Source organism: Hyla sarda, chromosome 5 (assembly GCF_029499605.1).
Source record: "Hyla sarda isolate aHylSar1 chromosome 5, aHylSar1.hap1, whole genome shotgun sequence".
In the NCBI taxonomy this organism is placed as follows: Eukaryota; Metazoa; Chordata; class Amphibia; order Anura; family Hylidae; genus Hyla; species Hyla sarda.
In genome coordinates this window covers 16,043,706-16,332,063 of record NC_079193.1, presented here as the reverse complement: position 1 = coordinate 16,332,063, position 288,358 = coordinate 16,043,706, and the positions used below count along the sequence as shown (strand labels likewise).

The window sequence follows — 288,358 nt, the reverse complement described above, 5'->3', positions numbered from 1 at the left end:
GCCTTCTTTCAGGAAAGGCCTTGTCTTGGGCCACACCGCTCTGGGACCGCAATGATCCTGCCACAGCCACAGTCCAGTCCTTCTTCGCTGAAGTCCGAAGTGTCTTCGAGGAGCCAGCCCGAGCTTCTTCTGCCGAGACTGCCCTGTTGAACCTGGTCCAGGGTAATTCTTCCGTTGGCGAGTACGCCATACAATTCCGTACTTTTGCTTCTGAACTATCCTGGAATAATGAGGCTCTCTGCGCGACCTTTAAAAAAGGCCTATCCAGTCGCATCAAGGATGTGCTGGCCGCACGAGAGATTCCTGCCAACCTCCAAGAACTCATCCATTTGGCTACCCGCATTGACATGCGTTTTTCTGAGCGACACCAAGAGCTCCGCCAGGAAAAAGACTTAGATCTCTGGGCACCTCTCCCACAGCATCCTTTGCAGTCTTCGCCTGGGCCTCCCGCCGAGGAGGCCATGCAAGTGGATCGGTCTCGCCTGACCCAGGAAGAGAGGAATCGCCGTAGAGAAGAAAATCTCTGTCTTTACTGTGCCAGTACCGAGCATTTCTTGGTGGATTGCCCTGTCCGTCCTCCACGCCTGGGAAACGCACGCACGCACCCAGCTCACGTGGGTGTGGCGTCTCTTGGTTCCAAGTCTGCTCCTCCACGTCTCACGGTACCCGTGCGGATTTCTTCTTCAGCCAACTCCTCCCTCTCAGCCGTGGCCTGCTTGGACTCCGGTGCCTCTGGAAATTTTATTTTGGAGTCGTTTGTTAATAAATTCAGCATCCCGGTGACCCGTCTCGTCAAGCCGCTCTACATTTCCGCGGTCAACGGAGCCAGATTGGACTGCACCGTGCGTTACCGCACAGAGCCCCTCCTCATGTCTATTGGACCCCACCTTGAGAGGATTGAGTTCTTCATTCTCCCCAACTGTACCTCTGAGGTCCTCCTCGGTCTGCCTTGGCTCCGGCTTCATTCCCCCACCATTGATTGGACCACCGGGGAGATCAGGAACTGGGACTCTGCCTGCCACAGGAAGTGCCTCTCCCCCCCTCCCAGTCCCGTCAGGCAAGCCTCTGTGCCTCCCCATGGCCCCCGTCCTGGTGTCTCCCTGCCCCGTGCCAAGCTTCACCCTCTGCCCCCCCTCCCCATTCCTACTCCTGCTGTACTGCCTGCCGTTGAGGGAACCATCCATTCTGTCCCGGTGTCCTCATCCCAGGGGAGGCAGTCACCGGACAAAAAAAAGGGGAGACCTAAGGGGGGGGGTACTGTTACGCCTAGCGCTCCGGGTCCCCGCTCCTCCCCGGAGCGCTCACGGCGTCTTTCTCCCTGCAGCTCCCCGGTCAGTCCCGCTGACCGGGAGCGCTGCACTGTCATGGCCGTCGGGGATGCGATTCGCACAGCGGGACGCGCCCGCTCGCGAATCGCATCCCAGGTCACTTACCCGTCCCGGTCCCCTGCTGTCATGTGCTGGCGCGCGCGGCTCCGCTCTCTAGGGCGCGCGCGCGCCAGCTCTCTGAGACTTAAAGGGCCAGTGCACCAATGATTGGTGCCTGGCCCAATTAGCTTAATTGGCTTCCATCTGCTCCCTGACTATATCTGACCTCCTCCCATGCACTCCCTTGCCGGATCTTGTTGCCTTGTGCCAGTGAAAGCGTTTAGTGTGTCCAAAGCCTGTGTTACCTGAACTTCTGCTACCCATCCTGACTACGAACCTTGCCGCCTGCCCCCGACCTTCTGCTACGTCTGACCTTGCCTCTGCCTAGTCCTTCTGTCCCACGCCTTCTCAGCAGTCAGCGAGGTAGAGCCGTTGCTAGTGGATACGACCTGGTTGCTACTGCCGCAGCAAGACCATCCCGCTTTGCGGCGGGCTCTGGTGAAAACCAGTAGCCTCTTAGAACCGGTCCACTAGCACGGTCCACGCCAATCCCTCGCTGACACAGAGGATCCACTACCTGGAAGCCGAATCGTGACACTGCCCCTATATACAAGAATATAACTACTATAATACTGCTCCTATATACAAGAATATAACTACTATAATACTGCTCCTATATACAAGAATATAATTACTATAATACTGCCTCCTATATACAAGAATATAACTACTATAATACTGCCCCTATATACAAGAATATAACTACTATAATACTGCTCCTATATACAAGAATATAACTACTATAATACTGCTCCTATGTACAAGAATGTAACTACTATAATACTGTCTCCTATATACAAGAATATAACTACTATAATACTGCTCCTATATACAAGAATATAACTTCTATAATACTGCTCCTATATACAAGAATATACCTACTATAATACTGCCCCCTATATACAAGAATATAACTACTATAATGTGGAGGGGAGATAGAGAGATAGGACCGCACCGCGGTCACCCACAGTATCTGGGAGTGTGTACACTGTAACAGGGGAAATCGGAGGTATGGGGCAGGGTGGTGCAAGAAAGCAGGAGAGAACAATGTCCAAAATATCAAAGTGAGAAAAAGGTTGCTTCTGCACTCACCCTTCTTGCGCTGTGTCACTGAGTTAGTCCATGTACGGCCGGCCGCTGTACGGGAGATGATCCGGAGAGATCGCTACAGCCGGAGCTGAGCGGTGACAGCTACGAGCTCGTTTCGCGGTTAAAACCGCTTCTTCGGGCCTCACCTCGTGTCTGTCTAGGCGCATCCTTTATCTGGGCGCTCCTATGACGTCATCCTCGGTAGGAGGAGACTAGTGTACCTGTTCAGGTACGTGATTGACATTCACAAAAAATGTTATCATATGATGATGTCGCACATGGAAGTGCATGAAGAAGGGGAATCAAGTATGGATCACCAGGCCGAAGCCCTAATTTTAGGGAGAGAAAACGTTGAGGAATTTTTTGAAGAATGCAATACTAAAGATGACACGCAGGTCATCAGTACACGAAACTTAGAATACAGAATCAGCAACCTAGCAGAAAAAGAAGTCAGACTTTTCTGGACCGTGAAATCTCTGAAATCATATCAAAGCAGCAAAAGAGTACCAAGAGGATTACGTCATTTCAGAGAGGCATCACAGTACCAATCCGACCCCCAGTTTCAAGCAGAATGGAAACAAATCCAACTAGATACCGCTGAGAAAATGATGAATTTAATCTTAAAAAGAAATGAGGAAGAATATAATTCTGTGACCACAGAATTATTGAAATGCAAGACAGAACTAAGGAAAAGACTTACCGAAGGACAATCGCAACAGTTCCTGCAGAAATTAGAAAAAAGACTTATCCCCATACAAGCAGAAATTAAGGAAAGAAAAAAAGACAAATTTCTGCGGGATAAGATGGACTACGAAAATGACCGCATTTTCGAATGGAAACAGGACAGAGAACAGAAAAAAAGAGTACCGAGGAAGAAATACACTAAACCACGGACCAAAAACAGAGAATACTGGACATCGGATACCGATTCCAGCTCTGCAGAAGAGAATGCTACCAGAGAGGAGGACAAGACAATAGAGGTTTCAAAAAACGCAAGAGCCCCGCCAGAAAACGCATCAGGCGGGGCAGAAAAAGGAAGAACACAAAGACCCAGAAGACAAGTGACCTGGAACAAGAAAACATAAAAACCTCCACAGTACTTAATCTTTCCGACATCCCTTTGGATGATGACTGTTTGACATTATTGTCCAAAGGACTAAATTACTGTATCCCCGCCCCTTTCAATCCTGTGTCTTTTGAAGTGGACCTCTTTAAAGGAATAAGGAGAATAAATCTGCATAAATTCTTTGAGACAGCCACCAACAAAACCAGTAAACCCATTGTGGTTAAAGAAGGAGAAGTACAAGCCAGCATTGGCCCTTTAGGATTTTTCGCACCAGGAACCTTTTCACCATTTGAGCAAGAATGCCTTCTTGATCTGGTGAATATGGACAGAGAGAGCAACCCCATATTGCAGGAGGAAATTATACCCCCACCTGACGCATTTAAAGGAGGGGTACCGTCCACTTTCACCCCCCAAATACAACCAGGGAGTAGCCTCGATATATTTTCTGCTCAGGTGATGAAAGATGTCAAATCCCTCATCTACCCCAGTACCACAAGTAATTTATCCCTGAAAGAACAAAAAGCACTCAAATGGCTCCGTACCAGACAAGATTTGGTCATCAAAAAAGCCGACAAAGGTGGGAGTGTAGTGGTGATGTCCAAAGAGTATTACCTGAAGGAAGCGCACCGTCAATTAAAGAACCAGGAGGTATACCTGCCCCTTGCCACGGATCCTACGAATAAAATAATTTCCAGGCTGAGAACATACTTGCACAAGAATGTGGAGAAAGGACTTCTAGACAAGAAGAAGGCTGAAAAGCTTATACCAGAATGCGCAAAAAAACCGCACTGGTATTTTTTACCTAAGGTTCACAAAAGCCTGGAATCTCCCCCGGGGAGACCCATTGTTGCAGGAATTGGGGCGCCCTTGGAATACCTCTCCCAGTATCTGGACTGGCTATTGAGACCCTTACTGGTAAGTGTACCTTCTTACCTGAAGGACACAGACAGCTTCCTAAAAACTCTAGACAGCACCCAATGGTCTGACTCCTACAGACTGGCCACCATCGATGTAGAGAGCCTCTATACCCGGATCCCACAAGAATTGGGGATCCGGGTAATAGGTGATTTCTTGATCACCGCCGGTAAAAGTGAAGCTTACACCAACTTTGTGAAAGAGGGTTTGGAGTTAATTCTCACCAACAATTGCTTCACATTTGATGGGGATTGGTACTCCCAGCGTACAGGTACGGCGATGGGGACTCCGGTCGCATGTACCTTCGCAAACCTTTTTTTGGCAGCACTTGAGCAGAAGATCATCTACAGTTCACAAAATCCTTATATCGGGCATATCAAATTGTACAGTCGCTTTGTGGACGATGTGTTTATTGCATGGGAAGGCGAAGAATACGAATTCAACGAGTTTGTGCAGTACCTAAATAATCACAACAGGATGAACATGTTCTTCACCAGTAAATTTTCAGCCGAAAAAATCGAATTTCTGGACGTAGAGATCCACATTAGAGAGGGCAACATAACCACTACAGGATACAGAAAGGAGACAGCCACCAACTCGTATCTCCACTACCAAAGTTATCATCCTCAGCACACAAAAAATGCTCTACCATACAGCCAATACCTCCGGATAAAAAAGATTAATAGTACAGAAGAAGGTTTTATAAAACAAGCTGACGAACTCACCAACAGATTCCAAGAAAGAGGTTATCCTCCCAGATTACTAAAAGAAGCTCTGGAGAGAGTGAAAAAGATCCCCCGCAGTGACTTGATCAACAAAAAATATAAGAAAAATAAAAAACACGCCACGTCTGCTAAAACGGAAAAAGACATTGAAGAGCAGAGATTTGTTTTTTCCTTCCAATATAACCCTCTTGCCACTGTCATCAGAAAAGCTCTTCTCAATAATTGGCACATTCTTGAAAGAGATCCTGTCCTACAAAAAGCCGCAATGAAAAAACCGCTGGTCACTTTTCGCAGGAGTGAAAGTCTGAAAAACCAATTAGTCTCCTCCTCTTTCTCCAGCAAAAAACTTGGCGAGAACTGGATGGCGAAAAATGAATTAAAAGGAAACTACAAATGCGGGACATGTATTCACTGCCCCCAGATGTACAGAGGCGCCTACATAAAATTGGGAAACTGTGACATTTCTATACATGACTTTATTTTCTGCAGATCAGAATGGGTCATATATGCGATCCTATGTCCCTGTAAAAGGTACTACATAGGATCCACCAAACGCTGCCTTTTTTCTAGATTCAGGGAGCACAAACGGTCCCTTAAAACAGGGATCGGCTCGGCCAGACTAATCGAGCATATGAAGGCTCACCACAACAGTGATGAAAAAACACTGATTTTCTGCGGCTTAGAAAAAATAGCCACCGGGGGCACAGCCAGAGAGAAAGTCCTCCGACAGCGAGAGGCACATTGGATCATTAAGACCGATGCCATGGGCATTTTGGGGCTTAATGATCGCAACGAGCTTACAGTATTTCTGTGAGCTCCAGTGTATGACGCCCCGTACACTGACATGAACTATTTCTACAATCCACGTGTACTTAAAGACTTCCCCTTTTTGTTTGAATTTATCTCACTCCCCCCTTACACATTTTTTATTCTTATTGCAACTTCTTCGTTTTTATCCACTTTGATAATATTTTTTGTGAATGTCAATCACGTACCTGAACAGGTACACTAGTCTCTGTCACGATGCCGGCTGGCAGGTAGTGGATCCTCTGTGCCAGAGAGGGATTGGCGTGGACCGTGCTAGAGGATCGGTTCTAAGTCACTACTGGTTTTCACCAGAGCCCGCCGCAAAGCGGGATGGTCTTGCTGCGGCGGTAGTGACCAGGTCGTATCCCCTAGCAACGGCTCAACCTCTCTGGCTGCTGAAGATAGGCGCGGTACAAGGGAGTAGACAGAAGCAAGGTCGGACGTAGCAGAAGGTCGGGGCAGGCAGCAAGGATCGTAGTCAGGGGCAACGGCAGAAGGTCTGGAATCACAGGCAAGGAACACACAAGGAACGCTTTCACTGGCACTAGGGCAACAAGATCCGGCGAGGGAGTGAAGGGGAAGTGAGGTGATATAGGGAAGTGCACAGGTGTAAACACTAATTGGAACCACTGCACCAATCAGCGGTGCAGTGGCCCTTTAAATCGCAAAGACCCGGCGCGCGCGCGCCCTAGGGAGCGGGGCCGCGCGCGCCGGGACAGAACTGACGGGGAGCGAGTAAGGTACGGGAGCCGGGGTGCGCATCGCGAGCGGGCGCTACCCGCATCGCGAATCGCATCCCGGCCGGAGGTGGTAACGCAGCGCCCCGGGTCCGTGGAACCGACCGGGGCGCTGCAGTGAGGGAAGTGTAGCGAGCGCTCCGGGGAGGAGCGGGGACCCGGAGCGCTCGGCGTAACAGTACCCCCCCCCTTGGGTCTCCCCCTCTTCTTGGGGCCTGAGAACCTGAGGATCAGACTTTTGTCCAGGATATTGTCCTCAGGTTCCCAGGACCTCTCTTCTGGACCACAACCCTCCCAATCCACTAAAAAAAAAGTTCTTCCCCTGACCTTTTTAGAGGCCAAAATCTCTTTGACAGAGAAGATGTCCGAGGAGCCGGAAACAGGAGTGGGAGGAACAGATTTAGGAGAAAAACGGTTGAGGATGAGAGGTTTAAGAAGAGAGACGTGAAAGGCATTAGGGATACGAAGAGAAGGAGGAAGAAGAAGTTTGTAAGAGACAGGATTAATTTGACACAAAACTTTAAAAGGACCAAGATAGCGTGGTCCCAACTTATAGCTCGGGACACGGAAACGGACATATTTAGCGGAGAGCCATACCTTGTCTCCAGGGGAAAAAATGGGAGGAGCTCTTCTTTTCTTATCTGCGAATCTCTTCATGCGAGAAGAAGCCTGTAAGAGAGAATTTTGGGTCTCTTTCCATATGGTGGAAAGATCACGAGAAATTTCATCCACAGCGGGCAGACCAGAGGGCAAGGGGGTAGGGAGGGGGGGAAGAGGGTGACGGCCGTACACCACGAAAAACGGAGATTTGGAGGAAGATTCAGAGATTCTGAAATTATACGAGAATTCGGCCCAAGGTAGAAGATCTGCCCAGTCATCCTGGCGGGAGGAAACAAAATGTCGTAAATAGTCACCCAAGATCTGGTTAATTCTCTCTACTTGTCCATTGGATTGAGGATGGTATGCAGAAGAAAAATTTAATTTAATCTTGAGTTGTTTACAGAGAGCCCTCCAGAATTTAGACACAAATTGGACGCCTCTATCCGAGACGATCTGTGTAGGCAACCCGTGAAGACGAAAAATGTGTACAAAAAATTGTTTAGCCAACTGAGGCGCTGAAGGAAGACCAGGAAGAGGGATGAAATGTGCCATTTTGGAGAATCGATCAACGACCACCCAAATAACAGTGTTGCCATGGGATGGGGGTAAGTCAGTAATAAAATCCATACCAATCAGAGACCAAGGTTGTTCGGGGACAGGTAGAGGATGAAGAAAACCAGCGGGCTTCTGGCGAGGAGTCTTATCCCGGGCACAGATAGTGCAGGCTCGCACAAAGTCCACCACATCAGTCTCTAGAGTCGGCCACCAATAGAAGCGAGAGATGAGTTGCACAGATTTCTTGATGCCCGCATGACCTGCGAGATGGGAGGAGTGACCCCATTTGAGGATCCCAAGGCGTTGGCGTGGAGAAACAAAGGTCTTTCCTGGAGGAGTTTGCCTGATGGAGGCTGGGGAAGTGGAAATCAGGCAGTCAGGAGGAATGATGTGTTGAGGAGAGAGTTCAATTTCAGAGGCATCTGAGGAACGAGAGAGAGCATCGGCCCTAATGTTTTTATCAGCAGGCCGAAAGTGAATTTCAAAATTGAATCGGGCAAAGAACAGAGACCACCTGGCCTGACGAGGATTCAGCCGTTGGGCAGACTGGAGGTAGGAGAGGTTCTTGTGATCGGTGTAAATAATAACTGGAAATCTTGATCCCTCCAGCAGATGCCTCCATTCCTCAAGTGCTAATTTAATGGCTAGAAGCTCTCGATCCCCGATGGAGTAGTTCCTCTCCGCCGGAGAGAAGGTCCTGGAAAAAAAACCACAAGTAACAGCATGCCCGGAAGAGTTTTTTTGTAGAAGGACAGCTCCAGCTCCCACTGAGGAGGCATCAACCTCCAATAGGAAGGGTTTAGATGGGTCAGGTCTGGAGAGCACGGGAGCCGAAGAAAAGGCAGACTTGAGTCGTTTAAAGGCGTCTTCCGCTTGAGGAGGCCAAGACTTGGGATCGGCATTTTTTTTTGTTAAAGCCACAATAGGAGCCACAATGGTAGAAAAATGTGGAATAAATTGCCTGTAATAATTGGCGAACCCCAAAAAACGTTGGATGGCACGGAGTCCGGAGGGGCGTGGCCAATCTAAGACGGCAGAGAGTTTATCTGGGTCCATTTGTAGTCCCTGGCCAGAGACCAAGTATCCTAGAAAAGGAAGAGATTGGCATTCAAACAGACATTTCTCTATTTTGGCATAGAGTTGATTATCACGAAGTCTCTGAAGAACCATACGGACATGCTGGCGGTGTTCTTCAAGATTGGCAGAAAAAATCAGGATATCGTCCAGATATACAACAACACAGGAGTATAGTAGATCACGAAAAATTTCATTAACAAAGTCTTGGAAGACGGCAGGGGCGTTGCATAGACCAAAGGGCATGACCAGATACTCAAAGTGTCCATCTCTGGTGTTAAATGCCGTTTTCCATTCATCCCCCTCTCTGATGCGGATGAGATTATAAGCACCTCTTAAGTCCAGTTTGGTAAAAATATGGGCACCTTGGAGACGATCAAAGAGTTCAGAGATGAGGGGTAGGGGGTAGCGGTTCTTAACCGTGATTTTATTAAGACCGCGGTAGTCAATGCAAGGACGTAGAGAGCCATCTTTTTTGGACACAAAGAAAAATCCGGCTCCGGCAGGAGAGGAGGATTTACGGATAAAGCCCTTTTTTAAATTTTCTTGGACGTATTCAGACATGGCAAGAGTCTCTGGGACGGACAGAGGATAGATTCTGCCCCGGGGTGGAGTAGTGCCCGGGAGGAGGTCAATGGGACAATCATAAGGCCTGTGAGGAGGTAGAGTCTCAGCTTGTTTTTTGCAAAAAACGTCCGCAAAGTCCATATAGGCCTTAGGGAGACCGGTTACATGAGGAAGCACAGGGACACGGCAAGGTTTACTGGGAACCGGTTTTAAGCAGTCCTTGGAACAAGAGGACCCCCAACTCTTGATCTCCCCAGTGGACCAATCCAGGATTGGGGAATGGAGTTGAAGCCAGGGAAGTCCAAGAAGGATTTCAGAAGTGCAATTGGGGAGGACCAACAGTTCAATCCTCTCGTGATGAGATCCGATGCACATTAGAAGGGGCTCCGTGCGGAAACGTATAGTACAGTCCAATCTTTCATTGTTTACACAATTGATGTAGAGGGGTCTGGCGAGACTGGTCACCGGGATGTTGAACCTGTTGACGAGAGAGGCTAAGATGAAATTTCCTGCAGATCCAGAGTCCAAGAAGGCCACAGCAGAGAAGGAGAAGGCAGAGGCAGACATCCGCACAGGCACAGTAAGACGTGGAGAAGCAGAGTAGACATCAAGGACTGTCTCACCTTTGTGCGGAGTCAGCGGACGTCTTTCCAGGCGGGGAGGACGGATAGGACAATCCTTCAGGAAGTGTTCGGTACTAGCACAGTACAGGCAGAGATTCTCCATGCGGCGTCGTGTCCTCTCTTGGGGTGTCAGGCGAGACCGGTCGACCTGCATAGCCTCCACGGCGGGAGGCACAGGAACAGATTGCAGGGGACCAGAGGAGAGAGGAGCCGGGGAGAAGAAACGCCTCGTGCGAACAGAGTCCATATCCTGGCGGAGCTCCTGACGCCGTTCGGAAAAACGCATGTCAATGCGAGTGGCAAGATGGATGAGTTCATGTAGGTTAGCAGGGATTTCTCGTGCGGCCAGAACATCTTTAATGTTGCTGGATAGGCCTTTTTTAAAGGTCGCGCAGAGTGCCTCATTATTCCAGGATAATTCTGAAGCAAGGGTACGGAACTGTACGGCATACTCGCCAACGGAAGAATTACCCTGGACCAGGTTCAACAGGGCAGTCTCAGCAGAAGAGGCTCGGGCCGGTTCCTCAAAGACACTTCGAATTTCCGAGAAGAAGGAGTGTACAGAGGCAGTGACGGGGTCATTGCGGTCCCAGAGCGGTGTGGCCCAAGCCAGGGCTTTTCCAGACAGCAGGCTGACTACGAAAGCCACCTTAGACCTTTCAGTGGGGAACTGGTCCGACATCATCTCCAAGTGTAATGAACATTGGGAAAGAAAGCCACGGCAAAACTTAGAGTCCCCATCAAATTTATCCGGCAAGGATAGTCGTATTCCAGAAGCGGCCACTCGCTGCGGAGGAGGTACAGGAGCTGGCGGAGGAGATGATTGCTGGAGCTGTGGTAGTAACTGTTGTAGCATAACAGTCAGTTGAGACAGCTGTTGGCCTTGTTGCGCAATCTGTTGTGACTGCTGGGCGACCACCGTGGTGAGGTCAGCGACAACTGGCAGAGAAACTTCAGCGGGATCCATGGCCGGATCTACTGTCACGATGCCGGCTGGCAGGTAGTGGATCCTCTGTGCCAGAGAGGGATTGGCGTGGACCGTGCTAGAGGATCGGTTCTAAGTCACTACTGGTTTTCACCAGAGCCCGCCGCAAAGCGGGATGGTCTTGCTGCGGCGGTAGTGACCAGGTCGTATCCCCTAGCAACGGCTCAACCTCTCTGGCTGCTGAAGATAGGCGCGGTACAAGGGAGTAGACAGAAGCAAGGTCGGACGTAGCAGAAGGTCGGGGCAGGCAGCAAGGATCGTAGTCAGGGGCAACGGCAGAAGGTCTGGAATCACAGGCAAGGAACACACAAGGAACGCTTTCACTGGCACTAGGGCAACAAGATCCGGCGAGGGAGTGAAGGGGAAGTGAGGTGATATAGGGAAGTGCACAGGTGTAAACACTAATTGGAACCACTGCACCAATCAGCGGTGCAGTGGCCCTTTAAATCGCAAAGACCCGGCGCGCGCGCGCCCTAGGGAGCGGGGCCGCGCGCGCCGGGACAGAACTGACGGGGAGCGAGTAAGGTACGGGAGCCGGGGTGCGCATCGCGAGCGGGCGCTACCCGCATCGCGAATCGCATCCCGGCCGGAGGTGGTAACGCAGCGCCCCGGGTCCGTGGAACCGACCGGGGCGCTGCAGTGAGGGAAGTGTAGCGAGCGCTCCGGGGAGGAGCGGGGACCCGGAGCGCTCGGCGTAACAGTCTCCTCCTACCGAGGATGACGTCATAGGAGCGCCCAGATAAAGGATGCGCCTAGACAGACACGAGGTGAGGCCCGAAGAAGCGGTTTTAACCGCGAAACGAGCTCGTAGCTGTCACCGCTCAGCTCCGGCTGTAGCGATCTCTCCGGATCATCTCCCGTACAGCGGCCGGCCGTACATGGACTAACTCAGTGACACAGCGCAAGAAGGGTGAGTGCAGAAGCAACCTTTTTCTCACTTTGATATATAACTACTATAATACTGCTCCTATATACAGAAATATAACTACTATAATACTGCCTCCTATGTACAAGAATAGAACTACTATAATACTGCTCCAATATACAAGAATATATATGGGTCCTTAGGGTCTCCTGATCCCTTTGAGAGTTGCCATTGAGGTGAGCCATTACCATATGGGGCCATTAAGAGGATCCATTACCGTATGGGCCATTGAGGTTATCCATTACCATATGGGGCCTTTGAGGTGATCCATTACCATATGGGGCCATTGAGGTTAACCATTACCATATGGGGCCATTGAGGTTAACCATTACCATATGGGGCCAGTGAGGTGAGCCATTGCCATATGGGGCCATTGAGGTTAGCCATTGCCATATGGGGCCATTGAAGTGATCCATTACCATATAGGGCCATGTAGGACTACACGACTTGTGACTTATTTGCAGTTGTTTTCCGAACAATAAACACAGTAGCAAAATAGTTTGTGACTGTTAAGGCAAAAGTCATTTTAGTAAATTTCACATGTGACTTTTTGTTGTTTAGCCCGAGACTAAAACTGGGGTCACAGAATAATCATGGGGTCAGGATCATAAGGGTATGTCTCATGTTAACCCAGGACTAAGCAAAGTAAAAGCATATGCATAACATGCTTGTCACATGAGGAGCTATAGGAAGCAAAAAAGAGCAGCAGGGATGAGGTAATACACAGCAGGTAAGGATGTGGAGAGTGGGGAGAGCACACATGGAGGACAGCCCATACAAGTTGTAGATAGGAAAGAAAACAGCAGTCTGCAGGGGAGAATCACAAGGGCTGAGCACAAGCACAAAGAGCAAGCTGAGTACCAACAGCAAACTGTAGACTCCAGAACACACATTCAGCATTAGAGTTAAGCGAGCTGAGCACCCTGAATCTGGATTCAATCCAAACTTCTGGGATTCGTGGCTCATCAAACTTTCAAACATTGCCAGGTTTGAACGAGCCATGTCGGAGCTGAGCTGTGTTCGCAGCTGACAGCCATGAGTACAGCTCAGCCCTTCAATAAAGGATCTATATGACTGTATAAAGTATACAGTGAAGCTTACATCTGTTTAAGGGTCCAGGCCTCTTCTTGTGTATCTCCACCCCTAGTGATATCATCACTTAAGGCAGGGCTACACAAAAAGAGGCCCAGACCAGCAACGAGATGGTAAGTATCACTCTCTTCACTGTATACATTATACAGCCATATAGATGGCTGTATAATGTGTACATCCCCTCCTCCTTTCCCAAGGAGTTAACTAGCACTGTTGAGCTGGGCTCAAAGCAGACAGCCACAATTAGAGCTCAGCCCAGCAAGGAAGGAATTAATTGGTGCTGCTGAACAGCGCTAATTAACTCCTTCCTTGCTGGGCTGAGCTGTACTTGCGGCTGTCAGCTGTGAGTCCAGCTCAACGCTGACATTGCCAGGTTTACGTGAGCCGAACTTGGCACTGTTCGAAAATCTGGCGAGCCGCGAACCCCCCGAAGTTCGGATTGAATCCGGGTTTGGGGGACTTGAGTCGCTCAACTCTAATTATATTATTGGGGTACTGTACATAGTGCAGTATAGGGGTCACCAGTAGAAGGTACTGCAAAGAGCATTGCCCAACCTAGGGTCATCATGATGGTGGCAACTACAAGTACCATCTCTTCCCCAGCCTGTACTAACATACTGTATATACTATCAATATATACTGTACTGTAATTCCCTGTGGCAGCTCAATCTATAAGATCATGATTGTCTGCAAGTGAAAAGAAACTGCAGTAAGGATTAAATCACACAGGCAGTTTTTGATGCAGTTTTCTGAGCCATAACTAGGAATGAATCCAAAGGAATGAAAATGTAAAAGGGAAAAAATATCCATCTTTATATTTTGGTCAAAAACAGCGCCATAAACTGCTTGTGCGTTTCCAGCCTTACACAATCTGCTCACAAGTCATTACATAACCCTGAAGTTTTCTCCCTTAGATTCTCCCATCTGATGGATGAGCCGACGACTAACATCATAAAGCGCGTCCTGTATTATTCTGACACTCTGAGGGGGGCGGGGGGTCACTTGAATTACAACCTCCCAAAAATAAATCCCATTCGGCTACTATAGCAAAATCAATAAGGTCTTATATACAATGATCAATACAAAGGCAATGTGACATTGAGATGGAGATAAAGAAGCGCCCTATCAGAGGAGACAAACAAGAGCACCGGAGAACTGTACGACCTGGGATTAACTCTTTACTTCCCAACATACAAAAAATATATATAATTATTAAAAGATATCAATGTAGCAGAGGTGAGTTTGTCCTTTGGCACAATTCATTAGCAGTGATTTTATAACAATGTGCACGCATAAACAATGCAAAGAGGTCAATGACCCATTCAACTCTGCTACATCAGCTTTATTAATTCACAATGAGAGTAAAAATCAAAGCTAATGGGAAAAAATTAGGATAAAGATATTGTCATTGGGAATTGTTACCTTAATAATAATAAATAACCATGAAATGTGTCACGTTGTTTTCCGTCTTCTTACCTGGGCTCATTCTCCAGTCGGCCGACAGCATTGTAAATCCACAGAGGAGAAAGTGGTCAGAGAATTGGGACTTAGAGGAAACGTCAGATCAACATCTACCGGAATCTTCAGACATATTAATATCACATGTGTAAGAAGGACGAGACTTGAAGAGTTTCTGCAGTGCGACTGTGTGCGGGGAAGTGCTGGAGGAGGGAGGGGAACAAGAAGAAGACAAGAGGGCAAAGGAAGGAGAAGACAGAAGATAAGGCTGGACCAAGCCCAGGACAAACATCTGTAGTTATATCATGAATGAGATCCGAAGGATCAGAGCAGCAGCCGAAACTAATGGATCAACTGGTGGCGTCTGCTTGGATACATTGTAGCTGTTTACTAAAAGAACATTGTGAAACACTGAATAGTCCTCTAACTACAAGTATCCAAACAGACCAGATTGGACTATGAACAGATTTGATCCATGTGTACAGCAGGTCTCCAAAAAATCCTCTAATAGAAGACAACAGAGGATGGACTTAGCATGTTCAACACGCAGAAGTGCCTAGAATAATACCGCCATCTTATGTACAAGAATATAACTACTATAATACTGCCGCCTCCTATGTACAAGAATATAACTGCTATAATACTGCTCCTATATACAAGAATATAACTACTATAATACTGCTCCTATATACAAGAATATAACTACTATAATACTGCTCCTATGTACAAGACTATAACTACTATAATACTGCTCCTATATACAAGCATATAACTACTATAATACTGCTCCTATATACAAGAATATAACTGCTTTAATACTGATCCTATATACAAGAATATAACTACTATAATACTGCCTCCTATATACAAGAATATAACTACTATAATACTGCTCCTATATACAAGAATATAACTACTATAATACTGCTCCTATATACAAGCATATAACTACTATAATACTGCTCCTATATACAAGAATATAACTACTATAATACTGCTCCTATATACAAGAATATAACTACTATAATACTGCTCCTATATACAAGAATATAACTATTATAATACTGCTCCTATATACAAGAATATAACTACTATAATACTGCTCCTATATACAAGAATATAACTACTATAATACTGCCTCCTATATACAAGAATATAACTACTATAATACTGCTCCTATATACAAGAATATAACTACTATAATACTGCTCCTATATACAAGAATATAACTACTATAATACTGCTCCTATATACAAGAATATAACTACTATAATACTGCTCCTATATACAAGAATATAACTACTATAATACTGCTCCTATATACCAGAATATAACTACTATAATACTGCTCCTATATACAAGAATATAACTACTATAATACTGCCCCCTACTATAACACTATAATACTGCTCCGATATAGAGTTGCATTCCATACAATAGACCAGTGTTTTCTAACCAGAGTGCCTCAAGCTGTTGCACAATGACCTCTCTCCCACCCAGCGGTCGCTCCACTCATTGAAGCAGGGCAGGCTCCCTGTGATCACCTGACTAGTGATGTCACGTCTCAACCTGGGAAAACCTGAGACCCGAGTCATTTTGTATGCTGTTAAAAATAAATATTGGGGCGATAATCACAGAAGAATTGGGGGAAAACCGTCACACACAGGTACAGACACTATATTATAAACTATACTAACCTTACACCTCCTGTAGCCTAGTTAAATAAAAAAAAAAATACATCTTGGAATACCCCTTTAACTTGACTTCAATGTTGCGGTAAGTACAAGCCATCAATATGTAGGTTGTCTGGTCCAGTCAGTGACATCACTTATCACCTCAATGTCATATGTCTGGGTTAAAGCCATTAGCTTATTCATAATACAACGTTACACAAATTCTCACATTCTAGTAGCAGTACGCCGTGAGAGGAAATTAAAGTAATTTTCTCATTGATTTAATGGTTTGCGCAAATCTTATACATAAGAGACTCTTAATCTGGGGAACAAAGCTTAACCAAGTCCATTAATATGTAATATGCATTAGCTGTATGGGCTGGCGGCCACTAGTAGGTCACAGGAGCCTTCGCTTCTCAAATCATGGGCAATTAGGTGCGGGTGGGAAAGCGAATGGGAACGGCCCGAGCTGAGTGATGGATCCCATTGTTCTTATTTCCTATTTACGTGCGCTCTATAAATAGCGACATGGGAATATGTGAAAGTAAGTAGCGACCTTCGTTTAACAGTGAAAGCTCATGCATACTGTATGCCAGTGGTCTTCAACCTGCGGACCTCCAGATGTTGCAAAACTACAACTCCCAGCATGCCCGGACAGCCGACGGCTGTCCGGGCATGCTGGGAGTTGTAATTTTGCAACATCTGGAGGTCCGCAGGTTGGAGACCACTGCTATATACCATACAGACAGGGTAGGCAACAGCGATGGGGGCTGCTATGCGTGCAGTGACTCATGTCATAGAAACCAGGGCCAGTTCTGCTTATAGGCAAAATAGGCAGCTGCCTAGAGCGCACCTGTTCATAGGGGCGCCGCTCTGCCTACTGCAATAAAGCTCATGCATACTGTATACCAGTGGTCTTCAACCTGCGGACCTCCAGATGTTGCAAAACTACAACTCCCAGCATGCCCGGACAGCCGACGGCTGTCCGGGCATGCTGGGAGTTGTAGTTTTGCAACATCTGGAGGTCCGCAGGTTGGAGACCACTGCTATATACCATACAGACAGGGTAGGCAACTGCGATGGGGGCTGCTATGCGTGCAGTGACTCATGTCATAGAAACCAGGGCCAGTTCTGCTTATAGGCAAAATAGGCAGCTGCCTAGAGCGCACCTGTTGATAGGGGCGCCGCTCTGCCTACTGCAATAAAGTTAGCCAGCATCCAAAGCACCTGCCCATCAAGCAAAACCCCATCACGCTACCCCCACCCCAACTGGCTCCAGAAAGTTAAACAGATTTGTAAATTACTTCTATTAAAAAATAGATGTAGGGTTGTTACCCATTGGTACACGTGCACATGATCCATGCCTGATACCTTGAATAGAAGACCATTCTATAGAATGGGTTAAAGGGGTATTCCAGTGAGAAAAAAATATTTTTTTTTTTCAAATCAATTGGTGCCAGAAAGTTAAACAGATGTGTAAATTACTTCTAATAAAAAAATCTTAATCCTTTCAGTACTTATGAGCTGCTGAAGTTGAGTTGTTCTTTTCTGTTTAAGTGCTCTCTGATGACACCTGTCTCAGGAACTGTCCAGAGTAGAACCAAATCCCCATAGCAAACCTCTTCTACTCTGTGCAGTTCCCGAGACAAGCAGAGATGTCAGCAGAGAGCACTGTTTCCAGACAGAAAAGAACAACTCAACTTCAGCAGCTGATAATTATTGGAAGGATTAAGATTTTTTTTATAGAAGTAATTTACAAATCTATTTAACTTTCTAGAGCCAGTTGATATGTATATATATATATATATATATATATATATATATATATATATATATGCATGTATAAAAAAAAAGTTTTTTTTCCTGGAATACCCCTTTAACCCCTTCCCGCTATAGGACATATGCATACGTCAAAGCGATCTCCGGAACTGCCGTGGGCAGCGCAGGAGATCGGCGACGGGACCCGGTTGTCAATCACAGCCAGAGTCCCGCCGCAGCTGCCGCGATCGCACCAGTCCCGGCAGCATTAACCCCATAGATGCTGTGATCAATCCTGATAACGGCATCTATGGTGTTGACAGGGGGAGCGCTAAGTGGTGGCGCTGTTGGTTGCTATGGCAGCAGGAGGTCAGATCATGACCTACTGTCTGCCTGCTACGGAAGCCTGTGAGATCCAGCCAGAGGCTGTAGTGTGTGCAGCTGATCGGGTCATACTGTGCTGCAGTACAAATGTATTGCAGCATAGTATAACCTGTAAAAAGTGTAAAAAATAAAATAAAAAGTTCTTCAATAAAAGTATGAAGTGTAAAAAAAAAAAAACAATCCACTTTCCCAATAAAAGCCCTGTATTATCACCAAAAAAGATCAAAAACACAAATCATATACATAATAGGTATTGTCAAGTCCGTAATGACGTGAACTATAAAACTATCATGTAAATTATCCCAATTTTGGTACAAATAGCGGTATAAAAAGATCAAAAGGTAGCACGTAGCACAAAAATAACACCAATAAAAAGTACAGCTCATCCCGCAAAAAAATAAGCCCTTACTCAATGGCGTCGGACAAAAAATAAAAAAGTTACGGCTGTTAGAATATGACTGGCAGAAAAAGAATTTTGCTCAGAAAAGGAAAAAGGACATAGAAAGTGATATAAAATGGGTATCACCATAATTGTACTGACCCACAGAATAAATATAACATCACTTTTACCGCACAGTGTACACCATAAAAAATAAAAATAAAAAAACACCAGAAATTTTCCAGTTTTTCACAATATTTTGAAGTTTTTCACAAAAAATGCTTCGTGTCAACAAAAATGCACCATTTATATAAAGTACAATATGTCACGAAAAAACTATCTCAGAATCGCTCCGCTCAGAAAAAGCGTTCTAAAGTTATAACCATTTAAAGAGATACAAAAAAAGAGCCTGGTCATAGAGGTAAAAAATGGATCGGTCCTTAAGGGGTTAAGGTATATGCAGTGATTTTCCCCTAGTGATGGTTTAAAATAGAGAAGATGATTTCCAAATAGATATATACAGATCCCACTTTGTGCAATACTACTAGGTGTACAAATCTAATGTATATACAGTAATCTTCCTCTAGTTGTGGATGAAAGGGGAAGATCACTGCAGACGGATTTATATAGGTCTCTGAGTTCAACACGAGCTGTACAAATATAATGTATCTGCAGTGATCTTCCCCTTGTGATGGTTTAATAGGGAAGATAATTGCAAATAAATATATACAGATCCCACTGAGTGCAACACTAGCAGTACAAATCTAATATATATGCAGTGATCTTTCCCTAGTTGTGGTTGCAAGGGGTAGATCACTGCAGATAGATCTATACAGCTCAATCCATGTACAAATATAGATGTACAAATCTAAGGTACACTGCTCAAATAAAGGGAACACTTAAACAACACAATGTAACTCCAAGGCCACTTCAATGACACTTCTGTGAAATCCCACTGTCCACTCAGGAAGCAACACTGATTGACAATCAATTTCACATGCTGTTGTGCAAATGGAACAGACAACAGGTGGAAATTATAGGCAATTAGCAAGACACCCGCAATAAAGGAGTGGTTCTGCAGGTGGTGACCACAGACCACTTCTCAGTTCCTATGCTTCCTGGCTGATGTTTTGGTCACTTTTGAATGCTGGCGGTGCATTCACTCTAATGGTAGCATGAGATGGAGTCTACAACCCACACAAGTGGCTCAGGTAGTGCAGCTCATCCAGGATGGCACATCAATGCTAGCTGTGGCAAGAAGGCTTGCTGTGTATTTCAGCGTAGTATCCAGAGCATGGAGGCGCTACCAGGAGACAGGCCAGTACATCAGGAGACGTGGAGGAGGCCGTAGGAGGGCAACAACCGCTGCCTCATCCTGTATCCTCCAGCATGACCGGTTTGGCAGTTAGTCAGTAATGGTGTGGGGTGGCATTTCTTTGGGGGGCCGCACAGCCCTCCATGTGCTTGCCAGAGGTAGCCTGATTGCCATTAGGTACCAAGATGAGATCCTCAGACCCCTTATGCTGGTGCGGTTGGCCCTGGGTTCCTCCTAATACAAGACAATGCTAGACCTCATGTGGCTGGAGTGTGTCAGCAGTTCCTACAAGAGGAAGACATTGATGCTATGGACTGGCTGCCCGTTCCCCAGACCTGAATCCGATTGAGCACATCTGGGACGTCTCGCTCCATCCACCACAGACTGTCCAGGAGTTGGCGGATGCTTTAGTCCAGGTCTGGGAGGACATCCCTCAGGAGACCATCCCCCACCTCATCAGGAGCATGCCCAGGCGTTGTAGGGAGGTCATATGGGCACGTGGAGGACACACACACTACTGAGCCTCATTGGGACTTGTATTAAGGACATTACATAAAGTTGGATCAGCCTGTAGTGGGGTTTTCCACTGTGATTTTGAGTGTGACTCCATATCCAGACCTCCATGGGTTGATACATTTGATTTCCATTGATAATTTTTGTGTGATTTTGTTGTCAGCGCATTCAACTATGTAAAGAGGAAAGTATTTCATACGATTAGTTCATTCAGATCTAGGATGTGTTATCTTAGTTTCCCCTTTATTTTTTTAAGCAGTGTATATGCAGTGATCTTCCCCTAGTGGTGGCTACAAGGCCAAGATCACACATAGATATAAACCTTCCCCACTTAGTTCAACACTAGCTTTACAAATCTATATACAGTCAGCTTCCCCTAGAGGTGGATGCTTGCAGCAGAATTTAGTAGTTTATGAAATGACAATAAAAGAGGGCCCACCATGGCGCCCATTTAGAGTTTTTTTTTTTTTTTCTTTTTTCAAAGTAATGTTTTATTGAAGTTTTAATAAGAGTATACATTCAAGCACTAGTTGAAAACATCAGTCGGAACACTGTCATTATAACGTCTGCTCATTTCTCAAAAAGGAGGAATCCCCATAAGTATCTAGAAGGCAGAAACATCAGATACAGCTGTATATCAATGTAACTAATAAACAAAACTATAATGTGTAACTAGTTGGAACGGCGCTCCAACGCCTATCTTCTCTGTAATCTGCAGGAACTCAGAGGGGTGATCAGGCAGATGCGTAGACGACCACATACTATATTAACTAAGTGAGAACCCATGGAGGGGTCGGATGGAGGGGTTACCGATTTGTAAACTCGGGATGAGGTACGTAGTCGTATACAGTGGGCTCTTCCATGGCAGATTTAATACTAATGCAAATGCAAAGAGATAAGTAAGAAAAATAAGAAAAAGAAAAGGAAAGGTTGAGAGTAAAAGGTAGAGGAGAAAGTGTGAGATGAGGAGGAGGGGGAGGGGAGGGGAGAGGGCATGAGAGGGGGTGAGGAACGATAGAGGGTACAGGTCTAGTAGGAGAATTATAAATACCGTGTGGCACGAACGGCTGCGATGACCCCCGGGCAACTCAAGATCCACCTCAGGTTTTGAAAGACCATGTAGAAATTACCAGGAGAACCTAATCTCCCAGGTGAAGGGTTTCAAAGTCGCTAGACGAAATAAATTCCGACCAGGGTCGCCAGATGGCATAGAACTTGTCAATTTGGTGGCGAGAGTCGGCAAGTAGCTCTTCCATTCTGTGAATGTGGGAGACTTCCTTAAGCCAGGACGTGAGTGAGGGAGGTGTCGATGACTTCCACAGTCTGGGTATGACTGTCCTAGCTGCTAGCAGGAAGAAGTGTAGCAAACGGGCACATGAACGTGGGATGTTTTCGGGAAGGATAGATAGGAGGGTCGGTTTAGGTGACTTGGGGAGTCGAACCGAGGTCAGTCGGTATATAATGTCTAAGATCTGTGTCCAGAACGTGGCCAAAGAAGGACATTCTAACCAGATGTGGGACATGGTGCCACCAGGCCCTCCGCAGCGCCAGCAGTCGTCTACGACGTTTGCGTAAAAACGAGCCAGTAAGGAGGGGACTCGGTACCACCGTGTCATAATTTTATAGTTAGTTTCATGTGCTTTGCAAGAGGTGGAAGACCTGTGGCACCACGTGAAGGCCCGGTGCCACTCCCCGTCTGAGATGGGGCAGCCTAACTCCCTTTCCCATGCTGAGCAGAATGACGGGAGACTAGTTGAATGTATGTCAAGAAGAAGGGAGTAAGCTGCACTAATAGGTTTGCATATCGGTGTTGAGGAGGCACAGAGGCGCTCGAAGGGCGTCAGTTGCCTATGAAGAGCCAGGTGCCTCTTATGGTTTCTATAGAAGTGGGAGATTTGAGTGTATTGAAATTCTTGCATGTGGGTCCGGGAGTGTTCACTTGTTATTTCGCTTAAGGGTTTCATTCCCTCAGAGGTCAGAATATCTCTAAACATGGGGGCATCGTCTCTCCTGAGTGAAAGGAACGTTGATGTACTTAGCGCCGGAGGGAAGTCCGGGTTTCCAAATAGGGGCGTGAGCGGGCCAGAGGGGGAGAGGATTGACTTGTGAGCTAGGTATGTGTGATAAATTGTTATAGTGGACGCAAGGATTGGGGGAATAGCGGGACTCGGGTGTCTGGGCAGAGATCCTTTTGGTAACCACAGGATGGATTTAATGTCTAGGTCAGTGGCCCTAGATTCAAGTGCTATCCATTGCTTCGTCTGTCTATGGTGGAAACTATCTAAAATCCTGTTAAGCGCTGTGGATAGATAGTAAGCTGTGATGTCAGGAAGTGCCAGTCCACCTTCTATTTTCCGTCTAGTCATGGTCATTCTAGCCAGTCTCGGGTGTCGCCCTCCCCAGACAAAGCCAGTCTGGATCCCAGAGACCTCCCTGAAGAAGGAACGTGGTAAAAATATCGGTATTCCAGAGAAGAGATAAAGTAGACGAGGGAGCACATTCATTTTAAATATATTGATACGTCCCAACCACGAGAAGTCTCTGCGCTCCCACCTGGCCAGGTCCGAGCGCAGTGTCTGTAAGAATGGGGGGAAGTTGAGGCGATATGTGTCAGCCAGATTATTTGGGACATGGATACCTAAGTATTTTAATGATAGTGATTGCCACTTAAAAGGGTAGGATGCTTTGAGGGAGCGGAGGGTTTGGGCAGGGATAAGGATAGGCAGAGCTTCACATTTGGATGCGTTCAGTTTATAGTTACTGTAACTCGAAAAAGAGCGCACAGTAGCCATAAGGGAAGGCAGGGATGTTATTGGGGTGGATAGGAACAGGAGCAGGTCGTCCGCGAAGGCCGAGCATTTATAATGACAGGACGACAGAGATAGCCCCAGGATGTCAGGGTTGCGTCTGATGTCCACCAATAGGTGTTCCATACAAAGGACATATAAGAGCGGAGATAGGGGACATCCCTGTCGTGTGCCATTACGAATGGTAAAGGGGGCAGATAGTTGACCATTAATTCGGATTTGAGCCTGTGGGGACCAGTATAATGCCATTATCTTCCCCATCATGGACCGTCCCAATCCAATCTGGGAGAGCGTGGCCTCAAGGAAGCCCCAATCCACCCGATCAAAGGCTTTTTCAGCGTCCAGGGATAGGAGTAGGAGGGGGGTTTTGAGGCGATGAGCTAGATGAACTGAGGAGAAAGCCCTCAAGGTATTATCCCTTGCCTCCCTGCCCCTGACGAATCCCACTTGATCGGGATGGATTAGGAAATCCAGGTGGTCCGCCAGTCTATTGGCCAGTAGTTTAGCAAACAATTTAGCATCAACATTAATCAATGAGATTGGGCGGTAGCTTGGGCAAAGTAGGGGGTCCTTCCCTTCCTTGGGGATCACTGTCACATATGCTTGTAGGAAGGACGGAGGAAGTTGGGGTCCCACGGTGATATTGTTAAATGTCTGGAGGAGGGGTGCCGATAGTTCTAATTTAAGGGTTTTATAGAATTTTGCCGTATAGCCATCCGGGCCTGGGCTCTTGCCTGTAGGCAAGGATGAAATCACGGAGTCTAATTCCTCAGGGGAGAAAGGAGATTCTAGGGCGCTAATAGTTTCCTGGGATAGCCTGGGCAAGGCTGTGGAGGATATGTATTGTTGGAGAGTTGGGAGGTCGGTCAGGGGGGCAGAGAGCGCTGTCGGACGTGGTAAGTTGTAAAGGTCTGTATAATATTTGTGGAAGGCAGTAAGAATGTCCCCTGTAAGATGGGAAGTAGTGTGTGATGATGTTCGGATTTCAGGAATAAATGTGGAAGATCTCTTGGCTCTCAGGGCAGAGGCCAGAAGACGGCCAGATTTGTTATTCCATTCATAATATAGCTTTCCTGTGATCTGTTTGTAGTAGCGGTGACTATTGTTTAATAGGTCTAGTAGTTCATGACGGACTCGCAGCATTTCTCTATAGGTTTGTTCCTGTTGCGAGTGTTTGTGTTTAGTCTCTAGTGAGTGAAGCAGCTTCGTCAGTGAGTTGTATTTCTCCGCTCTCTCCCTCTTTAACAGCGCCCCATGGCTCATCAGTATACCTCTTATTAAACATTTTAGTGCGTCCCATTTCATAGAATGAGGCGTCGGGTCAGAGGCGTGATCTAATGTGAATTGAGAAATCGATCGTTTAATATCTTGTAGACAGATGGTATCTAAAAGCAATGATTCATTTAGTCTCCATGAGGCATGGGGTTTAGGAAAAGAGGGGAAGGAAATGGAGCAACATACAGGGGCGTGATCCGAAAGTGTGATTAATCCTATTGAGGTGGAGGAGACTGCCTGTAGGAGGTGGTGGGGGAGGAAAATATAGTCTATCCTACTATATGATTGTCTAGGGTGTGAGAAAAACGTGTAGTCTTTCCCTTGGGGGTTAAAGGCTCGCCACACGTCACTCAATTGTAGGGAGTGGAGTTTATGGCGTAGAGCTGTCAATTTATTGTGGGCAACCGTGGAGTGGCCAGAGGAGGTGTCATGGGTGGGGAACATAGGGATGTTAAAATCACCACATAGGACGATAGCGCCCGTCGCAAATTCCGAAAGGGCGTCTAATGTGCGTATCAGAAACGGAATCTGCGAGTGGTTAGGAGCATAAATTGATGCTATTGTGAGATGTTGGTCAGCTATGGAGCAATTTACAAATAGGAATCTAGCATCAGGGTCTGACTTGGAGGACGTTATGACCACCTGCAAGGACCTATGAAATGCAATGGACACTCCCCTCGTCCTGGCCTCGGGGTTGGTAGAATGGCACCATTTGGGGTAGTATCTAGAATGCAGGGCAGGGAGGTGACCTTCCTTAAAATGCGTTTCTTGCAGTGCAAGGATATGCATTTTCTGTTTGTGGAACGAGTAGAGTGTCTGGGCTCTCTTTTCGGGGATATTGAAACCCTTCACGTTGAGGGAGGCTATCCTGAGATCAGCCGCCATGGTATGAGGAGTGTTTAGATGGACACTTACCAGAGTACCCGGGAATCCCAAAACCGTCCATGCCACACAGAATAGAAGCAGCCATTGTCGAAGACCTAGAAAAGGAAGGAAGAGATGGAAGATGAGAGAAAGGGCAGAGAAGCCGACGTACAGACACGAAGGCACAGGGACTACAGAGGGAGGCCATAAGGGCCAGAGTTAGCGCCAGGACCAGCCTGGCTGATGACCTAGTGGGGGTAACATAGAAGGCGCACCAATCCCAGAGGACAGTACCGTCTATCATCCAAGGGAATATCGGTGTCAGGTGCTAGGGCCAAGGCCAAAAATACTCTAAGGGGGAAGCCACAATTCCGTATAAGTACGGAAAGGGCCGAATATGTGTGGGCCATGGTGTTCTGGTCGGGCACACGGCCCTTTGAAAACTAATGGATGGGAGGCAGAAACATTGCTAAAGAACTAAACATCAATGAACACGGTGTAACTAAACAGTATACAGTAATTATGCCAGGCATTTTGGACCTGTGAACATCACATCAAAAGTCTAATAGTGCAGAGCTCACAGACATGTCATTCTGCTCACTTCTACCAGAGGTGAGGCAAAGGTGAGAAAAAGACTATCAGGTTTTTCTCTTCTGGCGTTGCGGCAGAGGGGCTTGTGGGGACACATCATGGTTTCTGTGGGTAGATGAGGGTCCAGTGGTCGGGACGGCATCATCATGGAATAAAGTGTCCCAATCCGGTAAGTCCACAGGAGGAAGCTTGAATGTGTTGAGAAAGTTACGGAGGTCGCCCGGGTGACTTAGGGTCGCAGTGGTGGATCCATGTTTCGCGACTAGAGCGAAAGGGAAGCTCCATCTATATAAGATCTTAGCGTTTAGAAGTAGTAGAAGTAAGGGTTTCAGCGCCGCTCTTAGTCGTAGTGTGCGGAGGGAGAGGTCTGGATAAAGCTGTATTGGGGCACCGTTGTAGGTGAGGTTCTTTATAGAGCGGGAGCAGCGCATTATTTCGTCTTTTTGTTGGAAACGATGTACCCGGCAGATGACATCACGAGGTTTCTTGGGATCTGGGTTTTTGGCTTTTAAGGCGCGATGTGCCCTGTCAAGTTCAATTTTATTATCATGTGGTTTCTTGAGTACTTCATTAAAAAGTCTCTGTAGGGTGTCTGGTAGGTCTTGTGGCTGGACTGTCTCCGGGAGTCCCTTGATTCGGATGTTGTTTCTGCGGTTTCTATTATCTATGTCATCGAGATGATCTCTGAACATGGATTGTTGTAGGGTCAGTTTCCTAGTAGTATCCTGTAGAGACTGTAGCTGCGTGGTGGTAGCTGCTTGGGAGTCCTCCAGCTGTTGTACTCTATTTTGAAGTTGTGAGACTTCCTTCTTGACTGGTTGTAAGTCCTTTTTCCATGCCGATTTGAGGTTAGTCGCGAGGGACATCATATCTGCCTTTGTGGGCAACAGAGCCAGCAGCGCCTGCAACTCAGGGTGGCCTTTAAGTGTATGGACAGCAGCCTCAGGAGTTGGTATTAGGGAGGTAACTGGATCCTGAGTCGGAGTAGAGAGTGGGTCGCCAGCGCGGCGATTGATCGGGGTCTTAGCAGCCCTAGGCATATCTCTCACTGTGCCTTGTGAATCATCCGAGGAGGATTTGCTGGAAGCACGGGCCCTAAGAGCTGCCGCCTTTAGGGGAGTCTTGAAAAGCTTCTTTTTAGCCGGTGGGCTCGCACCCCAATAATCTGGAGTATCTGTGTCCTCTGATGAATCCTCAGAGTCTCCATCAGATTTTGTATCAGAGACATCCATTTCACTTGTCCAGTCAAGGATATTGTCAGGTGGAGGACCAGGCACTTGGAGAGTGCTATGATCCAGTGTAGTGGGGTGTGGGATAGTCTCCTCTCGGGGGTCTCTTTGATGTCGTCTGGCCTCTGTGTTCCTTGCTGTGGCACTCTGAGCTGAGGGTAGAGGACTGGGCGATGCAAGCTGCTGTGAGGCCTCAGGAATGACATCTGCAGGGGCGGAGGAGGACATAGGAGAATGGTCAGCAGGAGAACAGCTTATGTCACTCTGAGGGTGAGGCAGCTGAGGTGCCTGAAGCGGAGGAAAGTCTTCTCTACCCCACTCTGTAATGTTAGAGGCTCCCCCTTGTGCCACCTCTCCTTGAGGGAGTACAGTTCCGTAATGTGTGGAGACAGCGGGAGCTAGCTGTTTCAGTGTCTGGGTTGTTTGGACAGGTGAGGAGAGGGAGGGCCGGAGCTGCAATGGTGGCGCAGCGGGGCTGAGTGCTGATGGAGCGGGGGGGGAGCCCAGGTCCCGAACCTACTTTATGTCCTCGGCGGTCTGTGGTATCAGCTACCGGGTGCTGGGTGGGAGTCAGGTCTTTCTGTCCTCCGGTCTTGGGCACTGGCGGAGTAGCAGAGGGTGCTAAGCGGCTCACTGTAAGCGCTCCGACTCGCGCCTTCCCGTCACTTCCGGTCTCAGACATGGCGGATTTCCCTGCTTTCCCACTCCGGACCGAAGCTGGATGAGGTTGCTGGGGCTGAAAGAACGCTGTGATCTGGCGTGTCGGGTTCCCGGGCTGTTCAGCTGGCTGTTGGCGGCGTTTATACCTGTGTCTGCCTCCCATAACACAGAAGGTAAGCCCTAAAACTGACGGCCGTAGCTGGAGCTCTCAGGGGTCACATCCACTCGCCAGCGCGCCAAGCCACGCCCCTGAGTTTTTTTTTTTTTATGGGGGGCTCTATGATGTCTGTGTATAATCCTGAATACAAAATCCAAAACTACAATTGCTGTGATTCATCCTCAGGGAATTTAATCTCCAAATGCTAAACTGATATGTAGAAGAGTAGATTTATTCACTATATAGACATTTTATAATCATGAATTTACCATTATAAAATATGTTTTAGGGGGCCCTAAATGTTAAAGAGAAGCCCCTCCCTAAATATTGCGTCCCATTGAGACTGAATGAGGGGACAGCGTGCATGCTTGACCACAGCTCCATTTAAACAGGGGGGGGGGGGGGGGGGGGCACAGGACCTCCGATCTTATGAGTGGTGGAGGTCCCAGCAGTTGGACCCTTACTGGTCACACACTCATCCCATATCCCGTGGAGAGGTGATAACTTTTGATTATCGCCAACTTTTTTTAAGCAGTTCCATCCTCGATGTCTTCATCTCACCCGTAGCTATACTGCTGACTATGTTCTTGGTGACTATTCTTGGTTCTGATTGGGAAAGTCTATATGTGGTGTCCCAGCACCAAAGGCTGTCCTGCGAGCTAGAGATTAACTCTGACCCCTAACTGACTGTTTACTGGGCCCACTATTTCATTAATTAAAGGGATGTTGCGGGAAAAAACATTTTATCCCATATCCAAAGGATAGGGGGATAAGATGTCTGATCACGGGGGGCCCACTGCTGAGACCCCCCGCGATCTCCCTGCAGTCCCCGCATTCTATGCGGGTGCTGAATCTAAAGTTTTGGAAACCTCTGGGTTTCCGTGACTGGGGACGTTACGTCACGCCACGCCTCCTCCATTCATGTCTATGGGAGGGGGCGTGACTGGAGATTCAGCACCCGCATAGAATGTCCCCAGTCCTGTCACGTCCCCAGTCCTGGAAACCCGGAGGTTTCACACCATGCCACGCCCTCTCCATTCATGTCTATTGGAGGGGGCGTGACGGACGTCACGCCCCCTCCCATAGACATGAATGGAGGGGGCGTGGCATGATGTCCCGTCCCCAGTCCCGGAAACCCAGAGGTTTCCGAAACTGGAGATTCAGCACTCGCATAGAATGTCCCCAGTCCTGTCACATCCCCATTCCTGGAAACCTGGAGGTTTCACACCATGCCACGCCCTCTCCATTCATGTCTATTGGAGGGGGTGTGATGTCCGTCACGCCCCCTTCCATAGACATGAATGGAGGGGGCGTGGCATGATGTCACGTCCCCAGTTCCGGAAACCCAGAGGTTTCCGAAACTGGAGATTCAGCACTAGCATAGAATGTCCCCAGTCCCGTCACGTTCCCAGTCCCGGAAACCCGGAGATTTCACACCATGCCACTCCCCCTCCATTCATGTCTATTGGAGGGGGTGTGACTTCCGTCACGCCCCCTCCCATAGACATGAAGGGAGGGGGCGTGGCATGACGTCAAGTCTCCAGTTCCGGAAACCTGGAGGTTTCACACCATGCCACGCCCTCTCCATTCATGTCTATTGGAGGGGGCGTGATGTCCGTCACGCCCCCTCCCATAGACATGAATGGAGGGGGCGTGGCATGATGTCACGTCCCCAGTCCCGGAAACCCAGAGGTTTCCGAAACTGGAGATTCAGCACCCGCATAGAATGTCCCCAGTCCCATCACGTCCCCAGTCCCGGAAACCCGGAGGTTTCACACCATGCCACTCCCCCCTCCATTCATGTCTATTGGAGGGGGCGTGACGTGACATTCTATGCGGGTGCTGAATCTCCAGTAGACATGAAGGGAGGGGGAGTGGCATGACGTCAAGTCTCCAGTCCTGGAAACCTGGAGGTTTCACGCCATGCCACGCCCTCTCCATTCATGTCTATTGGAGGGGGCGTGACGTCCGTCACGCCCCCTCCCATAGATATGAATGGAGGGGGTGTGGCATGATGTCCCGTCCCCAGTCCCGGAAACCCAGAGGTTTCCGAAACTGGAGATTCAGCACTCGCATAGAATGTCCCTAGTCCCGTCACGTCCCTAGTCCCGGAAACCCGGAGGTTTCACACCATGCCACTCCCCCTCCATTCATGTCTATTGGAGGGGGCGTGACTTCCGTCACGCCCCCTCCCATAGACATGAAGGGAGGGGGCGTGGCATGATGTCAAGTCTCCAGTCCCGGAAACCCGGAGGTTTGACACCATGCCACGCCCCCTCCATTCATGTCTATTGGAGGGGGCGTGACTTTCGTCACGCCCCCTCCAATAGACATGAATGGACGGGGCGTGGCGTGATGTCACGTCCCCAGTCCCGGAAACCCAGAGGTTTCCGAAACTGGAGATTCAGCACCCGCATAGAATGTCCCCAGTCCCGTCACGTCCCCAGTCCCGGAAACTCGGAGGTTTCACACCATGCCACTCGCCCTCCATTCATGTCTATTGGAGGGGGCGTGACTTCCGTCACGCCCCCTCCCATAGACATGAATGGAGGGGGCGTGGCGTGATGTCACGTCCCCAGTCCCGGAAACCCAGAGGTTTCCGAAACTGGAGATTCAGCACCGGCATAGAATGTCCCCAGTCCCGTCACGTCCCCAGTCCCGGAAACTCGGAGGTTTCACACCATGCCACTCGCCCTCCATTCATGTCTATTGGAGGGGGCGTGACTTCCGTCACGCCCCCTCCCATAGACATGAATGGAGGGGGCGTGGCGTGATGTCACGTCCCCAGTCCCGGAAACCCAGAGGTTTCCGAAACTGGAGATTCAGCACCCGCATAGAATGTCCCCAGTCCCGTCACGTCCCCAGTCCCGGAAACTCGGAGGTTTCACACCATGCCACTCCCCCCTCCATTCATGTCTATTGGAGGGGGTGTGGCATGACGTCAAGTCTCCAGTCCCGGAAACCCGGAGGTTTCACACCATGCCACGCCCCCTCCATTCATGTCTATTGGAGGGGGTGTGACGTCCGTCACGCCCCCTCCCATAAACATGAATGGAGGGGGAGTGGCATGACGTCACGCCTCCAGTCCCGGAGGTTTCCGAAATTGGAGATTCAGCACCAGCATAGAATGTGGGTACTGCAGGGAGATCGCGGGGGGTCTCAGCAGCGGGCCCCCCACGATTAGACATCTTATTCCCTATCCTTTGGATAGGGGATAAAATGTTTTTGCCCGGAATACCCCTTTAACTTTGTTATATTGTGTGATATTGTCATGTTATGTATTTAATTATGCACTGTACCCTTAAGAGAGGCAGAGTGACCAGGTGACCCTGACGCTCCAATGGGAGACCCCCAATCCAATCCCATAAAGTAGTGGGGGGGGGGGGTTGGAGAGTCAGTTTGAGTCAAGTCAATGAGGAGAAGGAGCCTAGTGAGAGGAGAATGTGTTCCAGGTAGCAATTAGAGGTAAGGCCTAAAGGAGAAGAAGTCTACTAAATTCCACAGCCCCGCTGAATCTCTAGAAAAGACCGCAGTGCGCAGGTGAACTGTCAAAGCCTGGCTGTAAACAAAAGCTCCATGGGGAAAATCTCTACTCCAGTCAGTCAGTCGAGCTAAAGTTTTCAGTCAGCGTGCGTTGTCACTAATCTTCAGGCTGCATTCAACGGCCACTACAATTCCCAGCAAGGCAATGGGGTCCCCAAGTTCCACTCTGCCCACCTGACTGCACAAACGTCTGTGTTGTAAAAGACCTGATACCTCTATCATCAGTTAAGAGACTGTTATCCGTAACCGGCATCAGTGTATTTTTTATCCTGCGCCTGGCCCAGAAGAAGCTGTTGTGTCCTCGGACCGTGTAGGTTAACGGTGCCCAAGTGTCACGAACTGACCTTCAAACCATAAACCCTGCACCTAGTCAGTAGCACTAGTATGTCACATATGTCTCCTTGAAGGTGCGGTAAGGGTAAAGAATGGGGAGATTTCCTAAACTCCACCCTCCAGCCTAGACAAATCGATGGCAACTTACAGGATCTACTTCTCTGGTAAGAGATATAGTTAAATTATGGAAAGGGGTCATCATATGTCTACCCAGTAGGTAAGGTAGTATTTGGCATTTATGGTAGATATATGATCGCCTGAACCTTTGTCTTGCTGGTATTTATAGTGCATAGAGAAAATGTGACTATGTGAATGTTCCTTTGAGACCAGAATATCTCTAAGGTAATTCATGTCTCTGTATTCTCCATCCATCAGGACGAGCGTTCTGAGTGTCGCACAATTACGGTGAGCTCTCCATTCTCAGCTCAGTTCTTCTAAAAGCACAATTTCTGGCAGTAATGGCGCCGGACAGCTCGTAACGCGCTGCACTCGCACAAAATGTGTCAATGCAGTATTGACGGTATTTACCGAGCGAATGCTTTTTCCATGTAAAGCGCCAATTACTTCTCCCCTGCTGTTTGTATTGTGCAAATATTTCTGTGTTTTTTCTTTTCTCCATTGTAACCATTCAATACATCATATGTTACAACACAATAGACTGTCTGGAAAACATAGTGTTAACCCCTGGACAATATTGCAAAATCACATAGCGTGGACCCGTCAAAGTGACCATAATAACCATATGGCCCGATAAAGCTCTAACAAGTGCAAAATGGCTGTTTTCTCTTTGCTGTATACCCCCATCTATGCGAAACAGCTGTTGTCTCTTTGCTGCACACCCCTCTCTATGTGTGTCCCAGTACAGAGGGGAGAAGCACATAGATGAGGGTGTACACCAAAGAGACAAAAGCCATTGTAACGAGTGTGAAATAGCTGTTGTCTCTTTGCTATACACCCGCGTCTATGCGAAACGGCTGATGTTTCTTTGCTGTACACACCTGTCTATGTGCATCTTCCCCCCACTACAGGGAGAGACTCAAATACGGGGTGAACAGCAAAGAGACAACAGCTGTTGTAATGAGTGCGAATCGACTGTTGTCTCTTTGCTATACACCCGTGTCTATGCAAAATGGCCGTTATCTTTTTGCTATACATCTCTATCTATGTGCATCTTCCCCCAGTACAGGGAGGAGACGCACATAGACGGGAGTGTACAGCAAAGAGACAACAGCTGTTTCGCACTCATTAGTGGTTCATTGGGCCTATGGCCAGATGAAGCACTAATGAGTGCAAAACGGCTGTTGTCTCTTGGCTGTACATCCCCATTATGTGCAACATAAGCACAAAAAAGACTGCTTATACAGATGGCTGTCTACCAGCCACCCAATACATCAGTCAACAAATGTGTTTGGCGGTAAACCTTTGGATTCAAACTCACCTTAGACAAACAGGTTCCTCACCGCCTCACTTACAGATTGACTTTGACTTAGTTTTACAAACCAGTGTCAAGCTGTTTGTCAGCGGGCTTCCTCTCTCATTTCCAGCCCCCAGCATGGCTCCACTCCCATACTTGGTCCCATGCATTGGTTCTCCTCTCATTTTTATTCTCCTGCATGGCTTCTCTGTCATTCCTAGTCCCCAGCATGACTCCCCTCTCATTCCTAGTCCCCTGCATGGCTTCTCTGTCATTCCTAGTATTCAGCATGGCTTCCCTCTATTTGCTGATCTGATCCCCAGTATGGCTCCCTTCTTATTCCTAGTCCCTTGCATGGCTTCTCTGTCATTCCTGGTCCCCAAAACAGCTCTCCTCCTATTCCTTTACCAAGACACGGAGGACTGAGCAGAGGGCTGGTGCTAGGATTTTTGTCACCCTAGGCCAGTGTTTCCCAACCAGGGTGCCTCCAGCTGTTGCCAAAACTACAACTCCCAGCCTTTGACTGTCCGGGCATGCTGGGAATTCTAGTTTTGCAACAGCTGGAGGCACCCCAGTTGGGAAACAGTGCCCTATGCAATAGCTAATATTGCCACTCCCTTGACTCCGCCCATTGGCTCGCCCTTTAACATACCCCACCTTACTTCTAGGGTGACACACTGTAACAAACCTCTTTCTTGTGTAATCTCCTTACTACTGGGGTGACACACTGTAACAAACCTCTTTCTTGTGTAATCTCCTTACTACTGGGGTGACACACTGTAACAACCCCCTCCTCATGTAATCTTCTTACTACTGGGGTGACACACTGTAACAAACTTCCTCCTCATGTAATCTTCTTACTACTGGGGTGACACTCTGTAACAAACCTCCTCCTCATGTAATCACCTTACTACTGGGGTGACACACTGTAACAAACCACCTCCTCATGTAATCTCCTTACTACTGGGGTGACACACTGTAACAACCCCCTCCTCATGTAATTTTCTTACTACTGGGGTGACACACTGTAACAAACCTCCTCCTCATGTAATCACCTTACTACTGGGGTGACACACTGTAACACACCCCCTCCTCATGTAATCACCTTACTACTGGGGTGACACACTGTAACAAACCTCCTCCTCATGTAATCTCCTTACTACTGGGGTGACACACTGTAACAAACCTCCTCCTCATGTAATCTCCTTACTACTGGGGTGACACACTGTAACAAACCTCCTTCTCATGTAATCTCCTTACTACTGGGGTGACACACTGTAACAAACTTCCTCATCATGTAATCTCCTTACTACTGGGGTGACACACTGTAACAAACCTCCTCCTCATATATTTACCTTACTACTGGGGTGACACACTGAAACAACCCCCTCCTCATGTAATCTTCTTACTACTGGGGTGACACACTGTAACAAACTTCCTCCTCATGTAATCTTCTTACTACTGGGGTGACACACTGTAACAAACCTCCTCCTCATGTAATCACCTTACTACTGAGGTGACACACTGTAACAAACCACCTCCTCATGTAATCTCCTTACTACTGGGGTGACACACTGTAACAACCCCCTCCTCATGTAATCTTCTTACTACTGGGGTGACACACTGTAACACCCCCCCTCCTCATGTAATAACCTTACTACTGGGGTGACACACTGTAACAAACCTCCTCCTCATGTAATCTCCTTACTACTGGGGTGACACACTGTAACAAACCTCCTCCTCATGTAATCTCCTTACTACTGGGGTGACACACTGTAACAAACCTCCTTCTTATGTAATCTCCTTACTACTGGGGTGACACACTGTAACAAACTTCCTCCTCATGTAATCTCCTTACTACTGGGGTGACACACTGTAACAAACCTCCTCTTCATATATTTACCTTACTACTGGGGTGACACCCTGTAACAACCCTCTTTCTCATGTAATCACTTTACTACTGGGGTGACACACTGTAACAAACCTCCTCGTCATGTAATCTCCTTACTACTGGGGTGACACACTGTAACAAACCTCCTCGTCATGTAATCTCCTTACTACTGGGGTGACACACTGTAACAAACCTCCTCCTCGTGTAATCTCCTTACTACTGGGGTGACACACTGTAACAAACCTCCTCCTCATGTAATCACCCTACTACTGGGGTGACACACTGTAACAAACCTCCTCCTCATGTAATCTCCTTTCTACCTTCATTCCATCCTGAACATGAAAACTTAATTGATTTTAACAGGCACTGTGTAATGGTTTATGTCACCTGTGGTGGCGCTGCAGGACAATTGAACGCTTGCATCCGGGCTCAGCCACAGATCACAGGTGACCAAGTGGAGGTCTCATCAGTAGAACAACTTGTCCTGAGTTTATCACTAGAAAATGTGGAAGAAAAGAACAAGTTGGATTTTTCCTGCGATTCTTCCGATGTGAACGCAACACAAAGACAATTATATAAATTGCACAACAAATTGCTCACCTTAATATTTACTCCCAGAGTGAAAAATGCTTTTAAGTCCCTCTACATCTCCTCCGGGCAGACATTACGGATGTGCAGCAGCTGGCGGATATTTTATACAAAATCAACAGTTATCCAATCTCTATAATCTGCCATTAACTCTCCATGAAATCATCCAGACATGTAAACCTCCCCACGTCTTAGCTCGGCTCTTTCTTATATCCAGCGAGCAACATCCCAGTTAGTAACATCTACAATGCGACTGGGATAAACGTAATGAAGGAAAACAGCGCCCCCTACAGGGAGACCCAGATACCTTGCAATAATTGTTTCTCTTTATACTCAGTAAATTCTTAAAGGGGTTATCCAGGAAAAAACTATTTTTTTTTTATATATCAACTGGCTCCAGAAAGCTAAACAGATTTGTAAATTACTTCTATTAAAAAATCTTAATCCTTTCAGTACTTATGAGCTTCTGAAGTTAAGGTTGTTCTTTTCTGCCTAAGTGCTCTCTGATGACACCTGCCTCGGGAAACGCCCAGTTTAGAAGCAAATCCCCATAGCAAACCTCTTCTAAACTGGGCGTTTCCCGAGACAGGTGTCATCAGAGAGCACTTAGACAGAAAAGAACAACCTTAACTTCAGAAGCTCATAAGTACTGAAAGGATTAAGATTTTTTAATAGAAGTAATTTACAAATCTGTTTAACTTTCTGGAGCCAGTTGATATATATAAAAAAAAAAGTTTTTTCCTGGAATACCCCTTAAAATATTCTTGAGTATCCTGCAGCTTGCTAGGATGGGAATAATAGGAAATATAAATATTTTTTACATGATGATATACAGAAATTGCGCAGCTTCAATCTGAGACAAAGATGATGAGAACAATTTTAATGGAAATAAAAGTAGGCCTAAAACAAAGCAGACACTTCCTATTCTATACAGATAATTTCCCAGCAGTATATATATATATATATATATATATATATATATATATAAAACAGAGGTACTCACAATAGCTGTTCCTCACAGCTCAGCCTCCTCCTTCCTGTAGAATGACCTCTGTTAACCCCTTAACGACCACGGATGTATATTTACGTCCGTGGCCGGCTCCCGATCTGTGAAGCTCCGTATCTGCGGGGTCCTGGTTGCTATCAACAACCGGGACCAGCAGCTAATACCGGACATCGCCGACCGGGCTGATCAACCCCGTCGTCGTTGAGGGGTTAGCAGAAGTCATTCTACAGGAAGGAGGAGGCTGAGCTGTGAGGAACAACTATTGTGTGTACCTCTGTTATTTATATACTGCTGGGAAATTATCTGTATAGAATAGGAAATGTCTGCTTAGTTTTAAAATTGTTCTCATCCTCTTTGTCTAGCCGTCACGCCCCCTCCCATAGACATGAATGAAGGGGGTGTGGCGTGACCGCGGGGGTCCCCAGCGGCAGATGGGGAATAAGATGTTTTTCACCGGAATACCCCTTTAGAAGGATTTTCCAGAATTTTTTTTATATTGGTGATCAATCGTCAGGATAGGTCATCAATAATACATGACCTGTTGGGTGCCAAAAGTAAAGGGCTGCAACGCTTATATACACAGAGAAGACAGCGCCGTGCATTGTGTAGTGGCTGCATGGGGTTACTGCAGCTCAGTGCCCAATTGGCCTCTATAGCAGTGGTCTCCAACCTGTGGACCTCCAGATGTTGCAAAACTACAACTCCCAGCATGCCCGGACAGCCGTTGGCTGTCCGGGCATGCTGGGAGTTGTAGTTTTGCAACATCTGGAAGTCTGCAGGTTGGAGACCACTGCTCTATAGGGTAAGGTATAGATGACATATGCTGTGGATAAGTCATTATTATAGGGGTACTCCGGTGAAAAACTTTTTTTTTTTTTTTTTTAAATCAACTGGTGTCAGAAAGTTAAACAGATTTGTAAATTACTTCTATTAAAAAATCGTAATCCTTCCAGTACTTATCAGCTGCTGAAGTTGAGTTGTTCTTTTCTGTCTGACCACAGTGCTCTCTGCTGACACCTCTGTCTGTCTCAGGAACTGTCTAGAGCAGGAGCAAATCCCCATAGCAAACCTATTCTGCTACAGACAGAGGTGTCAGCAGAGAGCACTGTGGTCAGACAGAAAAGAACAACTCAACTTCAGCAGCTGATAAGTACTGGAAGGATTAAGATTTTTTAAAAATAGAAGTAATTTACAAATCTGTTAAACTTTCTGGAGCCAGTTGATATGAAAAAAATAGTTTCAGATCGGAGTACCCCTTTAATATCCCAAGGCCTGGGAGTAAAGGAAGCTTCAATGCTCTGGACCAACCCAGGAAAAATTAGGGAATCGTTATTAGCTGCTGAATACTACAGCAGAAATTCTTTTCTTTTTGAAGCACAGAGCTCTCTGCTGACATCATGACCACAGTGCTCTCTGCTGACATCTCTGTCCATTTTAGGAACTGTGCAGGTTAGAAGAAAATCCCCATAGCAAACACATGCTGTTCTGGACAGTTCCTAAAATGGACAGAGGTGTCAGCAGAGAGCACTGAGGTCATGATGTCAGCAGAGAGCTCTGTGTTTCAAAAAGAAAATAATTTCCACTGTAGTATTCGGCAGCTAATAAGTACAGGAAGGATTAAGATTTTTTAATAGAAGTAATTTACAAATCTGTTTAACTTTCTGGCACCAATTGATTTAAAAAAAATAAATAAAAAAAATAAGTTTTTCACCGGAGTACCCCTTTAATAAAGAAAAAAAAAAAGGGCCCCATGAATGGAAACATCTCTGATGGTCTAAGATGGCAAAGGGGTAGGTACTTTAATCTCTGTTGTCCTATGAGTTGCCCTCTAACGATTCACTAATTTTTCTTGGGTTGGTCCAGAGCATTGAAGCTTCCTTTACTCCCGGACCTTGGGATATTAAAGGGGTACTCTGATGGGAAAATATTTTTTCATATCAACTGGCTCCAGAAAGTTAAATACATTTGTAAATCACTTCTATTAAAAAAAATCTTAATCCTTCCAGTACTTATCAGCTGCTGAAGTTAAGTTGTTCTTTTCTGTCTGACCACAGTGCTCTCTGCTGACACCTCAGTCTGGAGCAGAATAGGTTTGCTATGGGGATTTGCTCCTACTCTGGACAGTTCCTGAGACAGACAGAGGTGTCAGCAGAGAGCACTGTGGTCAGACAGAAAAGAACAACTCAACTTCAGCAGCTGATAAGTACTGGAAGGATTAAGATTTTTTTTAATAGAAGTAATTTACAAATCTGTTTAACTTTCTGGCGCCGTTTGATTTGAAAAAAATAAAAAAATAAAAAAATTTCACCGAAGTACCCCTTTAACCCATTCTATAGAATGGTCTTCTATTCAAGGTATCAGGCATGGATCATGTGCACACATCAATGGGTAACAACCCTACATCTGGTGGAGCAGAATCCTCCTGAGGAAGGCGCGTGTCCACCTCAGAACACACAGTAAGAACGTCTTCTACATCTAAGACAATAAAGGTGTCTGCATTGGACCCGCTCCGGAGCTCGTCCTCCTCCCCTTCGTTCCTTTGTTTCCTTTTCCTTCTCCACATTGTTCATTTCCAGCGAGGCTATGTTGGCAGAAGAAAGACTTGTCAGTCATCCCCCCTCCAGGCCTCTGGGCTCCTGTCGTTCAGCATCGTTCGGGCAGCGCAGTGACAAGCAGTGTTAATTGGGTAACAGCAGGAGGTGAAGCCCGCGTGCTCCCTGCCTCTACACTCGCCTATTACCAGGACTCTCACTTCCGTGAGGACAGGGGACGGCTCGTGTCACTGTGTGCAGTCATTTCTTTGAGCCGCTGTTGATAGGACGTGACTCGTAGCGGCTGATCGTCACCGCAGACGGGATGGATATTATTTAGCCTCAGATAGTCTGGAAATTCTGGGTGCATGGCAATTGTTTTTAGAACAGAACTTCACATTTTTCTTGCTTTAAGGGGTAAATATATCATTGCTTTTAGAACATTTTTTTTTGTCTATGTTTTGGCGCAGTTCAGACGCAAGCAGCATATTTAGCGACTTTTATGCGTCTTTTGATATAGACAGTGTGGTGTCCCGGTACCGTATTGCATATCGTACCTAGCGTAGAGGTCCCCAAAGTCTGAGTAACTACGCTCAGGTAGGGTCCACCAGTTGGGACAGCCCCTAGTCGCCTCTTCTCTACTCTAGTTCTATACAGTTAATACATGTACATATTTGGTAATAATATATATTTAATAGAATGTATAGAGTACTTACCTTGTTATTGTCGCAGGACCTTCGGTCATGTGACCATGTTAATATCCTCTATGGTATGTTGGAGGACCTTTGAAGGTTCTTGGGTCACGTGTTACCCACAATCCTTTGTAATAGTGATTGACACAAGTATGGACCAATCAGCACAGTGCAGCCCCTGCCCATATAACGGAGCTGTAGCCAATTATCGCTCTCTTGGGTTGCTGCTCTCGTGGATGCCGGACTAGCAGGATGGATCTGCGCAACTTGCAAAGACACGCTAGGCCAGAAAACCTACCGGCCTCAGCTGAACTAAACCGTGAGTTCTAAACTACCCCCGCTAAAGCTAGCGTGACTACTGGATCGCAACTAATCCCCTAAATCCAATGGAACAGCGCATATTATCCTAAAGACTCTAAATTGCTAAAGTCCCAACCTTTGTCAATCTCCAAAGAAAGCAGTTGTATGTACAGCAACTGTTCCGGTTATGCAGCTTGCATAAAATCTTCAGTAAAAGTTACAACTGTTTCAGAAAACTCTACAGTTGTGGACATTCCATTATTATCTACCTCCCTATCGCTCTTGGGAAGGGTAGCGATAGGACAAGCATTACTGAGGAGCCTTCACCCTGGCGTCACAAATAGCAAGGGTTAACAAGCACCCTTTAGTCACCGCACAGCTACACTCCCCATACCCAACTCCCCCAGGCTATCACAACAGTTTCACTATTTCTGCCTACCGGTAGAACTTTTTCTTTCTGACCATGCAGTGGTCACGTATTTATCATTTGCAACTTTTGTCAAAGGTCACTATTTTGTGCGCAAAGCTGCACCACCTACCAGCAGACGTGAGAATCACTTCTACCTTCCACAATTCAACCTTTAACCTCTTGTGGATGACAGCGTCCCACTCCCCTTCTATGACGCGCGATCAGGAGCTATGCACCGGTCATAGCTGGGTGGTCCTGGCGGCTATCTGCCGCCACGACCCATCTCTAATGCCAGATATCACCGATCACGGTGATGCCCGGCTTTAACCACTTAGACATTGCAATCAAATTTGATTGTAGCATCTGAAATGTAAGTAAAAATGTCCTGGCAGCTCTGTGAAAGTAAGTAAAAACACCTGTGGTGTCCCGGTACCGTATTGCATACCGTGCCTAGTGTAGTGGTCCCCAAAGTCAGAGTAATTATGCTCAGGTAGGGTCCACCAGGTGGGACAGCCCCTAGTCGCCTCTCCTAAATTCTAATTCTCTAATGTCAATACATGTATATATTTGGTAATAATGTATATCTAATATAATGTATAGTACTTACCTTGTTTAGCGTCGCAGGACCTTCGGTCATGTGACCATGTTAATATCCTCTATGGTATGTTGGAGGACCTTTGGAGGTCCTTAGGTCACATGTTACCCATAATCCTTTGTAATGGTGATTGACACAAGTATGGACCAATTAGCACTAGTCCAGCCCCTGCCCATATAAGGGAGCTGTAGCCAATTATCGCTCTCTTGGGTTGCTGCTCTCGTGGATGCTGGACTAGCAGGACGGATCTGCGCAACTTGCAAAGACACGCTAGGCCTGAAAACCTACCGGCCTCAGCTGAACTTAAACCGTGAGTTCTAAATTACGCCCGCTAAAGCTAGCGTGACTACTGGACCGCAACTACATCCCCATAATCCAGTGGAACAGTGCATAATACCTTAAAGATTCTAAATTGCTAAAGTCCCAACCTTTGTCAATCTCCAAAGAAAGCAGTTGTATGTATAGAGACTGTTCCGGTTATGAAGTTTGCAGAAAACCTTCAGTAAAAGTTATACCTGTTTCAGAAAACTCTCCGGTTGTGGACATTCTATTATTATCTACCTCCCTATCGCTCTTGGGAAGGGTGGGGATAGGACAAGCATTACTGAGGAGCCCTCACCCTGGCGTCACGAATAGCAAGGGTTAACAAGCACCCTTTAGTCACCTCACAGCTGCACTCCCCATATCCTACTCCCCCAGGCTATCACACACCTAACCTGCCAAATTCAGGACCCAGGAAAGTGTCTACTTCCCTCCCTCACAAGTGTCTAGAAAAAGTGTATGTGTTAGAGCTTTTCCCGCCACAGCAGAGCTGCGCCAAATTCATCATCCTGCTGCACCTTCTTGATAAATAATATGCACGCTAGTCAAACCCACCACCCAAAGAAACATGGGAAAATATCTCTACCATAGACATTCTGTGATAAATCTGGGCCTAACTGTTTACCCCAACGAGGGTGCTTCCAGCTGCTGCAAAACTACAATTTCCAGAATGCCCAGACAGCCAGCATGCTGGGAATTGTAGTTTTGCAACAACTGGAGGCATACTGCCTGGGAAACACTGCCTTAGACAAATACTAAAATCCTGCAAAATTCATAAAGACCTCAAGGGGGGTAAGCCCGGCACCATCTGAGGGCTCTACAATGGGGGTAATGGGGGTACGCCCGGCGAAGACCGTCTGGGCACCATGGAATTGTGCTCCGAAATTCCGATGCAGCAGAACCCGATTACTGTCAATTCCGCTGCACAGTGCCCTCGATGGAATTTGGCCGCCTAAAGAATGATTTTGCACATCCATTTAGTGGAATTAGTGTGGAATACTTTGCTGTCTATGGGGACGTCAATGTTTACGTGGTCCTAGCGCTGACAAACTCAGTGTAATGGCTGGAGTAGTGGATCCTCTGTAGCACTGAGGTCGATGGTGAAAGCCGCAACAGGGAGAGGAGTCTAAGGACCCACTGGTCTTCACCAGAGCTCCGCCTCAAAGCGGGATGGACTTGCTGCGGCCGGTGAACTCCCAGGTCGCTACCCCTGGCGCGACTTGCCCACAGTGGCAGCCGAAATGAGGCGAAGTACAGATTCGTAAGGCAACTTAGAGTCGAGGACTGGCAGAAAGGTCAGGGCAGGCGGCAAGGCACAGTGGTCAGGAAACGTAGCAAAAGGTACTGGTGCACGGTAAAACAGACACAACTTGGAATGCTTTCTCTAAGGCTTGGAGGCTCAATGATCCGGCAGGGGTCAAAGCGAAGTGAGAAATACTTATAGGGCCAGTGCTCAAGAGAAACCAATTATTGGTGCCAGGAGACTGTGGGCAGAGCCCGACATGGGAACAGCAGTGCCGCCCTTGCCGGATACAGCACAGGGTGGTGGGGTAGGAGTGTGCCCATGGCCTGCATGTCTGGCCACGAAGCCACTAATAACATTCAGTAGGCCCCGACCACCCTTGGAATCTAAGATCCCTTTATCTGTACCTATCCTTACCCTCAAGCCAAGTGTCCCACAAGCTCCATTACCAGTACAGGGAGATACCTTCATTATAAGGCATTTATTAAAGGAGTTATCCAGAGTTTTGCTAAAATTCATATCCTGCCTGGAGTGGGAAAAAATAGAAGAAAAACCCTATACTACTTACCTAGCCCTGTTCCCCTGCAGTTCCCGTTTGGCACCATCCAATCCCATCCCATTTTCATCCCGCTCCCAAGACAAGCGCTTGTTGTCCAATGCTGGCCAGTGATTGGCTGAGCCAACGGGTCATGCACCAAGCACTCGTCTCGGAAGAAGGCAGAAAAGAGAAGATCAGGAAACCACATCCCCCTCCCCCCATCCCAACAAGTTCCTATTGGGGTGTTTTCATTAGGTACAGTGGTCCCTCAAGTTACAATATTAATTGGTTCCAGGACGACCATTGTATGTTGAAACCATTGTATGTTGAGACCAGAACTCTATGGAAACCTGGTAATTGGTTCTGAAGCCACCAAAATGTCATCCAAAAAATAGGAAAAAGTGAGGAATAAAGAAAAATAAGTAGATAACTAATATAGATAAAACAAATCCTTCCATATAACAGTAATAAAGATCTGCTGGGAGCTGTAATCACTGTCTATGTAGAGGACAGGAGCTTCTTCAGGGTCCTGTACAGAACACAATGTCCTAAAAAAGTAACATGGAGCCGCCCTCACCTGATGTCCAAAGGAGCAGCTAACCCTGGTACAGGTAAAAAGACCAGAAAAGACCATTGTATGTTGAAACTATTGTATGTTGAGGGATAACAGTATTCAGATGGCCATACACATTAGCTGTGAGAGCTGGCTCTCTGATTTCACTGGAACTGGTCAACCATCTTATATGTATAGTGGACTCCCGACTCTCCCCTGCTGGAAGATATTACTGGAGAGGAGAAGGGTCGGGCATGCTGGATTTCAATCACCTGTTTCTTTAAGCTGCTGCCAGTGTAGCGGATTTATATAGAGAGATAGTGGTAGATGAAAGACAAGTGTATGGCTAGCTTTGACTCCCTTTAAAGAAGCACTCCACGTTTTAGTTTTTTTTTGCCCATTTAATGCACACTCCCCATCACTTGTCCTACAGCGCCATCTGTTTTATTCCAACACAGCTGCATCCATGCATTTCATTACTGTAACTGGGTCAAGTGATCACCAGAATGACAATCACAGTGCTTCATGTGTCAGATGAAGTGGTCAGTCCCGGGTCAGCTGACTTCCTGTGAACTACAGGATGACATTATCCCCTATCAGATCCTTCCTGCTCCCTCCCATTGATTTCTATAAAAAGGAGTTAACATTTTTTTTTAATGAAGTATATTAGAAAGGTTAATGTTTTGAAAAGATGTACAACATATAAAAAGAATTTGGGAATCTGACAGTGCCCATTGAAGCCCTGCCCCCTATAGCACCCCAGAAGACTATTCATAAACCCCAACCAGCTGGAGGCTTTGGTGCTCTTCCTCTGTTGGGCTCTAAAGCCTCCAGCTGGTTGGGGGTTATTGAATAGTCTTCTGGGCTGAGATTGGGCGGGGCTTCAATGGGCACAGTCAGATTCCAATTTTTTTTTTTTTTTTAAAGACCACTAGGGGTCCCCATACCGTCCAGAACATAAGCTGCCCAGCTGCAGTATCATCTTTGTCCCAGTGAGGGCGGGACTACCACTCCTCTGTGCTCACTCCTGTCCTATCAGACTGCAGCATGAGAACAGAGAGGAGGGGGTTAGAGAGCAGCCTGCAGTGATTGGTTGGAGAGACCCAGCGCAGCAGACTCAGGGAGGAAGTGAATGCATGGAGAGTGAGGACAGGCTCAGTGCTTGCCCCCTTCCTGAGCAGTGGATGTCTGAATGAGTGAGGAGCAGAACAGAGGGATTTGTCAGCCAAATTCGGAAGCTAGACACATAAAATAGACATGTTAAGAACATATAGAAGCATATAAGGTATGCTTTAAATGTTTAGGTGTCACGATGCCGGCTGGCAGGAGGTGGATCCTCTGTGCCAGAGAGGGATTGGCGTGGACCATGCTAGTGGACCGGTTCTAAGTCACTACTGGTGTTCACCAGAGCCCGCCGCAAAGCGGGATGGTCTTGCTGCGGCGGTAGTGACCAGGTCGTATCCACTAGCAACGGCTCAACCTCTCTGACTGCTGAAGATAGGCGCGGTACAAGGGAGTAGACAGAAGCAAGGTCGGACGTAGCAGAAGGTCGGGGCAGGCAGCAAGAATCGTAGTCAATAAGGCAATAGCAGGAGGTCAAGTACACAGTATGGACAAACACAGTAACGCTTTCACTAGGCTCTAAGGCAACAAGATCCGGCAGGGGAGTTCAGGGGCAGAGATCAGATATAGTCTGGGAGCAGGTGGAAGCCAATTAAGCTAATTGGGCCAGGCACCAATCATTGGTGCACTGGCCCTTTAAGTCTCAGGGAGCTGGCGCGCGCGCGCCCTAGAGAGCGGAGCCGCGCGCGCCAGCACATGACAGCGGGGGACCGGGACGGGTAAGTGACCTGGGATGCGATTTGCGAGCGGGCGCGTCCCGCTGTGCGAATCGCATCCCCGACGGTCAAGACAGTGCAGCGCTCCCGGTCAGCGGGACCGACCGGGGCGCTGCGGAGAGAGAGACACCGTAAGCGCTCCGGGGAGGAGCGGGGACCCGGAGCGCTAGGCGTAACAGTACCCCCCCCCCTTAGGTCTCCCCTTCTCTTTGTCCGGTAACTGCCTCCCCTGGGATGAGGACACCGGGAAAGAATGGAGGGTTTCCTCAACGGCAGGCAGTACAGCAGGAGTGGGAATGGGGAGGGAGGGCAGAGGGCGAGGCCTGGCACGGGGCAGTGTGACACCAGGACGAGGGCCATGAGGAGGCACCGAGGCTTGCCTGACTGGACTGGGAGGGGGGGAGAGGCACTTCTTATGGCAGGCAGAGTCCATAAAGACCTTAGGGAGACCGGTTACAGGGGGAACCACAGGGTCACGGCAGGGAGTACTGGGAACCGGTTTAAGGCAGTCCTTGAAACAAGAGGTACCCCAGCTCTTGATCTCCCCTGTGGACCAATCCAGGGTAGGAGAATGGTGTTGAAGCCAGGGTAGTCCAAGGAGAATTTCGGAAGTGCAATTGGAGAGGACCAAAAACTCAATTTTTTCGTGATGAGGTCCGATGCACATTAGGAGGGGCTCCGTGCGGTAACGCACGGTGCAATCCAACCTGACTCCGTTGACCGCGGAAATGTAGAGTGGCTTGACGAGACGGGTCACCGGGATGCGGAATTTATTCACCAAGGAATCCCGAATAAAATTCCCAGAGGCACCAGAGTCCAAGCAGGCCACGGCTGAGAGGGAGGAGTTGGCTGAAGGAGAAATCCGCACGGGCACCGTGAGACGTGGAGAAGCCGACTTTGAATCCAGAGACGCCACACCCACGAGAGCTGGGTGCGAGCGTGCGTTTCCCAGACGTGGAGGACGGATAGGGCAATCTACCAAGAAATGTTCGGTACTGGCACAGTACAGACAAAGATTTTCTTCTCTACGGCGATTCCTCTCCTCCTGGGTCAGGCGAGACCGATCCACTTGCATGGCCTCCTCGGCGGGAGGCCTAGGCGTAGATTGCAACGGAGACTGTGGGAGAGGTGCCAAGAGATCTAAGTCTTTTTCCTGGCGGAGCTCTTGATGTCTCTCAGAAAAACGCATGTCAATGCGAGTGGCTAGATGAATGAGTTCATGCAGGTTAGCAGGAATTTCTCGTGCGGCCAGAACATCTTTAATGTTGCTGGATAGGCCTTTTTTAAAGGTCGCGCAGAGGGCCTCATTATTCCAGGATAGTTCAGAAGCCAGAGTACGGAATTGTATGGCGTACTCGCCAACGGAAGAATTACCCTGGACCAGGTTCAGCAGGGCAGTCTCAGCAGAAGAGGCTCGGGCAGGTTCCTCAAAGACACTTCGAATTTCCGAGAAGAAGGAGTGTACAGAGGCAGTGACGGGGTCATCGCGGTCCCAGAGCGGTGTGGCCCATGACAGAGCTTTCCCAGACAGAAGACTGACTACGAATGCCACCTTAGACCTTTCAGTAGGAAACTGGTCCGACATCATCTCCAAGTGCAGGGAACATTGTGAAAGAAAGCCACGGCAAAACTTCCCCATCAAATTTGTCCGGCAGGGACAAGCGGAGGCTAGGAGTGGCCACTCGCTGCGGAAGAGGTGCAGGAGCTGGCAGAGGAGAAGGTTGTTGCTGCTGTAGCTGTGACTGAAATTGCTGAGTCATGGTGGTCAAGTACGACAGCTGGTGATCTTGTTGGGCGATCTGTCGAGCTTGCTGGGCGACCAGCGTAGTGAGGTCGGCGACAACTGGCAGAGGAACTTCAGCGGGATCCATGGCCGGATCTACTGTCACGATGCCGGCTGGCAGGAGGTGGATCCTCTGTGCCAGAGAGGGATTGGCGTGGACCGTGCTAGTGGACCGGTTCTAAGTTACTACTGGTATTCACCAGAGCCCGCCGCAAAGCGGGATGGTCTTGCTGCGGCGGTAGTGACCAGGTCGTATCCACTAGCAACGGCTCAACCTCTCTGACTGCTGAAGATAGGCGCGGTACAAGGGAGTAGACAAAAGCAAGGTCGGACGTAGCAGAAGGTCGGGGCAGGCAGCAAGAATCGTAGTCAATAAGGCAATAGCAGGAGGTCAAGTACACAGTATGGACAAACACAGTAACGCTTTCACTAGGCTCTAAGGCAACAAGATCCGGCAGGGGAGTGCAGGGGCAGTGATCAGATATAGTCTGGGAGCAGGTGGAAGCCAATTAAGCTAATTGGGCCAGGCACCAATCATTGGTGCACTGGCCCTTTAAGTCTCAGGGAGCTGGCGCGCGCACGCCCTAGAGAGCGGAGCCGCGCGCGCCAGCACATGACAGCGGGGGACCGGGACGGGTAAGTGACCTGGGATGCGATTCGCGAGCGTGCGCGTCCCGCTGTGCGAATCGCATCCCCGACGGTCAAGACAGTGCAGCGCTCCCGGTCAGCGGGACCGACCGGGGCGCTGCGGAGAGAGAGACGCCGTAAGCGCTCCGGGGAGGAGCGGGGAACCGGAGCGCTAGGCGTAACATTAGGTACACTTTAAAGGGGTGCTCCGGTGGAAAACTTTTTATTTATTTATTTATTTTTATTTTTTTAATCAACTGGTGGCAGAAAGTTAAACAGATTTGTAAATTACTTCTATAAAAAAAAAAAAAATCTTAATCCTTCCAGGACTTATTAGCTGTTGAATACTACAGAGGAAATTCTTTTCTTTTTGGAACACAGTGCTCTCTTCTGACATCACGAGCACAGTGCTTTCTGCTGACATCTCTGTCCATTTTAGGAACTGTCCAGAGCAGCATATGTTTGCTATGGGGATTTTTTCCTACTCTGGACAGTTCTTAAAATGGACAGAGATGTCAGCAGAGAGCACTGCACTGGTGATGTCAGCAGAGAGCTCTGTGTCCCAAGAAGAAAAGAATTTCCTCTGTAGTATTCAGCAGCTAATAAGTACTGGAAGGATTAAGATTTTTTAATAGAAGTAATTTAAAAATCTGTTTAATTTTCTGACATCAGTTGATTTAAAAAAAAAAATAAAGTTTTCAATCGGAGTACCCCCTTTAAAATGTTTACTCCAAAGAGGGAGCCTCCAGCTGTTGCAAAACTACAACTCCCAGCATGCCCGGACAGCCGAAGGCTGTCCGGGCATGCTGGGAGTTGTAGTTTTGCAACAGCTGTAGGCATACTGCCTGAAAAACACTGCCTTAGACATATGCTAAAATTCTGGAAAATTCATAGGAACCTCAATGGGGGTATGCCTGGCCCTATCTGGGGGCTCTACATACATAGAAATACAGACAAAGACTGGGTATGCTGGAAGTTGTAGTTTTGCAGCAGCTGGAGGCACTCTGGTTGGGAAACACTGGTGTATATAAAAGTCTAAGACTAAAAATTCTCTTTCTTATTAGGCATAATAACTTCAGCGGCGGGAAAGTAACAGATAGTGCAGTAAGTGGCACTCCGCCGGCATTTATGGAAGCTTTTATCATCCCCCAGTCTCGGCTCCGGAGCTCTCTGTTCCCTCGATTAAAATAATTACTCTTCATTTGAGCCGATCCATTCACTCGTACAAAAGCATGAAATATCAAATTAGGACTTGGAAGGCGAGAACGAGCGGGAACTGAGAAGGGGCGCCCGAGTGAAGGAACAATTTCTCCCCGGTTAATCCGCACCGTACGTACAATGGCCTAAGCTCCTTTCTTGCATAATTTCGTGTTGTGAATGAAGAGATAAATTAGGAACAGAGCCGCCCCGTCTCCTCCATTGTGTTAGCAAAGTCATCGAGACCTTGAATGACCCGCTGAGAAAATGTCACTCATCGCCCCCCGACGCTTGGCCGGAAAATAATCATTTAACTCGACTTTGAGTAGAAAAAAAGGAAAGGAAGGGAGAAGATTTGCATTCGTTTGAAATGCTCAAGATGTTATGTCTGCAGACAGGTGTAAGGAGCGTGAGACGGAGGAACAGGATCGCCCATAATGATGAACGTCGGAAGATAAGAGGAGGTCTTCAAGAGTTGTGGGCCATCAATCATAGCAACTGAGAGAACCGAGAAATGAATTAACACGTTCCTTCATATAGACATTATGACATCACACAGTTCCCCCATATGGGCAGGATGACATCACACAGTTCCTCCATATAGACATGATGACATCACACAGTTTCTCCATATGGACATGATGACATCACACAGTTTCTCCATATGGAAATGATGACATCACACAGTTCCCCCATATGGGCAGGATGACATCACACAGTTCCTCCATATAGACATGATGACATCACACAGTTTCTCCATATGGAAATGATGACATCACACAGTTCCCCCATATGGGCAGGATGACATCACACAGTTCCTCTATATGGACATGATGACATCACACAGTTTCTCCATATGGAAATGATGACATCACACAGTTCCCCCATATGGGCAGGATGACATCACACAGTTCCTCCATATAGACATGATGACATCACACAGTTCCCCCATATGGACATGATGACATCACACAGTTCCTCTATATGGACATGATGAGATCACACAGTTCCTCCATATGGACATGATGACATCACACAGTTTTTCCATATAGACATGATGACATCACACAGTTCTTCCATATGGACATGATGACATCACACAGTTCCTCCATATGGACATGATGATATCACACAGTTCCTCCATATGGACATGATGACATCACACAGTTCCTCCATATAGACATGATGACATCACACAGTTCCTCTATATGGACATGATGACATCACACAGTTTTTCCATATAGACATGATGACATCACACAGTTCTTCCATATGGACATGATGACATCACACAGTTCCTCCATATGGACATGATGATATCACACAGTTCCTCCGTATGGACATGATGACATCACACAGTTCCTCCATATAGACATGATGACATCACACAGTTCTTCCATATAGACATGATGATATCACACAGTTCCTCCATATAGACATGATGATATCACACAGTTCCTCCATATTGACATGATGACATCACACAGTTCCTCCATATAGACATGATGATATCATACAGTTCCTCCATATAGACATGATGATATCACACAGTTCCTCCATATAGACATGTGTCACGATGCCGGCTGGCAGGAGGTGGATCCTCTGTGCCAGAGAGGGATAGCGAGGACCGTGCTAGTGGACCGGTTCTAAGACACTACTGGTTTTCACCAGAGCCCGCCGCAAAGCGGGATGGTCTTGCTGCGGCGGTAGTGACCAGGTCGTATCCACTAGCAACGGCTCACCTCTCTGGCTGCTGAAGATAGGCGAGGTACAAGGGAGTAGGCAGAAGCAAAGTCGGACGTAGCAGAAGGTCGGGGCAGGCGGCAAGGTTCGTAGTCAGGGGAGATAGCAGAAGTTCTGGTACACAGGGTTTTAGACACACAAAACGCTTTCACTAGGCACAAGGGCAACAAGATCCGGCAAGGAAGTGCAAGGGAGGAGGTTAGATATAGTCAGGGACCAGGTGGGAGCCAATTAAGCTAATTGGGCCAGGCACCAATCATTGGTGCACTGGCCCTTTAAGTCTCAGGGAGCTGGCGCGCGCGCGCCCTAGAGAGCGGAGCCGCGCGCGCCAGCACATGACAGCAGGGGACGGGAACGGGTAAGTGACCTGGGATGCGATTCGCGAGCGGGCGCGTCCCGCTGTGCGAATCGCATCCCCAACGGCCATGACAGAGCAGCGCTCCCGGTCAGCGGGACTGACCGGGGAGCTGCAGGGAGAAAGACGCCGTGAGCGCTCCGGGGAGGAGCGGGGACCCGGAGCGCTAGGCGTAACAGTACCCCCCCCCTTAGGTCTCCCCTTCTCTTTATCGGGTAACTGCCTCCCCTGGGATGAGGACACCGGGAAAGGATGGAGGGATTCCTCAACGGCAGGCAGAACCGCAGGAGTAGGAATGGGGAGAGAGGGCAGAGGGCGAGACCTGGCACGGGGCAGTGTGACACCAGGACGAGGGCCATGAGGGGACACAGAAGCTTGCCTGATGGAACTGGGAGGGGGGGAGGGGCATTTCCTGTGGCAGGCAGAGTCCTTAATGACCTTAGGGGGACCGGATAGAGGAGGAACCACAGGGTCACGGCAGGGAGTACTGGGAACCGGTTGAAGGCAGTCCTTGGAACAAGAGGGACCCCAACTCTTGATCTCCCCAGTGGACCAATCCAGGGTTGGGGAATGGTGTTGAAGCCAGGGTAGTCCAAGGAGAACTTCAGAAGAGCAATTAGGAAGGACAAAAAATACAATCTCCTCGTGATGAGGTCCGATGCACATTAGGAGGGGCTCCGTGCGGTAACGCACGGTGCAATCCAACCTGGCTCCGTTGACCGCGGAAATGTGGAGTGGCTTGACAAGACGGGTCACCGGAATGCGGAATTTATTCACAAAGGAGTCCCGAATAAAATTCCCAGAAGCTCCAGAGTCAAGGCAGGCCAAGGCTGAGAGGGGAGAGCTGGCTGAAGTGGAAATCCGAACAGGTACCGTGAGACGTGGAGAAGCCGACTTGGCATCAAGAGACGCCACACCCACGAGAGCTGAGTGCGAGCGTGCGTTACCCAGACGTGGAGGACGGATTGGGCAATCCACCAAAAAATGTTCAGTACTGGCACAGTACAGACAAAGATTCTCTTCCTTACGGCGATTCCTCTCTTCCAGGGTCAGGCGAGACCGATCCACTTGCATGGCCTCCTCGGCGGGAGGCCTAGGCGCAGATTGCAGTGGAGACTGTGGGAGAGGTGTCCAGAGATCTAAGTCTTTTTCCTGGCGGAGCTCTTGATGCCTCTCAGAAAAACGCATGTCAATGCGAGTGGCCAGATGAATGAGTTCATGCAGGTTAGCAGGAGTCTCTCGTGCGGCCAGAACATCTTTAATGTTGCTGGATAGGCCTTTTTTAAAGGTCGCGCAGAGAGCCTCATTATTCCAGGATAGTTCAGAAGCAAGAGTACGGAATTGTATGGCGTACTCGCCAACGGAGGAATTACCCTGGACCAGGTTCAGCAGGGCAGTCTCAGCAGAAGAGGCTCGGGCAGGTTCCTCAAAGACACTTCGAATTTCCGAGAAGAAGGAGTGTACTGAGGCAGTGACGGGGTCATCGCGGTCCCAGAGCGGTGTGGCCCATGACAGGGCTTTTCCAGACAGAAGGCTGACTACGAAAGCCACCTTAGACCTTTCAGTAGGAAACTGATCCGACATCATCTCTAAGTGCAAGGAACATTGCGAAAGAAAACCACGGCAAAACTTAGAGTCCCCATTAAATTTGTCCGGCAAGGACAGGCGGAGGCTAGGAGCGGCCACTCGCTGCGGAAGGGGTGCAGGAGCTGGCGGAGGAGATGGTTGTTGCTGCTGTAGCTGCGACTGTACTTGCTGTAGTTGTGACTGGAGTTGCTGTGTCATGGTGGTCAAGTACGACAGCTGGTGATCTTGTTGCGCTATCTGTTGCGACTGCTGGGCGATCTGACGAGCTTGCTGGGCGACCAGCGTAGGGAGGTCAGCGACAACTGGCAGAGGAACTTCAGCGGGATCCATGGCCGGATCTACTGTCACGATGCCGGCTGGCAGGAGGTGGATCCTCTGTGCCAGAGAGGGATAGCGAGGACCGTGCTAGTGGACCGGTTCTAAGACACTACTGGTTTTCACCAGAGCCCGCCGCAAAGCGGGATGGTCTTGCTGCGGCGGTAGTGACCAGGTCGTATCCACTAGCAACGGCTCACCTCTCTGGCTGCTGAAGATAGGCGAGGTACAAGGGAGTAGGCAGAAGCAAAGTCGGACGTAGCAGAAGGTCGGGGCAGGCGGCAAGGTTCGTAGTCAGGGGAGATAGCAGAAGTTCTGGTACACAGGGTTTTAGACACACAAAACGCTTTCACTAGGCACAAGGGCAACAAGATCCGGCAAGGAAGTGCAAGGGAGGAGGTTAGATATAGTCAGGGACCAGGTGGGAGCCAATTAAGCTAATTGGGCCAGGCACCAATCATTGGTGCACTGGCCCTTTAAGTCTCAGGGAGCTGGCGCGCGCGCGCCCTAGAGAGCGGAGCCGCGCGCGCCAGCACATGACAGCAGGGGACGGGAACGGGTAAGTGACCTGGGATGCGATTCGCGAGCGGGCGCGTCCCGCTGTGCGAATCGCATCCCCAACGGCCATGACAGAGCAGCGCTCCCGGTCAGCGGGACTGACCGGGGAGCTGCAGGGAGAAAGACGCCGTGAGCGCTCCGGGGAGGAGCGGGGACCCGGAGCGCTAGGCGTAACAACATGATGATATCACACAGTTCCTCCATATGCACATGATGACATCACACAGTTCCCCCATATGGGCATGATGACATCACACAGTTCCTCCATATGGACATGATGACATCACACAGTTCCTCCATATAGACATGATGACATCACACAGTTCCTCCATATAGACATGATGACATCACACAGTTCCTCCATATGGACATGATGACATCACACTGTTCTTCCATATAGACATGATGACATCACACAGTTCCCCCATATAGACATGATGACATCACACTGTTCTTCCATATAGACATGATGACATCACACAGTTCCCCCATATAGACATGATGACATCACACAGTTCCTCCATATAGACATGATGACATCACACAGTTCCTCCATATGGACATGATGATATCACACAGTTCCTCCATATGCACATGATGACATCACACAGTTCCCCCATATGGGCATGATGACATCACACAGTTCCTCCATATGGACATGATGACATCACACAGTTCCTCCATATAGACATGATGACATCACACAGTTCCTCCATATAGACATGATGACATCACACAGTTCCTCCATATGGACATGATGACATCACACAGTTCCTCCATATAGACATGATGACATCACACAGTTCCTCCATATGGACATGATGACATCACACAGTTCCTCCATATAGACATGATGACATCACACAGTTTCTCCATATGGACATGATGACATCACACAGTTTCTCCATATGGAAATGATGACATCACACAGTTCCCCCATATGGGCAGGATGACATCACACAGTTCCTCCATATAGACATGATGACATCACACAGTTTCTCCATATGGAAATGATGACATCACACAGTTCCCCCATATGGGCAGGATGACATCACACAGTTCCTCTATATGGACATGATGACATCACACAGTTTCTCCATATGGAAATGATGACATCACACAGTTCCCCCATATGGGCAGGATGACATCACACAGTTCCTCCATATAGACATGATGACATCACACAGTTCCCCCATATGGACATGATGACATCACACAGTTCCTCTATATGGACATGATGAGATCACACAGTTCCTCCATATGGACATGATGACATCACACAGTTTTTCCATATAGACATGATGACATCACACAGTTCTTCCATATGGACATGATGACATCACACAGTTCCTCCATATGGACATGATGATATCACACAGTTCCTCCATATGGACATGATGATATCACACAGTTCCTCCATATGGACATGATGACATCACACAGTTCCTCCATATAGACATGATGACATCACACAGTTCCTCTATATGGACATGATGACATCACACAGTTTTTCCATATAGACATGATGACATCACACAGTTCTTCCATATGGACATGATGACATCACACAGTTCCTCCATATGGACATGATGATATCACACAGTTCCTCCGTATGGACATGATGACATCACACAGTTCCTCCATATAGACATGATGACATCACACAGTTCTTCCATATAGACATGATGATATCACACAGTTCCTCCATATAGACATGATGATATCACACAGTTCCTCCATATTGACATGATGACATCACACAGTTCCTCCATATAGACATGATGATATCATACAGTTCCTCCATATAGACATGATGATATCACACAGTTCCTCCATATAGACATGATGATATCACACAGTTCCTCCATATGCACATGATGACATCACACAGTTCCCCCATATGGGCATGATGACATCACACAGTTCCTCCATATGGACATGATGACATCACACAGTTCCTCCATATAGACATGATGACATCACACAGTTCCTCCATATAGACATGATGACATCACACAGTTCCTCCATATGGACATGATGACATCACACTGTTCTTCCATATAGACATGATGACATCACACAGTTCCCCCATATAGACATGATGACATCACACTGTTCTTCCATATAGACATGATGACATCACACAGTTCCCCCATATAGACATGATGACATCACACAGTTCCTCCATATAGACATGATGACATCACACAGTTCCTCCATATGGACATGATGATATCACACAGTTCCTCCATATGCACATGATGACATCACACAGTTCCCCCATATGGGCATGATGACATCACACAGTTCCTCCATATGGACATGATGACATCACACAGTTCCTCCATATAGACATGATGACATCACACAGTTCCTCCATATAGACATGATGACATCACACAGTTCCTCCATATGGACATGATGACATCACACAGTTCCTCCATATAGACATGATGACATCACACAGTTCCTCCATATGGACATGATGACATCACACAGTTCCTCCATATGGACATGATGACATCACACAGTTCTCCATATGGACATGATGACATCATACAGTTCCTCCATATGGACATGATGACATCACACAGTTCCTCCATATGGACATGGTGACATCACACAGTTCCTCCATATGGACATGATGACATCACACAGTTCCTCCATATGGACATGATGACATCACACAGTTCCTCCATATGCACATGATGACATCGCACAGTTCCTCCATATGGACATGATGACATCACACAGTTCCTCCATATGGACATGATGACATCACACAGTTCCTCTTTTCCTCCATATGGACATGATGACATCACACAGTTCCTCCATATGGACATGATGACATCACACAGTTCCTCTGTATGGACAGGATGATATCACACAGTTCCTCCATATGGACATGATGACATCACACAGTTCCTCCATATGGACATGATGACATCACACAGTTCCCCATATGGACATGATGACATCACACAGTTCCTCCATATAGACATGATGACATCACACAGTTCCTCCATATAGACATGATGACATCACACAGTTCTCCATATAGACATGATGACATCACACAGTTGCTGTAGATTTGTCTGCTGCACATCCATGATGAGAATCTCCGGTTCCATCACATCCCAGTGGTGATCTATTGGATGAGATCTGGTGACTGCGGAGGCTATTGGAGTCATGTGACCTCATTGTCCTGTATGATATGATGTCATGTGACCTCATTGTCCTGTATGAGATGATGTCATGTGACTTGGGGCATTATCCTGCTGATGTATCATCAGAAAACAGGTCCACTGTGGTCATAAAGGGATGGACATGGTCAGTAACAATACTCAGGTAGGCTGTGGTGTTTATACCATGTTCAGTTGGAACTAAGGGGCCCAAAGTGTGTCCAGAAAATGCCCCCCACAACATTACACCACCACCAGCCTGACCCAGTGATACAAGGCAGGAGGGATCCAGGCTTTATGTTGTTTACACCAAATTATGACTCATCTGAATGTCACAGCTTAGGGTTAAAAAGTTCTGACAGCTTCATTGTTGTTTTTTGTTGCTGGGTTACGCCCGGCTGTCTGGACTGGTCAGCTGACCTTGATTGCAGCACCTGTTCTGGCTCCATATAAGCTGGCATTCTACTCCCAGTCAGTGCTTGCTATAGAGCTCAGTTTGTACTCTAGCTAGCTGTCTTCTGTATTTGTTATATCTGGCTTCCTGAACCTTTGGCGCCTCTCTCTGGTATTAGCGATTTTGTACTGAGACATCTCCTGGCTTCAGATGCGGATAGTTGACATTGGACTTTTTGTGTGAGTGTTTAGTCTTCCTTTGTTAGTCTGTCTGTTCCTACTGTCCCCGGACCTAGTCTGTGTAATTGTAGTTTATTATTTTGACAATTAAGCCCCTCATGTATATAGGAAGGGACTGTCTTCATGGTTATGCACCTGTCGTTTAGGGCAGGTACGTAAGTAGGCAGGGACAGAAGAGCGGGCGAGAATAGAGTGCACTCTTTCCCTGCCCATTCCAGACAACTGGAATGGAGACTCCTCAGACCAGACAACGTTCATCCATCTTCCATTGTCCAGTTTTGGTGCCTGTGGGAATGGTAGCCTCAGTTTCCTTTTCTTAGCTGATAGAAGTGGCCCCCGGTGTGGTCTTCTGCTGCTGTAGCCCATCTGCTTTAAAAAGTACCTGTCACCAAATAAACTGTTCTAAACTAACTCAGGCTATGTTCCCTTACTACTCCTAACACCCCCTCCAGCCCTTAAAACCATTTCAGAGCTTTAAAAAGCGGTGTATCTTACCTTATTCTTCTTGCTCATATAGTGCAATTTCCCAGCAGGAGAAAGTGGGTGTTTCCCAGCAGGCATGACATCGCTGAAGCCTGCTGGGTTGACAACTTCTGCCCTCACATTGTTGCAGCATTGTGATGAATAGAAGACCTCAGGCTCTGTGCATGTTTCAGTCTGTGTTGCTATCATTGAGGCTCTCCTGTAGCTGTCAGTCTGTGCAGCTTTCTGTGAGAATCTGTGGATCTTTCACTTTCTGTGCAGCTGTCAATCAGGTTCAGTGCAGAGAAAGATTTCCTGAGTTTGGACTCCTGCCAGGCCAGGAGGAGACCAGACTCCTCCAGACTGTATTAATTGTGGCAAGGAACAGAACAGAGCCACCTAGTGGCCGTTTTTTTAAATTACATTTTAAACGTATTTATGTTGATAATTTTAAAAGCAAGTGAATATGAAAGTGTCTGCTAATTACGTAAGGAACACTATAGTAAAAGTTTTATGTGGTGACAGGAACTCTTTTTGACTGGACGTGTTGTGCGGTCATGGATGGTATTCTGTAGACCTTGGTTGTACCAGTGGTTATTTAAGATCTGTTGCCTGTTTGTCATCTCAAACCTGTCTGCCTATAACCTCTGAGCTGCATTTTCAGCCGAACGGCCGCTCACTGGATATTTTCTCTTTTTTGGACCGTTCTCTGTATACTTTAGAGTTGTACGTAAAAATCCCAGTAGATCAGCAGTTTCTGAAATACTCACAGGTCTGTCTGTCACCAAAAACCATGCCACGTTCAGTCATTTAATTCCCTTTTCTTCCCCATTCTGATGCTATGTTTGAACATCAGAACGTTGTCTTAAAGGGGCACTCCGGTGGAAAACTCTTTTTTTTTTTCTTTTTTTTTTTTTAAATGACCTGATGCCAGAAAGTTAAACAGACTTGTAAATTACTTCTATTAAAAAAATCTTTACCCTTCCAGTACTTTTTAGCAGCTGTATGCTACAGAGGAAATTCTTTTCTTTTTGAATTTATTTTTTGTCTTGTCCACAGTGCTCTCTGCTGACACCTCTGTCCATGCCAGGGACTGTCCAGAGCAGGAAAGGTTTGCTATGGGGATTTTCTCCTGCTCTGGACTGTTCCTGATACGGGCATCAGGTGTCAGCAGAGAGCACTGTGGACAAGACAAAAAAGAAATTAAAAAAGAAAATAATTTTCTCTGTAGTATACAGCTGCTAAAAAGTACTGAAAGGGGTTTTAAATAGAAGTAATTTGCAAATCTTTTTAACTTTCTGGCACCAGTTGATTTAAAAAAAAAAAAAAAAAAGAAAATAAAGCTTTTCCACCGGAGTTGCTGCCATGTGATTGGCTTATATATATATATATATATATATATATATATATATATATATATATATATATATATATATAATGTTTTATAATTATTATTGTAATTATAATTATTATTTATTTATTAATAATTAAATATTATATTTATTTATTATTTTATATTAAATATAATAATAATATTATTATTATTATGAATAATTATTATTATTTATATTATTTTGTAAAGCACACAGAAAAACTATGTATTAAATTCCTACTAAATTCATGCAAAATTTCCCGTCCCTTTTAAAAAAAATAAAATAAAAATAAAATAAAAATCAAACTTTTCCTAAAGTAAATCTCTAAATGTGCGGGGCCCCTGATAATTGATAAGATTTGATAACTCATTTATTTTTCATTGTTTCTCGGTCTTTCAGAACTCCCTTTTGATGACACGTCATTTATTAATCGGGCCCCGTTGCCGTACATGATGGCGCTGAAGTCTCATAATGAAGGTCACACTGTCCTCTGCCATGACAGATGACATCATTAGACTTGGATTCTACTGGAAAAACCTAAATCACAGATGCTACCCAGCGGACTGCGCCTCCCGATCCTGACATTTGTGCCTTGTCAGGGACGGCCATGTGTGACATCCCGGAGAAGAAAACATATTTTGATTAATTCATTGTCAGGTCCCATGTAAATCAATATTAATTCGAGTTGAGGCCGATCCCCAGGATTCCGCTGTGCGGACTGCAATAGATCGTGAGTTACATTGTCATCGTCTTTTATTTATCATGGGGTATGTATACTTTTGAAATAATTTTTTTTTAAATATTTATCCAATGCAGTGTTTCCCAACCAGGGTGCCTCCAGCTGTTGCAAAACTACAACTCCTAGCATGCCCGGACAGCCGAAGGCTGTCCGGGCATGCTGGGAGTTGTAGTATTGCAACAGCTGGAGGCACCCTGGTTGGGAAACACTGCTGTTATATATGGTGGATGTGAGGTCTGTGTGTCTTAAAGGGGTATTCCAGTGAAAAACATATTTTTTTTTTTCATATCAACTGTCTCCAGAAAGTTACAGATTTGTAAATTACTTCTATTAAAAAAATCTTAATCCTACCAGTACGTATCAGCTGCTGAAGTTGAGTGCAATTTCCCAGCAGGAGAAAGTGGGTACTACTTCTGCCCTCACATGGTTTTCATATAAATTGGCTCCAGAAAGTTAAACAGATTTGTAAATTAATTACTTCGATTAAAAAAATCTTAATTCTAACAGTACTTATCAGCTGCTGAAGTTGAGTTTTTCTTTTCTGTCTGACCACAGTGCTCTCTGTTGACACCTCTGTCTGTCTCAGGAACTGTCCAGAGTAGGAGCAAATCCCCATAGCAAACCTCTCCTGCTCTCCACAGTCCCTGAGACAGACAGAGGTGTCAGCAGAGAGCACTGTGGTTACACAGAAAATAACAACTCAAGTTCAGCAGCTAAGTGCTGGAAGGATTAAGATTTTTTAATAGAAGTAATTTACAAATCTGTAGCCAGTTGATATTAAAAAAAAATTGTTTTTCACTGGAATACCCCTTTCAATTGTCTACAGTTTGCTGTGGGTGCTCTGCCTTGTGTATGATTTTCTCCCTGTCTACAGCTTGTATGAGTTGCCCACCATGTATGCTCTCGCATCTATCAACACTTTTACCTGCTTTATAACCTTTTCCGTGCTGCTTCTCCTATACCGTGCATGCAGCATGTCATTTTTCGACAATATTAATGAAGATCCAAGCATAACTTGGCAGATTAGCTTGGGGGGCAAGAATTGCGGAATAGCTGGGCTATCTAGTGCCACAGCCTTGTCATGGACTGGAGGAGCACACCCAGCTATAACAGCCCCCATGAAGATCGGGAGCGCCCTTGGTGGTGTACAAAAGGTACAGTAGCCCAGTGGCTACATAATATCCGACAGTTAAAGCGTATATGTTACTCAGGACCCAATCTTGATCATGTGCATATACTTTTTATGTGTCTAGGACCTATATATCCAGAGATATAAGCATTTATCTGCTGGTGAGTTACTTTTTCATTGTGCAGGCTGGAGGGGGCGTGTCAGTCTGTCTCCCTCACAGGAGCAAGCCTGGGCAGTCAGCCAATCAGTACTCTCTACTCTGTAACCCTTTCCTCTCTGGTTTTATGCTGTGTCATGTTACACAGAGGAAGATGCTTGGAGCTTGCCTGCAGTAATCAGAAGACATTATGGTGAATTCATAACAGGATAAAATGTATAAATATAAGAATAGATCTTTATAAAATTAGTGCAAGGATTTTTTAGATAAAAGTACAGCATTTTTATGAATACATATCCTATCTGTTTTATCTTCTCCTAGTAAAGCTGGGTGCTAATCATCATAGCTGTCACTATGTGTGTCATTCATCTTTCACAGACTCCTGAATGTCTGATCAACTTCTTTGTCATTCAGGAGTCCGAGAAAGCTTTGTCTATTTCAGCATGCTGGGAGTTGTAGTTTAGTAACAACTGAAGCAGTAATAACTGTGTTAGAGCAGTGTTGCCTCCAGCTGTTTTAAAACTACAGCTCCCAGCATGTCCACACATCCTTTATCTGTAGTTTTGCATACACTCAATAGAAATCTTCTATACTGGATACCGGTATGCTTTACAGCTGGTATCCAGTATGCTGTAAAATCTAGACTAGTCTGTCTGACTAAAAGACAGGCGACCCCTAGTGGTGGCTATTTTTAGCTTGAATTTCAGGTGAAAATTTTTAATTTTTTTTAACAGGTGTATATTGTGAAATGTCATATTATAATGAGTCCTGCAATACATGAAAAGTTTTTAACAATGACAGTGCCTCTTTAAACAATATCGCCATGTAATTTTCAAATTAATACTAAAATTCAGTGTAAAAATACCACCATACATGGTTACATAATACTGGGTAGTTTTAGCTTGTGGCGGAGATTTAGACACCTCCCTTCCATAGGTAATAAATGTCCCTTTCATTTGGTTTCTGCACAGAGAACAGGAACAAAGAAGAAACATTAATCTTACATTAAAAAGAAATTATCTTTAATTATGGAAGTAAGTAAATATCCGGCCGAGCCGTAAATCACCAGCGCACAACTTTCCCCCGTACGGTGAAGCTTCGGAGCGAATGTCCGCGGAGATGTAAGTGTACGGCCAAGTTATCAAGGGTTGGGGATCAATAGAGTTAATGGTAATGTATTCATAGAGTCGATAGTAAAGGATTAAGATACAATGTATCAATCAGACAGGTATATATCTATACACAAACATGCACGAAAGTCTATTAGGGTAAAGCGACATCTTCTCCCCCTCCCTGCAAAATGTCTGAAAAGGTTCAGAAATCTCTTTGGACCAAAAAATCCATCTACAAGATGAAATACTGCAGCGGCATCCCCCTCCTTACTTCTTCTCTCCTGTTTGCTGGAGGGGGAAGGGAGAATGTTATACACTTTCCCTCCAGCTCTATCTGTATACTGCTGCTGCTATCTCTATGGGATCAGTATATATATTAGGGGTGTGAATCGCCAAGAATTTGGCGATTCGATTCGAATCGCGATACCAGTGTGGCGATTCGATATATCCCGATATATCGCGATACCGTCTAGGTGACGATACATCGCGATATATCCCGATATATCGCCCACCTGGGAGCATTCATAGATCCCAATAGACGCCGCTGTCAGCTTTGACAGCGGCGATCTAGTACTCCGGTGCGCACTTTTCTCATGTTATCCCGTCCGGGCTGCAAAATAAAATAAAACGCACTTTATCTTACCTGCCAACGAGCCCGCGGAGCTCCGGTACAGTCCGGTACAGGTGTTCGGTCCCCGGGCTGTATTCTTCTTACTTCCTGTTAGTCCGGCACGTCACACGGAGCTTCAGCCTATCACCAGCGGAGGCGGGACATCGCTGCGGCTGGTGATAGGCTGAAGCTCCGTGTGACGTGCCGGACTAACAGGAAGTAAGAAGAATACAGCCCGGGGACCGAACACCTGTACCGGAGCTCCGGGGGCTCGTTGGCAGGTAAGATAAAGTGCGTTTTATTTTGCAGCCTGGATGGGATAAAATGAGAAAAGTGCGCACCGGACACTCCTTTAATAGCCAGCCGCTGGCTATTAGCGGCGGCCCCCGGCTACTGAAATCAGCCGGGGGTCGCATAGTACGGAGTGGGCACGAGTCGGAGCCCGCTCCATAGCCGTGTCAGATCCGGCCTGCCCGGCTCCACAAATGTGGAACTTTTATCTCCTGATTCCCAGGACAGGACATGCTGTTCCGGGCGTCCGCAGATAAAAATTCCACATCCCTAAAAGAATCGATTCAAAAATATTTTGAATCGATTCTGTATCGGCAAATGAAAAATCGCGATTATCGCGAGAATCGATTTTTTCTTACATCCCTAATATATATAGGCTTACATTGAGGGGGCGGAGCGTGACATCACATGGGGCGGAGCCGTGATGTCACTATGCTTCCGTCCCTGTAATCGCTAGTAATCAGACCCAGAGCGAGCACGCTCCGGGGGCTGATTCTAACGGGATGCGGCGTGGAAGATCACGGGGGTCCTCAGCGGCGGGACCCCCACAGTCAGGCATCTTATGCCCTATCCTTTGGATAGGGGATAAGATGTCTTAGCGCAGAAGTACCCCTTTAAGGGTACGTTCAGATGAGCGGATTTTGCTGCGGATCCACCGCTGAAGGACCTCTATATGCTGCCTTTACATGTGCCTGCTCGGAGCGGCAATACGCCAATACGAGCAGACGCACTGCGTCAGCTCTCGGCCTAGCTCATAGAACAGGGGGAGCGGCCGCGATGTGGGCGAGTACACTGCGCATATGCTGCGACTCGCACATCGCTTTGGTGTGTCTGCACGTAGCGGCGTATTGCTGCTCTGAGCAGGCACATGTAAAGGCACCATACAGAGGTCCTTCAGCCGCGGATCCGCTCGTCTGAATGTACCCTTAGCCTAGGTGAGCTAGCAGAGAGACTCATCAGGTGCCTAATTAATGAGGCCAGCAGAAGTCTGTCTATAAGGAAAGGAAACAGAATAGTCTGGGCTCTCCCCAGAAGACGGCAAGGTGGCTGTAAAGGGGGGAGGCAGGAGTCCTTGTAAGGAGCACACAGCCAGGCGCTGTGAGTGACCCCCACCAGTGAAGGAGACAGACAAGAAGTCTTAGCACACACAGCAAGAAGCTGTAAATGCTGAGCAGTGAGTAAAAGGTTGCAGGAAGCTTGTGTTTTAAGTCGGTGGAGACTAGCTTACCAGTTAATTGTCAGGGCACGCTGCGTTGTGTAGTCAGTGACTGGACGGTCTAGGATTTTGTTTGTTCCTGTGTTATGTTTTTTATTTATCCTGCAACCTGTCTAATAAAGCTGGCGAGGAGCCAGACTTGCTTAAACAACTTTTGTTTGCTGCTGAAGTAGAAACGTGGCTGTGTCAGGGATGATCCCAGAGCTAACCCCAGGGTGAAATCCTTACACTAATATATATATATATATATATATATATATATATATATATATATATATATATATATATATATATATACCGTATATAGTTATACCCCTCCCCTCCAGCTCTATCTGTATATTGCTATCTCTATAGAATCAGTATATAGTAGTAATTCCCCTTCCCTCCAGCTCTATCTGAATACTGATGCTATCTCTATGGGGTCAGGATATAAAATAATCATACACCGCCCCTCCAGGTATATCTGTATACTGCTGCTATCTCTATGGAATCAGGATATATAATAGTAATACCCCTTCCCTCCAGCTCTATCTGAATACTGATGCTATCTACAGGATCAGGATATATAGTAGTTATACCCCACCCCCTCCAGCTCTATCTGTATACTGCTGCTATCTCTATGGAATCAGGATATTTAGTAGTTATACCCCTCCCCTCCAGCTCTATATATGATGTAAGTAGTTAAAGGGGTATTCCAGGAAAAAAATAACTTTTTTTTTTTTTTTTTATCAACTGGCTCCAGAAAGTTAAACAGATTTGTAAATTACTACTTTAAAAAAAAATCTTAATCCTTTCAATAATTATCAGCTGCTGAAGTTGAGTTGTTGTTTTCTGTCTGGCAACAGTGCTCTCTGCTGACATCTCTGCCAGTATCGGGAACTGCACAGAGTAGAAGAGGTTTGCTATGGGGATTTGCTGGGCGGTTCCCGAGACACGTGTCATCAGAGAGCACTTAGACAGAAAAGAACAACTCAACTTCAGCAGCTCATAAGTACTGAAAGGATTAAAAAAAATTAATAGAAGTAATTTACAAATCTGTATAACTTTCTGGAGCCAGTTGAGTGTCTCCAGGGTGTAGACTTCCAGCTGCTGCAAAACTACAACTCCCAGCATGCCCGGACAGCCAACGGCTGTCCGGGCATGCTGGGAGTTGTAGTTTTGCAATATCTGAAAGGACCAGTTTGGAGACCACTGATCTATAGGCTTCACCCATGGAATTATGGGAGGTCAGAATTTAGGTAATAAACGCTAAAGATATATCATAAAATAAATGACGTGTGGTGCATTCCTGCTATGGAGGTCTTCGATTTTAATGTACGCCCCCTGCTGGGGTGCACACATTATCCCACTAGGGGTAAGGAGTGATACTCTGCGGTTGTATCTCATTGAGGTTTGCAGCTAATAGGCGGCGTGTTGTTTCCAGACGCTTTTTATGATTGATGAGATTCTGAGCGTAAACCTGGAGCGTGAAACGCAACTAACTCACTGTAGCACTGTAGGTGGCATAAGCGAGCGAAGTACGATATATAAGGACCCCTGGTATGTACCCCCCCCCCCCCCCAAAAAAAAAAATATTCGACTAGTGCATTGTTATCACAGTGCCGAAGATGTGTACACAGATCTACGACACCCGAGGGACGCCAGACGCCTATAGCAGCGTGCGTCTCGTCTCCGAATCGCCGGTGCAATCAGTCATTGTCATCCTTCTGTACAATGGATGGAAATTGGGGCATTATATGTGCGACAATCTTTGTCACCTATGTCCTGCTCGGTATAAAAAAAAAGGGGCAAGCTACCTACGGGGGGGTCCCATATACAAGGGGAAAGCTGCGTACAGGGGGGGGGGGTCTACATACAAATGACAACCTACCTACGGGGGGGGGGGGGGGGGCTTGTCCTACATGCTAGGTGCAAGCTACCCACAAGAGATCTCACTGTGGTGGCCCAGTACGGGAGTTGTTGCCCCGTACACTGTCTCCATCTGTTCTACTGTAATTGTATATTATCCCCTATGTTGTGTATATAAGAATGTTGTCTCTTTTTAAAAAAGGTTAACATGTGATCATCGGTTGTCATGTGAGTTGTCATGTGATTGTAACCCAGGAGGTATCAGTGACCAGGTGACTTAAAGGACAACTGCAGTGGTACACATTTATATATGCCCGTGCCCGGGCCTCAAAAACAAACAAAATAAACTCATACATACCTTCCTACGAGCCCCCGTTGGTCCAGCACAGGCCTCACGGTCCGGCATTGCTAACCTCCTTCCACTTCCTGGGGACGAGGATGCCGCAGAGCCGTCGGCGTATAACCAGCCGCAGCGATGTCCCGCCCTGGCCGGTGATAGGCTGAGCCCACTGTCATGTAAGGAACTCTGGCCTGTGAGGCCTGTGCCGGACCAACGGGGGCTCGTAGGAAGGTATGTATGAGTTTATTTTGTTTGTTTTTGAGGCCCGGGAATATATAAAAGTGTACCACTACAGTTGTCCTTTAAGGGTGACCAATGAGACCCCACCAGAGTCTCCCCTATAAAATCCCTGGGAGGATTCTCTTCTCTCTTAGTTCCTGAGGTGCAGTCGAGCCTAAGAGTCTGGAGTCATAGGAGCCTCAAGTCAAGTCTGCAGCCACAAGATACAAGTCTACAAATAAGATAAAGTCACAGCTTAGTCTCCAGTCAAGTCAAGTCAGTCACTGTCATTTATTGTCAAGTCAACTAAATTGTTCAAAACCCCTACAAGTCCCAGCAAGGCCTTAAGATCTCTGAAGTCACTGGTCACCTCTGTGCGCCCTGGCTGAACTATATAGACTGTACCATCTGTCAGTAAAGCTACCATTGTCCGTAACTTGGTGTCTGAGTCATTATTGCCCCCGCGCCTAGCCCAGGATCCAGCGGCATACCTTCGGGGAGTATTGAGGATAAACCACGCCCTGGCGTCACGAATACAAGGAGTTAATGCCATCTTCCCCTAGGGTAATTCCATCTGCCCTGCATCTCAAACCCCACACCACATCACATACAAAGGGCAATGGGGCAAGCTACCTACAGGGGGGGGGGGTCCTATATACAAGGGCAAGCTACCTACAGGGGGGGTCCTATTTACAAGGGCAAGCTACCTACGGGGGGGGGGTCCTACATACAAGGGGCATGCTGCCTACATGGGGGGGGCTATATACAAGGGCAAGCTGCCTACTGGGGGGGGTTCTACATACAAGTGGCAAGGTGCAACCTACAGGGGGGGGGGTTCTTTATACAAGGGCCAAGTTACCTAAGGGGGGGTCCTACATACAAGGGCAAGCTACCTACATGGGGGGTCCTTTGTACAAGGGGCAAGCTACCTTCAGGGGGGGGGGTCCGATGTACAAGGGGAAAGCTGCCTGCATGGGGGGTCTTATGTATAAGGGGCAAGCTACCTACAGGGGGTAAGCTACCTACATGGGGGGTCCTATGTACAATGGGCAAGCTACCTATAGGGGGGGGGGTCCTATGTACAAGGAGCAAGCTACCTATAGAGGGTTCCTATATACAAGGGCAAGCTACCTACAAAGGGGGGGGGTCCTATGTACAAGGAGCAAGCTACCTATAGGGGGTTTATATATACAAGGGCAAGCTACTTACAAGGGGGGGGGGGGGGTCCTATATACAAGGGCAAGTCACCTACAGGGGGGTCCTAAATACAAGGGGCGAGGTACCTCCGGGGGGTGGGGGCTTGCTACCCACAGGGGATCTCACATACAGAGGGCAAGCTACCTACACAGGGGAGGGGGGAGTACCAACATACAAGGGGAAAACTACTTACAAAGGGCAAAAAAAAACAACCTACAGGGGGGGGGGGGGGGGTCTGACCTACATTGGGCAAACTACATTTGGGGAGGAGAGGGGGTTGGGTATGCCCATTGAGAAAGCTTGGTGTAAATTGTAGAGCAGTGTTTTCCACCCAGGGTGCCTCCAGCTGTTGTAGAACTACAACTCACAGCATGCCCAGACAGCCAACGGCTGTCTGGGCATGCTGGGAGTTGTAGTTTTGCAATAGGCGGAGGCACCTTGGTTGGGAAACCCCATTTGCATGTGCTGCACTTTAATTTGTTGCATATTTTAGATTTAGCGTTCCGTCTTAGAGGAAATAGCTGTATAATGTTAGGCCGCTTCCTTGTATCGTTTTCTTTATCTTTGTAGATCTGCTTAGCGTTACTTTAATAAATTCGTTGTTTCACTCACATAAAAGGGGAGAAAAGCTGCAAGGAACATGTTATTATTTAAACCAGGGCCATCCGGTTACCATGGGGATACAATATTCAATAGTGTTGAAAAAAAAAAGTTTCAAAGCCTTTTATTTCTTCTGTACGATGTTATTAATTATTATTACCGCCATAATGAGCGAGGATTTATTAGAACTGGCAATGTGAATAATACAAAGGCTTTGAAAGTTGTCTTTGAAGAGAGACAGTGCATGATGGTGAATTACAAGGCGAGAGAAGTAAGAACAAGGACTCCACCTGCAGGTGATAAGGGGTACTGCATACGTTTTACTGGAGAAAGAAATAGATTTTTATTCTTTTATTTTTATATAGCGCCAAATTATCCTGCAGCGCTGTACAAAGATTGTCATCACTTATTTTGAGGGGAACAGGGGCACAAAATCTGGTCTCCTGGAGAAGTTCATTGTAGTTCCTATGAATCAATTTTTCTATCATTTTTTATTTATTTATTTATTTATATATATATATATATATATATATATATATATATATATATATATGTATATATATATAATTTTTTTTATTGATTATTTAATTAATTATATTTATTTATTTTGTGGGTCAACATATTCCACAGTAATGCACTAAAATTATCATCATTTACATAAATCTGTCTTCAACGTGGACCAATCCGATTATGCCATCTATCTTTTTATTTATGGCCATGTTCACATAATGCATTTTGCCAGTTTTACTGCTTTAAAAAAATAAATAAAAAATAATTACGTTTTCTGTGAAACTCAAGAGTAAAGCAGCTCTATACACAGAGACGTGCTCTTTTATTGACCAATCACAACCAGAATATCAGTTGTTTTTTCATTGGTATTTCCAGATGTTTGCTTAAAAAAATGTATATTGTCTTTATATATATTATTAAATACATAGATATGAGATAGATAGATATGAGATAGATAGATAGATATGAGATAGATAGATAGATATGAGATAGATAGATATGAGATAGATAGATATGAGATAGATATAAGATAGATAGATAGATAGATATGAGATAGATAGATATGAGATAGATATAAGATAGATAGATAGATATGAGATAGATAGATATGAGATAGATAGATATGAGATAGATAGATATGAGATAGATATAAGATAGATAGATAGATATGAGATAGATAGATATGAGAGAGAGGCCATGTTTGCACTACGGAATTCTCGCCGAATTCCACGAGTGGAACTCCGCGTGCTGAATTCCGCGGTGTGAACTTAACATCAGTGTGAATGGGTCTCCGCGAGACCCGTTCACACTGCGGAATTTCCGCGGCGGACAATTCTGCCACTGAAATTGTTCCGCGCAAAGAAAGAACATGTTCATTCTTTGCGTGGATTCCGCAAGCACTGCATAGCCGTCAATGGTGAAGGCTCAGTGCCCTGCGGCCCTAGCGCCAAAGTACCTCCAGCAGCGGCCACCAGACGCAATCTCTGCTCGCGGAATTCAGCGAGCGGAGATTCCGTAGTGTGAAAGCACCCATAGATAGATATATAGATAGATATGAGATAGATAGATATGAGAGATAGATATGAGATAGATGTGAGATATATGTGAGATAGATAGATAGATATGAGATAGATATGAGATAGATAGATAGATGATAGATAGATAGATATGAGATAGATAGATAGGAGATAGAATAGATGCATATGAGATAGATAGATAGATAGATAGATATGAGATGAGATAGATAGATATGAGATGAGATAGATAGAGATATGAGATAGATAGATAGATATGAGATGGCTAGATATGAGATGGATAGATAGATATGAGATGGATAGATATGAGATAGATATGAGATAGATATGAGATAGATATGAGATAGATATGAGATAGATATGAGATAGATATGAGATAGATAGATAGATAGATATGAGATAGATAGATCGTGTACCTGCACGCACAGTATAGGAAGCAGACAGCGCTGTACATTGTATACTGGTTATGCAGAGTCAATATTTGCCAGGTGTCAGATATTGATGATTTATCCTGAAGATCGTCCGTCAATAAACAAAAGGTCCCGTAAATCCCATTTATTTGAATTTCATTGAATCCAATCTACATTATCATCTTGCTAAGGATACATTCACACTGCGGAATTCCACGAGCAGAGATTTCTGCCTATATTTACACCCCCCCCTGCCTATATTTACACCCCCCTTGCCTATATTTACACCCCCCCTGCCTATATTTACACACCCCCTGCCTATATTTACACACCCCCTGCCTATATTTACACCCCCCTGCCTATATTTACACCCCCCTGCCTATATTTACACACCCCTGCCTATATTTACACACCCCCTGCCTATATTTACACCCCCCTGCCTATATTTACACCCCCCCTGCCTATATTTACACCCCCCCTGCCTATATTTACACACCCCCTGCCTATATTTACACCCCCCCTGCCTATATTTACACCCCCTGCCTATATTTACACCCCCCCTGCCTATATTTACACCCCCCTGCCTATATTTACACCCCCCTGCCTATATTTACACCCCCCCTGCCTATATTTACACACAGCCCTACCTATATTTACACACACCCCTGCCTATATTTACACCCCCCTGCCTATATTTACACCCCCCCTGCCTATATTTACACCCCCCTGCCTATATTTACACACAGCCCTACCTATATTTACACACACCCCTGCCTATATTTACACCCCCCTGCCTATATTTACACCCCCCTGTCTATATTTACACACCCCCTGCCTATATTTACACCCCCCTGCCTATATTTACACCCCCCTGCCTATATTTACACCCCCCCTTGCCTATATTTACACCCCCTGCCTATATTTACACCCCGCCTTGCCTATATTTACACCCCCTGCCTATATTTACACCCCCCTTGCCTATATTTACACCCCCCTGCCTATATTTACACCCCCTGCCTATATTTACACCCCCCTGCCTATATTGACACCCCCTGCCAATATTTACACCCCCCCTGCCTATATTTACACACAGCCCTACCTATATTTACACCCCCCTGCCTATATTTACACACAGCCCTACCTATATTTACACCCCCCTGCCTATATTTACACCCCCCTGCCTATATTTACACCCCCTACCTATATTTACACACACCCCTGCCTATATTTACACCCCCTGCCTATATTTACACACCCTGCCTATATTTACACCCCCCTGCCTATATTTACACCCCCTGCTTATATTTACACCCCCCTGCCTATATTTACACACAGCCCTACCTATATTTACACCCCCCTGCCTATATTTACACCCCCTACCTATATTTACACCCCCCTGCCTATATTTACACCCCCTGCCTATATTTACACCCCCCTGCCTATATTTACACACAGCCCTACCTATATTTACACCCCCCTGCCTATATTTACACCCCCCTGCCTATATTTACACACAGCCCTACCTATATTTACACCCCCCTGCCTATATTTACACCCCCCTGCCTATATTTACACCCCCCTGCCTATATTTACACCCCCTGCCTATATTTACACACCCCCTTGCCTATATTTACACCCCCCTGCCTGTATTTACACACACCTATATTTACACACAGCCCTACCTATATTTACACCCCCCTGCCTGTATTTACACCCCCCTGCCTATATTTACACCCCCCTGCCTATATTTACACCCCCCTGCCTATATTTACACACAGCCCTACCTATATTTACACACACCCCTGCCTATATTTACACCCCCCTGCCTATATTTACACCCCCCTGTCTATATTTACACACAGCCCTACCTATATTTACACCCCCCTGCCTATATTTACACCCCCCCCGCCTATATTTACACACAGCCCTACCTATATTTACACCCCCCTGCCTGTATTTACACACACCTATATTTACACACAGCCCTACCTATATTTACACCCCCCCCTATATTTACACCCCCCTGCCTGTATTTACACCCCCCTGCCTGTATTTACACCCCCCTGCCTATATTTACACACAGCCCTACCTATATTTACACCCCCCTGCCTGTATTTACACCCCCCTGCCTGTATTTACACCCCCCTGCCTATATTTACACACAGCCCTACCTATATTTACACCCCCCTACCTATATTTACACACACACCTATATTTACACCCCCCTGCCTGTATTTACACCCCCCTGCCTGTATTTACACCCCCCTGCCTATATTTACACACAGCCCTACCTATATTTACACCCCCCTGCCTGTATTTACACCCCCCTGCCTGTATTTACACCCCCCTGCCTATATTTACACACAGCCCTACCTATATTTACACCCCCCTACCTATATTTACACACACACCTATATTTACACCCCCCTGCCTATATTTACACACAGCCCTACCTATATTTACACCCCCTGCTTATATTTACACACACCTATATTTACACCCCCCTGCCTGTATTTACACCCCCCTGCCTGTATTTACACACACCTATATTTACACCCCCTGCTTATATTTACACCCCCTGCCTATATTTACACACAGCCCTACCTATATTTACACCCCCCTGCCTGTATTTACACACACCTATATTTACACACAGCCCGCAGTGAACCTCATCCGTCCCTATACAGATCACACCTCTATGATTCACCTCACACGCTGCGGCTGCGCAGTCTGACTAGGTTTGTCCCGTGCGCCTCACCGTAGTGTGTGACGTCACCAGAGGCCTCCATAACACAGAGAACTGCGGGGAAAACACGGGACACCGGGAGTCTCCTCTGCTGTGAGTAACGGGCCGCAGTGGCGTCACCAGCTGCGATACATTGTATCCCACACCACACAACAGTGTATCACCTCCGGAGCTAGTGACAGTCAGCTGCCCCAGAGCCCACCCCCCATCCCCCACTGAAAGAACTACAAGCCCCACATTGTTTTGTCTAAATGCTGGGACTTTTAGTTCCACTGGTGATGTCCGATAATATCTAATCTCCTCTGCCCTCGGTTATAGCCCTAGATTCTCTACAAATCTGTATTATTTACTTAGAGCTGTGTTTCCCAACCAGGGTGCCTCCAGCTGTTGCAAAACTATAACTCTCAACATGCCCGGACAGCCTTTGGCTGTCCGGGCATGCTGAGAGTTGTAGTTTTGCAACAGCTGGAGGCACCCTGGTTGGGAAACACCGACTTACAGGGTTCGTCCACAATGCACGTCCCAGGGCCGGCTCCACTATAGGCAAAATAGGTTTGTTACAGTGTGTCACCCCAGTAGTAAGGAGATTACATGAGGAGGAGGTTTGTTACAGTGTGTCACCCCAGTAGTAAGGTGATTACATGAGGAGGAGGTTTGTTACAGTGTGTCACCCCAGTAGTAAGGAGATTACATGAGGAGGAGGTTTGTTACAGTGTGTCACCCCAGTAGTAAGGAGATTACATGAGGAGGAGGTTTGTTTCAGTGTGTCACCCCAGTAGTAAGGAGATTACATGAGGAGGAGGTTGGTTACAGTGTGTCACCCCAGTAGTAAGGTGATTACATGAGGAGGAGGTTGGTTACAGTGTGTCACCCCAGTAGTAAGGTGATTACATGAGGAGGAGGTTTGTTACAGTGTGTCACCCCAGTAGTAAGGAGATTACATGAGGAGGCGGTTTGTTACAGTGTGTCATCCCAGTAGTAAGGAGATTACATGAGGAGGAGGTTTGTTACAGTGTGTCACCCCAGTAGTAAGGAGATTACATGAGGAGGAGGTTTGTTACAGTGTGTCACCCCAGTAGTAAGGAGCTTACATGAGCCTTCGGCTGTACATGCATGCTGGGAGTTGTAGTTTTGCAACAGCTGGAGGCACCCTGGTTGGAAAAGACTCATCTATACCATGATGGTGATTTCTGATTGTGTTATGTTTCATTCTCTTACAGTTTTCGCTATGGGGAAGTCGTATTCTCACATGCCGCAGCACGCGGCGAAGGACGGGATGAACGAGACTTCTCTTCCATCCGATGACACCAGCGCACTCGTCCAGTCCGACACTCACGAGGAGAGCAGGAATGGAGATGTTTCCCATTTCCCTTATGTGGAGTTCACCGGGAAGGACAGTGTGACCTGCGCCACGTGCCAAGGGACAGGACGCATCCCAAGAGGTAGGATAGCGAGGGACGGGCCTGTTACCTATCGCTGTTCACTACAACCATGGCCTGGAAAGAGTTAACAAACTACAAAAGGGTTAAAGGACATCTGCAGTGAAATAAACGTATCCCCTACAAACAGAATAGGGGATAAGTGTCTGATCGCAGGGGATCCGAACGCTGGTGAGGTCGACTACACGCGCATTAGCTGGCACACAGCGTGGCAATGCCGCGGGGCCCCGTATGGGAGATCGTGGGGGGGACACTTGTCTCCTCTCCTGTGGATAGGGGAAAGGTTTATTTCACTGCAGATCTCCTTTAAAGGGGTTATCCAGGAAAATACTTTTTTTATATATCAACTGGCTCCAGAAAGTTAAACAGATTTGTAAATTACTTCTATTAAAAAAATCTTAATCCTTTCAGTACTTATGAGCTTCTGAAGTTAAGGTTGTTCTTTTCTGTCTAAGTGCTCTCTGATGACACGTGTCTCGGGAACCGCCCAGTTTAGGAGCAAATCCCCATAGCAAACCTCTTCTAAACTGGGCGGTTCCCAAGACAGGTGTCATCAGAGAGGACTTAGACAGAAAAGAAAAACCTTAACTTCAGAAGCTCTTAAGTACTGAAAGGATTAAGATTTTTTTAATAGAAGTAATTTACAAACCTGTTTAACTTTCTGGAGCCAGCTGATATCCAGGAAAAATTCTTTTTTTTTTTTTTTTTTATATAACCCCTTTAATTTATTAGAGCGTACTTGTCTGTTAATAACAAAAAAAAATTAAAAAATAAATTTCCCGTTTTAAACATAAAAATTATAAATTAAAATACACATATTTGGTATCGCCACATCTGTATCAACCCAAACAATAAAATAATTGAATTAATCTTGCAAGTTGAACACTGTGTGTATGTATGTGTGTGTGTGTGTATATATATAATTATCTTTATTTATTTTGTTGTTAATCCGCCTCTCAGAAAAAAAAAATAATAAAAAAAAAATGGAAAAGAAAATGATATAGCAAATAAAATATAGCAAAAAAATTAAATAAAAAAACACTGTAAACTTGGTATTGCTGTAATCGTACTTACCCAAGGAATAATTCTGTTATTTTAATAATGTTGTTTTTATGAAAAAAAAAAAAATAATAATAATAATAATTAGCATTTTCTTTTTCCAACAAAACTAAAAGTTAATAAAAATTTAATCAATAAGATATATAAACCCCAAAATGATGGCATTAAATAGAACAACTTGTCCAGCAAATAACAAACCATCTTATGGCTTTGATGATGGGAAAAAAATAAATAAAGTTACGTCACTTGAAAGGTGACAATGGAAAAACAAAAGAAATTGCTTGGGTATTAAGGGCCCAAAAGACACCGGGGAAGGGGTTAATTTAGGTTCAGGGATAGAGATGCTTTTACGTTAAGGGCCACTTTATATCCATTCCCTACCACTTTACGTTAGTTTCTACCAATCTTGTGTGACGTCGCGTTTTTATACTCCAGAGCTGAAATCAGAATTCTGCTGGACTGAAATGTTTCTTTTAGCTGACAGAGCAGAGTAGACAGGACGCACTCTCCTCTTATCTTTGGTAAATGGCGCACTTGAAGATAACATCCCTCATAGTCACAATAGTGGTCACTGATGTGTGAACTTTGCACAATACACACCCTGGTCTGACCGGGTACAGGCCGGGCCTACACCTTTCTTGGCATACACACAGTGACATGCATTTTATAAGTGCTGAATGTTCGGGCACCAGACACCACACCCCAAATTTAGAAAATGACGGCTGCAAAGGGAAGTCTATGGAAACATCAGCCAGATGATGTAAAAGTACAACTCCCAGCATGCCTAGACAGCCATTGACTGTTATGGGGGATCTCTAGACTACACATTGTTATGGGGGATCTCTAGACTACACATTGTTATGGGGGATCTCTAGACTACACACTGTTATGGGGGATCTGTAGATGACACTGTTATGGGGGATCTGTAGATGACATTGTTATGGGGGATCTGTAGATGACATTGTTATGGGGGATCTGTAGATGACATTGTTATGGGGGATCTGTAGATGACATTGTTATGGGGGATCTGTAGATGACATTGTTATGGGGGATCTGTAGATGACATTGTTATGGGGGATCTGTAGATGACATTGTTATGGGGGATCTGTAGATGACATTGTTATGGGGGGGGGATCTGAAGATGGCACGCTGTTATGGGGGGAATCTGAAGATGGCACGCTGTTATGGGGGGAATCTGAAGATGACACACTGTTATGGGGGGGGGATCTGAAGATGACACACTGTTGTGGGGGGATCTGAAGATGACACACTGTTGTGGGGGGATCTGAAGATGACACACTGTTGTGGGGGGGATCTGTAGATGAGACACTGTTGTGGGGGATCTGTAGATGAGACACTGTTGTGGGGGGGGGGGATCTGAAGGTGACACACTGTTGTGGGGGGGATCTGAAGGTGACACACTGTTGTGGGGGGGGATCTGAAGGTGACACACTGGTTGTGGGGGGAGATCTGTAGATGACACACTGTTGTGGGGGGAGATCTGTAGATGACACACTGTTGTGGGGGGAGATCTGTAGATGACACACTGTTGTGGGGGGAGATCTGTAGATGACACACTGTTGTGGGGGGGAGATCTGTAGATGACACACTGTTGTGGGGGGAGATCTGTAGATGACACACTGTTGTGGGGGGGGGATCTGTAGATGACACACTGTTGTGGGGGGGATCTGTAGATGACACACTGTTGTGGGGGGGAGATCTGTAGATGACACACTGTTGTGGGGGGGGGGATCTGTAGATGACACACTGTTGTGGGGGAGATCTGTAGATGACACACTGTTGTGGGGGAGATCTGTAGATGACGCACTGTTGGGGGGGGGATCTGTAGATGACACACTGTTGTGGGGGGGGGGGGGATCTGTAGATGACACACTGTTGTGGGGGGGGGGGGGGGGGGATCTGTAGATTACGCCTTTCTTGGCATACAAACAGTGACATGCATTTTATAAGTGCTGAATGTTCGGGCACCGGACACCACACTCCAAATTTAGAAAATGTCGGCTACAAAAAGGAGTCTATAGAAACATCCGCCAGATGATGTAAAAGTACAACTCCCAACCAGTTCTAAAGTAAAGACCTATTCTAACGATATTCCATCACTGTATCGGATAGGAGTAGCCCTCCCTTTGTATGGTGAGAGCCTGACCGCGCCTTTTACAGTGGTTGTAAAGTCTTTCAGGTTCTGTATTTGCTGATGACTTTTTTGGGATAAATTTGCAATGCTCGGTTGTGCACGAGATACAGGATGTGTGGAAATCCTTGTGACCGTTGTGGTGAGAAGTTACTTAGTTAAAGGTCTTCTCATTCCGGGTTTACAGATTGTATTGTATAAGCTCCTGGTAAGGAATTGGGTGGGGATGGGGTATCCCCCGATTCAGGACCCTCATCCATCAGCTGGAGTGAAAGAGAAGCAACAATTGGGGGAAACACAATACCCCCCCCCACCCTAAACCCCTAACCTCATAGATAAGGGTGGACACTTTATGTCTTCTTACAGCCTCGGCCAACATTTAGTTTTGGTTTTCGCACAGTTTGCTGCTTTTAAAATTTTTTTAGTCAGATGTTTCTGTGGTTACTCAAGGACAAGTGTTTTTAGGGTACGTTCAGACAAGCGGATTTACATCACATATTTTGCTGCGGATCCACCGCTGAAGGACCTCTGTATGCTGCCTTTACATGTGCCTGCTCAAAGCGGCAATACGCCGATACGAGCAGACACACTGCGATGTGCGAGTCACCATGAGCATGCGCAGTATACTCGCACATGGCGGCAGCTCTCAGCCTAGCTCATGGAGCAGGGGGAGCAGCTGCGAGGAGTGCAAGTACCCCGCGCATGCGCGGCAACACGCACATCGCTTCAGTGTGTCTGCACGTAGAGGCGTATTGCCGCTCCGAGCAGGCACATGTAAAGGCAGCATACAGAGGTCCTTCAGCGGCGGATCCGCAGCAAAATACACGCTGTAAATCTGCTCGTCTGAACGTACCCTTAATCTTCTATTGGGAATGATACTTAACAATGACCTCCTCGCTTAACCCCTTTATATCCTAATCTGCCTTGTCCAGGACATGACATCCTGAGCGCACTATACAGAGAGATATTCTCGTGTTTACTCTATGGATATCTATTCCTAGACTTCTCCCATGTAGAGATCTAGTCCTGGGCTCCCCCCTCTGTAGAGATCTAGTCCCAAGCTCCCCCCTCTGTAGAGATCTAGTCCCGAGCTCCCCCCTATATAGATATATAGTCCTGGGCTCCCCCCTATATAGAGATCTAGTCCTGGGCTCCCCCCTGTATAGAGATCTAGTCCCCAGCCTCCTCTCCTGTAGAAATCTATGGGGAGATTCATCAAGACCTGTGCTGAGTAATAGTTGACCAGTTGCCCATAGCAACCAATCAGATCGCTTCTGTCATTTTTATCAAGGCAGCTGAAAAATGAAAGCAGCGATCTGATTGGTTGCTATGGACAACTCAGCAACTTTTCCTCTGGGCAGGTTTTGATAAATCTCCCCTAGTCCCTGGCATCCCTCTGTAGAGATCTAGTCCCGGGCTCCCCCCTCTGTAGAGATCTAGTCCCGGGCTCCCCCCTCTGTAGAGATCTAGTCCTGGGCTCCCCCCTCTGTAGAGATCTAGTCCTGGGCTCCCCCCTCTGTAACGATCTAGACCCCGGCTCCCCCCTATGTAGTGATCTAGTCCCCCCCCCTATGTAGAGCTCTAGTCCCGGCCACCCCCTATGTAGAGATCTAGTCCCCGGCTCCCCCCTATATAGAGATCTAGTCCCCGGCTCCCCCCTATGTAGTGATCTAGTCAGCGCCCCCCTAGGTAGAGATCTAGTCCCCGGCTCCCCCCTCTCTGGAGATCTAGTCCCGGCCTCCCCCTATGTAAGGATCTAGTCCCGGGCTCCCACCCCCTATGTAAGAATCTAGTCCCGGGCTGCCCATCCCCCCCCCCCCTATGTAAGGATCTAGTCCCTATGTAAGGATCTAGTCCCGGGCTCCCCCCCCCTATGTAAGGATCTAGTCCCTATGTAAGGATCTAGTCCCGGGCTCCCCCCCCTATGTAAGAATCTAGTCCCGGGCTGCCCATCCCCCCCCCCCCCCCCTATGTAAGGATCTAGTCCCTATGTAAGGATCTAGTCCCGGGCTCCCCCCCCTATGTAAGGATCTAGTCCCGGGCTGCCCATCCCCCCCCCCCCCCCCCCCTATGTAAGGATCTAGTCCCTATGTAAGGATCTAGTCCCGGGCTCCCCCCCCCCCCTATGTAAGGATCTAGTCCCGGGCTCCCCCCCCCCTATGTAAGGATCTAGTCCCGGGCTCGGGTTACATAGACATTGCATGTAAGAATATAGCGAGCTGTGAAGATTGTATTTCATGGGGGTGATGTGATTAGAAGATAAATGAATGAGCAGAGATGAGAATGTTAATGCGATGTGATTTGTGGCCGGGTCACATGCTCCTACTACACGCGGAGACATGAATGGCGCTGTGTTTCCTGACTCGTACGGCAGCACAAATGTTATCTTTGCATGTTAGTAAAATTCCCTGAATGTGACCTTTCTTGGTGAAGGGGAGGAGCTATAGAAAAGGGGAGGAGTCTCGATAAATGAGAGGAGCCGTCATGAAAGTGAGGAGCCAGAGATCGGCATCGAAGTGTCTCTTCATCTAGATCAGTGTTTCCTAAACAGTGTTCCTCCAGCTTTTGCAAAACTACAACTCCCAGCATGCCCGGACAGCCAAAGACTGTCTGGGAATACTGGGAGTTATAGTTATGCAACAGCTGAAGGCACCCTGGTTGGGGAAACGCTGATCTAGAGTCAATATTTTCTAACTACTTTTGGGTTGTTTATGGAGGGGGATTGGAGATTTGTCGTTTACTCAGGCTGTGATGTTTTAGTCCCGTTTCATGGCATTTTGTGTCTTTTTTTTTTTTAAATATATTTATTTTTTAAATCTTTTTAAATTACACTTTTGTTGATTTTTTTTTTCTTTTTATAACAGGTCGGGAAAATCAACTTGTGGCTCTGATCCCCTACAGCGATCAAAGATTGCGCCCCAGACGAACGTAAGTTAGAATCAAGCCTTTTGCTTTATAATTATTATTATTATTTTTTACCTGTCCAAGACCAAGGGCATACAGGTACTTACCTGTACGCCCTGGTCCCGTTAACGGGGTCTAAACTGCTCTCACAATGGGAGAACGAGTTAAACCCAGTGGGTCCCGGTTGCTACTGTCAGTCAGGACCTAAGGCTAATGCCTGGCATCGGTTGAGACCCCGTTAACGGGGCCAGGGCGTACAGGTATTACCCTTTTAGTTTCCTTTTAGACGCTGTGATCAACTTTGATTGCGGCATCTAAAATGAAGCTATAACTATCCCGGCAGCTCAGTGGAGCTGATTGGGACTATCGTGGCTAAATCGCCATGTCCCGGTCAGCTTACTGGACGACGAGAGCGTCCTCCCCTACCTCCTCATCATCTGTTCGGCCATCTGCTGCTCCAAGACTGCTCAGCAGGCTAGAGCAACAGAGCGCCGAGAACACTGATCAATACCATGCTATGGCATAGCATTGATCAGTATATACAATCAGAAGATTGCATGTTGTAGCACCCTATGGGGGCTAAAAAAAGTTAATAAAAATGAAAATTAACCCCTTCACTATTAAAAGTTAAAATCACCCCCCCCCTTTTCCCATTTTTTTTACATAAAATCATTTAATAGAAAATAAAAATAATCATATGTGGTACCACTGCGTGTGTAAATGTCCGAACTATTAAAATATAAGGTTAGCTAAACCGCACGGACGATGGCGTACACGTAAAAAAAAAAAATAAAAAAAAAAGTCCAAAATTGTGAATTTTTGGTCACTTCATATACCTTAAAAAACGAATATAAAGCGATCAAAAAGTCCCTTTAAAAAAAAAAAAAAAATTAGATACATACAGATAAAAACTACAGATCACGGCGCAAAAAAATAGCCCTTTTATAGCCCCGTATATCAAAAAATAAAAAAGTTATAGTGGTCAGAAGATGACAATTTTAACCCCTTAGGGACTCTTTTCGCCTTAAGGACTCAGTGTTTTTGCATTTTCGCTTTTTCCTCCTTCCTTTCTAAAAATCATAACACTTTTAATTTTGCACCTACAGACCCGTATAAGGGCTTGTTTTTTGCGTCGCCAATTGTACTTTGCAATTACATCACTTATTTTAGAACATAACCTGCGGCGAAACAAAAAAATAATTATTTGTGGGGTGAAATAGAAATAAAAAAAAAAAAAAAAAACAACATTTTGTATCTTTTGGGGGCTCCCGTTTCTACGCAATGCAATATTTGGTAAAAATGACACCTGATCTTTATTCTATAGGTCCATACGGTTACAAGGATACCCAATTTATATAGGTTTTATTTTAATACTTACAAATTTTGGTGCATGTAGTTTATAATTTTTTATGTTTAAAATTGGCATCTTATGACCCCTATAACTTTTAAATTTTTCTGTGTACAGGGCGCTATGAGGGCTCATTTCTTGCGCCTTCATCTGTAGTTTTTCATTTTTTTGATCGCTTTTTATTAATATTTTTATGGTATATGAAGTGACCAAAAATGCACAATTTTGGACTTTGGTATTTTTTTAAGTGTACGTCATCGACCGTGTGGTTTAGCTAACCTAATATTTTAATAGTTCAGACATTTACGCACGCGGCGGTACCACATATGATTATTTTTATTCTTTATTATTTTATTTAAAAAAAATGGGAAAAGGGGGTTGATTTTAACTTTTAATAGGGAAGGGGTTAAAGGGGTTATCCAGGAAAAAACTTTTTTTTATATATTAACTGGCTCCAGAAAGTTAAACAAATTAGTATATTACTTCTATTAAAAAATCTTAATCCATTTAGTACTTATGAGCTTCTTAAGTTAAGGTTGTTCTTTTCTGTCTAAGTGCTCTCTGATGACACGTGTCTTAGGAACCGCCCAGTTTAGAAGAGGTTTGCTATGGGAATTTGCTTCTAAACTGGGCGGTTCCCGAGACACGTGTCATCAGAGAGCACTTAGACAGAAAAGAACAACTCCACTTCAGAAGCTCATAAGTACCTGAAAGGAGTAAGATTTTTTAATAGAAGTAATTTACAAATCTTTTCACTAAAAAACACCCTTTTATATTAAAATTTAACTTTTATTCTCTACTATTAAAATTGTTCAAGGAAAAAAGCCCCATGCATATATAATCAATTATGATACTCAAGATAAAAGTAACATATCTCCATCAAATGTACAAAAAGCGTGTGGAGCCCCCAGTCCAACATAAATAGAACAATGGACTGGTAGGATCCCAACACACAATTTCCGGCTATACACCAAAAAACATTCAAATGCACCCACAAATAATAAATGCTATTTGAAGAAAAATCAACTCTCAACGCGTTTCACCCCGCTATTATCGGGGATCCTCAGGAGAGACACCGGACAAATACAGTATATTAATGCAAAATGACAGATTAAAACTTAAGCGTCAGCTGGGACAATACCCCAAACATATATTAGCTGCGCTCAGTGCAAATAAAGATAAACGGACGCTCCCATAATGGAGCACTCACGAGACCCCGCGTCTATGATGATCAGATGGAGGCTCGGTCTGACTCACAATCACTGGTTTAAATACAGCTGGATGGCGCCAAAATAGAATAGAAGGCGGCGTTTTCCTACCATCTTAGTACTCGCCTGGCGTCTGCGCAGACCTCCCGCCGAGGCTCCGGAATCTGCGAAGCATCGGAGGTGTATGTATGACCACCTCCGGTCCGGCAGAGACGTCCGCACAGGCGCCTTAAGCAGTGCCGATAGAGATACCGGAGCTGTCTATAGCTGTGGTTCGCCGGGCTGCGCATGCGCCCAATTATACAGGCGCTACACTAAATAGAAGGTTAGTAACGATATAAGTTATTAAATATATATGGATCCTAATCAAAGATATACCATGATAATATGACAGCATAAAATAATATGCAATATTAATATTACATTTTAATATAGGACCAAAATATTTAGATAGCCTAATTAAGATAAATTAAATGATGGGCCAGTAGGGACACATGATTTATTATTTAAAATAAACCGGGTATATGATAATGACATTTTTTTAAATTTTTTTTTTAATTATAAAAATTTAAACAAAGTCAAACCGAACAATTAATTAATAGTGCACTCTATCATGAGGGCACTATCAGCCATTATTTTACCTGAGTCACGGCATTTAGGGAGAAGTCCACCACGAAGAAATAATAAATATTTACTAAATTAACAAAACAGCCTACATATAGATTACCAACCAAATCTAAGATGTATTTCATGGATAAAATGCCAAACATGAGTGGACTCTAAATAGGAAGAGACAGCTTAGCCTACTATCCCTAAGGACTAGTCTGCCCTACTGTCCTCGTGGGGGGTGCTAGCCCACAAGGTGTTAACCCTATATCTAAAATATCCCTTTCGGTCCCACTAGATAATTGGGGCTGTATACCCTACTGGTCCCTTGGATGCCCTAAAGACCTAACCACGGAGCACTCGCCCTAATAAGGGCGACCCCGTCCGGAACCTTTCCCTATTATACCCTACTGTACCCTATTCTATTAGGGGTACGGGAATCGGGGACCGCTATGGAAATTAAAGATAAAGCAAAAAAAAGGGGAATTAATAATAAATAAATAAATAGAAACACCCTCCTCATTGTATTAGTAAATCAGTAGACCTAAGGATGTGTTCAACATCATTCATATACCAGAAAGGTTACTGCTATCTAGACAAACTATCATGGTGGACATTCCCCCCAAACTTACCACGGCTCATGGCTAGGCGGGTAGAAAATGGGCTATATTAGATTAGTTATCGGGGTTACTATAATTTCATAGAGATATCCCCTTGCCAGGTATGGTATTCTAATGGTATAATAAAAAATACTACTACTATGAAGCCAGTAAGTATTTTACAGAAAGCACGTATAGGTCAGTCTCTCATTGAGACCTTTGGGCTGTTGCGAATCAAACCGATAGATCCACGCAGCCTCCTTACATAGAATTTTCTTATCTAAATCTCCAAGTCTTTGTGTTGGTCTGATTACTTCCAACACCGAAAATGTTAACGCACTGATATTACTGGCGTGTACACTATTAATGTGTCGGGCTACCGACGTATCTCGCCCATTCAATGCCGGGGGTCGCTTAACTAGTTAGCATGGAGGAGTCTCGTTCGTTATCGGAATTAACCAGACAAATCGCTCCACCAACTAAGAACGGCCATGCACCACCACCCACAGAATCGAGAAAGAGCTATCAATCTGTCAATCCTTTCCGTGTCCGGGCCGGGTGAGGTTTTCTGGAGCCAGTTGATAGATATATATATAAAAAAAAGTTTTTTCCTGGATAACCCCTTTAATGAATTTTTTTACATTTCTAGCCCCCATAGGGGGCTAAAACATGCAATCTTCTGATTGCATACACTGATCAGTGTAACTGGCGCTCTGCTGCTCCTTATCTGCTGATAGGGACATAACGATTTTGTCACCATAGTACTGATCAGCTCCGCTGAGCTGCCAGGATTCTTTTACTTTTGTTTTAGACACCGCAATCACCTTTGATCGTGGCATCTAAAGGGTTAAGGCTAGGCGTTGGCCGTGCCTGGAATTAGTCCCGACTGCCTGTAGCAACCGGGACCCATCGGGTTTAAGCCCTTCTCTGCTGGTGAGAACGGTTTAAACCCGGTAAACAGGACCAGGGCGTACAGGTACGCCCTGAGTCCTTAAGGATCGGGGATGCAGGGCGTATGCATACGCCCTGTGTCCCCAAGAGGTTATACATACTAATTTTGGTGCATGTAGTTAGGATTTTTTTTTCAAGTAGTGAAATAAAATAAAACCTACATAAATTGGGTATCCTTGTAACCGTATGGACCTACAGAATAAAGATCAGGTGTCATTTTTACCGAAAATTGCACTATGTAGAAATGGTTTATTTATTTATTTATTTTTTCAATTTCACCCCACAAATATATATATTTTTTGGTTTTGCAGTAGATTTTGTTATTAAATGATTGATGCCATTACAAAGTACAATTGGTGGCGCAAAAAAACAAGCCCTTATAACGTTTCTGTAGGTGCAAAATTGAAAGCGTTATGATTTTAAGAAGGAGAGGAGAAAAAAAAACGAAAGTTCATAAACCAAAATTGGCCTGGTCCTTAAAGGGGTACTCCACTGCCCCAGCATCCGGAACATTTTGTTCCAAACGCTGGGTGCGGACTGCGCTGGTCAGGACGTCACGGCCAAGCCCCCTAGTGATGTCACGCCCCCTAAATGCAAGTATATGGGAGGGGGCGTGGCTGCTGCCACGCCCCCTCCCATATACTTGCATTGAGGGGGCGTGACATCACTAGGGGGCGTGGCCGTGAAGTCACGACCCTCGCAGTCCGCACCCAGCGTTCGGAACAAAATGTTCCGGATGCCGGGGCAGTGGAGTACCCCTTTAAGGACCAGGCCAATTTTGGTTTATGAACTTTCGTTTTTTTTTTTCTCCTCTCCTTCTTAAAATCATAACGCTTTCAATTTTGCACCTACAGAAACGTTATAAGGGCTTGTTTTTTTGCGCCACCAATTGTACTTTGTACAAAATCGGCTTGGTCCTTAAGGGGTTAACTTTTTTTCTTTTATTTTTTGTTTACATTTCTTTATTTACTTTTATTTTATTTTTTTTTCTGACCATTTAAAAACAAAAAAACAAAAAAAAAACAGAGCTAATTCCTTCCAAATACAGCACCACGCATCTTCAGGTTGTGTGTGATATTACAAACTCAATAGAACTGGGCTGCAATACCACACACAACCTGAAGACAGGGGTGGCGCTGTTTTTGGAAGAAATTTGCTCTGTTTTTGTAATCCTGGATAACCCCTTTAGCCTAAAGCTGCACACATCACATGCTGACCAAAGTAACCGTATGATGTTACATTCCTATCGATTATAATTGAAAAACAATATATAACTGTTCCTTACATCTAGTAACCTTAGTGGATTGTAGGCCACAATAATCCTTGTGTTTTGACTTAATGTAAACTTTAAAGGGGTACTCCAGGGCCATAAAACTTATCCCCGAGCCACAGAAGTTTCTGATCACGGGGGTCCGACCCCTATCCTGTAGATGGGGATAATTTTTATTAGATAACCGAATGTACCTTTGTTTCCCCATTGCAGAAAGCTGTACGTCACTGTATCGGTCATCGTTTGTTTGCTCCTGTCCGGGCTGGCGGTGTTTTTCTTGTTCCCGCGTTCGGTTGACGTGCAGTACATTGGCGTTAAGGCCGTCGTGGTGACTTACGATGAGAGCGGGCCTACCGTCTATCTTAACATCACAGTGAGTATCTGGGTATTGGTTTTAAAGGGGTACTCCGGTGGAAAACTAATTTTTTAAAATCAACTGGTGCCAGAGAGTTAAACAGATTTTTAAATTACTTCTATTTAAAAATATTAATCCTTCCAGTACTTATCAGCTGTTGTATGCTCCACAGGAAGTTGTGTCGTTCTTTCCAGTCTGACCACAGTGCTCTCTGCTGACACCTCTGTCCATGTCAGGAACTGTCCAGAGCAGGAGAGGTTTGCTATGGGGATTTGCTTCTACTCTGGACAGTTCCTGACTTGGACAGAGGTGTCAGCAGAGAGCACTGTGGTCAGACTCGAAAGAACTGCACAACTTCCTGTGGAGCATACAGCAGCTGATAAGTACTGGAAGGATTAACTCCTTAAGGACGCAGGGCGTACCTGTATGCCCCGAGTCTGCTCCCTTTCTATCATGCGGGGCCACGGTATGGCCGGGACCCGTGGCTAATAGCGAGAGAGCACGTGGCACTGATCGCGGTGCCGCGCGCTATTAACCCTTTAGACACGGCTGTCAAAGTTAATTGCTGTGTCTAAAGTGAAAGTAAACTACTCCCGGCTAGCTCAGCGGGCTGTTCGGGACCGCCTCAGCGAAAACGCGGCATTCTGAACAGCTGGCAGACACAAGGAGGGCCCCTACCTTCTTCCCGCTGAGTGCTCAGTCAAGCGGCAGAATCATTGATCAATGTTATCCTATGGGGGCTATAACATTACAAAAAAAAGTGAAAGAAAAAAGTTAATAAAGATCATTTAACCCCTTCCCTAATAAAAGTTTGAATCACCCCCCCCTTTTCCCATTTAAAAAAAAAAAACAGAGCTCTCTGCTGACATCATGACCACATTGCTCTCTGCTGACATCTCTGTCCATTTTAAAAACTGTCCAGAGTAGGATAAAATCCCCATAGCAAACATATGCTGCTCTGGACAGTTCCTAAAATATACAGAGATGTCAGCAGAGAGCACTGTGCTCGTGATGTCAGCAGAGAGCTCTGTGTTCCAAAAAGAAAATAATTTCCTCTGTAGTACTCAGCAGCTAATAAGTACTGGAAGGATTAAGATTTTTTTTTAGTAGAAGTCATTTACAAATCTGTTTAACTTTCTGGCACCAGTTGATTTAAAAAAAATAAAAAATGTTTTCCACTGGAGTACCCCTTTAATCCCTCCCGTATTAAAGATCTCTGTTTGCTGTCAATAAATGATAACATTTTTGTTTACATTTTGAGGGTGAAAACTTGCGCAGAAGTAATACTCATCTCTTATAGAGAAATCCAGCTTGGGCTAAGTTCGCAAGGTTGTTCTGCTCCGACCTCTGACCTTTATTCGGCATCTGACACCACAGGGTTCCGATGGTTCCCATTGACTTGAATAGGGCCCTTCAGGTGTCCAAGGTTTCTGACGGACTGACTTACGGAGCTTCTTTTAGCAAAGCACACCAATAGTGTGAACGAGTCCTTACACCAGTGTTTTCCATCTAGGCTGCCATCAGCTGTTGCCAAACTACAACTCCCAGCATGCCCGGACAGCCAAAGGCTGTCCGGGCATACTGGGAGTTGTAGTATGGCAACAGCTGGAGACCCTGGTTGGGAAACACTGTCTTACACAAACCTATCACTGACATCTGACAGAATGGACTATCACATCCAACTTTGCTAGTTTCAAACCAAAACAATTACCAGAAAATAGCAAAAATTTTATTATTTATTGCAAAATTCCTAAAACCCTTAGCAAACAAATTTTGTACCCAAAACAACATTTGACATTGCATAAGAATCGGTAAGTATACAATAAACGGAGACCTCCAAATTAGAGACCTTCCTAAGGGTCAATCCTACGAACTCCCGACGCGTTTCCCCGTATAACAAATAATGCTAGGGTTCATCAGGGGATTTGACAGTGTGTATATGGAGAATTATATGTACGCAGCGTAAGATTATTCCGTCTTACATACACTTAAAACAATATGGAGATTGGCAACAGACAGGCAGACATTATTGGTAAAACGCAAGACATTACTATACAGAAAGCAATAGTGAAGTGCGTTGTGATAACTTGGATTTCCATCCGAAGATCATAGTGGATCCAAAATGGAAGACTTGATAAATATCCTCACAGTCCTGTTATTATTCCTTGAAGTAAAGGAACGGATATCAGACTGAGACCCAGACTGATCTAAATCCTTTGACAAAGCGTCATTGTCTTTATTAAACTTTTAAGTGTCCCCTAACAATTAAAGGGGTACTCCGGTGGAAAACATTTTGTTTTAAATCAACTGGTGCCAGAAAGTTATACAGATTTGTAAATTACTTCTATTAAAAAAATCTTTACCCTTCCAGTACTTTTTAGCAGGAAATTCTATTCTTTTTGAATTTCTTTTTTGTCTTGTCCACATTGCTCTCTGCTGACACCTCTGTCCGTGTCAGGAACTGTCCAGAGCAGGATAGGTTTGCAATATATATATATATATATAGAAGTCATTTACAAATCTGTTTAACTTTCTTGCACCAGTTGATTTAAAAAAAAGTTTTCCTCAGGAGTACCCCTTGAAGCCAGTGCGTAATATCCCTCCTATAACACTTTCAGCACTGTCTGCCATGAAAAAGACATTACAGCTTACTTACTCAGTAGCATAGTATTAGTGACTATATAAAACTAACATGCAATGTGTATTATTAATGGAATATTCAATCTACCTCACTTTCCAGTAGCAATCCTACTTATTCAGCATACCGTATATACTCGAGTATAAGCCGAGGCCCCTAATTTTACCCCAAAAACCCAGGAAAAGTTATTGACTCGACTATAAGCCTAGGGTGGGAAATACATTATCCCCCCTATGTAATCATCCAGACCCCCGTCATTAACACCCTCATCATCATCACCGCCTGTCAATCCATTCATCAGTGGTCTTCAACCTGCAGACATCCAGATGTTGCAAAACTACAACTTCGTTGGAGTTTTGAAACCTCTGGAGGTCCGCGGGTTGAAGACCACTGCGGCCTTCTTCATCATCCAGCCCCCCCCCCCTTTTGTTTTGTGCTCACCTCCCCTCTGCGGGAAGTTAGGGTGAGCTGGTCCGGGCCATCTATGCTGCAGGGACCGTCCGGTGGGGATGGTTGGTCATTGCGGGCTGTCCATTTTCACCGGGGGGACCTCTTCTCTGCGATTCGGGCCCGGAATAGTGACATTGCCTTGATGACGACGCACAGGGATGTTGCGCATGAACGTCCCTGTACGTCGTCGTCAAGGCAACGTCACTACTTCGGGGCCGGGCCAGAAGCGTGGAGAAGAGGCCCCCCCCCGGTGAAAATGGACAGCCCGCAACGATTAACCATCTCCACCGGACGGTCCCTGCAGCATAGATGGCCCGGACCAGCTCACCCTAACTTCCCTCCGAGGGGAGGGGAGTACAGATCAAAGGTGGGGGCTGGATGATTACTAAGGCCGCTGTGGTCTTCAACCTACGGACCTCCAGAGGTTTCAAAACTACAACACCCAGCTTGCTGGTAGTTGTAGTTTTGCAACTTCTGGAGGTCCGCAGGTTGAGAGTTCACTCGAGTATAAGCCGAGGGGGGCGTTTTCAAATATACTTATACTCGAGTATATACGGTATATACCGTACCTCCTCCAAAAAATTAATCTATAAATATCCACTTAGGGTAAAAATGCACATTCACCTTGGAAAAAACTGTAAAAATAAATAAATAATGAAATAAATAGAAAGAAAAGATAGATTAAAAAAAATAACAAAAAATTATAATAATTTAAATAACAAAAAACTATAATTTTTTTTTATAAATAAGTAAATTAAATGTTATTATTTTATTATGAAAGGTCATAAATAAATAGAAAAGAGAGAAGAATAAACAAAAAAGTAGATAAATAAATAAAAAGTAAATAATTAAAAAAATGAATAAATTATATAAATTTATTTATTCATTTTTTTTATATATATTTTATTAATTTACATTTATTTATCTACTTTTTTGTTTATTTTTCTCTTTGTTTTCTATTCATGAAATTTCATAAAATACAGTGGGGCAAAAAAGTATTTAGTCAGCCACCAATTGTGCCAGTTCTCCCACTTATAAAGATGAGAGGCTGTAATTATCATCATAGGTTATAACATCAACTATGAGAGACATAATGAGAAAAAAAATCCATAAAATCACATTGGCCCTGATTTTTTTAATAATTTATTTGCAAATTATGGTGGAAAATGTTTTTGGTCACCTACAAACAAGTAAGATTTCTGGCTCTCGCAGACCTGTAACTTCTTCTTCAAGAGTCTCCTCTGTCCTCCACTCATAACTTGGATAAAAGGGGTACTCCCATGGAAAACTTTTTTTTTTTTTTTTTTAGATCATCTGGTGCCAGAAAGTTAAACAGATTTGTAAATTACTTCTATTAAAAAATCTTAGTCCTTCCAGTACCTTTTAGGGTCTGTATACTACAGAGGAAATGTTTTTCTTTTTGGATTTCCCTTATGTCACGACCACAGTGCTCTCTGCTGACATCTCTGTCCATTTTAGGAACTGTCCAGAGCAGGATAAAATCCGCATAGCAAACATATGCTGCTCTGGACAGCTCCTAAAGTGGACAGCAGAGGTCAGCAGAGAGCACTGTGGTCGTGACATAAGGGAAATCTAAAAAAGAAAAGAATTTCCCCTGTAGTATACAGCCCCTAAAAAGTACTGAAAGGATTAAGATTTTTTAATAGAAGAAATTTACAAATCTGTTTAACTTTCTGGCACCAGTTGATTAAAAACAGAAAAAAATTCCACGGGAGTGCCCCTTTTAATGGTATTAAGACACCTGTTCACAACCTCAAATAGTCACACTCCAAACTCCACTATGGCCAAGACCAAAGAACTGTCGAAGGACACCAGAAACAAAATTGTAGACCTGCACCAGGCTGGGAAGACTGAATCTGCAATAGGCAAGCAGCTTGGTGTGAAGAAATCAACTGTGGAAGCAATTATTAGAAAATGGAAAACATACAAGACTAGTGATAATCTCGCTCTATCTGGGGCTCCACGCAAGATCTCACCCCTGGTGTCAAAATGATCACAAGAATGGTGGGCAAAAATCCCGGAGCCACACAGGGGGGAACTAGAGAATGACCTGAAGAGAGCTGGGACCAAAGTAACTAAGGCTACCCTCAGTAACACACTACGCCGCCTGGGACTCAAATCATGCAGTATCAGACGTGTCCCCCTGCTTAAGCCAGTACATGTCCGGGCCCATCTGAAGTTCGCTAGAGAGCATTTGGATGATCCAGAAGAGGATTGGGAGAATGTCATATGGTCAGATGAAACCAAAGTAGAATTTTTTGGTAAAAAACCCATCTTGTCGTGTTTGAAGGAGAAAGAATGCTGAGTTGCATCCAAAGAACACCATACCTACTGTGAAGCATGGGGGTGGAAACATCATGCTTTGGGGCTGTTTTTCTGCAAAGGGACCAGGACGACTGATCCGTGTAAAGGAAAGAATGAATGGGGCCATGTATCGTGAGATTTTGAGTGTAAACCTCCTTCCATCAGCAAGGGCATTGAAGATGAAACGTGGCTGGGTCTTTCAGCATGACAATGATCCCAAACACACCACCCGGGCAACGAAGGAGTGGCTTCGTAAGAAGCATTTCAAGGTCCTGGAGTGGCCTAGCCAGTCTCCAGATCTCAGCCCCATAGAAAACGTTTGGAGGGAGTTGAAAGTCCGTGTTGCCCAGCGACAGCCCCAAAACATCACTGCTCTAGAGGAGATCTGCATGGAGGAATGGGCCAAAATACCAACAACAGTGTGTGAAAACCTTGTGAAGACTTACAGAAAACATTTGACCTCTGTCATTACCAACAAAGGGTATATAACAAAGTATTGAGATGAACTTTTGTTATTGACCAAATACTTATTTTCCACCATAATTTGCAAATAAATTGTTTAAAAATCAGACAATGTGATTTTATAGATTTTTTTTATCATTCTGTCTCTCATAGTTGAGGTTATAAAATATGATGAAAATTACAGCCTCATCTTTATAAGTGGGAGAACTTGTACAATTGGTGGCTGACTAAGTACTTTTTTGCCCCACTGTACATGTGTGTATGTTGAAATTTCATGAATAAATAGTAAAGAGCGATAAAAATAAACGAAAAAGTAGATAAATAAATAAAAAAAATGTAAATAAATAAAATAAAAAAAAAGGTAAATTTTTATCTTATGTTTTTTTTTTTTTTTTTAAATCTTTCCTTTCTATTTATTGCTATGAATTTTCATAATATATAAATATTATCAAATTTCATATTTAAAGCCTGGGGAAGATTCATCAAAACTTGTGCTGAGAAAAAGGTGACCAGTTGCCCATAGCAACCAGTCAAATAGTTTCCTTCATTTTTGAAAAGGGTTCTGAAAAATGAAATAAGCGATCTGGTTGGTTGCTATGGGCAACTGGTCAACTTTTCCTCTGGACAGGTCTTGATGAATCTTCCCTATGACACCAAAGAGATCACAGTTAAAAGTTCAGAAGGATGTGTAAGGACTAGTACAAGGAGAACATGCGGACATTTTACCCTTTTTGTGAATTAATGCCACAGACATTGGATATTGTTTCTTCTTCTTCTTCTTCATCATCCTCAGTCCTGGACCCTGCAACATTGTTTTAAAGTCCAAGTCTAGGGAAGTTTTTTTTTACCTTCTGAAGATCCTATTACTACTGTCTCTTATGTGAACTTCACGTCTTTACTTGTTTTTCCTCAGAATACGTTGAATATAACCAACAACAACTTCTACCCTATAGAGGTGGAAAATGTCACGGGGCAGGTGCAGTACTACAAAACAGTCATCGGAAAGTCGAAATTTAACAACGTGACCAAGATTGGACCCCTGGATACAAAACAAGTGAGACACGTGATATTCTCTGAGGGTTCGGGACACCTTTGTTGGTACTTGATGATATAGAATTGATTAATTCTCCTGATGTAATTGCAGATTGACTACACGGTGCCCACTAAAATCGGGAAAGAGTTCGACTACATGTAGTGAGTATTTGTATGATTTGGTTACTTATGACTTGTTATTGGGGTTGGTGGTCTGTGAGCGAGGACGACTCTCTCATCCGTAGACACAGAGCGTGGTGCTCCTATGGCTGATGATGACCACAGTCTGAGAGGGTACAACATGACTACTGCCAAACTTCTGTTACAAAAGATCCCTTATAAATGTGCATACAGTGTCTAATACTCTTTTTTATATTGTTAATGTATCACTTCTTTTTTCTCTACAGTACCTACTGTACACTACCGAGTATTAAAGTTCATAACATTGTGGTGAACATGCAGTAAGTATCAACCTATGCTATAGACATCAATATACCCACAACGATACTTCTCCCTATGCTCGAGAATATAACTACTATAATACTGCTCCCTATATACAAGAATATAACTACTATAATACTGCTCCTATATACATGAATATAACTACTATAATACTGCTCCTATATACAAGAATATAACTACTATAATATTGCTCCTATATACAAGAATATAACTACTATAATACTGCTCCTATATACAAGAATATAACTACTATAATACTGCCTCCTATTTACAAGAATATAACTACTATAATACTGCTCCTATATAAAAGAATATAACTACTATAATACTGCTCCTATACACAAGAATATAACTACTATAATACTGCTCCTATATACAAGAATATAACTACTATAATACTGCTCCTATATATAAGAATATAACTACTATAATACTGCTCCTATATACAAGAATATAACTACTATAATACTGCCCCCCATATACAAGAATATAACTACTATAATACTGCTCCTATATACAAGAATATAACTACTATAATACTGCTCCTATATACAAGAATATAACTACTATAATACTGTAGTATCAGAGTTAATAGTATTTTCCTCTCCTATACAGAGTGACGGTGACCATCTCGTACCTCGGTCACCCAGAACAGCTTTCCCAAGAAGTCTACCAGTACGTAGATTGCGGAGGTAACGCCACCTACCATCTCGGCCAGTCCAGCCTCCCCATCTTCAAGCAGCCATAAGGCGTCTTTTGTTGGAGAAGAGACGAGAGCGGTGTTTTTTTTACGCAGTCATCCATGCGGTTTGGCTGCGTTTGCGCGGTTGGAGCAGACGGCTTTTTCTTGGAGCGTATCTAGATTTAGGATCTAACCCTGAAATCCAAGGTTGAGGCTTCTCCACTCATGGGTCACCTGGCGAGTCTCGTCCTTCAGACCACGTGTACATAAATCTGTATATAGTAACTTGTTCTATATGTGTCTATACGCGCTGTAACACCGTAAACTTGCTCATCGTTTTACTATTGGGCGTGTTTTAAGTGTAAAGATTTTTTTTTTTTTTTTTTAAATATTATTTATCATTTTAGTTCAGTTTTATGTTTTAATCCAGCATGGATTTTTTTATTTTAATGTTTTATTTAGTTTTTTCTTATGATTTATGTTTTTGTTTGCAGTAAATGGGGGTCATTCAGTATAGCCAGAAAGTTGTGTTCCACTGTTTCTATCTTTTTTTTTCCTGGTACAGTCAATTGATGACCAATATGGCGGCCATTAAAAAGGTTAGTACTGGCAACAATGTAAATTCTGCCTGGTTATTGGAGCAACACCATTTTTGTCTATGGCTCGTGTCTGTTTTTTAAAAGGTATCTGTCACTTTAACCCCTTAGGACAATGGACGTCTGTGCTGGAACGTCACGCACCAGGATGTACATGAAGCGAGCACAGCAGCTGCGCTCGCTTCATGTTTGGCAGGTCCCGGCTGCTATCAGTGTCCAGGCACTTGCCGGTTGTGGCACACATCAGGGATCGACCTGATGTCCACCATTAACCCCTCAGATGCCGTGATCAATATTGATCACAACATATGCGGCAGTTCTCATGGCTGATCGATCTGATCACCAGTGACACGACCGCAGGGAACAGATGAGCCAAGATGGAGGATGTGTGTGTGTTTATATAATTGTTATAAATAGTCCCATATGGGAACATAAAAAGTATAAAATAAAAGATGTAATCCCCCCCCTTTTTCTATATTATCCCTCAAAAATAATAATAAACATATTTGGTATCGGCGGGTGCATAATTGTTCGAACTACCAAAATATAACATTAAAGGGGTATTCCAGGAAAAACATTTTTTATATATATCAACTGGCTCCGGAAAGTTAAACAGATTTGTAAATTACTTCTATTAAAAAATCTTAATCCTTCCAATAGTTATTAGCTTCTGAAGTTTTCTGTCTAACTGCTCAATGATGATGTCACGTCCCGGGAGCTGTGCATGATGGGAAAATATCCCCATAGGAACTGCACAGGGACGTGAGTCATCAGAGAGCAGTTAGACAGAAAACAACAACTCACTTCAGAAGCTAATAACTATTGGAAGGATTAAGATTTTTTAATCGAAGTGATTTACAAATCTGTTTAACTTTCCGGAGCTAGTTGATGTATAAAAAAAAGTTTTGGCCTGGAATACCCCTTTAATGATCTCGTACATTAAACAACGTCAATGTAAAAAAAAAAAAATTATTATTCAAAATTGCTGCTTTTTGGTCACATCACATTCCCCAAAAAATCTTTTTTGAAAGCGGTTAGTCACATATACGCAAAAGTGGTAAAAAATAAATTAAATTTTTTTTTATTTATTTTTTTCAAATTTCCCCACAGAATGTTTTTTTTTTAAATCATACATTTTATTGTAAAAAGAGCTGTGGCCTTTAAAAGGGGTTAAAAAACAACAACTTTTGACCTATTCTGTGCCAGACTTTGTAAGTTTGTCATGTGATATCGAATTTGGGAGAGAATGGACTTTGCACACTCTTCTCCTCACTTGTTTAGGGTCTAAACACAAAGACCCTGATTGATCAAAACATATCTAAAGTTTTTTGTTTTTTTTTAAGTGATAGCGCCCATTTAATTGCATGCCAGTCCATAGACAAGAGCGGTGCTGTTTCCTGAAGAAAGCAGCCATGTTTTTTCTAAGGGCACATTCACACTACGGGGTCGGAGATTGTCTGTCTGTGCAGCCCCCCCCCCCCAAACAAAATTCTTCAGCGAGTAGACCTGTGCCATTACCGCTGATAGCAATGCAGTTCACGCATAATTCCGTAGTGTGAATGGGTCATTTGAAGGCCCAGAGGACATGCCATAGTGTGAACATACCCTAATCCCATACAGCCTCCTTTACATCTTATGTGGGAATACATTTCCCCCACCAAAAAATTCAGGTGCCAGGAAAAGCCGAATTACGGCTTCCAACAAGTCCTTAAGGGTATTTCAGGAAAAAACTTTTTTTATATATATAAATCAACTGGCTCCAGAAAGCTAAACAGATTTGTAAATTACTTCTATTAAACAAATCTTAATCCTTTCAGTACTTATGAGCTTCTGAAGTTGAGTTGTTCTTTGTGCTCTCTGATGACACGTGTCTCGGGAACCGCCCAGTTTAGAAGCAAATCCCCATAGCAAACCTCTTCTAAACTGGGCGGTTCCTGAGACACGTGTCATCAGAGAACACTTAGACAAAAAAGAACAACTCAACTTCAGAAGATCATAAGTACTGAAAGGATTAAGATTTTTTAATAGCCAGTTGATATATAAAAAAAAGTTTTTTCCTGGAAAACCCCTTTAATATTTTGGTTGTTGCCCAGGTTAAACCTTCTGTACATGAATATAGTCACAATACAACTGGACAAAATTGGACTTGTGATTCAGTTATGAATAATTTTCATTTTTTTCACTTTTATTATATTTAAATTTTTTTTTTATTTAACTGTGTTAATTTTTAATGATGTTTCGTTTTTACACCCTAGCTGGGTACCTCCTATAGTGAGTATAGCCCACAGTGCCTGGTGAGCAATTGTAACGATCACTCCACCCTCTGACCACATATTTATTTATCTTTTTACTTTTATTTTTTTAATCTTTTGTTTGTTTTTGTTTAAAAAAATCATTTTTATTGTAGAAGTAAATAAACTCAAGACCTTCTTTTGAAGGTCTCACTATAGGAGCGTGTGCGTGTTGCCTGCTGTAGGTGATCGTTTTGGTGTTTGCTGTGCACTTGTTCATGAACTACAAGTCCCAGCATGTTCTGTCAACTCACCATATAATACACATATATAACTTTTAATGGAAAAATGAGCAGCTAAAAGATCTCAGAAACACAATATAATTAGATCCTTTTTCTTTTTTTAGTCTCTCTATAGAAGTGTTAACCAAGCCGGGTGCCTCCAGCTGTTGCAAAAACTACAATTCCCCTTTAGACTGTTAACACAAAATTCTGCTACATAGCAATGGAGTACCTGCCGTAGAAGACAGGTCATTCTGCCGCTAAATAGACTTGAAGAGAAAAGAAGTTAAGCAAATGTTAGCCCTCAGGGGAGGAGCAAAGTAGCAAACTGCTCCACCCCCGAGGACTAACTTTTTAATCACTGAGCTCCAATCCTCCTTTTGCTTCATCTCTTCAGTATGCTGATACCAGAAGAAAAGAGGGGAGGCTAAGATGGGGTTTAACAAGGGTGGAGAAGAGGTAGGATAGGGGGAAGAGGAAGGGGGCCTAGTAGTTTAAAAGGTACCTTTTCATTAAAAAAATTTTTTAAAAAACTTTTGATATATTATAGATTAATGTATACAAAATAACGTTCAAATAGCATGTTGTTAAAAAATATGCTTCTTTCTATTTAATTTTCCACTTTAAAAAAATGACCACTAGGTGTCTCCCTACCAGTCCTAGCCGCAAGCCTTTTTTTTTTATAGATTTCGGACTCCTAAATCTCAGACTGAAGCCGGGACACAGACAAGCTCAGCACTGCTCCCTGCATACATTAATCTATAATATATCAAAAGTTTATTTTGATGAAAGGTACCCTTTAATAGAACATAATTGAGGGTCTACACTGTGAAAAATGGGGTCTTTAGATTTTCTATTTTCTACCCACCATAGCAGTGTTTCCCAACCAGGGAGTCTACGCTTTTTCTCATCCAAAGCTTCTTGTAGACTGATGAAGGTGGGTGTTGCCCAATGATTTTTGCACTACTTTTTTTATTTTTATTTTTTTTGCACTAATTTACATAAAAAATTCTTTTTGAAGGAATGTAATCTTAGGCTCCGTTTACATTATGGAATTTTTGAGTATAAAAATTCCTCTTGGAAATTCCAGTGCAGCAGCCTCCCATTGTTTTCCATGGGATTCCGCTGCACTGCGCATATTGCTTAACTTCCAGAATTATCCACGGTGGAAATTCAAAAAATAAAAATCATGTAATTTTTAAATTTAATTAAAAAAATGTTTACATTTAAGTAAAATGGCCACATGTACAAACCTCTTGGCTTTGTATTTGAAGAAAGAAAATATATATATAAAAAAAAAATTCTAGCAGTAAATTAGATTTTTTTTTTGTAACGCCCTTTAAATAGACTCCGCCTACATAAAAAGAAAATCCGATTAATAGAGCATATTTTGAGGACCGTTGCCAAACTGCTCATTGTTGTTAGTGCCAAACTATTCTTGAGCTCTGGTTGCTAGAGACAATACTACTTAGCAACCAGTCTTTTAGCATGTCCTTAGCAACCAGTCTCCAGATTACTCAGGTATTGCAATCTCTGAATTGGCGCTAAATTTGAGGGCATGGGGTGAAAAGCCAAGGGGGAGGCTTTACATGACTTGTAAATTTATATTTTATACGTTTTTTGATGAAGGTCCCCTTTTAGTAACATGGCTGCTATTGACGACCTGCACACTATTTAGCATATTTAAAGTGACAGCTCATTTGTATAGGAAATTACAGAATGCCTTGATTTTATTTGTTCGTGTAAATAGTCCGGTCCCGGCACACGTGTTGGATCGTGTGGCACATGTATTAAGTCATGATTAATTAAAGGGGTACTCCGGTGGAATGTTTTTATTTTATTTTTTAAATCAACTGGTGCCAGAAAGTTAAACAGATTTGTAAATTACTTCTATTTAAAAATCTTAATCCTTCCAGTACTTATTAGCTGCTGTATTTTACAGAGAAAGTTCTTTTCTTTTTTTTTATTTCTTTCCAGTCTGACCACATTGCTCTCTGCTGACACCTCTGTCCATGTCAGGAACTGTCCAGAGCAGGAGAGGTTTGCCATGGGGATTTGCTCCTGCTCTTGACAGTTCCTGACATGGACAGAGGTGTCAGCAGAGAGCACTGTGGTCAGACTGGAAAGAAGTACACAACTTCCTCTGGAGCATACAGCAGCTGATAAGTACTGGAAGGATTAAGATTTTAATCTAAGTAATCTACAAATCTGTTTTAACTTTCTGGAACCAGTTTTCTACTGGAGTACCCCTTTAACAACACTAATGAGCTTGTGTGTTTTTTGGTAATTGCCGTTTTCTTTTGGTTTGTTTGTTTCTGTTGCACAATTAACAATAAAGGTTGTTGAAAAGTGACAACTCTGTGTGTGGTTTGTGTGCTTGCGCCCGGTCCATGGTTGTCGAATCCTCCTTAGTGAACTTTTATGGGCCGACTGCAATGTTTTGACCCTTTTTTTTTTTTTTCTTTTTGCCATTTGGCTCCTATGGGGCTGGTTCTGCTTAGTCCCTCCCACGAGGAACGACACACAAGGATGAAATTCCCATATGTTCATAGGTGCACAGAAGGGAAAACAACACAAGGCACCTTGGTTAGATCAGTGTTTTCCAACCAGGATGCCTCCAGCTGTTGCAAACCTACAACTCCCAGCATGCCCGGACAGCCTTCGGCTGTCCGGGCATGCTGGGAGTTGTAGTTTTGCAACAGCTGGAGGCACCCTAGTTGGAAAACACTGCTTTACATGGACAGTCACCCATCCGAAATAGATGAGCTGAAATATCAGGCAGAGCCAATAGACGACAAAGGCATCGTCTTGATCAATGCTTTCATCCAGAAACAGCGCCACTCCTGTCTACAGGTTGTGTGTGGTATTACAGCTCTTTTCCATTCACTTCAATAGGGCTGTGCTGCAATACCATACACAACCTGTGGACAGGTGTGGCGCTGTTTCATGGGAAAAAAAGCAGGTCTGTTTTAAGTACAGCTTGAAGTCATTGTTTTGTCAGGTTGGCTTAATAAGTATACCCCTATAAAACACATTGTAACAACTTTATATTAACTTTATTGGTCTAGGGTTGGGTAAAAAAAAAACAGAACATTTATTATATCTTTACCATGGAAATATATACATCTTCTCCATACAAATGGCGGATTTTATAATGGAAAGCTGCAGGAAAATGTACAAAGAACCAAAATAGCCAAAGTCTAGTGCTATTAAACAAATACAAAAACAAAATAAAATCTGCATGTATAGCAGAGCTGAGTTTATTTCAATGCATTTGGATTTTGAGTTTGGAGTAAACATCACCTTTTGTTATGTTTCTCCTTGTGCTAAAATACTTCATAATTTTTGTGGAAATAAAATAAAACATAAAAATAATGGCTTAAAGGGGTGCTCCGATGGAAAACTTTTTTTTATTTTATTTTTTCTTAATCACCTGGTGCCAGAAAGTTGAACAGATTTGTAAATTACTTCTATTAAAAAATCTTAATCCTTTCAGTACTTATTAGCAGCTGTATACTACAGAGGAAATGCGTTTTTTTTGTTTTTTTTTTCGATTTCTCTCCTGTAACGACCACAGTGCTCTTTTAGGAACTGTCCAGAGTAGGAGAAAATCCCCATAGCAAACATATGCTGCTCAGGACAGTTCCTAAAATGGACAGCAGAGGTCAGCAGAGAGCACTGTGCTTGTGACAGAAGAGAAATCCAAAAAGAAGTATACAGCCCCTAAAAAGTACTGGAAGGATTAAAAAAAAAATTCATAGAAGTAATTTACAAATCTGTTTAACTTTTTGGCACCAGTTGATGGGAAAAAAAGTTATTCACCGTAGTAAAGGAGTACTCCGCCCCTAGACATGTTATCCTTTAGATAGGGGATAAGATGTCTGGTCGCGGGGGTCCGACCTTGGGCTTCTGTGATCGTGACATCACACCAAGCCCCCTCCATGTCTATAGGAGGGGGTGTGACTGCTAGTGCGCCGCCGTCACGCCTCCTCCCATAGACATAAATGGAGGGGGCGTGGCAGCTGTGTTCGCCAGTCATTCAACACGGAGCAGAGTTTACTTTGTGCATCAAATGACTTGGGTGCCGTGGCAAAGATCGCGGTGGTCCCCAGCGGCTATACCCCCGCGATCAGACATGATAGGGGATAACGTCTAACAGCGGAGTACCCCTTTAAAGGGGTACTCCACTGGAAATTTTTTATTTTTTTTTAAATCAACTGGTGCCAGAAAGTTAAACAGATTTGTAAATTACTTCTATTTATAAAATCTTAATCCTTCCAGTACTTATCAGCTGCTGTTATGATCCACAGGAAGTTCTTTTCTTTTTGAATTTCCATTTTTGCCTGACCACAGTGCTCTCTGCTGACACATCTGCCCATTTTCGGAACTGTCCAGAGCAGCATATGTTTGCTATGGGGATTTGCTCCTACACTGGACAGTTCCTAAAATGGACAGAGATGTCAGGAGAGAGCACTGTGGTCAGGCAGAAAGGAAATTCAAAAAAAGAAAAGAACTTCCTGTGGAGCATACAGCAGCAGTAAGTACTGGAAGGATTAAGATTTTTTTAATAGAAGTAATTTACAAATCTGTTTTAACTTTCTGGCACCAGTTGATTTAAAAAAAATAAAAAATGTTTTCCAGTGGAGTACCCCTTTTAATCTGAAAACTTTCCAAATGCAGTGTAGAGAAAAAGTCATGATGATTTGGTGTGTTAACTGCGGTTTTACATAGGACTGTAAATCTACACAAAAAATAATCACACAAAACTCAATAGAGGAAATGACAAGCTCAGCTCTGCTACATCTGTACCTGATCGGGTCCTACAGCTGCATCTTTATACCCTCACACGTACGCCATGTTTTCTGTAATGGAAATGCCCATTTATATATATATAGATAAATAAAGGAATGGCCGTTCTCTATCTCACATGGATACTATCTGTCCGTATGATAGCGCCCGCTCCGGCACAGCATCGTGCTACTAAATATAATGTCCTCCTCCTGTACCCGAGCGGTGAAGACGTCTCCACTCTTTTTGTCTTCTCCTCATATGAACCTTTCATCCCATGTTGTTCTTGGTGGTTGACTAGTAATGTCTGAACTCCTCCCTACGCTCCTGTAAATACGCGGACTCCTCCTCGTAGTGCCTGGAAATGAAAGAGATGGGATAAAAACATATTTCTACCTCTTTTCTCCCATGTCTTTTATGTTTGTACCTTTGGTACTCCTACCACAAAACGTGATGACGTTACTAGGACCTCTTGGAGAATTGGACAGAGCAGTAACGGAATCTTCTTATAAGTCATACTTAAAGGGGTACTCTGCCGCCCACCGTTTGGAAAAAACTGTTCTGTACGCTGGAGCCGGCACCGGGAGCTCGTGATGTCATAGACCCGCTCCCTCATGATGTCACACCCCGCCCCTCAATGCAAGTGTATGGGAGGGGGCGTGACAGCCGGCGCCAGGAGCTCATGATGTCATAGACCCGCTCCATCATGATGTCACACCCCGCCCCTCAATGCAAGTGTATGGGAGGGGGCGTGACAGCCGGCGCCAGGAGCTCATGATGTCATAGACCCGCTCCATCATGATGTCACACCCCGCCCCTCAATGCAAGTGTATGGGAGGGGGCGTGACAGCCGGCGCCGGGAGCTCATGATGTCATAGACCAGCTCCCTCATGATGTCACACCCCGCCCCTCAATGCAAGTGTATGGGAGGGGGCGTGACAGCCGGCACCAGGAGCTCGTGATGTCATAGAAAAAGTGTGGAGACCAAAATATACATCATACATATGTATCTTTTGGCCTCTGCACTTTTTTCTGACTGCTGCTGAATCCCTTTTAATCATGTTTTATATTAATTTCCATGGTCCTTAAAGCGTACCCATCAGATCTAACAAAAAATGTTTTTTAATATATCCTTCAGTACCTAATCCTGACCATGTACATCTAATTTTTGTGTCTAGCACCTTTATTTATTTATTTTTTATTACACTTTTAATTTAGCTCACTAGTCTGAATTCCTCCCAAAGGGAGGGGGCGTGGCCTCACTGTGCAGGTCTCCGCCCCCTCCCTCAGTATACTGTCTGCTCACATCTCCCCTAGCATTAGCGAAACTACAACTCCCAGCTTGTCCTCACTGACAGTAGCGGGACACAAGATGACAGTGGGAGGATTTTTCCTCCAGCTGTGAGCCCTGCGCTCACAGCTGTCAATCAAGGAAGTGTGTCCATGACATAGGTGATGACACATGGACACAGCAGGACTAGTATGTGTCCAAGCAGGTAGGGGGGCAGTTGTTTGACTGGATTTTTCAGTATGAAATACAGAAAATTTTCTAATGGAAGCAATTGCAAAACCTATTGGTTTACAGCATATCAAAAGTTTTGGTATCTGACAGTGTCCATTTAAATAAAGATTTCCCTTTTTCATTACTTTTTGAGTTTGGCGCTTTTTTTGTGATAGGATATTATGACCTAATGAAGCATAACTGCAGCGTAAAGTCGGGCGGGGGACAGAATTTCTAGTGAAACGGGAGATACAAGAGACGGCAGCCAGTCAGCCAGGATATAGATCAGTGGTCTCCAACCTGCGGACCTCCAGATGTTGCAAAACTACAACTCCCAGCATGCCCGGACAGCCAACGGCTGTAGTTTTGCAACATCTGGAGGTCCGCAGGTTGGAGACCACTGATATAGGTTGTCATATTAGGCTGGGTTCACTCCGGTCGGCTCATAGGCATGCATTAAATACGGTTCCCCTATACGGCTGAGTGCGGGCGCCACGATTAAGCCCTGCCCCCACCTCCTCCCAGCCGTATACGGGAACCGTAGTTACAAATCTTAGTGTGAACCCAGCCTTACTTTTTCCCATACGGTTCCATCCGTTTTTTTGCCATACGGTTTTCTTTAGAAAAACAGATCGAAATCAGTATGGCAAAAACGTGATGTGAACCCAACCTAAGCTGGAGTCACTGATTAAAATTGTGTCCTGATGGGACAGCGCTGCAGGGACCAAATGAGCATCTGATGAGCAGACTCTAAATAGCAAAGGATCTTATAAATATGCAGCAAATGGAGAAGAACTGCAGTATAAAGCATGAAGGAGAAACAAAGCAGCAGCCTGAGAGGATCCCAGACTCTAATAGACTAAACTGCAATGACTTGTCAAACTTGTGACTTAAAGGGGTACTCCGGTGAAAAACTATTTTTTTAAAATCAACTGGTGCCAGAAAGTTAAACAGATTTGTAAATGACTTCTATTAAAAAAAATCTTAATCCTTCCACTACTTATTAGCTGCTGAATACTACAGAGGAAATTATTTTCTTTTTGGAACACAGAGCTCTCTGCTGACATCACGAGCACAGTGCTCTCTGCTGACATCTCTGTCCATTTTAGGAATTGTCCAGAGTAGGAGAAAATCCCCATAGCAAACATATGCTGCTCTGGACAGTTCTTAAAATGAACAGAGATGTCAGCAGAGAGCACTGTGCTGGGTATGTCAGCAGAGAGCTCTGTGTTCCAAAAAGAAAAATAATTTCCTCTGTAGTATTCAGCAGCTAATAAGTACTGAAATGATAAAAAAAAAAATTTAGAAGTAATTTACAAATCTGTCTAACTTTCTGGCACCATTTGATAAAAAAAAAAAGTTTTTCACCGGAGTACCCCTTTAACCCCTTTGTAGTTTGTTAACCTTTCCCAGGCTATGGTTGTAAGGAACAGCGATGGGTAACAGGCCCGGCCCCCGCCATCACACCTCTTGGGATTCCACCGGAGTACCCCTTTAAAGGTACCCCTCCAATGAAAAACTATTTTTAAATCAACTGGTGCCCAAAAGTTAAACAGATTTTTAAATTACATCTATATAAAAATCTTAATCCTTCCAGTACTTATCAGCTGCTGTATGCTCCACGGGAAGTTGTGTAGTTCTTTCTGCTGACACCTCTATCTGTGTCAGGAACTGTCCAGAGCAGGAGAGGTTTGCTATGGGGATTTGTTCCTACTCTGGACAGTTCCTGACATGGACAGAGGTGTCAGCAGAGAGCACTGTGGTCAGACTGGAAAGAACTACACAACTTCCTCTGGAGCATTCAGCAGCTAAGTACTGGAAGGATTAAGATTTTTTAATAGAAGTAATTTACAAATCTGTTTAACTTTCTGGCACCAGTTGGTTTTCCACCGGAGTACCCCTTTAATGGAGAAGAGCTGCAGTATAAAGCATGAAGGAACAATAATTAGCAGCTTAAAGGGGTACTCTGGTAGAAAACTTTTTTTTTTGATTAACTGGTGCCAGAAAGTTAAACAGATTTGTAAATTACTTCTATTAAAAAATCTTAATCCTTCCAGTACTTATTAGCTGCCGAATACTACAGCGGAAATTCTTTTCCGTTTGAAACACAGAGCTCTCTGCTGACATCACGAGCACAGTGCTCTCTGCTGACATCTCTGTCCATTTTAGGAACTGTCCAGAGCAGCATATGTTTGCTATGGGAATTTTCTCCTAGTCTGTAAAGTTCCTAAAATGGATAGAGATGTCAGCAGAGAGCACTGTGCTCGTGATGTAAGCAGAGAGCTCTGTGTTTCAAACGGAAAAGAATTTCCACTGTAGGATTCAGCAGCTAACAAGTACTGGAAGGATTAAGATTTTTTTTAATAGAAGTAATTTACAAATCTGTTTAACTTTCTGGCAACAGTTGATTTAAAAAAAAAAGAAAAAAAAAGAAAAGGTTTTTCACTGGAGTACCCCTTTAAAATTCTGGATTCTGATTTTTAACTAAGCCCGACACATTCCCTTCTATCCCATAAAGTGACTATTACCTGTAGTCTGTGAGCACACGAGGCTCCGGTGTAGCCGGCGCGGCAGGAACACAGGTTGGGGGCCGCGCATCGCCCTCCGTATAAACACTTGTAATTGCAGACGGCTGAATAAATAGTAAAAACGCATTAGACGGAGAGAGATATTTATTTCCCATGTAAACAACCATAGTATACGGGCGCAGATCACTTACGCGTCTGGCACTGCGCCCCTTCCCACTCCGACGGGCACTGACAGGTATTTGGGCCGATACAGTCGCCGCCGTTCCTGCACTTCTGGAGACAGATTGCTGGGGGGAGGGGGGGGGGGGGCAGGAAAGAGCAATTTATTAACAAAGTAGACTTAATATAAACTCACAACCTACAGAATACAAAAGGGATACATTATCCTAATATACAGTACCACGAATAGGTAGAATAAATAAATTAATGAGCATTAACCCCATCAGGGCCCAATATGGCCCCATACAGACCATAGTAGTTTGAGTAGCCCTATGCCCAGCATCGTGTATAAGGGTACGGTCCCACCTGGCATACACGCAGCGTATTTCATGCTCACTATACACACACAGGGCTTTCCGGCGGCAGCCCTATGTGTGCAGTGAGTTTTGGAGGCGGAGCCACGCATCACAGTCACGCCTCCAAAACTCACTGTACACATAAGGCTGCCGCCCGGAAAGCCCTGTGTGTGTATAGTGAGCGAGGAATACACAGCGTATCTCCCGCTGCTGCTGCAAATTTTGTGCCGCGTGAAATACGCCAGGTGGGAACGCACCCTAATAGAGATCAGAATACGACTTTTTATTTATTTTTTTTTCGAAACAACGCCACACCTGTCCTCAGGTTCTCTCTGGTATTGCAGCTTAGCTTCATTGTAATAAACACAACTGAGCTGCAGTACCACATATGACCTGTGATCTAGGGTGGCGCTGTTTCTAGGAAAAAAAAAAAAAAGGGGGGGGGGGAGCCAATTCTAAATAACGTCTTCAATTATAGAAGGGCAGAGGTGGTCGTTGGCCTGGTGCCCGATTGGGCCTAACGATATACCTGACACATAAGGGGACAATGATGTCAGATTTAGTAGGGGGTTTGGGGACGGACTAGTCAGTGAAAAATTCTGATGCTGTGTCCTACAGCTGTTGCAAAACTACAACTCCCAGCATGCCCGGACAGCCTTTGGCTGTCCGGGCATGCTGGGAGTTGTAGTTTTGCAATGGCTGGATGGACCCCGGTTGGGAAACACTGATCTAACCAGTGGATCCCCATTTGTTGAAAAACTACAACTCCCAGCATGCCCTGACTAATATAAACCAATAGACCTCTTCCTTACGTGTGCTGCATCGTTTCCCCTTCCAGCCGGATGGACAGGAGCAAATATTGGGCCCAACGCATTTCCCTCCGTTCATACAGGTCGGATCACAGACACCTGAGAGGCAAAGAGTTAATTCCTAAATGACTCTGAATGATGACAATGAGTTTAAAGGGGTACTACCGTGGAAAACAGTTAAACAGATTTGTAAATCACTTCTATTAAAAAATCTTAATCCTTCCAGTACTTTTTAGGGGCTGTATACTAAAGAGAAATCCAAAAAGAAATGCATTCCCTGTGATGTCCTGACCACAGTGCTTTCTGCTGACCTCTACTGTCCATTTTAGGAACTGTCCAGAGAAGCATATGTTTGCTATGGGGATTTTCTCCAGTTCCTAAAATGGACAGAAGAGGTCAGTAGAGAGCACTGTGGTCAGGACATCAGAGGAAATGCATTTCTTTTTTGGATTCCTCTTTAGTATACAGCCCCTAAAAAGTACTGGAAGGATTAAGATTTTTTAATAGAAGTGATTTACAAATCTGTTTAACTTTCTGGCACCAGTTGATTTAAAAAAAAAAAAAAAAGTTTTCCACGGTAGTACCCCTTTAAAAAGTGACGTTCGTTTTTATAACGTTTCTATTATTTTTTATAAAGTTACTATTAGGGTATGTTCACACTACAGAATCTCCCCGTGCGGAATTTCCGATTATGAATCCTACTCAGAGATACCGGCTAGCGGAGGCGGTAGGACCTCACGCCATCACAACTGACCGTGAATAATTACGCCGAAAGAATTAACATGTTCATTCTTTCAGCGGATCAATTTCAGCGCGGAAAATTCCGCAGTGTGAATGGGTCCAGGGAAGGCCATTGTTATGTTCCCATATAGCGGAATTCCGGAGCGCAATTCTGAGCATGGAGATTCTGTATTGTGAACGTACCCTTAAAGCGGTACTCCAGTGAAAAATATTTATTAAATTTTTTTCAAATCAACTGATGCCATAATGTTTAGCAGATTTGTAAATTACTTCTATTAAAAAAAAATCTTAATCCTTCCAGTACTTATCAGCTGCTGTATGCTCCAGAGAAAGTTGTGTAGTTCTTTCCAGTCTGACCACAGTGCTCTCTGCTGCCACCTCTGTCCGTGTCAGGAACTGTCCAGAGCAGGAGAGGTTTGTTATGGATATTTGCTCCTCCTCTGGACAGTTCCCGACACAGACAGAGGTGGCAGCAGAGAGCACTGTGGTCAGACTGGAAAGAACTACACATCTTCCTCTGGAGCATACAGCAGCTGATAAGTACTGGAAGGATTAAGATTTTTATATAGAAGTAATGTACAAGTCTGTATAACTTTCTGGTGGCAGTTGAGATGAAAAAATGTTTTTCCAACGGAGTACCCCTTTAAGTTTCTATTAATTTCCGAGAAGTTTCTGATAGTTTCTATTATTTTCTAAACATTTCTATAATGTCTTCATTGTTTTCTAATAATTTTGATGAAGTTTCTATAAAGTTTCCAATAGTTTCCATGAAGTTTCTATTATTTTCTATCAATTTCTATAAAGTTTCTATAATTTTTTATTATGTTTCTATTAGTTTCTATTCAGTTCCTATTAGTATCAATTCATTTCTATAAAGTTTCTTTAAAGTTTTTGTTACTTTCCATTCATTATTATAAAGTCCCTATTCCTTTCTATAAAGTTAATTTTATTTTCTAATAATTCATATAAAGTTTCTATTTCTATTTATTTGTATAACGTGTCTATTAGTTAATATTCAGATTCTATTAGTTTCTATAAAGTTTCCAGTTGCTTTAAGGTTTGCTACTTTCTAATAGTTTTGAAAGTGTCCGTCACACAGACCTTTTGAGATGTCCTAGAACCAATAGATGGTCGGACTCCTGACACCCTCTGTGGTCCTTGTCTGAGCACTGCAGCCTCTTGAATGGGACCACACTGCTCCTCGCTCGCTATATATACACTCATTTTCTAAAAGTGGCTAAATGATATCACACAGGGGGTCACCATCATCCATTAATAAGACGGGGGGGGGGGGGGGGTCACTTACTTGTCTGACATCTTTTTCCAGTGTAGCCTTCAGGACAACTGCAGATGTTATTCCTCATGCACTGACCACCATTCTTACAGGAGGGACTGCAGATCGCTGGAAAATATCATCAGTTATGAGTTATATCCTGTATTATACTCCAGAACTGTACTCACTATTCTGCTGGTGAGGTCACCGTGTACATACATTACACTACTTATCCTGTAGTGATCCTGAGTTATATCCTGTATTATACTCCAGAGTTGTACTCACTATTCTGCTGGTGAGGTCACTGTGTACATACATTACATTACTTATCCTGTACTGATCCTGAGTTATATCCTGTATTATACTCCAGAGCTGTACTCACTATTCTGCTGGTGAGGTCACTGTGTACATACATTACATTACTTATCCTGTACTGATCCTAAGTTATATATCAGACAGGAGGCTCATATCTTATGCATTAATCTTCCTTTATTAATGCCCATAGCAGAAATTCAAAACTCTTTAATGAATTTTTACTAAAAAACTTTAAAGAACCACTTAAAACTACAACTCCCAGCAGTCCATAGGGTGTATAGACCAATCCCTGGCCGGGATGCTTGGTATATAAGGGACTGCTTCCATTGTCTCCTCCTCTTTCTTTCTGCTCATAGCAGAACTTCAGATAAGTATTATCACTGTTGTTTGACTGTCTGGGCATTTCAAGTATAGGTCTGTATTCTATAATCCAGTCCTTCCTGTTGCCCTGTGTTTTCATTCTATTCTATTTACATTCTATTCCATTATATTTTCGATTATATAATCTATTGTTCTATACTCTGACTTTACTAGTGCTGCGCCCTTATACCCCACTCCGGGTTTCTTTCCCCTCTCAGCGGCACACGCCGCCCCTGTGCAGCGCCTGTCACAAGTTTCAACTCATTTCTTCTTCAGCGCCATCTTCGGCACCATTTTGTTTACTTTTCCTCTTCTTTTTCCTCCTTTTCGCGCTCGCTCCGCGCGGAGGGGAGGTAGGCGTGTCTTAGTCAGCTAGCTCGTCCTATCTGTACACAGTGAGCGGTAATCTCGCGAGATTACGCCGCTCTGCGATTTTCAACGCTCCTCCCTGCATCGCAATCTCCAGTTCAGTGAGATCGGCGTGAGGGACGGAGCCTGGACTAGTTTTTGCTGTATATTGTCGATATTTACTGGGAATTTATTCCCTCTTACCCCCTACTGCCCCCAGCTTACCTCTATAGAGCCCTTTGTAGACTTTAACTGCTACAGCCCCTGGGTACATTCATATACCCCATACTGATTAACATTATGGCAGATGACAATACTACTAGTTCCCCTAGGGGAGAGGATCCTACCTTGGATGCACCCCTTTACCTGACTGCTGCCCAGATCCAAGATCTGATAAATAAATCAGTGCAAGCAGCGATGTCCTCTGTCCTGCCTCCCAAAAGTTTGCAGCATCCTGCACATACCTCTCAGAAACCCTCATGCAGTGGCGAACCACCCTATAAAAAGGGTAAAGCGTCTCAGAAACGCAATCATACCATCATGGTATCTGACTCCCCGGCAGGGGAAGTAAATTTTATGCACCAGGCAGTTCCCGACCCGGCCTGCCGACCCACTTTGCCTCCAGACTCTAATAGACCCCTGGGCCCCGGGGAGTTGCGCAAGCAGGGGCAACGATCCGCTAGACGGACCAAACCGGATTCATTTGTAGATTCTACAGATGAAGAATCCTCCGCAGAATCCGAAGTGGCTGATGCCAATGAGTCTGACAGTGCAATAGAGGATAGTGGGCATATGGCGATCCCTGAGGACGCTAACCCTGTACCCCAGGGTGACATCGTGTTAGACTCTCGTGGAGAGCCTTTCTTTGACCCAGAGGCTATAACCCATCCGCGCTCTGGAGACTGGGCTCCCACCCCTGAAGTGTCCCAATATATAGAACATTGGGCTCGCAGGTCGGTGGATAAGGCTAACCACAACAAGTTAAAGGCGGAATGCCCCCGACCATGCATTCCCAAGAAGGTGGTGCTTACGCCCGAAATTGACCCCATACTCTTACGATACCTCACTAAACATGGAAAATATTCCAAGAAGGGTATCGAGAGGTCCTTTAGGACCATCCAGGATCGAATCTTGGACCTCTTCGGCCCTGTCACCATGATTCTCAATCTATCGGAACAGGCGGCGGCAACTGATCAACCGATCGATCTGCTGCAACTTAGAGGTTGGGCCCAAAGAGCAGTATGTCTGCTCGGGTGTGCAAACACCACTTGTGCGACTGAACGTCGACGATCAATCTTGATGAGACTTGACCCACAACTCTCTCACTTAGCGGAGACTGAACCCGGACCCGCTGCCGAAGGCCTTCTCTTCGGAGATACCCTTATCAAGGACATCAACAAGATGGTCGGGCTGTATACCAGCCTTGACAAAGCCCAAACATCCCTTAAGAAATCGAGTTCGGCTAAGGTTTTCACAACGGCCGGCAGAAGCAGGAGCCGATCCTCAGTACAACCAGGCTCCACAACCCTACCCTGTGCCAGTCGCACAATCTTCACCCTTTTTCCCACCCCGTGGACGTCCTTGGAGAGGACGTGGAGGAAGAGGTTACCCCCGCTCCAGACATACTACCGGTGAGTACAACACACCTGAGTTCTTTTCCCATTCCCGTAGGGGGCAGACTGCAACATTTTATCCACGCATGGTCAGCAATTACTGCAGACGCATGGATACTCTGGACAGTGGCAGGGTATCAAATAGAATTCTGTTCCCTACCAGACTTGACTTCAATTCCACATCCCATCCGGTTCTCCGAACTAAACGTTGCTCTTATAGACAACGAATTGCAGGACCTTCTGTCCAAACAAGCGGTGATGGAGGTGGACCCCCTTTCCCCGGGGTTCCTCAGCAACCTCTTTCTAGTCAAAAAGAAAGGGGGAGGTTATCGCCCTGTCATAAACTTGCGAAATCTCAACCAACATGTCGTTTATCGACATTTCAAGATGGAAGGCATCCACTTTCTGCGGGACCTTCTACAACCAGGAGACTGGTTGGTAAAGATAGATCTGAAAGACGCCTATCTCACGGTTCCCATACATCAGGCCTCCCAACACTTCCTACGTTTCCTGTGGAGAACCAGAATGTGGCAATTTACTTGCCTACCCTTCGGTCTCTCGTCCGCCCCATGGTGTTTCACCAAGCTTCTGAAACCGGTGGTGGCAGCCCTAAGGAGCAGGGGAGTGAGATTGATTATATATCTAGACGACCTGCTCATCATGGCTCGTTCCAAACCTCAAGCGGAGGAACATGCCGGCTGGACGGTTCAATTGTTACAACACTTAGGATTCATCATCAATCACGAGAAGTCAGTTCTCGTCCCAGCTCGGGAGATGGAATTTTTGGGATTCTTGGTGGACACCGATCATGCTGTCCTCAAATTACCCAAAACCAAGCTGACTACCATCCGCAAGGAAATCAGGGCCGTGTTACACAAACGACGAGTGTCGTTACGTGTGCTAGCACGCCTGGTCGGACTTTTATCAGCCTCCATACAGGCCATATTTCCCGCCCCTCTCCATTATCGGGCCCTTCAAAGGCTCAAGTCACTACATTTGCGACAAGGGCTTCGTTACGCGGACGAAGTTCCCCTATGTCCGGAAGCCGTAGTGGAACTTCGGTGGTGGTTGCATCATGCCGTCGAATGGAACGGCAAGACCATCTTCAATCCCACTCCAGACTTCATTTTGGAGTCGGATGCGAGCCGTCACGGTTGGGGTGCTCGATGCGGTCTCTCTTCAACAGGAGGGACATGGTCCGCAGAGGAGTCTCTGCTGCACATCAATGCGCTGGAGCTTCTGGCAGCATTTTTTGCCATCAGGAGCCTTCTACCTCGAGCATCCAATTGCTGTGTATTGTTGCGCATGGACAATATGTCTGCGGTCCAATATGTCAATCGATTGGGGGGTCCCAGGTCCAGAGTACTTGCAGACCTCGCGAGGGAGCTTTGGCATTTTTGCCTTGCCCGCAACATTGTCCCGAAAGCGGAATACATTCCGGGGGCTTCCAACATGGTGGCGGACTGGAACTCACGCTACCTGACAGATTCCAGCGATTGGCGGCTGGACCGATCAGTCTTTCAGTCCATTTGCCGCCTGTGGGGTCCACTCTCTATGGACCTGTTCGCCTCCCGACTCAATCATCAACTACCCCGCTTTTACAGCTGGAGGCCGGATCCAGAAGCCTACGCGGTAGACGCCTTCCGCCACATATGGCCCCGGGGGACGCACTATGCATTCCCACCGTTCTCAATGATCCTCAGGGTGCTTTTACAGATAACGAACCTGAGGGCGTTGGTGGTGGTGATCACTCCCTGGTGGCCGACACAGCCATGGTTTCCCCTTCTTCTGGGGATGACTGTGGATTTTCCCAGATTGCTCCCTCAGCTCCCTCATCTCCTGTCCAATCCGACAGGGGATCTTCATCCTCTGATCACAGACCACACCCTGCATCTCCTCGCATGGTTGGTTTCGGGGTGCCAGACACAGATAAAGACCTTTCAAGATCAGCTAGGGACCTCCTTGCCTTGGCCTGGGCCCCCGGGACTAGATCGGCATATCGATCAGCCTGGAGACTCTGGGTACGTTGGTGTGATCAACGGCAAGTTGATCCCGTTCAGGCACCTGTGTCTGTAGTGGCCAACTATTTGGCGGATTCTTTTGAATCCGGGAAATCTTATAGTTCTATCAATGTGTACCGATCTGCAATCTCTGCTTATCACACGCCAGTGGATTCTCTACCAGTAGGCAAACACCCTTTGGTATGTCGCCTCCTGAGAGGCGTTAAATTTAAACGTCCTCCTCGCCCCAAGTATCAAGCCACCTGGGACGTATCTAAAGTTCTATCCATGTTCTCGGCATGGGAGGACAATGACGCACTTTCTCTGAAATTGCTGTCCTTCAAACTTACGGTGCTTCTATGCTTGATCTCCATCAAGCGCGTATCGGACGTTCGGGCTTTAGACATCTCCAGGCGACAATTCTCGCCATTAGGAGTTAAATTCTCTGTCGTACGTAGGACAAAAACCGGACTTCATTCTGTTTTCTATCCTTCTTTTCCCGCACATCCACGATTGTGTGTGGTCCGCTGTCTTCAGTCATATGAGTCTCAGACTGCTTTGCTACGTTCCTCGGAATCCTCCCAACTCCTCATCTCTTACGTGCGTCCTCACCAACCGGTGGCTTCAGCCACTCTAGCACGGTGGGTACGCTCTGCCATGGATATGGCAGGGATTGACGTTTCCCTGTTCGGGGCCACTCGACCAGAGGTGCGATGGCTACTAAAGTGGTCACCGCGGGAGGTTCCCTGGCAGATCTATTGATGGCAGCGGATTGGTCTTCAGAGGACACCTTCCGTCACTTTTATTTTAGACCGGAGGAACACATATCTATGTCAATTTTGTAATTTGTCTGTCATGTATTTATATCATTCTTATGTCTAGCTTTGAACTTGCATAAGATATGAGCCTCCTGTCTGATATATAAATCTAGATTTTCCTAGCTTGTGACGGAAAATATTAGTTATATGAAGACAGGAGGCGAGTATCTTCCCACCCAACCCAACCCTGTCATGGTATTCCTTTTCTTCCCAGGATACTGAAGACGGCATCCTACATGTCGGAGGCTGAGGTGTTCCGGAATTTTTTCCTACTCGTTATGGTGTCCCCGTTGGGACATGGTTTCGGCCGGTGATTCAAGGTCTTATGGAATCGGTTTGGGTTCTATCGTGATTCCAGGTTCAAGTTGCGGCTACAGTTTCGCATCAAGAAAGAGGAGGAGACAATGGAAGCAGTCCCTTATATACCAAGCATCCCGGCCAGGGATTGGTCTATACACCCTATGGACTGCTGGGAGTTGTAGTTTTAAGTGGTTCTTTAAAGTTTTTTAGTAAAAATTCATTAAAGAGTTTTGAATTTCTGCTATGGGCATTAATAAAGGAAGATGAATGCATAAGATACTCGCCTCCTGTCTTCATATAACTAATATTTTCCGTCACAAGCTAGGAAAATCTAGATTTATATCCTGTATTATACTCCAGAGCTGTACTCACTATTCTGCTGGTGAGATCACTGTGTACATACATTACATTACTTATCCTGTACTGATCCTGAGTTATATCCTGTATTATACTCCAGAGCTTCACTCACTATTCTGCTGGTGAGGTCACTGTGTACATACATTACATTACTTATCCTGTACTGATCCTGAGTTATATCCTGTATTATACTCCAGAGCTGTAGTCACTATTCTGCTGGTGAGGTCACTGTGCACATACATTACATTACTTATCCTGTACTGATCCTGAGTTATATCCTGTATTATACCCCAGAGCTGTACTCACTATTCTGCTGATGTGGTCACTGTGTACATACATTACATTACTTATCCTGTACTGATCCTGAGTTATATCCTGTAATTATACTCCAGAGCTGTACTCACTATTCTGCTGATGTGGTCACTGTGTACATACAATACATTACTTATCCTGTACTGATCCTGAGTTATATCCTGTATTATACTCCAGAGCTGTACTCACTATTCTGCTGGTGAGGTCACTGTGTACATACATTACATTACTTATCCTGTACTGATCCTGAGTTACATCCTTTATTATACTCCAGAGCTATACTCACTATTCTGCTGATGTGGTCACTGTGTACATACAATACATTACTTATCCTGTACTGATCCTGAGTTATATCCTGTATTATACTCCAGAGCTGTACTCACTATTCTGCTGGTGAGGTCACTATGTACATACCTTACATTACTTATCCTGTACTGATCCAGAGTTATATCCTGTATTATACTCCAGAGCTACACTCACTATTCTGCTGGTGAGGTCACTGTGTACATACATTGCATTACTTATCCTGTACTGATCCTGAGTTATATTCTGTATTATACTCCAGAGCTGTACTCACTATTCTGCTGGTGAGGTCACTCTGTACATACATTACATTACTTATCCTATCCTGTACTGATCCTGAGTTATATCCTGTATTATACTCCAGAGCTGTACTCACTATTCTGCTGGTGAGGTCACTGTGTACATACATTACATTACTTATCCTGTACTGATCCTGAGTTATATCCTGTATTATACTCCAGAGCTGTACTCACTATTCTGCTGGTGAGGTCACTGTGTACATACATTACATTACTTATCCTGTACTGATCCTGAGTTATATCCTGTATTATACTCCAGAGCTGTACTCACTATTCTGCTGGTGAGATCACTGTGTACATACATTACATTACTTATCCTGTACTGACCCTGAGTTATATCCTGTATTATACCCCAGAGCTGTACTCACTATTCTGCTGGTGGGGTCACTGTGTACATACATTACATTACTTATCTTGTACTGATCCTGAGTTATATCCTGTATTATACTCCAGAGCTGCACTCACTATTCTATATATACACTCAGTACATTATTATACAGGCTGGGCCTCACCATTCTGACATTGAGCGCCATAAAATCCATTAGGACATAAGCAGGTCTGGGACTTCAGACAGGTTCCACCATTGAGGCACACAGGCTGGCACACCGCTAGAAAAGAATCCAATGGAGATATGAATATATACATGGAGAATCAAAATGGCGCTTACTCGGCCACCACTATGGGAAATGCGCGCAGACGACAATATGTTTTTTTTTTCAATACTATTTATTTATGTTTATTATTATTATTATTTTTATTATTATTATTGGCCCTTTTAAGATACAGCTATGATTAGTCATTATAGTTTAGCTGCATTGCCTAATACAGTGTTTCCTAACCAGTGTGCCTCCAGCTGTTGCAAAACTACAACTCCCTGCATGCCCGGACAGCCTTCGGCTGTCCGGGCATGCAGGGAGTTGTAGTTTTGCAACAGCTGGAGGCATACTGGTTGGAAAATACTAGTCTAGTAGAATCTGTTTTACGGTACGTTCACACTGACGGATTACCTGCGGAAAATCCGCAGCAGATAATCTGCTACCATTGAATTCAATGGGTCCGATATTACAATTTGGCTCCATTTACGTCAATAGAACTGAGCTTCAATACCACACATTACCTGAGGACATGGGTGGCGCTATTACAATTTAGCTCCATTCACTTAAAGGGGTGCTCCACTGGAAAACCATGTTTTTTTTAATTTTTATTATGTATTTATTTTAAATTTCCTTTCTCTCTGACCACAGAGCTCTCTGCTGACATCTCTGTCCATGTCAGGAACTGTCCAGAGTAGGAGCAAATCCCCATAGCAAACCTCTCCTGCTCTGGACAGTTCCTGACATGGACAGAGGTGTCAGCAGAGAGAACTGTGGTCAAACTGGAAATAAATTAAAAAATAAATACAACTTTCTCTATAGCATACAACAGCTGATAAGTACTGGAAGGATTAAAGGTGACCTTTTTTTTTAATCAACTGGTGCCAGAAATGTAAACAGATTTGTAAATTATTTCTATTTAAAAAAACGTAATCCTTCCAGTACTTATCAGCTGCTGTATAATACAGAAGAATTTCTTTTCTTTTTTAATTTTTTCCAGTCCGACCACAAGTGCTCTCTGCTGTAAGGAACTGTCCAGAGCAGGAAAGATTTGCTATGGGGATTTGCTCCTGCTCTGGACAGTTCCTGACATGGACAGAGGTGTCAGCAGAAAGCACTGTGGTCAGACAGAAAATAAATTAAAAAAGAAAACAACTTCCTTTGTAGTATACAGCAGCTGATAAGTACTGGAAGGATTAAGATTTTTAAAGGGATACTCCGGTGGAAAACGTTTTTTTTTTTTTTTTTTTTTTAATCAACTGGTGCCAGAAAGTTAAACAGATCTGTAAATTGCTTCTACTAAAAAAATCTTAATCCTTCCAGTACTTATAAGCTGCTGAATACTACAGAGGAAATTCTTTTCTTTTTGGAACACAGAGCTCTCTGCTGACTCCTCTGTCCATTTCAACCCCTTAAGGACTCAGGGTTTTTCCGTTTTTGCACTTTCGTTTTTTCCTCCTTACCTTTTAAAAATCATAACCCTTTCAATTTTCCACCTAAAAATCCATATTATGGCTTATTTTTTGCGTCGCCAATTCTACTTTGCAGTGACATTAGTCATTTTACCCAAAAATGCACGGCGAAACAGAAAAATAAATCATTGTGCGACAAAATCGGAAAAAAAACGCCATTTTGTAACTTTTGGGGGCTTCCGTTTCTGCGTAGTGCATGTTTCGATAAAAATTACACCTTATCATTATTCTGTAGGTCCATACGGATAAAATGATCCCCTAATTATATAGGTTTGATTTTGTCGCACTTCTGGAAAAAATCATAACTACATGCAGGAAAATTTATACGTTTAAAAATGTCATATTCTGACCCCTATAACTTTTTAATTTTTCCACGTACAGGGCGGTATGAGGACTCATTTTTTGCGCCGTGATCTGAAGTTTTTATCGGTATGATTTTTGTTTTGATCAGACTTTTTGATCACTTTTTATTCATTTTTTAATGTTATAAAAAGTGACCGAAATACGCTTTTTTGGACTTTGGAAGTTTTTTGCGCGTACGCCATTGACCGTACGGCTTAATTAATTATATATTTTTATAGTTCGGACATTTACGCACACGGCGATACCACATATGTTTATTATTTTTTTTTTTTTACACTTTTATTTTTTTTTATGGGAAAAGGGGGGTGATTCAAACTTTTATTAGGGAAGGGGTTAAATGACCTTTATTAACACTTTAAAAAAAAAAATTTTTGCAGTGTTATAGGTCCCATAGGGACCTATAACACTGCACACGCTGATCTCTTATACTCATCATTGTTATCACATAGGGACCTATAACACTGCACACACTGATCTCTTATACTGATCATTGTTATCCCATAGGGACCTATAACACTGCACACACTGATCTCTTATACTGATCATTGTTATCCCATAGGGACCTATAACACTGCACACACTGATCTCTTATACTGATCATTGTTATCCCATAGGGACCTATAACACTGCACACACTGATCTCCTATGCTGATCACTGGCGTGTATTAACGCGCCTGTGATCAGCATTATCGGTGCTTGACTGCTCCTGCCTGGATCCCAGGCACGGAGCAGTCATTCGTCGATCGGACACCGAGGAGGCAGGTAAGGGCCCTCCCAGTGTCCGATCAGCTGTTCGGGACGCCGCGATTTCACCGCGGCGGTCCCGAACAGCCCGACTGAGCAGCCGGGATACTTTCAGTTTCACTTTAGAAGCGGCGGTCAGCTTTGACCGCCGCTTCTAAAGGGTTAATACCGCACATCGCCGCGATCGGCGATGTGTGGTATTAGCCGCGGGTCCTGGCCGTTGATGAGCGCCAGGACCGAAGCGATATGATGCAGGATCGCGGCGCGATCCCGCTTCATATCGCGGGAGCCGGCGCAGGACGTAAATATATGTCCTGCGTCGTTAAGGGGTTAAAAACTGCCCAGAGTAGGAGAAAATCCCCATAGCAAACATATGCTGCTCTGGACAGTTCCTAAAATGGACAGAAATGACAGCAGAGAGCACTGTGATCTTGATGTCAGCAGAGAGCTCTGTGTTCCAAAAAGAAAAGAATTTCCTCTGTAGTATTCAGCAGCTAATAAGTACTGGAAGGATTAAGATTTTTTAATAGTAGCAAATTACAAATCTGTTTAACTTTCTGGCACCAGTTGATTAAAAAAGAAAAAAAAAGTTTTCCACCGGAGTACCCCTTTAAATGTAACTGAGCTTTAATACCACACACAACCTGTAGATGGGGGTGGCGCCATTACAACGTAGCTCCATTCACTTCATTGGAAATGAGCAGCAATACAACACACAACCTAAAGGACAGGGGTGGCGCTGTTTTGTTGTTGTTGTTGTTTTTTATTTATTTTTTATTTTAATTTTGCCATGGGGCAGGAAAGTAGATTCACCACATTGAGACAGAGTTTCTTATAATTCCGGAAGCAACATGTACGATAACTGACATTTAAATAAATATTTTGATCCCAATGTCTTTCGGGAAAGTTTTCAGACCCTGTTAACTTTTTTTTAACAGTTTGTTATATATCTCATTGTGCTAAAACAAATAAATACATAAAGAAATAAATTATGTTAGTAAAAAAAATAAATAAAAAGGAACAAAATTGTGTTAGTCCAATAAAAAAAAGGTATCACAAGATACTGCAACATTTTTAGATTTTGCATCTAAATAAATTCATACATAAATAAATATATAAACAAATAAATACATACATAAATAAATACATAAACAAATATATAAACAAATAAATACATACATAAATAAATATATAAACAAATATATAAACAAATAAATACATACATAAATAAATACATAAACAAATATATAAACAAATAAATACATACATAAATAAATACATAAACAAATATATAAACAAATAAATACATACATAAATAAATACATAAATAAATATATAAACAAATAAATACATACATACATAAATAAATATATAAACAAATACATAAACAAATAAATACATACATAAATAAATATATAAACAAATATATAAACAAATAAATACATACATAAATAAATAATGACCTTCATAATTCTGCCTCAGTTCCCATATAATGAGAATGTGGAAATAGAATTTTAGAAATATTTAAAATTTCTACTTTTATGAAAACAAATAAAAACTTAAAGGGGTACTCCGCTGCTCAGCGTTTGGAACAAACTGTTCCGAACGCTGGAGTCAGAGCCGGGAGCTTGCGATGTCATAGTCCCGCCCCCTCATGACATCAGGCCCCACCCCCTCAATGCAAGTCTATGGGAGGGGGCGTCACGCCCCTCCCATAGACTTGCATTGAGGGGGTGGGGCTTGATGTCATGAGGGGGTGGGACTATGATATGACGAGCTCCCGGCTCCAGCGTTCCAACAGTTTGTTCCAAACGCTGAGCAGTGGAGTACCCCTTTAAAGAAACAACTTATCCCTTATCCACAGGATAGGGGATAAGTGTTTGATCTGGGGGGGGGGGGTCCGACCGCTGGGACCCCCTACGATCTCCTGCACGGGGCCATTGCTCTGCCGCGGCTCTCCCATAGAACTGTTTGGGGAGGGGGAATGCAGGGGGCGTACTGGTGACATCAGAGAGGTCAACACTACGCGCATTCGCCGCTCACATAGAGATGCGGGGCCCCGTGCAGGAGATTGCGGGGGGGTCCCAGCGGTCGGACCACCCCAGCCCTCAGACACTTACCCCTTATCCTGTGGATAGGGGTTAAGTTGTCTTTTGAGGCAGATCTCCTTTAAAATTTGCTAAATTTTGACATAAGTATTCAGACCCTTTACTACAACACATGAAAAATAGAAATGTATCATGATCATCTCTGACATGTTTCTCCACCTTGGTTGGAGTCATTTGGGGGTACATTCAGCTGATTGGACAGGATTTGGGGAGACACAGTCCTGTCTATATAAGGTCTCACAGCTGACAATGTATATCAGACCAAACACCAAGACATGAGGGGGAAAGAACTGCCTGTAGAGCTCAGACACAGCCATGTCTATATAAGATCTCACAGCTGACAATGTATATCAGAGCAAACACCAAGCCATGAGAGGAAAAGAACTGCCTGTAGAGCTCAGACACAGCCCTGTCTATATAAGGTCTCACAGCTGACGATGTATATCAGATCAAACACCAAGCCATGAGGTAGAAAGAACTGCCTGTAGAGCTCAGACACAGCCCTGTCTATATAAGATCTCACAGCTGACAATGTATATCAGAGCAAACACCAAGCTATGAGAGCGAAAGAACTGCCTGTAGAGCTCAGACACAGCACTGTCTATATAAGATCTCACATCTGACAATGTATATCAGAGCAAACACCAAGACATGAGGGGGAAAGAACTGCCTGTAGAGTTCAGACACAGCCCTGTCTATATAAGGTCTCACAGCTGACAATGTATATCAGAGCAAACACCAAGCCATGAGGAGGAAAGAACTGCCTGTAGAGCTCAGACACAGTCCTGTCTATATAAGATCTCACAGCTGACAACATATATCAGAGCAAACACCAAGACATGAGGGGGAAAGAACTGCCTGTAGAGCTCAGACACAGTCCTGTCTATATAAGGTCTCACAGCTGACAATGTATATCAGAGCAAACACCAAGCCATGAGGAGGAAAGAACTGCCTGTAAAGCTCAGACACAGTCCTGTCTATATAAGATCTCACAGCTGACAACATATATCAGAGCAAACACCAAGACATGAGGGGGAAAGAACTGCCTGTAGAGCTCAGACACAGTCCTGTCTATATAAGATCTCACAGCTGACAATGTATATCAGAGCACAAACCAAGACATGAGGGGGAAAGAACTGTCTGTAGAGCTCAGACACAGCCCTGTCTATATAAGGTCTCACAGCTGACAATGTATATCAGAGCAAACACCAAGCCATGAGAGGGAAAGAACTGCCTGTAGAGCTCAGACCCAGCCCTGTCTATATAAGGTCTCACAGCTGACAATGTATATCAGAGCAAACACCAAGCCATGAGAGGGAAAGAATTGCCTGTAGAGCTCAGACACAGTCCTGTCTATATAAGGTCTCACAGCTGACAATGTATATCAGAGCAAACACCAAGACATGAGGAGGAAAGAACTGCCTGTAGAGCTCAGTCACAGCCCTGTCTATATAAGATCTCACAGATGACAATGTGTATCAGAGCAAACACCAAGACATGAGGAGGAAAGAACTGCCTGTAGAGCTCAGTCACAGCCCTGTCTATATAAGATCTCACAGATGACAATGTGTATCAGAGCAAACACCAAGACATGAGGAGGAAAGAACTGCATGTAGAGCTCAGACACAGCCCTGTCTATATAAGATCTCACAGCTGACAGTGTATATCAGAGCAAACACCAAGCCATGAGAGGGAAAGAACTGCCTGTAGAGCTCAGACACAGCCCTGTCTACATAAGGTCTCACAGCTGACAATGTATATCAGAGCAAACACCAAGCCATGAGGCGAAGAGAACTGCCTGTAGAGCTCAGACACAGCCCTGTCTATATAAGGTCTCACAGCTGACAATGTATATCAGAGCAAACACCAAGACATGAGGGGGAAAGAACTGCCTGTAGAGCTCAAACACAGCCCTGTCTATATAAGGTCTCACAGCTGACAATGTATATCAGAGCAAACACCAAGACACGAGGTGGAAAGAACTGCCTGTAGAGCTCAGACACAGGCCTGTTTATATAAGGTCTCACAGCTGACAATGTATATCAGAGCAAACACCAAACCATGAGAAAAACTGCCTGTAGAGCTCAGACACAGCCCTGTCTATATAAGGTCTCACAGCTGACAATGTGTATAAGAGCAAACACCAAGACATGAGGCTGAAAGAACTGCCTGTAGAGCTCAGACACAGTCCTGTGTATATAAGGTCTCACAGCTGACAATGTAAATTACAGCAAACACAAAGAAATGAGGAGGAAAGTACTGCCTGTAGAGATCGGAGACAGGATTGTGTGGAGCTGCAGATGGGATAAAAAATATTTCTGCTGCAGTGAAAGTTCCCAAGAGCTCAGTGGCCTCCATAATTCTTATGTGGAAGAAGAAGGAACAACCAGGACTCTTCCTAGAGCTGCCACCCACCAAATAAGTAATCGGAGGTAGAAGAGTCTTGGTAAGAGGGGAGACCAAGAACCCAATGGTGCCAGAGCTCCAAAGATCCTGAGTGCAGATGGGAGAAACTTCCAGAAGGTCAAAGCCATAATTACACAACAGCGCACAACCTGTTATACCTACATGAGCCGCAGGTGGGTCCACTCCAGCCAGGCTTGCACTTGCAAACATCAGGGGCCACACATTTGCCTCCATTTTCACAGTGACGGTTGCACACCACTATTGGGGAAAAAACAAAAATACACTGGATGTTTGTATATATCTCATCTACATTCAGTATTATTCTCCAGTCACATCCAAAGCTGCACCAGTGTTCCACACTTTTTTCAGCTATCTCTCTATTTAAAGGGGTACTCCGCCCCTAGACATCTTATTGTGGTGGCATTCGTTTAGAGCATCCGGTGCAGCAACAGAGGGTCGTGATGTCACGGCCACGCCACGCTCGTGACATCACGGCCATGTCCCCTCAATGGAAGTCTGTGGGAGGGGGCGTGACGTCCGTCACGCCCCCTCCCATAGACTTGCATTGAGGGAACATGGCCGTGATTTCACGAGCGGGACGTGGCCGTGATGTCACAAGCCTCCCCCCCCCCCCCCCCCCCCCCCCACATCGCCAGTCATCCGGCACGGAGCAAAGGATAGGGGATAAGATGTCTGATCGGCTGTGGTACCCTAGACATCCAGTGCACGGAGCGGACTTCGCTCCATGCCGGATGACTGGTGATGCGGGGCGGAGTCTCGTGATGTCACGGTCACCCCCCGCTCGAGACGTCACGGCAATGCCCCCTCAATGCAAGTCTATGGAAGTCTCCCATAGACTTACATTGAGGGGGCATGGCCTCCGGAGTACCCCTTTAAATACTATGATGAGAGAAACATCAGCTTTGGAGCTCTGTAATATTAGAAATGGCCTCCAGCTACGGACAAGTCTTACTTGTTTCACATCGGGGTCCAACAAAACCAAACGGGCAGGAGCAGACATTCCTGGCCTGACAGACGCCTCCATGTTCACAGGGTGGATCACAGAAAGCTGCAAATAATAATAATTATATTATTGATAATAATAATAATCAGCATCTACATATCTCCACTGTGTATGCCTTATATGTGCATAAAATACTGTAATATACGTGTCTGCTGTCTCTCTACTTAGAATGTCTGCTGTCTGGAATTGAAGTACCACTAACTACCAGCAGGAGGCAGTGTTTTCTGTGAAGATGGAAGCAAATAGCGCCTCAATATCCCACTTGACTTGTTTTGTTTTTGGAGAAAAAAAAACAAAACACTAAAATCACCATAAGGGGGGAGGTTATCAATAGTTTTGCAAGGTACATTGTGTAGTTTCTAAAATCAAGGAGTTTCTCTTACATCAAGGAGCTTTCTATAGGGGGTGTTAGAGGTACATCAAGGGGTCATCTATAGGGGGTGTTAGAGGGACATCAAGGGGGTCATCTATAGGGGGTGTTAGAGGGACATCAAGGGGGTCATCTATAGGGGTGATAGATGGACATCAAGGGGGTCATCATATAGGGGTGATAGAGGTACATCAAGGGGTCATCTATAGGGAGTGTTAGAGGTACATCAAGGGGTCATCTATAGGGGGTGTTAGAGGTACATCAAGGGGTCATCATATAGGGGTGATAGAGGTACATCAAGGGGTCATCATATAGGGGTGATAGAGGTACATTAAGGGGTCATCATATAGGGGTGATAGAGGTACATAAAGGGGTCATCATATAGGGGTGATAGAGGTACATCAAGGGGTCATCATATAGGGGTGATAGAGGTACATCAAGGGGTCATCTATAGGGGGTGTTAGAGATACATCAAGGGGTCTTCATATAGGGGTGATAGAGATACATCAAGGGGTCATCTATAGAGGGTGTTAGAGGTACATCAAGGGGTCATCTATAGGGGGTGTAAGAGGTACATCAAGGGGTCATCTATAAGGGGTGTTAGAGGTACATCAAGGGGTCATCTATAGGGGTGATAGAGATACATCAAGGGGTCATCTATAGGGGTGATAGAGATACATCAAGGGGTCATCTATAGGGGGTGTTTAGATGTACATCAAGGGGTCATCATATAGGGGTGATAGAGGGACATAAAGGTGTCATCTATAGAGGGTGTTAGAGATACATCAATGGGTCATCTATAGGGGTGATAGAGATACATCAAGGGGTCATCTATAGGGGGTGTTAGAGGGACATTAAGGGGTCATCTATAGGGGTGATAGAGATACATAAAGGGGTCATCTATAGGGGGTGTTAGAGGAACATCAAGGGGTCATCTATAGGGGGTGTTAGAGATACATCAAGGGGTCATCTATAGGGGGTGTTTAGATGTACATCAAGGGGTCATCATATAGGGGTGATAGAGGGACATCAAGGGGTCATCTATAGGGGGTGTTAGAGATACATCAAGGGGTCATCTATAGGGGTGTTAGAGATACATCAAGGGGTCATCTATAGGGGTGATAGTGAGACATCAAGGGGTCATCTATAGGGGTGATAGAGAGACATCAAGGGGTCATCTATAGGGGTGTTAGAGATACATCAAGGGGTCATCTATAGGGGTGATAGAGATACATCAAGGGGTCATCTATAGGGGGTGTTAGAGGAACATCAAGGGGTCATCTATAGGGGGTGTTAGAGATACATCAAGGGGTAATCTATAGGGGTGATAGAGGGACATCAAGGGGTCATGTATAGGGGTGTTAGAGATACATCAAGGGGTCATCTATAGGGGGTGTTAGAGATACATCAAGGGGTCATCTATAGGGGTGTTAGAGGTACATCAAGGGGTCATCTATAGGGGGTGTTTAGATGTACATCAAGGGGTCATCATATAGGGGTGATAGAGGGACATAAAGGTGTCATCTATAGGGGGTGTTAGAGGTACATCAAGGGGTCATCTATAGGGGGTGTTAGAGGTACATCAAGGGGTCATCTATAGGGGTGTTAGAGATACATCAAGGGGTCATCTATAGGGGGTGTTAGAGGTACATCAAGGGGTCATCTATAGGGGTGTTAGAGATACATCAAGGGGTCATCTATAGAGGGTGTTAGAGATACATCAATGGGTCATCTATAGGGGTGATAGAGGGACATCAAGGGGTCATCTATAGGGGTGTTAGAGATACATAAAGGGGTCATCTATAGGGGTGATAGAGAGACATCAAGGGGTCATCTATAGGGGTGTTAGAGATACATCAAGGGGTCATCTATAGGGGTGATAGAGATACATCAAGGGGTCATCTATAGGGGGTGTTAGAGGAACATCAAGGGGTCATCTATAGGGGTGATAGAGATACATCAAGGGGTCATCTATAGGGGTGATAGAGGGACATCAAGGGGTCATGTATAGGGGTGTTAGATATACATCAAGGGGTCATCTATAGGGGGTGTTAGAGATACATCAAGGGGTCATCTATAGGGGTGTTAGAGGTACATCAAGGGGTCATCTATAGGGGGTGTTTAGATGTACATCAAGGGGTCATCATATAGGGGTGATAGAGGGACATAAAGGTGTCATCTATAGGGGGTGTTAGAGGTACATCAAGGGGTCATCTATAGAGGGTGTTAGAGATACATCAATGGGTCATCTATAGGGGTGATAGAGGGACATCAAGGGGTCATCTATAGGGGTGTTAGAGATACATTAAGGGGTCATCTATAGGGGTGATAGAGATACATCAAGGGGTCATCTATAGGGGGTGTTAGAGGAACATCAAGGGGTCATCTATAGGGGGTGTTAGAGATACATCAAGGGGTCATCTATAGGGGTGATAGAGGGACATCAAGGGGTCATGTATAGGGGTGTTAGATATACATTAAGGGGTCATCTATAGGGGTGTTAGAGGTACATCAAGGGGTCATCTATAGGGGTGTTAGAGATACATCAAGGGGTCATCTATAGGGGTGTTAGAGGTACATCAAGGGGTCATCTATAGGGGGTGTTTAGATGTACATCAAGGGGTCATCATATAGGGGTGATAGAGGGACATAAAGGTGTCATCTATAGGGGTGATAGAGATACATAAAGGGGTCATCTATAGGGGGTGTTAGAGGTACATCAAGGGGTCATCTATAGGGGTGTTAGAGATACATCAAGGGGTCATCTATAGGGATGAAAGAGACACCAAGGGGTCATCTATAGGGGGTGTTAGAGGAACATCAAGGGGTCATCTATAGGGGGTGTTAGAGATACATCAAGGGGTCATCTATAGGGGGCGTTAGAGGTACATCAAGGGGTCATCTATAGAGAGTGTTAGAGATACATCAAGGGGTCATTTATAGGGGTGTTAGAGGTACATCAAGGGGTCATCTATAAAGAGTGTTAGAGATACATCAAGGGGTCTTCATATAGGGGTGATAGAGATACATCAAGGGGTCATCTATAGGGGTGTTAGAGATACATCAAGGGGTCATCTATAGGGTTGTTAGAGATACATCAAGGGGTCATCTATAGGGGGTGATAGAGGGACATAAAGGTGTCATCTATAGGGGTGAGAGAGATACATAAGGGGGTCATCTATAGGGGTGATAGAGATACATCAAGGGGTCATCTATAGGGGGTGTTAGAGGAACATCAAGGGGTCATCTATAGGGGTGATAGAGATACACCAAGGGGTCATCTATAGGGGATGTTAGAGATACATCAAGGGATCATCTATAGGGGGTGTTAGAGATACATCAAGGGGTCATCTATAGGGGGTGTTAGAGATACATCAAGGGGTCATCTATAGGGGGTGTTAGAGATACATCAAGGGGTCATCTATAGGGGGTGTTTAGATGTACATCAAGGGGTCATCATATAGGGGTGATAGAGGGACATCAAGGGGTCATCTATAGGGGGTGTTAGAGATACATCAAGGGGTCATCTATAGGGGTGTTAGAGATACATCAAGGGGTCATCTATAGGGGTGATAGTGAGACATCAAGGGGTCATCTATAGGGGTGTTAGAGATACATCAATGGGTCATCTATAGGGGTGTTAGAGATACATCAAGGAGTCATCTATAGGGGGTGTTAGGGGTACATCAAGGGGTCATCTATAGAGAGTGTTAGAGATACATCAATGGGTCATCTATAGGGGGTGTTAGAGATACATCAATGGGTCATTTATAGGGGTGTTAGAGATACATCAAGGAGTCATCTATAGGTGTATTAGAGATACATCAAGGGGTCATCTATAGGGGTGATAGAGATACATCAAGGGGTCATCTATAGGGGTGATAGAGATACATCAAGGGGTCATCTATAGGGGTGATAGATATATATCAAGCGGTCATCTATAGGGGTGATAGAGATACATCAAGGGGTCATCTATAGGGGGTGATAGAGGTACATCAAGGGGTCATCTATAGGGGGTGTTAGAGGTACATCAAGGGGTCATCTATAGAGGGTGTTAGAGATACATCAATGGGTCATCTATAGGGGTGATAGAGGGACATCAAGGGGTCATCTATAGGGGTGAGAGAGATACATAAAGGGGTCATCTATAGGGGTGATAGAGAGACATCAAGGGGTCATCTATAGGGGTGATAGAGACATCAAGGGGTCATCTATAGGGGGTGTTAGAGGAACATCAAGGGGTCATCTATAGGGGTGATAGAGATACATCAAGGGGTCATCTATAGGGGGTGTTAGAGATACATCAATGGGTCATCTATAGGGGTGATAGAGGGACATCAAGGGGTCATCTATAGGGGGTGTTAAAGGTACATCAAGGGGTCATCTATAGAGGGTGTTAGAGATACATCAATGGGTCATCTATAGGGGTGATAGAGGGACATCAAGGTTTCATCTATAGGGGTGAGAGAGATACATAAGGGGGTCATCTATAGGGGTGATAGAGATAGATCAAGGGGTCATCTATAGGGGGTGTTAGAGGAACATCAAGGGGTCATCTATAGGGGTGATAGAGATACACCAAGGGGTCATCTATAGGGGATGTTAGAGATACATCAAGGGATCATCTATAGGGGGTGTTAGAGATACATCAAGGGGTCATCTATAGGGGGTGTTAGAGATACATCAAGGGGTCATCTATAGGGGGTGTTTAGATGTACATCAAGGGGTCATCATATAGGGGTGATAGAGGGACATCAAGGGGTCATCTATAGGGGGTGTTAGAGATACATCAAGGGGTCATCATATAGGGGTGATAGAGGGACATCAAGGGGTCATCTATAGGGGGTGTTAAAGATACATCAAGGGGTCATCTATAGGGGTGTTAGAGATACATCAAGGGGTCATCTATAGGGGTGATAGTGAGACATCAAGGGGTCATCTATAGGGGTGTTAGAGATACATCAATGGGTCATCTATAGGGGTGTTAGAGATACATCAAGGAGTCATCTATAGGGGGTGTTAGGGGTACATCAAGGGGTCATCTATAGGGGTGATAGAGATACATCAAGGGGTCATCTATAGAGAGTGTTAGAGATACATCAATGGGTCATCTATAGGGGGTGTTAGAGATACATCAATGGGTCATTTATAGGGGTGTTAGAGATACATCAAGGAGTCATCTATAGGTGTATTAGAGATACATCAAGGGGTCATCTATAGGGGTGATAGAGATACATCAAGGGGTCATCTATAGGGGTGATAGAGATACATCAAGGGGTCATCTATAGGGGTGATAGATATATATCAAGCGGTCATCTATAGGGGTGATAGAGATACATCAAGGGGTCATCTATAGGGGTGTTAGAGACACATCAAGGGGTCATCTATAGGGGGTGATAGAGGTACATCAAGGGGTCATCTATAGGGGGTGTTAGAGGTACATCAAGGGGTCATCTATAGAGGGTGTTAGAGATACATCAATGGGTCATCTATAGGGGTGATAGAGGGACATCAAGGGGTCATCTATAGGGGTGAGAGAGATACATAAAGGGGTCATCTATAGGGGTGATAGAGAGACATCAAGGGGTCATCTATAGGGGTGATAGAGACATCAAGGGGTCATCTATAGGGGGTGTTAGAGGAACATCAAGGGGTCATCTATAGGGGTGATAGAGATACATCAAGGGGTCATCTATAGGGGGTGTTAGAGATACATCAATGGGTCATCTATAGGGGTGATAGAGGGACATCAAGGGGTCATCTATAGGGGGTGTTAAAGGTACATCAAGGGGTCATCTATAGAGGGTGTTAGAGATACATCAATGGGTCATCTATAGGGGTGATAGAGGGACATCAAGGTTTCATCTATAGGGGTGAGAGAGATACATAAGGGGGTCATCTATAGGGGTGATAGAGATAGATCAAGGGGTCATCTATAGGGGGTGTTAGAGGAACATCAAGGGGTCATCTATAGGGGTGATAGAGATACACCAAGGGGTCATCTATAGGGGATGTTAGAGATACATCAAGGGATCATCTATAGGGGGTGTTAGAGATACATCAAGGGGTCATCTATAGGGGGTGTTTAGATGTACATCAAGGGGTCATCATATAGGGGTGATAGAGGGACATCAAGGGGTCATCTATAGGGGGTGTTAGAGATACATCAAGGGGTCATCATATAGGGGTGATAGAGGGACATCAAGGGGTCATCTATAGGGGGTGTTAAAGATACATCAAGGGGTCATCTATAGGGGTGTTAGAGATACATCAAGGGGTCATCTATAGGGGTGATAGTGAGACATCAAGGGGTCATCTATAGGGGTGTTAGAGATACATCAATGGGTCATCTATAGGGGTGTTAGAGATACATCAAGGAGTCATCTATAGGGGGTGTTAGGGGTACATCAAGGGGTCATCTATAGGGGTGATAGAGATACATCAAGGGGTCATCTATAGAGAGTGTTAGAGATACATCAATGGGTCATCTATAGGGGGTGTTAGAGGTACATCAATGGGTCATCTATAGGGGTGTTAGAGATACATCAAGGAGTCATCTATAAGGGTATTAGAGATAAATCAAGGGGTCATCTATAGGGGTGATAGAGATACATCAAGGGGTCATCTCTAGGGGTGATGGAGATACATCAAGGGGTCATCTATAGGGGTGATAGAGATATATCAAGGGGTCATCTATAGGAGTGATAGAGATACATCAAGGGGTCATCTATAGGGGTGATAGAGATACATCAAGGGGTCATCTATAGGGGTGATAGGGATACATCAAAGGGTCATCTATAGGAGTGTTGGAGATAAAGCAATGGGCCATCTATAGGGGTGATAGAGGTACATCAAAGGGTCATCTATAGGGGGTGTTAGAGGTACATCAAGGGGTAATCTATAGGTGGTGTTAGAGATACATTAAGGGGTCATCTATAGGGGTGTTAGAGTTACATCAAGGGGTCATCTATAGTGAGTGTTAGAGGTACATCAAGGGGTCATCTATAGGGGGTGTTAGAGGTACATCAAGGGGTCATTTATAGGGGGTGTTAGAGATACATCAGGGGTCATCTATAGGGGGTGTTGGAGATACATCAAGGGATCATCTATAGGGGGTGTTAGAGGTACATCAAGGGGTCATCTATAGGGGGCGTTAGAGGTACATCAAGGTGTCATCTATTGGGGATTTTAAAGGTACATCAAGGGGTACTACATTACTACAAAGGTGCTACCAGGACTCTACATTGGGGCCCCGTGATGCCTCTGTTATATTGTACCCTAGTGATATAGCAGATGAGTTGGGATATTATAGTACAGTAAGTGCTGGCAGTCACCTTCTTCACAGGTGGCCCCTCCATAGCCGGTCGCGCACTCACACACGTTGGGCCTCACGCACTTCCCACGGTTCTTGCAGTCTGGCCGACACACAGCTGCAGAAGATCAGCTCTCATTAGAAGGAAGCTCAATGTTCTCAGCTGTAAACATTTTACTGGGACAAATGACCGCATGCGGCCCCTTACCCGCCTGACAGTTGTATCCAGAGAAGCCCGGCTTACATTTACAAACATTGGGGGCCACGCATTCCATATTTCTTCCGCATGGATGGCGGCAAATTGCTGTGTACAGAGAAATAATTAATGGGTGATTTAGCTTTATACTAACAGAAGGCAGACGGCTAAACAAGAGAAGAACAACACGGTAAGAAATGGATTTTCTCAAAGAATCAAGGGTTCTTATTGAATACTATTTTATTATTATTGTCTTTATGAAAAAAAAGGCCACTAGGGGCAGCAAACAGCTAGTATTGTGTAAATCTGTCTACAGTTTGCTCCCACTATTGGTGGTTTTGTGCTGCACAAATCTATGTTCCTTAGAATAGGCCATCAATATCTGACTGGTGGGGGTTCTGCTCCCCCCCTATGGATCAGCTGATTGAGGTGCCAGCAGTCGGACCCCCACTGATCAGATCGTATTGCCTCTCCAGAGGATAGGACACCAATAACAATATTCAGAAAAAAATCCCATTATGCTTAATAGACACTATGATTAGAGATGAGCGAATTTTAGAAAAATTTGATTCGGCCGATTCGCCGAATTTATTGAAAAAATTTGGTCCGGTCCGAATTTATTGGTAGCGAATTGCTTTTAAAACGGCTATTTCCAGGCTACAGAGAGCCCCAATAGGGGTGTAGAACACTTTGCCTTGTCGTAACAGGCATAGGATGTGTGCTGGGGTAGTGAAATAATACTGTTATTCAGTATAACATGCAGATTACAGACATCGCTATTAGAATCACTGCCGCAGAGCGGCACAATGACAGAGCCTGGTAATTGGAATGAACAAGCTTTAAATACTTTTTTGAGGACCCATTGGAGGGAAAGTCGGGTGCAAGTCTGGTAATTCCAGCTCCAATAGTGTATAATTGCTGCAATGTATAAGTTGCTGCAGTGAAAAAGCTTGTACTTGTATCTTAAAATTGAGCCGACGGTCCGCCAAGAGGCCAGCTACCACCTGTCCCAGCCCCTGCCTTTAATCCCCCCCATGCTCATGACTGAGTGTCCCGGGTGCCTGAAGCGTTTACTGTCAAACTACAAGATCAATATAACAAGAAGATCACATGGTGACACAATGAATGACAGAGCCTAGAGGTTGCGCCATAGGGCGGCACTGTGATAGAGCCTGGATATGGCAGCAGTATGAGGAGACCATATAGCAGCACAATGACACAGTCTGGAGGTGGTGGCAGCCTATGTAGGCCGCAGAGCAGCACAATTTTAGAGTAGTGTGTCAGTTCGTACTCCCTCTCAGTGGTGCAGGCCTGACCCCTGGGTAGATCCTGCCAGTATGAAATGCTTGTCCAATCTGTTTCTTTGGATTCTTGTGGTAATTCCAGAAATAACATATGAGGACCAGTGATGATTGAATTTTATTTAAAAAAATGTAAAAAAAAGACAAATAGAAAAACCAGCGCTCGGAGACAGTTCAAAACATGATAACAGTCAAACCATATTTTAGTAGATTATCACTGAGATGAACTTACTTCACTAGGGGAGATGTGTAGGTAAAGTTACCTTTCACATCATCCCCTTCCAGGAGAGTATGACAAAATGGCCAAAAAGCCTGTGGATGAGTAGGATAGGATTTATTGCGACGCGTTTCGGAGGGCTTACAGGATCGCCTCCTTCCTCAGGCATATAACAAGACAAAGTGATAATAGCCCCCTTATATACATACCATGTCCGGGGTAGAGGCGTGTTAATTGGTTCTTTTGTTCTAATAAAATGGTAGTTTGAGGACCTGCAGATCCGGTTCTGCAGGTCACATGTTCCCGGGTCACGTGATCATAGATCACGTGATACCCAGTGGTATGCTGGTTTCCTCCTAAGAGAGGAAAGCCGGAAGTTACGGCAATGGGACCCGCGACCACGTGATGAATATCGCCACGTGATCGAGGATCACCCGCCGACCTTCCGGAATGATGCGTTCCACAATGGAGCGCATACCTCCAATGCGCAAGCGGAGATAGGTAGAATGCTGAACGCCTGCGCATCTGATGTATCGAGGACCCGATGCGCTCCAGAGTGGAACGCGCTGGAATAACTATGGATAAATTGTTTAAGAACCAAAAACGCCTATCCTACGGACATGTTTACACAAAGGAGGTAAATAATACATAAAGAGAAACATATTCAATTAAAAACATACAATGATGATATAATATAATATAAATAGGATACAAATGTAAAAATTGTATATATATATATAATATACATATATACATGCAAGTGCATGAAAGCATACACATACGTACGCATATATGTATAACACACTCAATACACCCACACATATGCCAACATACACACCCATACTCACATCGCACATATATATCACATAAAACACATAAGGCATATTCTAACAAATCACATCTCAATCAAAGGTGTATACTTGATTTAACATTGTAAAAAATAAAAATAAAAAAAAAAGATAAATAAAATATATATATACATACATATATCTATGTGCATACGTACACACATATGCCAACGCACGCGCGTGTACATACACACATATCCACATTCTTTCATGTAAACAGGTAACTTTAAAATGTATTCCACAATATTTACATATCATATAAAATACGCGTCAAATACTTAATACACAAAGGAAGAAAATCAATACACTTGTTCTAATGATTCGTTTAACCCCGGGGCATTAAGGTGTTCAATTTAAAGATCCAAAACATCTCCTTATTACATAATAGTTTATAGTTATTATTTGGAATCTTTTCAAGAGGTGTTATTCTTAATAGTGTTGGATCTCTATTATGTTGAAGATTAAAGTGCCTAGATACACTATGGAGGTTAAAGCCATGGCGTATATTAAATCTATGGCCATTAATACGCTGTCTTAAACTCGTAGTGGTTCTACCAATATATCTGAGGTATATACAAAATATAAAATAAAAAAAATGTATTTGTCCCATAAGCAGAATTTTCAGAAAAATGTTTTGGTCGATATGAAATTATTTGGGTCGAAAATATAAAAAAACTGACATGAGCCGGTGGAGACCAAATGGCAGCAGAGTGACACAGCCTGGAGGTTGCAGCAGCATGAGGAGACCATATAGAGGCAGAATGACAGCCTGGAAGTGGCAGCAGCATGAGGAGACCATATAGTGGCGGAATGACAGCCTGGAAGTGGGCCTCATAATTGAAAAGATTAAAGATATATTTAACATTTTTTTAATTGAAGATTTTAAATAGATTAACATACAATTCTTATGTAATGTGCCAGCAGCATGAGGAGACCACATGGCGGCACAATGACACAGCCTGGAGGTGGCACCAGCATGAGGAGACAGAATTACACAGTCTGGAGGTGGCGGCAGCCTGACGAGGCCATAGGGCCTCACAATTGAAAAGATTAAAGATATTTTTTTAAATTTCATGTGGCCATGTTAACATCCTCCGGATACTTGATGAAAAACTGCCACACCGCAGAGTAGCTGATTTTCCCCCAACAGTCAGCACTGACTGACTGCTACTGCCGCTGACTCCAGGGACCCCTGTTCCACTACCTCCTGGGAAGGTAGGCTGCCGCGAAGCAGATGGTCTACCCTGGGCACTCATCATCGAGTTGTGTCTTCACGTTACTGATGTCATCCTCAAGTTCCTCAACAGTGTCTGCTTAAGGAGCCTGAACGCTACCAACACCACCTCCCACGCCACTCTCCTCATCACTACTTGCCCGCCTAGAGGAGAAAGCGGCGGATGTCTCCTCCCCTTTTTGGCTGTCCAGTAGCTGCTGACTGTCCTCTATTAGATCGTCCTCAGTGAATAGTGGAGCTGAACCCACAGCATAAGATACTTCTCTAGGAAAGGGAACAGCATAGGACAGAGGCAATAGGAAGACAGGGACTGCTCCCGGGCCATGCCAACTGAGGGTTGTGTCTGAGGAACCCACCGACTGTTGACTGGGGGTGTCAGATGTCAATTGTGATGAAGTGGATGAGCGTGTTAACCAATCAACGAGAGCAGATGGGTTGCTGGTCGAGACACGACCGCTGGCTGATAATGTGAGCTCAGGCCTCTCGCTGCGACTCCTGCTGCCACTCTCCCCTAGTCTGCTGCGACCTCTGCCTGATGAATTTAGGCCTCTGCCACTCCTCTGTGCACGTCCTGACACTTCTCTGCCTGACATACTTAGTGCGTATATGAGGGGAGGACAATACGCTTCACTATGCTTAAAACAGTATTTGTCTAGAACAGCAGCAGGTGTGTACTTTTGGCTGGCCTTTCACAGTAACTAGGCACTTAAGACTTTAACAGGAACAAAATCGTACACCACCAGTACGCACAGCTTACACTTAATAGAGGACACTACGCTCCACTACGCCACCTATTAGGCACTAATAACAGGTGATTATGGCTATTAGTGCTCTGCTCACCCTAACTGGTTGGCTACTATTAGCTTTTCAGTTGTTGTACACACCAGTGCTGCAGCACACAGTCGCTGTGTACTACACCCAAAATTGCACTTTCCCTCTCAATCTCTCTCCCTTCCCTATCAGTGCTTCTAGGCTAGATTTGGGCTTGAGGTAATTTGATGCTGTAAAAATGCTTTTCTGTGCAACAAACACTGCTCTCTGTCCCTCTCTCTCTGCAATAGAACGCTGATGTGAGTGGCCGCAAGATGGCTGCCGATAATATAGGGCTGTGACATCACAGGGGTGACTGGCTGCTGATAGGCTGCATGCTGCATGTGATTCAGGGATATCCCACCTACCCGTCTTCCCAGAGTTCCTTGCCCCATGTCCTGACATGTGGAACCCTCATTTTAGATGCCCTGGAGCCTTGACTGCACTAAATGGAGTTTAATGAAGTGATTCGTGCAATCGAATTGTGGCAATATTCGGATTCGTTGCGAAGCTAATTTTTCCTGAAATTCGTAACGAACTAGGATTAAAGTGCCTGGTCTCTGCAGATCAGGCCATTAAAATCCTAATGATCAGCTGTTATCGCAGGCTTAAGCAATTGGTGGCTACACATTTCCCTCTACTGGCCACTACAGGGGAAATGTGGTATTGCATGCCTCTTATTCAAGTCAATGTCTGACCATGTGCAATATGGTCAAACCGAGTCCTCCATAGAAATAGCTGTTTGTTGTAGTGACTGACATTCATATATATATATATATATATATATATATATATATATATATATATATATATATATTCCAAAGTTGTAATAAACAGCACAACCCAACGATACAACAACCCAACAATTCAAAATTATTCAAACAGTGGTTTATTATCCCATACAGAAAGTGATACGACGTTTCACCGGTCTCACACCGGCTTTTTCAAGCATGCTTAAAAAAAGTCGGTGTGAGACAGGTGAAATGTTTTATCACTTTCTGTATGGGATAAAAAAACACTGTTTGAATAATTTTGGAGTGCTGTGGAACCTCTTTACCTATATATATTCTGGCGTAAGGTAAAAAGCATAAAAATGCTATTAATGCATACAGCGTGCTTCCCAACCAGGGCGCCTCCAGCTGTTGAAAAACTATAACTCCCAGCATGCCCGGACAGCCTTTGTGATCTATAGGGTTTTACAAGACTTTATTAGAGGTAGTATAGCTATTTACTCCTCCTACAGAATTAGGAATTACACTTTTCAGGATGAATTCTCTCCAATGGAGTCCTAGTGTGCTATAATTATCACTGTAATTTTTTATACCTTTACAAGTCGCTCCATCTCCATAATACCCATAGGGACACCGTCCACATTTGAAGCCTCCATTCGCACTCGGTTCACAAGTAACACCACGAAAACATGGAAAATCTGCGCAGGTCAACTTCTCTGGAGCCGCAGTAAATGTGGTTTTCAACTCTCCTCGATTTTCTGTTCCATTCACCATAGTGGAAAGGTCTTCTACCCGCTGACTTTGTTGGTGATCACCATTGGTCACGCTGTCTGGTATTTCATAAATTTCATTCTTACTTGCGCTCCCCTTCAATATCTTCTCTTCTACCATTGGGCGTTGCAGAGAGGTGGAGGTTTGACTTCTGCCTATTGGGAACTCATTTGTAGTAGTCCCTCTGTGTCCAGCCCTTGATATGTGACTGGTGACCCAACCATTGCGGAGCAGATGAGAAGTTGTTCTTCGGCCACTTAGCATTCTGGAGTACGTTGTTCTTTTTGGATAACTGATCGTCATAATGGCCGGAAGGCTGCGGGTCGTTGAGACAATTGATGTTTTTGGTCTTTTGCTACTTTCTGTGGGGCTTGGAGCATCAGGAGAACCTACATTAATACAAAATTTATAGATGTCTAGTTATAGATCTACGTAAATATTTTATTTTTGTAAATTTTACAAATTTATATTGATGGAAATTCCATCCACAGGTATTTGTCTGACTATGTTAAGCCCCCTGTGGCTGTGTTTGAAGACTTCTATAATTAGGAATCTTTAACACAGGTCTCATCATAGTTTCATTGATGTAACAGATTTCTGTATTCAGGGCCGGATTATAGAGAAGGAAAACTGGGCAGGTGCCTTGGGGCCTCCACCATATTAGGTCTTGTCTATATAGTTTGATAGTTAGTTCTTAAAGGGATACTCCGTCCCTAGACAATTTATCCCCCATCCAAAGGATAGGGTATAAGATGCCTGATCGCGGGGGTCCCCAGTGGTGAGACCCCCGCAACCTTGGTTGCGGCATCCCAGACATCTGGTGCATGGAACGAACTTCGCTCCGTTCCGGATGACTGGCAATGCGGGGCGGAGGCTCCTGACGTCACAGTCATGCCCCGCTCGTGACATCATCGCTATGCCCCCTCAATGCAAGTCTATGGGAGGGGACGTGACGGTCGTCGGGTGAAGTAAAGCAAATGCCATGTGCAGCAGGGAGATCGTGGGGGGCCCCAGCTGAGGAACCCCCATGATCAGACATCTTATCCCCTATCCTTTAGATAGGGGATAAGATGTCTAGGGGCGGAGTACCCCTTTAAGGTTGAAAAAAGACCAGAGTCCATCAAGTTCAACCTATAACCCTATTTTACCCCTTTGTATGGACAAAATAGGGTTCTAGGTTGAACTTGTATAGCATGTCAGAAGAATGATTTAGGTAACACTGATCATTTTACCAAATTAAGACAAACTGTTTACTTGAAGAACACATGGAATTTCTAGTTCTTCATGTGAGGAAGAAGTAGAAGAGAGTAAATAACAAAGTTAAACCTTGAGGAGAAGAAGATGAAGACAAGAAGAAAGACAAGAAGAAAGTTAAAGCTTTGAGAAGTAGTTAAAAAGGAAGTCAAACCTTGAGAAGAAAGTCGACCCTTGAGGTGAAGAAGACAAGAAGAAAGTCAGACCTTGTGAAGAAGAACACAAGATGGAAGTCAAACCTTGAGAAGAAAGTTGACCCTCGAGAAGGAGAAGACAAGAAGAAAGTCAAACCTTGAGAAGAAGACAAGATGGAAGTCAAACCTTGAGAAGAAAGTCAGACTTTGAGAAGAAGACAAGAAGATAGCCACAACTTCAGGAGAAGACAGGAAGAAAGTTTTGAGAAGATTACAAGGAAGTAAAACCTTGAGGAGAAGAAGAAAAGGAGAAAGTCAGACCTTGAGAAGATGAAGGAGAATAAATTAAAGAAGATAAACCAGAAAGGGTACGAAGACAAATAAGGAAAAGGAATAGAAGGGGTAGAAAAGGACAAGGAAGCAGATGAGAATCAATAAGCTCGTGAATCTATGACAATCTATGAAAAAACGAAAAAAAATTAGGAAAAAGAATATGTACACAGATAAAGAGAAACATGTAAAAGACAATGAATAAGGATGTGAACCTCTGACAACACAAGAAGCAGAAGAAGATGATAAGAAGAAAGAAGGAAAAGAAGAAATGGAAGAACCCAACGAAGAAAATAGGAAAGCCTGACAAAGGAAGCCAAATCTTGGAAGAGAAGCAACAGAGAAGATAAAAGTATAATAGAAAATAGAAGAAGAAGAAAAGGGAGGATAAAGAAGAGAAAGAAGATGACAAAGGAGTACATGAGAAAATAGAAGATATAATAACAATATATTACAAGAAAACACATTAGGAAATATGGAACACAGTAAAAAAGAAACGTGTACAATAGCAAATGGAAAATATAGATAAGAGAAAGGAGGATTATTAAGATAAAGAAGAAACAAAAAATAAATATAGAAGACATGGAGAAATGGAAGAAGAAAAAGGAAAAAAGAAAAAAAGGGAAGAAATAGAAGAGAAGAAGATTTCTATGATAATTGAGGTGATAAGATGCTTTGGTTGCCCATTATTTGGCGCCATGGCTTTATAGGACATGGTTTGTAGGTTTGGGTGCGGGCAGCCGACCCACATTTCCATGTTCTAGTTGACTTTACAACGTCTTTCCACTTGGCGGTGACTTCTTTGATGGATGGATGTTCTGTATGTTCTGTATTTTCTGTACATGAGCCGTGCGGCATAATAATGAGAAGGATTCCTTTGCGCTCCCTCAGAATAGTGACCATTGTTCTCTGCCAGGCTCAGTACATGGATCAAATAAACATAGGTTCCTCCACGTCCGTGAAGAATGCGGGGAAATATTCCGCTAATGGACACCATATAATTCATTAGTCGTTTCAGCAAATTAACACTGATTTGTTATTACTTTATGGCTCTGACTAATTCTCCCTGTAAATGGTCCGTGCCGCCATGGTCAGCAGATATACAGAGCATACATCACATCTCACATATCAGAAGTCTGGGTTTTTCTTAAGGCGTGAGTGGGATTTCTACCAGGGAACGGAGAACAGATGGAAAGGTAAAGGGATGATGGAAAAAGGGTGCGCTAGTATTTTGTCTATTCTATCCATAGAGGTAGGACTTTTTTCCCCTATGTTGCATCCAGGGTACCATAAGGTTTATACAGTGACCCCTGACCTACGATGGCCCCGGCATAAGATCATTTCAACATGCGATGGCCTCTCAGAGGCAGCATCAACATACGATGCTTTTGTATGTCGGGGCCATCGCATAAACAGATTTCCGGCAGCGCAGACTGCTTCAGCTGCCACCGGATAGCCGTTTACGGTGCCCCGTGTGGTCCGCTGACGATCACTTACCTGTCCTCAGGGCTCCGGCGCGTCCTCTTCGGGATCCTCTGCATCGTCGGGCCTCTCCATCGTCGTCATGACGTCGTTGCGCACGCCGTCCCGTCATCCAGGGCAGAGGTGATGAGCGGTGACGGTCCGGAGCGGCGGGTACAGGTGAGTATAACCTCCAATACCAGTGGTCTTCAACATGCGGACCTCCAGATGTACAAAACTACAACTCCCAGCATGCCCAGACAGCCATTGGCATCTGGAGGTCTGCAGGTTGTAGACCACTGTCCTATACTTTACATTGCACGGATCCCTCAACATACGATGGTTTCAACAAACGATGGTCCGTTTGGAACGGATTACCATCGTATGTTGAGGGACCACTGTATTGGACTCTGAAGTAACATGGTAGATGATCTTCTCTGTTCACCTTATAGGGGTACTCCGCTGCTCAGCGTTTGGAACAAACTGTTCCGAACGCTGTAGCCACCGCCGGAAGCTCGTGATGTCATAGACCTCCGCCCCCTCATGACGTCACGCCCCGCCCCCTCAATGCAAGTCTTTGGGAGGGGGTGTGATGAATGTCACGCCCCCTCCCATAGACTTGCATTGAGGGGGCGGGGTGTGACATGATGAGGGGGTGGGGCTATGACATCACGAGCTCCCGGCGCCGGCTCCAGCGTTTGGAACAGTTTGTTCCAAACGCTGAGCAGTGGAGTACCCCTTTGCCCGGACATGCCCAGACAGCCGTTGGCTGCAGCTAACGGCTGTCAGGCATGCTGGGAGTTGAAGTCTTGCAACATCCGGAGGGCCGCCAGTTTGAGACCCCTGTCCTAGGTTAATCCTACGACCTATGGGTGGAACTTACTCAAAAGTGGGCATAACTAGGAGGTTTTGTGGGTGGACGGAGTGAAGCATAAAACTGTCCTAGAACTTTGAATTAAAGTATTGGAAAGTGTGGAACTGTGGGAGAAGATTTTCTGGCTTGACATAAATCCCCAGCCATGTTCTAAGGCTTCTTATCAAAACCAAACACTAACTTAAAGGGGTACTTTGGTGGAAAACTTTTTTATTTTTTTAAATCAACTGGTGCCAGAATGTTAAAACCGATTTGTAAATTACTTCTATTAAAAAATCTTAATCCTTCCAGGACTTTTAGGGGCTGTATACTACAAAGGAAATGCTTTTCTTTTTCGATTTCTCTTCTGTCATGACCACAGTGCTCTCTGCTGACATCTCTGTCCATTTTAGGAACTTTCCAGAGCAGCATATTCTTGCTAAGGGGATTTTCTCCTGCCCTGGACAGTTCCTATAATGGACAACAGAGGTCAGCAGAGAGCACTGTGGTCGTGACAGAAGAGAAATCCAAAAACAAAAGAATTTCCTCTGTAACATACAGCCACTAATAGGTACTGGAAGGATTAAGATTTTTTAATAGAAGTCATTCACAAATCTGTTTAACCTTCTGGCACCAGTTGATAAAAAAAAAAAAAAAGTTTTCCATCGGAGTACCCCTATAAAGAGGTACTCAGCCCCTATACATCTTATCCCCTATCCAAAGGACAGGGAATAGGATGTCTGATAGTGGGGGTCTTGCCACTGGGGACCCCTGCGATCTCCCTGCTGCACCTGTCGTTCATTTAGAGCGACGAGTTCAGCCCTGGGGGCTCGTGAGGTCACGGCCACGCCCCCTCAATGTATGTCTATGGGAGGGGGCGTGGCGGCCCCTCCAATAGACTTGCATTGAGGGTGTATGGCCATGACGTCACAAGTGGTGCGTGACCGTGACATCACGAGCCTCTGCCCCACATCACCAGTCATCCGACACCGAGTGAAGTTCGCTCTGTGCACCAGATGACTGGGGTGCCGCAGCCGAGATTGCTAGGGTCCCCAACAGTGGGACCCCCATGATCAGACATCTTATCTTTTGGATAGGGGATAAGATGTCTAGGGGCGGAATACCCCTTTAAAAGGGTACTCCAGTAGAAAACTTATTTTTTTGTTTAAATCAACTGGTACCAGAAAGTTAAGCAGACTTACTTTTATGAAAAACATTTAATCCTTCCAGTACTTATCAGCTGCTGTATGCTCCACAGGAAGTTGTGTAGTCCTTTGCAGTCTGAACCACAGTTATTTCTGCTGACACCTCTGTCCATGTCAGTAACTGTCCAGAGCAGGAACCAATCCCCATAGCAAACCTTTCCTGCTCTGGACAGTTCCTGATATGGACAGAGGTGTCAGCAGAGAGCACTGTGGTCAGACTGGAAAGAACTACACAACTTCCTGTGGAGCATACAGCAGCTGATAAGTACTGGAAGGATTAAGATTTTTTTTTAAATAAAAGTAATTTACAAATCTGTTTAACTCTCTGGCACCAGCTGATTTAAAGAAAAAAAAAAGTTTTCCTCTGGAGTACCCCTTTAAATGGAAAGCTACTTCCAAAAGGTGGCATCATGGAGCTGCTTTGCATATCCTTCTTCCAAGAGTTTCGAGGGGTGCCTAAAAGTCTCCACATATGTCCTCGAAGACAACTATTATCCCCTTTGGTTATATTTATTTAATTTTTCATGCATTGGAGAAAGTAAATAGAGGTTACTCACCTTGTAGATAACGTTGGGGTTGAATAGTTTTATCCTTATTCTGGCTTTTTCCTTCTTCGCTAATACTGAATGTATTATAATTTACTGGGATCTCAGTTGTAGGGGTCTGGGTTGTCAGAATGATTTGCACTGTATGAGAAGAGAGAAATGCAGAGATCACATACTGATTGGATGGACCTCAATAGACACATACCAAAACTTTTGATTGGTCGGGGGTCTAAGTATTCAGACCCCAACTTATCACTAGAACAAGTCAGTGGCAGAACACGTTTAGTATAGTCTCTACTGACTGTCATGTGATGTGTCTCATAATGTCTATGGGACTGTCTCGCTCTCGCTCATATAAACGCAGAGCGGGGAGAGAAGCATGTGGCAATATGCTTCTCTCCCGGCTAATTCTAGTGATCTGTCTGAACATTCACTGTCCTTAGGATAGTCTTTATTGACAGGTACACTGTAAGTACTTACCACATATTCTTCCATCTCCTTCATAACCGGGTGGACATGAAGCACAGATGTAGGAGCCGAAAGTATTTGTACAGGGTACCCCGGAGTAACAGGGGGCAGACAGGCACTCGTCCACATCCTCCTCACAGACTTTACCTGGGGATAAGCAAGAGTTTGGAATTTGTTAACCCGAAAGGTCCTTATAGACACAGTGAGGATTATTAAAGGAGAAGTATCATACCCAAAAACGTATCCCAGGACTTGTGCAAGGATTTTTGCCACCCTAGGCAAAAGATAATTTTACCACCCCTTGACACTTCCCATTGACACACCCAACCTTACTACTGGGGTGACACACTGTAACAAACCTCCTCCTCATATAATCTCCTTACTACTGGGGTGACACACTGTAACAAACCTCCTCCTCATATAATCTCCTTACTACTGGGGTGACACACTGTAACAAACCTCCTCCTCATGTAATCTCCTTACTACTGGGGTGACACACTGTAACAAACCTCCTCCTCATATAATCTCCTTACTACTGGGGTGACACACTGTAACAAACCTCCTCCTCATATAATCTCCTTACTACTGGGGTGACACACTGTAACAAACCTCCTCATGTAATCTCCTTACTACTGGGGTGACACACTGTAACAAACCTCCTCATGTAATCTCCTTACTACTGGGGTGACACACTGTAACAAACCCCCTCCTCATGTAATCTCCTTACTACTGGGGTGACACACTGTAACAAACCTCCTCCTCATGTAATCACCTTACTACTGGGGTGACACACTGTAACAAACCTCCTCCTCATGTAATCTCCTTACTACTTGGGTGACACACTGTAACAAACCTTCTCCTCATCTAATCCCCTTACTACAGGGGTGACACACTGTAACAAACCTCCTCCTCATGTAATCTCCTTACTACTGGGGTGACACACTGTAGCAAACCTCCTCCTCATGTAATCACCTTACTACTGGGGTGACACACTGTAACAAACCTCCTCCTCATGTAATCACCTTACTACTGGGGTGACACATTGTAACAAACCTTCTCCTCATGTAATCTCCTTACTACTGGGGTGACACACTGTAACAAACCTCCTCCTCATGTAATCACCTTACTACTGGGGTGACACACTGTAACAAACCTCCTCCTCATGTAATCTCCTTACTACTGGGGTGACACACTGTAACAAATCTCATCCACATGTAATATCCTTACTACTGGGGTGACACACTGTAACAAACCTCCTCCTCATGTAATCTCCTTACTACTAGGGTAACACACTGTAACAAACCTCCCCCTCATGTAATCTCCTTACTACTGGGGTGACACACTGTAACAAACCTCCTCCTCATGTAATCTCCTTACTACTGGGGTGCAGTTGAATAAGTAGAAAACCCCTCCTTAGGCGCTGCTTCTCCCGATGGATACACTCGAGTCAGATAGTCAATGAAAAGATAATTTCTTTAGACCAATGACGCGCTTCTAAATAAATAAATTATCTTTTAATTGACTATCTGACTCGAGTGTATCCATCGGGAGAAGCAGCGTCTAAAGAGGGGTTTTCCACTTATTCAGCTGCATGCATTGTGGATAACCCTGCATCAGCTTCCACTTCCCTGCGGCTTCACAGCACCCCCGGATACCTCCATTCATCTGTACCCCTTTTATCGGGGTGATATGCGCTTACCTATTCCACTCTAGGGGAGCACAATATTTACCACCTTTTCTAATCAAATTGATACCTTGTGATAATGCACTAGGCGCCTGTGTGGTCTTTCTTTTTACCTCTTGTCCTTACTACTGGGGTGACACACTGTAACAATCCCTCTCCTCATGTAATCACCTTACTACTGGGGTGACACACTGTAACAAACCTCCTCCTCATGTAATATCCTTACTACTGGGGTGACACACTGTAACAATCCCCCTCCTCATGTAATCTCCTTACTACTGGGGTGACACACTGTAACAAACCTCCTCCTCATGTAATCTCCTTACTACTGGGGTGGCAGTTTAGTGACTGTCAGGACCTGGTGGAATAACTCTCTTGCGGAGGGCAGAATGGCGCCCCCATTAAGAGTGCACTCTAGGCAGCTTCCTATTTTGCCTATAAAAGGAGCCGGCCCTGCTTATCCCCTATCTGCAGGCTAGGGGATAATTTTAGAATGCAGAGGGTCTGACTGCTGAGACCCCCTGCAATCACATGCACCGGGCCCCCTGCTCCCCCGGAAATGGATAATCATGACCCCCGCACGAAGCAGCGGCCGACACGCCCCCTTCCATATATTTCTATTGGAGAGCCTAACAGCTCTCCCATAGAGATATATGGAGGGGGGCGTGTCGCCCCCTCCCATAGTCTTGCATTGAGGGAGCAGGGCGTGACGTCATGAGGGGGCGGGGCTATGTAGTCACGAGCTCCCAGCTCCAGCGTTCAGTACAGTTTGTTCCAAACGCTGAGCAGCGGAGTACCCCTTTAATAGTGGAATAGTTTACTCATATGGATCTCACAATGTTTTCAGTAGATACTATAAAGCTCTTCAACTCTCTACCTTGAAGGCCGGCCGGGCATTCACAGTGATAGCTGTTGACCTGGTCCAGACATCTCCCGGCCCGGCACGGGCTAGACTGGCACTCATCTATATCTGTCTGACAACCGTCTCCTCCATATCCTGGGGCACAGACACAGAGATATTCCCCTTTTCCTGGTGGGAAATTGACATTCGCTATACACGATCCCCCATTCAAGCATCCGCAGGCTTTAACCATCACCTGGAAATAAGAACAATGAATTATGAATTATATAAACTCAATATTACATTATGAACAGGATTTAATGGAAGAGCATAGTGCACAAGAATATAACTGCTATAATACTGCTCCTATATACAAGAATATAACTACTGTAATACTGCCTCCTATATACAAGTATATATCTACTATAATACTGTCTCCTATATACAAGAATATAACTACTATAATACAGCTCCTATATACAAGTATATATCTACTATAATACTGCTCCTATATACAAGAATATAACTACTGTAATACTGCTCCTATATACAAGTATATATCTACTATAATACTGCTCCTATATACAAGAATATAACTACTATAATACTGCTCCTATATACAAGTATATATCTACTATAATACTGCTCCTATATACAAGAATATAACTACTATAATACTGCCCCCTATATACAAGAATATAACTATTATAATACTGCTCCTATATACAAGTATATATCTACTATAATACTGCTCCTATATACAAGAATATAACTACTATAATACTGCTCCTATATACAAGAATATAACTGCTATAATACTACCTCCTATATACAAGAATATAACTACTATAATACTGCTCCTATATACAAGAATATAACTACTATAATACTGCTCCTATATACAAGAATATAACTGCTACAATACTACCTCCTATATACAAGAATATAACTACTATAATACTGCTCCTATATACAAGAATATAACTACTATAATACTGCTCCTATATACAAGAATATAACTACTATAATGCTGCCTCCTATATACAAGAATATAACTACTATAATACCGCTCCTATATACAAGAATATATCTACTATAATACTGTTCCTATATACAAGAATATAACTGCTATAATACTTCTCCTATATACAAGAATATAACTACTATAATACTGCTCCTATATACAAGAATATAACTACTATAATACTGCTCCTATATACAAGAATATAACTACTATAATACTGCTCCTATATACAAGAATATAACTACTATAATACAGCTCCTATATACAAGAATATAACTACTATAATACTGCTCCTATATACAAGAATATAACTACTATAATACTGTCTCCTATATACAAGAATATAACTACTATAGTACTGCTTCCTATATACAAGACTATAACTACTATAATACCGCTCCTATATACAAGAATATATCTACTATAATACTGTTCCTATATACAAGAATATAACTGCTATAATACTTCTCCTATATACAAGAATATAACTACTATAATACTGCTCCTATATACAAGAATATAACTACTATAATACTGCTCCTATATACAAGAATATAACTACTATAATACTGTTCCTATATACAAGAATATAACTACTATAATACAGCTCCTATATACAAGAATATAACTACTATAATACTGCTCCTATATACAAGAATATAACTACTATAATACTGTCTCCTATATACAAGAATATAACTACTATAGTACTGCCTCCTATATACAAGACTATAACTACTATAATACTGCTCCTATATACAAGAATATAACTACTATAATACTGCTCCTATATACACAAGAATATAACTACTATAATACTGCTCCTATATACAAGAATATAACTACTATAATACTGCTCCTATATACAAGAATATAACTACTATAATACTGCTCCTATATACAAGAATATAACTACTATAATACTGCTCCTATATACATGAATATAACTACTATAATACTGCTCCTATATACAAGAATATAACTACTATAATACTGCTCCTATATACAAGAATATAACTACTATAATACAGCTCCTATATACAAGAATATAACTACTATAATACTGCTCCTATATACAAGAATATAACTACTATAATACTGTCTCCTATATACAAGAATATAACTACTATAGTACTGCTTCCTATATACAAGAATATAACTACTATAATACTGCCTCCTATATACAAGACTATAACTACTATAATACTGCTCCTATATACAAGAATATAACTACTATAATACTGCTCCTATATACACAAGAATATAACTACTATAATACTGCTCCTATATACAAGAATATAACTACTATAATACTGCTCCTATATACAAGAATATAACTACTATAATACTGCTCCTATATACAAGAATATAACTACTATAATACTGCTCCTATATACAAGAATATAACTACTATAATACTGCTCCTATATACAAGAATATAACTACTATAATACTGCTCCTATATACAAGAATATAACTACTATAATACTGCCCCTATATACAAGAATATAACTACTATAATACTGCTTGTATAGGTCAGTATATCCATGTAGAGTACTTCCAGTATATGAGTTGAGTTCTCTTTATCTTACTCATAGGGTCTAATAATACGTCTGATATATGGCGGTAGTAGAAGTCATTGATGGTGGGGATGATACTATACACAAGATATCAGTTTTTCCTTTCATCCCCGGTTATTTGCGGACCAGGTAAGAGCTTTTATCTGAAATGTTTTAGACTTTGATGTCCCGGAGGTTTTGTACTTCCTGAGATCAGAATCTTGTGATCTTCAAAGACTCCATGTTATCTGTGATTCCGGAGACACTTCAGGTCCTGGAGGTAAGTACCAGGTCTGTGATAACACATGACCCCTCGTCTACCTCCATCTCTGCCTATAAGTCTATACATGAGGATGGAATTGAGTAATTCTAGAATGTAACAATTGATTAGCATTGTATCATGTGACTTCTACTATATCTATATATCTATTTATATTCAGATCTGAGGATATCTACATGAATATTCCATCTTCAGTGCAGACTATATATGAATCTATATCTATGAGCTTTAAAGTGATACTTAAAAAAAAAAATTTTTTTAAATCAACTGGCTCCAGAAAGTTAAACAGATTTGTAAATTACTTCTATTACAAAATCTTAATCCTTCCAGTACTTCTCAGCTGCTGTATGCTCCACAGGAAGTTCTTTTCTTTTTGAATTTCCTTTCTGTCTGACCACAGTGCTCTCCGCTGACACCTCTGTCCATTTTAGGAACTGTTCAGAGCAGGAGAGGTTTTCTATGAGGAATTGTTCCCACTCCGGACAGTTCCTAAAATGGACAGAGGTGTCAGCAGAGAGCACTGTGGTCAGACAGAAAGGAAATTCTGAAAGAAAAGAACTTCCTGTGGAGCATACACCAGCTGATAAGTACTGGAAGGATTACGATAAAAAAAAAAAGTAATTTGAAAATCTGTTTAACTTTCTGGCACCAATTGATCGCCGATCGGACAATGAGGAGGCAGGTGAGGACCCTCCCGTCCCCCAGCTCCGCTGAGCTGCCGGGATAGTTTCACTTTCAGTTTAGACGCCGCAATCAATTTTGATTGCAGCGTCTAAAGGGTTAATGCCGGTCATCGACCCAATCGACGGTGCCCGGCATTAGCTGTGGGTGCTGGTTGCACATAACAACCGGGACCAACGGGGTTTAACCCGTTCTCCGCTCGTGAGAACGGTTTAAACCCCAATAGTGGGATCAGGGCATACAGGTACGCCCTCAGTTCTTAAGGACTCGGGAACGGGGGCATACCCATACGCCCTATGTCCTTAAGGGGTTAAACTTTAATTAAATGACAAGATTGATGACAGCAGCACAGAGTATTTTAGGAGCGGGGTGTGCTGATCTTGTAGGAGTGCAGTTCCCTGTTTCCTGGGATTTTGTAAGGGCTACAAGTAATGTCGCCACCTTTCTTGCAAAAAAAAAATTACCACCATGCTAATTTGCATAATTAATTATATATGCGTAATATCCCAGGATACACAAATGTGGGGGATAATTTTGTCCTATTCTGACCCCTATAACTTTTTTATTTCCCCTTCCACAGGGCTATATGAGGGCTTATTTTTTGCGCCTCTATATGTAGTTTTTAACAGGACCATTTTTTTGTTTTGGTTTGACTTTTTGATTCCTTTAAAAAAAATTTTTTTTAATTAAATTCGGGAGTTGCAGTTAGTTACTAACTACAACTCCCAGCATGCCCTTATATAGCCTGTGGCTCAGCAGATGCCCCAAACGAAAACTACAACTCCCAGCATGTTGGACTCTATAGTAGTATGTAGTTTAGGTCAGTGTTTCCTAACCAGGGGTGCCTCCAGCTGTTGCAAAACTACAACTCCCAGCATTTCTGACTACAAAGTAGTATATAGTATAGGTCAGTGTTTTCCAATCAAGGGTGCCTCCAGCTGTGGCAAAACTACAACTCCCAGCATGTTGGACTATATAGTAGTATATAGTATAGGTCAGTGTTTCCTAACCAGGGGTGCCTCCAGCTGTTGCCAAACAACAACTCCCAGCATTTCTGACTATAAAGTAGTATATAGTATAGGTCAGTGTTTTCCAATCAAGGGTGCCTCCAGCTGTTGCAAAACTACAACTCCCAGCATGTTGGACTATATAGTAGTATATAGTATAGGTCAGTGTTTTCCAATCAAGGGTGCCTCCAGCTGTGGCAAAACTACAACTCCCAGCATGTTGGACTATATAGTAGTATATAGTATAGGTCAGTGTTTCCTAACCAGGGGTGCCTCCAGCTGTTGCCAAACAACAACTCCCAGCATTTCTGACTATAAAGTAGTATATAGTATAGGTCAGTGTTTTCCAATCAAGTGTGCCTCCAGCTGTTGCAAAACTACAACTCCCAGCATGTTGGACTATATAATAGTATATAGTATAGGTCAGTGTTTCCCAACCAGGGGTGCCTCCAGCTGTTGCAAAACTACAACTCCCAGCATGTTGGACTATATAGTAGTATATAGTATAGGTCAGTGTTTCCCAACCAGGGGTGCCTACAGCTGTTGCCAAACTACAACTCCCAGCATTTCTGACTATAAAGTAGTATATAGTATAGGTCAGTGTTTTCCAATCAAGGGTGCCTCCAGCTGTTGCAAAACTACAACTCCCAGCATTTCTGACTATAAAGTAGTATATAGTATAGGTCAGTGTTTTCCAATCAAGGGTGCCTCCAGCTGTTGCAAAACTACAACTCCCAGCATGCCCGGACAGCTGGAGGCTGTCCGGGCATGCTGGGAGTTATAGTTTTGCAACAGCTGGAGGCGCTCTGGTTGGGAAACATTGGCATAGCATATGGTGCAACGTTCCGGGAGTTGGAGGATTGGTTGGATAAATACCGGCCAGGTGGGAACCCTAGCTGCAGGTCATAGGGGGTGATCTGATCTGAGATGGGGAGCAGAGAAAAGTGGGCGATTACAAACTGAGAGTTACATAGTGGAGGGGTACCAGCAGCACAGAGTATTTCAGAAGAGGTATGTGTTGATCTCCTTACTTGTCACAGACTTAAGGGTGCGTTCACATTGAGAAATAGGAGAGGAACCCTTGCATAAAAATTCCGCCGCGGAATAAACTTTTTTTTTCACGCAAAATTTGCGCAAAAAACACATGGAATTAACACGGAATTCCGCACAGATTTTCCGCGCAGAATATAGGAGGAAACTGTTTTTTTTTTATTTATTTTTTGCTGGATTACAACCACCAATTGGAATTTCCCTTTTTACTTATAAATTTTTTTTTTGTGCGGAATTTTCGTGCGAATTCCACGCAAATTTTGTGCAAACGATTTAAAGCGGATTTTTTTTTACCATTGACTTTAATGGACTTCTGCTCGCGTATTCCGCAAGAAGAATGAACATGTTCTTTCTTCTAGCAGAACGGAGTTTACGCAGTGTGAACAGCGCAGAGTAAAATACATTGTAGTCAATGGCAAAGCAGATGTTAATTATTTCTAAGCGGAGAATTCAAGAGGAATTACTCAAGTAAATTCCTCTTGAATTGCTCAGTGTGAACGCACCCCTAAGGGTACGTTCACACGTGCGGATTTTCGCTGCGGATCCGCCGCTGAAGGACCTCCTATATGCTGCCTTTACATGTGCCTGCTCGGAGCGGCAATACGCCGCTCCAAGCAGACACACTGCGATGTGCGAGTCGCCGCGCATGCGCGGTGTACTCGCACACATCGCGGCTGCTCCCCCTGCTCAATGAGCTAGGCCGAGAGCTGCCGCGATGTGCGAGTATACTGTGCATGCGCGCGGCGACTCGCACATCGCAGTGTGTCTGCTCGTAGCGGCAATACGCCGCTACGAGCAGACACACTGCGATGTGCGAGTCGCCGTTGAGCAGGAACATGTAAAGGCAGCATATAGGAGGTCCTTCAGCGGCGGACCCGCAGCGAAATACACTGCGAAAATCCGCACGTGTGAACGTACCCTTAGGGGTGCGTTCACACTGAGGAATTCAAGAGGAATTTACTTGAGTAATTCCTCTTGAATTCTCCGCTTAGAAATAATTAACATCTGCTTTGCCATTGACTACAATGTATTTTACTCGGCACTGTTCACACTGCGTAAATTCCGCTCGCGGAAGGGTGAACGCACCCTTAGGCTAGGTTCAGACTACGGAATTTCCGCCGGAATTTTCGCTTTGAAATTTCCAGCAGAAATTCCGCTTACTATAATGCATAGTGTAGTGAATGGTTTTCCATTCACCAATTTACACTTCGGAATTTGTGAAGCGGAAAATCCGGATGAAAAATCCGCTAGAAAATTTCTGCCTGAAGAAAGTGGTTGCTCTTTCTTCAGGCAGAAATCCTAGCGGAACACATAGCAGTCTATAGGAGACTGCAGTGTCCGCGTGGTCCTAGCGCCGACTAATTCAGTCGGCGCAGGTGGAACTCGAAATCTCCGGGCAGAAATTTTCTGCCCGGAGATTCCGTAGTCTGAACCTAGCCTTAGGGTACGTTCACATGCACAGATTTTTTTTGTGGGTTTCCCACTGCGTATTTGAAAGTGGGCGGGCTCTTCTCGGCTGTCCGGAGCAGATTTTCCGCGGTGGAATGTAAGCTGAGGAAAATCCGCCACAGTCCCTACTGACTTCAATGGGGCTTGCGTCGGATTTTTCCGCAGAGTACATTTCGCCGTGAGAAATCTGCTGCGGACAGCCGAGAAGAGCCCGCCCACTTTCAAATACGCAGCGGAAAACCCGATAAAAAAAATCCGCGCGTGTGAACGTACCCTTAGGTTGGATTCCCACTGTGGAATTTCTTGGCAGGATTTTTGCCGGAGATCAAGCCGGCGGCACTAGGACCGCATTACCTTCCCCATAGATGTCAATGCATTTCTGAGCAGATCTCCCAAAAGATCCACCCAGAAATGCATTGCCGTCTATGATGACGGCAATGCAGTCTGTGCGGTCTTAGTGCTGCGGCTAAATCTCCGGCAGAGATTTCGTAGTGTGAACCCACCCTAAGAGTTCCATGTGTGAAGAGATAATTATGCCGATCTTGTGGGAGGGCGGAGAATAAGAGCTGCGTTTTGTAATGTCCCACAGCAGCACAGAGTTTTTTAGAAGATAAGTGTACTGATCTTGTGACCGCGCAGTGATCTGTCCACGGGGCTGCAGGTAACGTGGCCAATGACGTGATGATTACACACGTCTAGAGAGAATGGGTGGCAAGGCTTCAAAGTAAAAGGAGGGGCAAGAGTAAGTTTTGTTAGTTTTACATAAAAGAAAGTCATATAATGGGCAGATCATGCTACATTAGAGGGGTACTCCGCCCATAGACATCTTATCCCCTATCCAAATAGACATGAATGGAAGGGGTGTGGCATGGCGTCCAAGCTTTTGAGTTCAGAACGCCATGGTGGCAGCCAGATCGTGGGGGTCCCAGCAACAGGACCACCCGCGATCAGACATCTTATCCCCTATCCTTTGGACTGAGGATAAGATGTCTAGGGGTGAAGTGTACCCCTTTAAAGAGAATGTAATGAGCACGCCGAACCAGTCTGTGAATTTCTCTCTGGACAAGAGAGTTACATTCCCAGGCCAATAGCAGCATGGGGGGGGGGGGGGGGGGGGGGGGGTATTGGCCTGTTGTGACCCCTAACTTGGTGCCTATTTGGATTTGTTATTTTGTGTCCTCCATTGTTGGAGTTTGTTTGGTGTTGTAGTTATCTGGTTCCTTCTAGTGTTAGATCCGTTTCCTGAGCTTCGCTTTGTTTCTAACATAGTACTTGCTTTGTATCTAGTTTGTATTAGTTCTGTGTATTCTGTTCTTGGTCCGTGTTCAGACCAGTTGGTCTTTGAGTGTTTTTCTAGTATTTGCATATCCTTGTTTTATATAGCGTCTGTCTTCAGTCTAACTTAGTTCATCCCACGCTGCGTATATTCTGCTCGCGGAATTCCGTTCCGCTAGAAGAAAGAACATGTTCATTCATCTTGCGGAATACGCGAGCAGAATTCCATTGAAATCAATGGTAAAAAAAAAATTCCGCTTGAAATAGTTTCCGCAAGGAGTTTTCGCGGAAATTCCGCATGAAAAAAATTAATAAATAAAAAGGGAAATTCCAATTGGTGGTTGTAGTCCAACAAAAAAAAACTATATTCCACGTTAATTTCACACGATTTTCGTGCAAAAACCTAAAATAGGATAGGAATCGGAATAGGAGAAAAATCCGCGTGTAAAAATTCCGCCGCAGAAGCTACATTTTTTGTGTGAAATTTGCGTGAAAATCGTGCAGAATTAACGCAGAATTGCGCGAAAATTTTTGCTAAAATTTTGCGCAAAAAAAAAAAAATAAATTCCACTGCAGAATTTTTACACGAGGATTCCTCTCCTATTCCTCAGTGTGAACGCACCCTTAGTCTGCATCCCTGGATAAATCTCTCCGTATATAATTCCTAGTTAACCTGTCTTGTTCATGTTATGATATCTGCCGTGTATCTAGTTTTGGTTCTTAGGGTGCGTTCCCATGGCCGTTAGAGATGAGCGAACTTACAGTAAATTCGATTTGTCACGAACTTCTCGGCTCGGCAGTTGATGTCTTTTCCTGCATAAATTAGTTCAGCTTTCCGGTGCTCCCGTGGGCTGGAAAAGGTGGATACAGTCCTAGGAAAGAGTCTCCTAGGACTGTATCCACCTTTTCCAGCCCACCGGAGCACCTGAAGGCTGAACTAATTTACGCAGGATAAGTCATCAACTGCCGAGCCGAGAAGTTCCTGACGAATCGAATTTACTGTAAGTTCGCTCATCTCTAATGGCCGTCTGTCCCCGTTTTTTTTTTTTTATCCCCGTTTAGTTTCCTTTTTTTGCAGGCTGTAAACGATTCAAAACAGTTTAAAAAAATAATTTACAATCCGTTTGCACCCGTTTGCACTCATTTCGGTTTTTTTTACAGCAGAAAAAACGGCACATGCAGTATTTTTTCTTCCGTCCAAAAAACGGAAGAAAAAACGGATACAGCAAATTTAACATTGAAGTCTACAGAATACGGATGAGCCTTTAATGTCATCCGTTTGCATCCATTTTTTTTATCCGTTTTTACTTTTGAGAATGCTCAGAACTAAAAAAATTTTTTGTTTTTTTTTTACTTGAATGGATACAAACGGATACAAATGGATAACATCCGTTTGCATCCGTTATTGTCCGTTTTTTTAAAGTCCGTTTTTTATTTTGACAGGAGAAGAACGGAACGGGTCTAGACGGCCGTGTGAACGCAGCCTTAGGCTGTTATCTGTACGCTATATTCCTGTTACTATGTTACCCTGATGTCTGTTTTTTGCTACTTTGTATTCCTGCTGTATTCTGGTTGATTGACCGTGTTTCCCCGACCTGTACAGTACTTGTTTCCTGTTTTTGACCATGACGTCCCTGCACCTTAGATAGGAAGGGACTGGCTCAAAATGGGAGCTGCCATTTAAGCAGGGAAAGTGTGTAAGTAAGCTTAGGGCTCACTCTTCCCTTCCCTACATGACGCATATTCGTGACAGAGAATTTTCTCCCAAAAATGCACAACTAATCCAAATCTCTAGTGAATTCCAAAATTCTAACTTCCTCTACTGCATACAGTATATACATTGAACTCAATAATAAAACAGTCTACAGTAAGATCCAGAGCTCCCCCTAGTGGTGACTGCAGGTGGAAATAATTGTTATCACTTATCTATATAGAAGGTTTTGAGCTCTGTATCTGTATGGAGCTCTGACCAACACAGGACATATCTGGATTTTTATATTTTTTTTACAGAATATTTGACTTAATATTAAAAAATAAAACGGTATAATAGGGGGGCGCTTCCTGTAACGTACCTCCACCATTACCGTCGTCTTGGCGTTGCAATCGTCTGAGACAGAAAACACGATTTTCTCTGTATTCAGGGACATCACCTTCCAGATGAGTAATCCTGCCGGAGACAGGCTCGCCCCCTCTGGACCGGACTCTAAGGTGAACAGGATGGCGGAACCTTCCGGATCCGACCCGACAAACTGGTAGACGAAGTTCTCACTATAGAATGTCTGCAGCTTTTCTGGTAAGGAGTGGAGCTCAGGAGGCTGATTAACTGAAAGCGAAGATCATGGTTTACAACAGTGGTCTCCAAACTGTGGCCCTCCAGATGTTGCTAAACTACAACTCCCAGTATGCCCGGACAGCCAACGGCTGTCCGGCCATGCTGGGAGTTGTAGTTTTGCAACAACTTGAGGTCCACAGTGTGGATACCTAGGGTTTAGAACAGTGGTCTCCAACCTGCGGACCTCCAGATGTTGCAAAACTACAACTCCCAGCATGCCCGGACAGCTGTTGGCTGTCAGGGTATGTTGGGAGTTGTAGTTTTGCAACATCTTGAGGTCCGCAGGTTGGAGACCACTGGTTTAGAAAGTGAATGGAGGCATGAAACGAGGGGTGGGACCATGATAAATAATAGTAACCTGAATAGAGGTTAGGCTATGTTCGCACTGCGGGATTTCCGATCGGGAATTGGGTGAAAAAATTCCGATTGTTTTCATTGGGATTCGGCTGCACCGTGCACATGGCGTAATTTACTGTCTTGTTCAATTTCCCTTCCGACATCCCTTTTTTCGCTATATTTACTAATTGGACACGCGGCATTCATTTTGGCGCAGTGTGGCAGGGAAACCTGACACGATAAATGCAATGCGTGCCACTAATTAAATTGCTACAATGATTATTGACAATTAAAAAAAGGACATGACACTTTTCTCTGAAAAAAATATAATACGAATAATAGCCTGACATTCTGAATTTAAAAAATAACAATTTAAAAATGAATAAAAACTAGGCAGTTATTAAAGGGGTACTCCGGTGGAAAATAGTTTTTTTTTTTTAATTTTATTTTTTTTATCAACTGGTGCCACAAAGATAAACAGATTTGTAAATTCCTTCTATTTAAAAAAATCTTAATCCTTCCAGTACTTATCAGCTGCTGTATGCTCCACAGGAAGTTGTGTAGTTCTTTCTGTCTGACCACAGTGCTCTCTGCTGCCACCTCTGTCCATGTCAGGAATTGTCCGGAGCAGGAGAGGTTTGCTATGGGGATTTGCTCCTGCTCTGGATAGTTCCTGACATGGGCAGAGGTGTCAGCAGAGAGCACTGTGGGCAGACAGAAAAGAATTCCAGAAAGAAATACAACTTCCTCTGGAGCATACAGCAGCTGAAAAGTACTGGCAGGATTAAGATTTTTAAATAGAAGGAATTTACAAATCTGTTTAAATGAAAACTGCCATCCTGTTCACCCACACTAAACCCGATATACTGGGTGATAGTGTGGGTGAACTGGAGTCCAATGAGGGGTCACTTACCTTAGTATGTGCCCCGGCCGCTAAGTTCTCCCCCCCCCCCTAAAGTTCTGTTTGTCCTCTCTGTAGTGGCATTTTGTAGGCGGTCCCCCGGCGTCCATATTTCTTTGGGTCCCAGAGGAAGCGGCCTAAACCCGCCCCTTTGGTTTGCATATAAATTTTCTTTACATGCCCCCGGAGTGCAGCTCTCTGTCTGCAGAGCGCATGCGCTTGAAGATTTTACGCAGCTCTCACGTCCTGATGACATGAGAGCTGTGCGTCCCGGAGAGAGCTCTGCGCAATGTAACTGCGCATGCACGCACCGGGCCCTCGCTACAGAAGTCGAGAGTAGCGAGGACCTGGCGCATGCGCAGTTACACTGTGGGGTGCGCTCTCCGGGGACGCACAGCTCTCATGTCATCAGGACGTGAGAGCTGCGTAAAATCTTCAAGCGCATGCGCTCTGCAGACAGAGCACTGCGCTCCGGGGGCATGTGAGGAAAATGAATATGCAAACCAAAGAGGCGGGCTTAGGCCCTTCCTCCAGGACCAAAGAAATATGGACGCCGGGGGACCGCCTACAAAATGCCACTACAGAGAGGACAAACAGAACTTTAGGGGGGGAGAACTCAGCAGCCAGGGCACACACTAAAGTAAGTGACCCCTCGTTGGACTCCAGTTCACCCACACTATCACCCAGTATATTGGGTTTAGTGTGGGTGAACAGGATGACAGTTTTCCTTTAAAGGGGTATTCCAGGCCAAAACTTTTTTTATATATATATCAACTGGCTCCGGAAAGTTAAACAGATTTGTAAATTACTTCTATTAAAAAATCTTAATCCTTCCAATAGTTATTAGCTTCTGAAGTTGAGTTGTTTTCTGTCTAACTGCTCTCTGATGACTCACGTCCCGGGAGCTGTGTAGCTCCTATGGGGATATTCTCCCATCATGCACAGCTCCCGGGACGTGACATCATCATTGAGCAGTTAGACAGAAAACTTCAGAAGCTAATAACTATTGGAAGGATTAAGATTTTTTAATAGAAGTAATTTACAAATCTGTTTAACTTTACGGAGCCAGTTGATATATATATATATAAAAAAGTTTTGCCTGGAATACCCCTTTAACTTTCTGGCACCAGTTTATTTAAACATATTTGTTTTCCACCGTTTTACCTCTTTTAAGCCTTTTTAAACTTCATTATGTAAAGAAAAAGGAATGGAATACTTAGATGATATGTTATTATTATTATCCTCTTCCAGACGCAGGGCGTAAAGGTACGCCCTTGCGTCTGAGTCCTTAAAGGGGTATTCCAGGAAAAAACTTTTTTTTATATTTATATATATCAACTGGCTCCAGAAAGTTAAACAGATTTGTAAATTACTTCTATTAAAAAATCTTAATAATTTCAGTACTTATGAGCTTCTGAAGTTGAGGTTGTTCTTTTCTGTCTAAGTCCTCTCTGATGACACCTGTCTCGGGAACTGTCCAGTTTAGAAGCAAATCCCCATAGCAAACCTCTTCTAAACTGGGCGTTTCCCGAGACAGGTGTCATCAGAGAGCACTTAGACAAAAAAGAACAACCTTAACTTCAGAAGCTCAAAAGTACTGAAAGGATTAAGATTTTTTAATAGAAGTCATTTACAAATCTGTTTAACTTTCTGGAGCCAGTTGATATATCCCAAAAAGTTTTTTCCTGGATAACCCCTTTAATACATAATAATAATAATAGTAATAATAATAAACAAAATAAAAAACAAAATAAATAAATATTCTAAAAAAGTAAATTTCTATTTTGTTGAAATGACCAGATACAAGTGTCCCTGCCCCTTTTTTTGTTTGTTTGTTTTGGCTTTTAACATGAAGCAGATCTGGCATTTAGCATAAATATGCATTCATAGCATTGACAGTGTATATTAAAGGGGTACTCCGCTGCTTAGTGTTCCGAACGCTGGAGCCGGCACAGTTTGTTCCAAATGCTGAGCAGCGGAGTACCACTTTAAATAAGCATTTTAGGTCAAGTTATGTGTATTTTCTGGGTTTATTATATATACAGTGGTCCCTCAAGTTACAATATTAATTGGTTCTGGGACGACCATTGTATGTTGAAACCATTGTATGTTGAGACCAGAACTCTATGGAAACCTGGTAATTGGTTCTGAAGCCCCAAAAATGTCTCCAAAAATAAGAAAAAAAGTGAGGCTAAAGAAAAATAAGTAGATAACTAATATAGATAAAGCAAATTCCTTACATATAAAAGTAATAAAGATCTGCTGGGAGCTGTAATCACTGTCTATGTTAGTGTTTCCCAAGCAGGGAGCCTCCAGCTGTTGCAAAACTACAACTCCCAGCATGCTGGGAGTTGTAGTTCTGCAACAGCTGGGGCCACCCTGCTTGGGAAACACTGGTCTATGTAGAGGACAGGAGCTTCTTCAGGGTCCTGTAAGTAAAAAAAAGTAATGGAGTCACCCTCACCTGGTGTCCAAAGGAGCAGCTAACCCTGGTACAGGTAAAGTGTACAGAACATGTAATACCACTCTGTACTGTAGGGGGCGCTACCAGACACCAGTCAGTGCATGCACTTCAGTAACACAGGTAAAGTGTACAGAACATGTAATACCTCCCTGTACTGTAGGGGGCACTACCAGACACCAGTCAGTGCATGCACTTCAGTAATACAGGTAAAGAGTTCAGAACATGTAATACCACTCTGTACTGTAGGGGGCGCTACCAGACACCAGTCAGTGCATGCACTTCAGTAATACAGGTAAAGTGTACAGAACATGTAATACCTCCCTGTACTGTAGGGGGCACTACCAGACACCAGTCAGTGCATGCACTTCAGTAATACAGGTAAAGAGTACAGAACATGTAATACCACTCTGTACTGTAGGGGGCGCTACCAGACACCAGTCAGTGCATGCACTTCAGTAATACAGGTAAAGAGTACAGAACATGTAATACCACTCTGTACTGTAGGGGGCGCTACCAGACACCAGTCAGTGCATACACTTCAGTAATACAGGTAAAGAGTACAGAACATGTAATACCTCCATGTACTGTAGGGGGCGCTACCAGACACCAGTCAGTGCATGCACTTCAGTAATACAGGTAAAGAGTACAGAACATGTAATACCACTCTGTACAGTAGGGGGCGCTACCAGACACCAGTCAGTGCATACACTTCAGTAATACAGGGGTTTTACCAGTGAATGCCCATTTTGATTGGTCGGTTCTTCCGGCCAATGACACGTTGCACAGATCTGGATTGTCCGTAGTATTGTATGTTGAGTCTGGTTTCAACTTACGATGGTCCAGAAAAGACCATTGTATGTTGAGGCCATTGTAAGTTGAGGGATCACTGTGTGTGTGTGTGTGTGTGTGTGTGTATATTTTTTTTTGGGCCTGAAGTTGGAGTGCCCCTTTAAGGTATAACAAATCTAATAAGATTAACCCTATATATATCTCACTAAGATCTTACTTTCAGCAATTGACCAGGTTAACTTGGAGACGCTCGGCTTGCACAGTAGACAGGGACTTGTAGGGTTTGTGTCTCCTTCGGCATAACAGAGTCCATCGATGTTACAAGTTTTCTCCTGGAAAAACACAAAACAATGAAAATGATCTTCATGATGATGAAGCATAATGGGGGTGAAGGTTCCCACCCTGTGACATCATCAGAATTGTCCGATTCCAGCAATTGTCAGGGAGCGGTGACCTCATCCACTCTATGGCCAAGTGTCTTAGGATCAAGTCCTCCAGGGACCAATAACAATGAAGATTATTATTTACAGGGATTTCCAGTTAATTAAAGGGGTATTCCAGGCAAAAACTCTTTTATATATAGATCAACTGTCTCCGGAAAGTTAAACAGATTTGTAAATTACTTCTATTAAAAAATCTTAATCCTTCCAATAGTTATTTGTACTTATCAGCTTTTGTATTCTACTGAGGAAGTTCTTTTCTTTTTGAATTTCATTTCTGCCTGACCACAGTGCTCTCTGCTGACACCTCTGTCCATTTTAGGAACTGTCCAGAGTAGGAGAGGTTTGCTATGGGGATTTGCTTGTACTCTGGACAATTCCTAAAATGGACAGAGGTGTCAGCAGAGAGAACTGTGGTCAGACAGAAAGGAGATTCAAAAAGAAAAGAACTTCCTCTGGAGAATACAACAGCTGATAAGTACAGGAAGGATTAAGATTTTTAAATCAAAGTAACTAGCTATATACAATGTATCAGTCTGGAGTGCAGGATGTTTAGCTCACAGAGCATTGTCTAGACTGGATACAATTGTATCACTTCTCAGCTGAGAGCAGGACTAGCTATGTACAATGTATCAGTCTGGAGTCCAGGCTGTTTAGCTCACAGAGCATTGTCTAGACTGGATACAATTGTATCACTTCTCAGCTGAGAGCAGGACTAGCTATGTACAATGTATCAGTCTGGAGTCCAGGATATTTAGCTCACAGAGCATTGTCTAGACTGGATACAATTGTATCACTTCTCAGCTGAGAGCAGGACTAGCTATGTACAATGTATTAGTCTGGGGTCCAGGATGTTTAGCTCACAGAGTATTGTCTAGACTGGATACAATTGTATCACTTCTCAGCTGAGAGCAGGACTAGCTATGTACAATGTATCAGTCTGGGGTCCAGGATGTTTAGCTCACAGAGCATTGTCTAGACTGGATACAATTTTATCACTTCTCAGCTGAGAACAGGACTAGCTAGTCCTGGCTGTTTAGCTCACAGAGCATTGTCTAGACTGGATACAATTGTGTCACTTCTCAGCTGAGAGCAGGACTAGCTATGTACAATGTATCAGTCTGGAGTCCAGGATGTTTAGCTCACAGAGTATTGTCTAGACTGGATACAATTGTATCTACTTCTTATCTGAGAGCAGGACTAGCTATGTACAATGTATCAATCTGGGGTCCAGGATGTTTAGCTCACAGAGCATTGTCTAGACTGGATACAATTGTATCACTTCTCAGCTGAGAGCAGGACTAGCTATGTACAATGTATCAGTCTGGGGTCCAGGATGTTTAGCTCACAGAGCATTGTCTAGACTGGATACAATTGTATCACTTCTCAGCTGAGAACAGGACTAGCTAGTCCTGGCTGTTTAGCTCACAGAGCATTGTCTAGACTGGATACAATTGTGTCACTTCTCAGCTGAGAGCAGGACTAGCTATGTACAATGTATCAGTCTGGAGTCCAGGATGTTTAGCTCACAGAGTATTGTCTAGACTGGATACAATTGTATCTACTTCTTATCTGAGAGTAGGACTAGCTATGTACAATGTATTATTATTTCAAACATATATCTTGAAAAATGGTAAGGAATTCATGAATAAATTAAATTAAAAAGTTATTGAAATTTCCATTTATACAGTAAAAAAAAAAAAGGTAATAAAAATGAACCAATAAGATCCATGAAACTTATGATGGTTGTATTTAAAAGTACAACTTGTCCTGCAAAAAACAAACTCTCATACGGCTATGTCAGTGGGAATTTTTTTTTAGTACACTTGGAAGGTGCTAATGGAAGAAGAAAAAAATGTACTTGGGCATTAAAGGGGTTCTCCGGTGCTTACACATCTTATCCCCTATCCAAAGGATAGGGGATAAGATGCCTGATCGTGGGAGTCCCGCCGCTGGGGACCCCCGTGATCATGCACGCGGCACCCCGTTTGTAATCAGTCCCCGGAGCGTGTTCGCTCCGGGACTGATTATGGGCGACTCCCGTAGGCTTGCATTGAGGGGCGGAGCGTGACGTCACACGGGGGCGGAGCGTGACATCACACGCCGCCGGCCCTGTAGTCGCCCTTAATCAGTCCCGGAGCGAACAAGCTCCGGGGACTGATTACAAACGGGGTGCCGTGTGCATGATCCCGGGGGTCCCCAGCGGCGGGACTCCCGCGATCAGGCATCTTATCCCCTATCCTTTGGATAGGGGATAAGATGTGTAAGCACTGGAGAACCCCTTTAAGGCCCAGGGGGAACCAGGGAAGGAGTTAAGGTCTGCCTACACACACAATAAAATAAATAAATAAGAAATAAATAAATATATATATATATATATATATATATATATATATACACACACAGAAATAAATAAATATATATATATATATATATATATATATATATATATATATATATATATTTACAAATCATTTTTATTTCTTTTTTCTGCATTTTAAGCCAGAACCTTTCCCTTTTCCATGAACATAGCTGTATGAAGGCTTCTTATTTTTGGCAGAACAAGTTGTGTTTTCTCATGGTACCATTGTGCCATATGACTCATTGATTTACTTTTATTATTCTTTTGGGGGGAGAAATAGAAATAATAATAAAAAAAATAAAAAAAAGATAAAAAAAAAATGGCTTTCAACCATTATCTTAAGTTGATTGTGTGTTATTTTTTATGTTGCTGACTTTGCAGTATAAACAACATTTGGACTTTATTTTACAGGTCATTACAAATGCAGGGAAACTTAATATGCATTTTGTACATTTTACTTTTTTTTTCTTACAGGAAATGGGTTTGTTGTATTTATTTTAACTTTTACATTTTTTTTTACATTTTTTTTTTTCCCAAAAAGGAACTTGACTGTGGGATATTCTGGTCAGTCATATAATACACCTAGTAGGCCTGTGTTCCCCAACCAGCGTGCCTCCACCCTTTGCAAAACTACAACTCCCAGCATGCGCGGACAGATTTTGGCTGTCCGGGCATGCTGGGAGTTGTAGTTTTGCAAAGGCTGGAGGCACAATGGTTGGGAAACACTGTACTAGGCTTTGCCTTAGATAGGACATAAGAGACACATACACATTGTAGGCCCGGCCTGACACTTGCTAGGCCCCCAGGATCCATGAAAACCCGCTGGCACTTGGCTGTCTGAGCATGCTGGTGGTTTTAGTTTAGCAGCAGCTGGAGGCACACTGTATGGGAAACACTGTACATTTTAGGCCCGGCCTTAAAGGGGTTATTCAGGAAAAAACTTTATATTATATATCAACTGGCTCCAGAAAGTTAAACAGATTTGTAAATTACTTCTATTAAAAATCTTAATCCTTTTAGTACTTATGAGCTGCTGAAGTTGAGTTGTTCTCTGATGACACATGTCTCGGGAACTGTCCAGAGTAGAAGCAAATCCCCATAGCAAACCTCTTCTACTCTGTGCAGTTTCCAAGACAAGCAGAGAGGTCAGCAGAGAGCACTTTTGCAAGACAGAAAAGAACAACTCAACTTCAGCAGCTGATAATTATTAGAAGGATTAAGATTTTTTAATAGAAGTAATTTACAAATCTGTTTAACTTTCTGGAGCCAGTTGATATATAAAAAATATTTTTTTTCCTGGAATACCCCTGTTACGCCGAGCGCTCCGGGTCCCCGTTCCTCCCCGGAGCGCTCGCCTCATCTTCGTTGTTGCAGCGCCCCGGTCGGATCCACTGACCGGGTGCGCTGCGGTCCCGCCTTCAGCCGGGATGCGCTCGCGATGCGCACCCCGGCCCCCGTACCTGACTCGCTCTCCCTCGGTCCTGTCCCGGCGCGCGCGGCCCCGCTCCCTAGGGCGCGCGCGCGCCGGGTCTCTGCGATTTAAAGGGCCAGTGCTCCAATGATGGTGCCTGGCCCAATCTTCCCAATTAGCTTAATTGGCTCCCACCTGTGCACTTCCCTATATCTCCTCACTTCCCCTGCACTCCCTGGCCGGATCTTGTTGCCTTAGTGCCTAGTGAAAGCGTTCCCTTGTCTGTTCCTAGTCCGTGTTCCTGACCTCCTGCCGTTGCCCCTGACTACGATCCTTGCCGCCTGCCCCCGACCTTCTGCTACGTCCGACCTTGCTTCTGCCTACTCCCTTGTACCGCGCCTATCTTCAGCATCTTCAGCAGCCAGAGAGGTAGCCGTTGCTAGTGGATACGACCTGGTCACTACCGCCGCAGCAAGACCATCCCGCTTTGCGGCGGGCTCTGGTGAAAACCTGTAGTGGCTTAGAACCGGTCCACTAGCGCGGTCCTCTCCATCCCTCTCTGGCACAGAGGATCCACTACCTGCCTGCCGGCATCGTGACAGTAGATCCGGCCATGGATCCCGCTGAAGTTCCTCTGTCAGTTGTCGCTGACCTCACCACGGTGGCCGCCCAGCAAGCCCGACAGATCGCCCTTCTAACCCGTCAGCTGTCGGAAATGTCCACCATTTCGCACCAACTTCAGTCGCAACTTCTCCAGCAATCTTCTCCTCCGCCAGCTCCTGCACCTCCTCCGCAGCGAGTGGCCACTCCTAGCCTCTGCCTGTCCTTGCCGGACAAATTTAATGGGGACTCTAAGTATTGCCGTGGCTTTCTTTCGCAATGTTCCCAGCACTTGGAGATGATGTCGGACCAGTTTCCTACTGAAAGGTCTAAGGTGGCTTTCGTAGTCTGCCTTCTGTCTGGAAAAGCCCTGTCATGGGCCGCACCGCTCTGGGACCGCAATGACCCCGTCACTGCCTCTGTACACTCCTTCTTCTCGGAAATTCGAAGTGTCTTTGAGGAACCTGCCCGAGCTTCTTCAGCCGAGATTGCCCTGCTGAACCTGGCCCAGGGTGTTTCTTCCGTTGGCGAGTACGCCATTCAGTTCCGTGCTCTTGCTTACGAGTTGTCCTGGAATAGTGAGGTTCTCTGCGCGACCTTTAAAAAAGGCCTATCCAGCAACATTAAAGATGTTCTGGCCGCACGAGAGACTCCTGCTGACCTACATGAACTCATTCACCTTGCCACTCGCATTGACATGCGTTCTTCCGGATGGCGTCTGGAGCTCCGCCTGGATATGGACTTTGTTCGCACGAAGCGTTTTTTCTCTCCGGCTCCTCTCTCCTCTGGTCCTCTGCAATCCGTTCCTGTGCCTCCCGCCGTGGAGGCTATGCAAGTTGACCGGTCTTGCTTGACACCTCAAGAGAGGACACGACGCCGCATGGAGAATCTTTGCCTGTACTATGCCGGTACCGAACACTTCCTGAAGGATTGTCCTATCCGTCCTCCCCGCCTGGAAAGACGTACGCTGACTCCGCACAAAGGTGACACAGTTCTTGATGTCAACTCTGCTTCTCCACGCCTTACTGTGCCTGTGCGGATATCTGCCTCTACCTTCTCCTTCTCTACTATGCTCTTCTTGGATTCCGGATCTGCAGGAAAATTTTTTTTGGCCTCTCTCATCAACAGGTTCTACGTTCCTGTGACCAGTCTCGCCAGACCCCTCTACATCTATTGTTTTTTCAATAAAAGATTGGACTGTCTCGTACGTTTCCACACAGAACCCCTCCTAATTTGCATCGGACCTCATCACGGAAAAATTGAGTTTTTTTTTCCTCAGGTTCTGTGGCCCCAAGAAGAGGGGGAGACCCAAGGGGGGGGGTACTGTTACGCCGAGCGCTCCGGGTCCCCGTTCCTCCCCGGAGCGCTCGCCTCATCTTCGTTGTTGCAGCGCCCCGGTCGGATCCACTGACCGGGTGCGCTGCGGTCCCGCCTTCAGCCGGGATGCGCTCGCGATGCGCACCCCGGCCCCCGTACCTGACTCGCTCTCCCTCGGTCCTGTCCCGGCGCGCGCGGCCCCGCTCCCTAGGGCGCGCGCGCGCCGGGTCTCTGCGATTTAAAGGGCCAGTGCTCCAATGATGGTGCCTGGCCCAATCTTCCCAATTAGCTTAATTGGCTCCCACCTGTGCACTTCCCTATATCTCCTCACTTCCCCTGCACTCCCTGGCCGGATCTTGTTGCCTTAGTGCCTAGTGAAAGCGTTCCCTTGTCTGTTCCTAGTCCGTGTTCCTGACCTCCTGCCGTTGCCCCTGACTACGATCCTTGCCGCCTGCCCCCGACCTTCTGCTACGTCCGACCTTGCTTCTGCCTACTCCCTTGTACCGCGCCTATCTTCAGCATCTTCAGCAGCCAGAGAGGTAGCCGTTGCTAGTGGATACGACCTGGTCACTACCGCCGCAGCAAGACCATCCCGCTTTGCGGCGGGCTCTGGTGAAAACCTGTAGTGGCTTAGAACCGGTCCACTAGCGCGGTCCTCTCCATCCCTCTCTGGCACAGAGGATCCACTACCTGCCTGCCGGCATCGTGACAACCCCTTTAACACTACGCCCCCGGGATCCATTTTAACCCACTGGCACCAAACAGCTTAGTGACATAGGGCAAAATAGAATAACTAAAAGAGCCCCCTGCCTTTATTAAACTCTTCAGGTGCCATGGTTTCTATTAACTGAGCGGTATTCAAGAGGTTAAAAGATCTAGATCAGCGCTATCTGAAAAAACGTGACAGGATATCAGCTGTAAATGGGATACACGGGTCTTATGTTGGCCCCACTACTGTTCCTTAAAGGGGTACTCTGGTGGAAACCTTTATTTTATTATTTTTATTTTTTTAAATGAACTGATGCCAGAAAGTTAAACAGATTTGTAAATTACTTCTATTAAAAATTATTATTCTCTTTACCCTTCCAGTACTTTTTAGCAGCTGTATGCTACAGAGGAAATTATTTTATTTTAGAATTTCTTTTTTTGTCTCGTCCATAGTGCTCTCTGCTGAAACCTCCTTCTGTGTCAGGTACTGTCCAGAGCAGGAAAGGTTTGCTATGGGGATTTTCTCCTGCTCTGGACAGTTCCTGATACAGGCATCAGGTGTCAGCAGAGAGCACTGTGGACAAGACAAAAAATAATTTCAAAAATAATTTCCTCTGTAGCATTCAGCTGCTAAAAAAAAGTACTGGAAGGGTAAAGATTTTTGAATAGAAGTAATTTACAAATCTGTTTAACTTTCTGGCTCCAGTTGATTTAAAAAAATAAATGTTTTCCACCGGAGTACCCCTTTAAGAGTATGGTGGTGTGAAGGAACAACATGCTTAGCACAGTATACAATTATGTCATTGGGTAAATGGGGGTTAAACGTTATAAACTACATTAATAGTTGATAGAGAAGGTCAGGGATCTGTTTACTGAGAGGTTCTATGACGCTCTTGACCCAACTCATTGAAAACGGAAAACAGTGTAATACTCAATCTCACCAGTGGTGGCACTAAACAGAAACTAGCCGCTGTATTCTTCTCTAGATTGTAGCTGATCACTATGGGGTTCCAGGAGCAGGACATCATGTGATCACTCTATCATCAGGGAAGGGAGGGGTATATCCAATGTGGACTACGGCTATCACTTACCTTTAATGTACAAAGCCCGTCGGATAAAGGGTCGCACGTCTGGCAGGCTCCATCATATAATGTCATCGACTTGAAGTTACTAAATATCTCCCCATCGTTGGATACCTGTAGATAACATTGTGGAGTATAAATGACTTCTCAAAGACACGATGAGGGCAGGAAGAATAGATCAAAGAGGGTCGGATCCTTCTCTCTTCTATGAGAATCGGAACATTTAGGTAATGTCACATGATCACAACTTCTTCTTACTTCTCAATGGACCAAAGAGTGAAACCAACTTAATGGATGTGGGAGGAAGGTCGGCAAAACCATAGCATGTGGGGGGGGGGGGGGAGTCATTTTATTAAATAAGGGTATCAGAGCCAAGACTGATTATAGTGCCCTATAGCTTCCAAAAGAAGTGTCGTACAGTGTTGTGCACTATGATAATAATAACTCTATACAGTACTGTAGACAATGGTAATAACTCTATACAGTACTATACACCATGATAATAACTCTATACAGTACTATACACCATGATAATAATAACTCTATACAGTACTATACACCATGATAATAACTCTATACAGTACTATATACCATGATAATAATAACTCTATACAGTACTATACACCATGATAATAATAACTCTATACAGTACTATACACCATGATAATAATAACTCTATACAGTACTATACACCATGATAATAACTCTATACAGTACTATACACCATGATAATAATAACTCTATACAGTACTATACACCATGATAATAATAACTCTATACAGTACTATACACCATGATAATAATAACTCTATACAGTACTATACACCATGATAATAATAACTCTATACAGTACTATACACCATGATAATAATAACTCTATACAGTACTATACACCATGATAATAATAACTCTATACAGTACTATACACCATGATAATAATAACTCTATACAGTACTATACACCATGATAATAATAACTCTATACAGTACTATACACCATGATAATAATAACTCTATACAGTACTATACACCATGATAATAATAACTCTATACAGTACTATACACCATGATAATAATAACTCTATACAGTACTATACACCATGATAATAATAACTCTATACAGTACTATACACTATGATAATAATAACTCTATACAGTACTATAGACAATGGTAATAACTCTATACAGTACTATACACCATGATAATAATAACTCTATACAGTACTATACACCATGATAATAATAACTCTATACAGTACTATACACTATGATAATAATAACTCTATACAGTACTATAGACAATGGTAATAACTCTATACAGTACTATACACCATGATAATAACTATATACAGTACTATACACCATGATAATAATAACTCTATACAGTACTATACACCATGATAATAATAACTCTATACAGTACTATACACCATGATAATAATAACTCTATACAGTACTATACACCATGATAATAACTCTATACAGTACTATACACCATGATAATAATAACTCTATACAGTACTATACACTATGATAATAATAACTCTATACAGTACTATAGACAATGGTAATAACTCTATACAGTACTATACACCATGATAATAACTATATACAGTACTATACACCATGATAATAATAACTCTATACAGTACTATACACCATGATAATAATAACTCTATACAGTACTATACACCATGATAATAACTCTATACAGTACTATACACCATGATAATAATAACTCTATACAGTACTATACACGATGATAATAATAACTCTATACAGTACTATACACAATGATAATAACTCTATACAGTACTATACACAATGATAATAACTCTATACAGTACTATACACCATGATAATAATAACTCTATACAGTACTATACACCATGATAATAATAACTCTATAAAGTACTATACACAATGATAATAATAACTCTATACAGTACTATACACGATGATAATAATAACTCTATACAGTACTATACACAATGATAATAACTCTATACAGTACTATACACCATGATAATAATAACTCTATACAGTACTATACACCATGATAATAATAACTCTATACAGTACTATACACCACGATAATAACTCTATACAGTACTATACACCATGATAATAACTCTATACAGTACTATACACTATGATAATAATAACTCTATACAGTACTATACACCATGATAATAATAACTCTATACAGTACTATACACCATGATAATAACTCTATACAGTACTATACACCATGATAATAATAACTCTATACAGTACTATACACCATGATAATAATAACTCTATACAGTACTATACACCATGATAATAATAACTCTATACAGTACTATACACTATGATAATAACTATATACAGTACTATATACCATGATAATAACTCTATACAGTACTATACACCATGATAATAATAACTCTATACAGTACTATACACCATGATAATAATAACTCTATACAGTACTATACACCATGATAATATTAACTCTATACAGTACTATACACCATGATAATAATAACTCTATACAGTACTATACACCATGATAATAATAACTCTATACAGTACTATACACCATGATAATAATAACTCTATACAGTACTATACACCATGATAATAATAACTCTATACAGTACTATACACAATGATAATAATAACTCTATACAGTACTATACACCATGATAATAATAACTCTATACAGTACTATACACCATGATAATAATAACTCTATACAGTACTATACACAATGATAATAACTATATACAGTACTATACACCATGATAATAATAACTCTATACAGTACTATACACAATGATAATAATAACTCTATACAGTACTATACACCATGATAATAATAACTCTATACAGTACTATACACCATGATAATAATAACTCTATACAGTACTATACACAATGATAATAACTATATACAGTACTATACACCATGATAATAACTCTATACAGTACTATACACCATGATAATAATAACTCTATACAGTACTATACACCATGATAATAACTCTATACAGTACTATACACCATGATAATAACTCTATACAGTACTATACACCATGATAATAACTCTATACAGTACTATACAACATGATAATAATAACTCTATACAGTACTATACACTATGATAATAACTCTATACAGTACTATATACCATGATAATAACTCTATACAGTACTATACACCATGATAATAACTCTATACAGTACTATACACCATGATAATAATAACTCTATACAGTACTATACACCATGATAATAATAACTCTATACAGTACTATACACCATGATAATAACTCTATACAGTACTATACACCATGATAATAATAACTATATACAGTACTATACACCATGATAATAATAACTCTATACAGTACTATACACTATGACAATAATAACTCTATACAGTACTATACACCATGATAATAATAACTCTATACAGTACTATACACCATGATAATAATAACTCTATACAGTACTATACACCATGATAATAACTCTATACAGTACTATACACCATGATAATAATAACTCTATACAGTACTATACACCATGATAATAATAACTCTATACAGTACTATACACCATGATAATAATAACTCTATACAGTACTATACACCATGATAATAATAACTCTATACAGTACTATACACTATGATAATAACTCTATACAGTACTATATACCATGATAATAACTCTATACAGTACTATATACCATGATAATAACTCTATACAGTACTATACACCATGATAATAACTCTATACAGTACTATACACCATGATAATAATAACTCTATACAGTACTATACACCATGATAATAACTCTATACAGTACTATACACCATGATAATAATAACTCTATACAGTACTATACACCATGATAATAATAACTCTATACAGTACTATACACTATGATAATAATAACTCTATACAGTACTATACACCATGATAATAATAACTCTATACAGTACTATACACAATGATAATAACTATATACAGTACTATACACCATGATAATAATAACTCTATACAGTACTATACACCATGATAATAATAACTCTATACAGTACTATACACCATGATAATAATAACTCTATACAGTACTATACACCATGATAATAATAACTCTATACAGTACTATACACCATGATAATAATAACTCTATACAGTACTATACACCATGATAATAACTATATACAGTACTATACACGATGATAATAACTATATACAGTACTATACACCATGATAATAATAACTCTATACAGTACTATACACTATGATAATAATAACTATATACAGTACTATACACCATGATAATAATAACTCTTTACAGTACTATACACCATGATAATAACTCTATACAGTACTATACACTATGATAATAATAACTATATACAGTACTATACACCATGATAATAACTCTATACAGTACTATACACCATGATAATAATAACTATATACAGTACTATACACCATGATAATAATAACTCTATACAGTACTATACACCATGATAATAATAACTCTATACAGTACTATACACCATGATAATAATAACTCTATACAGTACTATACACCATGATAATAATAACTCTATACAGTACTATACACTATGATAATAACTATATACAGTACTATACACCATGATAATAATAACTCTATACAGTACTATACACCATGATAATAATAACTCTATACAGTACTATACACCATGATAATAATAACTCTATACAGTACTATACACCATGATAATAATAACTCTATACAGTACTATACACCATGATAATAATAACTCTATACAGTACTATACACCATGATAATAATAACTCTATACAGTACTATACACTATGATAATAACTATATACAGTACTATACACCATGATAATAATAACTCTATACAGTACTATACACCATGATAATAATAACTCTATACAGTACTATACACAATGATAATAATAACTCTATACAGTACTATACACCATGATAATAATAACTCTATACAGTACTATACACCATGATAATAATAACTCTATACAGTACTATACACAATGATAATAACTATATACAGTACTATACACCATGATAATAATAACTCTATACAGTACTATACACCATGATAATAATAACTCTATACAGTACTATACACCATGATAATAATAACACTATACAGTACTATACACCATGATAATAATAACTCTATACAGTACTATACACCATGATAATAATAACTCTATACAGTACTATACACCATGATAATAATAACTCTATACAGTACTATACACAATGATAATAATAACTCTATACAGTACTATACACCATGATAATAATAACTCTATACAGTACTATACACCATGATAATAATAACTCTATACAGTACTATACACCATGATAATAACTCTATACAGTACTATACACCATGATAATAATAACTCTATACAGTACTATACACCATGATAATAACTCTATACAGTACTATACACCATGATAATAATAACTCTATACAGTACTATACACCATGATAATAACTCTATACAGTACTATACACAATGATAATAACTCTATACAGTACTATACACAATGATAATAATAACTCTATACAGTACTATACACCATGATAATAATAACTCTATACAGTACTATACACTATGATAATAATAACTCTATACAGTACTATACACCATGATAATAATAACTCTATACAGTACTATAGACAATGATAATAATAACTCTATACAGTACTATACACCATGATAATAATAACTCTATACAGTACTATACACCATGATAATAATAACTCTATACAGTACTATACACCATGATAATAACTCTATACAGTACTATACACAATGATAATAATAACTCTATACAGTACTATACACGATGATAATAATAACTCTATACAGTACTATACACGATGATAATAACTCTATACAGTACTATACACCATGATAATAATAACTATATACAGTACTATACACGATGATAATAATAACTCTATACAGTACTATACACAATGATAATAACTCTATACAGTACTATACACCATGATAATAATAACTCTATACAGTACTATACACCATGATAATAATAACTCTATACAGTACTATACACCACGATAATAACTCTATACAGTACTATACACCATGATAATAACTCTATACAGTACTATACACCATGATAATAATAACTCTATACAGTACTATACACCATGATAATAACTCTATACAGTACTATACACTATGATAATAATAACTCTATACAGTACTATACACCATGATAATAATAACTCTATACAGTACTATACACCATGATAATAATAACTCTATACAGTACTATACACCATGATAATAATAACTCTATACAGTACTATACACCATGATAATAATAACTCTATACAGTACTATACACCATGATAATAATAACTCTATACAGTACTATACACCATGATAATAATAACTCTATACAGTACTATACACAATGATAATAACTCTATACAGTACTATACACCATGATAATAATAACTATATACAGTACTATACACCATGATAATAATAACTCTATACAGTACTATACACCATGATAATAATAACTCTATACAGTACTATACACCATGATAATAATAACTATATACAGTACTATACACCATGATAATAATAACTCTATACAGTACTATACACTATGATAATAATAACTCTATACAGTACTATACACCATGATAATAATAACTATATACAGTACTATACACCATGATAATAATAACTCTATACAGTACTATACACCATGATAATAATAACTCTATACAGTACTATACACCATGATAATAATAACTCTATACAGTACTATACACTATGATAATAACTATATACAGTACTATACACCATGATAATGATAATTCTATACAGTACTATACACCATGATAATAACTCTATACAGTACTATACACCATGATAATAATAACTCTATACAGTACTATACACCATGATAATAATAATTCTATACAGTACTATACACCATGATAATAACTCTATACAGTACTATACACCATGATAATAATAACTCTATACAGTACTATACACCATGATAATAATAACTCTATACAGTACTATACACCATGATAATAATAACTCTATACAGTACTATACACCATGATAATAATAACTCTATACAGTACTATACACCATGATAATAATAACTCTATACAGTACTATACACCATGATAATAATAACTCTATACAGTACTATACACCATGATAATAATAACTCTATACAGTACTATACACCATGATAATAATAACTCTATACAGTACTATACACCATGATAATAATAACTCTATACAGTACTATACACCATGATAATAATAACTCTATACAGTACTATACACCATGATAATAATAACTCTATACAGTACTATACACAATGATAATAATAACTCTATACAGTACTATACACCATGATAATAATAACTCTATACAGTACTATACACCATGATAATAATAACTCTATACAGTACTATACACAATGATAATAACTATATACAGTACTATACACCATGATAATAATAACTCTATACAGTACTATACACAATGATAATAATAACTCTATACAGTACTATACACCATGATAATAATAACTCTATACAGTACTATACACCATGATAATAATAACTCTATACAGTACTATACACAATGATAATAATAACTCTATACAGTACTATACACCATGATAATAATAACTATATACAGTACTATACACCATGATAATAATAACTCTATACAGTACTATACACCATGATAATAACTCTATACAGTACTATACACCATGATAATAATAACTATATACAGTACTATACACCATGATAATAATAACTCTATACAGTACTATACACTATGACAATAATAACTCTATACAGTACTATACACAATGATAATAATAACTCTATACAGTACTATACACCATGATAATAATAACTCTATACAGTACTATACACCATGATAATAATAACTCTATACAGTACTATACACCATGATAATAACTCTATACAGTACTATACTCCATGATAATAACTATATACAGTACTATACACCATGATAATAACTATATACAGTACTATACACAATGATAATAATAACTCTATACAGTACTATACACGATGATAATAATAACTCTATACAGTACTATACACCATGATAATAATAACTCTATACAGTACTATACACCATGATAATAATAACTCTATACAGTACTATACACCATGATAATAATAACTCTATACAGTACTATACACCATGATAATAATAACTCTATACAGTACTATACACCATGATAATAACTCTATACAGTACTATACACAATGATAATAATAACTATACAGTACTATACACGATGATAATAATAACTCTATACAGTACTATACACAATGATAATAACTCTATACAGTACTATACACCATGATAATAATAACTCTATACAGTACTATACACCATGATAATAATAACTCTATAAAGTACTATACACCATGATAATAATAACTCTATACAGTACTATACACCATGATAATAATAACTCTATACAGTACTATACACAATGATAATAATAACTCTATACAGTACTATACACGATGATAATAATAACTCTATACAGTACTATACACAATGATAATAACTCTATACAGTACTTTACACCATGATAATAATAACTCTATACAGTACTATACACCATGATAATAATAACTCTATACAGTACTATACACCACGATAATAACTCTATACAGTACTATACACCATGATAATAACTCTATACAGTACTATACACCATGATAATAATAACTCTATACAGTACTATACACCATGATAATAACTCTATACAGTACTATACACTATGATAATAATAACTCTATACAGTACTATACACCATGATAATAATAACTCTATACAGTACTATACACCATGATAATAACTCTATACAGTACTATACACTATGATAATAATAACTCTATACAGTACTATACACCATGATAATAATAACTCTATACAGTACTATACACCATGATAATAATAACTCTATACAGTACTATACACCATGATAATAATAACTCTATACAGTACTATACACCATGATAATAATAACTCTATACAGTACTATACACCATGATAATAATAACTCTATACAGTACTATACACAATGATAATAACTCTATACAGTACTATACACCATGATAATAATAACTATATACAGTACTATACACCATGATAATAATAACTCTATACAGTACTATACACCATGATAATAATAACTCTATACAGTACTATACACCATGATAATAATAACTATATACAGTACTATACACCATGATAATAATAACTCTATACAGTACTATACACTATGATAATAATAACTCTATACAGTACTATACACCATGATAATAATAACTCTATACAGTACTATATACCATGATAATAATAACTCTATACAGTACTATACACCATGATAATAATAACTCTACACAGTACTATACACCATGATAATAATAACTCTATACAGTACTATACACCATGATAATAATAACTCTACACAGTACTATACACCATGATAATAATAACTCTACACAGTACTATACACCATGATAATAATAACTCTATACAGTACTATACACCATGATAATAACTCTATACAGTACTATAGACAATGGTAATAACTCTATACAGTACTATACACCATGATAATAATAACTCTATACAGTACTATACACTATGATAATAATAACTCTATACAGTACTATACACCATGATAATAATAACTCTATACAGTACTATACACCATGATAATAATAACTCTGTACAGTACTATACACAATGATAATAACTCTATACAGTACTATACACCATGATAATAATAATTCTATACAATACTATACACTATGATAATAATAACTCTATACAGTACTATACACCATGATAATAACTCTATACAGTACTATACACCATGATAATAATAACTCTATACAGTACTATACACTATGATAATAATAACTCTATACAGTACTATACACCATGATAATAATAACTCTATACAGTACTATACACAATGATAATAACTCTATACAGTACTATACACAATGATAATAATAACTCTATACAGTACTATACACCATGATAATAATAACTCTATACAGTACTATACACAATGATAATAATAACTCTATACAGTACTATACACCATGATAATAATAACTCTATACAGTACTATACACTATGATAATAACTCTATACAGTACTATATACCATGATAATAACTCTATACAGTACTATATACCATGATAATAACTCTATACAGTACTATACACCATGATAATAATAACTCTATACAGTACTATACACAATGATAATAATAACTCTATACAGTACTATACACCATGATAATAATAAATCTATACATTACTATACACAATGATAATAATAACTCTATACAGTACTATACACTATGATAATAACTCTATACAGTACTATACACCATGATAATAATAACTCTATACAGTACTATACACCATGATAATAATAACTCTATACAGTACTATACACCATGATAATAATAACTCTATACAGTACTATAGACAATGGTAATAACTCTATACAGTACTATACACCATGATAATAATAACAACTCTATACAGTACTATACACCATGATAATAATAACTCTATACAGTACTATACACCATGATAATAACTCTATACAGTACTATACACCATGATAATAATAACTCTATACAGTACTATACACTATGATAATAATAACTCTATACAGTACTATACACCATGATAATAATAACTCTATACAGTACTATACACTATGATAATAATAACTCTATACAGTACTATACACCATGATAAAACTCTATACAGTACTATACACCATGATAATAATAACTCTATACAGTACTATACACCATGATAATAATAACTCTATACAGTACTATACACCATGATAATAATAACTCTATACAGTACTATACACCATGATAATAATAACTGTATACAGTACTATACACCATGATAATAATAACTCTATACAGTACTATACACTATGATAATAATAACTCTATACAGTACTATACACCATGATAATAATAACTCTATACAGTACTATACACCATAATAATAATAACTCTATACAGTACTATACACCATGATAATAACTCTATACAGTACTATACACCATGATAATGATAACTGTATACAGTACTATACACCATGATAATAATAACTCTATACAGTACTATACACTATGATAATAATAACTCTATACATTACTATACACCATGATAATAACTCTATACAGTACTATACACTATGATAATAATAACTCTATACAGTACTATACACTATGATAATAATAACTCTATACAGTACTATACACCATGATAATAATAACTCTATACAGTACTATACACCATGATAATAATAACTCTATACAGTACTATACACCATGATAATAATAACTCTATACAGTACTATACACCATGATAATAATAACTCTATACATTACTATACACCATGATAATAACTCTATACAGTACTATACACCATGATAATAATAACTCTATACAGTACTATACACCATGATAATAATAACTCTATACAGTACTATACACCATAATAATAATAACTCTATACAGTACTATACACCATGATAATAATAACTCTATACAGTACTATACACCATGATAATAACTCTATACAGTACTATACACCATGATAATAATAACTCTATACAGTACTATACACTATGATAATAACTCTATACAGTACTATACACCATGATAATAATAACTCTATACAGTACTATACACCATGATAATAACTCTATACAGTACTATACACCATGATGATAATAACTCTATACAGTACTATACACCATGATAATAATAACTCTATACAGTACTATACACCATGATAATAACTCTATACAGTACTATACACCATGATAATAATAACTCTATACAGTACTATACACAATGATAATAACTATATACAGTACTATACACCATGATAATAATAACTATATACAGTACTATACACCATGATAATAATAACTCTATACAGTACTATACACCATGATAATAATAACTCTATACAGTACTATACACCATGATAATAATAACTCTATACAGTACTATACACCATGATAATAATAACTCTATACAGTACTATACACCATGATAATAACTATATACAGTACTATACACCATGATAATAATAACTCTATACAGTACTATACACCATGATAATAACTCTATACAGTACTATACACCATGATAATAATAACTCTATACAGTACTATACACCATGATAATAACTCTATACAGTACTATACACCATGATAATAATAACTCTATACAGTACTATACACTATGATAATAATAACTCAATACAGTACTATACACCATGATAATAATAACTCTATACAGTACTATACACCATGATAATAATAACTCTATACAGTACTATAGACAATGGTAATAACTCTATACAGTACTATACACCATGATAATAATAACTCTATACAGTACTATACACCATGATAATAATAACTCTATACAGTACTATACACCATGATAATAACTCTATACAGTACTATACACCATGATAATAATAACTCTATACAGTACTATACACCATGATAATAATAACTCTATACAGTACTATACACCATGATAATAACTCTATACAGTACTATACACCATGATAATAATAACTCTATACAGTACTATACACCATGATAATAATAACTCTATACAGTACTATACACCATGATAATAATAACTCTATACAGTACTATAGACAATGGTAATAACTCTATACAGTACTATACACCATGATAATAACTCTATACAGTACTATACACCATGATAATAACTATATACAGTACTATACACCATGATAATAATAACTCTATACAGTACTATACACCATGATAATAACTCTATACAGTACTATACACCATGATAATAATAACTCTATACAGTACTATACACCATGATAATAACTCTATACAGTACTATACACCATGATAATAATAACTCTATACAGTACTATACACCATGATAATAATAACTCTATACAGTACTATACACTATGATAATAATAACTCTATACAGTACTATACACCATGATAATAATAACTCTATACAGTACTATACACCATGATAATAACTCTATACAGTACTATACACCATGATAATAATAACTATATACAGTACTATACACCATGATAATAACTCTATACAGTACTATACACCATGATAATAATAACTCTATACAGTACTATACACCATGATAATAATAACTCTATACAGTACTATACACCATGATAATAATAACTCTATACAGTACTATACACCATGATAATAATAACTCTATACAGTACTATACACCATGATAATAACTCTATACAGTACTATACACCATGATAATAATAACTCTATACATTACTATACACAATGATAATAATAACTCTATACAGTACTATACACTATGATAATAACTCTATACAGTACTATACACCATGATAATAATAACTCTATACAGTACTATACACCATGATAATAACTCTATACAGTACTATACACCATGATAATAATAACTCTATACAGTACTATACACCATGATAATAATAACTCTATACAGTACTATACACTATGATAATAACTCTATACAGTACTATACACTATGATAATAACTCTATACAGTACTATACACCATGATAATAATAACTCTATACAGTACTATACACTATGATAATAATAATAACTCTATACAGTACTATACACCATGATAATAATAACTCTATACAGTACTATACACTATGATAATAACTCTATACAGTACTATACACTATGATAATAACTCTATACAGTACTATACACCATGATAATAATAACTCTATACAGTACTATACACCATGATAATAATAACTATATACAGTACTATACACCATGATAATAACTCTATACAGTACTATACACCATCATAATAACTCTATACAGTACTATACACCATGATAATAACTCTATACAGTACTATACACCATGATAATAATAACTCTATACAGTACTATACACAATGATAATAATAACTCTATACATTACTATACACAATGATAATAATAACTCTATACAGTACTATACACCATGATAATAATAACTCTATACAGTACTATACACCATGATAATAACTCTATACAGTACTATACACCATGATAATAATAACTCTATACAGTACTATACACCATGATAATAATAACTCTATACAGTACTATACACCATGATAATAATAACTCTATACAGTACTATACACCATGATAATAACTCTATACAGTACTATACACCATGATAATAACTCTATACAGTACTATACACCATGATAATAATAACTCTATACAGTACTATACACCATGATAATAATAACTCTATACAGTACTATACACCATGATAATAACTCTATACAGTACTATACACCATGATAATAATAACTCTATACAGTACTATACACAATGATAATAATAACTCTATACATTACTATACACAATGATAATAATAACTCTATACAGTACTATACACCATGATAATAACTCTATACAGTACTATACACCATGATAATAACTCTATACAGTACTATACACCATGATAATAATAACTATATACAGTACTATACACCATGATAATAATAACTCTATACAGTACTATATACCATGATAATAATAACTATATACAGTACTATACACCATGATAATAACTCTATACAGTACTATACACTATGATAATAATAACTCTATACAGTACTATACACCATGATAATAATAACTCTATACAGTACTATACACCATGATAATAATAACTCTATACAGTACTATACACCATGATAATAATAACTCTATACAGTACTATACACCATGATAATAATAACTATACAGTACTATACACCATGATAATAATAACTCTATACAGTACTATACACCATGATAATAACTCTATACAGTACTATACACCATGATAATAATAATTCTATACAGTACTATACACCATGATAATAATAACTCTATACAGTACTATACACAATGATAATAACTCTATACAGTACTATACACCATGATAATAATAACTCTATACAGTACTATACACCATGATAATAATAACTCTATACAGTACTATACACCATGATAATAACTCTATACAGTACTATACACCATGATAATAATAACTCTATACAGTACTATACACCATGATAATAATAACTCTATACAGTACTATACACCATGATAATAATAACTATATACAGTACTATACACCATGATAATAACTCTATACAGTACTATACACTATGATAATAATAACTCTATACAGTACTATACACTATGATAATAATAACTCTATACAGTACTATACACCATGATAATAATAACTCTATACAGTACTATACACCATGATAATAATAACTCTATACAGTACTATACACCATGATAATAATAACTCTATACAGTACTATACACCATGATAATAATAACTCTATACAGTACTATACACCATGATAATAACTCTATACAGTACTATACACCATGATAATAATAATTCTATACAGTACTATACACCATGATAATAATAACTCTATACAGTACTATACACAATGATAATAACTCTATACAGTACTATACACCATGATAATAATAACTCTATACAGTACTATACACCATGATAATAATAACTCTATACAGTACTATACACCATGATAATAACTCTATACAGTACTATACACCATGATAATAATAACTCTATACAGTACTATACACCATGATAATAATAACTCTATACAGTACTATACACCATGATAATAATAACTCTATACAGTACTATACACCATGATAATAATAACTCTATACAGTACTATACACCATGATAATAATAACTCTATACAGTACTATACACCATGATAATAATAACTCTATACAGTACTATACACCATGATAATAATAACTCTATACAGTACTATACACCATGATAATAATAACTCTATACAGTACTATACACCATGATAATAATAACTCTATACAGTACTATACACCATGATAATAATAACTCTATACAGTACTATACACCATGATAATAATAACTCTATACAGTACTATACACCATGATAACAACTCTATACAGTACTATACACCATGATAATAATAACAACTCTATACAGTACTATATACCATGATAATAATAATTCTATACAGTACTATACACCATGATAATAATAACTCTATACAGTACTATACACTATGATAATAACTCTATACAGTACTATACACCATGATAATAACTCTATACAGTACTATACACCATGATAATAATAACTCTATACAGTACTATACACCATGATAATAACTCTATACAGTACTATACACCATGATAATAATAACTCTATACAGTACTATACACCATGATAATAATAACTCTATACAGTACTATACACCATGATAATAATAACTCTATACAGTACTATACACTATGATAATAACTCTATACAGTACTATACACCATGATAATAACTCTATACAGTACTATACACCATGATAATAATAACTCTATACAGTACTATACACCATGATAATAACTCTATACAGTACTATACACCATGATAATAATAACTCTATACAGTACTATACACGATGATAATAATAACTCTATACAGTACTATACACCATGATAATAATAACTCTATACAGTACTATACACTATGATAATAACTCTATACAGTACTATACACAATGATAATAATAACTCTATACAGTACTATACACCATGATAATAACTCTATACAGTACTATACACCATGATAATAATAACTCTATACAGTACTATACACGATGATAATAATAACTCTATACAGTACTATACACCATGATAATAATAACTCTATACAGTACTATACACCATGATAATAATAACTCTATACAGTACTATACACCATGATAATAATAACTCTATACAGTACTATACACCATGATAATAATAACTCTATACAGTACTATACACCATGATAACAACTCTATACAGTACTATACACCATGATAATAATAACAACTCTATACAGTACTATATACCATGATAATAATAATTCTATACAGTACTATACACCATGATAATAATAACTCTATACAGTACTATACACTATGATAATAACTCTATACAGTACTATACACCATGATAATAACTCTATACAGTACTATACACCATGATCATAATAACTCTATACAGTACTATACACGATGATAATAATAACTCTATACAGTACTATACACCATGATAATAATAACTCTATACAGTACTATACACCATGATAATAATAACTCTATACAGTACTATACACCATGATAATAATAACTCTATACAGTACTATACACCATGATAATAACAACTCTATACAGTACTATACACCATGATAATAACTCTATACAGTACTATACACAATGATAATAATAACTCTATACAGTACTATACACCATGATAATAATAACTCTATACAGTACTATACACCATGATAATAATAACTCTATACAGTACTATACACCATGATAATAATAACTCTATACAGTACTATACACCATGATAATAACTATATACAGTACTATACACCATGATAATAACTCTATACAGTACTATACACAATGATAATAACTATATACAGTACTATACACCATGATAATAACTCTATACAGTACTATACACAATGATAATAACTATATACAGTACTATACACCATGATAATAACTCTATACAGTACTATACACTATGATAATAATAACTCTATACAGTACTATACACCATGATAATAACTCTATACAGTACTATACACCATGATAATAATAACTCTATACAGTACTATACACCATGATAATAATAACTCTATACAGTACTATACACCATGATAATAATAACTATATACAGTACTATACACCATGATAATAATAACTCTATACAGTACTATACACAATGATAATAATAACTCTATACAGTACTATACACCATGATAATAACTCTATACAGTACTATACACCATGATAATAATAACTCTATACAGTACTATACACCATGATAATAATAATAACTCTATACAGTACTATACACGATGATAATAATAACTCCTATACAGTACTATACACAATGATAATAACTATATACAGTACTATACACCATGATAATAATAACTCTATACAGTACTATACACCATGATAATAATAACTCTATACAGTACTATACACAATGGTAATAACTCTATACAGTACTATACACCATGATAATAACTCTATACAGTACTATACACCATGATAATAACTATATACAGTACTATACACCATGATAATAATAACTCTATACAGTACTATACACCATGATAATAACTCTATACAGTACTATACACTATGATAATAATAACTCTATACAGTACTATACACCATGATAATAACTCTATACAGTACTATACACCATGATAATAACTCTATACAGTACTATACACCATGATAATAATAACTCTATACAGTACTATACACCATGATAATAATAACTCTATACAGTACTATACACCATGATAATAATAACTATATACAGTACTATACACCATGATAATAATAACTCTATACAGTACTATACACAATGATAATAATAACTCTATACAGTACTATACACCATGATAATAACTCTATACAGTACTATACACCATGATAATAATAACAACTCTATACAGTACTATACACCATGATAATAATAACTCTATACAGTACTATACACCATGATAATAATAATAACTCTATACAGTACTATACACGATGATAATAATAACTCCTATACAGTACTATACACAATGATAATAACTCTATACAGTACTATACACCATGATAATAATAACTCTATACAGTACTATACACCATGATAATAATAACTATATACAGTACTATACACCATGATAATAATAACTCTATACAGTACTATACACAATGATAATAATAACTCTATACAGTACTATACACCATGATAATAACTCTATACAGTACTATACACCATGATAATAATAACTCCTATACAGTACTATACACAATGATAATAACTATATACAGTACTATACACCATGATAATAATAACTCTATACAGTACTATACACCATGATAATAATAACTCTATACAGTGCTATATACCATGATAATAATACCATACAGTACTATATACCATGATAATAATACCATACAGTGCTATATACCATGATAATAATACCATACAGTGCTATATACCATGATAATAATACCATACAGTGCTATATACCATGATAATAATACCATACCGTGCTATATATACCATGATAATAATACCATACAGTGGTATATACCATAATAATAATACCATTCAGTGCTATATATACCATGATAATAATACCATACAGTGCTATATACCATGATAATTATACCATACAGTGCTATATACCATGATAATAATACCATACAGTGCTATATACCATGATAATAATACCATACAGTGCTATATACCATGATAATGCCATACAGTGCTATATACCATGATAATAATACCATACAGTGCTATATACCATGATAATAATACCATACAGTGCTATATACCATGATAATAATACCATACAGTGCTATATACCATGATAATAATGTTGTACAGTGCTATATATACCATGATAATAATGTCATACAGTGCTATATACCATGATAATAATACCATACAGTGCTATATACCATGATAATAATGTCATACAGTGCTATATACCATGATAATAATACCATACAGTGCTATATACCATGATAATAATACCATACAGTGCTATATACCATGATAATAATACCATACAGTGCTATATATACCATGATAATTATACCATACAGTACTATATACCATGATAATAATACCATACAGTGCTATATACCATGATAATAATACCATACAGTGCTATATTCCATGATAATAATACCATACAGTGCTATATACCATGATAATAATACCATACAGTGCTATATACCATGATAATAATACCATACCGTGCTATATATACCATGATAATAATACCATACAGTGGTATATACCATAATAATAATGTCATACAGTGCTATATACCATGATAATAATGTCATACAGTGGTATATACCATGATAATAATGTCATACAGTACTATACACCATGATAATAATGTCATACAGTACTATACACCATGATAATAATGTCATACAGTGCTATGTACCATGATAATAATGTCATACTTTGTATAGGATCCAACTTTATTCTAATACTAATGGTTCTTTTTCCCTTCTTCTCCCTCCAAAACAACATTATTATTGAGAATACCTTAACTCTCCAGCGTGCAATGGGTTTCTCGTCTACAGGGTCCATTCCATCAGACTGGGCGCCATCTACCGGGATCTGGCAGTCAATAGCTCGGGAGTTCCTAAATGTAGCGTCTGTAAGTACTGGCTCCAGAAGGATCCATCTGCCTCCACTATACTGGGAGCATGGGAAGAATGGAAGCATATGGGGAAGGTTAGCTATACGGTACATGGAGTGCACCATCGAAAGAACAGGGGTCCCTATAAAGTGCACAATAAGGCTGCAAGACGCCTGCGTGGACTTCAACCTGGACTTAACACCCGGCATGTACCATATCTAAATATGTAAAAATGACACCTAAAGTCACACATTCTCTCTTAAAGGGTTACTCTGCCCCTAGACATCTTATCCCCTATCCAAAGGATAGGGGATAAGATGTCTGATCACTGGGGTCCCACCACTGGGGACCCTCGTGATCTTGTCTGCGGCACCCCAGACATCTGGTGCCTGGAGCAAACTTTGTTCCTCGCTGGATGACTGGCAGTGCGGGGCGGAGGCTCGTGATGTCACGGCCACACCCCACTCGTGATGTCACGGCCACGCCCCCTCAATGCAAGTCTATGGGAGGGGGCGTGATGGCAGTCACGCCACCTCCCATAGACTTGCATTGAGGGGGCGTGGCCATGATATCACAAACGGGTGTTATCGTGATGTCACGAGCCTCCGGCGCTGCACCTGATTCTCTAAACGAATGCCAGGTGCAGCAGGGAGATCGCGGGGGCTCCACAGTGGTGGGACCCCAGCGATTAGACATCTTAGCCCCTATCCTTTGGATAGGGGATGAGATGACTAGGGGTGGAGTACTCCTTTAACAGGGTTACTTTAAAGTAAACATTGCACAGTAAGGTACAGATTTTATCACACTTGTACCCCAATGGTCAAACAGCCAGTTATCTCTACCACCCTTCCCATACACAGGAACATTCAGCCGTGAATTGTGAGTGCACAGTGACTCCACCAGCAGAATAGCGAGCACACAGTGACTCCACCAGCAGAATAGTGAGTCCACTTTTTATGTATATCAATTCTATCTATAAATTGTGAAATGCGTTGGCTTTGGGTCCTAACATTAGGATACATTACTTATTTCTCTATCACCTAAAAGTCAAACCTCCACAGTCTACATACCTGTTGTTTTGTAAATTCACATTTTAGACTCTCTACCTCCTTGAAGCCCAGACCGAATACTCTTACAGACGTGCACTCGTAATTTCGGACATCACAGAGGCCAAAATTTTCCAGCTCTGAAATTTCAGGCACCTGGTCTTTACAAGAGAAGAGAATAGTTTCTAGATACATTGTAACAATTAATACACAAATTCCGGCCATGCATAATTGCCACGAGCTGGACCAAAAAAAAAGTCATAAACACCTAAATAAGGGTACCAGCACCCCAAAAATACTCAAAAATATCAAAAAACCTTATTGAAGACACATAATATGTTACATAAAAAAAAACACAAAACATCAAGAGGAGCGCAGGCACACAGATGATCAGTACAGAAAATAAGGTGACAGGATGAGTTAGGTAGGCATATAAAGTACCAATAGGCACAGTATCTGAGCATAGGTTAAAGAGTACCTATCATTAAAAAACTTTTATATTTTGTTAATTAATGTATTAGAAACAACTCTTAATACCATGTGAATTACAAAAATGTATACAGTATTTATATATATTTTTTACTTTAAAAAAATGACCACTAGGGGTCTCCCTACATGTCCTGGCTCATTGATTTCGGACTCATGCTGCCAGGCCGGCATGAGTCCGAAATCAATGAGCTGGGAGATGTAAGGATATCCCTAGTGGTCAGTTTTTAAAAGTAAAAAAAAAAAAAAAAAAAATATATATATATATATATATATATATATATTATATATATATATATATAAATATACATTTTTGTTAATCACATGAACTCTCAGTGCAGCCGGGACACAGAAAAGCACAGTGCAGCTCCCCGCCTGTCAATCAGACAGGCGGGAGCAGCGTTGTGCACGGATGGTAGGCAGGCAGGATGGCTGCTGTGCCTGCCAGTTATAACAATAACTGCCCGGCAGCGCTGCAGGAATACAACGCCCGATACAGGATTGTAGCACCCGACACTGTCCCACTCCGTTGCCGATTACAAGCAGGGTCGCAGCGCTGGAACGCAGCGCTTAAGACAGGTAGACTGTTCCACAGCAGAGGGTGAGACCGTGGTTACCTAGGCAGACAAGGGGGTTGTATAGGCAGTGATATCCCCCCCCCCCCCCATTACCTGATCGCAGTGCCCGCAGAGGAAGGGCAGAAGTGAGCCCAGCCAGGCTTCAGCTGATGTCACGCCTGCTGGGCCACTCCCCCCTTCCTCTCTCACAGAGGCAGCGAAACTGAGTAACTAACAAGGAATTTATAAAGGTAGGAAAAGGGGTTTTACAAAAAAAAAAGGTAGGATTAGAGTCAGGGACAGATAGGGGGAAATTAGGGACAGATGAGTTCATGATAGATACTCAAAGACTGTACACTTGTTATTAAAGAATATAGCCGCAATAATGCCAAGCAAAAAATAAATATAACAGAGTACAGAAGTGAGAAACTGGCTCAACGTAACACATATAATAAAAAGGAATACCTGCCATGGACCTAAACAAACCCGTACACCACTACCCTAACGCGCGTTTCGTGCTTGAGCTTTGTCAGGGGGCTCAAACACGAAATGCATGTTGGGGTAGTGGTGAATGGGTTTGTTCTCACTTCTGTACTCTGTTATATTTATCAACTGGTGTCAGAAGGTTAAACAGATTTGTAAATTACTTCTATTAAAAAATCTTCATCCTTCCAGTATTTATTAGCTGATGAATACTGCAGAGGAAATTCTTTTCTTTTTGGAACACAGTGCTCTCTGCTGACATCTCTGTCCATTTTAGGAACTGTCCAGAGTAGGAGAAAATTCCCATAGCAAACATATGCTGCTCTGGACAGTTCCTAAAATGGACAGAGATGTCAGCAGAGAGCACTGTGTTCCAAAAAGAAAAGAATTTCCTCTGTAGTATTCAGCAGCTAATAAGTACTGGAAGGATTACGATTTTTTAATAGAAGTAATTTACAAATCTGTTTAACTTTCTGGCACCAGTTGATTATAAAAAAAAAGTTTTCCACCAGAGTACCCCTTTAACCTATGCTCAGATACTGCGCCTATTGGTACTTTATATACCTTATGCCCACCTAACTCATCACCTTACTTTTTGTAATGATCATCTGTGTGCCTATGCTCCTCTTGATGTATTGTGTCATATTATGTGTCTTCAATAAAGTATTTTGATATTTTCTGAGTACTTTTGTGGGCCTGGTACCCTTATTTCGGTGTTTATACATTGTGCGGCTTTATACAAGATGCGGCTGAACATACACGTGATGCCTACACTTACCAGAATAGATGCTACAAACACTGTACACTTGTTAGTTAATAATATAGCCGCAATACTGCCAAGCAAAAAATAAATATAATAGAGTACAGAAGTGAGAAACTGGCTCAACTTAACACATATAATAAAAAGGAATACCTACCATGCACCTAAACAAGCCCGTACACCACTACCCCAACGTGCGTTTCGCGTTTGAGCTTCGTCAGGGGGCGTGTAACGCCCCCTGACGAAGCTCAAATGCGAAACGCGCATTGGGGCGCGTTGTGTGCCTACGCACCTCTTGATGTTTTCTGTTTTATTAATGTAACATATTATGTGCCTTCAATAAAGTTTTTTTGATATTTTTGAGTACTTTTGTGGTGCTGGTACCCTCATTTAGGTGTTTATACATTGTAACCGATGCGGCTGAACATACACGTGATGCCTACACTTACCAGAATAGACGCTACAGTCATAGGAGCTATAGCCATCGAAGCAGGCGCAGCCCCATTCCATACATTGTCCATTGGAGCTACAGAGGTTGGGACATTTCAGTTCCAGGACTATCTTCTCTATGGGGAGCTGGAAGTTCCTTGCCTGGTCATATCTTAAATCCAATAGTTTTTTTTCACACTCATTCTCCAGGAGCGGTAAACCGGCTTCGGTCCATCCCAGGTCATCCTTGAGTAATATATCTGTGATACACATGTCAATCACATCCATGAGACGTTTCTCCAGGAATCCGGCGCACAGTTTCCCGATACTGGAGTTGAAGACCGCCTGCTGGCAAACTGCTGATGCGTATGAGTGGGTCATCCCTGATGGTGTAGGCCAAGATGGCAGAAGCTCAGGGGGGGAACCTGGGGAATGATCCTCCGGGAAGAAATAGCTAAATCCTTCCAAGTCTGTTTGGCTTAGACTTTGATAAGGATACGTTGAGAGATCCTCATAATAATTCTGACGTTTAGCCCGATTCTTAGTAATATTCTCTTTGCTTTGGGTTCTATGGCTTCCCATTTGTGGTAGTGGCCCAATTGAGATGTCACTTCTCCTTGATACATTCTTGATAGCCATCAAGTTGGTGGTAATTCCTTCGGGGTCATGCTCAACAGATATTGGATCATACTCTTGGAGATTGTCCAATGAGCGCTTCCTTAGATCCCGATCGGTATCGGTTGAAATCACGTACTCATTGGTGACATCCAAGACTGGTATGAATGTGAGAAACCTTACATTGTCTTTGCCAGTACAGGCAGAGACCTCTTGCGGAGAATTGGTAAGGAGTGTGTTTGGTGACTGATGTGGACGGGTTGTCTCTATGGTAGGTGCACAACCGCAGTACTTGGTCTTCTTGATGTCTTGGGGAACGGAAGTTGGAATTTTGTCAAATAAACTTTCTCCTGCAGGAATCCTGTGTGAACAAGGGACAAATACAGAATGTGTTGGTTACCATGGCTGGCTTTGCCTATAGGCAAAATAGGTAGCCGCCTAGTGTGCACTCTTGATGGGGGCGCCGCTCTGCCTGCCACAAGAAAGTTAGACAACCAGCATCCGAACCCCTTGCTCAACTAGCTCAGCCAGCAGCACCACCATAATCCCCCTCCCTCTGATGTGTGTCACCCCAGTAGTAAGTTAATTACATAAGAAGGGGGTTGTTACAGTGTGTCACCCCAGTAGTAAGGAGATTACATAAGGACAGGGCTTGTTACAGTGTGTCACCCCAGTAGCAAGGTAGAGCGTGTCAAAGGGCGGGCCAATGGGCAGAGTCAAGGGACGGCAAATTTAGCTTTTGCCTAGGGTGGCAAAAATTCCTGCACCAGCCCTGTTGGTTACAATGATCAGATTTAAAGGGATACTCCACTGGAAAACATTTTTTTTGTAAATCAACTGGTGCCAGAAAGTTAAACAGATTTGTAAATTAGATGTGTAGAAGAATGTGAAATGAGCGGCACTCACCACGTCCAGGTAGCGACAAACTTCTTTATTTCTTAAAGTGCAGTTAGGACATACAAGTGCAGGGAGACAGGAACGCCGGAAAATCCGGTCTAACGAAGCACGATACGGCTGTGACCAGTCTACCGGATTTTCCGGCGTTCCTGTCTCCCTGCACCTGTGTGTCCTAACTGCACTTTAAGAAATAAAGAAGCTTGTTGCTACCTGGACGTGGTGAGTGCCGCTCATTTCACATTCTTCTACACGTCTGATTTATGATCCTGTCAAGGCTGAGCACCCCACCGGAGGTGGCGCTTGTACACACCTGTTTCTGCTAAGGAGCGGTTTTTGGCTGTATGGCTGGCTGTGCCGAACGCTGTTCCTTGTTGCAAGTATAGATTTGTAAATTATTTCTATTAAAAAATCTTCATCCTTCCTTTACTTATCAGCTGCTGTTATGATCCACAGGAAGTTCTTTTCTTTTTCATTTTCCTTTCTGTCTGACTACAGTGCTCTCTGCTGACACCTCTGTCCATTTTAGGAACTGTCCAGAGCAGGATAGCTTTTCTATGGGGATTTGCTCCTACTCTGGACAGTTCCTAAAATGGACAGAGGTGTCAGCAGAGAGCACTGTGGTCAGGCAGAAAAGAAATTCAAAAAGAAAAGAACTTCCTGTGGAGTATAACCGCAGTTGATAAGTACTGGATTTTTTTTTATAGAAGTCATTTTCAAATCTGTTTAACTTTCTGGCACCAGTTGATTAAAAAAAAAATGTTTTCCAGTGGAGAACCCCTTTAAGGGGTTCTCTACTTTGTACAATCCCTACTTGTTAGAAGTGGCTAGTGACAACAAGCTGGCCACAAAGTGTCTCCTCACTTGGACCTCCAATGACCATCTGTAATCTGTTGGTAAACATAACAGTAGGTATTCAATTTCCTGCAGCGCCATCACAGGAGAAGTGAAGCATTACACAGTGTCCATTCATAGCAATAGGTTTTTCTGTGTTATGCAAAACGAGAGCGAGAGGACGGTAAACGATGTCCACTATGACCAAAAGAGGAGGAACCAAAAACAAGTGAATTTAAAATAGAAGGTGAGCTTATATTACTTTTTCACATATGTTTTTTTTAGACGTTTTTTAATTATTATTGGTTGTGGCTGCTCAAATACTTATCAACATAGGCACCTAATACTCCGGCCTTAAAGATATCCTTACCGCCATTCATTGATGAAGTAAAGGCGCCCGTGTGACGTCTCTTCCAGCTGGATTCCTTTCTTGTCGTGAAAATCGTTATTTGCGTTTCCGTCGAACGTTCCGCAAAGTCCCAAAGTGTTTTTGAAGTCCAGGTTGGATGACCTGAGCGTCAGACTCATTCCCCAATCGCTGACATCCGCCCGGATAAAAGCTCCAGATGTGAACGAAATCTACAATCAGAAACGGGAAGAGTGATTTTATTAAAGGGGTACTCTGGGAACACAACCTATCCCCTATCCACAGTCTGACCTTTGACCTCAACTTACCATATTCCTGAGTGCCCCAGGCCGCACCTTTGGGGACAAGCAGGAGTGAGGGCCCTCACTACTGCTTGTCTCCAAACCCAGAATCGGAACCCCCCCATTATCAGAAGCTTATCCCCCTATTCTGTGTATAGGGGATAAGTTGTGTTCCCTAGAGGACCCTTATAATAGTGGGGGTTTCTCTGTTCACAATAATAATAATAATAATAATAATAATAATAACGTAGACCAGACAGTCTAAGACTGCACTAGATTTTATAATAGTGGCTCAAGCATTTTAAAAATTTGGTGCATCTTACATTGTTTACTTTTAGGCTATGTACACATGGCGAAATGTCCACCCGGAACATTCCACAGACCACTTGGAGATGCGCCATCTCCCTAAACGGCAGTGAATTTCTGAGTAGATTACGCAGAAATGGAGGCCGGAATCGGAATTTGGCGCAGTAAAATCTTATTAAAAACAATGAGACTCCGCTGCAACGGAATGTGTAAGCAAAATTTTTCTGCCAGAACCCCGCTCGGAAATTCCACTATGTGAACATAGCCTTAGACTGCACAGCCTATCAGTTGGCTTACTTAACGCCAAGGCCCAGACAAGGTGAATGTAATTCATTGGAAAATGTGCCCACTTCTTTCATGAAATCTGTCCGCAAATTACACCCAAAAAATTAAAAATGCAAAAAAACCTTTGAAAATTCCCCACGTTTTAATAAACAGCTGGAATTACAGACATTTCATTTATTTTTACCCATGCGTGTATTTTACACAGAAAATTATAAATCCTTTCCACCCCCTCCCATAAAATCAGAAGTATATAGCGGCATGATATCAGAAATTTAAAGGGTAGAAATGTTTTTAACAGGGGAAATTTGAAGGAGTTTAATAGTTAGAAAGTTCTAGAGTAGCGGTATGGGGCAATATGGGGGCCTACAACTATATGGGGGCACATAGGGGGCTTACTACTGTATGAGGGCAATATAGGGCCCGCCTACTACTTTTTTTATTTTGTCAGTATGGGGGCCTAAAGCTATATGAGGGCAGATAAGTGGCCTAAAACTATATGAGGATACAGAGCAAGCCTACAATTATATGGAGGCATAAAGAGGGACAACTACTGTATGGGGGCCTACAACTATATGGGGGCACAAAGCAGGCCTACTACTGTATGGGGGCTTATAACTATATGAGGACACAGAGCAAGCCTACAACTATGTGGGGGCACAGAGAGGGCCTACTACTGTATGGGGGCCTATAACTACATGAGGACACAGAGCAAGCCTACAACTATATGGGGGCACAGAGAGGGCCTACTACTGTATGGGGGCCTACAACTATATGGAGGCAAAGGGAAGGCCTACTACTGTATGGGGGCCTATAACTATAAGAGGACACAGAGCAAGCCTACAACTATATGGGGCCACAGAGAGGGCCTACTACTGTATGGGGGCCTACAACTATATGGAGGCAAAGGGAAGGCCTACTACTGTATGGGGGCCTATAACTATATGAGGACACAGAGCAAGCCTACAACTATATGGGGCCACAGAGAGGGCCTACTACTGTATGGGGGCCTATAATTATATGAGGAAACAGAGCAAGCCTACAACTATATGGGGGCAAAGAGAGGGCCTACTACTGTATGGGGGCCTATAACTATACGAGGACACAGAGAAAGCCTACAACTATATGGGGGCACAGAGAGGGCCTACTACTGTTTGGGGGCCTATAATTATATCAGGACACAGAGCAAGCCTACATCTATATGGGGGCACAGAGAGGGCCTTGTACTGTATGGGGGCCTACAACTACATGGAGGCAAAGAGAAGGCCTACTACTGTAGAGGCCCCCATACAGTAGTAGGCCTTCTCTTTGCCTCCATATGAGGACACAGAGCAAGCCTACAACTATATAGGGGCACAGAGAGTGCCTACTACTGTATGAGGGCCTACAACTAAATAGGGGCTCAGATGGGGCCTAACTACACAAAGAGGGCACTATTACTGTGCGGGGCAATACATACAGGAAGTTTGTGAAGAGCTAAGCATTGTGCTGAAGAAAGGGCTGGATAGTGAAGAAAAGCAAAAGTGAAAGACTCTGATAAGAGAAGACATCATGGGACAGAAATGGGCTGCCAGAGGGTACTTGGGCAACAAAAAATAAATGTTGGTAACCAGCTCGAGAGAAGTCCTTTGTTGTGAATGGAGATTACAAGAGAACAATGTGGGGGGAAATTTTTGGTTGAAGACGATTGTGTACAGTGAAGCCTACCATGGTTCTTTTTGTTGGATTTGAGGCTCCGTATGACATTGGAGGCATATGGCGGTACAGAAGGTCTATGGGCTCCGTATTGTGGCTCTGTGCCGAGCTGTAGAGTTTTCTCTAGTAACATATTGTAATGAATTGTACCATATTGTAATCTGCCCCATTACCAATCCCCTAAACATCCCTGACCAGTAACACATGAGGTCTACACACTGCGAGCAGATGGATCATTTCAAGCATGATTTAATCAAATATTTTTGGCCTGGAAAGACGAATGCATGACTCAAGCGGTCCCCGATCCCATACTAACCTCACAATAGCATTAAATTATTGGCAGGGAACGACCCGCACGTCCCAGACAATGACTTTACAGTATTGCTTGAAGAAAGCTGAGCCCAGAAGCCTTCTCCTCCGTGACTCCCATACATTTGCTACAATGTAAATATTACAAGCGTGTAGGCCCCTCGCTCTCCCTCTCTCTCTCTGGCAATTTCCAATGAGGATCTTTACCGCGACCATCTGAAAACATCTGTTTTGCTCTTTCCCACTGGACATTGAGTTAACCCCTTAATTGTGCGGAAGCCATGAATCATATTTCAAAGTCCCCTACAGCTATAAGAGAGGTAATAAATCATGAAACAAATCTGAAGTGTTCAGGGGGGATAGATGGAAAGAGCCCAAGACCTATAGGATTAAGTTAGAGGAACATATGGGGCCAAATGGGTAATAATAGTTTACATTAGTGGTCTTAAACATTGGCTCTCTAGAGTCCACAGATGGCTCTCTAGAGGGCACACTAACAGCACACGCTTTATTTCCCATGTAGTGTCATTTCCTTTGATTGACAGCTGGCGGCCTTTGTGATGACATCACCGATCAGTAGTCCCATTAGTAAAGAGTTAAAAAATTGCATCGCCTCTTGTCCTAAAACGTCAACGAAGATGAATACGGTTGGGCATTTTAAAAAAAGTTGGGGTAGTTTAAATGGGCACTGTCAGATTCAAAAACTTTTATATGTTGTACATCTTGGCAAAACATTAACCTTTCTAATATAATTCATAGAAAAAATGTTATTTCCTTTTTATAGAAATCATAACTCATAAAAAAAAGACCACTAGGAGTCCCCATACCATCCAGAAGATAATCCAGTCGTGGCTGCAGCATCATCTTTGTCCCAGCTGAAACACAGGCAGGGACAAAGTCCAGGAAGTGAGGGCGGGACTAACACTCCTCTGTGCTCACTCCTGTCCTATCAGGCTGCAGCATGTAAACAGAGAAGAGGGGGTTACAGAGCAGTCTGCAGTGATTGGATGAAGAAACCCAGCACAGCAGACTCAGGGAGGAAGATGAGTCATGCAGACAGAGGCCCCCTCCAAAGCACAGGATGACAAACCAAGGGAACAACAAAAATAAAGTATTTGAGAGAGAAATATAGGTGCTAGACACACAAAAATTATATGTACAAGATCAGGATTAGGTACTGAGTAAGATATATGCATATATATATATATATGTATATATATATATATATATATATATATATATATATATATATATATATATATATTTTTTTTTTTTTTTTGGGGGGGGGGGGATATGACAGGTACTTCTTTGAACATGGTAAAAGAAGGATCAAAAGGGCTGGAAAATTAGCTTAAAGGGGTACTCCACTGCTCAGCGCTCGGAAAAGACTGTTTTGAATGCTGGAGCCGGCACCGGGAGCTCTTGACATCATAGCCCTGCCCCCTCATGACATCACGCCCCCATAGTCTTGCATTGAGGGGGCGGGGCGTGATGTCATGAGGGGGGGGGGCTATGACATCTCAAGCTCTCGGCGCCGGCTCCTGCATTCGGAACAGTTTGTTCCAAACGCTGAGCCGCGGAGAACCCCTTTAAGCATATAGAATAACACCTAAGTAACCTCTTTCTGTTTATTTAACCCCTCGAGGTACCTACCGTCATCTTCCGCCCGTGATAAGACTCAGTAATCCTAAAGTTGGGCTCCGATGGTTCCTGAGTCTTGATGGCCAGGTGAGGTTGAGATTCGTGGAGTTGTCCGCTGCACATGTCGAACGTGATAACATCCCCCCCTTCCTTGGCTACGAAGCCACAGTTACAGGAGGCCGGGTGGTCAACGCTTCCACAGTCCCACTGTCGGACGTGAACCTCGAAATCACGAGATGCGCTTTTATACAGTACGAAGGTCCCAGTGTTAAAGTTATCATAGTATCTGCAAAAGAGAGAGATGTTGTGTCATCCTGACCAACGTGGGTGGTCTGCACTTCCCTGGCACCATACAGATAGATGGACCACCAAAAATAATACCGCTAACCCATTCACTATACTACTGAACTACACCAAGAATCAGATCGCTATTGCTAGTAAATGAGACCTATTAAAGGAGTACTGTGGTACTGTAAAATTTATCCCCTATCCAAAGGATGGGGAATAAGTTTCTGATCGCGGGGGGTCCCAGTGGTCGGACCACCTGGCAATCTCCTGCACGGCAGAAATGTAGCTTGTCAACCCCGGCACGAAGCGCTGCACGACAAACCCTTTCAATGTATGTCTATTGGAGAGCATTCTGGCATCTGTCCAGACAGGAGCAAATCCCCATAGTGAGCACTTTGGAAAGACGGGAAAGAACCACACAACTTCCTCTGGAGCATAAAGCAGCTGATAAGTACTGGAAGGATTAAGATTTTTATATAGAACTAATTTACAAATCTATAGAACTTTCTGTTACCAGTTGATTTGCAAACAATTGTTTTCTACTGGAGTACCCCTTTAATAGAGGGAGGTCCACTATGCAGGATCTTCATCTCTTGACCAAAGAGCCTGTCTCGCTGTGGAGGACCTGTCCTGTCTTGCATTACACCCCCCCCCCCTCCCCCATTGTTTTGAACAGGCAATGTGTAATACTCCATTTCCACATGTAGGTGTGCTGCAGAGAAACTGAACCCTTATTACCTGGTTTCTCCACAGATTTAAAGGGGTGCTCCGGTGGAATTTTTTTTTTTTTTTTTAAATCAACTAGTGCCAGAAAGTTAAACAGAATTTGTAAATTACTTCTATTAACAAATCTTAACCCTTCCAGTACTTATCAGCTGCTGTATGCTCCACAGGAAGTTATTTTCCTTTTGAACTTCTTTTCTGTCTGACCACAGTGCTCTCTGCTTACACCTATGTCGATGTTAGGAACTGTCCAGAGCAGGAGCCAATCACCGTGGCAAAACTCTCCTGCTCTGGACAGTTCCTGACACAGACAGAGATGGCAGCAGAGAGTACTGTGGTCAGACTAGAAAGAACTACACAACTTCCTCTGGAGCATACAGCAGCTGATAAGTACTGGAAGGGTTAAGATTTATATATATATAGAAATAATTTACAAATCTGTTTAACTTTCTGGCAAAAATAATAATAATAGTTTTTCACCGGAGTACCCCTTTTGTACAATAATAAAATGTTTAAGAATTTTGTAATAGACATAAGTTCAGAATGTGGGGCTGTGATCCTCCTACTATATGGGGCCCTCGAGCACCGTGTGCATTACAGGGGCCAGTTCTGGAGGTCACCTGTCAATCAAAAATGGTCGACAAAGTTCACAAATACAACAGAACAAAAACAAAAACCTACAGCATATTACCTGCCATCAAATGTGATGATATGGGGGTCGGTGAAGGAGTAGCAGTAGGCGGTAGAAATGTCCTTCACTGTGATCTAAATGGAGAATATATTGTTACAACTTTATACCGGTTGGGCTTGTTTTTTAATAGAGAAGTGGTCTCAAACTGTGGCCCTCCGAATATTGCAAAACTTCAACCTCCCGCCTGCCCGGACACTAAGGGACTGTCTCCCTCCTCCAGAGGATGCACACTGTCCTCGAAAGGTAAATCAAGGCTTCCCTTTCATCTTATCCCTTAGTGCAGTGTTCTTCAAACTGTGGTTCTCCAGCTGTTGCAAAATTTCAACTCCTAGCATTTCCAAACACTAAAGGACTGTCTGCCTCCTCCAGAGGATGCACACTGTCCTCGAAAGGTAAATCAAGGCTTCCCTTTCATCATATCCTTAGTGCAGTGGCCTTCAAACTGCGGTTCTCCAGCTGTTGCTAAATTTCAACTCCCAGCATGCCCGAACACTAAAGGACTGTCTGCCTCCTCCAGAGGATGCACACTGTCCTCGAAAGGTAAATGAAGGCTTCCTTCTCATCTAATACCTTAGTGCAGTGGTCTTCAAACTGCAGTCCTCCAGATGTTGCAAAGCTTCAACTTCAAGCTTGCCCGAACACTAAAGGACTGTCTGTCTCATCCAGAGGATGCACACTGTCCTCGAAAGGTAAATCAAGGCTTCCCTTTCATCTTATCCCTTAGTGCAGTGTTCTTCAAACTGTGGTTCTCCAGCTGTTGCAAAATTTCAACTCCTAGCATTTCCAAACACTAAAGGACTGTCTGCCTCCTCCAGAGGATGCACACTGTCCTCGAAAGGTAAATCAAGGCTTCCCTTTCATCATATCCTTAGTGCAGTGGCCTTCAAACTGCGGTTCTCCAGCTGTTGCTAAATTTCAACTCCTAGCATTTCCAAACACTAAAGGACTGTCTGCCTCCTCCAGAGGATGCACACTGTCCTCGAAAGGTAAATGAAGGCTTCCTTCTCATCTAATACCTTAGTGCAGTGGTCTTCAAACTGCAGTCCTCCAGATGTTGCAAAGCTTCAACTTCAAGCTTGCCCGAACACTAAAGGACTGTCTGTCTCATCCAGAGGATGCACACTGTCCTCGAAAGGTAAATCAAGGCTTCCCTCTCATCTTATCACTTAGTGCAGTGGTCTTCAAACTGCGGTCCTCCAGCTGTTGCTAAATTTCAACTCCCAGCATGCCCGAACACTAAAGGACTGTCTGCCTCCTCCAGAGGATGCACACTGTCCTCGAGAGGTTAATCAAGGCTTCCCTCTCATCTTATCTATTAGTGCATTGGTCTACAAACTGCGGTCCTCCGGCTGTTGCAAAATTTCAACTCCCAGCATGCCCGGACAGCCGTTGGCTGTCCGGGCATGCTGGGAGTTGAAGTTTTGCAACATCTGGAGGGCCACAGTTGGAGACCACAGCTCTGTGACAGACTGACTCCGCCATCCCACCGTTGCCACCAATTGTGACGGACTGACTCCGCAAAAAGTGACTTCTCCTTCCGGATGACAAGCCCCAGCATATCACAGGCAATATCCCCAGGCAGAACTAGAGATTATTGCATCCTTGTACCCAAAGAACCAGGCAACACCAGTCTTCAGGTATAAAATCAGAACTGTTTATTGTGGAACAAGTGTCTTCTTTTATAGGAAGGACATCACAGGGGGAAGGGTCAGTAAAGACAATACAGGTGACAGTGAGTCTGGGAGATAATCCAATAAAAATATTTTAATTATAATAATATAAATATTATAATATTTGCACCTGTATGGGGTCCGGCACATAACCATTCCACAGGAAATTGGTGCTGACAATTGGGTCCACTTCAATGCTGGTCACTGTGTCCCCATCGAAGGCGAAGTCCATCACGGCGGTATAATAGAGGGCGGCCTGACTGCACGTTCCGTTTTGGCAGCCGGACCGTAGGAGATTCACCTCGCAAGAGGAAAGCGCCAAATCTGAGTCATTCTTCTCCTCGGCTGTGCGGGGGAAAAAAAAAAAAAAACCAGAGGAGGCTCCGAAATTACTACAATATATGCCAAACCATTGCTCATCACGAATCGGCAGCCAAAAGAAACTCTGATCGGTGCGGACCCCCACTAAGTGTCCTCCGGGAAGACCGCAAATATTATTATTATTATCGCTTATTTTATGATATATCCTCATTTATAATAGTGCAATCCTGTCCTACCAAACCAGAAGCTGTCATTATACAAGAATACAACTGATGGTTCTGCTTGTACATAGGAGCAGTATTATAGTAGTTATATTCTTGTATATAGGAGGCAGTATTATAGCAGTTATATTCTTGTATATAGGAGCAGTATTATAGTAGTTATATTCTTGTATATAGGAGCAGTATTATAGTAGTTATATTCTTGTATATAGGAGCAGTATTATAGTAGTTATATTCTTGTATATAGGAGCAGTATTATAGTAGTTATATTCTTGTATATAGGAAGTAGTATTATAGTAGTTGTATTCTTGTATATAGGAGCAGTATTATAGTAGTTATATTCTTGTACATAGGAAGTAGTATTATAGTAGTTGTATTCTTGTATATAGGAGCAGTATTATAGTAGTTATATTCTTGTATATAGGAGCAGTATTATAGTAGTTATATTCTTGTATATAGGAGCAGTATTATAGTAGTTATATTCTTGTATATAGGAGCAGTATTATAGCAGTTATATTCTTGTATATAGAAGCAGTATTATAGTATTTATATTCTTGTATATATGAGCAGTATTATAGCAGTTATAATCTTGTATATAGGAGCAGTATTATAGTAGTTATATTATTGCATTTAGGAACAGTATTATAGTAGTAATATTCTTCTATATAAGAGGCAGTTTGTTTCTATCCCTTTTGATCAGTGTTCTCAAACTGTTGCCCTCCAGATGTTGCAAAATTCCCAGCATGCCCGGACAGCCAACAGTTGTCTGGGCATGCTGGGAGTTGAAGTTTTGCAACATCTGGAGGGCCAAAGTTTAGGACCACTGCTTTTGATCATTGCATTTAAATAACATCTGCTTATACATAAATAATACAAATGATTATAGAAGGAGTAAAATATCTCAGAATAGGAAATCTCAAGTAAAACAACATTTTGCTGCATCTCAACAACGTATAATCTTCAGAACAGGAAAAAGATTAAAAGAAGCTCAGAACCCGACCACATCAGCCCGAGGCACAAACTTGACTGAAATCACCAATTTTCTCTCAATCTTTAACAGGAACAATTTATTTCTAAGTATTTTCATAACACTGATGTGCCTGCTGAAAGCCGATCGCAACGCCCCGAGGTTTCCTTTCATCTTCTTAAACAGAAGTAATGGCTGAAATTGCAATATAAATTGTCCAATAGTCATCACATCAAAATCAAAGACCAAGTTTTCTTTAACCTTCTCCAATCTCTTAGTTTTGCAGAGAGAACGAAAAAAGAATAACATTGTATCTCCCCTATGGACACCAAGCAGTCCTGGGATAAGATTTTGTATGGAAACTTGGTTGGGGTCACAGTTTGGCCATTTGATGTTATATGAACCTTTAGTCAGGGCCGGTTCTGCCTATAGGCAAAATAGGCAGCAGTCTAGAGCGCACTCAAGATAGGGGCACCGCTCTGCCCACTGCATGAAAATTAGCAGCCAGCCAGCATCCCAAATCCCCACTCACCCGAAGCACCCGCCCAGCCAGCACTACTATGTCACCCCAGTAGTAAGGTACTTACATGAGGAGGAGGTTTGTTACAGTGTGTCACCCCAGTAGTAAGGAGATTACATGAGGAGGAGGTTTGTTACAGTGTGTCACCCCAGTAGTAAGGAGATTATATGAGGAAGAGGTTTGTTACAGTGTGTCACCCCAGTAGTAAGGAGATTACATGAGGAGGAGGTTTGTTACAGTGTGTCACCCCAGTAGTAAGGAGATTATATGAGGAAGAGGTTTGTTACAGTGTGTCACCCCAGTAGTAAGGAGATTACATGAGGAGGAGGTTTGTTATAGTGTGTTTCCCCAGCAGTAATGTTGGGCGTGTAAAAGGGAGGAGCCAATGGGCGGGATCAAGGGGCGGCAAAATTAGCTTTCGTCTAGGGTGGCAAAAATCTTTGCACCAGCCCTGCCTTTAGTTTCTTAATATGTTGTATAGAACCTCAGTATGATGAAATTGTGTTGAATAGAACATCCTTGTGTTTGGCCATATCTTACCCCCTGGATCTCAAAGTGACCATACGACGTTGTGTAGAGCTTAACTATAACAATGTCATGGATACAAACACATGATGAGCACTGAACTTCATATACAGATCTGGACGACATCTACCTTAAGGTGGAACCAGCAGCCCAACTAAGGGCTGTGGTTATCATGGTTGCAACCAGGCCCCATAGTCCAGTGGGACCATATGCCATCATGTCATGTCAGGCCCTTCAGGACTCGGCACACTAGGTCCAACATTGTGTGCTTTGGAGTATACAAGGTCCTCCTGAAGCTGTCAACATCAAGACACTATGTACACTCGCTGGCCCATGCTCAAGTGGAAGCCCCATCTAAAAGTTAAATATGAGGCCATTCCTTCCATGTATGACACTTTGTGGAATCCTATTGGGACCACCTCATGTTCCCCAGTGTGCTTGTATCATTATGTGTAGAATCCAGCTATCATCTATCTACAGGACAGAAGATAACTAGCTGATTGATAGGGGTCAATCCTATCCCCTGCACACCTGCTTGACCACTGCACCATTCACCCTATCTTCTCAAGTGCTGCTCCATTCACTCAAGGAACAAGAAACCCCTATCCTTGTAATTGTTGAAGGTCCCAGTGGTCAGACGCCCATCAATTGGCTAGTTATCCCTTATCCTGTGGATAGGGGGCAACCTAAATCTTGGCATAACCCCTTTTAGGGCCATACCACACTCTATTAAATGTCAGTATGATCATATCATATTATGTAGGTACCATCTCTGACCTACCTTCATTCATTGTACGGAACCTTATTGGGACTTTACAATCGTTCTGCAACTGACTTGCATCTGAGCATGAAATGGGAATTGTGCTCTTCACCGTCAACCTGTATTCTCTTCCATCTTCTGATATGCTAAAAGATTCTGGATGAAGCTGTAACAAGGAAATGGATACAGTTAATGGCAGATGATGGGCCATTTCTTTTGAAGGAAAGTTCACCTGTAACATGTGAGTGGGAGGGAACTCAAAGAAACCATGTAGACCAATTGTCTCCAAACCATATAGATAAGTGGTCTCCAAACCATGTAGACCAGTGGTCTCCGAACCATGTAGACCAGTAGTTTCCAAACCATGTAGGCCAGTGGACTCTGAACCATGTGGACCAGTGGTTTCCGAACCATGTAGAGTAGTGGTCTCCAAACCATGTAGGCCATTGGTCCCCGAACCATGTAGACCAATTGTTTCCAAACCATGAAGGCCAGTGGTTTCCGAAACATGTAGGTCAGTGGTCTCCAAACCATGTAGACCAGTGGTCTCCAAACCGTGTAGACCAGTGGTCTCCGAACCATGTAGACCAATTGTCTCCAAACCATGTAGGTCAGTGGTCTCCAAACTGTGGACCTCCAGATGAGGTGGCAAATAAAGGGCCATTTCTTTTTTAAACAAGTTTACCTAAAGCATGTTTTTGAAAAATACGAAATGCAGACATTACAATAGACCAGTTGTCTCTAAACCATTTAGACCAGCGGTCTCCAAACCATGTAGATCAGTGGTCTCCAAACCATGTAAACCAGTGGTCTCTAAACCATGTAAATCAGTGGTCTTCGAAGCATGTAGACCAGTGGACTCTGAACCATGTAGGCCAGTGGTCTCCAAACCATGTAGACCAGTGGTCTCTGAACCATGTAGGCCAGTGGTCTCCGAACCATGTAGACCAATTGTTTCCAAACCATGAAGGCCAGTGGTTTCCGAAACATGTAGGTCAGTGGTCTCCAAACCATGTAGACCAGTGGTCTCCGAACCATGTAGACCAATGGTCTACGAACCATGTAGGCCAGTGGTCTCCGAACCATGTAGGCCAATTGTTTCCTAACCACGTAGGCCAGTGGTTTCCGAACCATGTAGGTCAGTGGTCTCCAAACCTTGTAGACCAGTGGTCTCCAAACTGTGTAGACCAGTGGTCTCCGAACCATGTAGACCAGTGGTCTCCGAACCATGTAGACCAGTGGTCTCCGAACCATGTAGACCAGTAGTTTCCAAACCATGTAGGCCAGTGGACTCTGAACCATGTAGACCAGTGGTTTCCGAACCATGTAGGGTAGTGGTCTCCAAACCATGTAGGCCATTGGTCCCCGAACCATGTAGACCAATTGTTTCCAAACCGTGTAGGTGGCCAGTGGTCTCCAGCCATTGGCTGTTTGGACATGCTGGGAGCTGTAGATTTGCAACATCTGAAGGTCCACAGTTTGGAGACCACTGATGTTCTCATGGTTGGCTTTAAAGCCCCTCTAGATGTCCTATATTCTTTTGACAATGTGGAACCCAAAACTGAACCACCCATATTCTTGATAAGACCTTATAAAAGTGAAATATGAGTATTATATTCAGATCAGATTATTTTTAGCTTTCTTCTTCTACATCTAAAATTTGCCTTTGTTTTAGCAGCAGCTACCTGGCATTGAGCATTGTCCCTGAGCTTACTGATATTCCCTGTAGCCCATTCCTTGCTCTGTTATGCCTACTTAACATACACACAGCCATACATGTTATTCCGTGTCGGGACTTGATCATGAGAACCCACCAACGTGTCCAGAAGAAGGAATGCTATCTCAGGCATGTAACCTACTCAAGAACAAAGGCCATTTTTAGGACAGTGTATTTACTTTAATAGCACGTCATAAAAGATTATTTTACCAGTTACCTTAATGCCAGCAAAAAATTCTTCGCTCTCCACAATGAGACTGTGGACATCTGGTTGTTCTAAGTTAAAGCTGGAGACGCTGCAGTAGATCTGTGTGATAAAATGTGATGACAGAATTAGGGTGGTCAGACACTATAACTTCAAAGAATTCAGTGCACCGAGGGTCCATATACAGTAAGAATGCAGGGGAACATGTAAGGGTAATTCATAGATTACGAAGGAGAAACGTAGAGAAGATCTTAAAATGTAAGATCTTTTAAGGCAGACAATGTAATAGAGCAGCAGGAAATGATAACGGAATGCTTGGGTGTATAGGGAGAGGTATATGCAGTAGAGTAAATTGCTCATGGGTATATAGGGAGAAGTATTACCAGTAGAGTGAAGTGTTCATGGGTGTATAGGGAGAGGTATTAGCAGTAGAGTGAAGTGCTCATGGGTGTATAGGGAGAGGTATTAGCGGTAGAGTGAAGTGCTTATGCATGTATAGGGAGAGCTATTAGCAGTAGAGGGAAGCAAGGGAGGTGATCATGGGTGTATAGGGAAAGGTATTAGCAGTAGAGGGAAATGCTCATGAGTTTAAAGGGAGAGGTATTAGCAGTAGAGAGGGAAGTGCTCATGTGTGTATAGGGAGAGGTATTGGCATAAAAAGATGTGGTCATGGGTGTATTGGTATAGATATTAGCAGTAGAGCTGGAAATGCTCATGGGTGTAAAGGGAGATATATTAGCAGTGGAAAGGGAAGTGATCATGGGTGCATAGGGAGAGGTATAAGCAGTAGAGGGAAGTGCTCATGAGTGTATAGGGAGAGGTATTAGCAGTTGAGAGAAGTGGGCATGGGTGTATAGGGAGAGTTATTAGTAGTAGAGAGGGAAGTGGTCATGGGTGTATAGGGAAAGGTATTAGCAGTAGTGAGGGAAGTGCTCATGGGTGTATAGGGCGAGGTATTAGCAGTAGAGAGGGAAGTGGTCATGGGTTTATAGGGCAAGGTATTAGCAGTAGAGAGGGAAGTGCTCATGGGTGTATAGGGAGAGATATTAGCAGTAGAGGGAGGTGCTCATGGGTGTATAGGGAGAGATATTAGCAGTAGAGGGAGGTGCTCATGGGTGTATAGGGAGAGGTATTAGCAGTAGGGGGAAGACAATAAAAACTAAGAAAAAGAACAGGAAGGTCCATGAGACATTTAGACTTTGGTGAAGGTAAAGGCTTTGAATACATTTTGGAAACCAGAAAAAGAGGAGATCCTTGACAACCAGGCTGATTTTTTTAGTAGGACCCCAAATGGCTCTTAGGGCTCGTTCCCACTACCAAATTTTGTTGCAGAACTTCCATGTTGATACCGCTTGCAGCAGTCTCCTATTGATTTAAATCCAATTGAATTCTGCCGGAAGATTAAACGCAATCATCTTCTGGTGGAATCGTCCAGAAAGGTCCCGTAAGGAAGATTGTAGATCCACAAAGGAAATCCTATGCACAAATTTTGAAGTGTGAATGAGACCTTAGGCATCCAGAACCATCCATAAAAGATGGTCACTTATTTCGGTGCCCAAGTTTATTTGTTTCTCCAGTTATCATGACCCTTAAAGGGGTACTCCACCGGAAACATCTTATGCTCTATCCAAAGGATAGGGGATAAGATGTTAGATCTCCGTCTCGGCACCCCGGTCATCCGTCCATGGAGCGAACACCACTCCGTGCCGAATGACTGGCGAGTCGCGACTACAGCCGCAACGCTCCCCTCCATTCATGTCTATGGGAGGAGGCGTGACGGCTACGTACATAGACATGAATGGAGGGGGCGTGGCATGATGTAACAAACGCGGAAGCTGCAAACTTCCATGATCCGGCCGCTGCCGGCCCGGAGGTCGCGGGGATCTTATTTCCTATCCTTTGGATAGGGGATAAGATGTTTCAAACGAAGTACCCTTTTAAGGCAACTATAGACACTGAAGAAAATTGTCCAATCCTGCCAATTTAGGCATGATAGACTGAGTATTTTTTGTTAATTGGACCTTCTAACTATCCCCCGACAGGTGATGTCAGAGTAGAGAAGGACCAGGCATGTTGAATTTGAGCTCCTGAACCAAGTACTCTCCATTCTGATAAACCACCTCCAAGTGTCTGGCAGCGGCTTACCCCTCTTAGCTTGTTGTGTGGTCAGCCAAACCAAGCATAGAAAATCTGTTGGCTGAATACGCCATAGAACAGCTGAAATAAGCCATATGCCATGGGCACCATTAGGTCAATTCCTAATTGCTTCTCGGCCTTTTGGCTAAGATCAAGTGTAGTATCTGTTCTTATCAGTTTCATGCTGGTGACAGGCGATGCCGGTGTGGAGCTGGTGGGGATGAGTGCTGCATGGAGGGGGCAGGTGTACCAGGGTGTTCCGGGGCTGGTTCTGAGGAATCAGCTCGACGGCTGCCCCGATGTGACCTGTTTCCTCTGGGTCTCGTCATGAGGCTGAGAGGGTCTAGAGCCAAGGTACTTTAGTGCCTCGGGGAGTGGTGATCCCGAGGTGCCGAAACTCACTGGAAGTATTGGCTCACTGAGTGGAAGTAATGGAACCATGATCTCTTCACCTTGTGGCACTCACCTCTTGATTCCCGGCCTTCTGGCTAGGATCAGAGAAATTTTTATAGATCCAGCCGGATGTCTGGGCAGTATATCTGCACACATTCACTTATTTCTTTCTTTTTGTCACTGTGTCATTTTTTGCATGTTGTGTGTCCACAGGATTGTTAGGATAAGGTAGCCCTTCTGGGTGTCCCTCCTGGCGGTCTAGGGGAGGTGTGTGTGGCCATCAGGTTCCGCACCTTCCTGCAAAAACCCCGGTTCTCCTGCATGGGCAGGGTACCAACCGTTTACAGCTCTGCAGGCAGATACCTTGGCTAACACCAAGGGGGATGTCGGGAGCATTTGTGGTCCCCTAGTAGCCTCGGCGAAAAGGGACATCGAACCTGGAACCTCGCAGGTACCTTTTGGTCCGGAGGCGAAGGGTAAGGTTTGTTGGGGGCCTCTCTTTTATCAGATAAGAGCTTGCGACAGACCGCATCCTTTGTGCACGTTTTTTTTGTGTAACACGTTTGCACTTTTTCTTGCACTTTGGGTGATTCGAGAGCACGTTCCTCGGCTTTAAAAAAAAATAAAATGTTAGTTCAATTCCTCACCTCTTGCTTCAAACTGAGCAAAGGGTGGGAAATTGAGAGGAAAGGTGGTGGAACCAAGCACCATAGTGCCTTAGATTCCTTCTGCCAGGGCTCCATGGTGCCCACACAGTCTTCCTCTATAGCATATATGTCTAAGAACATGACTATAAAAAAGCCTTGACTTAAAATTCTACGAAAAAAATTCATCTAATTGACATAATCTTCTTACCCGGTCTCCGAGTCTGACATTTATGCCATCCAACTCTATGATAGAAAATGGCTGCACTACAGCTTCTTGTCTGAGTTCTTCTTTCTCTCCACCACTTGATAGTCGAGACCATCTTACGATGAATCCCAGGGAGCTGTTTGTAGAAGGAGCCTCGAAGGAACACTTGAGATGAACGCCGGGGATGACCGCTTCTGGCACAATTTCCGGGACAGATGGAGATTCGGGCAGTAGACTTTGTGAGTTTGATTCACCTGTGAATAAAGGGATGGAATCTAAATTCCTAAAATAATCCCATAAAAATCTCATTAATGATGATTCAGTATGGACGTTCACACGTACTTGTACACACACCATTGACTTCTACCTCTCCATCATCACACTGGGATCGAGATTCTGGAACCACTAGGGAAAAAAAAAGTCATGATCAACAGATTTAAAGGGGTTATCCAGGGAAAAACTTTTTTTATATATATCAACTGGCTCCAGAAAGTTAAACAGATTTGTAAATTACTTCTATTAAGAAATATTAATCCTTTCAGTACTTATGAGCTGCTGAAGTTGAGTTGTTCTTTCCTGTCTAAGTGCTCTCTGATGACACGTGTCTCGGGAAATGTCCAGAGTAGAAGCAAACCCCCATAGGAAACCTCTTCTACTCTGTGCAGTTCCCGAGACAAGCAGACATGTCAGCAGAGAGCACTGTTGTCAGACAGAAAAGAACAACTCAACTTCAGCAGCTGATAAATATTGGAAGGATTAAGATTTTTTAACAGAAGTCATTTACAAATCTATTTAACTTTCTGGAGCCAGTATATATTTAAAAAAAATAAAAATAAAAAATAAAATGTTTAACCTTTAAGGGGGTTCTTGATCCTTTCACCCTATTAGTGCAGATAGTGGAAGTCAGACTTCTTGAAATTGAGATGCTATTCTTGTAGTCTAGTCTAAAAAGCCCTCCAGAAAAAATCTTCTCCATCACCCCACTCATCTTCACTGAGCCAATGACCTAGCCAAGGCTCTCACTAGGACTTCTGTCATGCTGCACTCTCTGGAAACCATCCAACCATAAGATTTGCTCCTAATATTTCCAGTCTTAAATGTGCCTTAAAGGGGTATTCCACTGCCCCAGCATTCAGAACATTTTGTTCCCAACGCTGGGCGCGGGGTAAGCCGCCACGCCCCCTCTTGTAGACTTGCATTGAGGTGGCGTGGCGTGACATCACAAGGGGACGTGGCAGTGACATCAAGACCCCCGCAGCCTGCACCCAGCGTTCGGAACAAAATGTTCTGAACGCTGGGGCAGTGGAGTACCCCTTTAAGGCACATTTAAGACTGGAAATATTAGGAGCAAATCTTATGGTTGGATGTTCTGAAAGCTGGGGCAGTGGAGTACCCCTTTAAGGCACATTTAAGACTGAAAATATTAGGAGCAAATCTTATGGTTGGATGTTCTGAAAGCTGGGGCAGTGGAGTACCCCTTTAAAGTCTTCCTCATGTCATATGGATACCGTCCATGCTCCATACAAACCAAGAACTGAACAGAGATCCGCACTTCATATCCTTGTTGGTTCCAGGCTCCATCTTTTTCATGCAAGCCAAGTAAACTTTGGACCTTAAAGGGGTACTCCCGTGGAAAACTTTTTTTTTTTATCAACTGGCACCAGAAAGTTAAACAGATTTGTAAATAACTTCTATTAAAAAATCTTAATCCTTCCAGTATTTTTTAGGTTCTGTATACTACAGAGGAAATGCTTTTCTTTCTGGATTTCTCTTCTGTCACCACCACAGTGCTCTCTGCTGTCCATTTTAGGAACTGTCCAGAGCAGGAGAAAATCCCCATAGCAAACATATGCTGCTTTGGACAGTTCCTAAAATGGACAGCAGAGGTCAGCAGAGAGCAATGTGGTCGTGACAGAAGAGAAATCGAAAAAGAAAAACATTTCCTCCGTAGTATACAGCCCCTAAAAAGTACTGGAAGGATTAAGATTTTTAAATAGAAGTAATTTACAAATCTGTTTTAACTTTCTGGCACCAGTTGATTTAAAAAAAAAAAAAACACAATGTTTTCCACGGAGTACCCCTTTAACAAAGCTTTGCATTGTTCATTATTGAGATAGAAATGATGCATCTTGGGAGCGTTCTTAAGAAGGTACTCTGGTGGAAAACAAAAAGTTTTCTAATCAACTGGCGCCAGAAAGTTATGCAGATTTGTAAATTACTTCTATGTAAAAATCTTAATCCTTCCAGTACTTATCAGCTCCTGTATGCTCCAGAGGAAGTTGTGTAGTTCTTTTCAGTCTTACCCCAGAAGTTCTCTCTGCTGACACCTCTGTCCGTGTCAGGAACTTTCCAAAGTAGGATAAGTTTGCTATGGGGATTTTCTCCTGCTCTGGACAGTTCCTGACATGGACAGAGGTGTCAGCAGAGAGCACTGTGGGCAGACAGACAAGAACATAATCAGGGAAAGAGGGACCAGTGAATGGAGGATTAATTCCACATACTATTTACAATTGGTCACTAGAATCCTATTTTACCACCCACTTTATAAATAAAACATAACTTTTATTGCCTGAAAAAATGATTAAAATTGTCTACCGCGCAGTTCTCATTGTGCCTCTATTGTTGTCATGAAGCAGCTTTGCTGCAATTGTGAATATTATTGAGTGGTATGGCTGCAGTCCATACCTGAAATCCTTTTAGGAGAACTGTGGCAGAGTATGAAAATCTGAAGAGGCGTACACCCGTCCGACGTTTCGCCACAGCAATGGCTTTGTCAAGAACTTTAGGGCAATGGCTAAGAAGCCATACCACTCAATAATATTCACAATTGCAGCAAAAATGCTTCATGACAACAATAGAGGCACAATGAGAACTGCACGGTAGACAATTTTAATCCTTTTTTCAGGCAATAAAAGTTATGTTTTAATTATAAAGTGGATGGTAAAATAGGATTCTAGTGGTCACCCTAGTGACCAATTGTAGACAGAAAAGAACAACACAACTTCCTGTGGAGCATACAGCAGCTTATAAGTACTGGAAGGATTAAGATTTTTGCATAGAAGTAATTTCCTGGCACCAGTTGATTTAAAAAAAAAAAAAATTCCATCGGAGTACCCCTTTAACTCAAATCATCATTGACCTCCCATGGTGATTCATGAGTACAATACTATGAGTTTTTCTTCTCCAAAGAACATTGCCATGAGGCTCCTGACGTTGTCAGATACAAATTTACATATAATGAACCCTACACAACTATGAGGGAATCTATTCAGGGTCACGAAGAGTGGATCTTTAATGGCAGGGTTGAGAAAGAAGACGCAGACGTCCAACCTAACCATATCGGGGTACTCCGGTGGAAAACATTTTTTTTTAAATTTTTATAAACTGGTGCCAGAAAGTTAAACAGATTTGTAAATGACTTCTATTTAAAAATCTTTACCCTTCCAGTACTTTTTAGCAGCTGTATACTACAGAGAAAATTATAATTTTTTTTAATTTCTTTTTTGTCTTGTCCACAGTGCTCTCTGCTGACACCTGATGCCCGTATCAGGAACTGTCCAGAGCAAGAGAAAATCCCCATAGCAAACCTATGCTGCACTGGACAGTTCCTGACACGGACAGAGGTGTCAGCGGAGAGCACTGTGGACAAGATAAAAAATAAATTCAAAAAGAAAAGAATTTCCTCCGTAGCATACAGCTGCTAATAAGTACTGGAAGGGTATAGATTGTTTAATAGAAGTCATTTACAAATCTGTTTAACTTTCTGGCACCAGTTGATAAAAAAAATAACAATAACCACCATACACTTTTTAGCTCTTCTTCTCTGTACCATAGTAAGTTATGACTAGTGTTGGGCGCGAATATTCGCATTTCAAATTTTTATGGCGAATATCCCAAATTCGCGAATATTGCGAATATATTCGCTATATATTCGAAATTGCAAATAGCTGCTTTTTTCCCCGCATATGCGCATCTGCGCATATTCGCAAATGCGCATATTCGCATATGTGAATATTCGAATATTCCTTCTTTTCACTTGTGGGCCAATTAGAATGATGCAAAGACACTTGTCAGAGGTTATCAACAACATCCCTAGAAATCAATAGTAAAGTTGCCCCCCCCCCCCCCTCACTGTTTTCTTCCTCGAATACGCGCATATGCAAATATGCAAATTTAACGAATACGCGAAATTCGCGAATATAGGACGAATATTCATCTATATATTCGAGAATTCGAATATGGGCAATGCCGCTCATCACTAGTTATGACATTACAGGCAGGGGTCAAGTCCTGTAGGAACGTGTGGGAACTGAGTTCCTGCATTTTTTCCACACCAGGAACACCATTCCTATTAGCAGGACTAGCTCTTGAGTGGCAATCATGGGTGAGTTCCTTCACTTTTTTTTTTTCCAGGACTTGACCATTGATTACAGGTGATATAGACTTTATACAGTGATCATTCAACTTACAATGGCCTCAACATACAATAGTTTCAACATACAATGGTCTTTTCTGGACCATTGTAACTTGAAACCAGACTCAACATACAATGTTGCGGACAGTCCAGATCTGTGAGACATGTCAGAACTGGAGGAACTGACCAATCAGAATGGGCATTTTACTGGTAAATCACCTGTATTACTGAAGTGCATGCACTGACTGGCTGTCTGGTAGCGCCCCCTACAGTACAGGGAGGTATTACATGTTCTGTACTCTTTACCTGTATTACTGAAGTGCATGCACTGACTGGCTGTCTGGTAGCGCCCCTACAGTACAGGGAGGTATTACATGTTCTGTACTCTTTACCTGTATTACTGAAGTGCATGCACTGACTGGCTGTCTGGTAGCACCCCCTACAGTACAGGGAGGTATTACATATTCTGTACTCTTTATCTGTATTACTGAAGTGCATGCACTGACTGGCTGTCTGGTAGCGCCCCTACAGTACAGGGAGGCTGTCCGGAAACACTAACATAGACAGTGATTACAGCTTCCAGCAGATCTTTATTACTTTTATATATAAGGATTTGCTTTATCTGTATTAGTTATCTACTTATTTTTCTTTAATCCTCACTTTTTCCTATCTTCGGATGACATTTTGGTGCCTTCAGAACCAATTATCAGGTTTCCATAGAGTTCTGGTCTCAACATACAATGGTTTCAACATACAATGGTCGTCCCGGAACCAATTAATATTGTAACTTGAGGGTCCACTGTACTCACACTAACCACATCTCCAGGGCCAATGATACATCTACTTTGTAACGCTTAGGTTGTCCCAACCATCAGTAGAATGACTTACCTTCTGCACAGTAGCCCATACACCCTTGGGTAGGCTGCAACAAATATACAAAAAAGTCCCCACAATTTCTGACAGTCACCGGGATGCGGAAAAGGCAACAATCCTTGGTGCTGCTGAAGAAGAACTGCCACGTGGCACAAGCGGTGAGCTGCTTCACCTCCCCCGGGGCCGGCAGAGATTCTGACTCCCTTAGGGACAACCAAACCGGAGCCTGTGTCCCACAGTGATTCATCTGCCGAGGAAAACACAAGAGAGGAGTGAGCGCTATGGACCTATTCAATGTACTAAATACAGTACATCATTATTACGTTTGTCCGAGAGCAGTGGTCTCCAACCTGCGGACCTCCAGATGTTGCAAAACTACAACTCCCAGCATGCCCGGACAGCCGTTGGCTGTCCGGCATGCTGGGAGTTGTAGTTTTGCAACATCTGGAGGTCCGTAGGTTGGAGACCACTGTCCTAGAGTTTTCTGCAATGTCTATTGGCACATCAAGATATTCGGCATTGGTCACTGCCGCCTATAAGTTTGAAGGTTTTATTCTATACACTTTTTTATGACAGTCCTATTATCCAAATTTTGATCATCCAATTTTGACTATCCTCTGTGGTCTCCCGGTACCGTATTGCATACCGTACCTAGTGTGGTGGTGCCCAAAGTCCGAGTAACTACGCTCAGGTAGGGTCCCCCAGGTGGGACAGCCCCTAGTCGCCTCTTCTCTACTCTAATTCTACAATGTTGATACATGAATATACAGTGACCCCCCGACCTACGATGGCCCCGACATATGATGAAATCGACATACAATGCTTTTTTATGCCGGGGCCATCGCATTAAGTGCTATCTGGCAGCGCAAAATGCTTAAGCTGCTGCCGGATAGCAGCTTAATGTTCCCCGTGTGGTGCGGTAAGTATTACTTACCCCTCCACGATGCTCCGGGGTGCCCTCCGGGTCCAGCGCTGGTCTTCCGGTGTCTTCTCGTCCCTCTCCGATGACGTGAATACGCTGCTGTGCACGTCATCCAATAGGAATGGCGTACGCAGCGGCGTAATGATGTCGCTACGCAGGCCCAGTAAGGCCTTGCGGAAGAAAGCAGAGGACCGGAGAAGACAGCAGAGGACCGGAGAAGACAGCGGAGGACCGGAGAAGACAGCAGAGGACCGGAGAAGACAGCAGAGGACCGGAGAAGACAGCAGAGGACCGTAGAAGACAGCAGAGGACCGGAGAAGACAGAGGAGGACCGGAGAAGACAGCGGAGGACCGGAGAAGACAGCGGAGGACCGGAGAAGACAGCGGAGGACCGGAGAAGACAGCGGAGAGCCCAGCGGAGGCCCGAGGACACCATCTTGAGCGGCGGGGACAGGTGAGTAGAGCTTCCTATACTTTACATTGCACGAATCCCTCAACATACGATGGATTCGACAAACGATGGCTCGTTTGGAACGAATTACCATCGTATGTTGAGGGACCACTGTATTTGGTAATAATGTATAGTACTTACCTTGTTTAGCATCGCAGGACCTTTGGTCATGTGACCATGTTAATATCCTCTATGGTATGTTGGAGGACCTTTGGAGGTCCTTGGGTCACATGTTACCCATAATCCTTTGTAATGGTGATTGACACAAGTATTGGACCAATAAGTACTAGTCCAGCCCCTGCCCATATAAGGGAGCTGTAGCCAATTATCGCTCTCTTGGGTTGCTGCTCTCGTGGATGCCGGACTAGCAGGACGGATCTGCGCAACTTGCAAAGACAAGCTAGGCCTGAAAACCTACCGGCCTCAGCGGAACTAAGCCTTGATTTCATAACTATCCCCCCCCCCCCCCCCTTGACTACTGGACCACAATTAAATCCCCTAAATCCAGTGGAACAGCGCATATTATCCTAAAGACTCTAAATTGCTAAAGTCCCAACATTTGTCAATCTCCAAAGAAAGCTTTCATGTATAGCAACTGTTCCGGTTACGAAGCTGTTTCAGCAAACTCTCCAGTTGTGGACATTCCATTATTATCTACCTCCCTATCGCTCTTGGGAAGGGTGGCGGAAGGACAAGCATTACTGAGGAGCCCTCAACCTGGCGTCACGAATAGCAAGGGTTAACAAGCAACCTTTAGTCACCGCACAGCTACATCCCATATACCCTACTCCCCCAGGCTATCACACATCTTTCTGGACCCATTAGAGAACCCACCAAAGTGGTTGTCTACTGCCAAGACCCCTAATAATGGAAGAAAGGCGCCATTCTGTTATAAAACGGACCTCTATCATACCAGCTGCCATCTATTTACTTCAACTTCAGCAGCTCATAAGTACTGAAAGGATTAAGATTTTTTAATAGAAGTAATTTACAAATCTGTTTAACTTTCTGGAGCCCGATGATATATATAAAGAAAAGTTTTTTCCTGGATAACCCCTTTAAAGGGGTACTCCACTGCTCAGCATTTGGAACAAAATGTTCCGAATGCTTAGAGTCGATGCCGGGAGCTTGTGATGTCATAGCCCCGCCCCTCATGATCTCATGCCCCGCCCCCTCAATGCAAGTCTATGGGAGGTCGTCATCTCAACTGGCTCAAGAAAGTTAAACAGATTTGTAAATTACTTCTATAAAATTTTTTTTAATCCTTTCAGTACTTATGAGCTGCTGAAGTTGAGTTGTTCTTTTCTGTCTAAGTGCTCTCTGATGACACGTGTCTCGGGAACTGCACAGAGTAGAAGCAAATCCCCATAGCAAACCTCTTCTACTCTGTGCAGTTCCCGAGACAAGCAGAGATGTCAGCAGAGAGCACTGTTGCCAGACAGAAAAGAACAACTCAACTTCAGCAGCTGATAATTATTGAAAGGGTTAAGATTTTTTTTAATAGGAGTAATTTACAAATCTGTTTAACTTTCTGGAGCCAGTTTATATATATATATATATATATATATATATATATATATATATATATATATATAAAAAGGAGGTATTTAGGAGCAGTATTATAGGAGCAGTATTATAGTAGTTATATTCTTGTATATAGGAGGCAGTATTATAGTAGTTACATTCTTGTATATAGGGGCAGTATTATAGTAGTTATATTCTTGTATATAGGAGCAGTTTTATAGTAGTTACATTCTTGTACAGTATATAGGAGCAGTATTATAGTAGTTATATTCTTGTATATAGGAGGCAGTATTATAGTAGTTATATTTTTGTATAGAGGAGGCAGTATTATAGTAGTTATATTCTTGTATATGGGAGCAGCATTATAGTAGTTATATTCTTGTATATAGGAGCAGTATTATAGTAGTTATATTCCTGTATATAGGAGGCAGTATTATAGTAGTTATATTCTTGTATATAGGAGCAGTATTATAGCAGTTATATTCTTGTATATATGAGCAGTATTATAGTAGTTATATTCTTGTATATAGGAGCAGTATTATAGTAGTTATATTCTTGTATATAGGAGCAGTATTATAGTAGTTATATTCTTGTATATAGGAGCAGTATTATAGTAGTTGTATTCTTGTATATAGGGACAGTATTATAGTAGTTATATTCTTGTACAGAGGAGGCAGTATTATTACAGTAGTTATATTCTTGTATATAGGAGCAGTATTATAGTAGTTATATTCTTGTATATAGGAGGCAGTATTATAGTAGTTATATTCTTGTATATGAGAGCAGTATTATAGTATGTATATTCTTGTATATAGTAGCAGTATTATAGTAGTTATATTCTTGTATAGAGGAGCATTATTATAGTAGTTATATTCTTGTATAGAGGAGCATTATTATAGTAGTTATATTCTTGTATAGAGGAGCAGTATTATAGTAGTTATATCCTTACATTTGCAGTATTTAAGAGGCTTAGATAGTTTTTCATCTTTGGGTAAACTGTACCTATGTGTAATGAAGATTGGCAATACTAATACCTCCACGCACTTGATTGGCATCTCAGCAGGCTTATCGAAGATCATTAATCTGTACCATCCAGATGTGAGAGAGTGGTCACATATCAGGTCATGAATTGCAGATTGCTGGAGCCTCGAGGAATCAAAGGCCACACTTCTGTAGGGGTTCTGAAGGATCTTATGGCCGGTGGGTGAACACTCTGGAGCTGCAGGGACATATGGACCATTGTTATATAGGCTGGAATATTTATCATTACAAAAATAAGAAAACAAAGCAAACTTGGTTTTGTTACGATAAAGAGACACTTAACACTGATTTGGTTGCTAGGCAATAACCAAATTATCTTTAGCACTAAAAAATAAACACATATAGCAGAATTGGCAAGATAAAATGACAATGAGATTTAACATAAGGCTATAAGGCTCTACATCCTCTTTTCATATTGCCTTGTCTATATGATTAATAAATCCACCCTAACAGATTCTGGATCATATAGTCACTCTACATTACCACCTACTACACTGTTAGCGCCAACTAAATGACCATTAAAGTCATTTAGTTGGAATTTTCTTGGAATATAATTTTTTTTAGTATCTGTGTGGGCTGTAGGTACTACCAGAGGGGCACTTTATTTTCTTCTTTTTTTTTTGTAAGTGAGATGTTGACTTTTGGTATTTGGGTGGCTTTGAGTAAAGATAATACATTGAGCAGCATGGCTGCATCGATGTGCAAATTTTCTTTTTTTTTTTTTTTTTAGATGATTTAGGTGTTTCTTCCTGAATGTTGGGTACAGATGAAAGACCTTTGGGGCAGAAGTTGACTTATCTGATATTTTTAGGCTGAGCAATCGACTTTCTGTGTAAGAAAGTCTGTACTGAGCAGTTTTAAATTTTTATGATTGTGGCCAGAAAGTTCATTTCCATTCATGAAAAGTTCAATGTGAGTTTTGTGATGTTATGAAATTCATTAAATTATTCATGGAACTTTATAAGTACTTTTTCAGCATCAGTCGAGATGATTAGGATGTCGTCTATGTAGCGGAAGCAGGCCAAGCATTTGATGGAGCAGGACATTAGAAATTTCCATTATTGCCATGAAAAGGTTGGCATATTGTCATAACATTTTACTGCCCATGGCAGTCCCAGTGTATTGTACATCACTTTTTTATTGTGCCAAAAGAGAAATAATTATGCGTAATATAGTGACTTATAGCACCGACTCCCATTAACCTCAAGATTCTAAAGTGGCTAGGATGGCACCATTGGGGACAGGACCTGTGGCTGACAGGTTGCTTAACAGGACAGTATTATTCTAGAGATGGCTAGTTTTATTTTTTATGGTTTGAGGACAACCTCCAGGCATCCTGAGATGTTTCCAGTGAAAGTTTCCTGCCTAAGGGAATGGCCTGCCTGGATATCTAGTTTGAAGACTATTAAAATCCTGGGGTTCTAAGGCATGGAGTCTAAAGTTTTGTAGACTCTGCAGTTAGACCTCTGATGACCTTTTTTATCCTGAATATATTTTTGAGCTGAGTCTTCAACCACCTCCCTGGCCACCTCTTCTTTATTTCTTAAATTATGAATAGTTTATTTCCTTTAGTGTAGTAGATTACACCATATGTCTAAAGAAGTCAATATATTTATCCAAAATGTTATCGTGGACAGATTTCTTCTTGTACCCCAGTCTAATTTTGTTTGACTGCTTTAAAATTCTGTCTCTTATTAGTCATGGAAGTACTCTTTCAATGTTAATTTCCTGAAACATTCTGCCGTGTCACTACAGAGTTCTCTTTTATCAAGCTCCATATTTGCTTGGTAGTGAAATTCTGGGTTATGACACATCTGATTTTACTTACTGTTTGGAGTTCTTCTTCATACTGAAAGACTTGGACATACTAACTTGACAGGTGCCTAAATAAATTTCAGTCAACATATATGGATTTTCTTTTTTTTATTGTTAATTCTCACAAATATGGAACTCAGTGTACTATCCAACAGAAAGGAATACTCCAGGAAATGAAGACTGAAAGAGTTCTTCCACAAGAAAGAGAAGACTAAACATTCAGGCGGCCAAACACAAGTAAGACTGGGGAATGAAGGAATCTGACTGAACACCTGCACCTGGCCCCAATACCCTTTGGACTCATTCATTAACTATTTCTGATACTGTCTGTGCTATAGTGTACAGTACTCTAAAATAATAGAAAAAAAGAAAGAAACATTTCCCATCAGTATGCAGGAAAGTATAGCCATTTACACCTTAAAGGGGTACTCCGTCCCTAGACATCTTATCCCCTATCCAAAGGATAAGGGATAAGATGTCTCCCCACGATCTCCGCTACAGCACCCCAGACATCCGGTGCTGGATGACTGGTGATGCAGGGCGGAGGCTCATGACATTATGGACAATCCCACCTCGTGACGTCATGGCCACGCCCCCTCAAAGCAAGTCTATGGGAGGGGGCATGACATCACGAGTGGGGTGTGGCTGTGACATCACAAGCCTCCGGCGCTGCACCTTACTCTGTAAAGGAATGTCTGGTGCAGCAGGAAGATTGTGGGGGTCCTAAGCGGCGGGACCCCTGCGATCAGACATCTTATCCCCTATCCTTTGCATAGGGGATAAGATGTCTAGGGGCGGAGTACCCCTTTAAAAAAAAGTTACCAGAAGCCTTAAGGTGAAGATGATGATGATATAGTTCTCATGTATCCATCAGACTACGCACAGCACAACACAATATTTCACCATACTGGATGGAAACCTGAAGAGTCATCAGTGGTCAGTCCACGATCGGAACCCCAAAATACATATACTTGACAATCCGGGGAGGCAAATCATCTCAGGCATGGAGACTCTTAATAAACAAAATTTTAGAATAGGTAGAGGGTTTCCTCAAATTATCAATAAGTAGTACAACTAGCTATCTCTAGGACACCACTGACCCACTGAACAGTGTATCAACCATACAGTAGATCTCATTATCTTTGGTGCCATCCTAGTAACCATGAATATGAGTCTTTGTAATCGAACATCTCAGGTGAGAATGGATAGACTGCCTTTCAGGTGTATCGGCAGGTTAATAGCATCGCTTCTAAGTCTGTGCTTCAACTCAGTAAGCTTTTCCTGAAGTATAATTATTTCCCTTCTGACAAAATCACATATCTTTAATAGTCATGGGGAAGAACATTGAACTTTAATTTGCCACTCCTAAGTAGATACATAGTAATAATGTTAGTATTGTTGAAAAAAAAGACATATTCATGGTGAAATTGAAAGGTGGCTTTTCAACATTGTCCTCCATCCAAACCTTGGCTTACTCCTGCTACATAGACGACGTCCTAATCATCCAGACTCACTATAAACAATAACTTATTAAATAAGATTCAACATATTCATCCTACCATGTGCCTAACATTGAGCAATTACATATTCAGAAAAAAAAACATTTAACACAGCTGAAAACAAATATCCGTATACCAAAAACTTATTGATCAACCTACATGCCTACAAGAAGATAAAAGTGTCATAATCTACAGCCAGTTCCAATGGATATGATCACATCTGTTCCAACCCCACAGACAGGGTTCAACACTAAGCCATCTTAAAAGGACATTTCTGCAGCAGAACCATGCTACACATGAACAACGGAATCTGTCCCAAGGATTATTTATACCATGTTAACATTTTGTGAAAATAAATATCTCACACCATGTATCTGTCAAGTAACCAAATGGTGTTTCAAGTTTGTAAAATATATAGAAAAATATGCATATAAGTGTAAATTTTAACCAGGAGAAGAAGTAGTTATTTTTTATTATCATGCCTAGCTTGGTACAGCACCTTTGTTTTGATGCTGCCAGGGCTTACTGTGGGTAGTTGAAATGAAGGAAAGGACAGGCGTCCTGCACTCCCCGCATAAACCTGTTCACTCGTCTCCCATCTTGGGTCGTTCCTCCGGGGGGATCCTCAAGACAGCGTGGGGTGCTCAGAGCCGACTGCCGGCGGTTTCACACAATGCGATTCGTCCGGCCTCGAGGCGAGGCCGGACGAAGCGCATTCATTGCGTGAAACCGCCGGCAGTCGCCTCTGAGCGCCCCACGCTGTCTTGAAGATCCCCCTGGAGGAGCGACCCGAGATGGGAGCCGAGTGACCAGGTTTATGCGGTGAGTGCAGGACGCCGGTCCTTTTCTTCATTTTATCTATTGATGACTTCTGTTTCAATTGTCCTAGCACCGCCGTTTATGGTTTGTACTGGTCTCCTGCCTAGTGTGAGTATATCCATCTCGTGGTGATAAAGGGTTAAAGGTATCGGTGCCACTTTTTTGTTCTCCTGTTTGGATTTTGTTCTTACTGTGGGTAGAATTACCTTTGAAAGAACTACAGCCTTCATTATTCTTCTTCCTTCTCAAGAAAATTGGGTGAAATTTATCAAGGTGCTTCATGGTAAGATTCTATTTGCTGTTCAAATCAACCAATCAAAGCTCAGCTTTTATTTTACCAGTGCAATATGAGAAACGTAGGCTGAGCTGTGACTGGTTGCTGAGGGCAACAAAGATAATTTTACTACAGGACAGCTGATACATCTCTTGTTATCTCAATTTACAGCTGCCTGCTGTTATTTATGTGATTACTCGCTGTTTTCAGACAAAGCTCTGTTGTTTTATTGCTCACTGCTGCCCAGCATGTAAAACATGATCTCTCCAGATATAGGGAGGATGAGGGAGAGTCAGTTAGCAGTGGAGATTAAAGGGGTACTTCGCTGCTCAGCGTTTGGAGCAAACTGTTCCGAACGCTGGAGCCGGCGCCGGGAGCTTGTGACGTAATAGCCCCACCCTGGGGCGGGGCTATGGCGTCATAAGCTCCCGGCACTGGCTCCAGCGTTCTGAACAGTTTGTTCCAAAGGCTGAGCAGCGGAGTACCCCTTTAAAGATGCATGTGATGTGTGGCGTATGGTACTATAGGAATGGTGGAAACAGAGGATAACTACATGTCCACAACCTAATAGTGTTATCTGCGCTCAAAGGGGGCAGATCATGTGACTGGGGCAAGTGCCAACTTGTGTCTGTTGCATGAGGGCAAAACTATGCCTGCATGGTATATTAAAAAGGCAGGTCATGTCAGGAGACTGCATAAGGGTTTCCTCCTAACATTCTCAAGCCCTCTGGCAGGGAGCACATGGTAGGTGTTCACACTGGTGTGGTTCTCTGTGGCGGCCATTGTTTCTGTGATGCTTTGTCTGTGCGGTGGTGCAGCCCAAAGCCAGGGGCTTGGTCGAGCAACAGTGGGGTTGCCTGGCCACTGGGTCATTCCCCCGGTGGGCATGGTGTCTTGGAGGCAGTGGTCGCCGCCAGGCGCTATGCCAGTGTTAGGTTAGGGACCCACTCTGACTAGGGAGCCTTGACGTGGTAAGTGGGCTTGTACTTTTTGATTAAAATGTATAATAACAACCTGTTAGTTTTTAAATTATGCTGAGAAGCAAGTAGATCAAATTACAAATGGTGGATGTGCAGCTGTGTTTCAATATTTGTGTTATACATAAAGGCTGCTCATGTAGCTGCTATAGGGCTCTTATAGGGCTGCACCAGCGTTCAGATTTTTTTTTTCCAAATGCCTGGAGTGGAGCGGCGGGGTCGTGACGCCACGGCCACACCCCTTGTGACATCACGCCACACCTCCTCTATGCAAGTCTCCTCTGCCATGCCCCCTCCAATAGACTTGAATTGAGGGGGCGGACGTGGCGTCACGAGTGGCGTGGCTACGATGTCACAATCCCAGCATTCAAAACGAACATCGGGTGCTGCACAGAGATTGTGGGGGTTCCAGCGGCGGGACCCCCACGATCAGACATCTTATCCCCTATCCTTTGGGTAGGGGATAAGACGTTTAGGGTCGGAGTACCCCTTTTGAAAGAGAGGGGTTTTGCCCAGGTTGTTGGTATTGGATGGCAACAACTTACAGGACTCCCTAATTCAAAGGAACGCATTGTTAACAAGCAAAAGTGGCGGAAAATGACCCAAGGCCATTGAAACTCATGACCCTTCTTCTCTGAGTAGAAAACCAGTCACCATTTTAATCTTTGTTGTGGAGCAGCAATGAACGTGAGTGAAGCTTCTTATGGCATCTCCTTGCTCTGGCTGGTAGACGGGGTCCTACATGCAGGCACCACTACCATTTCCTCAACATGACATATGGAAATAAGGAAAGGGCTTGTTAAAATAGGGCAGTCTCTATTTCTATTACATCTTCTGTACATTGTGAACCACTTGTAGCCTCCTACTCCACTTCCTTTCTCAGGACACACTCATGATGGAAATTATCAAAGCAAATCGATTAACCTATACATTGAGCAGGAGGAAACCGGAGAGCCTGGAGGAAACCCACAACAACACGGGAAGAACATGCTAAACACATGCAGATGCTTCCCTTTAAGGCAGCCATTACTCTACCTCAGTTATCATCCAGTTCACTATCTGGGGTCGACTGCAAGAATTTTTGTTACTTTTTCAAACTCTTTGATAAAATCCATAACTAGAAACACATGGGAGAGACATCTGGACCGGGGTCGCCATCCAGTATATGAAGTTATTTACACAGAGTATAAAGTCACCTTGCAGAATAACAATGGCAGATAACGCTGCATCTGGTATCAATAATCTGTCTACAAACTGGAAATTGTTCCCATAATATCCGTGTAGCATCGTGCGGAGTAAATACAGCAGGAATGTTGACATCTCTAGAGCCTCATGTACTGTACGCGAAGAAGCTTGGTGGAAAATATTGAGGCAAAGTCTCGGATTCTGAGAATACTTCTACTGTGCGAGGAGTCCCCAATCCTGTCTGATCGAGAACAAGAACATCCAGTGATGTTAAGACCCTTCGGGAGTTGGGAAACTGCTAAATTTATATCCTCATATATGCCCAAAGATCAGTTCAGAGCCTCCGACTTTTATCATACACATTGGCCCTCATTTACTAAAGGCTTCCCGACAGTTTTTATCGGTTTGTGCACCAAAATTTCTGTCGCAGCAAGCGTGCGACCAAATGTGCGCCCAAAGTTTACACCACAAAACGGACAGTTTTGCAAACACTCAGAGTATTTTTTTTAAACCGAGAAAATGGGCATGGTTCTTGTTAAAAGAGGGGTGGTCCAGACAAAATGCTAAAAACACTCCGATTAAGTTGGAAAACACTCTGTAAATTGTGTGAATTGTGTTTGCTGAAAAACCGACAGCCAAGAGGATGTGCAAAAACTACCAAAAGTTAGTGATTTTGGAAAAGGCACAGCTTAAATGGGCACTGTCAGATACAAAAACTTTTGATATGTTGTAAACCAATTGGTTTTGTAATTGCTTTGATTAGAACATTTTCAGTATTTCATACAACTGCCCCCCCTGCCTGCTTGGACACATACTAGTCCTGCTGTGTCCATGCATCATCACCTATGTCATGGACACACTTCCTTGATTGACAGCTGTGAGCGCAGGGCTCAGAGCTGGAAGAAAAATCCTCCCACTGTCAGCTTGTGTCCCACTACTGTCAGTGAGGACAAGCTGGGAGTTGTAGTTTTGCTAATGCTAGGGGAGATGTGAGCAGACAGCATACTGAGGGAGGGGGCGGAGACCTGCACAGTGAGGCCACGCCCCCTCCCTTTGAGAGGAATTCAGACTTGTGAGCTAAATTAAAAGTGTAATAAAAAATAAATAAAGGTGATAGACACATACAAATAGATGTATATGGTCAGGATTAGGTACTGAGTGATATATAAAAAAAATGTAGTTGGATCTGACGGGTACGCTTTAACGTGGTGGGGAGCGCTTAAACTATTCTCCTTTTTTTTTATTCTTTTACAGTTCTACACAAGGATTTTGAGAATATGCAATGCATTTTAAACTTTAAAATATGCCTTTAATTGTATTTTTTTTATTTTTTTGTTGTTTTTAAACTCCTATATTAGATGGTCAAAGTCCATTAAATTCTTTTAGTTCTATTTTGTTGTTTAACTCCCGTTAAATCTTGCTTGTTTGGTTTGGCACATGCTATTGATGATTTGTATTCTATATCCATGTTTTTTTTTTCTTTTAGCTCAGAGTATTTGCGACACATTTTCCCGTGCGACACAAAAAAACCCGTGCGACAGTAAAAGAACCGACACATTAGTAAATCAGCTGCCAGAAAACGAGGAGTGAAATCTAAAACACTCCAGAAAGAACACTCAGATTTTAGTAAATCAGGGCCATTATGTAGAACTGTTATTTCAAACAACGGACAACATGACAGAACAAGAAGGTCCTCGTTGTCAGTCAGTGGAGTCCATTGGATACTGTTGATATCTGACGTACGACAGACCTGGCCATGGGTTGTGGTTTCCTCTATAAACTGTGTGAACATAGACTAATAGATCAGAGATAAGATTTCTCTACCTCTGCCCTGGTCTATTGTCAGATCACTATTACCCAAAAAAGGAGACAAATGTCATATAGGTACATATTGCAGAATGGCCGTAATTGTTTCTTTTTCCTAATTCGCCAATTTAGCCATAAAAAAAAAAAAGGTACACTATGTGGTCAGTCAGGTTTAATTTATGACACATACAGAATACTGACAGAGACACACGCCAAGAACCATAGCATCGGCAGCTGACACCAGGCTAAGAACCATATCATTGGCACTTAAAAGGGTACTCCACCCCTAGCCCCTAGACATCTTATCCCCTATCCATAGGATAGGGGATAAGATGTCAGATCGTGGGGTCCTGCCGCTGGGACCCCCGCGATCTCCCTGCTGCACCCGGCATTCATTTAGAGCATCGGGTGCAATGCCAGAGGCTTGAGACATCATGGCTGAGCCGCACTCGTGACATCACGGCCACGCCGTGTCCTGAGCCAAATTAGATAATACGTGCACGGAGAAAACAGACGCTGACTCTCTCATTGGCTCAAACAATTCTCTGCTTTATTGTATTCTGTACACACAAGATACATCCTTCTGTGTGGCGTAGCACATTGTGTAAGCATTCTAATTGGTTAGCAGACTACTTTACGAAAGCAATGCATCATATTTTCTGTGGTCACACAGGGCGTGATATAAGATGTAACCGCCATTTTAGAAGAATGATCTTCATTTTATATCTATTATCCATAATAATCCTCTATCCAAAGGATAGGGGATAAGTTATAGATAGCAGGGGTCCGAGCGCTGGGACCCCCGCAATCTCCTAAAAGTGGCCGTTCTGACCCCACACGGTACGCCGGCCAACACGCCCCCTTCATGTACCCCATAGAGATACATGGAGGGGAATGTTTGTCACGGCTTCCTGTGGGGGTCAGAACGTCCGCTTCCGGCAGACTGCTGGGCCCCATTTAGGAGATCTCGGGGTCCCAGCACTCGGACCCCCGCTATCTATAACTTATCCCCTACCCTATACAGTTATTTTTCACTGCACTACTCCTTTAAGCTGACAACAGCCAAAGAAAAAAAAAAAAAACACAGGTCACTGTTTTGGCAGTCTGACCTTGACCATCATTAATAATAGTTTAGGTATAATGCTAAATCTATAATCGACCAAACTTGTCATTTTAAAATTAATAACATGAAATATCATTAGTAACTTTCCACTTATGTGTATGGCCGCTTAAAGGGGTTGTCGAGCAAGAATGAAAATATCCCCTATATACAGGATAGGGGATTAATATCTGATAGCAGGGGATCTGATCTCTAGGACCCTGTGACCGCTGGAATGGGAGCCTGGCTCTCAGTAAGGAGCCCATGCACTAGACGGCATGCACTCCATTCATTTCTATGGGAGAGCTGAAGATGCCGTACTCGAGTTTCTTTACCACTCCATGACCAGCACTTGACACCAGGCTCAGAACTATATAACTGGCACCTGACATCAAACTAAGAACTTTATCACAGACACCTAATACCACACTGAGAAGTATATTGCCTCACACGAGACTTAGCACTATATCACCGGCACATGACAAGATAATAAGAACTACATCAACTGCACCTGAAACCAGACTGAAAACTAGATCACCAGCACCTGACAAAAATCTAAGACCTCTATCACCGGCATCTGACAAAAATCTAAGACCTCTATCACCGGCATCTGACAAAAATCTAAGACCTCTATCACCGGCATCTGACAAAAATCTAAGACATCTATCACGGCACCTGACACCAATCTAAGACCTCTATCACCGGCACCTGACACCAATCTAAGACCTCTATCATCGGCACCTGACACCAACCTAAGACCTATATAACCAGCACATGACACCAATCCAAGACCTCTATCACAGGCACCTGACACCAATCTAAGACCTCTATCACCGGCACCTGACACCAATCTAAGTCCTCTATCACCGGCACCTGACACCAACCTAAGACCTATATAACCAGCACATGACACCAATCCAAGACCTCTATCACAGGCACCTGACACCAATCTAAGACCTCTATCACCGGCACCTGACACCAATCTTAGACCTCTATCACAGGCACCTGACACCAATCTAAGACCTCTATCACCGACACCTGACACTAATCTAAGACCTCTATCACAGGCACCTGACACCAATCTAAGACACCAATCTAAGACCTCTATCACCGGCACCTGACACCAATCTAAGACCTCTATCACCGGCACATTACACCAATCTAAGACCTCTATCACCGGCACCTGACACCAATCTAAGACCTCTATCACCGGCACCTGACACCAATCTAAGACCTCTATCACCGACACCTGACACTAATCTAAGACCTCTATCACCGGCACCTGACACCAATCTAAGATCTCTATCACCGGCACCTGACACCAATCTAAGACCTCTCACCGACACCTGACACTAATCTAAGACCTCTATCACCGGCACCTGACACTAATCTAAGACCTCGATCACCGGCACCTGACACAAATCTAAGACCTCTATCACCGACACCTGACACTAATCTAAGACCTCTATCACCGGCACATGACACCAATCTAAGACCTCTATCACCGGCATCTGACACTAATCTAAGACCTTTATCACCGGCACCTGACACCAATCTAAGACTTCTATCACCGGCACCTGACACCAGGCAAACACCAGCACCAGAATACATTTATTTACAGTGTAAGGCCCAAGGCCTGATTATTAAAATCCTATATGTGTATTACAATTATAACTGTGTGTGATGTATTATCCAAGACATGGCTGAGAGGTCATTCAGACGGTGTGTATCCTTTTTGTCTATTGCATTTTATTGGGGGTCTGGCTGTTTGTTTACATCTCCTTTGAAGTCACAGGCTCTTTTGAAGCAGCAGGATGTAAGGGGCACTCTAGTGCCATCATATAATCACACAGATAAGGGGTCAGGAAGAGAGATGCCCCACCTGGTGGGATCAGAGGGGAGGGGGGGGAATGGAGTTTGAACTGTGTTCAAGGCTGTGCCACAAGCTGACAAGATCATCCTAAGAACAGCACTCTCGTGGACTGCTATATCATCATGCTGTAAGAACTTCATCTTTTGTTTTATGAACTTGCCTTGCACAACTCTTTTATACATTTTTGTAACTGTATGTCATTTGTTCCTGTATTTTTATATAGTCAGCACTGTGATACCTTTTATCAGATTAAATGTTTAATTAATCAGCTCTGGTCTTTGATCTCTAAATATATGAGCTCACCTTTCTGAAGGCAGCTCTGGTGGAAACACGTTTATCTAAGGGTTAATTTGGTGACTTGTTGGGACTAGTAGTGTATACCCAGAGGTAGGGTGTGATCGTGACATACAGGATTTGTTTTCTCCTAATAGAAATTGTTTATAAATTGCTAATAATTATAACATGTTTTTGATATTGGTATTTTACAGGTGCTCATGAATTGAGAGTCTGTACCTTCCCCACTGTAGTTAGGGTCAACTTCATTTCTGGTCTCCAATTTACTGACATGTTAAGCCTGGAATCCCCTTTTTGGGTCCCCTGCAGCAGATTGTAACAGCTGCTTCAACTTCTTTTCCCAATTTCATCAAAGTTGCACGCCTGTGAGCGCTACCGGGATATATTTACATCACTAATCCCACTCATAGATCAAGACTCTTCTGTAAATGGTGAATATCAACAAGCAATGGAAAGAAAATTCCCACATTAATACAAAGGCATTTGTGTACAAACACTGAGGCTGATGGGTAATTCCAGCTGCTGTGTCCTCGAGCCTCCAAGGAAGGACCAAGACTGGAAAATGTATAACTAAGAAAAGGAAATGATCTACATAACCATATACACTGGGCCTGTGTGGGTCTATATTATGGTGCCAATCTGTATGCTGCCATATGGTGCTTGTATGCAGCACTGTAATCTGTTCTACAGCATACAGTATTATGAAGAATACCACATTCTTTTATTCTCTCTATGAATTTATGACAAATTTGTATGAAATCGAAGCCATGAAAGCTGTATGCTCCACAGGAAGTTGTGTAGTTCTTTCCAGTCTGACCACAGTGCTCTCTGCTACCACCTTTGTCTGTTTGAGGAACTTTCTGAAGCAGGATATATTTACTAGATTTTCTCCTGCTCTGGACAGTTCCTGAAATGGAGGTGTCAGCAGAGAGCACTGTGGTCAGACAGAAAAGAACTACACAACTTTCTGTGGAGCATACAGCAGCTGATTTGTACTGGAAGACTAAGATTTTTAATGGAAGTAATTTACAAATCTGTTTAACTTTTTGGAGCCAGTTGATATGAAAAAAAAAATTGTTTTCCATTGCTAAATAAAGGTAATGGTAACTAACATCTGGTTTAGATACACCCTGCGCTAGCAGATTTTGTATGCCTTTTAGCACAACAATAAAGTGGCGTAAAGTATCATTGGTTGTCGGTAAATGCCTGCCAGTGGTAAAATGCGCACAGAGGTGATGCAATGGATTTGTCCAAGTGTTCCATAAATTCTCCTGTTTGAGAGTTGCAATAGGATTGGTGTCCCAAAATAGTGAGGTGAGATGAAATAGGTAAAAAAAATTCCCTTTTTGGGGGATTATTGGTGGTGTATGTGTAGACCTGGCTAGTAGTATTGGTGGCAAGGATGATGGTGGACTAATAAGATATGATATTAGTCAGCATAGATAAGGAGGTGATGGATTAGTGAGAGCAGTAGTAGTCAGCATACAGCAGGAGGTGATGGACTAGTGAAAGCTGAAGTAGTCAGCATACAGTAGAAGGCGGCCGACTGATGACTAGTGGTCAAAGTACTTCAGGAGGCGACCGATTGAAGACTAGTGGTCAAAGTACAGCAGGAGGTGGCCGACTTGCATTAGCCAGTGTACAGAAGGAGGTGATGGACTGATGTTACTAGTAGAAGTCAGAGTACAGCAGGGGGAGGGGGGTGGCAGTACTGTCTAATCAGGGGCATCTAGCACAGGAGGTTTGAATGCCTCACTGATTCATGCCTGATTCATTTAAAGGGTCACTCTCATTAAAACTAATTTTTGCTATTGCACTCCTTATGGTAAATGAAAAATATTTCTCATATATCTTGTTTAAAAAAATTAAGTTTTCTATGTTTTAATTGTGCTTAAAAAAGCTCAAGAGCACATTTCCCCCAACTCACACACAGACTTAGGACCAAAGTCCAAACACAGGAAGTGCCACCTGGAGTGCTGAGGGGGGGTCCAACCAACAGCATATGGCAGTTATGTGTGAGAGGAGCTATGATTGGATGAGGCTGGACCCCCCCCCCCCCCTCAGCACTCCAGGTGGCACTTCCTGTGTTTGGACTTTGGTCCAAAGTCTGTGTATGAGTTGGGGGAAAATGTGCTCTTGAGTTTTTTTAAGCACAAATAAAACATAGAAAACTTCATTTTTTTTTAAAACAAAGTATATTAGAAATATTTTTAATTTTTCGCTTAGGGGCCACTGCCTGCTGCGCTTATCACTCTCTCTGACGCTACATTGGAGGGTGGACAAGACAGAACACCCAGGGCAAACTGGGTAAATTCTGACAATGGTCTAATCTGGTGACCTAGAAGTCCCTGGGCTCATTGTATCTGTCACAGAAAGGGCAGTGAGATAGGCCTCAGCCTGGTTGGTTCAGGGGGTGGTGGTGTACAATCCTTTTCAGGACGATTTATGTCAGGGTGAAATACGGATGTAAAAACTTTGTAGTTTTGTAACAGCTGGAGGTCCACAGTTTGGAGACCACTGGTCTATGATCGCTGACATATCTAATGGCTAATTCGATTGGATCCCCCTTTGACAATTGACGCACTGCAGTAAAATCTGCTCTGCCCGTACACAGCTGACTCCAGCCATAGACACATCAGCGAATGGTCAAACCGATCAACCTAGTTCTTCATCATCGCATCTTGTTAGTCATCTGAATGGAATGTATCCTCCGAACACTAACACGAGTGACGCAGCCAACAAAACCCGGGACAGACAACCTGTAAACATACAAGCGCCAGTGCACAGATGTGTAATAGAAACACAGCCCCAAAACCGAATAATACTGCAGAACATTATACACACTGGAAAAAGCTTAAAGGGGTACTCCGGCCCTAGACATCTAATCCCCTCTCCAGCACGATCTTGGCTGCGACACCCCATACATCTGTTGCACGGAGTGAACTTCACTCCGTGCCGGATGACTGGCGATGTGAGGTGGAGGCTCGTGATGTCACGGCCATGCCCGCTTGTGAAGTCATGGACAAACCCCCTCAATGCAAGTCTATGGGAGGGGGCGTGACTGCTGCCACACCTCCTCCCATAGACTTTCATTGAGGGGGCATGGCCGTGATGTCACGAGCCTCCGGTGATGTACCCGATGCTCCAAACGAACTGATCTGTTTGCGACGATCTCGGCTGCAGCACCCCAGACATCCAGTGCACGGAGCCAACTTCGCCCCGTGCCGGATGACAGGCGATGCGGGGAGGAGGCTCATGACGTCTATGGGAAGGCGCGTGATGCCAGGCCCCCTCAATGCAAGTCTATGGGAGGGGGCATGATATCCAACACGCCCCCTCTCATAGACTTGCATTGAGAGGGCATGGCGTGACATCACATGGGGTGTGGATCAGACATCGTATCCCCTATTCTGGGGATAGGGGGGTCCAGCCTCTGGACACATGAGATGTCTAGGGGCGGAGTACCCCTTTAAAGGGGTAGTCCGGTGGAAACGTTTTTTTTTATAAGTCAACTGGTGCCAGAAAGTTAAACAGATTTGTAAATTACTACTATTAAAAAATCTTAATCCTTCCAGTACTTATTAGCAGCTGAATACTGCAGAGGAAATTATTTTCTTTTTGGAACACAGAGCTCTCTGCTGACATCACGAGCACAGTGCTCTCTGCTGACATCTCTGTCCATTTTAAGAACTGTCCAGAGTAGGAGAAAATCCCCATAGCAAACATTTGCTGCTCTGGACAGTTGATAAAATGGAAAGAGATGTCAGCAGAGAGCAGTGTGCTCGTGATGTCAGCAGAGAGCTCTGTGTTCCAAAAAGAAAATAATTTCCTCTATAGTATTCAGCAGCTAATAAGTACTGGAGGATTACTGGAGAATCTATTTAACTTTCTGGCACCAGTTGATAAAAAAAAAAAAAAAAAAATTTCCACCCGAGTACCCTTTTAAGTTAGAATGTTATTAGTTTTTTATTTATTTCCATCCTTTTTTCTCTTCATATATGTTCTAAATTAAGATGAGATGAGATGTTGACATACAGTAAAAAATTATGATCATACTTTATTATATTCGTTATTATATACTTTATTATATTCATTATTATATTCATTATTATTTACTTTATTATATTTTTTAGTATATACTTTATTTTATTGGTTATTTACTTTATTATATTCATTATTATATACTTTAATATATTCGTTATTATATACTTTATTATATTTGTTATCATATACTTTATTATATTCGTTATCATATACTTTATTATATTCGTTATCATATACTTTATTATATTCGTTATCATATACTTTATTATATTCGTTATCATAAACTTTATTATATTCGTTATTATATACTTTATAATATACTTTATTATATTCGTTATTATAAACTTTATTATATTTGTTTTTATATACTTTATTATATTTGTTATTATATACTTTTTTATATTCGTTAGTATATACTTTATTATATTCGTTATTATATACTTTATTATATTCGTTAGTATATACTTTATTATATTTGTTATTATATACTTTATTATATTCCTTGTTATATACTTTATTATATTCCTTGTTATACACTATATTATATTCCTTGTTATATACTTTATTATATTCCTTGTTTTACACTTTATTATATTCGTTATTATATACTTTATTATATTCTTTATTATATACTTTATTGTATTTGTTATTATATACTTTTTTATATTCGTTAGTATATACTTTATTATATTCATTATTATATACTTTACAATACAGGAATATGGGTGCACTATGTGGTAGATGTATACAATGACATTGGCTATCCCTCAACACTGATGTTAAAATTGAGACATTCGCCAGTATATCCCTATATGAAGGACACACCAGAGCCCGCACACCAACGCCAAGGTTTCTCAAGATGGCACGGGACCTAACCTAATCCTACCTGTGCGTGATAAGCAAAACAGGGGCCAGTGGGCAATTACGGTAGCATTAGGTCAGCTCACAGAGTCCTCCCAGGTACCCTCCAGCGTGACTGAGCACACATGCAATGGGAGGAGGGAGGCAAGCTGCAAGCCCCACCTGAGTTGGCTAATATAGGTGCCTGGCCTCACAGGTGAAACCATAATGCTACCTAGAAAATGTTCAAGGCGCATTCCATATGGAGTTTACACACCTCCAAGTATAACATTTAAACAACAACAAAAAACGTGATCTCAAATGGCTGGAGGTGCTCAACCCCAAATGCGGTTGTGCATTTATACTGGGGGAGCAGATCCTGCCCTTGTAGTCCGTTGCTAGGGGCGATCCCCAGCATAAAAATGCATACAATGGAGGATGCCTGCAGCGGACTACAAGTGCCACAATAGAATCCTACACCAGATAGACAGTGTGGATGTGTAACAATTAGAATAATACAATACAGGAATATGGGTGCACTACTGTGGTAGATGTATACAGTGACATTGGCTATCCCGACCTAATGCTACCGTAATTGCCCACAGGCCCCTGTTTTGCTTATCACGCACAGGTAGGATTAGCGTTAGGTCCCGCGCCATTTGAGAAACCTTGGCGTTGGTGTGCGGGCTCTGGTGTGTCCTTCATATAAGGATATACTGGCGAATGTCTCAATTTTAACATCAGTGTTGAGGGATTAGCCAATGTCATTGTATACATCTACCACAGTAGTGCACCCATATTCCTGTATTGTATTATTCTAATTGTTACACATCCACACTGTCTATCTGGTGTAGGATTCTATTGTGGCACTTGTAGTCCGCTGCAGGCATCCTCCATTATTATATACTTTATTATATTCCTTGTTATATACTTTGTTATATTCCTTGTTATACACTTTATTATATTTGCTATTATACACTTTATTATATCCCTTGTTATATACTTTATTATATTCCTTGTTATACACTTTATTATATTCCTTATTATATACTTTATTATATTCCTTATTATATACTTTATTATATTCCTTGTTATACACTTTATTATATTCCTTGTTATATACTTTATTATATTCCTTGTTATACACTTTATTATATTCCTTGTTATACACTTTATTATATTCCTTGTTATATACTTTATTATATTCCTTGTTATATACTTTATTATATTCCTTGTTATACACTTTATTATATTCCTTGTTATATACTTTATTATATTCCTTGTTATACAATTTATTATATTCCTTGTTATATACTTTATTATATTCCTTATTATATACTTTATTATATTCCTTGTTATACACTTTATTATATTCCTTGTTATATACTTTATTATATTCCTTGTTATACACTTTATTATATTCCTTGTTATATACTTTATTATATTCCTTGTTATACACTTTATTATATTCCTTGTTATATACTTTATTATATTCCTTGTTATACACTTTATTATATTCCTTATTATATACTTTATTATATTCCTTGTTATACACTTTATTATATTCGTTATTATATACTTTATTATATTTTTTATTATATACTTTATTATATTCCTTGTTATACACTTTATTATATTCCTTGTTATACACTTTATTATATTCCTTGTTATACACTTTATTATATTCCTTGTTATACACTTTATTATATTCCTTGTTATACACTTTATTATATTCCTTGTTATACACTTTATTATATTCCTTGTTATACACTTTATTATATTCCTTGTTATACACTTTATTATATGTCTGTTCCCATTCATTGTTGTATACACAACTCTACGCAGGGACGGATTTCCAGTTTGTTACAAGTTGATTTGACTGGTAGGGTGAGGTCGGGATAATGGGAACCATCACAATTCTCCACCTTAGGTGGTGGTAGCTGTTTCGGCATTGATGATGGACAGGACTCCCCCCCCCCCACCCCCCTTGTCTTTCGTTTCTCACTCTTACACTCCGTGACCTCCCTATGGCGCAGGAGGAAGATCAATCAATTACTGCCAAGCGATCGGCTGGGGGCGAGTCATGGGTCAGAAGGTGAATGAACGAGGAGTTAAAAGTTCTGATACCTGACTAACGCCAAGAAGAACTTCTCTCAACTCCTCCATAGTGTTGAGTACGAACATACGTAATGCGAATTTTTGTCACGAATATCGACATTTCGCGATTTTTTTTCGAATATTTAGAATATAGTGCTATATATCCGTAATGACAAATATTGTTGTTTTTTTCAAAAAATCATAGGATTATTCGTTCTATGTTTGCGAAATTCGCTATGTTCGTCCACTTTTTCTTCCATGCGAATTAAAATTCGCATGGAAGAAAAAAGTAAACGAACATAGCAAATCTCGCGAACATAGGATGAATAATCGTCAATATATTCGAGAAATATTGCGAATTCGAAAATGGCCCCTGCTGCTCATCACTACCATCTACCAAGACAAACAATTCCATCAAGGCCATCAGGCTTTTATCTGAGTTTTCTCTATGTGCATCTGGATTTACTGTGGATATCATTATTAGGCATCAATTATTAATGTATTAGCTCATTTAAAGGGGTACTCCGGTGGAAATTTTTTTTTTTTTTTTTAATAAACTGGTGCCAGAAAGTTTAACAGATATGTAAATTACTTCTATTTAAAAAAATCTTAATCCTTCCAGTACTTATCAGCTGCTGTATGCTCCATAGGAAGTTGTGTAGTTTATTCCAGTCTGATCACAGTGCTCTCTGCTGACACCTCTGTCTGTTTCAGGAATTGTCAGAGCAGGAGCAAATCCCCATAGCAAACCTCTCCTGCTCTGGACAGTTCCTGAAACGGACAGAGGTGTCAGTAGTGTTGGGTGCGAATATACATTTTTATCACCAATATCGCAAATTCGTGAATTCCCGAATATTGCGGATATATTCGCTATATATTCTAAATTACAAATATTAATTTTTTTTTTCTTCACAGAACACATGACAGTGATCACGTCCCTTCCTGCTTCAAGCTTGTGGTCTAAAGAAGACTCTTATACTAGTTACTGTGCGAGACTGTGGAGCGCGAATATTTCGCATATGCGCATATTCCTTCTTTTAGCTTGTGGGCCAATGAGAATGATGCAAATACACTTGTCAGAGGTTATCAACATCCCTAGCAACCAATAGGAAAGTTTCCCACCTCTTCACTATATTAGATTCCTCCCAGCAGCGTTTTTTTTATTTTATTTTTTGCAGTTTCATGTGCGATTATGCGAATATGCAACGAATACGCAAATACACAACGAATATAATGAATACGTGAAATTCGCAAATATAGGACAAATATTCGCTCATCACTAGGTGTCAGCAGAGAGCACTGTGGTCAGAGTTTGAAAGAACGACACAACTTCCTCTGCAGTATTCAGCAGCTGATAAGTACTGGAAGGATTATGATTTTTAAATAGAAGATATTTACAAATTTGTTTAACTTTCTGCCACCAGTTGATTTTGAAAATAAATTAATAAATAATGTTTTCCAACGGAGTACACTTTTAAATGAGTACAAAATTATACTTGCACTACCAATACGGTCCTGAAGAGTGCTGTTTTAAAATTGAAAGCAAGCAAGTATAAAGCTGTTCATAGTACAACATTCAGATATATATATATATTTTTTAAAGAATATCTAACCAGGAAGGGGTATATCGCGTGATATGAATGTGGTAAAAACATTGCCCCACAAGTTGTTTTTTTTTTGGATGTCAAACAATAGCAAACTAAACGCTACAATTATAACATTTATTACTAACAACAAACAAAAGTAGTTATAATAAATACTGGAGTGACGGAGCAGACTGGTTTAGAACAAGTTGTTATGCACGGCCAAAAACGTCTGGAATTGAAAACAGGGGTGGACATTCCGCACATGTGCACGATCTGGCGGGCGCTAGGACCGCTCAGGAATGCGTCATCTCATAGACGGCAATGCATTTTCAAGCGGAATCGGCAGATGGAATAGGCAAGTCTATTCTTTCTGTGGATGCTAGAATTAGGATTTCCACTGCAGAAACATCTGCCACGGAAATTCTGCTGTATGCAGAGTGCAGTAGAATCCCATTGAAATCTATGGGACCCTGCTGCGGCGGAATGTCCGTGTGGAATATTCCAGTAGGATTCGGCGCGGACATTCCTTATTATTGTGAACATATCCTTATTACTCCTGGTATTGCAGCTCAGCTACACTAACATGAACATCAGGTTTCCATTGATGGGGTCCAGATCCATCATTCGTGGTCGGTCTCCGCCATGATTTGCGATCTGGTCCGGGTTTCCATGGATGAGATGCAGATCTGTTATAACATTTTTCGATGACTGCCCCAACAATGAGAAAACCCAACATGGCGGATCCGCTCTTTGGCAGATCTTTGGAATTTATGCCACAACTGGTGCATATGGCTGGCAGAAAACATTAAAACCTCTACTGCAGTGGTCTCAAAGCTGAGGACCTCCAGATGTTGCAAAACGACAACTACCAGCGGCTGTTGAGAGTTGTAGTTTTGCAACATTTAGAGGACCTCGGTTTTAAGGCATCTTCATGGAGTTGCTTCTTCAGTAAGGGCATAGATTTCTGTAAAACCCTACATCAGTGTTTCCCAACCAGGGTGCCCCCAGCTGTTGCAAAACTACAACTTACAGCATGCCCGGACAGCCAAAGGCTGCTCGAGCATGCTTGAAGTTGTAATGTTGAAACAGCAGAAGGCAGAGCTGGTGCAAGGATTTTTGCCACCCTAGCCAAAAGCTAATTTTGCCACCCCCTTGACTCCACCCCATTGATCCACCCTTTAAATTGCCCCACCTTACTACTGGGGTGACACACTGTAACAAGTCCCCTCCTCATATAAACTCCTTACTACTGGGGTGACACACTGTAAAAAACCTCCTCCCCCTTATGTAATCTCCTTACTACTGGGGTGACACACTGTAAAAAACCTCCTCCCCCTTATGTAATCTCCTTACTACTGTGGTGACACACTGTAACAACCCCCCTCCTCATGTAATCACCTTACTACTGGGGTGACACACTGTAACAACCCCCCTCCTCATGTAATCACCTTACTACTGGGGTGACACACTGTAACAAACCCCCTCCTCATGTAATCTCCTTACTACTGGGGTGACACACTGTAACAACCCCCCTCCTCATGTAATCACCTTACTACTGGGGTGACACACTGTAACAAACCCCCTCCTCATGTAATCTCCTTACTACTGGGGTGACACACTGTAACAAACCTCCTCCTCATGTAATCTCCTTACTACTGGGGTGACACACTGTAACAAACCTCCTCCTCATGTAATCTCCTTACTACTGGGGTGACACACTGTAACAAACCTCCTCATGTAATCTCCTTACTACTGGGGTGACACACTGTTACAAACCTCCTCCTCATGTAATCTCCTTACTATTGGGGTGACACACTGTAACAAACCTCCTCCTCATGTAATCTCCTTACTACTGGGGTGACACACTGTAACAAACCTCCTCCGCCTCATGTAATCTCTTTACTTCTGGGGTGACAAACTGTAACAAACCTCCTCCTCATGTAATCACCTTACTACTGGGGTGACACACTGTAACAAACCCCCTCCTCATGTAATCTCCTTACTTCTGGGGTGACACACTAACAAACCTCCTCTTCATGTAATCTCCTTACTACTGGGGTGACACACTGTAACAAACCTCCTCCTCATGTAATCTCCTTACTATTGGGGTGACACACTGTAACAAACCTCCTCCTCATGTAATCTCCTTACTACTGGGGTGACACACTGTAACAAACCTCCATATCATGTAATCTCCTTACTACTGGGGTGACACACTGTAACAAACCTCCTCCTCATGTAATCTCCTTACTACAGGGGTGACACACTGTAACAAACCTCCTCCTCATGTAATCTCCTTACTACAGGGGTGACACACTGTAACAAACCTCTTCCTCATGTAATCTCCTTACTACAGGGGTGACACACTGTAACAAACCTCTTCCTCATGTAATCTCCTTACTACTGGGGTGACACACTGTAACAAACCTCCTCCTCATGTAATCTCCTTACTACTGGGGTGACACACTGTAACAAACCTCCTCTTCATGTAATCTCCTTACTACTGGGGTGACACACTGTAACAAACCTCCTCCTCATGTAATCTCCTTACTACTGGGGTGACACACTGTAACAAACCTCCTCCTCATGTAATCTCCTTACTACTGGGGTGACACACTGTAACAAACCTCCATATCATGTAATCTCCTTACTACTGGGGTGACACACTGTAACAAACCTCCTCCTTATGTAATCTCCTTACTACAGGGGTGACACACTGTAACAAACCTCCTCCTCATGTAATCTCCTTACTACAGGGGTGACACACTGTAACAAACCTCTTCCTCATGTAATCTCCTTACTACAGGGGTGACACACTGTAACAAACCTCTTCCTCATGTAATCTCCTTACTACTGGGGTGACACACTATAACAAACCTCCTCCTCATGTAATCACCTGACTACTGGGGTGACACGCTGTAACAAATCTCCCCCTCATGTAATCTCCTTACTATTGGGGTGACACACTGTAACAAACCTCCTCCTCATGTAATCTCCTTACTACTGGGGTGACACACCTCCTCCTCATGTAATCTCCTTACTACTGGGGTGACACACTGTAACAAACCTCCTCCTCATGTAATCTCCTTACTATTGGGGTGACACACTGTAACAAACCTCCTCCTCATGTAATCTCCTTACTACTGGGGTGACACACTGTAACAAACCTCCATATCATGTAATCTCCTTACTACTGGGGTGACACACTGTAACAAACCTCCTCCTCATGTAATCTCCTTACTACAGGGGTGACACACTGTAACAAACCTCCTCCTCATGTAATCTCCTTACTACTGGGGTGACACACTGTAACAAACCTCTTCCTCATGTAATCTCCTTACTACAGGGGTGACACACTGTAACAAACCTCTTCCTCATGTAATCTCCTTACTACTGGGGTGACACACTATAACAAACCTCCTCCTCATGTAATCTCCTTACTACTGGGGTGACACACTGTAACAAACCCCCTCCTCATGTAATCTCCTTACTACTGGGGGGGGGGCACACTGTAACAAACCTCCTCCTCATGTAATTACCTTACTACTGGGGTGACACACTGTAACAACCTCCTCCTCATGTAATCTCCTTACTACTGGGGTGACACACTGTAACAAACCTCCTCCTCATGTAATCACCTTACTACTGGGGTGACACACTGTAACTGGCTGAGCGAGTGGTTCGGATGCTTGTTGTCTAACTTTCTTGTAGCAGGCAGAGCGGCGCCCCCCATCAAGAGGGCGCTCTAGGCAGCTGCCTAATTCTCCTATAGGTAGAGCCGGCCCTGGTTGGGTAACGCTGCCTCAGATGAATAGCAGAAGTTTCTGCAGCAAATCGGCCACATTGAACATAGTAAGAATAAAGCTGCCGCCCGCCGGATGAGCAGATTGCAATCATTGTTATTATAGCTCAGGAGACACCGTCACATTGGGATCTGAAGAGGGTCATTTACCAAACCAAGCACCTCTCTCCTGGGCCCCTGCATGTCACAGCGGCCCGAGAACTTCAAAGATGTAGATAAATGGCCTGATAGGAGGCCATGTGTGCACCAGTATGAACATGGAGTGGAGACGGTCTGGGTACCAGGTACACAGGGCCCCAGGGTTCTATCCTGGTGAAATTCCTTTACATTTTAAATGTAATATCCAATATTTTATATTGCTCCAATGCATTTATGAACCAGAGTTTAGAGGGTCCACAAAGGTCTTCTCCCCCAAAAGAGGACCCAGTAGGTCCAGGCATCACACATGCCGCCCAGGACACCATGTAATGCCCTTTAGGTCAGAAGCCAGTAGCTGTCCATACAGTAATGGCGGGGTATGTGGTGCAGGGTAGATGTTGTTACCCTAAGGGCAGATGGTATTAAAGGGGTACTCTTTAGGAACTGTCCAGAGTAGCATATGTTTGCTATGGGGATTTCCTTTTACTCTGGACAGTTCCTAAAATGGACAGAGATGTCAGCAGAGAGCACTGTGCTCATGATGTCAGCAGAGAGCTCTGTGTTTCAAACGGAAAAGAATTTCCACTGTAGTATTCAGCAGCTAATAAGTACAGGAAGGATTAAGATTTTTTTTAATTTTTTTTAATCGAAGTAATTTACAAATCTGTTTAAATTTCTGGCACCAGTTGATAAAAAATAAATAAATAAATGAAAATAAGTTTTCCACCGGAGTACCCCTTTAAGTCAAGTCCTGCAGCTACAAGTCAGGTGCACACAGTAAGCTAAAGTCACAGTCTTGTCAGTCAAGTCAAGTCTGTTGTCTATTCAGCGTGGCCTGCACTAAATTCTCCCGTCTACTACAAGTCTCAGCAAACCTGCAAGGTCTATGTGTCACTGGTCACCTCCTTGGGTCCCGGCTGAACTGTATAGACCAGTGGTCTCCAACCTGCAGACCTCCAGATGAAACACAGAGCTCTCTGCTGACATCACGAGCACAGTGCTCTCTGCTGACATCTCTGTCCATTTTAAGAACTGTCCAGAGAAGGAGAAAATCCCCATAGAAAACATATCTGGTCAGTTCCTAAAATGGACGGAGATGTCAGCAGAGAGCACTGAGGTCATGATGTCAGCAGAGAGCTCTGTGTTCCAAAAAGAAAGACATTTCCTCTGTAGTATTCAGCAGCTAATAAGTACTGGAAGGATTAAGATTTTTTAATAGAAGTAATTTACAAACCTGTTTAACTTTCTGGCAACAGTTGATTAAAAAATTAAAAAAAAAAAGTTTTCCACCGGAGTACCCCTTTACGGCCTCAACTGCTCTGGACACACATACTAAGACCACTTGACTGCACTGAACCTCGGGAACAAGAGAGAGAAGCTCCACCCAGGGTTTATATGTGGGAGACGAGCAGGTAGGGGTCGACCGATCATCGGATTGGCCGATATTCACGATGTTGTAAGTTATAGACATCGGCATCTAACCTTACTGATAATGCGGGCGCTTTAAATCAATGAACTGCAGCGGCTTTAGCGGGGCCAGAGACCGCCGCCGCCACCTGCTTCTCTCCCCCTGCCTGTCCGGGGGTCCTGAGTCCAACCACTAACGCTGCTTGATTGCCTCCCCCTGCCTATCCTCTGCCCAGAGACCGCTGCCGCCGCTGCCCCATTGGCTCCCCCGTCCCCGATTTAATACTTCTGGCTCCTGCTGCGTCCTGCGTTGTTGCTGTGCGCTGCTGAATGACGAGTGACGTCCTCAATGCGATGTCACCATCAGTGGCCCCGTGACAGCTCAGGACGCCGCCGGAGCCAGAAGTAGCGCGGACCCCGGGAACAGGTAATTATAAAACCGGGCATGGGGAAGGCAATGGGGTAGCGGCGGCGGCGGTCACTGTGCTAACTACCACACCGGAGGAGCAGAAGCGGGGCAAGATGGGGGCCTACAACTTTATATGTAGGCACTTGGGGGGCTTGTATAGCAGGGGTCTCAAACTCGCGGCCCGAAATTTTGCGGGCCGTTGCACAGGGTTGGATGGAGCTACAGCGTGGCCTGCTGTATAGGCCACAAGGCGTCCGCCATTACAGAACACTGACCACGGTAGCGAGTGGTGTTAATAGAGCTTGTAGTGGTGTGACCGCTGCTGCACATCGGACGTAGAGCTTGTATGCTTGTACGTCAGTGGGCGGAGTCTATCTGGGCCGCGCTGAGGACGGCGCCGACGTCCGGAAGAAAGACAGCGTTAGCAAACACAGCAGCAGTGGAGCCAGAGGAGCCTGCGCGGTACGTTACATAGGGGTTATTTTAGGGTGGATGGGGCATGGGGAACAGTAATATAGAGAAGGGGGGGAGTGTGAAAGGATGTAAGGGCACTGCAAGATTGAGGAACTGTAATGGAGGGGAAGAGGGGCTGATGGGGGGCATTATATATGAAGGGCGCATGATGGGGGTATTATATGTGAGGGGCGCATGATGGGGGCATTATATATGAGGGGCGCATGATGGGGATATTATATATGAGGGGCGCATGATGAGGGCATTATATATAAGGGGCGCATGATGGGGGTATTATATGTGAGGGGCGCATGATGGGGGTATTATATGTGAGGGGCGCATGATGGGGGCATAATATGTGAGGGGCGCATGATGGGGGCATTATATGTGAGGGGCACATGATGGGGGCATTATATGTGAGGGGGGCATGATGGGGGCATTTTATGTGAGGGGCACATGATGGGGGCATTATATGTGAGGGGCGCATGAAGGGGGCATTATATGTGAAGGGCGCATGCTGAGGGCATTATATGTGAGGGGTGCATGATGAGGGCATTATATGTGAGGGGCGCATGATGGGGGCATTATATGTGAGGGGCACATGATGGGGGCATTATATGTGAGGGGCACATGAAGGGGGCATTATATGTGAGGGGCACATGAAGGGGGCATTATATGTGAAGGGCGCATGATGAGGGCATTATATGTGAGGGGCGCATGATGGGAACATTATATGTGAGGGGCACATGATGGGGGCATTATATGTGAGGGGAGCATGATGGGGGCATTATATGTGAGGGGTGCATGATGGGGGCATTATATGTGAGGGGGGCATGATGGGGGCATAATGTGAGGGGCACATGATGGGGGCATTATATGTGAGGGGCGCATGATGGGAACATTATATGTGAGGGGCACATGATGGGGGCATTATATGTGAGGGGTGCATGATGGGGGTATTATATGTGAGGGGTGCATGATGGGGGCATTATATGTGAGGGGTGCATGATGGGGGCATTATATGTGAGGGGTGCATGATGGGGGCATTATATGTGAGGGGTGCATGATGGGGGCATTATATGTGAGGGGTGCATGATGGGGGCATTATATGTGAGGGGTGCATGATGGGGGCATTATATGTGAGGGGCGCATGATGGGGGTATTATATGTGAGGGGCACATGATGGGGGCATTATATGTGAGGGGGGCATGATGGGGGCATTATATGTGAGGGGCACATGATGGGGGCATTATATGTGAGGGGAGCATGATGGGGGTATTATATGTGAGGGGTGCATGATGGGGGCATTATATGTGAGGGGCGCATGATGGGGGTATTATATGTGAGGGGCACATGATGGGGGCATTATATGTGAGGGGGGCATGATGGGGGCATTATATGTGAGGGGCACATGATGGGGGCATTATATGTGAGGGGAGCATGATGGGGGTATTATATGTGAGGGGTGCATGATGGGGGCATTATATGTGAGGGGTGCATGATGGGGGTATTATATGTGAGGGGTGCATGATGGGGGCATTATATGTGAGGGGTGCATGATGGGGGCATTATATGTGAGGGGCGCATGATGGGGGCATTATATGTGAGGGGCGCATGATGGGGGCATTATATGTGAGGGGCGCATGATGGGGGCATTATATGTGAGGGGCGCATGATGGGGGTATTATATGTGAGGGGCGCATGATGGGGGTATTATATGTGAGGGGGCATGATAGGGGCATTATATGTGAGGGGCACATGATGGGGGTATTATATGTGAGGGGCGCATGATGGGGGTATTATATGTGAGGGGCACATGATGGGGGCATTATATGTGAGGGGCACATGATGGGGGCATTATATGTGAGGGGGGCATGATGGGGGCATTTTATGTGAGGGGCACATGATGGGGGCATTATATGTGAGGGGCGCATGATGGGGGCATTATATGTGAGGGGCACATGAAGGGGGCATTATATGTGAGGGGGGCATGATGGGAACATTATATGTGAGGGGCACATGATGGGGGCATTATATGTGAGGGGAGCATGATGGGGGTATTATATGTGAGGGGTGCATGATGGGGGCATTATATGTGAGGGGTGCATGATGGGGGCATTATATGTGAGGGGTGCATGATGGGGGCATTATATGTGAGGGGTGCATGATGGGGGCATTATATGTGAGGGGTGCATGATGGGGGCATTATATGTGAGGGGCGCATGATGGGGGTATTATATGTGAGGGGCACATGATGGGGGTATTATATGTGAGGGGCGCATGATGGGGGTATTATATGTGAGGGGCGCATGATGGGGGTATTATATGTGAGGGGGCATGATAGGGGCATTATATGTGAGGGGCACATGATGGGGGTATTATATGTGAGGGGCGCATGATGGGGGTATTATATGTGAGGGGCACATGATGGGGGCATTATATGTGAGGGGCACATGATGGGGGCATTATATGTGAGGGGGGCATGATGGGGGCATTTTATGTGAGGGGCACATGATGGGGGCATTATATGTGAGGGGTGCATGATGGGGGCATTATATGTGAGGGGCACATGAAGGGGGCATTATATGTGAAGGGCGCATGATGAGGGCATTATATGTGAGGGGTGCATGATGGGGGCATTATATGTGAGGGGTGCATGATGGGGGCATTATATGTGAGGGGCACATGATGGGGGCATTATATGTGAGGGGTGCATGATGGGGGCATTATATATGAGGGGTGCATGATGGGGGCATTATATATGAGGGGTGCATGATGGGGGCATTATATGTGAGGGGCGCATGATGGGGGCATTATATGTGAGGGGTGCATGATGGGGGCATTATATGTGAGGGGTGCATGATGGGGGCATTATATGTGAGGGGTGCATGATGGGGGCATTATATATGAGGGGTGCATGATGGGGGCATTATATGTGAGGGGCACATGATGGGGGCATTATATGTGAGGGGTGCATGATGGGGGCATTATATGTGAGGGGCACATGATGGGGGCATTATATGTGAGGGGTGCATGATGGGGGCATTATATGTGAGGGGTGCATGATGGGGGCATTATATGTGAGGGGTGCATGATGGGGGCATTATATGTGAGGGGCACATGATGGGGGCATTATATGTGAGGGGTGCATGATGGGGGCATTATATGGGGGGATGCATGATGGGGGCATTATATGTGAGGGGTGCATGATGGGGGCATTATATGGGGGGGTGCATGATGGGGGCATTATATGTGAGTGATGCATGATGGGGGCATTATATATGAGGGGTGCATGATGGGGGCATTATATGTGAGGGGTGCATGATCGGGGCATTATATGTGAGGGGTGCATGATGGGGGCATTATATGTGAGGGGTGCATGATGGGGGCATTATATATGAGGGGTGCATGATGGGGGCATTATATGTGAGGGGTGCATGATCGGGGCATTATATATGAGGGGTGCATGATGGGGACATTATATTTGAGCCCCCATGCCGATCAGCCTCACCCAGCTGCTACTTCCAGTGGCCCACAGATAATTTGAGTTTGAGACCCCTGTTGTATAGGGACAGTTTGGGGGTCTAAAACTATATATGGGGGCAATAAATGGGGCCTTACTACTATATGGGGACACAAAGTGGGCTCTATTACTGTGAGGGGAAATACACATGGGGAGTTAGTAAAGAGGTGGGTAATGTACTGGAGAAAGGAGCCTAACATGTTTGTTTGGCTGGTTCTGTGGAGAAGTCTTGTCTGGGAGAAATCTTAATGGCGGTCTAGGCCAGATAGTGAAGAAAAGGAAAAATGAACAACTATGATCCCCTGTAAATCGGGGGAATGGGGAGAAAATATGGAGAATAGAAAGTCATATGAATTATAGTATATTCATTACATAAATCCCACTAATACTGGGGTACACTTTTTGGGAATTGGCTGTCAAGGGGTACTCAGGCAAAAAAAAGGTTGGAAACCACCACAAAGTATATGGAGAAAGGTTGTCCTGATGGTTTCTGCATTGGTGGATCTGATGTATTGCATTGTTGCCTATTTCAGTTTGAATGGTTGACATGTAATACCGCATTTCTCCTGTAGTGGCCACTGCAGAGAACAGGCAAAACATTCTAGGCTGGGAGTTACAATAATAATAATAATAATAATAATAATAATAATATTATTAATAACAATAATTTTTTATTTATAAAGTGCCCACAGATTATGCTGCGCTGTTGTAGTTTTGCAGCAGCTGGAGACACACTGCTTGGGAAACACTGATTTGGATGACCTAGTAGAGTGGTCCCCAAACTGTGGCCCTCCAGATGTAGCAAAACTACAATTCCCAGCATGCCTGGACAGCCAACGGCTGTCCAGGCATGCTGGGAATTTTAGTTTTGCAACATCTGGAGGGCCACAGTTTGGGGACCACTGACCTAGTAGGTGGGATCCAAGTATTACACAGGCAGCTTATTAATTCCTATAGACATCATGTAATGCCTCATATTACCTGTGGTGGCGCTGTATGAAAAATAAACACGCCAAGTTTCATGAAAGATTATAGATAATCACTTGGAATCCTAGTATCAGGATATCCTGGGATCAGATTTTATAGGGAACCCCCGAAAAAAAACAATATTGGATTTTCTGAAGTGCCTCTAAAAAATTGTACAGTCTATTTGAGGCTAGGTTCCAGGCGGACACTCCGCTCGGCAGTGCAAGGACTGCTCCGAAATCCTTAGGTGACAATGCTTTTCCAAACAGATTCCGCAGTAAAAGGGTCTATTCACATGGTAGAATTTCCTCATGAGGAATTCCACCTTAAATTAAAGCCCATAGACTTCTATGGGATTCCGCACTCCCATTCGCACTTCTGAATTTCCGCTTGCAGAATTCCGCTAGCGGAATTCCGCAAGCGGAAATTCAGAAGTGCGAATGGGTGTGCGGAATCCCATAGAAGTCTATGGGCTTTAATCTGAGGCAGAATTCTGCCGTGTGAATAGACCTTAAGGCTAGGTTCACACTGTGGAATTTCTGGGCCTAATTTCTGCCGGAGATCGAGTTGGCAGCACTAGGACCGCGTGGACTACATTGCCGTCCCCATAGATGGCAATGCATTTCTGAGCAGATCTCCCAAAAGATCCACCCAGAAATCCATTGCAGTCTATGGGAGCAGCAATGCAGTGTGCTCGGTCCTAGCGCCGCCTGCTCCTTCTCCGGCAGAAATTCTGCCCAGAAATTCTGCAGTGTGAACCTAGCCTAAGAATTGACATATCATATTGGCATTTAAATTTCGCTGCAATGGAATTTCCAAACTGAATTTTTTTTTCCTGTATTTTTGTTCTGTAAAACATCTTAGGTTCTATAGGTTTGAGGATTTTGCATTACATATGTGAATATCATAAAGTACAGGGAGGTATTACATGTTCTGTACTCTTTACCTGTATTACTGAAGTGTATGCACTCAATGGTGTCTGGTAGCGCCCCCTACAGTAAAGGGAGGTATTACATGTTCTGTACTCTTTACCTGTATTACTGAAGTGTATGCACTGACTGGTGTCTGGTAGCGCCCCCTACAGTACAGGGAGGTATTACATGTTCTGTACTCTATACCTGTATTACTGAAGTGCATGCACTGACTGGTGTCTGGTAGCGCCCCCTACAGTACAGGGAGGTATTACATGATCTCTACTCTTTACCTGTATTACTGAAGTGTATGCACTGACTGGTGTCTGGTAGCGCCCCCTACAGTACAGGGAGGTATTACATGTTCTGTACTCTTTACCTGTATTACTGAAGTGTATGCACTGACTGGTGTCTGGTAGCGCCCCCTACAGTACAGGGAGGTATTACATGTTCTGTACTCTATACCTGTATTACTGAAGTGCATGCACTGACTGGTGTCTGGTAGCGCCCCCTACAGTACAGGGAGGTATTACATGATCTCTACTCTTTACCTGTATTACTGAAGTGTATGCACTGACTGGTGTCTGGTAGCGCCCCCTACAGTACAGGGAGGTATTACATGTTCTGTACTCTTTACCTGTATTACTGAAGTGTATGCACTGACTGGTGTCTGGTAGCGCCCCCTACAGTACAGGGAGGTATTACATGTTCTGTACTCTTTACCTGTATTACTGAAGTGTATGCAGTGACTGGTGTCTGGTAGTGCCCCCTACAGTACAGGGAGGTATTACATGTTCTGTACTCTTTACCTGTATTACTGAAGTGTATGCACTGACTGGTGTCTGGTAGCACCCCCTACAGTACAGGGAGGTATTACATGTTCTGTACTCTTTACCTGTATTACTGAAGTGTATGCACTGACTGGTGTCTGGTAGCGCCCCCTACAGTACAGGGAGGTATTACATGTTCTGTACTCTTTACCTGTATTACTGAAGTGTATGCACTGACTGGTGTCTGGTAGCACCCCCTACAGTACAGTGAGATATTACATGTTCTGTACTCTTTACCTGTATTACTGAAGTGCATGCACTGACTGATGACTGGTAGCGCCCTTTACAGTACAGGGAGGTATTACATATTCTGTACTCTTTACCTGTACCAGGGTTAGCTGCTCCTTTGGAAATCAGGTGAGGGCGGCTCCATGTTACCTTTTTTAGGACACTGTGTACTGTATAGGACCCTGAAGAAGCTTCTGTCCTCTACATAGACAGTGATTACAGCTCCCAGCAGATCTTTATTACTTTTATATATAAGGATTTGCTTTATCTATATTAGTTATCTACTTATTTTTCTTTCATCCTCACTCTTTCCTATTTTTGGATGATATTTTGGTGGCTTCAGAACCAATTACCAGGTTTCCATAGAGTTCTGGTCTCAACATACAATGGTTTCAACATACAATGGTCGACCTGGAACCAATTAATATTGTAACTTGAGGGACCAATGTATATATACAGTTTAAGAAACAAAGCGCTGTGCGCGATACATAGGACATTAGTGATGCAGTTTCGATACATTTCTCATAGATGAGGATATTGTGAAGGATGAAATGAGAGATATGAGTATAACATATTATGGACCATGGAGGAAAATACATGATATTTTATTTGCACAGTCGCAGTTAATAGGAAGTAATCCTGACTAATATTGATCATTGTATAAGAGGAATTTCATCAAACGTATAATATTTTTTGGGTTCAATGTCTTACCGTTTTCTAAATCTCTGCTTGCTGTCAGTGAATAGAGACACTCTCCTTTACCTGTACTGACTATTTCTCACAGCTGATGGGTTGTTACATTTGTATCCACCTTAGAGAATCCTCTGTGAGCTAAATATTTCAACAAACCAAAGTTCTCTCTCCTGATATTAATGCAACAGGGTAATGTAAACGTTTTATGTGTTAGGGGGCTGTCTGTGCACCATACATTTTACCTGCACTGACTCTAGGCTAGATACAATTGTAGCAGACTCTCAGCTGTCAGACTTTTAAAGGGGTATCAGAGAGAGAGAGAAATATTTAATTCAACTGGTGCCAGAAAGTTATACAGATTTGTAAATTACGTCTAAATTAAAATCTTAATCCTTCTAGTACTTATCAGCTGCTGTATGCTCCTCAGGAAGTTGTGTAGTTCTTTCCAGTCTGACCACAGTGCTCTCTGCTGAGACCTCTGTCTATGTCAGGAACTGTCCAGAGCAGGAATAAATCCCCATAGGAAACCTCTCCTGCTCTGGACAGGTCCTGACACAGACAACTCCCATCATGCTGTCTGGGCATGCTGGGAGTTGTAGTTTTGTAACAGCTGGAGGTGCACTGGTTGTAAAATAGTGATCTATATGAACGGGTAGGTCCATGCATTACACAGGCAGCCCATTCATTTCTATGAACAACATGGAATGCCCACTTTTACCTGGGGTGGCAAAGGCTGTCTGGGCATGCTGGGAGTTGTAATTTTGAAACAGCTGGAGGCACATTGGTTGGGAAATCGTGATCTAGATGAACGGGTAGGTCCATGCATTACACAGGCAGCCCATTCATTTCTATGAACAACACGGAATGCCCACTTTTACCTGGGGTGGCAAAGGCTGTTTGGGCATGCTGGAAGTTGTAGTTTTGAAACAGCTGGAGGCTCATTGGTTGTGAAATAGCAATCTAGATGAATGGGTAGGTCCATGCATTACACAGGCAGCCCATTAATTTCTATGGACAACAGGGAATGCCCACTTTTACCTGGGGTGGCAAAGGCTGTCTGGGCATGCTGGGAGTTGTAATTTTGAAACAGCTGGAGGCACATTGGTTGGGAAATCGTGATCTAGATGAACGGGTAGGTCCATGCATTACACAGGCAGCCCATTCATTTCTATGAACAACACGGAATGCCCACTTTTACCTGGGGTGGCAAAGGCTGTTTGGGCATGCTGGGAGTTGTAGTTTTGAAACAGCTGGAGGCTCATTGGTTGTGAAATAGCAATCTAGATGAATGGGTAGGTCCATGCATTACACAGGCAGCCCATTAATTTCTAATGACAACAGGGAATGCTCACTTTTCCCTGTGGTGGCAAAGGCTGTCTGGGCATGCTGGGAGTTGTAGTTTTGCAACAGCTGGAGGCACACTGTTTGGAAAACACTAGTCTAGGGGGAGATGTGAGTGGCCATAAGGTTCCTCCACTTGCCTGAATTCACATAGAAGCCAACTAGGTTGTGCCCCTTGTAGGACAAAGGGGAAAGTCAGAAGCAGTTTTGGTTACCCCCTAACCTTCGGGTGGAAGAGGGGAACATTGGCAATGTGATTCTATTCAGCTACAAGTGCATGCAAAATTGTATACATTGCACGATATACATAAGAGTCAGGGTAGGTATATACAGCTGCATAAGTCTGGAGTACATGTTTGTCGGCACCTTTTTTGTGTGACCATCGAAGGTCCCATCCATAACCTACCTGTCATAGTGTATAGCACCATGGAGGGTGCAAATATAATGCAGGAAAAAAGTTTGTGCATGTTTTGCGAACACTATTTTAAAAAGACCCCTATGATGACCCCCTTGGACCATTGGACCCTGTGGTCAGAAATACTGTCAAGTCATCAGAAGCCAGAGAATATTTGTCCAGTATAAATGAGTAATAATAATAATATTACAAATAATACTAATAAAAATAATAATACATAATAATAATAATAATACAAAAAATAATAAAATAAAAATTATTCAAATAATAATATCAAAAAAGTATTAATAATAATAACAATAATAATATGAAATCAATGATACATTCTTACCTTGCTGACAGTTTCCAGTCTTCACACCAATCAGTATAATCCAGATGGCAGAATAGATCTGCACAGACATCACCTCCATAGTCATAGATGGGATCACACAATATAAAGCCCCGGACACAATGTAACAAATCTCCTGCGCTGTGCAGTGAGGCTGGACAATGATCACAGGGCTCCAGGAAGATTGTGCAGCAGAGGAGCCCAGGACTGTGTCAGTGACCACAGTGTAATACTAGACCCCACCGCACCCGCCCACAGTGCCCCCACCGGCCGGAGGAGGAGGAGGAGGAGGAGGAGGAGGAGAGCTGCTTCTTATGGATTGTGCAGCAATGATCCTGGAAAACCCAAATGTAAGATCGGTGCAGAATTGTGGGAAATTTTTTTATTATTGGCACTGATTATTTTTCTCCCTTTGGGAAGGAGAGAGGAGGGGGCTAATAATAATTATAATAATAATAATGATAACAACTCAGGATTTTCATTGAAGAGACCCTGTTGTCATAAGAAAACATATTTACAGGCAATGCTTCATGGGAAAAAAAGTATGCAAATTAGCTCTCCCCCAGAAAGAAGGAAACTATTGTGCCATAAGTGTCCTAAAAGTCAATGTTTCTCTACTGGCCTTAAAGTAGCAGTATTAGTAATATTAATAGTAGTAGTAGATTGTCAGGATGCGGTAGCCCTTCTGGGTGTCCCTCCTGGTGGTCTAGGGGAGGTGTGTGTGGCCATTTGGTTCCTCACCTCTCTGCAACCCCTGGGCATCTTGGCTTTGGTCGAGGTGCCATCAGTATACGCCTCCTCGGCTGATACCTTGATTAACGCCTAGGTTGAAGCCAGGAGCATTTTTCAGCCCCTTAGTAGCTTCGGCGAAAAGGGGCATCAAACCTGGATCCTTGCAGGTGCCTTTTGGCCCGGAGGTGAAGGGTAGGTTTGTTGGGGGGCCTCTCTCCTGTTGGAGAAGGGCTTAGCGACAGATCGCATCCTTTGTGCACGTTTTTTTTGTGTGACACATTTGCACTTTTCTTGCACTTTGGGTAATAGAGAGCACGCGCCTCGGCTCTTAAAAAAAATAGTAGTAGTAGTTGTTGTAGTAGTAGTAATGATAGTAGTAAGTGTAGTAGTAGTAATAGGTGTAGTAATAATAGTAGTAGGTGTAGTAGTAGTGGCAGTGTTAGTAATATTGATAGTAGTAGTAGTTGTATTTGTAATAATGGTAGTAGTAGTTGTTAGTAATAGTAGTAGTAGGTGTAGTAGTAGTGGCAGTATTAGTAATATTAATAGTAGTAGTAGTAGTAATAGTAGTAGTATTTGTAATAATAGTAGTAGTAGTAGTTGTAGTACTAGTAGTAGTATTTGTAATAATAGTAGTAATAGGTGTAGTAATAGTAGTAGTAGTTGTAGAAGTAATGGCAGTATTAGTAATATTAATAGCAGTAGTAGTTGTAGTAATAGTAGTAGTATTTGTAATAATAGTAGTAGTAGTTGTTAGTAGTAGTAGGTGTAGAAATAGTAGTTGTAATAGCAGTAGTTGTTAGTAGTAGTAGTAGTAGTAGTAGGTGTAGTAATAGTAGTAGTAGGTGTAGTAGTAGTAGTAGTAGGTGTAGTAATAGTAGTAGTAGTTGTAGAAGTAATGGCATTATTAGTAATATTAATAGTAGTAGTAGTTGTAGTAATAGTAGTAGTAGTTGTAGAAGTAATGGCATTATTAGTAATATTAATAGTAGTAGTAGTTGTAGTAATAGTAGTTTGAATTCGGGTAGAAAAACAGACATGGTGCACATCTACAATCTTGTATAATGATCTGATTGCTTCTCAGCATAATATCAAAAACTAACAGGTTGTTAGTATACATTTTTGATCAAAAAGTACAAGCCCACTCGCCACGTCAAGGCCACCTATTTTGAGTGGGTCCCTAACGTCCCTAGCATAAAATGGCGCAGCACCGAGCGGCGACCACCACCGCCGCGACACCAATGCCCACAGTGGGGAGCGACCCACCGGCAGAGCGGCCCCAATGCCACTCAAACCAGTCTTTGGGCCGCACCCCCCCGCAGACACGGCACCACGGCAGTAACGGACACCGCACAGCACCACACCAGTGTGAACAGGGTGTAACGGCTCACTTACCATGCTCTCCCAGTCAGACTGGAGGCTGCTAGGAAAGAAATGACCCATGTGTAGCTAACTACTACTTATATAGGGTTGGGCTGAGGGGGTGGGGAAGAGTGCAGACAACATGTTCAAACAAAAAAAAAAGAGAGGGGATAGAAATCACAATTTGAATTCGGGTAGAAAAACAGACATGGTGCACATCTACAATCTTGTATAATGATCTGATTGCTTCTCAGCACAATATCAAAAACTAACAGGTTGTTAGTATACATTTTTGATCAAAAAGTACAAGCCCACTCGCCACGTCAAGGCCACCTATTTTGAGTGGGTCCCTAACGTCCCTAGCATAAAATGGCGCAGCACCGAGCGGCGACCACCACCGCCGCGACACCAATGCCCACAGTGGGGAGCGACCCACCGGCAGAGCGGCCCCCAGTCTGACTGGGAGAGCATGGTAAGTGAGCCATTACACCCTGTTCACACTGGTGTGGTGCTGTGCGGTGTCCGTTACTGCCGTGGCGCCGTGTCTGCGGGGGGGTGCGGCCCAAAGACTGGTTTGAGTGGCATTGGGGCCGCTCTGCCGGTGGGTCGCTCCCCACTGTGGGCATTGGTGTCGCGGCGGTGGTGGTCGCCGCTCGGTGCTGCGCCATTTTATGCTAGGGACGTTAGGGACCTACTCAAAATAGGTGGCCTTGACGTGGCGAGTGGGCTTGTACTTTTTGATCAAAAATGTATACTAACAACCTGTTAGTTTTTGATATTATGCTGAGAAGCAATCAGATCATTATACAAGATTGTAGATGTGCACCATGTCTGTTTTTCTACCCGAATTCACATTGTGATTTCTATCCCCTCTTTTTTTTTTTTGATTGAACATGTTGTCTGCACTCTTCCCCACCCCCTCAGCCCAACCCTATATAAGTAGTAGTTAGCTACACATGGGTCATTTCTTTCCTAGCAGCCTCCCAGTCTGACTGGGAGAGCATGGTAAGTGAGCCATTACACCCTGTTCACACTGGTGTGGTGCTGTGCGGTGTCCGTTACTGCCGTGGCGCCGTGTCTGCGGGGGGGTGCGGCCCAAAGACTGGTTTGAGTGGCATTGGGGCCGCTCTGCCGGTGGGTCGCTCCCCACTGTGGGCATTGGTGTCGCGGCGGTGGTGGTCGCCGCTCGGTGCTGCGCCATTTTATGCTAGGGACGTTAGGGACCTACTCAAAATAGGTGGCCTTGACGTGGCGAGTGGGCTTGTACTTTTTGATCAAAAATGTATAATAACAACCTGTTAGTTTTTGATATTATGCTGAGAAGCAATCAGATCATTATACAAGATTGTAGATGTGCACCATGTCTGTTTTTCTACCCGAATTCACGTAGTAATAGTAGTTGTTGCAGTAGTAGTGGCAGTATTAGCAATATTAATAGTAAGTAGTAGTAGTAGTTGTAGTAATAGCAGTAGTACTAGGTGTAGTAATAGTAGTAGTAGGTGTAGTGGTAGTAGGTGTAGTAGTAGTTGTAGTAATAGTAGTGGGTGAAGTAGTAGTAGTAGTGGCAGTATTAGTAATATTAATAGCAGTAGTAGTTGTAGTAGTAGGTGTAGTAGTAGTAGTAGTAGTAATAGTAGTAGTAGTTGTAGTAATAGTAGCAGTAGTAGTTGCTAGTAGTTGTAGTAGGTGTAGTAGTAGTAGGTGTAGTTGTAGTAATAGTAGGTGTAGTTGTAGTAATAGTAGTAGTAGGTGTAGTTGTAGTAATAGTAGTAGTAGGTGTAGTTGTAGTAATAGTAGTAGTAGTAGTAGTAGGTGTAGTAATAGTAGTAGTAGTTGTAGAAGTAATGGCAGTATTACTAATGTTAATAGCAGTAGTAGTTGTAGTAATAGTAGTAGTAGGTGTAATAGTAGTAGTAGGTGTAGAAGTAATGGCAGTATTAGTTATAATAAATAGTAGTAGCTGTAGTAATAGTAGTAGTAGGTGTAGTTATAGTAATAGGTGTAGTAATAATAGAAGTAAGTGTAGTAGTAGTGGCAGTATTAGTAATATTAATAGCAGTAGTAGTTGTAGTAATAGTAGTAGTAGGTGTAGTAGTAGTGGCAGTGTTAGTAATATTAATAGCAGTAGTAGTTGTAGTAATAGTAGTAGTAGTATTTGTAACAATAGTAGTAGTAGTTGCTAGTAGTAGTAGTAGGTGTAGTAATAGTAGTTGTAAAAGTAATGTCAGTATAAGGCTAGGATTCCCCTTGTTTTTTTTCTGGCAGTTTTTGGATATCTGCCACTGCAGTTTTTGAGCCAAAGTCAGAAGTGGATCCATAAGGGAGGAGAAGTGTAAGTTCTTCCTTTATGTGTCCTATTCCTTTTGAAAACACTTCTGGCTTTGGCTCAAAAACTGCAGTGGCAGTTTTCCAAAAACTGCCAGAAATATATATGAAATATATATGAAAATTATAATAATATAAAATGTATATTAAAAAATATATATAAAAAAAGTTTTTTCCTGGAATACCCCTTTAATATTGGCTTGAATTGGAGATCATTGCTTCTAATCGGAATACCCCTTTAAACCTGCATAGCAATTTTTTCCAATGACACCAGGATCGTATAGATGAAGACTTATAAAACAATTGTAGATGTAGAGATCTCATGGGCCCTTTGGTGGCCCATTATATTGGTGGCCCATTATATGGTTGTGTCTTTTTTCTAGACCAGTCCTCTTCAATCTGTGACTCTCAGCGTGTCCAGACACACTGTATGCTACTCACAATATGGTTTGCTATAAAGATAAAGGTTGTTCTTATTATCCTAATTCTCCAGCATTGACTCTCTGTAAATAGTTGTAAGCTGGTAATTTCCCTCCCTTGTGCCGTGTGATCTCCATGGTTGACTATCATCATTTTTATTATCTGTACGGTATTATCTCCTCTGCCCTCTCATTATCCGTCTGTTCCCATGTACCCATCATTATGGTGGGATCCTGCGGCCTCATGTGGGGGCGAGAGAAGACGACAGAGATCAAGACTCACAGCTAGGACCATAGTTACAGTCCCTGGTGCTTTAAAGGGGTGCTCCACTGAAAAACATTTTTTTTTTTTTATCAACTGGTGCCAGAAAGTTATACAGATTTGTAAATTACTTCTGTTTAAAAATCTTAATCCTTCCAGTACTTATCAGCTGCTGTATGCTCCACAGGAACTTTTTTTCTTTTTGAATTTCCTTTCTGTCAGACCACAGTGCTCTCTGCTGACACCTCTGTCCATATCAGGAACTGTCCAGAGCAGGAGAGGTTTGCTATGGGGATTTGCTCCTACTCTGGACAGTTCCTAAAATGGACAGAGGTGTCAGCAGAGAGCACTGGGGTCAGGGAGAAAGGAAATTCAAGAAGAAAAGAACTTCCTCTGTAGTATACAGCAGATGATAAGTACTGGAAGGATTAAGATTTTTAACCCCTTAAGGACCAGACCATTTTACACCTTAGGACCAGAGTGTTTTTTGCACATCTGACCACTGTCACTTTAAACATTAATAACTCTGGAATGCTTTAAGTTATCATTCTGATTCCGAGATTGTTTTTTCGTGACATATTCTACTTTAACATAGTGGTAACATTTTGTGGTACCTTGCATCCTTTCATGGTGAAATATCCCAAAATTTGATGGAAAAAATGAAAATTTTGCATTTTTCTAACTTTGAAGCTCTCTGCTTGTAAGGAAATGGATATTCAAAATAAAAAATGTTTTGGTTCACATATACAATATGTCTACTTTATGTTTGCATCATACAATTGACGTGTTTTTACTTTTGGAAGACACCAGAGGGCTTCAAAATTCAGCAGCAATTTTCAAATTTTTCGCAAAATTTTCAAACTCACTATTTTTCAGGGACCAGTTCAGTTTTGAAGTGGATTTGAAGGGTATTCATATTAGAAATACCCCATAAATTACCCCATTATAAAAACTGCACCCCTCAAAGTATTCAAAATGACATTCAGTAAGTGTTTTAACCCTTTAGGTGTTTCACAGGAATAGCAGAAAAGTGAAGGAGAAAATTCACAATCTTCATTTTTTACACTCGCATGTTCTTGTAGACCCAATTTTTGAATTTTTGCAAGGGGTAGAAGGAGAAAATGTATACTTGTATTTGTAGCCCAATTTCTCTTGAGTAAGCACATACCTCATATGTCTATGTAAAGTGATCGGCGGGCGCAGTAGAGGGCTCAGAAGGGAAGGAGCGACAAGGGGATTTTGGAGAGAACATTTTTCTGAAATGGTTTTTGGGGGGCATGTCACCTTTAGGAAGCCCCTAGAGTGCTAAAACAGCAAAATGGCATACCATTTTGGAAACTAGACCCCTCGGGGAACGTAACAAGGAATTAAGTGAGCCTTAATACCCCACAGGTGTTTCATAACTTTTGCAAATGTAAAAAAAAAAAAAAATTACATAAAATGCTTGTTTTCCCCAAAATTTTACATTTTTACAAAGGGTTAAAGCAAAAAATACCCCCGAAAATTTGAAGCCTAATTTCTCCCGATTCAGAAAACACCCCATATGGGGGTGAAAAGTTGTTGACCACCACACGAAGCGGCGGCCGACACGTCCCCTCAATACATCGCTATGGCAGAGCCGTAGATTGCCGAAGGCAGCGCTCCGACTCTGCCATAGAGTTGTATTGAGGGGGCGTGTCAGCCGCCGCTTTGTGCGGTGGCCAGCGAGCCAGGGCCCCATACAGAGAGATCGCAGGGGGCCCCAGCGGTCGGACCCCCCGCGATCTGAAACTTATCCCCTATCCTTAGGATAGGGGATACATTTTTCACCACTGGATATCTCCTTTATTGGAGATCTCTGGATTTCAACAAGGTCCACCAGGGATATACATAAAGGAAAATCGTAAAAATGGTAACCCCATTCTGGTATTAATAACAAACCGTGGTCCTTCTTTGCCCTCCAACCCTTATCCTAATGGTACACATGGCACAGGTTCTCACCACCCATTAGATATGAGATGAATCCATTTTGGACTGGGCCATTTCTCCAAGGCCTGGGAAGCTCTTTTGGCTTTATTTATGGTACATTCACCGTTGGTGCCCATCAACAATTTGCTATGCTTTAGGGCAGCCTTATCATATGTTGGATTTTACTCTTCCGTAGTTTTCTCCAGACTAAGTGACTCGGCACTGCTACATGACCTCCAATGGGTGACAGATGTGAAGTTGAAAAGTTCAGTTCCTCATCCTATAAGTTGCTGTCCAATCCATGTAGGACATGTTGTTATATATGTTGCTTATGTAACGCCAACATATTCCTCTACATTTGATATAACTAGATATTTTGCTTTGAGAATATGGAGAGCATTTCCAATGCAATACAGTATTCTATACTTATAGAGCAGCCATGGCCCTGACATGTACAAGTGTTGCTGGAGGCCACTACCAAAGTGATCATCTCTGCATCCCAAATTTTATTGAGTCTAGCTCCCCTTTCTAATCCATTATTCCAGTTAAAGGGGTATTCTTCCCCTAGACATCTTATCCCTTATCCAAAGGATAGGGGATAAGATGTCTAATCATGGGGTCCCCATTCCTTCAAGACCTTAAAGGAATGGGGACAACCATAGAAGTCAAGACACTGAAGGAATGGGGACAACCATAGAAGTCAAGACACTGAAGGAATGGAGACAACCATAGAAGTCAAGACACTGAAGGAATGGGGACAACCATAGAAGTTGTTACGCCGAGCGCTCCGGGTCCCCGCTCCTCCCCGGAGCGCTCGCAGCGTTCTCTCATTCGCAGCGCCCCGGTCAGACCTGCTGACCGGGTGCGCTGCGATATTACTCCCAGCCGGGATGCGATCCGCGATGCGGGACGCGCCCGCTCGCGATGCGCATCTCGGCTCCCGTACCTGACCCGTTCCCCGTCTGTGTTGTCCCGGCGCGCGCGGCCCCGCTCCTTAGGGCGCGCGCGCGCCGGGTCTCTGCCATTTAAAGGCCCGCTGCGCCACTGATTGGTGCAGCAGGCCTAATCAGTATTCTCACCTGTGCACTCCCTACTTATACCTCACTTCCCCTGCACTCCCTCGCCGGATCTTGTTGCCATTGTGCCAGTGAAAGCGTTCCCTTGTGTGTTCCTAGCCTGTTTTCCAGACCTCCTGCCGTTGCCCCTGACTACGATCCTTGCTGCCTGCCCTGACCTTCTGCTACGTCCGACCTTGCTCTTGTCTACTCCCTTGTACCGCGCCTATCTTCAGCAGTCAGAGAGGTTGAGCCGTTGCTGGTGGATACGACCTGGTTGCTATCGCCGCTGAAAGACCATCCCGCTTTGCGGCGGGCTCTGGTGAATACCAGTAGCAACTTAGAACCGGTCCACCAGCACGGTCCACGCCAATCCCTCTCTGGCACAGAGGATCCACCTCCAGCCAGCCTAGTCGTGACAGTAGATCCGGCCATGGATCCCGCTGAAGTCCCACTGCCAGTTGTCGCCGACCTCACCACGGTGGTCGCCCAGCAGTCGCAACAGATAGCGCAACAAGGTCACCAGCTGTCTCAACTGACCGTGATGCTACAGCAGCTATTACCACAGCTCCAGCAACAATCTCCTCCGCCAGCTCCTGCACCTCCTCCGCAGCGAGTGGCCACTTCCGGCTTACGATTATCCTTTCCGGATAAATTTAATGGGGACTCTAAGTTTTGCCGTGGCTTTCTTTCGCAATGTTCCCTGCACTTGGAGATGATGTCGGACTAGTTTCCTACTGAAAGGTCTAAGGTGGCTTTCGTAGTCAGCCTTCTGTCTGGGAAAGCTCTGTCATGGGCCACACCGCTCTGGGACCGCAATGACCCCGTCACTGCCTCTGTACACTCCTTCTTCACGGAGATCCGAAGTGTCTTTGAGGAACCTGCCCGAGCCTCTTCTGCTGAGACTGCCCTGCTGAACCTGGTCCAGGGTAATTCTTCTGTTGGCGAGTACGCCATCCAATTCCGTACTCTTGCCTCCGAATTATCCTGGAATAATGAGGCCCTCTGCGCGACCTTTAAAAAAGGCCTATCCAGTAACATCAAAGATGTGCTGGCCGCACGAGAAATCCCTGCTAACCTACATGAACTCATTCATCTAGCCACTCGCATTGACATGCGTTTTTCCGAAAGGCGTCAGGAGCTCCGCCAGGATATGGACTTTGTTCGCACGAGGCGGTTTCTCTCCCCGGCTCCTCTCTCCTCTGGTCCTCTGCAATCCGTTCCTGTGCCTCCCGCCGTGGAGGCTATGCAAGTTGACCGGTCTCGCTTGACACCTCAAGAGAGGACACGACGCCGCATGGAGAACCTATGCCTGTACTGTGCCGGTACCGAACACTTCTTGAAAGATTGTCCTATCCGTCCTCCCCGCCTGGAAAGACGTATGCTGACTCCGCACAAAGATGAGACAGTTCTTGATGTCTACTCTGCTTCTCCACGCCTTACTGTGCCTGTGCGGATATCTTCCTCTACCTTCTCCTTCTCTGCTACGGCTTTCTTGGATTCCGGATCTGCAGGAAATTTTATTTTGGCCTCTCTCATCAACAGGTTCAACATCCCGGTGACCAGTCTCGCCAGACCCCTCTACATCAATTCTGTTAACAATGAAAGATTGGACTGTACCGTGCGTTACCGCACGGAACCTATCCTAATGTGCATCGGACCTCATCACGAAAAAATTGAATTTTTGGTCCTCTCCAACTGCACTTCTGAAATTCTTCTTGGATTACCGTGGCTTCAACGCAATTCCCGAACCCTTGATTGGTCCACAGGAGAAATCAAGAACTGGGGTACTTCTTGTCACAAGGACTGTCTTAAATCGGTGCCCAGTACTCCTTGCCGTGACCCTGTGGTTCCCCCTGTATCCGGTCTTCCTAAGGCTTATATGGACTATTCTGACGTTTTTTGCAAAAAGCAAGCTGAGACTTTGCCTCCTCACAGGCCTTATGACTGTCCTATTGACCTCCTCCCGGGTACTACCCCACCCCGGGGCAGAATCTATCCTCTGTCTGCTCCAGAGACTCTTGCCATGTCGGAGTACATCCAGGAGAATTTAAAAAAGGGGTTTATCTGCAAGTCCTCCTCTCCTGCCGGAGCTGGATTTTTTTTTGTGTCCAAAAAAGATGGCTCCCTACGTCCTTGTATTGATTACCGCGGACTTAATAAAATCACGGTAAAAAAATGCTACCCCTTACCTCTTATCTCGGAACTCTTTGATCGCTTACAAGGTGCCCACATCTTTACCAAACTGGACTTAAGAGGTGCTTATAATCTCATCCGCATCAGGGAGGGGGACGAATGGAAGACCGCATTTAACACCAGAGATGGACACTTTGAGTATCTGGTCATGCCCTTTGGCCTATGCAACGCCCCTGCCGTCTTCCAAGACTTTGTTAATGAAATTTTTCGTGATCTCTTATATTCCTGTGTTGTGGTTTATCTGGACGATATTCTGATTTTTTCTGCCAACTTAGAAGAACACCGCCAGCATGTCCGCATGGTTCTTCAGAGACTTTGTGACAATCAACTTTATGCCAAAATGGAGAAATGTCTCTTTGAATGTCAATCTCTTCCTTTCCTAGGATACTTGGTCTCTGGCCAGGGACTACAAATGGACCCAGATAAACTCTCTGCTGTCTTAGATTGGCCACGCCCCTCCGAACTCCGTGCTATCCAACGTTTTTTGGGGTTCGCCAATTATTACAGACAGTTTATTCCACACTTTTCCACTATTGTGGCTCCTATCGTGGCTTTAACCAAGAAAAATGCCAATCCCAAGTCCTGGTCCCCCCAAGCGGAAGACGCATTTAAACATCTCAAGTCTGCCTTTTCTTCCGTTCCCGTGCTCTCCAGACCTGACCCATCTAAACCCTTCCTATTGGAGGTAGATGCCTCCTCAGTGGGAGCTGGAGCTGTCCTTCTACAAAAAAATTCTTCCGGGCATGCTGTGACTTGTGGTTTTTTTTCTAGGACCTTCTCCCCGGCGGAGAGAAACTATTCCATCGGGGATCGAGAACTACTGGCCATTAAATTGGCGCTTGAGGAATGGAGGCACCTGCTGGAGGGATCAAAATTTCCAGTTATCATATACACTGATCACAAGAATCTCTCCTACCTCCAGTCTGCCCAACGACTGAACCCTCGCCAGGCTAGGTGGTCGTTGTTCTTTGCCCGTTTTAACTTTGAAATCCATTTTCGCCCTGCTGACAAGAACATTAGGGCCGATGCCCTCTCTCGTTCTTCTGATGCCTCTGAAGTAGAGGTCTCTCCGCAACACATTATTCCTCCGGACTGTCTGATCTCCACTTCTCCAGCCTCCATCAGGCATACTCCTCCAGGGAAGACCTTCGTTTCTCCACGCCAGCGTCTCGGGATTCTCAAATGGGGACACTCCTCCCACCTCGCAGGCCATGTGGGCATCAAAAAATCCTTGCAACTCATCTCTCGATTTTATTGGTGGCCGACTCTGGAGACTGATGTTATTGATTTCGTGCGGGCCTGTACTGTCTGTGCCCGGGATAAGACTCCTCGCCAGAAGCCTGCTGGTCTCCTTCATCCTCTGCCTGTTCCTGAACAGCCTTGGTCACAGATTGGTATGGACTTTATTACGGACTTGCCCTCATCCCATGGCAACACAGTTGTTTGGGTGGTCGTTGATCGATTTTCCAAGATGGCACATTTTATTCCTCTTCCTGGTCTTCCTTCAGCGCCTCAGTTGGCAAAGCAATTTTTTGTACACATTTTTCGCCTTCACGGTTTTCCCACGCATATCGTCTCAGATAGAGGCGTCCAATTTGTGTCTAAATTCTGGAGGGCCCTCTGTAAACAGCTCAAGATCAAATTAAACTTCTCTTCTTCTTATCATCCCCAATCCAATGGGCAAGTAGAAAGAGTTAATCAGGTCCTGGGTGACTATTTACGGCATTTTGTTTCCTCCCGCCAGGATGACTGGGCAGATCTTCTACCATGGGCCGAATTCTCATACAACTTCAGAGTCTCCGAATCTTCTGCCAAGTCCCCATTTTTCGTGGTGTACGGCCGTCACCCTCTTCCCCCCCTTCCCTACTCCCTTGCCCTCTGGTTTGCCCGCTGTGGATGAAGTGACTCGTGATCTTTCCACCATATGGAAAGAGACCCAAAATTCTCTTTTACAGGCTTCATCCCGGATGAAAAAATTTGCTGATAAAAAAAGAACTCCCCCCATTTTTGCTCCCGGAGACAAGGTATGGCTCTCCGCTAAATATGTCCGCTTTCGTGTCCCCAGTTACAAACTGGGACCACGCTATCTTGGTCCTTTCAAAATCAAGTGCCAGATCAACCCTGTCTCTTACAAACTCCTTCTTCATCCTTCTCTCCGTATTCCCAATGCCTTCCATGTCTCTCTCCTTAAACCACTCATCCTTAACCGCTTCTCTCCCAAAGTTGTTTCTCCCACTCCAGTTTCCGGATCTTCTGACGTCTTTTCTGTGAAGGAGATTCTAGCATCCAAAACGGTCAGAGGTAAAAGATTCTTCTTGGTCGACTGGGAGAATTGCGGCCCTGAGGAGAGATCCTGGGAACCTGAGGACAACATCCTGGACAAAAGTCTTATCCTCAGGCTCCAAAAAGAGGGGGAGACCCAAGGGGGGGGGGGGTACTGTTACGCCGAGCGCTCCGGGTCCCCGCTCCTCCCCGGAGCGCTCGCAGCGTTCTCTCATTCGCAGCGCCCCGGTCAGACCTGCTGACCGGGTGCGCTGCGATATTACTCCCAGCCGGGATGCGATTCGCGATGCGGGACGCGCCCGCTCGCGATGCGCATCTCGGCTCCCGTACCTGACCCGTTCCCCGTCTGTGTTGTCCTGGTGCGCGCGGCCCCGCTCCTTAGGACGCGCGCGCGCCGGGTCTCTGCCATTTAAAGGGCCGATGCGCCACTGATTGGCGCAGCAGGCCTAATCAGTATTCTCACCTGTGCACTCCCTACTTATACCTCACTTCCCCTGCACTCCCTCGCCGGATCTTGTTGCCATTGTGCCAGTGAAAGCGTTCCCTTGTGTGTTCCTAGCCTTTGTTCCAGACCTCCTGCCGTTGCCCCTGACTACGATCCTTGCTGCCTGCCCTGACCTTCTGCTACGTCCGACCTTGCTCTTGTCTACTCCCTTGTACCGCGCCTATCTTCAGCAGTCAGAGAGGTTGAGCCGTTGCTGGTGGATACGACCTGGTTGCTACCGCCGCTGCAAGACCATCCCGCTTTGCGGCGGGCTCTGGTGAATACCAGTAGCAACTTAGAACCGGTCCACCAGCACGGTCCACGCCAATCCCTCTCTGGCACAGAGGATCCACCTCCAGCCAGCCGAGTCGTGACAGAAGTCAAGACACTGAAGGAATGGGGACAACCATAGAAGTCAAGACACTGAAGGAATGGGGACAACCATAGAAGTCAAGACACTGAAGAAATGGGGACAACCATAGAAGTCAAGACACTGAAGAAATGGGGACAACCATAGACGTCAAGACTCTGAAGGAATGGGGACAACCATAGAAGTCAAGACACTGAAGAAATGGGGACAACCATAGAAGTCAAGACACTGAAGGAATGGGGACAACCATAGAAGTCAAGACACTGAAGAAATGGGGACAACCATAGAAGTCAAGACACTGAAGGAATGGGGACAACCATAGAAGTCAAGACACTGAAGGAATGGGGACAACCATAGAAGTCAAGACACTGAAGGAATGGGGACAACCATAGAAGTGAAGACACTGAAGGAATGGGGACAACCATAGAAGTCAAGACACTGAAGAAATGGGAACAACGTAAGAAGTCAAGACACTGAAGGAATGGGGACAACCATAGAAGTCAAGACACTGAAGGAATGGGGACAACCATAGAAGTCAAGACACTGAAGCAATGGGACAACCATAGAAGTGAAGACACTGAAGGAATGGGGACAACCATAGAAGTGAAGACACTGAAGGAATGGGGACAACCATAGAAGTCAAGACACTGAAGGAATGGGGACAACCATAGAAGTCAAGACACTGAAGGAATGGGGACAACCATAGAAGTCAAGACATTGACGGAATGGGGACAACCATAGAAGTCAAGACACTGAAGAAATGGGGACAACCATAGAAGTCAAGACACTGAAGAAATGGGAACAACCAAAGAAGTCAAGACACTGAAGGAATGGGGACAACCATAGAAGTCAAGACACTGAAGAAATGGGGACAACCATAGGAGTCAAGACACTGAAGGAATGGGGACAACCATAGAAGTCAAGACACTGAAGGAATGGGGACAACCATAGAAGTCAAGACATCGAAGGAATGAGGACAACCATAGAAATCAAGACATTGAAGAAATGGGGACAACCATAGAAGTCAAGACACTGAATAGCCTGAAGACCCAACTGGAAGAAAATAAATTTTGGATAAACTTGAGTCATATGGTCTCCAGGAGCTAAAGCCGACTAATAGCACATTTTATTTTATGTGACAGGGTTAATGATAGTTTAGAATGTTTTCCTAGAAGAAGATGAACTGAAGATCCTGTAGCATAAAGTACATTTCATGGTTTTCTTGGATTCCCAGAAATAGCTCCTCTAAGGTAAAATCTACCGTCTATACAACTCATTGGCCCTCATTTACTTAGTGTTTTTTTTTGTTGAGTGTTTTTGCTTTTCCCCCATCATTTTCTCACCTTATTTACAATTGTGTCGCAAGTGTTGTTTTTTTCTGTCGCATGGAATATTGTTTGGTCGCACTACCTAGGCGGGTAAAACCCGAATGCTAAAAAAAAAAAATTCAGACTTGGAGACCCTATTGAGAAGAGAGGACGTTTCTAGAAAATCTTCAAAGCTACAACAATCAGAATATCCATCACTAGTCAAAATTAATTTTAAAGTTTCCAAAAATAGTACATGTAAAGAGAGGCTGACTAAAGGGCACAAAATCAACCATCAGCTTGTAAATGAAAATAAACATATGTGGTATCGCCGTGTGCATAAATGTCCGACCTATAAGAATATATAATTATTTAAACTGCACGGTCAATGGCGCAAAAAAATTCCAAAGTCCAAAATAGCGTAATTTTGGTAACTTTTTATATCATGAAAATATGAATAAAAAGCGATCAAAAAGTCCGATCAATACAAAAATGGTACCAGTAAAAACTTCAGAATACGGCGCAAAAAATTAGCCTTTACGCGGAATAATAAAAAAGTTAAAGGGGTCAGAAGATGAGAATTTTTAACTTTTTAAAAAAAATTTTAAAATTTTCCTGCATGTAGTTCTGATTTTTTCCAGAAGTAATACAAATCAAACCTATATAAGTAGGGGATCATTTTAACCGTATGGACCTACAGAATAATGATAAGGTGCACTGCGTCAAAACGGAAGCCCCCAAAAATAACAAAATGAAATTTTTTCTTCAATTTTGTAGCACAATTCATTTTTTTTCCCTTTGCCGTGGATTTTTGGGTAAAATGACTAATGTCACTGCAAAGTAGAATTGGTGGCGCAAAAAATAAGCCATAATATGGATTTTTAGGTGCAAAATTGAAAGCGTTATGATGTTTAGAAGGTGATGAGGAAAAAATTAAAAATGCAAAAACAAAAAAACGCTTAGTCCTTAAGGGGTTAATGCAGCCTGAGAGATGCAAATAACATCTGTAATGGCTGTTGTTGTGAACATCATTAAAAACTCTCAGTTTTTATGAACTTTCCAACTGCTGCCGGCAGTCGGGTTTTCATTTTCACAATCTCACACTTTTTCCGTGTGTTTCACATTATACTCCGAGAGTTTTTTATTTTTTATTTACTCGGGAACACGCCCCATTTTGTAGAAAACACGCCCATTTGGTGTGTATTACTAAACACTCGGAGAGTTTGCAAAAGGACGGGTTTTATGGTCGCACACACACTGTCGCATACATCATGCGTCAGAATATTAGGCGCTAAACCCGACAAAAACACTCGGGTTCACATAAATCAGGGCCATTGTGTTAAAGGGGTACTTTTTTTTTCTTTAAATCAACTGGTGCCAGAAAGTTAAACAGATTTGTAAATTACTTCTATTAAAAAAAATCTTAATTCTTCCAGTACTACAAAGGAAATTCTTTTATTTTTGGAACACAGAGCTCTCTGCTGACATCACGAACACAGTGCTCTCTGCTGACATCTCTGTCCATTTTAGGAACTGACCAGAGCAGCATATGTATGAGGATTTTCTCCTACTCTGGACAGTTCTCAAAATGGACAGAGATGTCAGCAGAGAGCACTGTGCTCGTGATGTCAGCAGAGAGCTCTGTGTTCCAAAAAGAAAATAATTTCCTCTGTACTATTCAGCAGCTAAAAAGTACTGGAAGGATTAAGATTTTTTAATAGAAGTAATTTACAAATCTGTTTAACTTTCTGGCACCAGTTGATTTAAAAAAAAAAAAAGTTTTCCACCGGAGTACCCCTTTAACCCCTTAAGGACCAAGGACGTACCGGTACGTCCTTGGTCCTGCTCTTCTGATATAACGCGGGGTTACACAGTAACCCCGCGTCATATCATGGCGGGCCCGGCGTCATAGTGAAGCCGGGACCCGCCTCTAATAGCGCGCAGCGCCGATCGCGGCGCCGCGCGCTATTAACCCTTTAGCCGCGCGCTCAAAGCTGAGCCGCGCGGCTAAAAGTGAAAGTGAAAGTTCCCGGCTAGCTCAGTCGGGCTGTTCGGGATAGCCGCGGCTAATCGCGGCATCCCGAACAGCTGACAGGACAGCGGGAGGGCCCCTTCCTGCCTCCTCGCTGTCCGATCGCCGAATGACTGCTCAGTGCCTGAGATCCAGGCATGAGCAGTCATCCGGCAGAATCGTTGATCACTGGTTTCTTATGAGAAACCAGTGATCAACATAGAAGATCAGTGTGTGCAGTGTTATAGGTCCCTATGGGATAACAATGATCAGTATAAGAGATCAGTGTGTGCAGTGTTATAGATCCCTATGGGATAACAATGATCAGTGTGTGCAGTGTTATAGGTCCCTATGGGACCTATAACACTGCAAAAAAAAAGTGAAAAAAAAAAGTGAATAAAGATCATTTAACTCCTCCCCTATTAAAAGTTTGAATCACCCCCCTTTTCCAATAAAAAAAAAAACACAGTGTAAATAAAAATAAAAATAAACATATGTGGTATCACCGCGTGCGGAAATGTCCGAATTATAAAAATATATCGTTAATTAAACCGCTCGGTCAATGGCGTGCGCGCAAAAAAATTCCAAAGTCCAAAATAGTGCATTTTTGGTCACTTTTTATATAATTTAAAAATGAATAAAAAGTGATCAATAAGTCCTATCAATGCAAAAATGGTACCGTTAAAAACTTCAGATCACGGCGCAAAAAATGAGCGCTCATACCGCCCCATACACAGAAAAATAAAAAAGTTATAGGGGTCAGAAGATGACAATTTTAAACGTATTAATTTTCCTGCATGTAGTTATGATTTTTTCCAGAAGTCCGACAAAATCAAACCTATATAAGTAGGGTATCATTTTAATCGTATGGACCTACATAATACATATCAGGTGTAATTTTTACCGAAAAATGTACTACGTAGAAACGGAAGCCCCCAAAAGTTACAAAACAGCGTTTTTTTTTTCAATTTTGTCGCACAATGATTTTTTTTCCCGCTTCACCATAGATTTTTGGGCAAAATGACTGACGTCATTACAAAGTAGAATTGGTGGCGCAAAAAATAAGCCATCATATGGATTTTTAGGTGTAAATTTGAAAGAGTTATGATTTTTTAAAGGCAAGGAGCAAAAAACGAAAATGCAAAAACGGAAAAACCTCCGGTCCTTAAGGGGTTAATAGAATTATCTGGTCAGCACTACTTAATTTGCCATATGGAGAAGAGTTGGGCTTCCTCAATCTACCAGAACAGATTTTGCTCAGATGTAGCAGAGTCAAGTTTTTCCGATTTTTGCAGTTTGGCGCACTCTTAGTATTTATTTAAGTTAGCCAAATCTAATTCTTCACTTAGGAACCTAGTACTCAAGTCTTGGTTTTAGCTGGAGCAGTTGGATTTACCAGGGAACTCGATTATTGGATTTGCCAAACCATCATCCTTCTATGCAAATCAAAAGGTTTAGCTTAAAGGGGTACTCCGGTCCTCAAGCATTCTAAACATTTTGTTCAGAATACTCAGACATCACCGCCACGCCCCTCATGATGTCACACCACACCCCCTGCATTCATGTCTACGGGGGGGGGGGGGGCGTAAATAGACATAAATGGAGGGGGCGTAGTGAGACATTACTGGGGGTGTGTGGCTATGATGTCACGACCACTGCTGCCGAAACACGGCGTTTGGTTAAAATGCTGGGTGCTGCGGGAGATTGCGGAGGGCCCCAGAAGCGGGACCCCCACAATAAGACATACTATCCCCTATCCTTTGGATTAGGCATAAGATGTCTAGCATCGGAGTACCGCTTTAGAACTACAGATCAAACTTTCCCTGGGACAAGACTCTTTTACATGGTCTGATGGACTGCAGGATCGGTGATCGTCTACCGGACCTTCACAAGGCTCAATCATTCACGTGACTACTGGAGAGTTCGTGTGGCCCTTTAAACTCATCACTCTTGGCCACATATTCCGTTTACACAGGATGATGACTGAGCTGATTGCTGGTCCTTTTACATGGGCCAATTATAGGGAACAAGCAACATTAGGAACACAAATTTGGCTGAGAATTAGCCGGTCTTACCCCGTCTAAGCCACTGATTGGTTGAGTGGGCTGTCACCTGCACTTGGGCCAGTACGTGTTATAGACAGGTAAGCAGCAGGGCCTGGTACAGGAGATCGTGGAGGGTCCCAGAGGTTGGACACCCCCCTAAATTAGACATTTATCCCCTATCCTGTAGGAAGGGGATAACTTTCAGCTTCTCGTAGTACCCCTTTAAGATTGTGAAGTCACAGGGGTGTTCGTGAGAGCCTTTGTAGTTTGTAAACAAATTAAAGGGATACTCCGCCCCTAGATATCTTATCCCCTATCCAAAGGGGATCTCGGCTGAGGCACTCTAGACATCTTCGCTCGGTGCCAGATGACTAGCGACGTGGGCGGAGGCTCGTGACGTAACGTTCACTCCCCGCTCGTGACGTCACGGCCATGCCCCCTCAATGCAAGTCTTTGGGAGGGGGCGTGGCAGCATCACGCCCCCTACCATAGACTTGCATTGAGGGGGCGTGGCCGTGACGTCACGAGCCTCCAGCGCTCTGGCGCTGCACCCGACGCTCTAAACAAACGCTGGGTGCAGTAGGGAGATCGCGGTGGTCCCCAGCGGCAGGACCCCCACGATCAGGCATCTTATCCCCTATACTTTGGAAAGGGGATAAGATGTCTAGGGGCGGAGTACCCCTTTAAGATTCGGAAGTCACAGCAGTATTCATGAGAGCCTTCATAGTGTGTAGATAAACCTTCATCCAGAAGCAGAACTCACTTCACTGTAGTGCTGGCTAGTGTTGCTCGCGAATATTAGCAATGCGAATTTTATTCGCGTATATCGCATATTCGCGAATTCGCGAATATTTACAAATATAGCACTATATATTCGTAATTACGAATATTCATTTTTTTATTATTTTTTTTTTCACAGTACACATCACTGTCACGGTTCGGCAGGCAGGAGGTGGATCCTCTGTGTCAGAGAGGGATTGGCGTGGACCGTGTCGGTGGACCGGTTCTAAGTTGCTACTGGTTTTCACCAGAGCCCGCCGCAAAGCGGGATGGTCTTGCAGCGGCGGTAGCAACCAGGTCGTATCCACCGGCAATGGCTCAACCTCTCTGACTGCTGAGATAGGCATGGTACAAGGGATAAGGCAAGAGCAAGGTCGGACGTAGCAGAAGGTCAGGGCAGGCAGCAAGGATCGTAGTCAGGGGCAACGGCAGGAGGTCTGGAACACAGGCTAGGAACACTCAAGGAAAGGCTTTCTCTGGCACAAGGGCAACAAGATCCGGCGAGGGAGTGCAGGGGAAGTGAGGTATAAGTAGGGAGTGCACAGGTGGAAACTAATCAAGCTAATTGGGCCAGGCACCAATCATTGGTGCACTGGCCCTTTAAGTCTCAGAGAGCTGGCGCGCGCGCGCCCTAGAGAGCGGAGCCGCGCGCGCCAGCACATGACAGCAGGGGACCGGGACGGGTAAGTGACTTGGGACACGATTCGCGAGCGGGCGCGTCCCGCTGTGCGAATCGCATCCCCGACGGCCATGTCAGTGCAGCGCTCCCGGTCAGCGGGACTGACCGGGGCGCTGCAGGGAGAGAGACGCCGTGAGCGCTCCGGGGAGGAGCGGGGACCCGGAGCGCTCGGCGTAACAATCACAGTGATCACCCCTCCCTGCTTCCAGCTTGTGTGGTGTAAAGAAGGCTTTAATACTACTGTGTGAGACAGGTGTGCGAATTTTCGCATATGCGAAAATTTGCATATGCTAATTTTTGCATATGCGGATTTCTGCTTATGCTAACTTTTTGTATATGCTAATTTTCGCATATGCTAATTTTCGCATATGCGAAGATAAAACGTTAATGTTACGAATATGCGAATTTAGCGAATATATGACGAATATTCGTCCATATATTCGCGAAATATCGTGAATTCGAATATGGCCTATGCCGCTCAACACTAAGTGCTGGCATTCTTGATCAATATAAACAGGACTAGATGTCTCACCAGAGCACAGTATTGAGATTATAATCAGAAATCAATGGCGGCAAACTATGGGTGAAATAACCCATTGCACATCACTCGATTAGTATTTGGGTTGTTATGTGTCACACATCACAGAACTATGATATAGGTTTCTCTTAGTGGAATTAAACAAGATGAAAGTTTTCAATTTAGCAGGAACACCTGCCAGGAGGCCACCGCTCAGCTCTTCCTTCTACTGAATGATGTCTTGTTAAGCGATTGGCCTCGCATTCCAACTGAGGAACAGGCGACCCCCTGGGGAAGTCACGCTACATTATACGTTAGAAGAAAGAGACTGACAAGTTCATATATGGCTGGGTTACCCATAAGAAGGACTATGTACATCACTGTAGTCCTGTAACATAGAAATCTGGCATTTAACCTCTGGCGTACCAGCTTTGTCTGTAGACATTCTTCTCTAGTCGGCCCAAACAACTATGAGGCCTTCTACCAACAACCACAAAGTGGTTGTCGGTAGAAGGCCTCATAGTTGTCTGGGCCAAAACTGTCCCCTAAACTGATTCAGACTTCAGAATGTTAGAGGGGTATTCTAGGAATCAAAAACAGGCCTTTTTTCTTTCAAAGACCGATCTCTCTGTACGGGGCCCCGGCTCTCGGCCCAGATAGCGGGTGTCGACCCCCGCACGAGGCGGTGGCCGACACGCCCCCTCAATACATCTCAATGGCAGAGCCGGAGATTGCCGAAGGCAGCGCTTCGGCTCTGCCATAGAGTTGTATTGAGGGGGCTTGTCGGCCGCCGCCTCGTGCGGAGGTCGACACGCCCCCTTCCCGCGGGCTGTCGGGGCTCCGTACAGGAGATCGCAGGGGGCCCCAGCTGTCGGACCCCCCGCGATCTGCAACTTATCCCCTATCCTTAGGATAGGGGATAAGTTGCTCACCACTGAGTCACCACTGGACTACTCCTTTAATTATTTAAAACGACAAGCCAGACCCCTAAATTTATTTAGACTCCAGATCAGACCATCTAATTCAAAATCGAAACATCCCTAAACCTATTCAGACTACAAACCAGGCTCCCATAAACTAATACATACTCCAGACCAGACCTAAACTAATTTAGACTCCAGATCAGATGACCTAACCTAATTCAGACTCCAGATCAGATGACCTAACCTATTTCAGACTCCAGATCAGATGACCTAACCTAATTCAGACTCTAGACCAGGCCCCTAAACTAATTCACACTCCAGATCAGATGACCTAACCGAACTCAGACTCTAGACCAGGCCCCTAAACTAATTTAGACTCCAGATCAGATGACCTAACCTAATTCAGACTCCAGATCAGATGACCTAACCTAATTCAGACTCCAGATCAGATGACCTAACCGAACTCAGACTCTAGACCAGGCCCCTAAACTAATTCAGACTCCAGATAAGATGACCTAACCGAACTCAGACTCTAGACCAGGCCCCTAAACTAATTTAGACTCCAGATCAGATGACCTAACCTTATTCAGACTCCAGATCAGATGACCTAGCCTAATTCAGACCCCAGATCAGATGACCTAACCGAACTCAGACTCTAGATCAGGCCCCTAAACTAATTCAGACTCCAGATCAGATGACATCACCTAATTCAGACTCCAGAATAACCCATCTAAACTTATTCATACTCCAGACCAGTAATCCGAAATTAATGTATACTCTAGACTAGACCCCTAAACTAATTCAGACTCCAGACCAGATGAACTAAACTAATTCAGACAAGACCCCTCTAAACTTATTCAGACTCCAGACCAGAACTCATAAATTATTTTATGCTATAGACTAGACCCCTAAACTAATACAGACTCCAGACTAGACCCATAAAGAAATTTACTCATCAGAACCCTAAATCCACCCCAGATTCCACACCTAGATTTATTCAAATCCCGGACCACATTTTTTAATCACTGAATTATTTGCATACAGCAGTCCTCCCGCCTCGAGCACTCTTCCCTCATCTAGAAGTCACAGCATGACTCCCCCTAGCCCCTCGCACAGTAGTCTTCTCAGCCAGTCCCAATCATGTCACCCCCATATAGACTTAATATCAGCCTCTTCAATTAGTCTATAGGACTCAGTGTCCGTAGGACCTACCTGTGTGCTCAGCCGAGCAGCCAATGACTGAGAAGAAGACTATTAACTGTAGTTTATGTATGAGAAGATATTGTAAAACAAGTGAAATTGGAGAAATTAGAATTAAACAGGACTGGAAAAATGGTTCACATGAAGAAAAAGTCCATTTGTATCTCTGCCTGCATCCACCACTAGAGGGAGCATAGGAGCTTACTGCATACTGTTTTCTCATAGAGTTTAATGTGTAAGCTGTATGCAATTAGCTCCTAAGCTCCCTCTAGTGGTGGCTGCAGCCAGAATTTTGTAAATCGGATTTGTGTGATAGTTTAGGATTCATAGATTTGCATTGCAAACAAGAAGCTGAGATCCCTACTGAGATATATTAGGAAATTTGAACATTCTTCTTAAAGGGGTACTCCGCTGCTCCAGTGTCATGCCATGCCCCCTCAATGCAAGTCTATGGGAGGGGGCGTGATGGACGTCATGCCCCCTCCCATAGACTTTCAATGAGGGGGCGTAATATGACATCATGAGGGGGCTTGGCAGTGACGTCACGACCCCGCCGCCCGCTCCGAGCATTCTAAAGGAACACCGGGTGCTGCACAGAGATCGTGGGGCTCCCAGCAACAGGACCCCCATGATCAGACATCTTATCCCCTATCCTTTAGATAAGATGCCTGGGGGGGGGGGGGGGAAGTACCCCTTTAAATTCAACCCATCAGTTTCATTCCCTGTGGCATTTTACTAAGGCCATTAGGCCAATGCAGAAATGTCACATGCTTTGCATTCTTCTTATTTCATATCATTCCAAGACAACCCTGAGGCTGAGTGTGCGCCCCACGAGTTTGGGACAAGCCTTACAGTACGAGGGGAAGAGCTAGGGCTGGTACTGCCTATAGGCAAAATAGGCAGCCACCTGGAGCGCCCTCTTGATGGGGGCGCCGCTCTGCCTGCCGCAAGAAAGTTAGTAGCCAGCATCCGAAGCCCCCGCCCAACGAGAACCACCGTCACACACCCCCTTCCCCCAGTACCATAATAATCTGCATTCTTCTGCCTGCTGGAAGAGCAAAGTGCCACCTCAGAGGCAGGAAGGTCCATCCAGCATCCGGACATCACTCGTGCCTCCATACATCTGCCCCAACCCCAGCCCCGAAACATAACCCCAGTAGTTAGGAGATTACATGAGGAGGAGGTTTGTTACAGTGCAGCACCCCAGTAGTGAGGAGATTACATGAGGAGGAGGTTTGTTACAGTGTGGCACCCCAGTAGTAAGGAGATTACATGAGGAGGGGGTTTGTTACAGTGTGTCACACCAGTAGTAAGGAGATTACATGAGGAGGGGGTTTGTTACAGTGTGTCACCCCAGTCGTAAGGTGATTACATGGGGAGGAGGTTTGTTACAGTGTGTCATCTCAGTAGTAAGGTGATTACATGAGGAGGAGATTTGTTACAGTGTGTCACCCCAGTAGTAAGGAGATTACATGAGGAGGAGGTTTGCTACAGTATGTCACTCAAGTAGTAAGGAGATTACATGAGGAGGAGGTTTGTTACAGTGTGTCACCCCAGTAGAAAGGTGATTACATGAGGAGGAGGTTTGTTATAGTGTGTCACCCCAGTAGTAAGGAGATTATATGAGGAGGAGGTTTGTTACAGTGTGTCACCACGGTAGTAAACAGATTACATGAGGAGGAGGTTTGTTACAGTGTGTCACCCCAGTAGTAAGGAGATTACATGAGGAGGAGGTTTGTTACAGTGTGTCACCCCAGTAGTAAGGAGATTACATGAGGAGGAGGTTTGTTACAATGTGTCACCCCAGTAGTAGGAGATTACATGAGGAGGAGGTTTGTTACAGTATGTCACTCCAGTAGTAAGGAGATTACATGAGGAGGAGGTTTGTTACAGTGTGTCACCCCAGTAGTAAGGAGATTACATGAGGAGGGGGTTTGTTACAGTGTGTCACCCCAGTAGTAAGGAGATAACATGAGGAGGGCTTTTGTTACAGTGGGTCACACCAGTAGTAAGGAGATTACATGAGGAGGAGGTTTGTTACAGTGTGTCACCCCAGTAGTACGGAGATTACATGAGGAGGAGGTTTGTTACAGTGTGTCACCCCAGTAGTAAGGAGATTACATGAGGAGGAGGTTTGTTACAGTGTGTCACCCCAGTAGTAAGGAGATTACATGAGGAGGGGGTTTGTTACAGTGTGTCACCCCAGTAGTAGATGATTACATGAGGAGGAGGTTTGTTACAGTGTGTCACCCCAGTAGTAAGGAGATTACATGAGGAGGGGGTTTGTTACAGTGTGTCACCCCAGTAGTAAGGAGATTACATGAGGAGGGGGTTTGTTACAGTGTGTCACCCCAGTAGTAAGGAGATTACATGAGGAGGAGGTTTGTTACAGTGTGTCACCCCAGTAGTAAGGAGATTACATGAGGAGGGGGTTTGTTACAGTGTGTCACCCCAGTAGTAAGGAGATAACATGAGGAGGGATTTTGTTACAGTGTGTCACTCCAGTAGTATTATGCATGGTTTTCAGATAACAAAGAACGGGGATAAAAGGAGTTTATGAAACATAGGTACTAATCAAGTATTTAGTATACTAATGTATCCCCCTACGTAATATACGTGCTTCGTGACCCCAAATATAATATGCACACAAAGAAAAAACTGGAGTCACTTGTTATTTTATAAGAAATAATACACAATTTTATTAATAGTCACATTACATAAAAAATAGGAGAATGTTTTTTGGATGACATTTTGGGGCTTCAGAACAGATAACCAGGTTTCCATAGAGTTCTGGTCTCTACATACAATGGTTTCAACATACAATGGTCGTCCTGGAACCAATTAATATTGTAACTTGAGGGACCGCTGTATAATATAGTGACATGATAATGAATATATGTACTAAATACTAGCAAATCGAAAAAATAACACATCCATAGTATAATTAATAATAATAAGATGGGTGGGCTTAATATAGCTTAATATATGAGGAGTATAACCTCATATTTGGATAATGGATAGGAAATAATGGTGGTATGTTGGGCATTGTGAAATGTAGGTGACTATAAATTGAATACACAGGGGAGACATCCCCAAGTATAAAATGCATATTTTTGCAACATATAGTAGTGCTAATAAGTATAGCACAAATGGTGGGTAAATAGAGCCGTTGGCTGTCCGGGCATGCTGGGTGTTGTAGTTTTGCAACATCTGGAGGTCCGCAGGTTGTAGACCACTGTCCTATACTTTACATTGCACGGATCCCTCAACATACGATGGTTTCAACAAACGATGGTCCATTTGGAACGGATTACCATCGTATGTTGAGGGACCACTGTAAGGTGTCCAGGGACTTTCTTTCTGGGCGAGAACTTTTCCAATGTTACCACTCCTAATTCCAAGATCGACTGACTCGATTCCCCTCACTTCCAATAGCGAGAGGTCACCATTGTGGTATCTAGCAAAGTGACGAGCGACAGGTTTAAGATCTTCCATCTCTGTAGAGGAAGTTGCCAGTCTGATATCTCTGACGTGTTCACGGACTCTTACCTTCAATTTTCTAGATGTCGCCCCAATGTAGATTTTTGGGCACGGACATGTAGCATAATAAATCACAGCTTTTGTTTCACACGTTATTCTTGAGCATATACGGTTTTCTTTGGTGCCTAGGGAGTTGGAGGAGACGTAAGTGTTTTATACATTTGGGCATGCCACGCAGTGCCCACATGGTGAGCATCCATTTTTTTAACCCTCTCGAACCAAAAATATTTGGTGGTACTTTTGGTATATACTCACTTTTCACCAATATATCTCTCAAGTTTCTCGGTTTTCTTGCTGTAATACCTGCTCGAGGAGATATAAATTGTTTTAAGACAAAATCAGTCGTTAAAGGGGTACTACGGTGAAAACCTTTTTTCTTTTAAATCAACTGGTGGCAGAAAGTTAAACATATTTGTAAATTAAAAAAATACAATGTAGCCCGGACCTTCTAGGTGAGTATATAATGGATATACGTGGATCGTGCTTCAATAATAATTATCATTTATTTATAAAATATAGATAAGATTTCGACACTTCTCACAGGGCCCTTGTGAGAAGAACATACATATTAAAAGGCAACCTAACAATGTATTAGACAATAATATAAAAACTATAAACTTGGCATAGAGTAATAAAATGAAATAGCAAAGTAAGATCTGTACCATGCAAGTATATTAGAGAGTTGCTCTTCTAAATATTTAGGGTAGATATGTCCCTTTTAGATACAGTAACAAACAGTCTGTGTTATTAGAAATTGTTACCGGTCTGTGAATTGTAACTGAGGCGATGGATATTGCTCCCGCAATGGCTGAGTGTCCGTGGTGTGCACAGTTCACTGTGCGGTGATTCCAATTGTAAGCCTGGTCCAGTAGGATCTGAGCGCGGTGGCAGTCGCTGTAGGCTAAGGCGCTGGCAGGCGCCGAAGATCGTAATGGTGTCCGGGGACTGCTGGCGCTGGCGTGCGCTGG

At 43.1% G+C, this 288,358-nt stretch overlaps 3 protein-coding genes and 1 pseudogene across 4 annotated transcripts in view; 2 read left to right on the top strand and 2 right to left on the bottom strand.

The window, feature by feature from the left end:
* THSD7A (thrombospondin type 1 domain containing 7A) overlaps positions 1 to 14,848 on the bottom strand; it is a 537,615-nt gene extending 522,767 nt beyond the window's left edge. Inside the window, exon 1 of the mRNA XM_056518919.1 lies at positions 14,664 to 14,848. The gene's annotated coding sequence lies outside the window, so the exon portion shown is untranslated. The remainder of the gene's footprint in view (positions 1 to 14,663) is intronic.
* Positions 14,849 to 74,000: 59,152 nt separating this feature from the next.
* TMEM106B (transmembrane protein 106B) lies at positions 74,001 to 97,131 on the top strand. 2 transcript variants are annotated; one of them, XM_056518917.1, is made up of 8 exons: positions 74,001 to 74,111; positions 75,239 to 75,460; positions 81,533 to 81,596; positions 87,768 to 87,927; positions 94,698 to 94,838; positions 94,929 to 94,978; positions 95,224 to 95,277; positions 95,894 to 97,131. In XM_056518917.1, the coding sequence occupies exons 2-8, from the start codon at positions 75,247 to 75,249 to the stop codon at positions 96,024 to 96,026; spliced, it is 816 nt and encodes a 271-aa protein (XP_056374892.1). In that variant the 5' UTR covers positions 74,001 to 74,111; positions 75,239 to 75,246; the 3' UTR covers positions 96,027 to 97,131. The 2 variants fall into 2 exon arrangements, with proteins under 2 accessions (XP_056374892.1, XP_056374893.1); XM_056518918.1 differs by lacking the exons at positions 74,001 to 74,111; positions 75,239 to 75,460 and adding an exon at positions 80,937 to 81,062.
* A 6,559-nt stretch (positions 97,132 to 103,690) lies between these two features.
* VWDE (von Willebrand factor D and EGF domains) lies at positions 103,691 to 261,117 on the bottom strand. Its single transcript, XM_056518916.1, has 31 exons — positions 260,957 to 261,117; positions 225,295 to 225,479; positions 221,379 to 221,610; positions 216,419 to 216,481; positions 216,080 to 216,330; positions 212,708 to 212,797; positions 210,795 to 210,939; positions 207,590 to 207,804; positions 205,790 to 205,863; positions 204,100 to 204,373; positions 199,577 to 199,785; positions 196,884 to 197,839; positions 194,173 to 194,309; positions 193,006 to 193,161; positions 172,600 to 172,704; positions 164,888 to 165,002; positions 159,921 to 160,171; positions 149,560 to 149,779; positions 147,011 to 147,145; positions 146,543 to 146,671; positions 140,571 to 141,137; positions 134,849 to 134,944; positions 134,663 to 134,758; positions 126,908 to 127,003; positions 126,097 to 126,192; positions 118,761 to 118,856; positions 111,257 to 111,352; positions 109,213 to 109,308; positions 108,077 to 108,172; positions 107,886 to 107,989; positions 103,691 to 104,214 (listed from the first exon to the last, which is right to left on the bottom strand). The coding sequence occupies exons 1-31, from the start codon at positions 261,039 to 261,041 to the stop codon at positions 104,176 to 104,178; spliced, it is 5,505 nt and encodes a 1,834-aa protein (XP_056374891.1). The 5' UTR covers positions 261,042 to 261,117; the 3' UTR covers positions 103,691 to 104,175.
* Positions 214,957 to 215,047, top strand: LOC130275229 (U2 spliceosomal RNA; annotated as a pseudogene).
* Positions 261,118 to 288,358: the final 27,241 nt, after the last annotated feature.

Excerpts from the sequence above, each read along its gene's own strand:
- TMEM106B (XM_056518917.1), top strand. The coding sequence starts at position 75,247 with ATGGGGAAGTCGTATTCTCACATGCCGCAGCACGCGGCGAAGGACGGG. Across the intron at positions 81,597-87,767 it reads AGATTGCGCCCCAGACGAAC|AAAGCTGTACGTCACTGTAT; the intron begins GTAAGTTAGAAT and ends TCCCCATTGCAG. Across the intron at positions 87,928-94,697 it reads CCGTCTATCTTAACATCACA|AATACGTTGAATATAACCAA; the intron begins GTGAGTATCTGG and ends GTTTTTCCTCAG.
- VWDE (XM_056518916.1), bottom strand. The coding sequence starts at position 261,041 with ATGACTATGGAGGTGATGTCTGTGCAGATCTATTCTGCCATCTGGATT. Across the intron at positions 172,705-193,005 it reads TTGCACGCTGGAGAGTTAAG|GTATCCAACGATGGGGAGAT; the intron begins GTATTCTCAATA and ends TGTTATCTACAG. Across the intron at positions 111,353-118,760 it reads TGGCGCTCAATGTCAGAATG|CGATCTGCAGTCCCTCCTGT; the intron begins GTGAGGCCCAGC and ends GATATTTTCCAG.